Genomic DNA, 248184 nt, shown 5'->3' on the forward strand with positions numbered 1-248184 from the left:
GGGACTCTCAAGAGTCTTCTCCAGCACCACAATTCAAAGGCATCCATTCTTCGACATTCAGCCTTCTCATATTTTATGTTTTTCATTCTTGGGAGAACCCTATAACTTCGGGACTCTGGTTATCCCATTTTATGGATGAGACAGTTGAGGCATAGAGAGAATTACCTAATTTCACTGAGGGCTCCCAGTTATTAAATGGCAGAGCTTAATTTTAACTAATTAATTAAAATGGGCAGTCTGACCCCAGAAGGACCCTTAACTGCCTGGTCCACACAAAAGCCAGTGTTTTATTTATTTCTTATTCATTTACTCCAGTTTGCCCTCACCACCTGCTCTCTTTTCCTTCCCAGCCAGAGTCACTATTTTATCGTGTTTATTGTAGTTCTTTTCTTTGCAAGCGCTCTTACACATTGTGTATTTTTGTTTAGGACACATGCATTTTACATTTATATAAACAGCACTGGGTTGTTTCTTAACTATTTTTCTCTCAGATGTATTCCTGGTGTGTGAGCACAGCCTAGTCTGTTGCTTTGGACACCCACAGACACCTCCTCCTCCATGGTGATGAGCACCAGCTTGCCTTTGACCCACCCCTCTCCCCCCCAACTAGAAACATCACTAGTTGAACATCTCTTTCCCTGATGGGCAAGTGTGAGAACGACTTCAGCCTCTTCTCTAAAAACAGTGGGATTGCCAGACTGTGACACCTGCAGATTATCAAGTTAACCGAGTTCTACCAAATGGCGCTTTAGCGTGGCTACATCGCCAGAGAAACCAAACCTGTTCTGCTCCCTGATTCTTCCTGCCTCCCACCTGGACCTGAGGCTTTGGTGCTTAGAAACAGAGGAATTTGCAGTTGTTTCCCCACCTTTGTTTTCCGTCCCATTCTGACAACTCCTTTTCTTAGGGCAAACAGCCCCTAGCCTCCCTGCCTGCCTGAGGCATGGTAATAGGGAAAAAGGAAAGGATGGGAAAGAGCATATCTTGAATCATGTCTCAAAGTTTGATCTGCACCGCATTAGCTGTAATTTTAAGTGGCTAATTCTGGGAAAGGTAGACGAGGGCGGCAGGAAGCCAAGAGGGAGATTTCTCAGGTGGAAAAGAGAATTTCACTGGGGTGAGAGCACCCTCTTGTGGTCTAATCTCCCCATTACACCTTGAGTCATTATTTTTCTTCCCATTCAGTTCAGTTCAGTCGCTCAGTCGTGTCCTATTCTGTGCGACCCCATGGACCACAGCACACCAGGCCTCCCTGTCCATCACCAACTCCTGAAGTTTACTCAAACTCATGTCCATTGAGTCGGTGATGCCATCCAACCATCTCATCCTCTGTTGTCCCCTTCTCCTCCTGCCCTCAATCTTTGCCAGCATCAGGGTCTTTTCAAATGAGTCAGCCCTTCGCATCAGGTGGCCAAAGTATTAGAGTTTCAACTTCAACATCAATCCTTCCAATGAACACCCAGGACTGGTATCCTTTAGGATGGACTGGTTCGATCTTCTTGCAGTCCAAGGGACTCTCAAGAGTCTTCTCCAACACCACAGTTCAAAAGCATCAATTCTTCAGCGCTCAGCTTTCTTCACAGTCCAATTCTCACATCCATACATGACTACTGGAAAAACCATAGCCTTGACTAGACGGACCTTTATTGGCAAAGTAATTTCTCTGCTTTTTAATATGCTGTCTAGGTTGGTCATAACTTTCCTCCCAAGGAGCAAGCGTCTTTTAATTTCATGGCTGCAATCACCACCTGCAGTGATTTTGGAGCCCAGAAAAATAAAGTCAGCCACTGTTTCCACTGTTTCCCCATCTATTTCCCATGAAGTGATGGGGCTGGATGCCATAATCGTAGTTTTCTGAATGTTGAGCTTTAAGCCAACTTTTTCACTCTCCTCTTTCACTTTCATCAAGAGGCTCTTTAGTTCTTCACTTTCTGCCATAAGGGCGGTGTCATCTGCATATCTGAGGTTATTGATCTTTCTCCCAGCAATCTTGATTCCAGCTTGTGCTTCATCCAGCCCGGCATTTCTCACGATGTACTCTGCATATAAGTTAAATAAGCAGGGTGACAATATACAGCCTTGACGTACTCCTTTTCGTATTTGGAACGAGTCTGTTGTTCCATGTCCAGTTCTAACTGTCACTTCCTGACCTGCATAAGATTTATCAAGAGGCAGGTCAGGTGGTCTGGTATTCCCATCTCTTTCAGAATTTTCCACAGTTTATAGTTATCCACACAGTCAAAGGCTTTGGCATAGTCAATAAAGCAGAAATAGATGTTTTTCTGGAACTCTCTTGCCTTTTTGATGATCCAGCGAATGTCGGCAGTTTGATCTCTGGTTCCTCTGCCTTTTCTAAAACCAGCTTGAACATCTGGAAGTTCACGGTTCACGTACTGCTGAAGCCTGGCTTGGAGAATTCTTCCCATTAACCCCAGATAATTCAGTTAGAATTAGAATCACATCTAATTCAATTCAAATGATACCCATTGGCACCATCTATGTGCTAGACCAGCGATGTCTAATTCAAACATAATTCAACCCCCACATGTGATTTCAAACTTTCTGCTAGCCAAAATAAAAGGTAAAAAGAAACAGGTGACACTAATTATAGTGTTTTCTTTAACTCAATAGATCCAAAATATCACTTCAACTTGCAACCAATATAAAAATTATTGAACTAGTTTACCTGTTATTGTACTAAACCTTTAAAATGTTCTCAGGACAGCCCAGGTCAATGTAGACACTAGTTTTTTCATTAAAAACACTTGCGCTCTATTTAGATTTCATTACATTTACAGTTGAAGAGGTAGATTCCCATACTTAAACGTTTTTCCAAACACGTTTAAAGGGTTCTGATAACTGAATTGAAGTTCCATTTTTTTTTTTTAAATCTAAGTTTGAATAGATTACAGGTTCCCTCCTAGGGGTTGGGGACATGCTGGTAAAGAAGATACACATGGTTCCTGGCTTCCAGGGGCTTATCAGATGATATAAAAGAAAGACAAAAATAATTATAAATTATAATTAATGTTATGGCAGAAACTACAGGATAATGAGTTAGAGTTAATGGCAAACCACCACGACTCTTCAGCTAAAAATAGTTTTTACATCTTTAAAGGTTAGTCATGTATGGACGTGAAAGTTGGACTATAAAGAAAGCTGAGCACCGAAGAATTGATGCTTTTGAACTGTGGTGTTGGAGAAGACTCTTGAGAGTCCCTCAGACCGCAAGAAGATCCAACCAGTTCATCCTAAAGGAAATCAGTCCTGAATATTCATTGGAAGGATTGATGTTGAAGCTGAAACTCTAATACTTTGGCCACCTGATGCAAAGAACTGACTCATTTGAAAAGACCCTGATGCTGGGAAGGATTGAAGGTGGGACGAGAAGGGGATGACAGAGGATGAGATGGTTGGATGGCATCACCGACTCAATGGACATGAGTTTGAGTAAACTCTGGGAGTTGGTGAGGGACAGGGAGGCCTGGTGCGCTGCAGTCCATGGGGTCACAAAGAGTCGGACATGACTGAGCAACTGAACTGAACTGAGCTGAAAGTTTAAAAAAGTCGGAATAATATTTTGTGACATGTGAAAACCATGCAATTTGAATTTCAGTGTCTATAAATAAAGTTTTATTGGGACACAGCCACATGTTTTCATTTCCGTATCATCTGTGGCTGCTTTCCTATTCGGAGAAGACAATGGCAACCCACTCTAGTACTCTTGCCTGGAAAATCCCATGGACGGAGGAGCCTGGTAGGCTGCAGTCCATGGGGTCGCAAAGAGTCGGACATGACTGAGCGACTTCACTTTCACTTTTCACTTTCATGCCCTGGAGAAGGAAATGGCAACCCACTCCAGTGTTCTTGCCTGGAGAATCCCAGGGACGGCAGAGACTGGTGGGCTGCCGTCTATGGGGTCACACAGAGTCAGACACGACTGAAGTGACTTAGCAGCAGCAGCAGCTTTCCTATTACAGTAGCAAGAGAACTGTGGATCACAAATCCTAAAATATTTACAACCTGGCCCTTTTGGGGTGTAGGCTGATCCCGAAAACAGGATAACAGAGGGAGACATGCTTTACAGGGAGGAGTAATGTGGGAGGACTTCTCAGAGGAGGTGAAGCAGCAAAGTGTCAGGAGGCATTTAGGAAAGTCCGAATATGGTTAAAACAATCAAACCAATGTTAAATATCTTGAGCGTGAATTTACTTCCGGTTTTCTAGATACCTTGTATAAGCAGAATTATGCAGTATCTGTCTTTTGTGACTGGCTTTATTCCACTTAGCATAGTGACCAGCAAGGTTCATCCATGCGGTCACATATATCAGAATTTCCTTCCTTTTTGACTGAATAATATCCCTTTGCATGTGTATACCACATTTTGTTTACCCATTTGTTAGTTGATGGGTCGCTTCCACATTTCAGTTTTTGTGAATAATGGTGCTATGAAGATGGGTGTACAAAGATCTTTTTCAGTCTCTGCTTTCAATTCTTTTGGATAAATACCCAGAAGTTGAATTTCTGGATCATGTAGTAATTTTATTTTTAATTATTTGAGAAACAGCCATACCATTTTCCATCGCAGTGGTGCCATTTTACATTCCCAATAACAGTGCACAAGGGTTCCATTTCTCCACATCTTTACCAACACTTGTCATTTGCTGTTTTTCAGATGGTCGCCATCTTAATTGGTGTGAGGTGGTAGCTCATTGTGGCTTTTTTCATTTCATTTTTTAATAATTTCTTTTATTTATTTATTTTTGGCTGTGCTAGGGCTTTCTTTAGTTTTGGAGAGTGGGGGCTACTCTCGAGTTGTGGTACCTGGGCTTCTCATTGTGGTGGCTTCTCTTGTTGCAGAGCACAGGCTCTAGGGGTTCACAGGCTTCAGTAGTTGCAACATGTGGGCTCAGTAGTTGCAGTTCACAGGCTCTAGAGCGCAGGCTCAGCAGTTGTGGTGCACAAGCTTAGCTGCTCTTGGCACATGGGATCTTCCTGGACCAGGGATCGAACTCGTGTCTTCTACATTGGCAGGAGGATTCTTATCCACTGCACCACCAGGAAAGTCCTCTCACTGTGGTTTTCATTTGCATTCTCCTAATGCTCAGTGGAGGAAGGCAATGGCATCCCACTCCAGTGTTCTTGCCTGGAGAATCCCAGGGACAGGGGAGCCTGGTGGGCTGCCGTCTATGGGGTCGCAGAGTCGGACACGACTGAAGCGACTTAGCAGCAGCAGCAGAATGATCAGTGACATTGAGCATCTTTTCAAGTGCTTATTTGCCATTCTTATATCTTTTTTGGAGAAATATCTATTCAAATCCTTTGTCCATTTTTAATTGAAACTAACATTTAATTAATCTCTATATGTTATATTTTCTTTAAGAGATCTCTAGTCTTTCCTAGTCTATTGTTTTCCTCTATTTCTTTGCATTGATCCCTGAGGAAGGCTTTCTTATCTCTTCTTACTGTTCTTTGGGACTCTGCATTCAGATGGGAATATCTTTCCTTTTCTCCTTTGCCTTTAGTGCCTCTTCTTTTCTCAGCTATTTGTACGGCCTCCTCAGACAGCCATTTTGCCTTTTTGCATTTCTTTTTCTTGGGGATGATCTTGGTCACTGCCTCCTGTACAGTGTCACGAACCTCTGTCGGTAGTTCTTCAGGCACTCTATCATATGTAATCCCTTGAATCTATTTGTCACTTCCACTGTATAATCGTAAGGGGTTTGATTTAGGTCATACCTGAATGTTCTAGTGGTTTTCCCTACTTTCTTCAATTTAAGTCAGAATTTTGCAATCAGGAGTTCATGATCTGAACCAGTCAGCTCCCAATCTTGTTTTTGCTGACTGTATAGAGCTTCTCCATCTTCTGCTGCAAAGAATATAATCAATCTGATTTCAGTATTGACCATCTGGTGATGTCCGTGTGTAGAGTCTTCTCTTGTGTTGTTGGAAGAGGGTGTTTGCTATGACGGTCTTAAAGTTTGCAAAACTGTTAGCCTTTGCCCTACTTCATTTTGTACTCATATATATATACATGGAGAGAGAGATACAGTTGCTGCAACTGTTAATAAGGTATATTTGAGTATTTATTGTACTGCTCCTGCAAATTTTCTCTAGGTTTGAAGATTTTTCAAAAAAAAAAAAAAAACAACCCAGGGGAAAAAGCAAAGTACAATTTCCTCTTCTGTGGAGTCACTGAATTTGTTAAATATTTATCGAGCACCTAGGGCGTGTCAGACGTTGGACAAGAGCAGTGAACACAACCCTGACCCCGGGGCCCTAGCATTCCAGCAGCTCATCATACACCACAAGGTTTATTTGCCTCTCAGCACTTAATGCTGTGTCAGGATCTTATTTACTAATCTGTTTGCTAGGTTTTACATTTCTCTTCCCGGCCACACCTCCTTCCACCTCTGCTAGAAGGAACCCCAAGAACAGGAACTGTGTCCATCTCCTTCAGTCTGTCTCCAGGGCCCCCTACATAGTGGGCTTTCCACTGACATTTCTTTAACTGTAAACTATGTGAGTCGAGACTATCTCTGTTTGCCTCCGAGCTCCCTCAGGCGCCTAGAACTGGGCCGAGCACATAGTTGGTGTTCAAAAAATGTCCGTTGAATTAAAGAATGTGAGTGCTGAAGAGAGCAAGGATCTCCTGCTTTTCTCAGCTCTAACCCGTTTCTAGAGGAGCACCTGGCACATACACAGTAGGTGCTCAGTACACATAAGTTGAAAGAATGAATGTTAGATCCAAGAGGGCGGGGCAGAGACTTCTGGGTTTTGAAGACTGTCTCCTTGGCTCCCAGCTCCACGCCTGGCACACAGTAGGTGCTCAGCCAACCCGCCTCAGCGCACTGTCCCCTGGGCCTCCCTGACCCCGCCTCTGCCTGAGGGGCGGGGCCGACCGGGGTTCCCTCTGTGACGTCACAAAGGCCCCGCCATGCCTCTGGCCTGGGCCCTTCTGCTGCTCTTGGGCCTGAGCGCCCGCCGAGACTGGGGCTGCCTGCAGTGTGACCACTCGGTGCGGGAGGCCCTGAGGCAGCTGCGCCTCGCCCTCATCCCCAGCCGGTTCCAACAAGAGCAGCTGCAGGCCCGCGCTCAGGCCGTGCTGCTGAGCATGGAAGGGGCTTTCTTCCGGGACTACGCGCTGAACGCCTTTGTGGGCAGAGTGGGTGCGTGCTGGGGCGGGGAGAGGGCCCTGGACCTTGGCGAAAGGGACCAGTGGGGTAGCCGGAAGCTGGGCGGGGAGGCCACGCCCTCGAGAGGGGAGGGCGGGGCCAGTCCCGAAGGGAGATGGAGGCGATCATCGCTTGGCTTTGCCAGGGACCCACGGGAATTTCCTCCTCTCTCGTCCCCAGGGATAGACCATCTGGACCTTGTGGCGTCCTTTGTCAAGAATCAAACAAGCAACTTAATGGCTAATTCTCTGAGAGGTAGGAGCTAATAGGGAAAACCTTTTCCCAGCCGCCTTGTCTCTCTTCCCTTTCCACCGGTCCACTAGGGTGGGACGTTCTGGGAGAATAGCATTGAAACATGTATATTATCATATGTGAAACAGAACACCATTCCATGTTCGATGCATGAGACAAGGGCTCAGTGCCGGGGCAATGGGATGACCCAGAGGGATGGGATGGGGAGGGAGGTGGAAGGGGGGTTCAGGAAGGGGAACACATGTAAACTCATGGCTGATTCATGTCAATGTATGGCAAAAACTATTACAATATTGTAAAGTAATTAGCCCCCAACTAAAATAAATAAATTTATTAAATAAATAAATAAATAAATAAAAGCAATCGCACGTATAGCCTTTACTGTGTGTCTGACAGAGTTCTAGAAAAGCCTAGGACAGTTCATCAAGGTGGGCGTTGTTGTGACCTGCCCTTTACGGAGGGGAAGACTGAGGCTCAGAGCGGTTAGGAGACATGCCAGCCCCGGTTTTTTTTTTTTTGCAAATAAAGTTTTATTGGAACACAGCCACACCCATTTATGTATGTATTGTTTATGTTGCTCCTGCTCACCAAGGCAGAGCTGAGTAGGGACAATGACCATATGGCCCTTAAAGCTGAAAATATTGACTGTCTGAACCTTCACAAAAAAGCTTACAGCCGCAGGTCTCAACTCAGGCTGTAGGCTGGAATCTCCTGGGAAACTTTTAAAACAGTCTAGGAGCCCAGGCAGCAGCCCCTGACAAATCAAAATATAGGGGACAGGGCCTAAATATCAGTCATTTTTAAAGCTCTCACCTTTTAAAAAAATGATTTTTATATTTTGAGGAAATTCTAATAGAAAAGTTTGCATGAATAGTACAATAAGCACCTATACACCAGTCTTTTTTAATATTTTTATTTGGCTGTGCCAGGTCTTAGTAGCAGCATGTGGAATCTAGTTCCCCAACCAGGGATCAAACCGGGGCTCCCTGCTTTGGGAGCACGGAGTCTTAGCCACTGGACCACAGGGGAATTCCCACAATGTTCTTAACATTTCACTACATGGTAACTTATTGCCACATTTGGTCAGTGTGTGTGTGTGTGTGTGTGTGTGTGTGTGTGTGTGTGTGTGTATGTAACCATTTCAGAGTTAGGGACACTTCAACTCTAAATTCTTCAGCAGGCAATCTCCTAAAAACAAAGACAGACATTCTCTTGCACAATGAATGTAACTTGGAATTTATATTACAGTGTATACAGAATTATAATTCCATACTATCACCTAATAATTAATCTTCATTCAAATGTCACCAATTGTCTCAATCGTGCCATTCATCGCTAGCTTTCTTTCAGTCTTGGATCTGTTCTGATTCACTTGTCTTTTATGACAATGGCATTTTTGAAGAGCCTTGGTCAATGATTCTACCAGCTAATATTATTGGAGGTTGGCTGCATAGGCATGGAGCACCCAAGTGGCTGATCTTAGTTATTCTGTCTCCAGCTCCCCCAGATATCAACCTGCTACCTTGTGGCCCACAGCCACCACCATGAATCACATCATTAGCATAGACTACATGCTGTGGCCCAAGGTTCCCAAGTAAAGAAAGACACACTTGACAGGCAGGATATTCCAAAGGTAACCTCTAAGTTACCTCCCAGGAGTCAGGTGAGAGCCAAAGCTTTTGTGGACTGTGCACATTTGGACCGTTCAGGCCTGCTGAGTTAACCCTTTACTGCACAATATGTCAAATGGGAACAAATGCCATGGAGAAAAGAATAAAGCAGGGACCAGGGGATAGAGAGTTCTGGCAATAGGGGCGAGGCTTGCAGGTAAAAATGGTTAGGGGACTGGTGGTCCAGTGGTTAAGACTCTGCACTTCCACTTCAGGGGGCATGGGTTCAATCCCTGGTCTGGGAACTAAGATCCCACATGCAGCGTAGTGCAGCCAAAAATAAATAAAAGAATGGTTTTAAAAAAATAGGGCAGCCAAGAAGGATGTCACTGAAAGATCAGCATGTGAGAACAGATGTGGAGGAGAGGGGGAAGCAACTATGAAGGGGTAGAAGTCTAGGGTAGAAAGCTGAAGGCAGAAAGGATAACCACTGTAATACCTGAGATGGGTCAATGATTGGCATATTCACAGAACCTCAAGAAAGCCAGGGAGGCTGGAGTGTAGAGAAGAGAGAGCAAGGGAGAACTGTAGAAGATGAGATTCTAAAGATAACAGGGTGGGCATGCATAATAGTACCCATTAATTGGTAGGGACTTATAATAGTAAGGACTTTTGACTTCTACTCTGGGTCACATAGGAGGGTTCTGAGCAAGAAGCATGATGCTAGTGAACTGCCTGAGGTCTTAATGAGGTCCCTCTGTCTGCAGAGAACAGATTTAGCAGGGCAATGGGGAAGGCCGGGGGACCAGTGGGAAGGCTGTAGCAATCAACGGCCCAGGCAAGAGCCGATGATGGCTGGCAGCATGATGGCAGCAGTGGAGGGGGTGAGAAATGTTGGATCTCTGGACCCTCTTGAATATTCACAGACAGGGTCTGCTCACATGCACGTTGACAAATCGCATGTGAAATGTAAGAGAAAAAGAGTCAAAGCAGCAAGGATTTTGGCTTGGGTAACTAGAAACATGGTGTCTCCCTCTACGAAGATGGAGAAGGCTTCGTCTTCATAGATGGAGTTGGAAGTGGGTTTGGAGGAGGATATCAAGGTTCAGTCTTAGACTCATTGAGTTTAAGATGCCTGTTAGGCATTGAAGGTGGAGATCCTGAATGGGTAGTTAGATATATGCCCCTGGATATCAGTGAGTGGTCTAGGTTAGTGACACCAGCTCAGGAGGGATCAGTGTATAAAGAACGGTGCTGTCCAATGGAGATATGTGAGGCACAAATAGTCACACAGGTAATTTAAAAATTTCTGGTAGCCATATCTTTTAAAAAGGTAAACAGAAGCAAGTAAAATAAACTTTCATAGATTTTATTTAACTGAATACCTAAAATATTACCGTTTGAACATGAGATCAACACAAAAACCATTGAGACATCGTACAGTTATTTTTTTCATACCATGTCTTTGAAATCCAGCATACATTTTATACTAACATCATCTCTCAATTCAGACTAGCCCATTTCAAGTGCTCAATCCCCATGTGTATCTAGTGACTGCCATATTGGACAGTGCATGTCCAGGTAAAATACAAAGCTATTCAGCTGGATGAAATCGTAAAGGTGTGAGTGTAGACAGAAGAAAAGAGGAGAGCAGGTCAGGGAAAAGGAGAGGAGAGGTGCTCGAGTCCACCCTTCTATTACTTACCAGATGAGGAAACTGAGACCAAGGGAGGATGGTTTAGCCTGGGTCCCTGCAGTGGATCAGAAGGTAGATGTAGGTCCTCCAGGCCATAGATTTGCCCAGTGGATCCAGAGGAATAGACAGTCTTGCTTAGAAAAGGAGTTTCCTCATCCCTCCTCTCTTCTTTTAAATGTTTGTTTTGGCTGCATCTCAACTGGGGATAACCCTGCCCTCGGCAGTGAAAGTTCAGAGTCCTAAACAATGGACTGACAGGGAATTCCCATTACCCCCTCTCTTTGAAGCTGCAGGTGGGGCGGCTTGCTGAGGGCCTCCCACCAAAGAAGGATCTGTTTCTTTCCTCAGATGAGCCTCTGCTGGATGAGCTGGTGACTCTTAGGGAGAGGGTAACCATGGAACTCAAGAAAGTGTTAAGATCATATGAATTAAAAGGTGTGGCATCTCTCTCCACTAAGCCCCCTTCTCCCCTTCCTCATCATCATTTGATTCCCTTCTCCCACCTTGTCTTCCAAATTCCTCTCTCACCTCCCCTATGACTCAGCCTTCTCAGCCTCTCCACCAAATTCCCTTCTCTCCTTTTCCAATCTCACTCCTTCCTCCCTTTCCCAGTCCTTTCCCATTAAATTCTTAAATTGCTGGCCCAATCTAAGTCACCTCTGTTCTTTTCTCTTGCAGCCTGCAATCCCAAAATTTGCCGTAAGTCCTGGGTTTATTGTCTGTTCTTCCCTTTGCTACCCTCCTACCCTTTTGGGCCTCTCTTGATGGCTCAGCTAGTAAAGAATCCACCTGCAATGCGGGAGACCTGGGTTCCATCCCTGGGTTGGGAAGGTCCCCTGAAGAAGGGAAAGGCTACCCACTCCAGTATTCTGTCCTGGAGAATTCCATGGACTGTATAGTCCATGGGGTCACAAAGAGTTGGACACGACTGAGCAACTTTCACTTCACTTTACCCCTTTTGACTTTGTCCCTCCCAAATCAAGCCCTGCTATCACACCTACCCCAGCTGGTGTTTCCTCCACCCCAAAGCTATGGCACCAAGGGACATCTAATTTTTGAGGGCTTAGGAAAGTCATTGCAACCTGCAAAAAAGGATTTGGTGGGGGTGATTTTAGGCTAGGGTAGGCTATGTTGTCAGAGAAGGCAATGGCACCCCACTCCAGTACTCTTGCCTAGAATATCCCATGGACGGAGGAGCCTGGTAGGCTGCAGTCCATGGGGTTGCGAAGAGTCAGACACAACTGAGCGAATTCACTTTCACTTTTTACTTTCATGCATTGGAGAAGGAAATGAAAACCCACTCCAGTGTTCTTGCCTGGAGAATCCCAGGGACGGGGGAGCCTTGTGGGCTGCTGTCTATGGGGTCGCACAGAGTCGGACACGACTCAAATGACTTAGCAGCATCAGCAGCAGGCTATGTTGTAGTGAAAAATAAACCCCCACACCTCAGTGGTTTAATGGAAAAAAGGGGTATTTCTCTTTTGCCAAAATTCCATTGAGAGTTGAACAGATCTTCCAAGTGGCTCAAGGATCCAGGCTGCACCTATGTCATGGCTGCTAAGCTAGCTTCAGAAGGGAGAGTGAATAGAGAATCTCACAGGGCCTTTTATAACTAGGTCTGGGAGTGCCATCCATCCCTCTGCCCACCTTCCATTGGCCAGAACTCAGTCACATGGGTGCAACCTACTGCAAAGGAGCTTGGGAAATGTAGTCTTCCTGTGTGTCAGGAAGCAGGGAAGACAGATGAGGGAGCAGGCCGCCAGTCTCCGGGGGCAGCAGAATAGGAATAGAGAAGTACACACGTTCTTTCTGTAGACATTTAATTTAAAATTAATTTAACATAATCACATGTCTACCAACTGAATGGTAAGTCAACTACACAACTGAGTTCCACTCTTCAGTAATTATGTACATATTATTTTTAATGTGACTCATCAGTGCATTGAGCAAAATGGGACCTCCAAATTCAGGAAGACCAAGGGACTCCTCCTTTTCTTTCCCCTTCTGCCTTCTTGCCCTTTGCCAGTCCTCTGATATCTCCTCTCATCCCACTTCTCCCTTTCCTCTTGCTCAGGCTTGCTGAAAGAAGAAGTCCTGGATTGTTTACATTGTCAGATGACCAGTCCCAAATGCATCAGAGAAAAGTACTGTTTCAGTAAGCTCCTGGGGTAGGGGAAGGCATGAGACAGGTGCATGAGAGGTGAAGTCAGCCACATCCCAGTGAATACGGCTTTTTAAAAAGATGTTTATTTATTTATTTGGCTGTACCAGGTCTTAGTTGCAGCCTGTGGGATCTAATTCTCTGATCAGGGATGGAACACATGGCCCCCTGTATTGGGAGTGTGAGCAGAGTCTTAGCCACCCGAACACGAGAGAACTCCTGAATATGGCTTTTGAGGTCTCCCACATACAACCTTGAACCCTTCCCTTACCATTTGATTACTGTGTGGCCCAGAAGTTGCTTCCATATTCTGAAATCCACTTTCCTCCTACTAATTGGAAGACCCCTCTGTAACTTTATAGTGCTTCTAAGGCCAAAATGCCAGGTACTGGAAAAGCATTTTATTTATAGCCAGTGCCATACTTGGGGAGTATGGCAGGATATGCTGAATTCACTCATTCAGAGGCTATAAAAATATATATCTTTATAGCACAGAGCATAATACAGTGAACTGCTATAAATCCATCAAGATTGAATAGTCATGTCCAACCTTTTCACATGCTGTTCCCACTCTCTCTCTCACTGTTCCTCTCTCTCCCTTACTTCAGTAAAGTCTTAGAATTCCAGAACTCCCCAGTCGCACACTAAAGGATCACTTCACTGTGAAATATGGGCTTCCCTGGTGGCTCAGATGGTAAAGAATCTGCCTACAATGCAGGAGACCTGGTTTGATCCCTGGGTCAGGAAGATCCCCTGGAGAAGGACATGGCAACCCGCTCCAGTATTCCTGCCTAGAGAATCCCATGGACAGAGGAACCTGATGGGCTACAGTCCATGGGGTGGCAAAGAGTCAGAACTGAGGGACTAACATTTTCACCAAGTCCTCTCCACCGCCACCCCCAGCCCCCATCCAATGAGATGCATTTGGCGCTGGGCTCTTCACTGTCAATGTGCTGCGCTGCGCTGACTGCTCCATGAGGGCAAGGCTGTTTGCCAAAAGAATTCCCAGCAGTGTCCCAAAAGCTTAGAAAGGTTCCTGGGACACAGAGTATGAGGAACGGATGAATGAAAAAGTCAGACCCAGGAAAGGGCAAGGACCAAGCAGGGAGAAGGGAGAGAGAGGCCCGACCCTGGCCAGGTTGCCGAGTGAGCAGGTGGGTGTGGGTGCATGCCTAAGGAAGGGTGATGATTTGGAGGTCGGGCTGTTTCCCCTCCCTCCCCACCGCCCGCCCCTCCACCCCAGTCGACGGGCAGCCCCGCATGGACCTGCAGTATCGTAGGAAAAATGAATTCTCTTGGAATCCCGGCCTGTTTGGCAGCATCATTTCCGTGTGTCTGGCTCTCTTGGCCTTCGGTGTCATTGTGGCTTCGTAAGTCATCCCTGCCCTCTCCCGAGGTCGCCAGATGCCCCCACTGGGGCCCTCAAGGAATGGCACTGCCCTGGATCAGTCACTGTGTCATTTGGGAATCTGCTCTGCAGTCATTTTATCCCTCTGTCTCTGTTTCCCTCTGTCTCTCCGCCCCTCTCACTATTTCTGTTTTCTTTCTTTCATATCTCTCTGTCTATCTCTCTCTCTCCTCTCCGCTTCCTACCCCACCCCTGGGCCCCATTATGTCTTTCCTGGGCCCTCAATCAGAGCCTCCTGTCTATTTCTCTTCTTTCTGTTTCCACGTTTCATACCCTCTCTCCCAGTCCCAACTTTTCTCTCTTCCCTCCTCATGTAACTGATTGGCTGAGAACCCTGGAAATCCGCCCGGAGACTCATGATGTCACTGGCTGAGCCAAATAAAGCCAATGATTGGAGGGAAGGTTTTGGGTGGTCGGTAGACCTGGTGGGGTCTGAAGTTCTTCTTCTAACCGGTGGGCTTTTTCTCTCTGACCAGGGCTATTACATACAGGCGAAACCGAAAACTCCTGCTTCAGTAGGGTGCTGGTTTTGAGGTTTGTAAGGGGAAAGGAAAGGAAGTTTATTAAAGTCTGTGACAAATTCCTCAGTGTCTCCATCAGTATCTGGAGGACTCGGCCTCAGCTGGTGTCCAGCTCTGCACACCTGACTGAGTGCTTCTCAAGGGTTGGGACCATGTCTCACTCATCTGTTGATTCCAATTACCCTAATTCAAAGTAGAAGTTATTTAGACTTTCAAGAGTGATCGATAACCTACGATGAGGACTTGGAGGGGGCAACCATTCCTACTTTTGAAAAAAAAAAAATGCATCCGAAAGGAGAAGCACCGTCGTGTGACCATAAAGGTCAAAAGCTTGCCACCTGTTGCCAAGATACCAATTTTAATACCTGCACAGTAGAGCTCACTTTGGGGCGGTTTTGAAGAGAGATAACAGAGGAGGTGACCTCTGAAACAGAACCATCTCCAATTGAGAGGATTTTAGAGTTGTTTCCAGCCTCTCTAAGCGCAGGCATACTTCTCAGGCGGCCGCAGACGCTGGTTCCCTTGGCCACATAGCTCCTGATGCGCTGGCCGTCCGCTTCACCTGCACTGCTGGCCTGTGCTTGGAGGTACTGCAGCCCCTTCAGAGACGCTCACTTCTTAAGCTGGTGGGCAGACCAGGCCTACCCCGGGAAAGGTTTTAGCTTGGGGGGATGAGGAGAGCCTAAGCTGGTGGCTTCAAAATGCTTTTTGCTTGAGTAGTAGTGTTTCGGTTTTTAGAAATATCTTCACACTACAGGTCCAGCCACTGCCTAAGTTCCTGGGAATTTCCTTGGAGCAATGCACAATAGACGGGTACTTAAATTGTTCATAAATTATAGTGTGATAAAAAAAATTATAGTGTGATGAGAGCTCCAGGAGAGCTCAGTCTGGGGTGGGAGAGACAGATAGTTACCTAATAATTACAATACAGCAATTATTATACTATCAAGGTGGTGGGAACCCAAGGCTGGGAGTTGCCAATTCTGGCTAGGCCAAATGGCAATGAAATGGAGCAGGACTCCATAGTCCTTCCCCCCATGTCCTCAGCCAGCCTTTTTTTTTTCCTGTGGAAAAACTTCAACCAAAGAATAAGCATCATCATAAAAATGAGAAAATGCAGAAGGAAAAAAAAACCCAACAAGACTAAATAAGAGTTTAGTATTTAAGCATGGTTAAGGAACTTTAGTTCCTTCTCAGGGGTTATAGCTAATATTCTGAGCCACATCCTATGAGCTGTCTTGTAGATATTTAAATACCACCCCCATCACATGGAAGAAGTTATCTACATGATGGCCAGACTGTAGCTGTGACATAAACTGCCACAATTCTGAGAATTGGCCTCAAGGAAATAGGAACAAATCAATCTTGGAACTGAAGATTAATTGTACTTAAAATAATCAAGATGACGCTAGTCAGACCACCGATGACCAACTTCAAGATGACTGTCAGAGCTGACTGTGCTGTTTCTGCATGTAGCCCCCTCGCTCAGCCTATAAAAGCTTTGTCCACTGGTTGTGGGGGGAGGTGTCCGCCATCCCCCCAAGTTCAGTTCAGTTCAGTCACTAAGTCGTGCCTGACTCTTTGCTACCCCATGAACCGCAGCACGCCAGGCCTCCCTGTCCATCACCAACTCCCAGAGTTTACCCAAACTCATGTCCATTGAACCGCTGATGCCATCCAGCCATCTTATCCTCTGTTGTCCCCTTCTCCTCCTGCCCTCAATCTTTCCCAGCATCAAGGTCTTTTCAAATGAGTTAGTTCTTCTCATCAGGTGGCCAAAGTATTGGAGTTTCAGTTTCAGCATCAGTCCTTCCAATGAATACCCAGGACTGATCTCCTTTAGGATGGACTGGTTGGGTCTCCTTGCAGTCCAAGGGACTCTCAAGAGTCTTCTCCAACACCACAGTTCAAAAGCATCAATTCTTTGGTGCTCAGCTTTCTTTATAGTCTAACTCTCACATCCCTACATGACTAATTGAAAAACCATAGCCTTGACTAGATGGACCTTTGTTGGCAAAGTAATGTCTCTGCTTTTTAATATGCTGTCTAGGTTGGTCATAACTTTTCTTCCAAGGAGTAAGCGTCTTTTAATTTCATGGCTGCAGTCACCATCTGCAGTGATTTTGGAGCCCCCAAAAATAAAGTCAGCCACTGTTTCCCCATCTATTTGCCACGAAGAGCAATATTGCATAGGAACCTGGAATGTTAGGTCCATGAATCAAGGCAAATTGGAAGTGGTCAAACAGGAGATAGCAAGAGTGAACGTTGACATTCTAGAAATCAGCGAACTAAGATGGACTGGAATGAGTGAATTTAACTCAGATGACCATTATATCTATTACTGTGGGCAGTAATCCCTTAGAAGAAATGGAGTAGCCATCATAGTCAACAGAAGAGTCTGAAATGCAGTGCTTGGATGCAATCTCAGAAACAACAGAATGATCTCTGTTCATTTCCAAGGCAAACCATTCAATATCATGGTAATCCAAGTCTATGCCCCGACCAGTAACGCTGAAGAAGCTGAAGTTGAATGGTTCTATGAAGACCTACAAGACCTTTTAGAATTAATACCCCCAAAAGATGTCCTTTTCATTATAGGGGACTGGAATGCAAAAGTAGGAAGTCAAGAAACACCTGGAGTAACAGGAAAATTTGGCCTTGGAGTACAGAATGAAGCAAGGCAAAGGCTAATAGAGTTTTGCCAAGAGAATGCACTGGTCATAGCAAACACCCTCTTCCAACAACACAAGAGAAGAGTCTACACATGGACATCACCAGATGGCCAACACTGAAATTAGATTGATTATATTCTTTGCAGCCAAAGATGGAGAAGCTCTATATAGTCAGCAAAAACAAGACTGGGAGCTGACTGTGGCTCAGATCATGAACTCCTTATTGCAAAATTCTGACTTAAATTTAAGAAAGTGGGGAAAACCACTAGACCATTGAGGTATGACCTAAATCAAATCCCTTATGATTATACAGTGGAAGTGAGAAATAGATTTAAGGGACTAGATCTGATAGAGTGCCTGATGAACTATGGACAGAGGTTCGTGACATTGTACAGGAGACAGGGATCAAGACCATCCCCAAGAAAAAGAAATGCAAAAAAGCAAAACGGCTGTCTGAAGAGGCCTTACAAATAGCTGTGAAAAGAAGAGAAGTGAAAAGCAAAGGAGAAAAGGAAAGATATTCCCATTCGAATGCAGAGTTTCCCCCAACTTGCCAGTATCCAAAACAAAGTACATTTTCTTCTCCACCAGCCTTGTCTCTTTATTGGCTTTTGCGCAGCAAGCAGTATGATCCCACTTTCACTTATAGAAATAGAGGCAAGTTTCCTACAGGAGGCTGTAAGAGCTTTTCCTGCAAGAAAAGTAGGAATTTTCCAAAAGTAGAAGAGAAAGGATATTGTGGACAGAGGGGACAGAAAACACAAAGATGAAGAGACGGGAACTATTAATAACTTGACGTAGATGGTGTTCCCAATCTACATCGCATATTCTACTGGCGTTACTTATGTCAACCTATTCAAACCTCACAACCCAACGGAGAGGATATTTTTTATCTCCCCATCTACAGTGAAACTGAACCAAACAGGAAGGCGGTTGCCCAGGGAAATTGAACAACTAAGTAACAGGCTCGATTCATTCACCATCAGCGTTAGTTGGTGTCTTGAAGACTTTTGCTTTAGTAGGAGATATTTCAGTTAGATGGGTTAACTTGCCTATGACGTCGCCTTCTGTGGAGGACAGTGAAAGACTCTGGCTACAATAGGAACACTCACTGTGCCAGTAGAGCCATACATTTCCCAAATACCATGTTTTCACGAGCTGCAAAGCAGTTATTTACACCGGTTTTCGCTCCCGACGTTCTTTTTCTGGACTCCATTTCCCAGCATTCCCGCGCTCTCAGAGACCCGAGGCCTGGAGGAGCGTGAGCCGCAATGGTTTCCGGGAAATGTGGTCCAGTTTGCGAAACCGAGTTTAAAGTACCATGACTTGTGGTACCGCGCAGGCGCTCTCCGGGGCTCGAAGGAGGGTGGGAAGGCCTGGCCGCCGTGCACCACCCGCGGGGGCGCACAGGTGAGTTCGGACCTGGAGGACCCTAGAGGTAGCAGCTGGGTGTGGGCTGGCCCAAGCAGGCAGGCAGGCACGTAGGGGGCGGGCCAGAGTCCGCCTGGGTGGGAGGGGAAGGGCGCTGTGGGCGGCGCCCCGCTCCCTCCTGCCGCTCGCGAAGGCGGCCCCAGAGCCGACTGCCTTCCACTCAGCGCGCAGGAACTGGACGCCTGCTGTTTTCGAGGAGTCTATCCGAGTGCGGAAATGTTGCGATTTCCTAGAAAGAATGTACCAGTTCTTCACTTGGCAGGTGAAGAAAGAGACCAGGGAGATTCCGTGGCTTCTCCCAGAACCCAGTGCTGATGAGCGGTCGACCTGGGCTCACGCCCAGGGGTGTCCAGCCCCAAAGCCCTAGCCTACTCTGCACGGTCACGCCCTCGGTGCCTGTCCTGATCCTGAGCGTCTGTTCCCCTCGCTAATCTCCCACCATCACCCTAACCGCCATTCTGTCTCCCTCTCTCTCCCTAGGTCTCTGCTGCTTTATCTCTGCGTCTGTCCATTTCTCTCTGGGTCTCTGTGTGCCCCCGGCCCCCAAAAGTCTCTGTGTTATTTCTAAAAACAAAGTTTCAGTTTCCTCCAAAACCATTGCATCACGATCACACGAGGAAGTGAACATCCATACAATACTATTGATTAGCTACTCTGCAAGCTTTCCTCAGACTTTGATAATTGTCCTAATAATGTCCTAAACGGCAAAAGAAAAACCCCATATCATGCACTGCATTCGTGGTCCTGACTGTTTAGTCTCCGTTAACCTGAAACAGTTCGGTCTTTTTTTCTTGACCTTCATTGATCTCGGCAATCCTGAAAATAACAGACTGTGTACTTCTAGACGGTCCCTCAGTTTAGACATGTTGGAAGTTCCCTCGTGATTAGATTTAGGTCACATGCTTTTGGCAGGAATACCTTAGGAATGATGCTGTGTCCTTAACAGACCAGCAGCCTGTGATGTCAGCTTGGCCATCACTGGTCACATTGGTCTTGATCACTTGGCTAATGTGGTGTCTGCCAAGTTTCTACGCTTAAAAATTATCTTCATTTTATAATTACAGTAGATCCCCTTCCTGTTGGAGGATACATTCCAAGATCCTCAGTGGATGGCTGAAATCTCAGAGGGTACTGAACCCTCTATATACCATTGTTAACTAAAGAATAAAACAACCAGTTATTTTACCAGCAAAATGGGCTTATTCAGGAATAACAGAGAATTGTAATTCTGGAAAAGAAGGATATAGCAAAAGCCATGGGAAGTCCAACAAATGAGAGGAACTTTAATTTTATAAAGAAAAAACAAAACAAGGAATTCGGGAAGAGTTGTTTCTAACAAAAGTCCATTGGAGAAAAGTGAGAGTTCCAGGTGATTATGGTTTCTCATTGGTCTAGTTGCTGCGGTAATTTCTTAAAGAAGGAGATGCAGTGTACATCTTTTCCAGTTTTATGCGTGTTCGGTCGCTAAGTCATGTCCAATTCTTTGTAACTGTGTAGCCTGTCAGGCTCCTCTGTCCTCGGAATTCTCCAGGCAAGAATACTGGAGTGGGTAGCCATTCTCTTCTCCAGGGGATCTTCCTGACCCAGAGATTGAACCTGCGTCTCCTACATTGCCGGCAGATTCTTTACCATCTGAACCGCCAGGGAAGCCTCACTTTAAATGAGGTTCCCCTTTATTAATTTTCACACCATATTTTCTTCTAAGCATTTGTACCTATGATAAAATTTTATTGATAAATTAGGCACAGTAAGAGTTTTAATCTCTTACTTTTTATACTATAAAATAGTATATTATAACAATACACTATAATAAAAGTTTTATGAATGTCATCTCTCAAAAAATATCATTGTACAAATTTAATGCCTCTTGCATCTTAACTAAGCACTTAGGCACCGTGACTAACTTTTGCAGGTAGAATTTTTTTTTTTTTGGCTGTGCCACGTGGCTTACAAGATAATCCCTCACCAGGGATTGAACCGGGGGCCATGGCAGTGAAAGTGTCCTAACAACTGGATGCCAGGGAAGCCCTGAATTTCTTTTTCTTTCTTCACAATTTCACGGTTAGAAGATTAATTCTTACTGTAGGTCTTAGCAACCTCAGCATAATTTTTTCTTCTTTCTTTATTAAGTTGAAAACTTTCACCTTTTCCCTTCAAGCTTCTTTTTGGCATATTCAAATGGCCAGCATCAGCATGACTACTCTTTAGCTTTGGGGCCATTATTAAGTAAAATAAGGGCTACTTGAACACAAGCAGTACGATACTTCAAGAGTCAATCAAGACAACTAAGTGACTATCACACAGGATGGGGCTTCCCAGGTGGCTCAGTAGTAAAGAATTCGCCTGCCAACACAGGAGGCACGGGTTCGATCCCTGGATCAGGAAAATCTCCTGGAGTAGGAAGTAGCAACCCATTCCAATATTTTTGCCTAGAGAATCCCGTGGACAGAGGAGCCTGGTGGGCTACAGTCCATGGGGTTGCAAAAGGGTTGAGACATGACTGAGCGACTGAACAACATCTGACAGGATGCACTGGACAAGGGGATGATTCACACACCAGGTGGGACAAAGCAGGACAGCACAATACTCAGAATGGTGTGTGATTTAAAACTGATGAATTGTTTCATTATGGAATATTCCACTCTGTTTTTGGACCACACTTGACCTCAGGTAACTGAAATCACAGAAAGCGAAATCGTGGATAAGGGGACTGTGCAGTAATGAGTGACTTGTGAGGAGAGTAAGACTGTGTAAGACCTTCATGAAAATTTCACCCACTGGTTTCAGCCCTCAGGTGCATGCATTCCTGTGTAGCTAAATGTGTGTGTGTGGCTGTTTGCCTCCTGTGAGGCTCTGAGTCTATTTCTGGACTGTGTTAGTTTCCCACTTCTGCTGTAACAAATTACCAGAAACTTACTGGCTTCAAACAACAGAGCTGTAGTGTTCTCCTACAGTTCTGGAGGCCAGAAGTCTGAACTGGGTTTCACTGGGCTGCTGAAGATGTCAGCAGAGCCATGCCCCGCCCCCACCCCAGAGGCTTCAGGGGAGAATCCATCTCCTTGCCTTTTCCAGCTTCCGGGGGCTGCCTACATTCCTCGGCTAGTGGCCCCTTCCTCCAGCTTCAAAGCGTGGTGCCTTGTCTCTCTGACTCCACTCCTCTTTACGTCTGTCCCACCGCCTTCTCCTCCGCCTCCCTCCTATAGGGATCCTTGTGATCATCCTTAGGTTCCAACCAGATAATCCAGGAGGGCCTTCCCTTCTCAAGACGCTTAACTTAATCACATCAAAAGTTCATCCTGGGGGACTTTCCTGACGGTCCAGTGGTTGAGACTTCATCTTCCAATGTGGGAGATGTGGGTTTGATCAACCTGGTCAAGGAGCCAAGATCCCACATGTCTCGTAGCCAAAAGACCAAAACATGAAACAGAAACAGTATTGTGGCAAATTCAATAAAGACTTTTAAAAATGGTCCACATAAAAAAAAAATATCTTTAAAATCTTATTAAAAAAAAAAAAAGTTCATCCTAGGTCTTCTCTGGTGGTCCAGCGGCCAAGACTCTGATCTCCCAATGCAGGGGGCCCGAGTTTGATCCCTGGTTGGGGAACTAGATCCCACTGCAACTAAGGGTCCGCATGCCGCAACTGAGACTCGGTGCAGCCAAATATTTTTAAAAAGTTCATCCTAGGGGTATGTTTGGGGACCATTATTCAGCCCACTACCTGGTCTATTGCCCACGCCTGTTTTCCCCACAGGCAGAAAGTCCCTCGAGGGCAGAATCACATCTCACACATCTCTCTGCCCTCAGAACCCTAAGTGGATCCTGTTACTCACATGGGCACAGAGCATGTTTGATGGATGAATGCAGGAGACCACAGTTTGAGCACCAGCTTCTCTCTCTCTGTCTCCTTTTTTTTCTTTTGGCTGTGCCACACGACATATGGGATCCTAGTTCCCTGATGAGGGATCAGATGCGTACCCCATGCAGTGGAAGTGTCAAGTCTTAACCACTGAACCACCAAGAAAGTCCCTGAACACCAACTTCTCTTTGTAGAGGATTCTTAAACTTGGTTTCAGTAGCTGGAATCTTTCTTTAAATGACATCTTAAGCAGGAGTCCAGGATCCTGAAGCAGGATTTTGGGACAGGTAAAAGGAGCTCTGCAAAATGTAGTCCATCCATACAATGGAATATTACTCAGCCATTAAAAGGAATGAGGAGGGACTTCCCAGGCAGTCCAGTGGTTAGGCCTTCACCTTCCCATGCAGGAGATGTGGGTTCAATCCAGGGGTCTGGGAGCTGAGATCCCACATGCCTCAGGGCCAAAAACCAAATATAAAACAGAAGCAATACTGTAATAAATTCAATAAAGACTTTAAAAATGGTCCAGATAAAAAAATTTTTAAAAAGGGAAACCATCACAGTATTGTAATTATCCTCCAATTAAAAATAAAATAGGAATGAGGCACTGATTCGTGTGCTGTAACATGGATGAGCCTGTAACAAGGTTGAGCCTTGAACACGTTGTGCTGAATGAAAGAAGCCAGACACAAAAGGTCATATATGGTTCCATTCATGTGAAATGTCCAGAATAGGCAAATGCATTGAGACAGAAAGATTAGCGATTATGGGGGGTGGGGGAGGCTGGCATGGCAGAAGGGAGATTCAAGGGTGACTGGTTAATAGCACAAGGTTTCCCTTCAAGGCACTGATGAAAGTGTCCTGGAACTAGATAGCTCTGATGGTTGCACACCATTGTGACTGCATTAAATGCCACCGAGTTGTATATATTCAAATAGTTACAATGGTATATTTTCTATGTGTTTTTACCACAATTTAAAAATTAAGACACTTCTATGTATAAGATAGATAACCAACAAGGACCTACAGTAGAGCACAAGGAAGTCTACTTAATATTCTGGGATGACCTGTAAGAGAAAATAACCTTAAAAAAAAAAATGAACATATATATATATGTGTGTGTAACTGCATCACTTTGCTGTACACCTGAAACTGACACAGCATTGAAAATCAACTCTACTCCACTATTAAAATTTTTAAAAAGATAAATAAAAATTGTAACACAAAAAGGAGGGGTTGTTGGGATTTCCCTGGTGGTTCAGAGGTTAAGAATCCAGCTTGCAATGAAGGGGACACAGGTTTGATCCCTGGTCTAGGAACTAAGGTCTCATATGCTGTGGAACAACTACGCCTGTGCGCCACAACTACTGAGCTGTTAGGGCCACAACTAAAGAGTCCATGTGCCACAGTGAAAGATCTCACAAGATGCAACTAAGACCTAACACAGCAAATTGTAAAAAACAATTAGCTCTGCGAGCAGACTTCTGGATTTGATTCTCACTCCAACACTTGATCTTTCTGTGACCTTGAGCAATGACCTTGGCCTCTTGGGCTCAGATTTCCTCACCTGGGGATAACTGTAGCTACTTCTCTGAGAGCTGTTGTTTGGGTGCAGTGGGCTGAACCCCTTGATTGTGAATGGTGATGGTTACAGAATGGAAGCCTCGGGCAGCCTGCCCTGAGCCTTTGCCTTGGCTCTTAGGAGACCGGGGGCCCCTCTGTCACGAGGCGTCTTTGGCAAATTGTCTGTCCAAGCCAGAACTGATGCCCTCTCTCTTCTGTCTTCCTCTAGTAGCTTTGTGGACTCAGGCCTGGGTCCTTTCTTTTGGAGATGCATTCCTGGGATCCTGCAATGGTCATCAGGACCCTGACGAGCAAGGGCCAGGTGAGTCTGGGCTCCCTCTTCCTGGAGATAACTTTGTGGGCCCTAGAGGGCCTCCCTGCCTCTGTGCGTGCCCTCAAGACCTTCTGCCTCTCTCAATACTGGGGGAGAGCTACAATGATGGGATTTCTCTGAAAGCTGGGAGATGCAGGGTGGGGCTCGGGATGCTCTGAACTGGGTCAAGTGTTAGATGAGGTCTAAAAATCAATCATCTAACGCTCAGCAGCCTTTTGGTTACCAGGTAAAGTGGGTAGTGATGGCTTTGCTTCACCCCTGAGCCTTATTCTTGGAGTCAGGAGAGGGGGTTGGGATCAGAGTAGTAGTCTAGGATGGAGTGTGACTTAGGAATAGCTCTGGCACACAATGACTTGGTAGTTTTTTAAGTGTTTCTCAGGGTTGTCACGTACAGGTGTATAGGTTACGCACTGCACAAGGGTACCTCATCTCAATGGCATGATTTGCATATCCTCCCTCATACATCGGTATATTTATTATAGCAATTTACACGCAGATGGCAGTCAACTGTCATATGCTAGAAATAATTGGTGTAGTATAACAATCTTCCACCAGATGGCGGTAAAGAAGCATGTGAATGACGGGGGAACCATGTTCTATACGGTTGGCCAAAAAGTTTTTGTCACCCTAATGCTTTTCTACCAAGGCACCTGGGGCTAACAACTCTACCTTGACCTTTTACATTCCCATAGGCCAGTTTAATTCAGTCATCCCAAATCTGCCGAGTCAGAATGTTTCAGGCCATAGAGTAAGTGGTAGGCTCTTGACCCATAGCTTGTCCCACTCCAGGATTCTAGAAAGACATGCCCCTCTGTGATGTAACATTGGCGCTTGCAGGAATCAGTGACCTTCAAAGACGTGGCGGTGGACTTCACCCTGGAGGAGTGGGGCCACCTGGGGCCTGCCCAGAGGGAGCTGTATCGGGACGTGATGCTGGAGAACTACCAGAACCTTCTCTCTTTGGGTGAGGCTCTGCCCCCTGCCCTCCTCTCATGGCCTCTATGCCCACCCACTGCTTAACTGTGGGCAGTCATTCACTGGGGTCCTCTCTGCTCCTCTCCCGGGCCCCTGCTGAGTGGCCCCTTCATCTGTCTCTCCAATGGCTTCTCCCAGAATCCCAGCATACCCAGGCCCCGAGTCCTCTACCTGTCCCACCGACCCTTCAGCCAGTGCCCCTGCCTTCTGCTTTTTTAAAAAAATTTATTGCAATATAGTTGATTTACAATGTTAATTTCTGCTATGCACCAAAGTGACTCCGTTATACATATATATATATCCTTTTTCATATTCTTTTCCATTTTGGTTTGTCACAGGATGTTGAATATAGTTCCCTGTGCTATACAATAGGACCTTGTTGTTTATCCATTCTATATATAATAGTTTGCACCTGCTAATCCCAAACTCCCAGTGCTTCCCTCCCGCACCCCCCACCCCCAACCCTTGGCAACCACAAATCTGTTCTCTATGTCTATGAGTCTGTTTGTTTCATAGAATGAAACCTCTGTTTCATTTTCCCTGTACTCGCATTACCCCAATCTCTGCCTCTGTCTTCACCTGGCCTTTTTCCCTCCCAATGTATCTGTGTGTCTCTATTCTTACAAGAACCCTAGTCATTAGAATTAAGGTCCACCCTAATCCATTAGGACCTCATCGTAATTAATTACATCTGCAAAGCCCCTCGTTCCAAATCAGGTCACGTGCTGAGGTCCCTGGGGGCATAATTTGGTGAGGGGAACACTTCCCCCCGATGCAGGAAGAGAGGAATTGTTTGTTGATTAGTTGCTAAGTCATGTCCCACTCTTTGCGACTCTCCATGGACTATAGCCCACCAGGTTCCTCTGTCTATGGGATTATCCAGGCAAGAATGCTGGAGTGGTGTGCCATTTCCTTCTCCGGGGATCTTCCCCACTCAGGGATCAAAACCAGCATCTCCTGCATTGGCAGGAAGATTCTTTACAACTGAGCTGTTTGGGAAGCCCAAAGACAGCAGGCCTGAAAAAAATAATCGGTGAGATGAATTTTAGTTATCTGTTTTGTGGCACCCAATCTAGCCAAAGTATGATCATGTGGGCACATGTTGACATCATAATCAGCCTATTAATTATTAATGGGATCATTTTCTTTTTTCTCCATGTCAAGTCTTCGAAATGTGGTGTGCACTTTGCATTCAACTTAAACACGGAGCTGGAAGCTTAAACAGTGATGTTGGGGCTCAGGCTCTCTCTGGAATGGAGTAGGCACTCAGTAATCAAGTTTTGTGTTGGCCATTAGATGTTCCAATCATTAGGCATCCAATGCATGCATCTCCTCGGTAGACCCAGGGCCTGGGGCCCAGCCCTGAGGCCTCCCTGTAACCATGGCATCCATGGCCAAGTCTTGTGTCTTTTCCAGGGGCAGGGTCTCCTGGGGCCAAACCCGATGTGATCTCCCGTCTGGAGTGAGGGGAAGAGCCCAGGATGGAGAGGAGAGAAACCCAGCAAGTTATCTGTCCAGGTGGGTAAGTGTGTCTAGCAGGTGTGAGACACCTTCCCACCCCATCTGTTGTGATCAGTGATGGTTATTCAAGAGTGAGGGAATGTAATATACAGGCCATCACTGTGGGCCCTGGATTTGAATCCAAGCTCCACTGCTTCCTGGCTCTGTGACATTCAGGCAAGTCATTTAGCCCTTGTGTACCTCAATTTCCTCATCTGCAAAATGGGGTTGATGATAATACCTGGAATTGGGAAGAATAAGTGAGTTAACACGTAGACGGCAGCCCAGCACCTCTCACCCAGGAAACCCCACACTCAGAATAGGCTCCAGTGGTTATCACTGTGGTACCCAGAAGTGGAACCTGGCCTGACATGTTAAGAGACAGGAAGCAGCCAGATTTCTGCCCCTACTAGCCCACAACCTCATCAGAGGGGGGGACTGAAGCATCTCTGTTTCCATCACTGTCCATCCTGTTGTGGGACCAGGACTTGCCCCCTCCCTCCCCTTCACTCATCACATCAGGCCCCAGTCCTGTCCCTCCTGCCCCCTCTCTTTTGCCGAGTCCCCCCCACCCACAGCCCTGGCTCAGGCCTCAGTGAGCCTTACCTGGAGCCTCCCCCCAGCCTCCTCCCCGGCCTCCCAGCTTCTGGTCTTACACCCTGTGGTTCATCTCACAAACAGTCCCAGAGCCCCTCCCTACCCTGCCCACAGCCCTCCTGTGGCTCCCCAGTGCCCCGAGTCAGAGTCCTAGCCCACACCTGGTACGCGAGGCCCTCCATGGTCCAGAGTCCTAGCCCACACCTGGTACGCAAGGCCCTCCATGGTCCAGAGTCCTTAGCCCGCACCTGGTACGCGAGGCCCTCCATGGTCCAGAGTCCTAGCCCGCACCTGGTACGCGAGGCCCTCCATGGTCCAGAGTCCTAGCCCGCACCTGGTACGCGAGGCCCTCCATGGTCCAGAGTCCTAGCCCGCACCTGGTACGCGAGGCCCTCCATGGTCCAGAGTCCTAGCCCGCACCTGGTACGCGAGGCCCTCCATGGTCCAGCCCGTCTGTCTCTGGCCACATCTCTCATCACCATCCACCCGTGGTGATACCCTATGCCCTAACCTCACTCACCAAAGCCCCTGGCCCTCCCTGAACTTGAACGTGTGTTCCCACTTTGGGTCTTCACACATGTTGTTCCCTCTGCCTGGAACATCCTTCCCTGCTTTGTCTGCCTGGCGAACACCTTCCTGTTCCTCAAGGATACAGGTCACCTCTTCCAGGAGGCCTTCCCTGACTTCCAGGCTGAGTGACCTGCCCCTTCTTGGTGCTTTCACGGCTGCTTGCTTGAGCTACTATTACTGCACTGGTTCATGTGGCAGAGAGAGTGTGGGCCCTGGAGCCAGACTCTCTGAGTTCGAATCCAAGCTCCGCCACTGACAAGCCATGTGACTGTGGGCAAGTGACTTAAGCTCTTGGTGCTTATCTGTAAAGTGGGACCCTAATATTACCCACTTCACTGAGTTTCTTGTGAGGACTAAGTTAGAGAACTCTGGACTCTTGAGACTCAAGTGGGTTTCCATGGATGAGAACATCTCCCACGTGTCTTTGAAGTTCAAATAGGTAGAGAAAAGCACATCCACGTGACCCTTGCAGAGAGGATGACTCAGAAGCCCACGTGTGATCTCTCTAGCCTTTGCGTGCTAAGTCGCTTCAGTCGTGTCCGACTCTTTGCAACCCCATGGACTGTAGCCTACCGGGCTCCTGTGTCCATGGGATTCTCCAGGCAAGAATACCGGCATGGATTGCCATGCCCTCCTCCAGGGGATCTTCCCAACCCAGGGATCAAACCCAGGTCTCTAAGGTCTCCTGCATTAGCAGGCAGGTTCTCTATCACTAGCACCAGCTGGGAAGCCCTTTACCCACACACATATTTGTTATATACTTTGCTGTAGAAACTTTAACTGGGCATTCAACTTATTGAGTCATGTAAATCCTTCTAGAAAAATCACCAAACGGGTGGATGGTGGTGGGCTTACCCCCAGAGATGTGACAACTAAATGCAATGTGGAATTTTGAAAATAATCCTGATGTCATTGGATTAGGCAATGGTTTCTTAGATATGACATCAAAGGAACAAGCGGCGAAAGAAAAAATAAATCGGACACCATCACAATTTCAAACTTTTGTGCTTCAAAGACACTGCAAAGAAAAGGCAACTCACAGAACACAAGACAAATTTTGTAAATTATATGTCTGGCAAGGGGCTGATAAGTCATACAACTCAATAATAAAAAGACAATCTCGTTAAAAATAGGGTGACTTCCCCTGGTGGTCCAGTGGCTAAGACTCCACACTCCCAGTGAGTTTCCCTGCTTGATCAGGAAACTAGATCTCACGTACTGCAACTAAGAGTTTGCCTGCTGCAGTTAAAGATCCTGAGTGCTGCAGCTAAGACCCAGTGCAGCCAAATAAATAAATACAAGAAGAAAAGTGGGCCGAGGATCCCAATAGCCATTTTCCTCAAAGACACACAGATGTTCAACAGGCACGTGAAAAGATGCTCTAACATTAGCCTATGTGTGTGCGTGCTAAGTTGCTTCAGTCGTGTCTGACTCTTTGCAACCCTATGGACTGTAGCCCGGCAGTCTCCTCTGTCCATGGGATTCTCCAGGCAAGGATACTGGAGTGGGTTGCTGTGCCCTCCTCCAGGGAATCTTCCCAACCCAGGGATCAAACGTGTGTCTCTTACATCTCTTGCATTGGCAGATGTGTTCTTTACCACTGGCACCACCTAGGAAGCCCAACATTAGTATATACCTGCTACAGAACGGGAGAAGGCAATGGCACCCCACTCCAATACTCTTGCCTGGAAAATCCCATGGACGGAGGAGCCTGGTAGGCTGCAGTCTATGGGGTCGCGAAGAGTCGGACACGACTGAGTGACTTCACTTTCACTTTTCACTTTTGTGCATTGGAGGAGGAAATGGCAACCCACTCCAGTGTTCTTGCCTGGAGAATCCCAGGGACGGGGGAGCCTGGTGGGCTGCCGTCTATGGGGTTGCACAGAGTTGGACACGACTGAAGTGACTTAGCAGCAGCAGCTACATAACTGGCCGTGGTGAGGACCACAAACCAGGCACCAGATGTACGTCATGAATCCTCCACTGACAGTAAACAGTGCTGACAGCCTAGTACATCTTGACCCATGGTTTCGAGCACACAGAAAAAGATAATTAACCTGTAGCTATGTAAACGTCCCAGGAGTTCAGTGCTCAGAGCTTAGCCAAGTGTCATTGCCATGGTTACAGAGATAAACAAAAACTGAGTAAAGTGGACCTTCTGTGTTAACTCTTTCCCTGCACACGCCCACCAGCAATGGTATGAGAATGCTCTTACCATCCTCCTTTGCCAACACTGAATATTTTTAATATTTTCCAATCTAAAAAGTATCAAATGGCATCTGAGTAACAACTTCTTAGACTACCACTGATGTTGAGCATCTTTTTACATATTTATCAGCCACTTGTTTTTCTTCTACAGCACGTCTGTTCACATTCCTGCTTCACTGTTTCATTAGACTATTTCTCTTTGTCTTATTGATCTGTGAAAATGTGTTACACATTATGGCTAAGAAACCACTATGCACATAAACTGCTTTGCCACTCAATTTTTTGTGTTTAGAATATACTGAATCCATCCTTCTGTGTCACAATATGCGTCTACCTCATGCCTTTTGAACCAGCAATTGAACTTTGAAATCTTTTTGAGATTACAATGCCATATCTAAATAATCAGCTTCTTTTGTCCTGGGATAGATGAAGTTGATATTTTCCATTTCTTTCAGACTTGGAGACAAGCTCTGCAACTAATCAGGAGATGCTTCCAAAAAAGAGTATTTCTGAAGAGGTGGCTTCCCCAGTGGCAAAGATGGAGGGAATTTTAAGGGCAGTGCTTGGAGAGGCCAAGCTGGGGGAGTCCTGTACATGTGGCTGTCAACTGGAGGACCAGGGCAAGGAGAAGAGGCGTTTGAGGTGGTTGTTCGCTACTCCCAAGGAAGACACCCATGGGGAGAGGGGCCTTGGCTGCAACAAGCTTAGGAGAAGCTTCAAGAGGACCTCAGCCTTCATCAGGAAGCAGAAAGTGCCTGGGGGAGAGAGGCCTCAGAAGTGGACCAGTCAAGAAAGAGCTTCAAATGCCAAAGGACCTTTGTAGAGAAGAATCCATTTAACTGCACAGAATGCAGGAAAGCCTTCATCTACCATTCTGACTACATTCTACACCAGAGAATTCACACTGGAGAGAAGCCCTACAAGTGTAATGATTGCGGGAAGGCGTTCAGCAACAGCTCGTATTTCATCCAGCACCACATCATCCACACGGGAGAGAAGCCCTACACCTGCAACGAATGCAGCAAGACCTTTACCCAGAGCTCATCGCTCACTGAGCACCAGAGGATCCACACTGGAGAAAAACCCTACAAATGCAAGGAGTGTGGGAAAGCCTTCACCCAGAGTTCCTCCCTCATCAAGCACCAGCGATGCCACATGGGGGAGAAACCCTATAAATGCCACCAGTGTGGGAAGTTCTACTCCCAGGCGTCCCACCTCACCCGCCACCAGAAAATCCACACAGGAGAGAAGCCCTACAAGTGCAGCGAGTGTGGCAAGGCTTTCTGTCACACCTCCTCCCTGACTCAGCACCAGACAATCCACACTGGGGAGAAACCCTACAAGTGTCACGAGTGCGGGAAGACTTTCAGCCACAGCTCGTCGCTGATGCAGCACCAGCGAGTTCACACTGGAGAGAAACCTTATGAGTGCCCCGAGTGTGGCAAAGCCTTCAGCCACAGTTCATTGCTGGTTCAGCATCAGAGAATTCATACTGGCGAGAAGCCCTATGAGTGTCACGATTGCAGGAAGGCTTACACCCAGATCTCCCACCTCATGAGGCACCAGAGTATTCATATAGGGGAGAAACCCTATACATGTAATGAGTGTGGAAAGGCTTTCAGTCACACCTCCTCCTTTACTCAACACCAGACAATTCACACTGGTGAAAAGCCCTACAAGTGTAACAAATGCGGGAAAACCTTCAGCCAGAGCTCCTCGCTTGCATGCCACCAGCGAATTCACACCAGGGAGAAGCCCTATGAGTGTAAAGTTTGCAGGAAGGCATACACCCAGATTTCCCATCTCATTCAGCACCAGAGGACTCACACTGGAGAGAAACCTTATGAGTGCTGTGAGTGTGGGAAAGCCTTTAGCCAGAGCACCCATCTTATCGAGCATCAGAAGATCCACACAGGTGAGAAACCCTATAAGTGTAAGGGGTGTGGGAAAGCATTCAGTCACAGCTCATCCCTCACTCAACACCAGAGGATTCACACTGGGGAGAAGCCCTATGCCTGTAAGGAATGCGGGAAAGCCTTCAACCAGAGCATCCACCTTATTCAACACCAGAGGATTCACACTGGGGAGAAGCCCTGCAAGTGTAAGAACTGTGGGAAAACATATACCCAGATCTCACACCTCATTCAACACCAGAAAGTTCACAAGGGTGGCAAGCACTCTGCATGTAACAAATGTGGAGAGGATTTCAACTGGGGACCACACCTGGCAGAACACCAGAGACTTCACACTATGCATGGCGGCTGTGTCTGCGGTGATTTTGAGAAAGCCATTTCTTGGAGCATGCAGCTCGCTGGTCAGAGAACTCATGCTGACTAGAGAGCCTGCAAGTGAAACAGTGGTGATTCTGCTGCTGGATTCCATTCAGCCTGCATCAGCAGTTGTAACTTCCTCCCAGAGAGGAGCCCTAACACTATGTACTGAGAGAGTTGGTTCCTTTATTTTCCTAGAAGGAGAATGGCACCATTTATCACCAGCTGGGACAGCTTCTGATCATTTAAAGGGCTTCACCCTAAAACCCTAGCTTCCCCCCTATTTCTCAACCTTACAGTGTCTCCAGGTGGTGGTAGGTATGGGGTGGTCTAAATGAGATGCCTCTTCATCTGGGATCTTTAGTGAGCTCTCTCAGTTTTCTGCTGTTTCTCCCTTTCTGTTCTTATGAAGTACATGAAAAGTGAAAATGTTAGTCATTCATGTCCAAGTCATGAGTCATATCAAGAGTCAAGAGTCATGTCCAACTCTTTGCAACCTCTTGGACTATAGCCCACCAGGCTCCTCTGATGGAATTTTCCAGGCAATACTGGAGTGGGTCCCTGGGTTGGGAAGATCCCTTGGAGGAGGGAATAGCACCCCACCCCAGTATTCTTGCTGGGAAAATCCCATGGACAGAGGAGCCTGGTGGGCTTCAGTCCATGGAGTGGCAAAGACACACGAGTGACTGAACATGGTATGGCATGCATAAAATATTTATTGGTATAATCACAGATATGTGATTTTAGAAACAACTTTTTAATGATATAATGTGAATATTTTCCCATGACAATGCAAAAAACTATATAGTACATATTGTACAAAAATATTATATATACATGTGTATATATCTGTGTCATCATTTGCCATTTTTAACAGCTGCATAATATTTCATGCTAGAGTTTCTTGAATTTATTTAATCAACCTCTGTTAATGGGTATTTATTTACTTTTTCATCACTGGACATACATTATTAAACACTTGTGCAAATTATTCCCATAAGATGAATTCCTAGAAGTAAGCTTATGGGATCACAGAATGTCCATATTTAAAATTTTGATAATTATTGCTAAATAATCCTCAGAAAAGGATGAACCAATTTACATGACTCCTGAAGTGTATGTGAGTGCCTATTTCTTTGTTCCTCCATGTTGTTCATAAATACTCAATGTTAGTCTTATTATTTTTAACTTTTCTAATCTAATAAGTAAAAATATCCTATTGATAGGGAGATTAATGATATTTTTATACATTTATTGATGTTTTGTCTTCTTCAAATTGCTTACTTGTATATTTTGCCCATTTTTAATTGGGCTGCATTTTTGTATTGATTTACAGGAACAAGTCTATGTATTATACGTATTAATTCTTTGGTATTTTGTTAGTTTGTTATTTCTCTTAGTTTTGCTTATGGTATATTTGGCTATATAGAATTTTAAAATTTCCATGTATTCAATTCTATTTTCTTTCATACTTCTTGGATCAACTGTCATGCTAAGAAAAACCTTCCTCATGCCCAAGATTATGAAAAAAGTTCACCTATATTTTATTCTAATATTTTTATGATTTTTAACAATTAAATTTTTATTCCTTCTGCATTTATTATGTCTTATGGTATAAAATTTCAGTCTCTAGAAATCTCCTGCACTGACTCCTTGACTGGTGGCCCTTCACCCTTAAAGTTGGCAGTGTGGCATCTTTAAATGACTCATCAGAATATATTCCAAAACATGTATAACTTTCTCAGCATTTTTGGTCCACTCCCTTCTCAAAGACTCACCCCTCCTTTACTAACATACTGGTGCAGAATAATTGGATTTTTAGTCTAAGAGAACCTAATTTTGAATCTTGCTTTTGCCATTGTCTTGCTGACTGACCCAGTTTCTTTGTACTTAAAGTGAGATAATTAGCTATATTACAAAAGATGTTTGGGTTTCAGGTCACAGAAAACTTAAAACTACTCAAACAAGAAAGACAGTTTAGGGCTTCCCTGGTGATTCAGTGGTTTAAAAAAAAAAAATCTGCCCCTCAGTGCAGGAGAAATGAGTTCGATCCCTAGTCTGGGAAGATCCTACATGCCATAGAGCAACTAAGTCCATGCGCAGCAACTATTGAGCCTGTGCTCTAGGGCCTGGGAGTTGCAACTACTGAAGCCCATGTGCCCTAGATCCTGTGCTCTGCAACAAGCCAAGCCACTACAGTAAACCTGCACACTGCAAACAGAGTAGTGCATGCAGCAACGAAGACCCAGCACAACCAAAAATAGAGTTGGAAAAAAGACAGTCTACTACCTCAAGTAGCCTAAAAGACCCAAACAAGGCATTCATCTTGTTTACCCTAATATTTTGGGATGCCTTCTGTGGTAAGTAAGAGAAAACCTTAGCTCAAATTGTGACAAACACTAGGAAGAAGAAATCTACAGGTAAAGCTACTATACATTCATATTTCTCTACAAGCATTTGAGATCTACATAGTTTTTGTTTAACAATTATCTTCTCAAATAATTATATTTCCTGATCATCCTTTCATTCCTCTTTCACCCCTTTGCCTGTTTACTTCGTGACATTGTACAGGAAGGAGTGACAAAGACCATCCCCAAGAAAAAGAAATGCAAAAAAGGAAAATGGCTGTCTGAGGAGGCCTTACAAATAGCTGAGAAAAGAGGAGAAGCAAAAAGCAAAGAAGAAAAGGAAAGCTATACCCACTTGAATGCAGAGTTCCAAAGAATAGCAAGGAGAGATAAGACAGCCTTCCTCAGTGATCAGTGCAAAGAAATAGAGGAAAACAATAGAATGGGAAAGACTAGAGATCTCTTCAAGAAAATTAGAGATACCAAGGGAACATTTCATGCAAAGATGGGCTCAATAAAGGGCAGAAATGGTATGGACCTAACAGAAGCAGAAGATATTAAGAAGAGGTGGCAAGAATACACAGAAGAACTATACAAAAAAGATCTTCATAACCCAGATAATCATGATGGTGTGATCACTCACCTAGAGCCAGACATCCTGGAATGCGAAGTCAAGCGGGCCCTAGGAAGCATCACTACGAACAAAGCTAGGGGGAGTGATGGAATTCCATCTGAGCTATTTCAAATCCTAAAAGATGATGCTGTGAAAGTGCTGCACTCAATATGCCAGCAAATTTGGAAAACTCAGCAGTGGCCACAGGACTGGAAAAGGTCAGTTTTCATTCTAATCCTAAAGAAAGGCAATGTCAAAGAATGCTCAAACTACATACAGTACAATTGCACTCATCTCACACGTTAGTAAAGTAATGCTCAAAATTCTCCAAACCAGGCTTAACCAGGCTTCAACAGTACGTGAACCGTGAACTTCCAGATGTTCAAGCTGGATTTAGAAAAGGCAGAGGAACCAGAGATCAAATTGCCAACATCCACTGGATCATCGCAAAAGTAAGGGAGTTCCAGAAAAACATCTACTTCTGCTTTATTGACTATGCCAAAGCCTTTGACTATGTGGATCACAACAAACTCTGGAAAATTCTTCAAGAGATGGAACCACCTGACCTGCCTCCTGAGAAATCTGTATGCAGGTCAAAAAACAACAGTTAGAACTGACAAGGAACAACAGACTGGTTCCAAATCGGGAAAGGAGTACGTCAAGGCTGTATATTGTCACCCTGCTTATTTAACTTATATGTAGAGTACATCATGAGAAATGCCGGGCTGGACGAAGCACAAGCTGGAATCAAGATTGCCAGGAGAAATATAAATAACCTCAGATATGCTGATGACACCACCTTTATGGCAGAAAGTGAAGAACTAAAGAGCCTCTTGACGAAAGTGAAAGAGGAGAGTGAAAAAGTTGGCTTAAAGCTCAACATTCAGAAAACTAAGATCATGGCATCTGGTCCCATCACTTCATGGCAAATAGATGGAGAAACAGTGGAAACAGTGTCAGACTTTATTTTTCTGGGCTCCAAAATCACTGCAGATGGTGATTGCAGCCATGAAATTAAAAGACGCTTACTCCTTGGGAGAAAAGTTATGACCAACCTAGACAGCATATTAAAAAGCAGAGACGTTACTTTGCCAACAAAGGTCCATCTAGTCAAGGCTATGGTTTTTCCAGTAGTCATGTATGGATGTGAGTGTTGGACTACAAAAAAAGCTGAGCGCCAAAGAACAATGCTGTTGAACTGTGGTGTTGGAGAAGACTCTTGAGAGTCCCTTGGACTGCAGAGAGATCCAACTAGTCCATCCTAAAGGAAATCAGTCTTGAATACTCATTAGAAGGACTGATGCTGAAGCTGAAACTCCAATACTTTGGCCACCTGAGGCGAAGAGCTGACTCATTGGAAAAGACCCTGATGCCAGGAAAGATTGAAGGTGGGAGAAGGGGATGACAGAGGATGAAATGGATGGCATCACTGACTCAATGGACATGAGTTTGAGTAAACTCTGGGAGTTGGTGATGGACAGGGAAGCCTGGCATGCTGCAGTCCATGGGGTCGTAAGGAGTGGGACACAACTGAACAACTGAACTGAACTGAGCGAGTAACACTTTCACTTTTTTGTCATACCAGATGTAAATAACCTCTCAGGAATGGAATGGCCCAAGCCTTGTGATGCTGTTTTCCTGGTGAGTTTATCAGTTCTTTCCTGTTTCTCTGTAATAGCTGATATTTACCAAACAAGGAAGTTTTCTGACTCAGCAGAGATTTACTTTTATACAGCTTCTGATACAAAGGGAACAATTCATTTCTATCTTGTTGGGACTCTTTACCAACAGAGGTAAGTCTACACATAATTTTCAAAACCAAGGAATTAAATGCTGTAAGCTTCCCCCCCCCGCCCCAAAAGGAAATCTTCATGTAATAATGGCTTTTTTTTTTTTTTTTAACTTCACCATGCGGCTTTTGAGATCTTAGTTCCCCAACCTGGATTGAACCCTGGGACCAGGGCAGTGATAGTGCCATGTCCTAACCACTGGACCACCAGGGAATTGCCTTTTTTTTTTGGATTATAGCCATCCTAGTGGGTAGCATCTCATTGTGGTTGGATTTGCATTTTGCTAATGATGTTCAACATCTTTCATGTCCTTGTTGGCCATTTGTGCATCTTCTTTGAAAAAATCTATATGCAGATCCTTTGCCCATTATTAAGTGGGTATTTTGTAAAACTGCCTTTATTCCCCAGCTCCTTGAAACCAGCATTTCTATAATAGGTATGATTTTCCCAGAGCAGTAACTTCTCAATATTAGGTATCCTCTTTGGTTTATGCAGAATGGCTAACCTCCATCCTCCTAAGATGCCACTGCCTGTCTGAAGATTCTATTAATTTCAGTCTATGTCCTTAAAAACTTTCAGCAACTATGACTGAATGATCAGTATCACGTGCCATGAATGGAAATTTTCACATTTTCAGTGGACAGCATTGCCCACCCGAAGTCCAGAGTTTGGAGTCCTGGAGTGAGGCGGTGTTAAAGCTACTTTCTCATTGGGGTGACCAAGAGGGATCAACAGACTCAAAAGGGAATACTGGTCTCTCGGGTGGATAGAGCAGATACAGCCCCACCCCTGCCAACCCACAGTGAATATGAAGCACTAGTGAGGGAAATGAACAGTCACTGTGATCTGACACATAACTGGGTTGCCATAGCATAATCTAGTTTATCCATTGGCAGGATGCAAGGCTTTAGCTGAATGTTTCCCAACCTCAGTGATATACCGTCAAATTTTTTAGCTGCTGATGTGTGCCATACATTTTCCTTCAGATCAGCTTAAAAAAAAAAAAAAAAAAAACTTAAATTGATTTATTTTTAAAGAGGACTTACTACCTTTCCAGGAGTGGGAAACCGGTATCTCTCATCAGTAGAGGATAAAGGGGGAGAGGGAAGGTAAAGTAAGTACCAAGAGAGCAAAATAATGTTAAATTCTAGCAACAACTCTTGCGTGAGCCCAACTGTATCTTTGTAACTAGAAAAGAATAAACAACATGCAGTCCACACTTCCTCCTTGATTAAGCAGAACTAATGAGGATGGAAAATTGGTGGCTGATGATGTGCTGATAACTGAAAATGAGTGGCTCCCTAGTTGTCCTTGACCCTCCTGGGCTTTGGAAAAACAGAATTAACCATCTCATCATGGGATGGTTTTCACCATCAGGAGCCCTCCCCTCCCAGAACTGTGAGCACTTGACAGGAAGCGACTGTGCATGCCCAGCCCCTGGCTGGGTGTGTGGCACTGAGCTGAGAAAAGCAACCAACCCTTAGAAACTCAAAAACTTTTATTAATCAGAGAACAAACACTCAAACATGAGGGTAGGCGTTTCTACCCTGGTCCACAGAACACAGATCATTAGTTACATAGACACCACACACACACACATAAATGGCTGCCAACTTTCCACAGGGCCTCTGACTTCTATCTTTGGTGTCAAAACTCTTGCTTGAATATACTTAGCAATTTGACTTCCCGCCCCTACCCCACCCCTTGGGTATATATCAGGCCTGTTGCTCAGATACAAAAGGCAGGGAGAAGTTGGACATTTTCAGCCATTTGAAAACCAGTACACTCCCCACTGGGGTGTGGTCAGCCAGTAAGTTCCCATTTTCAACAAACCAACCAGTGCAACTCAAGGTGCAAGGTTTTAAATATCCCAGGGGCCCAGAGCATAGACTCCTGAACATTTTTTAGCACCAAAAATATGAAAGAATATTAAAAGTGCCAGAGTCCACTATCTCCGTAAGATTGTTTGTGCTTCAGAAAACAGGTGACTGGATCACATAGCAGGTGGGACACAAAAGCTCAGAGCTGAGGGGATGCCATCAAAAGAGCTGGTCATGGGGTTCGCTGAAGTGAGACTCAGTTGTAGAACAGGCCTGGCCAAGGTGAGCAGTGAATGCAAGGGCTCCAACTCCAAGGAACTACCTGGCAACAAACAGCGCTCCTCTATGAAATGAGGCCATTCATTTCCCTTTGATTCCAGAAGCTTCAAGGCAAGGGCAGGACTTTAAAGTATTAGTGTTCCCCAACTTGGAGCCTATAGTAAAGTGCCTGTGAGTGGCCAGGTTGGACAAATGATGGAGGAACATTCCAGAAGTCATTTCTGTGCATCACTACTTTTGCAATGAGCACATCTTCTGCATAGATCGTGTGAACCATGTGGAGACAATGATATCCACTGCAGCTTTCCTAACTGAATCCAGCTGTTCACAGCTTTAACTTTCATGATAAAGTTGGTCTCATCATTTAACCAACATTTGAAATGGGAGACTGTGGGAAGAGGTAGCATGTGGATGTGGGGGGGGATCCTTTTGAGTGACAGGTTTGGGAAGCTAGGAGTGGAAAGTTCTTGCTGTGAGATGTTAGATGTTACAGATTCTTCTTGGCTTTTTGTGGGTTAGTGAAGACAAAGTACTAGGACAGATTTGAGATGAAGTGAAGGAAAAGGCTAGACTTTTTTTTTCTTTTCAATGAAGAACAAAGTGCTGACATTTTGGAAACAATTAAGCCAAGGGTATACTGAAGGAAAACTCTGAAAATTAAAGCCATGAGTATTATTAGTAACAACAGTAATTGCAGTTGAATAGAAATAGAGGGTTGCTGAATCATCTTTCTTTTAACATAAGAAGAGTTTATTTGTTATATCTGATGCGTATTTGTAGCTCACACTTGGTGAGTACTATGTGCTGGGTACTTGGTTCTAAGTGCTTTGCATCTATTTATGTTTACAGTAGTCTTTTGAGGTAGTAACTAGGATTGTGCCCATCTTACAGATAAGGATACTGAATCCCTGAGAGGTTCCACGACTCTCTGTAGGTCACTTAGGTACCTGGCAGATGGCAGAACTGGGATTGAACTCAGTAAACAGGATCCAGTCTACCTGACTTCCAAAGCTCCAGTTTTCATTGTTTTAATGAAACATGTGCAAATTTTCTAATCAATCTTTATTACTAGAGAGATTTATTACTCATTGGGGGGGATGGTTTCAACTTTGGGCCTCGGAGGAACACATTCTGAGATGTCTGGGAGCCTGCTGCTACTCAGGAGTCATGGGGAGGATTGCTACCTGCTACTCTAGAGTGTGAACTCACTGCTGTCGGCTGAGACCTGAGCAGCAGCACAAAGCTTTCTGACAATGTTGACACTGATATGGTTTCTCCTGGGTGTGAATTCTCTGATGCTGACTGAGATGGGCCCTAAGGCGAAAGGCTCTCCCACACACACCACAAGCATAAGGCTTCTCCCCTGTGTGAACTGTCTCATGCTGCATCAGATTTGTTTTCTGGGCAAAGGCTTTCCCACATTTAGCACACACATAAGGCTTCTCCCTGGTATGAACTCTCTGATGCTTAGAAAGGCATGAGCGCTGCCGGAAGGCTTTCCCGCACTCCTGACAAATGTAAGGCTTCTCTCCAGTATGAATCCTCTGGTGTTGGATGAGCTGAGTGCCCCGAGTGAAAGCTTTCCCACAGTTGTCACATTTATAGGGCTTTTCACCTTTGTGAACTCTCTGATGCTTAGAGAAGCACGAGCTCTGGCTGAAGGCTTTTCCGCATTCTTGACAAATGTAAGGCTTTTCTCTGGTGTGAACTCTCTGGTGGCAAACGAACTGAGCACGCAGGCTGAAGGTTCTCCCACAGTCACCACACGTACAGGGCTTCTCATCTGTGTAAACTCCCTGGTGCTTAGAAAGGCACAAGCTCTCCTGGATAATTTCCCCACATTTATTCTGCTCAAGGGGCTTCTTTCCGGCCTGAGTTCCCTGATGCTGAATAAGGTGGTTACTGTGGGCCAAGACTTTATCACACTTGTTAGGTTTCAAGGACTTCTTCGTAGTGTGGATTAACTGATGTTCTAAGAGACGTGCACTCTGGCTGAAGTTCCTTCCACATTCGTTACATTTAAAGGGGTGCTCGATCCCGTGGAGGGACTGATGTTTGATGAGGGAGGTGCTGTAGATAAAGGCCTTCCCACAGTCCCCACATCTGTATGATCTCAATCTAGAGTGGATCCTCTGGTGCCGGATGAGCTGTGAATTTTTCCCAAAGGCTTTCCCACACCGGTTACACTCAAAGGGCTTCACCCTGGTGTGAATCAACTCATGCTGAGTCAGGTATTTTCTGCGGCTGAAGGTTTTCTCGCATTTGTTACACTTAAAGCGCTTCCCACAGACACTTGGGTGCTCTCTGTGCTCGGGTTTCTCACGAAAGATCTCCTGGCTCTCACTGAGTCCTTCTTTTTCTCCAGTGTGAATGCTCTGGTGGCAAGTTAGGGTCGAGCGGCAAACAAATTGCTCACCACACTCCTGACATTTGTAGGGGGCTTCCACAGCATGGATTTTCTGGTGCTGAACAAGGTATTCATTGCGGCTGAAGGTCTTCTTGCATTTGGCACAGCTGTAGAGCTTTTCTGTAGCATGAATGGACAGGTGTTGAATCAGGTGGGAGGGCCGGTTGAAACTCTTGACACACTTGTGACATTTGTAGGGCCTGTAACCCGTGTGAACCCTCTGGTGTTCATTAAGGTGACTGTTTCGGTAAAAGGCTTTCCCACATTCGTTGCATTTGTAAGGCTTCTCTCTACTGTGAACCCTCTGGTGGATCTTTAGGGCCAGGCTATGGCTAAAGGTTTTCTCACACTCATCACACTTATAAGGATTCTCTGCAGTGTGAACAGACTGCTGTTGGACAAGCAAGGAACTCTGCCTGCAGGCCTTCCCACACTCCTGATCCTCAGTGGTCATTTTTTCAGCATGAATTTTCTGATGTTGGAGGAGGTATCTGTTGGAGTTGAAGGTTGCCTTGCATTTGGCACATTTGTAGCGTTTCTGAGTATGGGTCTTCTGATGCAGAGAGATATGAAAGGTTTGGCTAAAACTCTGGCCACATTCGTTACAATTGTAGGTTTTACCTGGGGGTGGTTTATGACACTCAAAAGGCTGTGAGTCGTGATCTGCTGGACAGTCACCATCTTGACTCTCCCATGGTTGTTCTTCAGTGTGAATTTTCTGATGACACAGAAGGTGTGTATTCTGACTAAAAGTTTTCCCGCACTTGTTACAGACATAGGATTTGTAGCCTGTGTGAGTCACTGGTTGCATGAAAAGGTAGGAACTCTGGTTGACATCTTTCTCATACTCTTGAAGCACAGTGGGATGCTCCCTGTTGTGAAGAATCCAGTGCTGGATCATATGGTGACTCTGGCTAAAGTTCTTCCCACACTCACTGCACTTACATGGTTTCTCCCCTCCCTGGATGGTATCCTGCTGGCTGTAGTCTGAGTAGCACCCGAAGTCATTCCCACATTCCTGAGACTTAGCTGGTGCCAGGCTCTTTTCAGGGAGATCAGGTATCATGGAACCCGCTCCTGGGGAAAGATGGGACTCGGGACCGAAGTCTGTCTTGAGTTCATGGCTTTTGCATTCTGTGGGACTTTCCAGACTGGTAATATCAGACCTCAGAAGACTCTCTGAATCTCCTGGCAAACTATCTAACCAGTTTTGGCCTACGGAGGCTTCTCCCAAATGGGAGTTCCAGAGGTCATCCTTGGAAAAAGTCTCAGAAATCTCCTGGAAGAGTCCTTCTTCCAAGAAGTCCTGAGGCAGAGGAGAAGTCTCAGCTATGTCTGAAAGAGAGGGCAAGTGTAAATGTCTCCTGTTCCCTGGGGGTTAAAGATGGGAGCTGCAGACTAGGAGCAAACAAAAAGGACAACAGGTGATGCATCCTGAGTCAGTCCTAACTGGGAAGGGGATGAAGGAGACAGGGCCAGCATGGTGATCCAGTGGGTACTGGAATCACAGGAAAAAGAGCCCATTTCAAGAGGTGTTAGGAGGGGGAGCTGGGGGACTTGCTTAGTGACCCAGTGGCTAAGACTCATGCTCCCAAGGCAGGGGAGCCTGTTTCAATCCCTGACCAAGGAACTAGATTCCATGTGCTACAGCGGAGACCTTGACACAACTAAGACCCAGCACAGCCAAATAGATATTTGAAAAAAAAAAAAAGGGGAGGGGGGGCTGGGCAGCTGTGGAGGTTCCAGAGGGAGACTTGCCGTCGTCAGCCCCATCAGCTGAGGCCTACTTCCCAGGGAAGTGCACTCAGTGGGAAAGAGGCACAAGTGATGACGATGCAACGCCACTGCCACCACAGGAGGATTTATCCGGATGTGGTCACACAAGCTTAGAGTCAGCTGGGTGTTAAGGTGGCAGAAAGGGAAACCCCTGGTGCCCGGGTCCATGTGAAACACCTGTGTGCTCAACAGGAGGCTACAGAAGGTCCATGCTCACGCGAGGTGAGCCAACAACAGAGTTGCCTGCTGACAGCTAGGGTGTGCAGGCGGAGACTGAGCCATGCAGCCCCCGTACCGCGGCCTCTGGTTCAGGGGCCCTTCTCCTCATGTGAACAGTCCAACAATGAGAAAAGCTGCTGGCACCCCAGGGAGGGCCCCTGACTCTGCCTTCAGGGATGTCTCAATCAGCATCACACCCGGGAATCCTGACTGCCTAACCGGATCCCCCAGAGAAACTGTGGCCTGGGAGAGGACAGAGTGAATGCTCTTAGCAGTGTTTAGGCCCAGGCTTGAGTCACTAACAGACAGGCCATCTGCTGGGCCAGGAAGGAAGGATGGGCCTGCCTGAAGGCGGGTGAAATAGGTAGACCAGGAGGTCCACAGTGCTCAAGGGGCACAAGACAGAAAGGAGGAGAGACTGACTCAGGGAATGGAATGCTGAGCCCTGCTGAGTCTGGAAGGATGCAGAGGGGACAGAGGAAGGGCACCAGAACAGCTGCGTGCTGAACACAGAGGTACATGGAGATAAGGTGTGCAGGGTGAGGCTCTCCAACCTGAAGCCAGTGCGTGGCAGAGTGAAGCCGAGAAGCAGAGGGTGGAGATGTGTAAGCAGACCTACCGGGCAGGGTGGAGGTCCCAAAGACAAAGGGCCCACAAAGGACCACACCCCGTGAGCTCCCTCCACCCTCCCCTGGGGAAGCCCTGGCTGCCCACTCACCACCGTCTGTTGACTCTGGGCTTCCTTTTGCCAAGGCCTCCAGCTTTTCCCCACCATCTGGATGGAAGGTCAGGTTGGGTTTAAGGGGGTCTGTATGGAGAGAAAGGCATTGTCACCAACCAGATGACATCAGCATGGGGGGCCATCAGGCTGCTGAGCAGGAACTTCCTGGCCCTCCTGATGACTATTCAGCACCTGATCCAGCTGTGCAGGGTTCCTGGCCCAGTGGAGGAGAGGGACCCAGTCACAACCCAGGGTGATTAGAGCTGTGACCATCAGGGCTAGGTATACAAAGGATCTGTAACAGCTCTTGAGAGATAAAAGAGTTGCCAGGGAGAGTCATGTACCTCCTCAGTCATCCGTGACTCACTCCTTCTCCCGTGGACTGGACATACCAGAGGCCTCCATAGGATGGGCCCCACGATGGGTGTTGGAGGTCCCAAAGACCAGTTCTGCTCCCTACCCTCTGCAAACTTCCTCAAGAGCGGGAACAGAGTTGTAATACCAGGGGATGCATGCTACCGTGGGGAGAAAGCCACTGCTGACTTCAAAGATGAGAGGCCGTGAGCACAGCAAGTAGGTTTCATTCGGCTTTTAGCTGAAAGAGGACAAGGAAAAGAGATTCTCCCCTACGGCCCCCAGAAGGAACCAACTATGCCCGTGCCCAGATTTTAGCCCAGTCAGACCCACCTCCAGAACAGAGTCAGTGTATGTTTTCAGCCACATTTGTGGCATCTGTAAAAGCAGCTACAGGAAAGGAATACACTGCTAATAAATATACATAGATGAGTGTCTGGAGGACTAGAGGAGAGCATTCTAAGTGCTGGCCTGGCACAAGACCTGGTTCCTGACACAGTGACTCCTGCTGCTCCCTCTTCTATTCACTGAGCCCCAAGAGGCTCCACCAGGGAGCAGCACGAGTTCCTGCCGGCAGGAGGCTCCCACCCCAGCAGAAGGAGACACACCATAAAATGAGTGGTGAGCAAGCCAGGCAGGAGAGGGCAGGGAGTGCTCAAGGGGTTGCAGTTTGTCTTAAAGTAGCAAAGCCCCTGAAGTGTCAGCTGGAGGAATTCCTCTACCACGAGGAAGAGGAAAGTGCCGATGCAGCTAGAGGGCAAGCACAGGTTTCTCTTCCCAGGCACTACTGACATTTGGGGTTGGATAATCCCTGAAATTCTGGAGTGTGTGGCAGCACCCCTGGGCTCTACCCACTGGATTCTAGGAGCACACCCCCTACTCCTCCCAAGTGGTGACAATCGAAAAGGTCACCAGGCACTGCTGATGTCACAGAATCAGGCAACTGAGCACAGTGATCTCAGGTGCTCAGGAACCAGGAGCTCACCCAATGGGTGACAGAGAGCTATGGGTGATCCCTGAGCAGGGCGGTGACTCCCCAGGGCAGGGGTGGGACTCACTCAGCAGGAAGAGGTTCTGGTAGTTGTCCAGTGCCATGTCCCAGAATAGGTCTCCTTGGCCCTGCCCCAGCTGCTCCCAGTTCTCCAAGATGAAGTCCATGGCTACGTCCTTGAGGGTGGCAATTTCCTGGAATGCAGCGGGACTGGGGTCAGGGAGGGGCCAACAGCTCTCCTCAGCACCCTCACCCGCCATGTGCCAGGCCTCTGGCAAAAATTATCTTGTGAGAAGCTTCAGATATGAGATCCCATATTTTCCAGGCAAGGACAAGGAGTCTAGAAAAGGAGACGTGCTGTCCCCTCAAGGTCACAGAGGCAGGTCTACCTCATCGTAACATCCACCTACCTTGACTTTTGCTTTTTTCAGTGTTTGCTCAAGATTTTAAGTTAAAAAAAAATTTTTTTTTATTTTAAAAATCCAAGCATAGTTGATTTACAATGTGTTATTTTCTGCTGTACAGAAAAATGATTCAGTTGTATATACTTTCTTTTTCATATTCTTTTCCATTACAGTTTATCACAAGATATTGAATAGTTCCCTGAGTTATACAGTAGGACCTTGCTGTTTACCCATTCTATATACAACAGTTTGCCTCTGCTCCTCCAAAACTCCCAATCCATCACTCCCCTACCCACTCCCCTCTCTGCAACCACAAGCTGGTTCTGTGAGTCTCTTTCTGTTTCATTTCCATTTTCATTCATTCATTCAGCAAACACCTCAAGGCTTCCTGTGTGCCAGACCAGTGATGTCCCTTGGGACCCAGAGATGAGTCCCAATTAGTACCTGTCCCCATGGAGTGCAGAGTCTGATGGGACTGACAGATATGGGCAGAGACACCCCAACCTGGTAGATTTGTTACAGTGGAGGCAGCAGGGGTGACCTGGGAGACCAAAGCAGGGAGGAGCTAACGCTGCCCAGGAAAGGTGGGGAGAATAACTGAGTCTTGAAGGCTGTGGAATATTTACCAGCTGGAGGTAGTGGCCACAGTATATTCTAGCAGAGGGAGGAGCCTGCGCTGGAAAGTATGGAGTAACATTTCACACAAGGCCAAGAAGGGAACAGTACAGCTTGTGTGAGGGAAATGGAAGAAGAGGGAAGAGGGGGGCAGGACCCAAGTCATGCAGGGATGGGCTGAGAAACCTGGATTTTGTCCAGGGGGCAATAAGGATTTCTGGAAGGGTACTGGGCAGGACAGTGACAGGGTGAGAGCTTTCCTTTGAGACTGATTGGGGGTGGGGGAGGGGCACGATCAGACAGTGAGCTGGAACAAGGCAGGCCAGATGTGCAGTCTCTGGAGATAGCAGGTTGGGATGAGAGGGACACTCGACTCACCTCAGTCGTAGCTGACGGGGACCCAACAACCAGGTCCTCATTTAAGTTCCTCCTCCTTCCCCTCCACAACCCTGGCTGGCAGGGCGGCAGAAAGGACTAGGAAACTGGGAGAAAGTGTGCCTTCCTCCTAGGGCTGACTCTCTGGCCATGCTGGAGGAGCCCCCAAAACGTCCGGAAGCAGGAGGAGGAGTGAGGACGTGCGTCTCCCTGCAGGAATCACAACAATTCTATTTACTAAAAGCACCCAGCCCCAGCACTTCAGAGCCTACAGAGCAACTTCACAGCCCTCCTTAGCACTTGTCAGGGTTAAGTACAGTCCATAAATACCCAGGTGGGAGATGTGGACATTCAGATCTTTCACCTTGCTGGAACCTTCTGTCTTGCTCACTACTGTGGGCACAGTGCCTGGCACACAGTAGGGACTTTTATCATCTCTAAGACTAGAGCTCAGGTGAGCCTCCAAGACTTGCTATTTCTACAACAGCATGATTTCTTCAACTTTTTTTTTAACCATGACCCACAGTAACACAGACAATATATACTATGACTTCTCATTTGCATACATAACTGAACAAAAGCTTCATGAAACAATACTTCATCTTACAAAGTAGGGTGGACTAGGATGTTTACCATTCTGTTTACTTCACTTAAAAAAAAATATGGTCACTGCCCACTGGGTCATTCTCAACTCATAATAGGCAAAACACTGTACACTGGCGTGGCCTCTATGTACTTCCTAAGTGGCATATATCTATGGGTGTTGAAAGCATTCCACATCATGAAGCAACACCATGGGTCCATAATTCTTAAGCCTCTGAGCCAAGTATGCTTTAAATTCAGAAATTTTCAGATTATAAAAAGGTAATCCACCATATATGGTGTATTTCATTAAAATCCCAGTGCGGGGGGCGGGGAATAAGGGGGGCATTTCATAACTGAACACTTCAATATTCCCAGAGTGGAGGAAAAAATATCCACTCTAGCTAGGATAATTAAAAGTAATAAATCACAGCATTGCTAGTCAGGTTCAGGCATCAAATTCATGGAAAAAATGTTTGGTTTTCAGAGCTTTCTAGATTTTGTGACTGCAGATAATGGAATGTGATAGGCCTATGAAGTGAAGTGAAGTGAAAGTCACTCAGTCGTGTCCAACTCTTTTTGACCCCATGGACTGTCGCCTGCCAGGCTCCTCTGTCCATGGGGATTCTCCAGGCAAGAATACCGGAGTGGGTTGCCATGCCCTTCTCCAGGGAATCTTTCCGACCCAGGGATCAAACCTGGGTCTCCTGCATCTCAGGCAGATTCTTCACCGCTGAGCCACCAGAGAAACCTCAGGCCTATAATAAGAGCTAATGTTTTACGCAACAAGGATTTTCCTCACAAAGGGGTTAAGACTTGACTTGTGAGTATAATTCAATCCACAGATTTAAAAAAAAAATTTCAAGTATAATTAATTTACAATGTTGTATTAGTTTCTGGTATATAGCAGTGATTCAGTTATACGTGTGTATGTGTATTCTTTTTCATATGTTTTCCATTATTATAGGATACTGAATATAGTTCCCTGTGCTATACAGTAGGATCTTGTTATCCATCTTATATACAGTAGTTTGCATCTGCTAATCCCAAATTCCCAATCCATCCCTCCCTCAGCCCCCCTCCCAACTGGCAACCACAAGTCTGTTCTATGTCTGATCCACAGATGGTTTATCTGGCCTGAATTGGCATAGAATGTTTGGTTTTTCTTTAAAAAAATTTTTTTATTTTTGGTTGCACTGGTCTTTATCGCTGTGCAGGCTTTTTTCTAGTAATGGCAAGCAGGGTCTACTCTGTGCTGTGGTGTGTGGGCTTCTCAATGCGGTGGCTTCCCTTGTTATGGAGAACGGGCTCTAGGGCATGCAGGCCTCAGCAGTTTTGGCTCATAGACTCTAGAGGGCAGGCTCAGTAGTAGTTGTGGCACACAGACTCAGCCGCTCCGTGGCATGTGAGCTCTTCCCAGACCAGGGATTGAACCCGTGTCACCTACATTAGCAGGCAGATTCATTACCAGTGAGCCACAAGGAAAGCCCTGGCACAGAATGTTTTGACAGAAAATTCTTCTAAGTAATCCCAAACTCAAAAGCTGGGAGATTTCACCTAAAAATTCAATTTCCAGTTTCTGAAAAATCTTAGGATTTGGCCACATGGGGTCTGCATTGCCACAGAGCTAGTTTGCTGGAAGCCATTTAGAGCTCTCCACCCCTTAGATGGGATGATCCCTCTGAGAGGCCCCACAGTCCTCACCCAGACTCTTCTCTTCATTTTCTTATCTGCCTGGCCCTCACAGACATCTGAATTTGAGAACTCTATGGACAGTGTTCAAATCCCATTCTGTCCACATCTCATAAACTCTTCGCCCTGGGAGGGAGGAAACTGGAGCCCTGAGGTGAAGCTCAAGGTCACCCACTCTGTCATAGTAACTTAAGGCAAATCATTACCAGACTGGAAAGTCTTAGGCCCTGGAGTCAAGGAGTCCTGCCTCTTCCTGGTGTGGGACCACGGCCACATCATTCACCCTTTTTGTGTGTCACTTTCAACATGTACAAAATGAAGCAGAAAAAAAACCAATCCACAATCTCTTATCTACAGTTCTAAAAACAAAAGGCTTAGAACCAGAACTTCATCATAAATTGATAGTCAAACTGAACCCAAATCACCACAGGCTATGCATAGTCTTTAGTCTCCTTGAGTGTGAATATTAACGCCTTTTCCAGCAGAAATATTCAATTTCCAAGAATTGCCCCAGATATCACTGGGGGTGTGGCCTAATTATGAAATACTGTTGTTTGGTTTGCGACCCGATGGACTGTAGCCCGCCAGGCTTCTCTGTCCATGGGGCTTCCCAGGAAAGAACACTGGAGCGGGTTGCCATTTCTTCCTCCTTCCCCACCCAGGGATTAAACTCGCATCTCCTGCATCGGCAGGCGGGTTCTTCACCACTGAGCCACCTGCGTGCCGCTGTGCTCAGTCGCGTCTGACTCTGCAACCCTAGGGACTGTAGCCTGCCAGGCTCCTCTGTCCATGAGATTCCCCAAGCAAGAATACTGGAGTGAGTTGCCATGCCCTCCTCCAGGGGATCTTTCCTACTCAGGGATAGAACTCGCGTCTCCTACGTCTCCTGAATTGGCAGGCGGATTCTTTACCTCTGAACCACTGGGAAGCCTTGAGGCAGCTGGGAAGCCCCAATTATGAAATACACACTATTAACTTTCTAAAGTCTAGAAAATTCTGATGACGGGGTAGCTGCTGCGGAGATTACAAGAGAAAATGTGACAACAACACCTGGCACACAGACAGCGCTCAAATGAATGGTAAATATCTTGAATTCCTAAAGAACTCCCATTTATTCATCCCCCAAGATCCTGCCCAGCTCTGCCAACGACTTCAGGCAACTCACCACCTCCTTCAGTCTCAGTTTCATCATCCAAGAATAAAATGAAATAGAATCGTTCCTCTCAGGACGGCCGGTTAGGGTTGGAAAGCACTTTAGCAAGATGTGGTGGTGGTTTAGTCGCTAAGTTGTGTCCGACTCTTGGCGACCCCAGGGACTGAAGCCTGGCAGGCTTCTCTGTCCATGGGATTTACCAGGCAAGAATACTGGAGTGGGTTGCCATTCCCTTCTCCAGGGGATCTTCCCCACCCAGGGATCGAACCTGGGTCTCCTGCATTGTAGGAGGATTCTTTACCAACTGTTCTACCAGGGAAGCACGTTGGCAAGATTCTGATCCTTTACTCCGAACCAGCGGAGAAGGCAATGGCACCCCACTCCAATACTCTTGCCTGGGAAACCCCATGGATGGAGGAGCCTGGTAGGTTGCAGCCCATAGGGTCGCGAAGAGTAGGACACGACTGAGTGACTTCATTTTCACTTTTCACTTTCATGCACTGGAGGAGGAAACGGCAACCCACTCCAGTATTCTTGCCTGGAGAATCCCAGGGACGGAGGAGCCTGGTGGGCTGCCGTCTATGGGGTCGCATAGAGTCGGACACGATTGACGCGACTTAGCAGCAGCAGCAGCAGCGTTCAAGACTCCACCTAGATAACCACAGCCCAAGGCGACGCGCCCAGAGCCGAAATCGCCCCAGGAGCATTCCGTCACCCCTCGGGAAGGACCTTGCCCACAAGGCTACAGAGTCCTCTGTGAGCCCAGCCCTAGTATATCCTCACCTCGAGACTGCAGTCCACTGGATTAACAGAGACGACGCCAGCCGGGTGGGAGGCGGAGACGCGACTGCTCTCACACGCGCCTCCTCTTATCCACTTCCGGTGCCGGGCGAATAGCTTCACGACTACTCCACCCAGGAGCCTCTGCGCCAGAGCCAGGACTCCGTTTCCCAGAGGGCTGTGCGGAGGCCTTCCCTTGTCTTCCCGCCTCCACCAGCTTCCTTGTCTTTAGCGGTCCCGCTGAGTACGCTGGGAAATAGACTAGAAAAACAAAAACCACTACATTATTGTAAAGTAATTACCACAACTAAAATAAATAAATTTATTAAAAAAAGAAAAAAGAAAAACAATCGGCCCCAGGTGGCATTTGGGTATTGTAGACCAGTTTTTGATGGGCAACTAAATCAGCCTTCTGCCTTTTCGAGAAGACTGAGGGTTTTCCATTTCTGAAAGAGACAAATAGAGTGTCACCGTGGAAACACATTGAGGAGGAAACAATTCTTGAGAGGACGCGCGAAGGTAAGGGGCGGAGTTGAGGCGGGGGAAATGAGACTGTGACCTCTGATTGGCGGGAAAATGCCTCGGAGTTCATCCCGCCTTACGATTGGCCCTATGTTTGCACATGCGCAGTACAACCAGGAAGCGTTCCACAAAAGGTGGAAAAGGGTTGGGCGATGAGGGAATAATCCCTCCTCCAGCCTTGAGTCAGCGGACTGGCTTGCCGCAAAGGTGCCTGGGAAACGGAGTTCCCAGGCAGGCACAGCCCACGGCAGTCAGGAGGTCGGCCAAGGCTGCGCCGGCGCAGTCCTCCCCCGGGGGAGAGGGTGCGCGCGCAGCGCCTCCCGCCCTAGCGGAAGTTTCCGCCGGGCAACTGAGAAGGTGAGTCCCAGTTCCCCTGGAGGGTCAAGAGAGTCTGGCTGCAAATATCTGTCTGCCCACTCAGCTCGCCAAATCCAGATGTGAGGGGAAGACAAGGCGGATTAGGGGCCTAGCTACAGTTCGGTCGTAGTGCCTGTGACGTCAGCGCGACCCTTTGTGGGAGACTGAGCCCTCGGGAGCGGGGATCGCGGGTCAGGATGAGAGAATCTTCTGGTCTCCGAGATAACCTGTCAGCTGCAACTGTCCCATCTTGGTGGTGGGCGTGGATACAACGGAGACGGGCCAAGCTAACGGAGAGTGTGACAGAAGCCCCGCCTTGGTACTACGTCATCCGTGGTCCCTGCAGAGGGCGGGGCCGAGGCAAATCATTTCACTGTTATTCCTCCTGCCCTAAGGTGAAGTCTAGCTATTAGCTCTTTTGCTGTGCTGCGTTCCAGGACCTGCCAGGAGGGATACAATACTTAACACACTCCATATGTTCAGTAAATATTGAACAAATCAATAAAGAAAATGTATGAGTGAATGATAAAGACTGACTTGAGTGTTGGAGCCTTGGCTTTGAGTCCTGAGCTAGCCAGATGACCTTGGAATGGTGACTTCAGCCCTCGGACTCCTTTCTTTCTTCTATACATATTTATTGAGAGTTTACTATAGCTCTTTCCTCGTGTGACTTTTTACAGTTACTTGCTTATTTGTTTATCAAGCTTGTATTCCCCCACTAGAATGAGCTTTGTCAAGTCAGGAGCCTGTTGGTTTCCTTTGCTGCTGTAGGAGTTCAGTGAATAATCATTGAATAAATGAATGAACTTAGCATGTGTTGGTTGCATAGCCAATTCTCAATAAACATCAATCATTATTTTTTATTCCCATGTACAGCAAGCCTGAGTCAGCCTTTCCACGTTTATTCATTTACAGGACACAGTTAAGATGGAGTTTCCAGCCCAGTGAATCTGAGGGCCAGATCGTGACCCCATAAAGGTACCAGCCCCTCGGGCACATGCCCCTGAAAGCCTATTCCCCACCAGCAGCCTGTTCCTGCTCCATCTCTTGTGTGTTGCTTCTCTCAGACTTCATTCCCAGGAGGAAAGTTATCATGGGCATGACAGTGGTTTCAAGGGCAGACACTGGAGTTTCATGAGTCTGCCCCAAGAGGAACTAGAGAGATCTGAGAGGCTCAGAGCTTAAGATATAGAAAGAGAAAAGGGAGGAATAGAAATATTAACAAGTGGAAGATGATAACATAAAAGACCTTCCTGTTCTTAGCAGTTGATAGAAATGTATTCCACTTATGCCTCCAACCATTTTCAAATGTGAGCAGGCTCAGTTGTGTCTGACTCTTTGCAATCCCATGGACTTCAGCCTGCCAGGCTCCTCTGTCCATGGAGTTTTCCAGGCAAGAATGCTGGAGCGGGTTATCATTTCCTTCTCCAGGGGTATTCCCGACCCTGGGAACAAACCTATGTCTCCTGCATCTCCTGCATTGGCAGGTAAATTCTTTACCACTGAGCCACCTAGGAAGCCACTATGTCAAATAGGAACTATTAAAAGCCCCATTTCACCATTGGGAAGACCGAGGCACAGAGAGGCTAAGTAACATGCCCAGCAAAGAGCACATCTGGAGTTCAAATCCAGGCAGCCTGGGACTAAAGCCTGGGACTGTAAGGACTCCACTCTTTGCAATTGCAACAGAGACCAGCCTTTAAAGTGGATAAAGGAAAAAGTTTTAGTTGGATTCAGCCAGGCACAGAAGGATAAATATGCCATGATCCCACATATATGTGGAATCTAAAAAGAAGTGTCAAACTCATGATAACAGAGTGGAATAATGCTTCCAGAGGCTGTGGGGGAAAAGGAATATTGGCCAGAGGGTACAGACTTCCTATTGTAAGATGATTAAGTTCTGGAGACCTAATGTATAACATGGAAACTATAGTAAATAATAATGTGAGTGTATACTTGAAATTTGCCAATAGAGTAGATCGCAAGTTTCCTCACTACACACACACATACACACACACACAAGTTGGAATTATGAGAGGTGGTGGATATGTGAATTAGTTTTATTATGGTAATTGTTTCATAATCTATACTGTTAACCAACATTTCAGAAATGGGGACCTGAATAAAATAGGCATTTATTTGAGGTTTGTTAGGACTGCAGCCCAGGAGACCCAGATTCAAGAAGCACTTGAGAGCATCCTGATGAAGAAATGCATCAGGACTTCCCTGGTGGTCGAGTGGTTAAGAGTTCACCTTCCAGTGCAGGGGTGCGGGTTCAGTTCCTTACTGGGGAACTAAGATCCCATGTGCCTGGCTGCCAAAAAACACAAAACGTAAAACAGAAACAATGTTGTGAAAAATTCAATAAACACTTTTATTTTAAAAAGGTATACATATATTCATCTTTTGATAAAATAATAAAAAGAAGCAACTTGTATTGTTTTCTGTTGGACTACAAGTGGAAGAGGCTTCTAAAGGCAAAAACTGCAAGGCCACAGTTGGTTACATGAATTATTTATCAAGAATTACAATTGGAGCTGGCAAGAAGTAAGGGTGCTTGTTAAGCAAGAATTAGTTGGGATCCAAAATGGTTGTTTGGTTACAGGGGAAACAACCCTGAGACACAAGATGCCAGGTAGCAGATGTTTCAAAAAGTGGTTTGTGTCCTTGGGTTAGGTAGCATTCACAGAAAGTTCAAGTTCTCACAGATCCTCAATGACCACCCAATTTTGGTTTTTTATGCCTGAACTATGATCACTCTGTTTTAATCTCAGTTTGTCATGTATACATGTGTGTGTGTGTGTGTGTGTGTGTGTGTGTGTGTGTGTGTGTGTGTGTATTTAGGCTTCTCTGATAGCTCAGCGGGTAAAAATTTGCCTGTCAGTGCAGGAGACCCAAGAGACACAGGTTCAATCCCTGGGGTGGGTTCAATACCTGGGTTGGGAAGATCCCCTAGAGGAGGAAATGGCAACCCACTCCAATATTCTTGCCTGGAAAATCCCATGGGGAGAGAAGCCTGATGGGCTGCAGTCTATGGGGTCACAAAGAGTTGGACACAACTGAGCACACACACAGGCGTATACATATACACACAGGTTTTACACTTTAAGTATAGACAGTTGTTATTTGTCGAAGATAAATAAAAGTAAAAAGAAAAAAAACCTTTGTCTTGCAAGGTTAAATGAAGTCATGAGCAAAAGTTTATTTTGACTTTGATTTTGATATCCCAGCTAATAACTGGGACTGTACACTAAGAACAAATAAAGTAATTTTGCTTTTTTTTTTTCTTTTGCTGTTTAAAATATATTCATTGAAAATGCCTGTTGTCCTGTTATCCCTGTTGAGTTTCTCTGCTTCTCTTATGAACTAGTTTCATCCTGCTCTCATGACCTGAGTTGTGTCTCACAACAATTCGTTCATGGAAACCCTCAACCTGAGTATTTCCGAATGTGTCCATATTTGGAAGTAGGGCCTTTAAAGAGGTAATTAAAATGAGGTCTTTAGGGCGGGCCTGCAATGGCCTAAATGTTTGTGTCCTCCCAAAGTTCATATGTTAAAATGCCCAATGTGATGGTTTTAGGAGATGGGGCCTTTGGGAGGTAGTTAAGTCATGAAGGTGGAGCTCTCATAAGTGGAATTAATGCCCTTAGAAGAGACCCAGAGAGCTTCCCAGCCCCTTCCTCCATATAGGGACACAGGGTGAAGTTGTCAGTCTGTAGCCCAGAAGAGGGCCTTTATCAGGACCCAACCACAGTGGCACCTTGATGTTGGACTTCCCAGTCTCTAGAACTGTGAGAAGTAAGTTTCTATTGTTTCTAAGCCACCCAAACAGGGATCAAACCCACGTCCCCTTCATTGCAAGGCAGATTCTTAACCACTGGACCACCAGGAAAGTCCCATGTCTGTAATATTTATTATAGCCATTTAAACAGACTAAGATAGGTAATCCAGTATGATCGGTATCTTTAAAAGAGGAGGAAATTAGAACACAGACAGAGGGACAACCACGTGAGGACACAGTGAGAAGGTGGCCATCAGCAAGTCAAGGAGAGAGGCCTCAGAAGAAACCAAACTTGCTGATACCTCGATGTCAGACTTCTAGCCTCCAAATTTGTGAGAAAATAAATTCCTGTCATTTAAACCATCTAGTCTGTGGGAGTTGTGGCTGCCCAAGCTAGTGAATATACCTGCTGTGTCCTCAATTGTCACAAGCTCTGTGTGTGATTTTGGCTTTGATTTTTGTTTAAATTATTAGGAAATACTCCAGAAATACACAAGGCTTAGAGGCTATCATAGTGAACACCCATTATCTGACTAAGTTAGTCAGGATGTGGTGGGCTATGCTGCAGTAACAAATAAACCCTGAAATCCTGGTGGTTTATACAAGGAAAGTTTATTTGCCAATCATGAGATTGCAGTGTGGACCAGGCAGCTGTCCTTCATCTCGTGCCTATGCTGTCTGGAGTAAGTGGCCTCCTCAGGGCCATCCCTGCAGAGGACGGCTGGCAGAGGAGGTACTTGGGCCCTTAACTACCTTGGCCAGAAAATGACTTCTGCTCACACCCCATTGGCCAGAACTAGTCATGTGGCCCCAATCTCACTGTAAGGAACCCTGGGAATTGAAGGGGGAGTGTGTGGCTATCTGGTGAGCACTAACCGTCTCTCCCATCCCCATCACGTGGTTCAAGAAATGAGCATCACATTACAATTGAAGACCCTCAGTGCTTCCATGATTGGAGCAGTTCTCCTGCCCAACTTTTATTGACCTCAAGGCATTTCTGTACCTTTTGTGAGCTCTGTAGTTTCACTCTGCGTTTGTTCTGCTTTGTACCTGCCCTGGGTCCTTAGGGAGAGACTGGACACAGGGGGCAGGAACTCATTTTAGAAGTGGCCATTTTGTGGGAATTCCTGGTGGTCCACTTGTTACAATGCTGCGCTTCCACTGCAGGGGGCACAGGTTCGAGCCCTGGTCAGGGAACTAAGATCCAGCATGCCACAAGGCGTGGCCAGGAAAAAAAAAAAAGGCTACTTTCTGAGAGGGTATTCCAGGTATGATAACTTTGCCTCGTTCTGTAATCTTGTCACCATGAGGAACTCAGGTGCCTACTCGACAGCAATAGATTAAGTTTTTCAGCTTCCTGTCCCCCCCGCCATTCTGTTTTCTAGCATGTTCTGTCCAGACTGTGGCAAAGGTATTGAAGCAACATTCAAATTCTGCCCCTACTGTGGAAAACCTTTGCCTACAGAGAAGCATGAGGGGTCCCAGACCTTTGTCAAGCTGTTTACATCATCCTCCCGAGGTAAGAACCGGGGCTTTGCACTCCTCCCTGGAGGAGGGGTGATGTGTGTGTGTGCGTGCATCTAGGCAGAGACCACAGACGCCTTTGCAGCCTGCCAGACCCTGCGTGGATACTAAAGCCCAGAGCTCAGGCTCACTCTCTCTGCTCAGGTATCTTTATCAGACTCACGGCTCTAAACTTGACAGTTGACTCATTTCTGTCTCCGGCTTGGACTCCTCCCCTGAAATCTATATCCGCATGTATCAGACTGCCTGCTTGACATCTATTGGATGTCCCACACATGTCTCCACATGCCCAGAACCAACGTTTTGATATGCCTGCCGCCCGGTCTGCCCCTTCCAGAGACTCCCCATCAAGGTAATAGCAGCTCATTTTGTCCGTTTTCTCAGACCTTAGAGTCATCCTCAAGTTCTCTTTCTCTCCCACCCCACAACTGCAGCCCTCCAGCAGATCTCATCAGCTCTCCCTTTAAAAATCACTGGTGAATCAGACCAGTTCCTCCCACCACCCTGGTCCATCTCACCCTCACCAGTATTGTAGAAGCTTTCTTCCCCCTGCTGTCCCTGCTTCTCCATCATCTATGGTTCTCTTCAAGTGGCAGTCCAAAGGATCCTATTAAAACAAAGTCAAGGGACTTTCCTGGTGCTCCATTTCTTTCTCCAGAGGCTCTCCCAACCCAGGGACTGAACCTGCGTCTCCTGCGCTACAGCCAGTCTCCTGCATCACAGGCAGATTCTTGACTGACTGAGCCACCAGGAAAGCCCTAAATGTATTATTTTACTCATTTATATTACTGTTCAGCTTTGAGCTCTGTAAGAATAGGAATTTTTTTCATGGTTTGTAAGCTCTGTTGATTGTGGTTTGTAACCTGTTGTTTGCACAGCACCCAGGACCATGCCTGGCACAGATTTGGGTACAGAGAAATCTTATTGGTAATGAAGGAACAAAAACTAGTTAGAATTGATTAGGCAAAATTTTAAAGAACCAAATAAAATCTATGATAATAAAAGTAAATATTGGGACTTCCTGGTGGTCCAGTGGCTAAGACTCTGTGTTCCCAATGCAGGGGGCCTGGGTTCGATCCCAGGTCAGGGAACTAGATCCCACATCTTGCAACTAAGACCCAGCACAACCAAATAAATAACATCATGGCAATCAGAAACCCATAGTATGGTTTAAGCTGTGGACTAGACACAGCTAAAGGGGGAATAGTGAATTGGAAGACGGGTCTGAAGAGATTATGTGAAGGAGACCACCCAGTGACACAGTGTTCGAGGGTATAACAGGGGTTCAGACCCACGAAGAGAAGAACAACAAAAAGGAAGAGTTTGCTTAGATTATTCAGGTGATAGAAGTAAAACTTGGCTATGAGGGTCAAAGGAAAAAGAGTGGTTGAATGTGATCTCAGGGTTTCTGGTCTCATGGTTCCTGGAAAGGACCTTTGTAACTGCAGTCTGCATTCGGTCTGCCTCTCTAGGCTCAGGGAGAAAGAGGAACACCAGTTCTGAAACATCTTCCAAGAAAGTGAAATGGTCCAGCTATGTTGCCTCCCCCTCCTTATCGCTCCCTTCAGAAGGCAAGAGTTCTGGATCTCAGGACACCTTGAGTACCAGTGGGAAACCCAAAGGTGAGAGTTTTACTCAACCTGGCTTGACTCTCGGTGGGGGGAGAGAAGGGTCATCTGCCAGTGGGGCATCATGCCTCTGCTCAGGCCTCCCTCCCCCTTCCTGGACCCTCCTCCCAGCTTCCTCCCCCGCCTCCCTGCCTACAGGCTGCCCTTGCAATCCATCTCTCCATGGCCAGAGCTGACCTCTCCCCTCCCTGCTCACAGCCCCCTACCATCCCCATGGCTGCCTTTTCTTTATTCTGACCATCCTTCTGCAGGGTGCCTGAGCAGATCCCCAACTCCCCGTAGCAGCCCTCAGACGACCAGACAAAGCCCTCAGACCCTGAAGCGAAGCCGGATGACCACCTCGCTGGAGGCTTTGCCAGTGGGGACGGTGCTGACAGACAAGAGTGGGCGGCACTGGGAGCTGAGATGCCTGCAGACCAGGGATGACCAGGGCATTCTCTATGAAGGTACACTCTGCACAGGCGGGCAGGGGCTGGGCTGGGTGGGCTATCTTGGAGCCCAGGCAGAGGGGAGAGAACCACTTTCTGAGAATGGAAATGAAAGTGTATCCCAGCAGCAGACCTGCCTCAAGGCAGCTTTCTCTTGGATTTGGGACCACAGACGTAGTTGCCTACAGCATAGACGCCTGCAGCTTACCAGGCAGGTAGAGTAAGTAAGAGCAGGAGGCTGGGAGTCAGGCGACTGGGAGGTGGGGACTGTGGCCAACCAGAGAGCTTGTGCCCTGTGTGGAGACTGCTACTGTCCTCACACGGGAGTGCAAGCCCAGTGTGGTCAGAAGATAAGGGCACTGATGATGGTTCTGTCCGCCCTGCAGAGATAGGATGGATGCATGCACACTAAGTCGTTTCAGTTGTGTCTGACTCTTTGCAACCCTATGGAATGTAGCCCACCAACCTCCTCTGTCCATGGGATTCTCCAGACAAGAATACTGGAGTGGGTTGCCATGCCCTCCTCCAGGGGTCTTCCTGACCCAGGGATCGAACCTGCATCTCTTACGTCTCCTGCACTGGCAGGCGGATTCTTTACCACTAGCACCACCTGAGAAGCTCATCTCTGCCACCAGACATAGGATGGACCCTGCCCCCCAAAGTTGGTTGGAATCAATGAATGAGGATATGAAGGGTTTATTGCTTGCATTATGAGATATGAGGTGGGGAGCAGGGAACAGCTCTACAAGAACAAGGAAAAGCACCCAGCACAGGTTTTTATTGTGGTTAAGAGGTGAGGCGGTGGTGAGGAGTCTACATGAGCCAGAGCTTCATGTGGTTTGAATCTCCACCATTAGCAAAAGAGGGAGCTCCAGGCTTTCTTATCAGCAGGAGAGGAAGAAGCTGGGCTGAGCTTAAAAACTGTCAGTAGGTAAACAAAAAAATGCAGTCAGACACCTTGTTTCAATGAAGAAAAAAATAACTGCGCTGGATATATTAGTCTTAATCAACCTGACATTTACTGCATGCATACTCCAAACCAGACCCTGTCTAAGTAAGCACTTCATGTGGTTTTGTGAGATTTTTTTTGACTTTTTTAAAATTGAGATAAAATTCATATAACATAAAATTCACCATTTTAAAGTCTACAATTTAGTGGGTTTTAGCAAGTTCAGGATGGTGTGCAACCATCACCACCATCTAGTTCCAGAATATTTCTGTCACCCCAAAAGGAAACCCTGTACCTTTAACAGTCACTCTCATCCCCTGGCAACCACTAATCTACTTTACGTCTTTATGGATTTGCCTGTTCTGGACAGTTTGGGTAAATGAAGTGATACACTGTGTGGCTTTTTGTGTCTGACTTCTTCCCCTCAGCACGATGTTTTCAAAGTCCATCCCGTGTTGTCATCTCTGTCAGAACTGCTTTCTGTTTTACGGCTGAATAAGATGTGTCTATGTCACATCTGGTTCTATTTATCGGTTGGTTTTAACTGTGTCCGCCTTGGGCCATGATGAATAATGCTGCTTTGAACGTGTGTGTAGGTTTTCACGTGGACATATGTTTGCTTCATGTTAATCAGTTTAATTCTCACAACAGCCTCACGATGTCAGTATGGTCATTATCCCTATTTTCTCAATGAGGAAAATGAAACCCAGAGGTGTTAATGAGTAGCCCTGGCTCCAGAGAGCTTCCAAGTTTTTAGGAAAAGCCAGAAATGTGGATTTTGAGAGGAAACCTTGGACTTGGAAGTGCCAGCCAGACACACGTGCAGGCAGTTTTGAGCCTCAAGTTGGTTGCCCTGCCTTAGAGCCTGGGCATTGGAGACAGTCACGAGTAGAGTCGTGACTTGGCTCTGGTGCACCCAGTGAGCCTGGGCAAGCAGCTCTGCCTCAGTGTCCCCATTGGAAAAGTGCGAGAGGGTGTCCCACCCGCCTCCTGGGGCTGTTGACCCCAAATCATGAGAAGGGACAGAGGCAATGAGCTTGGAAAACTGTAAAGGGATCTTGTCAGGCAGAGGCAGCATTAGTTGTGGAGGCACAGAAGGCAAGGGCGAGAGAGAGGGGAGCATGAAGGGACACTCGGGACCTTGCACTCCCTGCCAGACACTGTTCTGGGCTCACTTATTATTGCCCCCAGCCGTGCTAGGGGGAGACACTCATGTCACCTCACCCTACCGCTGGAGCACAGAGAGGGGAAGCCACTCACCCAAGGTCACACAGCCTCAAAGTGGCAGAACTGGGACTGCCACTAGGTGTTCTGGCTTCGTAACCATTGCACCACAAGAGGGGGAGGGAGGGAAGGAAGAGGAAGGAATCTGAGTGAGAAGGAATGAGGAGAGGATAGAGGCAGAGTTGCCAAAATCTTGACCCTCTGTCCATCGATGCCAAATAAAAAAATTACAGAGACAGGGTTTGAAGGAAATAGAAAAACTGGCTTTATCACAGCAGGCAAGCACCTCAAGAACTGTGCTCCCCTCTCTGGTGAATAGGGAGAGGTTTTATATCCCAGTGAAGATCTTGCTTTTCTGTTTTTCTTTCTTTGCAAAGTTTCAAAACGACCACAGCTGAGATCAGGCAGCTCAGAAGCCGGGCGTGGTGTCCCGGAAGTTATCAGCCCGTGACCTTCTTTCTGAAATGCAGACTGCTGCAAGAGAGTGTGGGACGAGAAGAATGCCAGGTGCAGAGCGTAATCTGTGTGGCGTCAGAGAGTAATGAGCCTTGTGAAGGACAAGCCCAGCCACAGGTGTTTGTTAGTAGTACCAGCTCAACAGTAACCAAGATTGTTAAACTCTTACAGGCCTGTTTGGCTGGTACGTGCCAAAGGCTGTTCACTCATTTCTGTTTTTGCTGCCACAGGAAGAGGAAGGGACGGCGGGGCAGAAGCAACAGCAAGAGAGAGGCTGGAGGGAGAAGGATGGGGAGAGCCCAGGGGGCAGGGAGGGAAGAGGGAGAAAGACAAACAAGGCAGGAGGCATTTGAAGGCAGAAGCCACCCGTGTCCTCACACCAGCACCCCGCAGTGGAAGGTCAGGCTCTGGGCCGTGTGTCTTCACCTTCTGTGTCTCGGGTTGTTTGATGAAAAGAGCAAACCCCTTCCCAGCCCCAGCCCGCCAGCGTCATTCATTCTTCTGCAGATACCCACCTGGTCCCAGGCCCAGGTGCTGGCGTGTGCACAGGGGGGCAGGGGGCTGCACGTGGCTGTGTTTCAGGGCAGCATTACCCCAGGACAGGTTGCCCTTGGCTTCTCCCAGTCTGCACCAGTCGGGAGGATGTAGTTGAAAACAACAGCAGCAACCAGGATGGTGATTTTTATTACAGTAGCTGACACTCCCAGCCTACCCTGGGCGCTCCCTGTTAAGTCCTCTATCAACTCATCTTATTCCCGTAGCAGCCCTATGAGATGGCACTCTTTCTTCCTTTGTCAAACACTGAATTGTAACATCACCCTCCCTGGTCTCCCTGGCACAATTTGGGAGGCCCAGTACGGAGGCTTCTACGTCCGTTTCTGCAGCTGCTCACCGCGGTGTGCATGGAGAGTTGCTCCCTAGAAGCGGCTGGGCTTCAAGTTCAGGCCCGCCCTCTGGTCTGTGCCCCTGTGGATGCAGGTGCACCCCTTGTAGTCCCTTCCTGTGGCCGCCATCACAGATCACCACAATCTTAATGGCTGAAGACAGCACACGTTTATTTTCTTCTGGTTGTGGAGGTCCCAAGTCTGAAATCGGTCTCACGGGGCTAAAGTTAAGACGTGGGCAGGGGGACTTCCTGGTGGTCCAGGGGTTAAGACTCCATGCTTACGTTGTAGGGGGCATAGGTTCAGTCTCTGGTTGGGGAACTAAGATCCTGCATGCCTCGCAACGTGGCCAAAAAAATAAAAAGATACGGGCAGGGTAGTCCTTCCAGAGGCTCCAGGGGAGAATCCGTTTCCTTGCCTGTTCAGCTTCTGGAGGTTGCCTGCGTTCCTTGGCTTGTGGCCCCTTCATCCTCAAAGCACAACATCACCCTCTCCTCTTCTGTGGTCAGATCTCCCCCTGCCTCCCTCTTTCTAAGGACCCTTGTGATTATGCTGTGTGCACGCGTGCTAAATCGCTTCCTTCGTGTCCGACTCTGAGACCCCATGGACTGTAACCCACCAGGCTTCTCTGTCCATGGGATTCTCCAGGCAAGGATACTGGAGTGGGTTGCCATGCCCTCCTCCAGGGGATCTTCCCGATCCAGGGATTGGACCCACATCTCCTACATCTCCTGCATTGGCCAGCAGGGTCTTTACCCACTAGTGCCACCTGGAAAGCCCTTGATTACACTAGGGCCCCCTGAATCCTCTGGGACAGCCCCACAGCACAAGGCCCTTAATTTACTCACACCTGAAAAGTGTGTGGTTCTCTCCACTTGCAGCCCCTTAACACACCTGTGTGTTTCTCCCAGCAGCATCCCTGAGCCTCTCCCTGGTCCTCAGTTTCAACTGCTCTGGGGAGAATGGTTGCCTCTCTTTTCCATGGGTTCCCCTTGGGGTCCCTTAGAGCTCATTTTAAGTATGCCGTTTACCCTTTTATAAATTAGGCCAGGGTTTCTCAGCCTCGGCACCCTTGGCGTTCATTGTGGGGAGCGTCCTGTGCACTGTAAGGTGTTTAGCAGCATCCTCGGCCTTTACCCACCAGCTGCCAGGAGCACCTGTCTCCTCTCCCTGTTGTGACAACCAGAACTGTCTCCAGACATTGCCAGATGCCCACTGGTGGGCAGAACCGCCCACGGTTGGGAACCACTGAGTCAGGCTGTCCCAGAGTACCCTCCAAAGATGGAGAGACTGTCAGCTAGTAATCCTCAGGTGGAATTACTGTTCTTTAAAAAAAATAGATAACATTTGTTTATTTACTTGGGCTTCCCTGGTGGCTCAGACAGTAAAGAATCTGCCTGCAATGCAGGAGACATGGGTTTAATCCCTGGGTCGGGCAGATCCCCAGGAGAAGGGAATGGCTGCCCACTCCAGTATTCTTGCCTGGTGAATTCCATGGACAGAGGAGCCTGGCGGGCTGCAGTCCACAGGGTCGCTGAGTCAGACACGACTGAGCGACTCAGTCATTTACTTATTTGGCTGCGTCAGGGGTTAGTTGTGGCACACAGGCTTAGTTGCCCCACAGCATGTGGGATCCCAGTTCCCCAACCAGGTATCGAACCCACATCCCCTGCAGTGGAAGGCGGATTCCCAACCCGGCTCACCTGCAAAATGGAGAGCTTTGATATTGACCTCACAGGGTTGTCGTTGGAGAGTTAAATGAGTAGAACAATGCACAAACGGCAAACAGCATATGAATGCTTCCTGTTGTCATTCTGGTTTGTTTTTTTGTTTTTGTTTTGGGGGTTGGGGACTGGGGGTTTTGGCCACGCTGAGAGGCTTGCAAGATCTTAGTTCCACAACCAGGAATTGAATCCAGGCCCTTGCAGTGGAAGTACTGAGTCCTAGCCACTGGACCACCAGGGAATTCTCAGTTATTGTGGTTATGATGGACGCCAGCACGGCATTCTTGCTCCAAGGTCAGTGTCATCTGTCTCTTGGCAATCAGAGGCTGCCACCTGCCTGCCTGCCACACCCCTGTCTGCCTTTGGCACATGTAGGGACCTTCCATACATCCATCAGGTTTGCATGTACCAGGGATCTCCCAGGTCACAGCATCTGGAGCTCCAGGGGTTTACATCCAGGCTCTCCAGGGGCCTCGGCCACGTCCACCGCCCTTGCTGGGTCTCTGCTGGCTCCTGTCTGTAATGGCTCTCCAGCTGTCAGCAGGGACGGTTAGAAGAGTGGAGGAGAAAAGCCCTTTATAACCTGCAGAGCAGTGCAGGGAAATTGTGTTTAAATTACCAGCTGTCCTACCTGCTTCTGAGTGTCGGGCATGTAGGATAATGCTCTCATCGAGTGGCTGATTGAGTGTTGCTTACCCTCAGACCTCAAGGTGACTCTGAGACAGATCCTGCTGTTACACCTACGAGGTGCCCCGGCCATTTCCTGGTTGCCTCTAAGATCCCCCCAGACCCCTCCTCACAGGTGGGGAGGACCCCCTTTCCCCCGAGATCCAGCACCTTCCTAAGTTTCCCTCCTAAAGGCTGAGCTCAGGTCACCTTCGGCCTTGACTCAGTAAGCCCTGGTTCCCGCCCTGCTCCAGCCGGAGCTTCTTGTGGGCAAGCATGGCTTCTCAGTCACTTTATCACCTCCCAGCCCTTTATCTCAGTGTCTTAGACGACACCAGCCTGAGTGGTTGGAAAGGGTGGGGAAGAAGAGGAAAAAGGAAGGATGACGCAGAGGGCCGGCTGGGACCCTGGGCGATAGTTCAGTTCACAAACTCCAGAATGAACTGTGTCTCGGCCAAGGCCGCTCTGCCACTTACCAGCTGTGGGCCCTCAGCTGATTATATTTTAAAAGCTGCCACATATTGAGTGCTCCCGGTGTCCCGAGTCATGCTGGGCTCAGGGACTGGGAAGAGGGTCACTGAGTGGCTCATATAAAGGGTGAAGCTGGGACTTCCCTGGTGGTCCAGTGGCTAAGACTCCCAATGCAGGGGGCCTGGGTTCAATCCCTGGTCAGGGAACTAGATCCCATGTGCTGCAACTAAGAGCTGGCACAGCCAAATAAATAAACAAACATTAAAAAAAAAAGTGCCGCTGAGGGATTCCCTGGCGGTCCAATGGTTAGGACTCCGTCCTCTCACTGCTGAGGGCCCAGGTTCAGTCCCTGATCGGGGAACTAAGATCTCACAAGCCATGCAGCACAGCCAGGAAAAAAAAAAGGGTGAAGCTGGCTGTGATTCCTGCTCAGTTGTTCCTGCCCTCTGAACCGTTGCATCCACTCTCCAGGGTGGGCTTCATTACTCCTGCTTTACTGACGTGGAGCAGAGAGGCCCAGAGGGGGTTAGCTTGTGTGACACCAAGTCACAGAGAGTTGACGGAGGGGCTGGGCTTGAACCCCGATCTGCCTGGCGCAGGGCCTCCCTTGTCACATGGCCTGTCTAAGCTGCAGCTCTCTGGTCTCATCCGTGAAGTAGGAACAGGGGACAGTTCTCAGAGCTTTCTGCGATACTCTTCCCAGGTTGTAATCCTCAGATTTGGCTCAGATAAAATTTTCCGTTTCTTTCTTTTTTAAAAAACAAGAGTGAGAACTTCCCTGGTGGTCCACTGGTTAAAACTGCGCTTCCAATGCATGGGACGTGGGTTCTATCCCTGGAACTAAGTTCACACGTGCTGCAGAGCAGCTGAGCCTGCATACTGAAACTAAGACCCAATGCAGCCTATATATATATATATATATTTAATATAGCCTATATTTATATTTAATATTTAATATAGCAGCCTATTAACATATTTAATATATGGTAGTAGAAAGACTCTGGTTTGATCCCTAGGTCAGAAAGGTCCCCTGGAGGAGGAAATGGCAACCCACTCCAGTATCCTTGCCTAAAAAACCCCATGGACAGAGGAGCCTGGCAGGCCACAGTCCATGGGGTCGCAGAAGAGTCGGACACGACTGAGCGACTGAGCACACAGATCTTCCCTGGGCTGTCATGAGCCTTAAAGGAGATGATGTGTGCAAAGGGCACACTTAGCACAGGACAAGAGAATTTGCAGGGTCTGTAATTAAGCAGAAAGGGCTGAGCTGGAAGAATGTTTACAAGGAAGTGCCCCAGGGGGAGATCCACACCTAAAGATGGGAAGGGAAGGAAGTGGGTGAGCCTGGCGGGACTGCCTCAGCTGGAGCTCTGGGCTTTGGAGCAGAAGTGGTCCTTCAGTATGGATCTGTGTTAGGCCACCACCGCTGAGCCTTTCTATTCCCCTCCATCAGACTTTGGATACGGGCCGTCCTGGGACTTGGAGCTCATGGGATCCCTGAGGGGCTGAAGGCTGTGGCAGTGGCCCTCCCCCAAGGGGAGCTTACCCAGTGGTCAAAGACAGGAATAATGAATAGTATCCTCTGACCTGAGAAGGAACCTTAAGATGTAAAAAAGAGAAAAACGAAGTGGAGGGACTTTCCTATTGGCCCAGTGGTTAAGATGGCCACCTTCCAATGCAGGGGATGCAGGTTCGATCCCTGGTCTGGGAACTAAGATCCCACATGCCGCAGGGCAGCTAAGCCCGCAACTTCTGAGCCCACACACCACAATTAGAGAGTCTGAGTGTGGCAACAGAGCCAACGCAGCCAAAAAAAAAAAACCAACAAGGAACATAAATACAGTTATGAAGATTATCATGGGTAACTTACATATGGATAGGATTCAGTGGTCAGCAATCTGGAAGCATTTGCAACTGCGCTCTGTTTTGCCAGAGGGGTGTAGAGGGATTTAAAGGGGATGAAGCTGAAGATAGAACCTGACTACTGAGGGAGAATCATGTCTAGGCCAACAGGAACCAGGGAGTTCCTCCCCCAGGGGTCTCATGACCATTATTCCTCATGAACCATTGACCATCTGTGTCAGCAGAAGGCGTTCTTCCAGTTTTCAGAGGAAGGCAAGAGTTAAAGTTAATGAGTAACATAGCTGGTTTGGGTACACTCCTTATAAGCGAAAGCTCAGTGGCTAAGAAAGGGGAGAGGGCAGAAGAGTGGGCCTAAGATGGCCCTGTCAAGACGGAGTTAGTGTGGTTCAGCCACACACTCGTATATGCAAACACATGCATACAGAGGCTGAGTCGGGGGCTTCAGGACCACCCCCAGGCTCAGTGATTCGCTAGGAGAACCCACAAGTGTGCACAGCTGTGTATTAGAGAGAGAAAGAGGAAGAAAGAAAGAAGCTGTTTGAAAATGAGAAGGTTCCAGTCTTGAAAGTGGAGAATGCACTTGACCCCATGGGAACTCATTAACCACAACTGCTGCTCGTTACTCGGAGGACAATGACCCTCACCTTCCCTGCAGATGATAACCTCGCTCATTTTGTCCGTCCACAGCTGAGTCTGACTCCACTGCTGGCAGCAAGTCAAGTCCCCAGAAACAAAGATTCTCACTTAAACTAGTGAGTGGGCCCGGGTGGGGTGGGCAGCCCCGAGGGGAGGGGAGGGCTGGGCTGGGCTGGGCAGGCCAAAAGGCATAGCCTTGGCCAGCAGGGAGCAGTGGGACCTTGGGCCGGGCACATCTTCCTCTGGGCCTTGGGTTCTCCGACATGGGACCCCTCAGAGGCTGCAGTCAGGTCCATCCCTGAGACCTGACTGCGATGTTTCCTGGTCATATGATCTACACAAGCACCCAAAAACTGGGACAGCTAGTTCAGGTGCCCTTCCTTGGATCTAGATGGAGGTCCTGTGAGTGATTCGGAGTGAGGGCTCCGGAGCCAGACTCGCAGATGAGTAATAGCACCTACTTGCTGAGAGCCTGTTCTGTGCCCAACCCTGGTTCATAATCAAACCTTTAGGGTAGTCACCGTGTTTCCCCATTTAACAGACGAGAAAATAAAATCTTGGTCACTTGCCCAGGGGCACCAGTGGGCAAGTTGCTTTGTTTACTGCTGTATCACCAATACCCAAAGGAATACTAGGCATATAATAGGTACTTTCTAGAAAGAATGAATGAATGTCAGAGCTGGGATTTGAATCCAGTTCTCTTTGATCCTGTGCTCTTAAGAACCCAGCTTTATTAGTTGTATTTAATTAAAGTATTTGGGTTGACTGCTTGGGAAAAGTGACCCAACGTTAATAATGGCTTACACAAAAATAATATTTTATTCCTCTTTCACTTAAAAGTCTGGGCAGTGGCCCAGGGCTGATATGGTGGTTCCATAAACAACAGGCTTACTTTCCTTCTCTCTCGCTGCTCCAAGACCTTCAACCTATAATCATCTCATGGGCTGAAATGGCTGCTCCAGCTCCTGCTATCTCATCTGCATTCCAGCCAACTGGAACAGGAGAAGAGAAAGGCGAGAGCCTGCCCTAGCCCTTTAAGAGCATAACCTGAAAGTTGCCCATCTCTCTTCTGCTCACATCCCCATTGGCCAGAACTTGATCGTGTGGCCATTCCTCACTGCAAGGGAGACTGGAAAAATGTAGTTTTTAGCTGAAGGGCCTGTGTCTAGGGAAAACTTGTGGATCCTGTTGTAAAAGAAAAGGAACCTAGGCAGTAACTCAAATTCTCTGATACATGGTCACATGAAGCACCCTAGGGAATCGGGTTCTGATGTGCAAGACTTGGGGAACCTAGGTTGTTGCTGGCATTGCCCTGGGATGATCCACGGCCAGTGATGATCTGGGAGCCCTTGCCTATGAGATTCCAGTGTGACAGCCTTTTCCCCTCCCCTCCCCCACTAGGATGCCAAGGATGGGCGCTTGTTCAATGAACAGAACTTCTTCCAGCGGGCTGCCAAGCCTTTGCAAGGTATGGGAAGTGGGCAAGTTGGGGAGAGTCTGGAGGTACCAGCTTGGTCAGAACAATTGGCTTCTCCCTGAAGGTGTGGGAAGTGTGGGGATGAAATTCAAGGCCCAGGTTTGCTCCTATCACGCCTTGGGCCTCAGAGGACAGATAACAGACAATGGGCTGAGGCTGGCTTGTCATCCCAGCTCTTGAGAGCCGAGTATTAAATTTTCAGAAATACTGTAAGCCAGTTATTAAAACACAGCCGTCATAAACTAATTGTACCAGAGACTTCCCTGGTGGCCCAGTGGTTAAGACTGCACTCCCAATGGACGGGGCCCAGGTTCAATCCCTGGTCGGGAAACTAGATCCCACATGCCGCATCTAGCAGTTTGAATGGTGCAATTCAACTCAGAGTTCCCATGCCGCAACTAAGACCTGGCGCAGCCAAATAAGTAATAAAGGAATTAATTATATCAATTTACAGTCAGGTTAAGAGCAAGAATGGGCTTCCCTGGTGACTCAGTGGTAAAGAATCTGCCTGCCAATGCAGGAGACGCAGGTTTGATCCCTGACCCAGGAGGATCCCACATGTTGCAGAGCATCTAAGCCCATGCATTACCACTACTGAGCCTGTGCTCCCGAGCCCGGGAGCCACAGCTACCGAAGCCTGCACCACAGAGCCTGTGCTCCACATAAAACAGTAGCCCCAGCGCGCCACAACTAGAGAAAAGACCTCACAGCAACCAAGATCCCACACAGCCAAAGATAAACAAGATGTAACAAAGAAAGGGACAAGGGTAATAAATACTCAGTTTATCACTTCCTTATCATTTGTCTACATTTTCCATTACCTGTCATCTGTACCCTGTGCTTTTTTTTTTTGGCCAGACTGTGTGGCATGTGGGATCTTAGTTCCCTGACCAGGAATTGAACTGGACCCGGGCAGTGAAAGTATGGAGTCCTAACCACTGGACCACCAGGGAAGTCCCTGTTATCTATACTCTTGAAGTTGCTTCCATTCACTGTATCCGTGTGATGGAAATACCGTATAAGGGCATGCTACTGCCTCTCTGCCCAACTCTTTATCTTCGGTGATACCACATTGGTAGCTTGTAATTGGCCGTACTGGGAAGCATTTACACCACAGAAATCCACAAATACAAATCAGGGCTATTTTTTTCCTGAACAACCAGTTATTAAACTTTCATCAGCACACTGCTCCATCTCTACCATCCAACTGAGATCCTGAAAGGTGGTCAGACATCTAGTGACACAGTGACCAGTTTAGACTTTTCCCGATCTCATTAGCTCTGCGTGAGAATTATGGGTTACATGGTCACTCTTACCCCCTCCACTCACTCCAGATTTGTCAGTGCTTTCTCAAAACCATGTTCACACCCCCGTCATTGCCTGCCTAGCCCTCACCCACCCACAGAAGCAATGTCTCCAACCAGGAGACCCAGGGTCTGGCCGGGGCTCAGGTAAGTTCTGCTTCCAGTCTCAGAATGGGCTGTGGTCCGCTGTGGGTGTGGGGCCAGGTGGGCCCTGACCTCTCAGGCCCCTGCCTCCTGCAGTGAACAAGTGGAAGAAGCTGTACTCAGTCCCCCAGCTGGCCATCCCCACCTGCATCGGTTTCGGCATTCACCAGGACAAGTACAGGTGAGTCACTTCACTTGGCACGCACTTCGCTGGCTGCTTCCTCCATCTCTGTCTCATGCCCAGGTATGGCTGGGACCCTGGAGCCACTGAAGTTGCTTCCTTCCTCCCCCAGCTTTGAGCCAGACCGATCCCCCACCCATCCAACCCTTCATCTCACCCTGGACTGGGACCTGGTAGTCCCCAGCCACAGTCCATCCTTGGTGAACTATATTCTGTCCTCGCCCTGGTCCTCTCTCCCACCTCCTGGGACACTCATGTCTTCCAGGTTCTTGGTGTTTCCCATCCTGGGGAGGAGCCTTCAGTCGATCCTGGATGACTTCCCGAAGCACGTGATGTCAGTGAGGTCTGTGTTCCAGATGGCCTGCCGGCTGGTAGGTACCACAAGGTCTCAGGCTCCCATCCAGGACATGGTGCCCCGGGTCCTAGTTTATCAGTCTGTTTGCTCTTTGACACATTCAGCCTGTATCTCCCTCTGCTGGGCACTGGGGCAAGCAGGGTGACTGGCACAGCTGAGCCCCAGGCCGTTAGAACCAGAGCGGTAAGTATTGCCATGAGGGATGTTCAGAAGGCTGTGGGAGTTGGAGGAAGGGTCCCAGCCTAAACTGAGCGGCTCGGTTGTGCTTCCTGGTGGAGTTTATTTCTAAGCCAAGAGTGGGGAACAGCAAGGTGCTGGGTAGAGTGGGAGTGGAAATGCATGCGGAGAGCGTTCCAGCCCAAGGAAGTTGCTTAGGCAAAGGCTCGTGTGGGAGAGAACGCACAGGACACCTGTTATTCGTTCCTTCCTCCATCCATCCTTCCATGAAATATTTATCCTGTCCCTGCTGAGGGTCAGACACCGTCCCAGGGCCTGGGAATGCAGTGCGATGCAGCACAGACGTGGTTTCTATGTCTAGTGGGAGAGGGTGAGTTTAAGCCACAGTTGCACCAGCAGTGAAAAGTGCTCTGAGTAGAAGTATCCCCATGCTGTGAAGAGGAAGAGGACCTCACTTAAACTGCTGGAGGGGGCTGCCCTGGTGGTCCAGTGACTAAGGCTCCTCACTCCCAACGCAGGGGTCATTACACGCAGTGTTTGCCGTGTGATGGGTCGTGGGTGAAAGGCAGGATCTGAGGTTGGTGTGGAGGCTCAGCAGTGACCAGAGGACACAGGGCCTTGAACACCAAGCTGAGGGGCGGGGGCTCTTGTCCCGAGGACACCGGGAATCCACGTGAGGCCTGAGGACAGGGAGGGGCAGCGTCAGCTCTGGGTGTAGAAAGACCCCGTGGGCCACGTGGGGAAGGCTGGGGAGGGTGAGATGGGGGCTGAGTGAGGTGGGCAGGAGAGAGGACCAGGCCTGAGGAGGAGCTGGGCTGTGTGTCTGGAGAAGTGTCTGGAGAAGCGGCAGAACGGGGCGGGCAGTTAAGCCTTGGAGCCAAGGGGGTTGCAGTCAAGATACAGCGAGCACCTGGGGGTGCAATGCATGCCTTTGGGGCTCAGTGGGAAAGTCAGGGCTAGAAATAAAAATACACACTGCGCAACTCAATGTATTTCTGCCTCTTTGGACAAATGAGAAAACCTCTTTGGTATACATGAGTGTTGGTTTTTTGTTTTTTTCTTTGCAAGGGTCAGTAAGTAACCAACTTTTTCCCCTCCTGAGATTTCGATCAACTAAGAAATAATGGGTTGGCCAAAAAGTTCTTTTGGGTTTTCCTGTACCGTCTTGAGGACAAACAAACTTTCGGCCAACCCAATAGATACGAGAGATTGATGGAAAATGAAATATCAGCTTTAATACTGAATTTTTCAAAACCCCAATGTCTTCTAAGACATTCTGAAGTGTGCTGTTAGAGTGGGCATCCAAATGCTTCACTCAGAATGAGTCAGGCTCAATCCACCACGGGGGCTTCCCAGGTGGCTCAGTGGGTATAGAGTCCGCCTGCCAATGCAGGAGACTAAGAAGACATGGGTTCGATCTCTGGTTGGGAAGATCCCCTGAAGGAGGGCATGGCAACCCACTCCAGTATTCTTGCCTGAAGAATCCCGTGGGCAGAGGAGGCTACAGTCCATGGGGTGGAAAAGAGCTGGACATGACTGAAGCAACTAAGCACACACACAGGCAATCTGCCACTGTTACCAGCCCCGTGACAAGCAGGATCACATGACCCCAGGCCCAACAGTGGGGTTTCTTTCCAGGGCTTCGCATCAGAGCCTCTTTGTGTTATCAGCACTTCTCACAGAAACGCTTGCTTTCGTCCCCTAGCTGGATGCCCTGGAGTTCCTCCATGAGAATGAGTACGTTCATGGCAACATGACAGCTGAGAATATCTTTGTGAATCCAGAGAACCTGTGCCAGGTAACTGCCAGATCCTCCCCCTCCCTGGGGGCTCTCTGGGCTCCCGGTCTCGCCTGACTTAAAACCTGCATTTATTTCACAATGCTTATTGCAGACGAAGAATTGCTATTCATCATGTATAAAGTGCTTCTTCGAATAAATGAGGAGAGATAAGCCACTTAGTAGAAAAATGGACAAAGGATAGGAAAAGCAGTTCATAGAAAAAGAAATCCACAGGTTACTTAAATGTATGAAAAAATGCTCAACCTCCCTCAATTACTATTAAATTCTAGTAATCATAGAAATTAAACTTAAAATACACTACTACTTTTACCTTTTGGGTGGACAAAATTAAAAAGAAAAATAATATCTCTTGCTGATAAGGATGTAAGGAAACAGGAATTCTTTACTTATTGAAAGTGTAGTCAGGCGAACTTTTTGGAAGGCAATTTCTTATAGCAGTCAAAATTTTAAATGTATATGGATTTTTGTTTTGCTTTTTGTGGAAGGATTCACGTTTATTGGTTCAAATACGGTACCTATAAACATGCATTTCACACTAATTGGTCACCATTTGCACAGGCGGTCAGTGCACAGAAGAGGGCCCCTCTACTGCCCGTTGTCAGGGTGGGGGCAGCGGACTGGTCAGCAGAGCCCACCAACTATCATTGGGTTGTGCAAGATTGATGGAGCTAAATGCATACATTTTTTGATCTACCGGTTCCTCCGTGAGGAATTTATCCATTCCATATATTCAAAGATACATTACAAGGACTTCCCTGGTAGTCCAGTGATTAAGAATCCGCCTTCCAATGCAGGGGACACAGGCTCAGTCCATGGTCAGGGAGCAGAGATCACACATTCCTCAGGACAGCTGAGCCCATGCACCACAACTAGAGAGAAGCCCGAAATGAAAGATCCCTCATACTGCAATGAGGATACTGAGTGCCGCAACTAAGACCTGATGCACCCAAAAATAAAAGGAAAAAAAAAGATACACGTACAAAATGTTCCTGACAACACTGATTCTGACAGTAAAATGGGAAAACCTTAATATATACTCCTGATAGCATATTGATTAGTATTTAAAGTAAATCATAATTACTCTTTCTAATGATAGAAACCAAATTTAACATGCCTTAAGCAAAAAGAAAAACGGTTAGTTTAAAAAAAGGGGAGGTACAATTTATTGCTCGTTGGAGTGGAAAAATCTGGGACTTCATTGGCTTCAGGCATGGCTGATTCTAAAAATTCAGACCCTGTCATTAGGAAACTGGATCTTCTGTCTCTGGGCTCTTTTTGTGTTTGCATTGCTCATTATCAGGCAGTCCCTCTGCTATGGTGACCAAGTAACCACAGCAAATGAGGCTTAACTCCCCTCCATTTAGCAACCCCAGTGGAGATGGATTGGATGAGCCCCACCTCAATCACCTGGACTGAAAGTTGGAGAGGGGTGATCTCAGAGAAAAATCCTAGAACCATATTAGGCAAAACTAGGACTTCTCTGTTAAGACTCTGAGCTTCCAATACAGGGGTCATGGGTTTGATCCCTGGTCAGGGAACTAAGATCCCACATAGCAGGAGGCCAAAAAGAAACAGAATCAGTGTGTGTGTGTGTGTGTGTGTACAGAGAGAGAGATTATAAGAATTTGACTCAAATTCAAAAAGCTCAGAGTCCCTAGATCTGCAGCTGGCAAGCTGGAGAACAGGAGAGCTAATGGTGTGCTTCTAGTCAGAGTCCAAAGGCCTGAAAACACTTGTGTGAGTTCCAGTCTGAAAGCTGGCAGACTCGAGACCTGAGAAGAGCCGGTATTTCTGTTCAAACTCAAAATGCTGATGTTCAGCTGAAGTGGACAGGCAAGGGGCATTCTCTTTCACTTAACCCTTTGTGTTCTGTTCTTCAGCTGATGAGATGAGGCCTAGTGTGTACTAGAGAGGGAAGTCTTCTGATCTAAATGTCCATCCATTCCAGTCACACCCTCACAGACATACCCAGAATAACCTTTGGCGACACGTCTAGGCACTCTGTGGCCCAGTCAGGTTGACGCATGAAAGTAACCATCACAAACTGTGACCAGAGGAATGTAGGTCTTGCGTGGACAAAGCCAACAGGTGTCCCCTCTCCATTCAGCAGAATAAGAGGTAGCCGTTAGAAAGCCGATGTGGCTACCTGTGTGTCTGGCGGCTAAGCACTTTTTGTTTTAAACTCAGTTAAGCCTCCTCACAGCCCTGCAAGGTGAGGACTATCATTATCTTCACTTGACCAACAGAGAAATCAAAGCACAGACAGTTTCATAATTTTCCCAGAGTTGTATGGGCACTAATGGGCCAAGCTGGCATCGGAACCTGGTCTGTCTGGATCTGCAGTTAATACGCTATTAAAGTGCAGAAGGCTGTGTGCCCAACAGGAGGTACAGTGCGATCCCTCTGTGGAAAATTAGAGCATCCTCCTTATCCACATGCATTTGCTGATTATTTAAAGAAAATGAACATATGAGAAACTATTAGTGGTTACTTCTGGGAACTGGGACTGAGCAGTAATGGGAATGACTGGTTTGGGTTCTTTCCACATCTTCCTGTACTGCTCGGCATTGGCTTGTTTCCAATTGTACCCACAATTGAAATCTCTGACTCCAGAATACAAATTTCTAATCTTCAAACTGTATGGCTTCTCCCCACGTGCACACAGGTGACCCTGGCAGGCTATGGCTTCACCTTCCGCTATTCGCCAGGTGGCAGACACGTGGCCTACATGGAAGGCAGCAGGAGCCCACATGAGGGGGACCTTGAGTTCATTAGCATGGACCTGCACAAGGGATGCGGTAAGAGGCCAGAGAAGGGGTTCAGGAGCTTGGAGACATGCTTCTCAGACAAGGGCAGCTCTAGGTAGTCACAGCCATGGATAGCAGGTGGCTAAACGCAGGAGTCACGCTAAGGTGGGGAGCCATGGTAGGGGTCAGAACCATGGACAGCACTCCCACGCGTCAGGGCGTTGTGGGGCAGCACTGAGGACAGTGAGCAGTGGACTGCGAGGAAGCCCTGGGGGTCCCCAGGCTCACGTTCAGGGTCTGCGTGGACTTAGAATGCGAGAGGGGCCCCGAAGTCATCAGGAGGGGCTGCTGAATACACAGTTGTGAACCATTGACTATCCCTCTCTGCCGCACACTAGTGAGGTCTAGACAGAGACCCAGATGTCAGCGGTATTTCAGAAGTTGTCAGTTGCAGCCCCTGCAGGAGTGAGGACAGGAGTGAGATTATCCCAGGCAAGCGCATGGGGAGGGAAGAGCGCACTTGAGGAGATGCCTTGAGGAGGTCTTGGCCTCTCTTGCCCAAACCCCTTGAAACCATGGCCATCTGTGTCCTTGCCCGCGTCCCCCCATTACGCGAAGCCCCCAGGGAAGGGACGATATGCGTGCCTCCAGCCCCAGGTGGCAGAGGGTCTGTCACAGTCAGCTCGAAGTGTTGTCTAAGTCATGTGATTCAGGAAGTGTAAGAAAACCAAACCCTGCTGTCTGCTTTGTCCTTCCCCACCAAGGGAGGCTGAGTTCAGTGGCCATCCTTCTAGGCACCTTCATGCTTTGTTACATCTCTCCACTGGACTGTCACGGACTGTCAAGGGCTGGCACCCAACCAAACTCTTGCCTAGAATTTAAGAAAATGGGAAGGAGGCCTTCCCTGGTTGTCCAGTGGCAAAGACTCTGCACTCCCAATGCAGGGGCCCCAGGTTCCATCCCTGATCAGGGAACTAGATCCCACTTGCTGCAACGAAGATCAAAGATCCCACGTGCCACAGTTAAGACCCAGTGCGGCTAAATAAATAAATACTAAAAGAGAAAAGAATGTGGGAAGGGCCTTGTCACCCAAGGCTCTGAGGATTCACTGAACAAATAGGTTCATGAATGAAAGACAAGTAGGTGAGGGAGTGAGCTAGTTAAACCAGGGATGAAGAGATGACCAAGGGAGTGAAGGAGTAATTGAGAGACTCATGAAGGGGTGAGAGCAGACAAGTGAAAAGTGGAGGAACAGTTGAGAGACCGTGTATCTGGGTGGTTGCATGTGTGAGCACATGCTTGAGTTGGTGAGAGAAAGGATGAGTGTGGGTGTGTCTGAATGTCTGCCTGAGTGGCCACCTCCTTCCCTCCCTCCCCAGGGCCCTCCCGCCGCAGTGACCTCCAGACCCTGGGCTATTGTTTGCTGAAGTGGCTCTATGGGACCCTGCCATGGACGAACTGCCTTCCCAACACCGAGGAGATCATGAAGCTGAAACAGAAGTGAGTCTAGGGGTCAGCAGAGCCCAGTGCTGGTCCGCCACCCCTGCAGGTGGGGCAGAAGCTCAGAACCCAACAGGGAACAGAAAAGAGGGGGAGGCAGCCTCTGGGCTCTGCAGTTCTCAGGCACGTGCTCTACGTCCATTCCAGCGGACCAGAGCGTGGGCTCTGGAGCCACACTGCCTGGGGTCAGACTCCAGCCCCACCACTGCAGGGTGTTGGGTGGGCAGCTTAACCTCCACAAGTGCCAGTGTCTTCCATGAGCTGGGATCCTGTTAGCACCCACCTCAGGGTGGAAGGATTTGAGGGAGTTGGGCGTACAGCACTCAGCACAGAGCCTGGCCTTAGAAAATGCTCACCGTGTGCCGGACACCATGATTCATTCACTGCCACAGGGACACATGGGCAGCCTGAGCAGTTAGGCCTGGGCTTTGCCTCAGTGTCAGACAACACTGGCCTCTGGTGTCCACACTTCCCTCACTTCTGGTGTGAAACCACCAGATCTTGCTAGTTCTGTTTTAGACGTTCAGCACCAAGGACAGTAGGATAAAACCGGAAGTGTTGGGTGATGTGGTTCAGCACCAAGGACAGTGGGGGTACAGTGGGGGTACAGTGGGGGCTGGTGGGTGCACGGTTCAGCACCAAGGACAGAGGGGCTGTTGGCTGTAAAGGGAGGTGCTGCTGAGTGTGTGGACAGTACACAACTAGACTCAGGGCAGCCCTGCAGGTCCGGAGCTCAGGATTCAAGCTCTGGTGCAGGCTTGGGGCATGAGAGTTACCCCAAGAGGAGCCATTCAGGAGATGGTTGGGTATCACATCTGAAGTGCAAACTTGAAGTTCAAACGGAGACTCAGACTTCAGCAGTGTCTCAGGAGCTGTCCGTAGAAGCCTTGGGAGAGTGGAAAGAGAAAACTCTCCAGAGAACAGCATCGAGTCTGTCTGTCTTCTCAGTTCTGAGCATGCTGTGTCAATGATTCATGTTGAGTCTCTCATTTTGCCCCCTTTATTATCTCCCATCTTCCTTTACTCAACCATGGATATCCACTCACACATACTGAATATATATGTGTCCTACTGATATGCTTGCTTAAATGTACTTGTATCCTTAAACTTGCATGACGGTCGTGGCACTGTATCTGACTTGCATAAATGTTTCTCTGCTCTGAATCTCACCCGTTTCTGGCTTTCTTCACTCAACACTTCCGGTTTAACCCCATAGTTACATGTGCGTCAAGTTTACTGACTAATGCTTTTAAATAAGGTATAGGCACATCTGTGTCCTTCAGTTCAGTTCAGTTCAGTTCAGTCGCTCAGTCGTGTCCGACTCTCTGCGACCCCATGAATTGCAGCACACCAGGCCTCTCTGTCCATCACCAACTCCCGGAGTTTACCCAAACCCATGTTCATCGAGTCAGTGATACCATCCAACCATCTCATCCTCTGTCGTCCCCTTCTCCTCCCGCCCCCAATCCTACCCAGCATTAGGGTCTTTTCCAATGAGTCAACCCTTCGCATGAGGTGGCCAAAGTATTGGAGCTTCAGCTTCAACATCAGACCTTCCAATGAACACCCAGGATTGATTTCTTTTAGGATGGATTGATTGGATCTCCTTGCAGTCCAAGAAACTCTCTGTGTCCTTAAACAACAGTTTTCTTTTCTTAAACAACATGTGATGAGTGCATTTGACTTGTGTAAATGGTCTTGTGCTCTAAACCTCATTCTCCTTTCACTTAATGCTTTATTTCTTTAACTTTTTACATTGCTGAAGAAGCTCAGTGCTTCTCCTCAAGTAATTTTAGATGTAGCTGTGTCCTTGAAAAATACGTTGTGTTTGATTTATGCCAATCAAACACGCACCCGTATGTGTGTGTTCCATTGGCGTAAGTGCTGCCCCGCCCCAGATCTCATCCTCCGTCATGTTTCAGCTTAGTCATCACTCCCCAGGGAGCCCTTCCCTCACCCCCACTGCGTCAGGCCTCCTGCTTGTTCACTTCCGAGGAAGGGACACCTGTCACATTGGCCTGCCCGTAACGACCTGTTCACGGCTAATATTGCTGTATGCTTTTCTGCCCCGGGCAGTGTGCCCACCAGTTCCCTGTGGGCAACTCTGAGGCAAGTGCTCTCCTGATGTGAAGCACAGAGACCTTAGGTGATCAGCCCAGGTCACACAGCTGATGAGAGGCGTTCCCAGGCCCTTTGACTCCAGAGGAGGCCCTTTCCCCTGGAAGCTGGTACCTCCCAAGTGTGGGAGGCTCATCACAGGGGATTGGTCACGTTTGGATGCAGCCATCCTCCACTCACCAGATACTCACTGAGCATCTCCCTGCACCAGGCTCTTCTAGGCCCTGGGGATACAGAATAACTAAGACAGACACCCCTGCCCTCAAGGAACTCACATTCTAATGGGAGAGACAAGGAATAAAGAGATGGTGAAACACAAAGCATGTCAGAGGTCAGAGTGTGGGACAGTCAGTTCAGAGCCCTGGGTATCCACCAGTGGCACTGGCAGGATGTGGGCATGCCTGCTCTTTTAGATTTAAAGGCCAGGGCAGGTCTCATGGCAATGGTGACAGGTGAATCGACTCTCTAGAAGGTGAGTGAGGAGGTCCCACCTGGGTGCTAATACGCCCTAACATCTCTGCAGGATGGGGAAGAGACAGAAAGAGAGAGAGCAGCCCTCAGCAACCAGGCTTCCTCAGGCAACCTCTGCATTGGAAGGCAGCCTCAGTACCTGCCATAACACAAGCCCGTTGCCCTGTTCTCTTTTCTTTTTGCACTTATTTTCTAGTTTTCCAGTAATTTTGTATTTTTTGCAATGAAGCCGGGTGAAAACAACGAGTCTCAGAATTAATGACACAGGTAGTCGGAGGACACAGCCCAATCGCTAACATGTTTAGTGTGGTTGAAGTCTGTGAACTGCTCCTTGACGCACTCTGCTGTGTTAGCGATGATACTGAGCTGCTCTTACAAGGAGACCCTGAGAGAATAAGTAACTCCTTCCAGAACCCCAGATCCCAACCACAACCACAGAGGGAGGGCCGGGAACATGAAGATGCTCCTCAGGGAAATGTCAGTGGCGATACGGGACTCATTCTAGACCCCCCAGCCTCTGTCAGCTGACCTAAGGGCCCACAAGGGGGCAGGGTTGCGATATGCACGTTTTCTTCCCTGGTGGCTCAGACCGTAGAGAATCCACCCGGAACTTAGGAGACTTGAGTTCGATCCCTGGGTCAGGAAGATCCCCTGGAGCAGGGAATGGCTACTCACTCCAGTATTTGTGCCTGGTGAATTCCATGGACAGAGGAACCTGGTGGGCCACAGTCCATGAGGTCTCAAACAGTCAGACGTGATTGAGCAACTAACACTTTCACTTTTCAACTGTCCTCTCAGACGTTCCTGGTGTAGGTGGCTTTTTTTCCATTCACTCAGCAAATATGTATTCATTTTTTTTGATAAATTCTAGTTCATGACAGAATGAATGAATAACAAAGAAAGATGAGAGGCAGTCTGATTCCCCAAGACTTTCTGGCATGCAAGGCCCCCAGCTGGGAAAGCACAGACTCCAGTTGGAGCTGGTCTCTGCTCTTAAGCCTGCAGCTGGGCAGAGAGGTCCCGTGGATACCTACGGTGAGAGCCTGTGTGGGAGAAGTGCTCACACAATTTACGCTGCCTGAGGCTGGCCCAGCCCTTTTATGCCATCACCCTCTTGCTCATTTACCTCCTATATCCCGAGAGACACGCGTCAGACCCGGTCCTTCTTATACACATAAGACAGTTGCTTAAGGCATCCGTGGACCTGTGTGCAGGCACTCAGGAGGGACCCATTTCCTCTGCCTGGGGGGCGTCCAGGGGAACCTTCCAGGGGACAGGCCCTTGAGCCATGTCTAGAAGGGAGAGTGGCCACTTCCTGGGGATCAAGGTGGGGAAGGCAGCCAAGGGCAAAGGAGCGGTATGTGCAGAGGCCTGGAGCTGTGGGTGGATGTATGACCTGTCGGGTTGGGGGACTAGCGGGAGTCTGCTGTGACTGGAGCATGATGGGTGGGAGAAAGTCAGGGAGACAAGGCCACAGGGGCTGGTGGCTTTGGTGCCAGAGGTTCTCCCCGAACCAGGGCACTGGGAAACCCTGGGACGGCTGTGAGCAGGGAGGGGCAGGGTCCATTCTGGGCATAGACAGACTCTCTGGGGCTCTGTTGGGGGGTGAATGGAAAGCTGGGGAGGAGGCCGAGGTCCAGGGGGAAAGTGAGGCCTGAGCTGGGCCCAGAGCCATGGGAGACGGTGGAACAGAAAGGGTTGGGGAGCAAGAGGGTGGGGCTTTTAGGGACTTCTGGGCTGTGGAGGAGGAGAAGGGGATGACACCACCACTCGGTGGACAGTGTGGAGCCAGCCCCGTGGTCTAGGCCAGTGATTCAGTTCTGTACGTATATATATGCATGTATATACTTTTTAAGATTCTTTTTGCATGTAGTATATTACAAAATACTGAGTAGAGTTCCTTATGTTGTATAGTAGATCCTTACTGGTTATCTATTTTATATGTACCAGTATATATATGTTAATCCCAACCTCCTAATTTATCCCTCTCCCCTAACTTTTCATTTTCCTTTTGTGGTCCAAGAGGGGGGTGTGTGTGTGTGTATTTATATATATATATATATTTATACAAATGGGCATCCCAGGTGACGCTGGCAGCAAAGAACCCACATGCCAGTGCGGGATCAAACATGGGTTTGATCCCTGGGTGGGGAAGATCCCCTGGAGGAGGGCTTAACAACCCACTCCAGTATTCTTGCCTGGAGAATCTCATGGACAGAGGAGCCTGGTGGGCTACGGTCCATGGGGTCACAAAGAGTCGGACACGACTGAAGCAACTGAGCATGCACGCACACCCGCACAAACACAGGTGAAACCAGGTGATGTATTGATAAGTTGGTAAAAATGTTGCAATTGGAAGCCTGCAAGTACTTAACACTGTGCTTCCCCTAAACTCCTCGTTCAGAATTTACTCATCCAGTGTCCAAGGTGACTCTCTTGAGCAGCGGTCCCTAACCTTTCAGGCACCAGGGACTGGTTTTGTGGAAGACAGTTTTTTCACAGACTGGTGGAGGGTGGGTGGGAGGATGGTTTCAGGATTATCAAGCGCCGTACATTTGTTGTGCATTTTATTTCTATTATTACTACATCACCTCCACCTGTCATCAGGCGTTAGATCCCGAAGTTTGGGGACCCCTGTTCTAGATCACAACTGATGAGAATAAGGAAAACTAGGGCACATCTACCAGACATCCTGTTTCACAGGGTGACTCTCCTTCCCTGAAAGGCCTTTCACGGGTGCCTCTGTCCCGTCAGGTTTCTTGACAACCCAGAGGGCCTCGTGGGACAGTGCAGTCGCTGGATCAGCCCCTCAGGTATGTCCCAAGGGAGGGAGCAGGCGGGGGCCGTGGAGGGACCAGGACTCGAGCCCATCCAGGGGATGCCTGTCCTCACACCCCTCTATTTTCCTTGAGTTTTCCAAATCACACGTGTATCTGTGCCCCTCGTAGAAACAAAAATCCTCCCCCTCAAATTCAGAAGTGTGTCTGAACAGTAACAACAGCAGCGCACACACACATGTAACCATATACACATAATGTGTGGTTTTTCTTATAGGTCTTTCACCTATATTTGTCTCTGACTTACTTTTTCACGTAAGAAGATTCCTTGGAGATTTTCTGTGTCAATGCTTATAGAATTTTATGGATATTTTTTAAATTATGATAAAATATACTTAATGTCAGCCGAAACTGCAGTTGTGACTCATTAGTCAGTCATGAAATCCATTTAATGGGGATTTTAAAAGTGAAAAAGACAGGGACTTCCCTGGTGGTCTAGTGGTTAAGACTCTGAGCTCCCAGTTCAGAGGATCCAGGTCTGATCCCTGGTCAGGGAACTATATCCCACATGCTGCAACCAAAGATTCTGCATGCTGCAGCGAAGATCAAAGATCCCACGTGCCCCAACTGTAGGACCCCAACTGTAGGACCCCGTGCAGCCAAATACATACATACATACACATATATATATAAACCACACATGGTCAGATCCCATTTTCATTATTAAAATCTCATCAGGGAGGAAAATCTGAGAAGAAAGCATTGGAGAGGATGTGCAGCCAGCGTTAACAGCAATTCTCTCAGGGATGGAGGATCAGGTGGTTTCTTTAAAAAATTAAAGGACTTCCCTGGTGGTCCGGTAGTTAAGAATCCACCTGCCAGTGCAGAAGACATGGGTTCGATCCCTGATCTGAGAAGATTCCACATGCCAAGGGGCAACTAAGCCCGTGTGCCACAACTGCTGAGCCTGCGTTCTAGAGCCTGGGAGCCCCAGCTGCTGAGCTCACTTAGCCCAGAGCCTGTGCTCTGCTACAAGAGGAGCCACCGCAGTGAGACGGCCAGGCGCCACGGCTAGGGAGTAGGCTCCCACTGGCCGCCACTAGAGAAAGCCCGGGCACAGCAAAGGAGATCCAACACAGCCAAAAATAAACAGATAAGCAAAATGTAAAGGACAGGAAAAGTATGAGTGCCTTGCAGAAGTTCAGGAAACGCTTAATGAGATACTAGCTTCGGTGATACATATTTATAGTCATATATATGTATGTGAGTAACGGGTTATAATTAGAAATACGTTTTATTTTTCATATTACAAAATGCTGTACTAGTTATACATCCGTTTCTTTTTTGTTTATAATTTCATTTGTATATTTTGAAAAAAAATCGAAAGAACATCATTTCGTGACACATGAAGCCTGTGGGAGTCCAGCTGCAGCGTCCATCAGTAAAGCAGTCTTGGTGCACAGCCACGTGCATCGGCTTCCCGGCCTCCCTCCTTGGGCCTTTTGTGGGAGGACAGCCGAGTTTGGTCCTCCCCTCACAGGTTCCCCGCGTTCTGAGCCAAAACTATTTACTCTCCGGCACTTCACAGTAAAAGCTTGTTGGCCCCCGTTTTAGAGATACACACCAAATAGTTAGAGATAAAATCATATAATCATCTGGGATTTGCTTTAAAACAATACAGGAGAGGGAAGCAGTAGGGGTTTGATGAAACAAGGTTGGCGTGAGTTGATAGCTGATGATAAATCCGCGCACCTCAGGTTAGGACTTGACCCCATGGTCTTTTAATTGGAATCACTCACCTGATGCCTGGACTTACCGAGGCTCAGATTCTTTTTGTCTCAGTTCAGAAGGAATTCAGCAAGAGGCACAATGATAGACACGATGTAGATTTATTAATATAGGATGCTCATGAGAGGTGCAAGCCAGCAGGCGAGTGGGCTCTGCCCCAGAATTAAGCGGGCTGTGTGTGTGTGCGCCTGCTCAGTCGTGTCCGACTCTATGCAGCCCCGCGGACTGTAGCCCGCCAGGCTCCTCTGTCCATGGGATTTCTCAGGCAAGAGTCCTGGAGTGGGTTGCCATTTCCTCCTCCAGGGGATCTTCCCAACCCAGGGATCAAACTCACATCTCCTGTGCTTCCTGGGTTGGCAGGCGGATTCTTTTACCACTGCGCCTCTGGGAAGCCCCGATAGCTTTCTTGAGGCAGCATTAACTTACAGTGGTCTCCAAAGTTGCCTAGGTTTCCTCTTTATCTATAGTCCCCTACTGGGGCTTCTACAATGTCCTGAATAACTATCTGTCTTGCTATTCACTGAACCCAGGATAGGCCAGCTGCGAGCCAGGCAGCAGATAGGAAGAAGCTGGAAGAAGATGCGAGGATTCGTAGGAACTACAGACACATTTTGTTCGCAGCAGAAAGGCAGACAGGCTTTATTCTTCTCTAACGGTTGCCGACACCCCGCTGTGCGGCAAGGGCTTTTCAGGTGGTACTTCTATAGACATGATTCTCCTGCGCAGTGCTATAAATGATCTCAGCTGTTACATAACCTCGCAGAGTCATTGTTAACAGAATGTGGACCAGAGCAAGAGGACCATGGACGGCAGTGAGAGGGAGTGGGGCGAGAGAGCCTGACCACTGCCATCTTGACTGGCTGTTGTTTACCTACACTTTCCTATTCTATCCCTATCAGTGACGCTAGGTGACAGGCATGCTGCTGCTAGTGGTACCACTTTCCCAGTGCTTATGTTTACTGTTTAAAAAAAATAAAATTAAGTGGCTGCAGCAGTGCCAGGCAGAGAGGAAGCACTGAGTAAAGGAGCACCATGGCTGAGACCCTCTGGGCACAGCCCCCCGGGCTCTGCGTTGGGGGGCCACCCCCCTCAGCCCTCCCCCGTGTCTTGACCACAGAGACCCTGCAGGAGTACCTGAAGGTGGTGATGGCCCTCCAGTACGAGGAGAAGCCGCCCTACTCCACACTGAGGAATGGTCTGGAAGCCCTGCTGCAGGACCTGCGGGTATCCGCCTACGACCCCTTGGACCTCCAGGTGGTACCCTAGGTGGGTTCCAGCAGGAAGAACCGGGGAGTCTCAACCCTGTCCCTGGCTCCCACCGCTGTCTCCACTGATGACATTTGATGTTTATACGCCCGGTGCCTGGGCGCAGAGCACTCCAGAAACGCCAGGTTGTTTGTTCAGGAACCTAGCACACTCTCCACCTTGACCACAGACACTCCAAAAATGAAGGCATGACCTCCTCCACCCAGCTCGCCCCCGTCCCAGTCTCTGTCCCCACCCCCACAGCTGTCCAAGAGAGACTTCTGGCTCCTTCCTCACCCCTCTCTCCCTGCCTCTCAACCCTGTCCCTCCAGGCAGTTGCTAAGTTCCTTCTAGTCCACCTCCTCCAGGGCCCTGCCTCCATCCTCTGCCCAGGATCCCCTGGAGCATGGTCACTTGTCATAGTCACCTGCTGGCGATGAGCTCCGTGAGGACCAGGTCGAGTCTGTCTCTGCATCTCTATGTTCCCCGCTCACGTTGCTGGCCTGGCTCACAGATGCTCCACCCATATTTACCAAATGGGCCATCCGACCTCCCCATCCAGCTCATACCATGGAAATTTAAAAGCAAACCTAACAGCCCTTTCAGGACCATAGTTTCCAATCTGCTCAGTCTCCGAGGACCACTCAGTCAGCAGCAGGTTTGTCCCTCGGTTAGGAAGTTAGTGAGGAGATGCTCCTTAAGGAGCCCGGGGACCCTGGAGTAACTTGGGGATCCTCTTGCCTCAGCCTTGGCCCGATTGCCCGTCCTCCCCTCAGATTCCAGCCCAGGCAGAGATCAGTCCCACCTCAGAACCTCAGCATGTGCCATCCCCACGGCCTGTGACCACTGTCCGCTTGGTTTTTGCCACGACCGGTTCCTTCTCATCACCACCCATCAGATCCCGAGGCCTCCCCTGATCGCCCCAGTGAGGTGCCTCCCCCCTTATCACGTCTCCTGTTTTCTGCACACCCCTTGTCCCCTCCTGGGGGGAAGCGTGTGTTTAATCTGTCGTGTCTCCACAACTCTCCTCCAGATTATAAGCCCAGCAAAGCCTCCTTGGTCCTCCTGTTTATGGTGGTATTGCTCATCCCTAGAAAGTATTGATGGAAAGCTGCTATCACACAGTAGGGGCTTAAAGGGTACCCTTTGACTAAATGACACTGACAGCCATTTTTATTGTCTTCTAGAACTTTCAGCCTGGAGTTTGAAATAGAGAAAAAAAAAGGAGCCATGTGACTCAAGGCCTGCTGTAGAATCACAGATAAGCTTCTAGAAAGATCCCCCGAATGTGCATTCCAGCCACTTCTTCAGGTGAAACTGCTCATCATCAGTCTAGATCAGCCTCAGGGAACCCAGAAGTTAGGCCCCAGATACTGTGAACTCCCTCCTTTCCACTGTCCCTCCCTTCAGCTGTTGTCTCCCGCCAGCCTCTGAGGCTTTGGGTGGAGAAGACCCCCGATTCACAGACGGGGGTTGGGCTGGTCCCCTCAGCGGGGACACTGCCATTGGTACCAGTGCGCTTTGACAATAAATTGTTTGATGGGAACTTGGAGAGTCGACTGTCTGCAAAAGAAGTTCCTTTTGAAAAAATTTAGCTCATTTTTTTCCCCCATCCATCCATCCATCCATCCATCCATCCATCTCTTCAACCTTTCATCCAACCATCCACTCGTTCTTTTTAATATTTACTTATTTGGCTGTGTCAGGTCTTAGATGCTGTGAGAGGGCTTAGTTGCCCCAGAGCATGTGGGATCTTAGTTCCCTGATCAGGGATTGAACCCAGGTCCCCTGTGTTGGAAGTTGGAAGGCAGATTCTTAACCACTTGACCACCAGGGAATTCCCTGCACTCTTCCACATATCTATCCACATTTTTGAGCAGACACTCATTCATCCATTCTTTCACTTATTCATCCACCATGTGTCCATCCATCCATCTCTCCATGCACCCGTCCGTATGCTTGTCCATCCATCCGTTCACCCTTTCATCATCCACTCATTTACCGCTCATTCTCTCATCCACTTACCCTTCTTCTCTTCCACACATTCACCCTTCCTCTTATTCAACAAATATTCAGCAGACATGTCTTGAGTTCATGTTATATGACACCCACTGTGCTGCCCAGACAATCCTAATGAACCAGACGTACGTGCCAAGGTCCTTGAGCTGATGGAGCCTACAGTCAAGTGAAAGGACACGACTTCGGGCTGTGATCGGCACTCTGAAGACCCTGCATGGGTTGTGATGGACAATGAGGCTCCCCTAGACTGGAGGGCACCTCTGGGGGGAGCCTGGACACAGAGAGGCCAGGGAGGAGGCCACAGGACAGAAAGAGAGAGCCTGGGGAGACATTTCAAAGGCAGGCTGGCCAGCAGCATGTGGCAAATAATTAGACTGGGAGGGGTTGAGAAGGAGGAGGAGCTTCAATTAAAAATAAATTTAAAAAGGAGGAGATAAACATGCTTCCTTGAATTTTGCTTTGGATATCTTAAATTATCCACCCTGCTTTGGGATGGGAAGAATCAGAGGCTGGAAGGGGGGATAAACTGCTCAGAGAAGCCGTGATTCTCTCCCTTCTCGGGAGAGGAAAGAAGAATGAGCGGACTGATGACCATTTCCTGGCTGAAAGGAAGGGTGTATAACCCTTTGGAGAAGGAGGTATTCCTCAGTGAGAGAGAAAACCCATCAGAAAATCTCCCACTGGCAGCCCCTCTGTGTTCATGAGTCCACAAGAGAAGAGGGACGTCAGCCACCCTGGGGATCCCAGATCAGGCAGGAGGGGTGGTCACAGTCAACGCCTGCCCCCCCCCACTGCCACCCTCCTGGCCTCGGTGCACTTGGCCAAGGTCCAGCGACCCTCCCCACCCCGGTCCTCCCCTCCCCTCTCTGAGCAAGCCAGTCCAGCAGGACCTAGAGCTGTTCAGACAACAGGAAAATCCCACATCCAGGCAGAGCAGCAAGAGTGTGGACAGTGGACAGTCTTCCTCCCTGTCGCTGAAGCGGCCTTTACCTGTCTCCAGAGCCCAGGTTTTGACAGTTCATCCCAACTTCTGAAAGAGGAGGGTGTTGTCCTCAGCATTAATGACCCTAGTTCTCGGAGCAGTGATCAAACCTGTATCCTCTGCGTTGGCAGGCGGATTCTTAACCACTGCACCACCAGGGAATTCCAGACACCATTTCTCAAGATCAAGAGATGCAACATAATCCTGGAAAATGGCAAGGCAAAATGTGCCACAAAAGATGGAACTACGTCCTTCAACACCTCTAGTTCCCAGAGCAGTTACAGCCTGAAGTCATTAACTTTATGCTAAAACATGTTCCTATCTTGGCTCAGAATGCTACTGTTGGGTGTGTTTCCTCATGAAGGGAAACAATGGAAAAAGTTAAATGGACGCTCAATGGGATAAAGAACAAAAGCGGTTGGCTGTGACCCTTGTAAAAACTATATTACAATGTAAATGGATGCAGAATGGAACTGCAAGGAATTTTATAAGCAGATTCAGCAACAACAACAAAAAATTCTTTAAGAACGAAAATATCAAGGACACAGAATTAAAAAGAACCCTTGTCATTTATTTCAGATAATCAGTGAATGATTTTTGTGTCTGAGAAAATAGACAAGTTGGGTTTCCAGGAAGCAGGCTCAGAGAAAGACCAGTTTGCAGTGTGTTCGCAGGAAGTGCCCCAGGGGTGAGTCCTGGTGGAAGGGAAGGGAGGGGCAGGCTACGTGGGGCCCAGGGATGTGATCCTGCCTAAGGACAACCTCTGCTCAGCCTTGGGGGGGGGCGGGGGGGAGGCACCTCTGGAGCTAGACAGCCCTGCAGAGTGGCCCCCATTTGGCCCAGCATGCCAGGCCCTTATCCCAGCAGGTTGCCCAGGGAAGAGGTTTGACCTTGGGCGCGATGCCCTCTGCACATTCACCCCCGTGGGACACTAGACGCTGACACCTTGACACTATACGTTGCCTTGATGCCCCACAACAACCCTGTGAGTTAGGTTTGTGGTGTCCATTTTACAGAGCGGGAGACTGAAAAGGAAGGTGACGCGCTCCAACTCACACTCGTGTTTGGTGACAGGTCTGAAACATGAGCCCAGTTCTGCCCATCACCCCACCAGCGGGACTTGCATATGTTAGTTGGTAGCCCGTGTACATGGAAAACTGTTCTCTCAGGCATTGTCCCTGATGTCTCTCTTCCCTAAGAAGCCCTGGGTCCCCCAGCCGGAGGTTGCAGAAGGTTTCAGGAGGCGGGGTCATCATTTAAGGATCTTGACCTCTGCATATTCAGTGGTGCTGGTGGCAACCTGGTTCCGAGGCTCCCAGGGCCTCAGCTCAAGGAAACTGAGGGAGGCGTAATGAAGCTCCTGTTCCTCCCCGGAGAGGGGGGCAGCCACCGCTGGGGGCGGGTAGGCCAGGGGGCTGCCTGGAGGACACTCATCCTGGTAACCCTGCGTGGAGGAGAAAGAAGGGGGTCATATTAGGATAACAGGGTCTGGGGACTTCCCTGGTGGGCCAGTGGCTAAGACTCCACTCACTCAGTGCCGGGGACCCTGGTCAGGGAACTAAGATCCCACCAGCCCCGACTAAACATCCCACATGCCGCATGGAAGATCAAAGATGTGCACGCCGAAACTGAGACCCGACACAGCCACATAAAAATAAATAAGTAAAATATTTTAAAAAGGGATAAAGAGGTGGAAGAGAGCTCTTCCAGGAGGGTCCACAAATGAACCTGGAAACTAAACGTTCAGTCTTTTCATCTATTCATCCCAAACATTGGCTGGGCCCCCATTCATTCATTCACTCATTCAATGCCTGAGAGTATTAACGCCTGGCACTTGACAATCAGTTGCCAGTCTTCTAGATTCCTCACAACAATCTACTTGGGAGACACTGTTATCCTCATTTATCAGGTGGAGATAAATGAAGGCTGTGGCAATAAATTTCCCTGGTGGCTCAGACGGTAAAGAATCCACCCGCAGTGAGGAAGACCTGGGTTCGATCCCTGGGTCGGGAAGATCCCCTGGAGGAGGGCATGGCAACCCACTCCAGGATTCTTGCCTGGAGAATCCCCATGGACAGAGGAGCCTGGTGGGCTGCAGTCCATGGCGTCACAAAGAGTTGGACACGACTGAGCGACTAGGCACACACACATCAGGTGGAGAAATTGAAGCTAAGTAAATGTCCCCAGGCCCAACATTTAATCATTGGTAGGGCCAAGATTTATTCTAGGTCCTTCTGACACCAGTGCTGCCTTAAGGACCTGCTCCCCTGGTGCCAGGTGCTGCATATTCAGTGAGGAACAAAGGAAATGCCACACCTCGACCTCGTGGTTGCAGTGGAGGAAGCAGACATTCAAGCTGTAGTCAGCTGTATTACTATCTAATAGGACTGGAATGGGATGGATGGTATAAGAAGGCCAGGGATTTGCTCAGGCCTGGACTGACCTCAGGGACCACTCATCATTACAGAGTCAGGCAAACACAATCACCAAACTGCATTATGAGCCTTTTTGTTTGCTTGCTTTTTGTTAATATTTATCTATTTATTTGGCTACACTGGGTCTTAGTTACAGCATGCCAACTCTTAGCTGCAGCAGGTGGGATCTAGTTCCCTGACCAGAAATCGAACCCGGGCCCCCTGCATTGGGAGCGTGGAGCCTTAGCCACTGGACCAGCAGGGAAGCCCCCATTGTGCGTGTTAGAATCGAAAGATCTTATGCCGGAAAGAATTAACCTTGCCTGAAGAAAACTTGACCTTTTGCTCCAGCACCTGGGAGGGAACCGCTAAGTCCTTGAAATGTCTCACCTGATAAGTTTGTCTCAGAACTTGCCTGGTGGTATCTTGAGGACCCCTGAACTTGATTTTGTTGGTAGTACATAGTAGTTATTTTGGGGAGATCCTTGTGGCATCCTGTCTTGGGGAGGTGAGGTAGGACTTGGGAGGAACGTTGGTCTGGGGTCCAGAGAGAAAGGAGGAGGGCCCGGTTGGAAATAAATGCAATCAGTAAGACGGATTAGTGGTCCTTGGCTCTCGAGAGGGGAGACAGAGGGCAAAGGGGAGGGGCTCCCAGGTCGTTGGACTGAGTGGCTGTGTTGATGGGTTCTTGTTTTAGTTGCTAAGTCCGGTCTGACTCTTTGCGACCCCATGGACTGTGTCCCACCAGGCTCCTCTGTCCATGGTACTTTTCCCAGGCAAGAATACTGGAGTGGGTTGCCATTTCCTCCTCCAGGGATCTTCCCAACCCAGGGATAGAACCCTTGTGTCCTGCATTTGCAGGCGGATTCTTTACCAGCTGAGCCACCTGGGAAGCCCCATGCTGATGGGACCCAAGAGGAAAAGCCTGTGTGGGTTGTGATGAGCATCTGAGTTATCATGAGGACTGCGGCCATGGCGGTCAGCCATGTGGAGAGTCAGCCAGCTGGGATCCTGAGGGACCGAGGGCTCACCACTCACCTGGGAGGTGGGACCCAGTGTGCAGGGTTCATCCTTCTCACGGGCTGCCTTCCTGTAGATCTTCACTCTGAGAGGGGAAGCCAGGACCTCTCAGCAGCCCAGCTGGCTCAGAGCTTGGAGGGTGGCCATTGCCCCCATCCCAACCCCCTCCCCATCCCCACTTGAGGCTAGAAGGGGCTGGGACTTCCCCTGGCAGGCCAGTGGCCAGTGGTTAAGACTCGGCGCTTCCACTGCAGGCTCAATTCCTGGTCAAGGAACTAAGATCCCACATGCTGCGTGGGGCAGCCAAAAGATAATAAAACTTAAGAGAGAGACAGGGTAGAAGGGCTGACCAAGGCCAAGAGATAGGGCACGCACCTCGTCTCATGACCTTCCTGGTGACAACGGGCATCCTTCGCCAATGGCTGGGGTGCACGGTGGGGACAGACCCTGCTCTGATTCCCTGACCCATGACCCGGTTCTGCAAAGCTCCATACCGTCCAGATTCCTCCAGAGGGGGCCCTCCTGGGATTCCAAGGCTCCGTCCTCTTCCCCACCCTGCACTCACCCTCCCCCCAGAGACGACACTCACGTGAAGAAGATGAGGCAGGAACAGAGGCTGAGCAGGCCAGCTGCGCCAGCTCCCCCAACGGCCCCCAGAACAAACTCTCCTCCAAGCTTGGGCTTCCCTGCAGACAAGCAAGATTTAGGGTGACTCCCCTCCAAGCCCCAGGACCCACATGCCCCCTCCTCCCATAGTTTGAGCTCTCCAGTTCTTCAGTAGTTCTCTGCCCCCACCCCTGCCTCTCAACGCTCCCGCCCAGACCCCTCTCCCTGCCAAGTGTCATCTTCTCTAGGGTGGAGACTCCCTTCCCCTCTAAGCCTCTCCCCCCAACAGACCCCTGACCTGGCAGCAGCAGGACAGACCCGCTCCGGGCCCCGTGGACGTTCAGGGCCTCACAGCTGAGTCTGAGGCCGGAGCTGAGCCCCTCGCGGAGGCTCAGGGAGCCGTTGACCCAGGGCCCGGCGGAGCTGGAGGCAACCTCGAAGGAGGCGTTGCTGAGCTCCCCTGCCAGCAGCCCCTCCCCGAGCCGCCAGCGCAGGGAGGGGGCCGGCTGGGCTCGGGAGGAACAGCTGCAGAGCAGACCCTCGTCGTCCTGGGAGCAGGAGGGGCCCAGCAGCTGCGGGGGGGCTGTGGGGAGGGAGGAGAGTCAGTGGGGTCTGGGGTCTCCCTGCACCCGAGTGCCTCTCCCCGGGTGTTTCCCCCCACACACACACAGCTCACTCTGCACAGAGAGATGCACAGAGATCCACAGGGAGCCCCGAGGGTGCTGAGCTCGGCAGGTGAGTTTGCCTTCATGGCCCGACTCCACTCGGGGCAGGTACAGGACCCCAGGGTTTGAAGGATTTGAGGGGCTCAGGGTCCGGCTCCCCTGGGACCAGCTCAGTGTGGCCGGGGGGTTGCTGTCAGTGTCGCAGATCAGGCGCAGAGAGTCTCCTTCCAGAACGGGAAGAGATGAGCCGTTCCCCAGGTGTTTCAGCTCTGGAGAGAGGCAGAGACAGACAGAGAGACACACACACAGAGAGGGAGACAGATGGAGACAGACACACACACAGAGGCAGAAAGAGACCAAGACACAGGGAGACACAGAGAGAGAGCTGAGCCCAGACTCTGAAGCCCTGTTTGCATTTCTCTATCCTATTTATTGTTTTCAAGTTGCGAAGAGATCCCACAAGTAGCTTTTTAAGCAGCTTTATTGAGATATAATTCACAAACCGTACAACTCCATTTACATACCACTTGAAAGTCACTGCATAACCATCACCACAGTCAGTTTTAGAACATTTTCATGACCCTGTCCGAAACACTCTGCACCCCTCAGCCGTCTTCCCCAATCCTTCCATTACCCCAGCCCTAAGCAAACACGACTGTCTCTATAGATTTGTGTCTTCGGGACGTGGCACGTAAACACCCAGCTTCTTTCCTGCAAGGTGATGTTTCCGAGGTTCATCTAGTGTATCTGGAATGAATGGGGGCTCTCCCTTCTCTGCAGTCCCTACCATGCTCCATGGCCCTCCCTTCCTACCTGTGGTAATTCCTCCAGAGATGCTGATGGTCAGCTTCTGGGGGGGATCTGGGGGGCAGAGATGCTGCGGTGAGGAAGGGAGTCAGAGCTGCCCCTGCCCCGGCCCCCTTCTCAGGGCTCCTCACGCTTCCAGGAGGCACAGAACCGGAACCAAAGCAGAACAGGGCCCCCCAGCCCCTGGCCTGGGGTCACCAGCGCCCATTCCCAGCCCCACAGGCACCCCTCGGGCCCGGCCCAGTGCTCACAGGACACATTGAGCGTGACGGTCCTCTCCGCGCTCACAAAAGCCCTGCGGAAGGTCACCCGGCAGGTGAGGCTCGTGCCGTGATCCTGTGGGCGGGGGGTGAGCAGGATCTCCGAGGAGTTATAGGCCTCCTTGGAGTCCAGTCCTGGGGGTCTGAGGGCAGCCCCGGTCCAGGAGATGGTGGGGGGCGTGGCCCAGTCACAGGCCTCAGGCAGCGAGCACTCGAGGTGGCTGCTGAAGCCGGATTCCAGGGGCTCCTTGATGTGGACATCGGGGGTCCATGTTAGCGCTGGAGAGGAGAGATGGAAAGGCCAGACCCCAAGGGGGACCCCTGTGTGTGCCCACACTGATCTGACTGTGGGCCACTGTGCCCCCCGCCCTTAGAGATGGAGGGGCATGGGGTCCATACTTCCCACCACCCCACCCCAACCTCTCTTCCTGGGGACCCTTCCGTACGGATCACGTTCACAGCGAGCTGGTTATTCTTGTAACTGTGGTTTCCAGCTTCTCTTATCAGCTGAAAATAATAGTTTCCACTGTCCCTCTTGCGGGCGTCTGCAATGCCCAGGGAGCAGTCGTTGGCCCTCGGGTCCCCAAGGAGGTGGAATGGGATATTTCTCTTCTTCTTTCCACCCCGGGCTGAGTTGTCTGTGGCCATAAGAACGTCCTCTGGGAGTCTATCCTGTTTCCGGAACCATGCCCCGTAAACGTGTGTGGAGTTGGTCCAGCCAAGCGGGGGGTAGGAGACGTTACACGGCACGGAGACGCACAGACCCTCCTGCACTGTCACCGATGCCCGCACTTGCAGCTGGTATAGTGATTCCTTCTGCAGGGACCCTGGGGGAAGACAGAGGCTCGGCTGCAGCCCCAGCCCCAGCCCCAGCCCGGGACCCACTCTCCCCACGGCACACTCACCCGCCCACAGCAGGGGCATCAGCAGCAGCAGCCTCTCCATGTCTGAGGGGCCAGGAGTTCCCAGGGCAGCCCAGTTTCTGGACCTGCCTGTCTGTCTGTGAAGGAAGCTCCAACAGGAAGGGGAAAGGGACCATCCACAAACGAGCAAAAGAGGAAGCTCGGAGCTGCCGATGTCTGGGAAACATCTCTTCTGACTTCTCCTTTCGTGATTGGAAGTTGCAGGGCACTTCTAACTCAGGACACAGCCACCCCGGGTCAGCCTCGGGCGGGCGAGTGGGGCTCTCAAGGGAAATGGGTGGGGAGGGGCTCCAGAGGCAGGGATTCAGTCATTCATTCATTTGCCAGGCAAATGTCTACTCCATGAAGGAGCTGAGGGCAGAGGAAGGCAAGACCTCACAAATCCTGCCTCACTGTTTTCGTGACCCCAAACCCAGGATCCCCAAAGGACACAACCTCTCTGCCTGTCCTGGGGACATGTCTGTGTCCACACAAGGCCTCCAGCTCCACAGTAGGAAGTGGAATATTTACACAGGGCCCCATGCTCCGAAGGGCTTCCCGACTGAGGCTTGATGCTCTGTGGTGTCATCTTGAAATTCCTAATCATTTTGATCTTGGACTTTGTGTTCTGTAAGTGAAATCTCATGGGATAAGGAGCACACACCTGGGGAACTGGAAGCTTGGATCACACCAGGCCAATCCAGGGACAGCCTAGATCAAGGAACAGTTTCTTGGCCTCCTTCCCACTTCCATCCCCCTACTTGGGCATAGAGAGCTTCTGGAATTTGCTGTGTTGAGTGCCTGTGAGAGTCTACACTGCTCAGCCCCTCCAACCCCCAATCAAACCTGAGGAACTGGACATTAACTAGTACAATTAAAAACACGATGAAGAGGGACTTCCGAGGTGGTCCAATGGCTAAGACTCTGGGCTCCCAATGCTGGGGGTTCAATGCACAGTCTGGTTGGGGAACTAGATCCCACATGCTGCAGTTAAGAGTTGGCATGCCGCAATGAAGATCAAAGAACTAAGAGCTGGCTCAGCCACATAAATACATTACTATATATACACTATAACTTATTATTATTTATTGTAACATATATATATTTGCACAAGGCTGCATACTCGGAAGGGGCCTATATTTTAAAGTAGACTAGTGGTTGCCTGGGGCTGCGGGTGTGACTGTTGATGGGTGTGGGGTCTCCTTTTGGGAGGGATGTAAAAGTTCTGGAACGAGATGGTGGGGAGGGTGACACACCATCATGAATGTACTTTGTGTCACACAATTGTATCCTTTAAAATGGTGAGAATGGTAAGTTGTACGTGATGGGTATTTTATAACGATTTTTGTTTTTTTAATTTGGCCACACTGCATGGCTTGTGGGGTCTTAGTTCCCTGACCAGGGGTTGAACCTGTGCCCCCTGCAGTGGAAGCTCTGTGTTTTAACCACTGGACTGCCATGGAAATCCCATGTCAATTTTATTTTTTAATGTTAAGAAAAAAAGGAAAAAGGTTTTTCCTACTTTTTCTTTTTTTTGTCAAAGAGGCCGCACATTTTCATTTTGCTCAGGGGCCTGCAAAAGATTTAGGCATCTCTGGTGAGAAGCTTCCAGACTGAGACCCACCCTAAAAGGAGAGCGTGGTCAGCGCTGCCCAGAGGCTGAGTTGATGAGCGTCCATCCCTCTCCTGAAGGTCAGAACAAAATAGCAATGAAGGACGCATATCTGGGGCCACTCTGCTGGCATCCAACCCAGCTCCCGAAGTGACTGGCAATGCATGTAGTCAAGAATTAACCTCAGGATTTCCCTGGCAGTCCAGAGGTTAAGACTCCATGCTTCCACTGCAGGGGGTTTGGGTTTAATCCCTGGTCTGGGAACTAAGACGGCCAGAAAAAAAATAAAAAGAATTAACCTCATCCAAAGAGAGGTGTGGGCTTTGCCCAGCAACTGGGAGGGAATGCTAAGCCCTTGGCATGCGTGTCTTGGTGTCCACATTTCCTTTTTTTAAAAAAAGTAAGAATACATACCAATCATATTGGATTGCATGCATTCGTGCTAAGTCACTTCAGTCATGTCTGATTCTTTGCAACCCTATGGACTGTAGCCCGCCAGGTTCCTCTGTCTATGGGGATTCTCCAGGGAAGAGTACTGGAGTGGGTTGCCATGCCCTCCTCCAGGGGATCTCCCTGACCCAGGGATCGAACCTGCATCTCTTACATCTCCTGCACTGGCAGGTGAGTTTTTACCACTAGTGCCACCTGGGAAGCCCTCATATTGGATTAGGGCCCCCCCTGATGACTTCACCTAACTTGATCACATGCAAAGACCTTGTTTCCAAATGAGGCCCCATTCACAGGGACGGGGGAGGTGGGACTTGAAAATCTTTGGTTGGGTGGGGACACAAACCTATAATAGGCCCCCAGTAAAAACACTGGACTCCAAGGTCTATGCTCCATCTGTGTTGTCACACATCATCACCGGGTGTATTGGTCAGCTTTGAGTCGCCGTAACATACCACTCAGCTGGTAAAGAATCTGCCTGCAATGCAGAAGAACCTGGTTCAATTCCTGGGTCGGGAAGATCCCCTGGAGAAGGGCTAGGCTACCCACTCCAGTATTCTTGGGCTTCCCTGGTGGCTCAGACAGTAAAGAACCTGCCTGCAATACAGGAGACCTGGGTTCGATCCCTGGGTTGGAAAGATACCCTGGAGGAGGGCATGGCAACCCACTCCAGTATTCTTGCCTGGAGAATCCCCATGGACAGAGGAGTCTGGTGGGCTACAGTCCATGGGGTCACAAAGAGTCAGACACGACTGAGCGACGAAGCACAGCATTGCACAACATACCACACTCTGGGCAGCTTATACAACATCAATGGGAAAAAAAAAAAAAGAAACCAGAAATGTACGTCACAGTTCTGGAGGTCAGAAGTCCAAGATCAAGATCAAGGTGTCTGCCTGGCGAGGGCCTGCTTCCTGGCTGGGGGATGACTGCCTCCTCACTGTTCCCTCACGTGGCAGAGACAGAGAGAGAGAACGCTCATGTCTGTATCTCTTCCTATAAGAACACTAATCCTATTGTATAAGGATCCCATCCTTATGACCTCCATAACCTTGCTCCCTTGTCTTCCTCTCCAACTACAGTCACGTGTGGGGGTTAGGGCTTCAACATATGAACTGGAGGGGACACAATTCAGTCCATACCACTGGGAAAATTACTGTCCACAGTGGAAGAGACCACTGGAAGTGTGTGCCTGGTCTCCCCTCAATACTGCCTTGGGCAATTTTTCCTTTGCAGATTCTATTCTATTCTATTTTCTATTCTTTTCTATTCTGTGGGCTTCCCAGGTGGCTCAGTGGTAAAGAATCCACCTGCCAATGCAGGGTACTTAGCTTCTATCCCTGGGTTGGGAAGATCCTCTGGAGAAGGAAATGGCAATCCACTTCAATACTCTTGCCTGAGAAATCCCATGAACAGAGGAGCCTGGCGGGCTACAGTCCATGGGGTCACAAAAAGAGTCAGACATGACTTAGTGACTAAACAACAACATTCTACTCTATTTTTCCCTTTGGCTGCACCGCATGGCTTGCAAGATCTTAGTTCCTCCACCAGGAATCAAAATTGGAGCCTGGGCAGTGAAAGTGCCAAGTCCAAAATACTGGACCCCTAGGGGATTCCCGGGTTTGCAGATTGTAATCTGTATCCTGTTGTAACAAACCATCAGTGTAACAGTTTCTCTGAATTCTTTAAGTCCTTCCAATGACTCATCAAACTTCAGAGTGGTTTGGGGGGATCCCCAGAACAGTCTGTTTCCCTCCTCAGACTGGGGTGCAAAAAGCCATGGTTTCCCTAAGTGGGGGCGACGGTGCCCACCTGTGAGGGTCTGTCCAACCTGGGGACCAGAACTCGTGTTCACGCCCCCCCATCCCGCCACTGCCCCACAATCATCAGCTCTCACAGAGCCCAGAGCTTGTGTAGGACGGAAAGTTGCTGACCAGGAAAATTGCTGAGTTTATTACAAATACATAGAAGGAAACAGGATAAATGCAGCCTGAAAATGCACAGAGAAAAGCTCAGTTCCTTTTCATCTCTAGCTAGTTCCTCACTTTACTTCCCTATTGCTTGGTCTCTCAAACAGAAGGCAACACCACTTTTAACTAAATGGTCCCCACTGGTACCAAGCTGCGTGTCCTCCTCTTGCCCTTGCTGCTGTGTCATCTGCACCCCGGGCTGGAGGCCACGGAGAGCAGCCCTCAGGGGACAGGCTCGCAGGAGAAGGAACACCAGGACCTCTGTCTCTGCTTTGTCTTATTTTGAGCCAGTTTTCCAATTTCTGCGGAGTTGCAAAATGGGCCCAGAACACTTCCCTTCTTTCAAATCAAGTAGACTCTTCATTGCTTGTCCAATAGATGGCCAGAAAGACTGGGAGTGGGGAGGTCAGCCACTGGCAGGATTCCAGGGAGACCCAGGGCCACAGGCCATGGGCACTTAGTGGGTGCTGAGGACCCAGGTGTCACTGCAAGTCAGGAACTCTATTCTTTCTGTGCTGCGGGAGATGTCATTGCCTCTGGGTCTCCTTGGCCTGAAAACTAGGTCCGGCTGCCTGGATATAGGGTTCCACCCCTCTCAGGAGAAATAGTAAGGTGGAGAGTGTACCCCAGATGTGTGTGTATGTAAGCTCTTGCACGTGTCTGCAAGTGTGTTTGGGGCCCAGGACAGGCCATCTCAAAATATGCTTCAGGACTTCCCTGGTGGTCCAGGGGTTAAGAATCCACCTTCCAATGCAGGGGACATGGGTTCAATCCCTGGTCGGGGAACTAAGATCCCACATGCTGAAGGGCAACTAAACCCACAAGCCTCAACTAGAGAGAAGCCCATGCAACTAGGACCTGACACAGCCAAAAATAAATGTTTTTTAAAAAAGAAGAAAAAATGACGAACATACGAGACTCTGACCCCCCTTTCTTTCTCCCTGAAAGCAGGAAATAAATCTCTCCTGTGAAAGGTATCCTCCCCACACCTGGAATGAGGACACCCTTATCAGCAGACACAGGGAATCAAGCCAGAAAGCCTGAGTAAACAAACCTTCCTGTGCTTAGTCGCACAGACGTGTCCGACTCTTTGCAACCCCATGGACTGTAGCCCGCCAGGCTCCTCTGTCCATGGGGATTCTCCAGGCAAGAATACTGGAGTGGGTTGCCATGCCCTCCTCCAGGGGATCTTCCCAACCCAGGGATCAAACCCAGGTCTCCCGCATTGCAGGCTGATTCTTGACCATCTGAGCCACCAGAGAAGCCCGAACAAACCTTGGGAAATCTTGGGTTACTGCCTTAATTTACTGTCACAAGACTAAATTCTCTTTAGATTCTCACTACTTGGCCACCCAAAGCCTCTTTATCCTGTCAACTCCTCACAGATTTATTGTTTCTTTGCCTGAAAAGTATAAACGCTGTCCGAGTTGGCCACGTCTTAAGTCCCATCCCAGGTGGAGGATTCTAAAAGACAGTGCCTGTGATTGGCTGAATAGTGGCCCCCAGAGACATCCCGGTCTTAATCCCTGGAACCTATGACTATGTCACCTTGCAGGACAAAAGGCCTTTGCAGCTGTGATCACATTCAGGATCTTGGGATGGAGAGATTCCCCAGGTGGACCCCCACTGTGATCACAGGTTTATGAGAGAGAGGCAGAGGGAACTCAGACCACAGCAGGGGAAAAGGAGTAGACGGCAATACAAGAGATTGTAGTGATACCTTCAGGGCTTCCCTGGCGGCTCCCCGAGAAATACCATGGACAGAGGGGCCTGGGGGACTGCTGCCCAGGGGGTCGCAAAAGAGTTGGACACGACTGAGCGACTAACAAGTGACACCACCACCCAAACCTGCCAAAAGCAAGGAGGAGATTCACCCTAAGATCCTCTGGAAGAAACGACCGCTGCCAACACCTTGATTTTATCCCCCTGAGACTCCCTTTGGACTTTTGAACTCCAGAACTGTAGAGAATGTATTTGTGTTGTTATAAGTTGAAATTGAAGCCCTGCTCCCTTGAGAGACTCTAGAGGAGAACCCATCTTCCTGCCCCCTGGGCCCTTCCACCATCTGCAAAGCCAATGGCATAGCACTTTCTCTGCCTGACTCCGTTTTCATCTGCTTTTCCATCACACTTCCTTCTCTTCTGTGTTCAAATCTCCCTCCGCCTCCCTCTTAGGAAAATCCTTGTGGTTACATTTAGGGTCAACTCAGGGAATCCCTGATAACTGCCCCATCTCAAAATGCTTAGCTTAACCACATCAGCAGGGTACTTTCTACCACAGAAATTACCATCCACAGGTTTCCAAAGATTAGGACCTGGATACCTTTGAGGGCTCTGTTCTTGCACATAAATATTGCATGATTCCCTTTATATGAAGTGTTCAAACTGGGCAAAGTCATAGGGGCAGAAAGCAGATTAGTGGTTTCCAGGAGCTGAGGGGAGAGCAGTTTTGAGGGTGACTGTTTAATCGGTTTAGGGTTCCTGTTTGGGGTGGGGGAAGGGATGAAAAGCTTCTGGAATGAGATAGCGGTGATGCTTGTACCACATTATGAATGTGCCAGATGCCACTGAATTACACATTTTAAGATGGTTAAAATTGTAAATTACATGATACAGATTTTTAAAAAATGGAGTACAGTTGATTTACAGTGTGTTAGTCTCAGGTGTACAGCAAAGTGATTCAGTTAGATATATACATGTATGTGTTCTTTTTCAGATTCTTTCCCATTACAGGTTATTACAAAATATTGAGCAGAGTTCCCTGTGCTATAATACAGTAGGTCCTTGTTGTTTGCCTGTTTGATATATAGCAGTTCATATCTTTAAATCCCAAACTCTAATTTACCCCTCGCCCTGCTTTCTTCTTTGGTGGCCGTAACTTTTTTTTCCTGCACCTGCAGGTCGATTTCTTTACCCCTGAGCCACCTGGGTCATGTATGAGTCATGCCTGGATGTGGGAGCTGGACTCTAAAGAAAGCTGAGCACTGAAGAATTGATGCTTTCAAACTGTGGTGTTGGAGAAGACTCTTGAGAGTCCCTTGGACTGACAGGAGATCCAACCAGTCCATCCTAAAGGACATCAGTCCTGGATATTCATCGGAAAGACTGATGCTGAAGCTGAAACTACAATACTTTGGCCACCTGATTCAAAGAACTGACTCCTTGGAAAAGACCCTGATGCTGGGAAAGATTGAAGGCAGGAAGTGAAGGGAATGACAGAGGATGAGATGGTTGGATGGCATCACTGACTCAATGGACATGAGTTTGAGTAAGCTCCGGGAGTTGCTGATGGACAGGGAAGCCTGGTGTGCTGCAGTCCATGGAGTTGCAAAGAGTTGGACATGACAGCAACTGAACTGAACTGAGCCACCTGGGAAGCCCAAAATGGTCATAGGGAACTCCAAGCGGAACTTGAACATGGTTGAACATTCAGGGCAAGACCACAGAGCAGCAGGTATAGGTGATACAGGTATCTTGGGACCTGGTCATGTAATTGGCCTGCACCCTCTGGCCCTGTTAGATCCCCTTCTCCTGAAAGAGGCCTAATGCCACGCCCAACCTTACTTTATAGTTATCACAATTCAGTACTGAAGAGGCAGCGCCATGAATCTTATTGACCAGCTCACTTTCCTTTCCTTGTACATCTATACTGCAGTGTGGGTGTCACTGATGGTAAGAAAATGATTTATTTACTTGTCCGGCTATTCTGCTGACCCAGAGACAGGGCCCCATGCTAGTTTCAGTCGTGATTCCAACACTGACTGTTGTGTTGTAGGGCCCTGGGCTCTGCTAGAGTATTTCACTGGCTTCGGTACCCGCACCGTCCGCCCCTGCCCCCGCCCTGCCACTATGCCAAGGAAATGGGGTTTATTTCTACCCCAAGTGCAATGCCAAGGAAAAGCCTCTGGGCTGGGAATTGGGGATCACTGGGCTCAACTCAAGAGTTCTCCTTAGGAGAAAAAAATATGGCTTTGGTGATTCACTTCCCTACTGTGATCCTCAGTTTTCTTTTCTGTAAAATGGAAATTTTTAGCAATTAATTTAACAAACATACCAGACCCTTCAAAGTAATTTACAAATATTAACTCATTTAATATTCATGATGGCCCTATGAAGCAGGTGTTATTAGGCCCATTTTAGAGCAGAGGAAACTGAGGCACAGAGAGGCTATGCAAGCTGCCCAAGGTCACACAGCCGGCAGGACTCCACTCGGGTTGTCTCACACCAGTCTAGGCGAGAAGGCCTCCGTGCACCGGCGGGGTGGTGAATTTGAGGTCTTGTCCGTCTTCCCCCCCCCCCCCCCGAATATGCGCTCTGGGAGGTGCACGGAGGCATTTAACGAACATTGTGGAATGAAGGGATAAGTGGGTATCTTAGGATGGCCACATCCCTTCTGACCGCCTGCGCCCTCCTGCCGTGCTCTGTTCGGGGAATTCTATTGGTGGTCAGGGCTTCTAGTCCCAGTAAACCCGACCCTCAGGGCGAGAGGGAACCCCAAGGAGATCACGGGCTTGGGCTGAATAGAGGATAGAGAATAACTCATTCACGTCGGGGCACGGGCGCCACCTGGCGGTAAAGTCCTGCTAAAACAGAGCCGCCGGGAGGCAGGAAACGTTTTGCTTTGGGCGGAGTGGGATCGGGCATCTCAAAGTGAGTTGATAGCGGTTGTATTAGTGGGCAGTGTCTGAAAATCAGTGTATGATGCTGGCTGCCTCTACCAGTGGCTTCCAAACTTTTCTTACCGTGATGCAAAGTAAGATATTACATCAACATAGTCTGGCAAAATACCACTCTATGATACATGTTATTTTCTACTGTTATATTCGTATCTTTAAACACCGGTCAGAACCCTTTAAATTGATTCCCAGCTCTGTAATGGGTGCCCATCTGCACGAATTTTTTTTTCCAGCTCATAAAGAAAGATTATCATAGAAAAAGTGTTAGCACCCAGATCCGACTCTCCACTACCAGGTCACCGCTCACTTATCTCCTGACTTCCCCTGGAATCTTGGCTCTGACAGAGCAGTGCGATTGCTCTTTAACACCGGGTGCCCCACAACTGTGCACCAGCCACCCGGCCCCTTTGGCGTCACCCTTTTTGGTGACAAGGACCATGGGGAGCTGGCACCTTTGGCTATTTCTTTCACTGTCTACGTACTAAATGGAAGTTAAAAGCGGGTCTTGTATCTCTGCCAGTTCAATCAGTCTCGTCTTGGCTTGGACCGTGTGGAAAGTGTGTGCTTGACTGTAAGTATTATGTTATTTCCATTATTGTCTTTGGTCTAAGACTGCCCTCCCCCCAGCTTCTCCTTTCAAAGACAAGACGCACATAATCAGAGGAAATTCTTCCTTTTATTTCCACTCACAAAGCCCCCTTTCAAAAGGATCAGTCCCTGCCCTCCCACACCTCCCCCAACACCTTCACAAAACACTGATTTCCTCCCAGAGCTAAAATGTACACCCCGACACCCATTATGGCCACTCCCCCAGACCCCCCCAAATATGCACCTGCTCTGCCAAGTCGGCTACCTCTTGGTTCCACCTCCAAATGTAGTTCCCAAGGTCACTTGGTTTATTTTGCTCATTCCTTGGGCACTTTTCTTTGCACCCTCCCTGATTTGGGCTCCAGATGGCTTCCCTGTTCTCCTTTGCACAGACGTTCTGCAGGGCTTCCTGGGCTCACTTCCCTGCTTGGGAGACCGGGTTTCCAAGCTCTCCCCTGCCTTCAAAATTCCCCATGGGCCTCTGTTCCTCAGATGTTACTTGAAGGGCGTAAATGCTGACTAATGCCAAACATTTCATGATTCTGGGGGGGGGGCGGTGGGAAGGAGAGGAAAGAATAAAAGGGGAGGGGGAGGGGGGAGAGGAGGAGGGACGGAGGGTTTGGAAGGAAGCTGGAGGCAGGGGGATGACTGGGGACCCTCCCATCTCCGCCCCGGAGCCGAAGACCAGCGCCCCCTACAGCCCGAAGCCCCCGCCCGGCTAGCTGTTCCTGGTCCTCTGGCTCCGAGCCTTGTACACTTCGATGAGCAGGTCCTTGACGTACTGGATCTCCCGCTCCACCGACTCCGCCCTCTCCCTCAGCTCCCGGTTCCGCGCCTCCAGCCCCTGGCACTCGCCCTCCAGGGCCTCGCCCTCTGCACGCTTCCTCTGGCGGTACCTCAGAGCCGCGGACTTGTTCTGGTCTCTTTTCTTTTGCTTGCGGTCCCCTCGGCTGGCAGCAGGACTGGGGTAGGGGGCTGGGCGGGGCGGGGGAGGGGCTTGTGGAGGTGGGGGCAGGGGCGCCAATCCCGAGTCCCCCTGCCCGGCCTCACTGCGGCAGTAGATGGCCAGCAAGTCGAGGGTGTCTAGGGCAGGGGCCTGGGGGAGGTCAAAGGTGGGCAGGGGGAGGGGGAGAGGGAGGGAAGGTGTGGGCGGCGGCGGCGGCGGCGGCGGCTGCGGTTGCGGCGGAGGTGGAGAGGATGGTGGGAGCAGAGGGGCATCGAGGAAGTAGTCTTCCATCTGCTCCAGCTCCTTCTTGAGCAGGGAGGCCATAGCTTCCAGGTCAGGTGGGGGTGGGGAAGGTGGGGGGAGGGCACCTGAGGGCAAGGGGGGCTCCAGAGGGAGCAGGGCTGTAAAGTCGACCCGTTCGGCCATCCAGTCAGAGAAGCTGTCTCCTGGAGGATTGCAGAGGGACAGAAAGCTCCTTGATTTCCTAATCCTCCACCCAACCAGATCTCACTCATGCCCACCTCATTCATCCCATTCATTGAGTTAAACCCCCAGCCAGCCAGCCAGCCAATCAACAAATCATCAAACCAGTCAACAGACCAGCCAACCAACCAACCCCTTAACCAATCAACAATCAATGACCCAAATGACAAAACAGTCAACCAGCCATTTCTTCAACTGTTCCAACATCCTCCTTACTGATTACCCTGCATCTCTGGTTTCTTGATTTACTCTCTATTCATAAATGGCAAACTAGACCACATGTAAACACACCCTGTTGCATCTTTAATTATTGCAACCCCACTATGTACCAAGCATTTGGGACACAGTTCCCTCATAGCTCAGTCAGTAAAGAATCTACCTGCAATGCAGGAGACCCAGGTTCGATTCTTGGATCGGGACAACCCCCTGGAGGAGGAAATGGCAACCCCCTCCAGTATTCTTGCCTGGAAAATCCCATGGACAGAGGAGCCTGGTGGGCTACAGTTCATGGGGGTCACAAGAGTCTGACACAACTTAGCGACTAAACCACCACCAATGAATAAAATGGGCTTCCCAGGTGGTGCTAGAAGTTAAGAACCCACCTGCCAATGCAGGAGATGTAAGAAATGCAGGTTCGATCCCTGGGTCATGAATATCCCCAGAGGAGGGCATGGCAACCCACTCCTGTATTCTCGCCTGGAGAACACCATGGACAGAGAGAGGAGCCTGGTGGGCTACAGTCCATAGGGTCGCAATGAGTCAGACACGACTTGGCGACTTAGCACCCATGCACCCAATGAATAAAATAACTCCTGCTTCAGGGGCTCTGCCGGTGCCGTTCCCTGCACCTGAAAAGCTCTTCCCTTGGGTCTTTTTATGGGTCATTCCTTACCATTTCTTAGGTCTCAGCCAAAACGTTACTGACTTGAAGAGGGTTTCTTGGCTCCCCCCGCCAAACTTGTCCTCGTTGTCATTTTTTTTTTTCTCATTGTCATTTTTCAACTCAGCTAAGTGTCTCCCACTTAGTCTCATGCATCATTTGTCTCTTGCGTGTCTTCCCAGTAGAGTGTGAGCTCCAAGAAGTCAGGGATCATGTCAGTCTTGTTCGCAGCTGTATCCCCAACACCTAAAACAGTGCCTGACATATTATGCTGTTGTTGTTGCTTAGTTGTCCAGCCATGTCCAACTCTTTGCAACCCCATGTACTGTAGCTCACCAGGCTCCTCTCTCCATGGGGTTTTCCGGGCAGGAATACTGGAGTGGGTTGCCATTGCCTCCTCCAGGGTTTCTTCCATCCCATGGATTGAACCTGTGTCTCCTGCATTGCAGGTGGATTCTCTATCTGCTGAGCCATTGGGGAAGCCCTATTATAGGTACTCATTAAATATTTATCAAATGAAGGAATTCTTCTTCCTTCTCCCCTCTCCCCCCAGCTCACCCCACCTCCATTCTTCACCTACTCTTACCTGCCAGGGGCTCTCCCCCCCCTGGAAGCCCGCCCTCCAGGGCTCCCCCAAGGACCTCATAGGGGCCCAGGGGGGCAGGGGCCAGGGGGAGTTTCCCATAGTCTACGAGCCAGCCCAGCCCGCTAGCTGGGAGCAGGGTCCTGTCCAGCTCCAGCCCCAGGGTCGCCAGGAGTGACATGGCTACAGCAAGGGCGCTGGGCACCGATGGCAATGGAAGAGGCTGCACCAACAGCTGGGAGGAGGCTCTGGAGGTTGCTCAGCTGGGCGAAGACAAGCACCAAGGCAAAAGTGGAGGACCTACAAGTGTGACACAAAAGTGAGCGGGTCAGGATCAGCCTCAGCTGCTACTGCCAAAGCCACTGGGAAATCAAGCCCCCCCCCCGCAGAGTCCCGGGATTTGCCCTTTCAGAATTCTAAACCCTTCCTTTCCCCGTATCTGAGCCCCACCCACTCCCAAGGGAATTCTCTTTACGTTTGGCTTATTTCTCAGAATTCCCAAGACCCAATCCTTCCAATACAGAAACCTAATGGTCTCCCAGGGGAATTACCTAAGTCCTTCCTACTCACCCCATAATATTCCCTTTCATTAAAAACAAAACAAAACTCAATCCCAGGGGAATTTTCTTCCAGTCACATCTCTTCCTCTAAAATATAACTTTTACGCCCCACACCCTCCCTAGATTCCAGCTCAAAATCTGTTCCAATGGGAATTCCCCCTTGTCCCGCCGGTCGTCAAAGTTATCAGTTCAAATCCCAATCTTCCCTTTGAATTTTGGGGCTGATCTCCACTGTCTCTCGAAGTCCCGCCCCCACGGCTTATTTTAGCTCCACCTCTCCCTGATGATTCCCACAGGCCCCGCCTCTTTCTCAGGCAGAAATCCCACCCCCCTCAGCAAAAGGTTTCGTTAGCCCCGCCCCTTCCACAACGGGTAACCCCGCCCCAACCCCGTCCTCGGCGACGCCTCTTATCCTAGCTCCGTCCCCTAAGCCGGTCGTTTCTAATCCCCGCCTTCTCCCCTGTCAGTCTAAATCAGTCCCCGCCCCAGCAGGTGCCTGAAAGAAAGGGAGGGAAGATGAGCTCGGCTCCTGAGCAAAGTGGGAGGCGGCTCTCTCACTGAAGGCTACAGCGCATGCGCCATCTCCTGAGCCGCGCCATAGCTCCCTCAAGCCACCGCCCTCCTGGGGACAAGTGCGCATGTGCAGCCGCTTAATGCCCGCCCTTTGCGCAAAACTACAGCCTCAGGTGGGCAGCTGCGCATGAGCAAACGCTCGCAGACGGTCCGGGCGGGGGTAGGGGGAAGCCACCGTGTCTGGGAACTAGTGCGCAGGCGCACACGCACGTGGGCTATCCTCTTGAAACGCCAGTTGTCTGGAAGAACACACCCGCCCGAGTGCGCATGCTCCGTCGCGCGAGAACGCTCATCTTCCCTCTTCTGCGCCTGCGCGACAGTGATTCCTCAGTCTCCCAACCCCCCCCAGGCTCGATCGCGAGGGCCGCGAGCTTCGAAAGGGCGGGAAAGGCGGTTGGAGAGGGAGGGGCGAGCGGTTACTCACTCCATGGCTGCGCAAAGGAGAGGCGGCGGCGGCCTCGGCTGAAGAGAGACGGCAGGAGCGGAGAGCGCAGGCGCGGTGAGCGCGGAGACTGGCACAGAGGGGTCGCGGCTACAGAGCCATGGCCGGGGGTACGCGGGCGGAGGCGGCTTGGCGGTAGAGTGAGGAAAGACCGTGATCTGAGGATGGGAAATGAGGCGGCCCCGGGGACTGGGGACAGATATACCGGGGGCGGCGCAGCACGGCCTGCGCGGATCCTTCCGCGCCCCGCCCCGCGTGGCCCCAACTCGGAGGCGGGCCTGCACCCCTGCCCTCGGGGATCGGAGCCCGGGTTTCGATCCCGGGGGTTCAGGCCTCTCCTTCCTTGACCCATGGATCTAGCCCCGCTTTTCTCCCGACTCCGGGGGTCTCGACCCTCCCTTCTCTCTGATTCTGGGGTCCGGCCCTCTGCTGCCTCTGATTCTGGTGACTCGGTAACCCCTCTTCGCTGAGACTCGCGCCAGTTCATTTCTCCTTTGCTTTCCCCTGCTTCGCGAATTTCCGGCCAGCCACGTGCTACTCTCTTCATCCTTCAACTGCCGTCCCACTCTGAGAACCTTTCCTGTGGCTTAGAACCTGGCGTGAGTCACAGCGCGCGCTCCATTCAAATGACAGGCCGGCGAAGGTAGCCTTCGGCAAGTGACCTGACTTCTCTAGCAGCCTAGATAGAAGACTATCTGTAAAACGCGGAGAATAATCAACTCTACCTGGTGGGGTCATTTGTGAGAATCAAATAAGTCGATGCCTGTGAAACTGAGATCCCACTTCATACATACTCGCTCAACCTCTTATTGTGAGCAGGAAGGAACCCTGGGGCCAGGTGTCACTCCTCCGACCCCCCTGGCAGGAACCCCAGACGCTAGACCATCCAACACTTGCTAAAAGGTCATCCTTGTGTCTCCTTTACCTCCTCCAAGGTAATCCCCAGTCATCCCCGCCCTTTCCCATTCACAGCAGGGATCCTCAGCCCCCTCTTGGTGCTGGGAGTTAGTTATCGCTCTCGGGCTTATTCTCTTTTCTCTGTCTCCTGCCCACCTACCCTCAACTCTTATCCTCAGCATTCCTTTCAGGCCAGTTGGTTCATTCTTTTGTCCATACCCGCCACCTAGACTCCCTTTCAGACTGTCCTCTACCTCAGCTCCCCCCACCCCACCACTAGTTTTGCAACTCTGCCAGAAATAGGAAGATCTGGAATCCATTGCTTAAAGAGATGGGACTTCCTAGCCATCCCCTCCCGATGCGCTGGACCCCCCAGCCCAAGTGGTTGTGGGTCTTTCCTGTGCTGCAGAAACCCCTCCTTTACCCACCTCCATTCATCCACAGCAGGACATTACACCTGGAGTTGAGCTTTCCGTGTCGCTTATGAGACTGAATCAAGATCCAGAGAAGGCAGGGGACCTTGATCTTGAGAGTTATCTGAGAATAAAGACATGCAGGCTTTTCTTTTTTCTTCCAGATTTATTGGGATATGATTGACATGTAGCACTGTGTAAGCTTAAGGCGTACAGCATAGTGATTTGATTGAACATACCTCATAAATTGATTACTATAGTAAGTGTAGTGAACATCTATTATTTCCTACACATACAAAACTGAAGAAATAGAAAAAAATACATCCTGTTTTCCTTGTGATGAGAACTCTTAGGATTTAACTCATGTAACAGCTTTCATACACAACATATGGTGGTATTAGGTTTATTGTATATTGCATCCCTAGTACAGGCTATTCTTGCATACAGGAAGTCCTTCTTGGGATCTGACCACATTCCCTTAGAGGACTTTATCCACTCTGCCAGTATTTGAGCTCTTGCTCTATAGGGGCTATGTTTTTACCAAGGCAACAGAGTAATGGTTAAGAGCACGGACTCTGGAGCCAAGTTGTTGGATTCAACCCCTGACTACACCCCGCTTACTAGCTTACTGGCAATTCCCTTCCATGTGTCTTGCTTTCCATTAATAGTTCCAGAATCAAATATGGAGTTGAGTTAATAGAAACGTGCTGATGGCCAACATATGTGGCCATCAACAGTACCTATTCTTAGTATTGTTTTGAGGATTAAATGAGTTAATCCAGGTCAGGTGCCCTTGGACTGGTGCCTGGCACAGAGTAAGGTGTTACATAAGGGATTCATTGTTATTATGAAGGTGAATATGTTTTATCTCCAGTGCCCAGCAGTAGTGCTTCTAAAGGTCTTTTAAGTAAGAAGTAAGGACTGACTTCCACTCCTCAGTGTTGAGTACTAACAGATGGGATTAAGGGAGACCATTGGACAGGCTGCTGGCAGTGAGGGGGCACAGTCATCCCCCAGTCTTCTCTTTATCAAGAGACCTTCTAGATTATAACTGGTGGACTAGGTAGAGTATTTTTCTTTAAATAAACTTTTTGTTTTGGAATAATTGTAGATTGACCACAAAGCTGCAAAGACAATACAGAGAGTTCCCAAGGGACCCCTCACACAGCCTCCCCTGCTGTGGGCATCTTGTGTTATACTTGTGTGTCTGTCACAACTCGGGAGGCAACGTCAGTCTGTTTCTGTGATCTACCCCCTCGCTTACCCTATCTTCTGATTTCACCTGTGGTTCCCTAACCACTTCCTTTGTTTCAGGATCCCCCCAGGATGCCAAGTTACACTTAGTTTTCACATCTCCTCAGCAACCTCTGGTCTGTCGCGGCTTTTCAGACTTTTCTTGTCTCCTGTGACCTTGATGTTTTTGAAGAGTGCGGGTTGGGTATTCTGTGGACTGTTCCTCCGTTTGGTTTTGTCTCATAGACTGGGACTTGAAGAAGGAAATGGCAATCCGCTCCAGTATTCTTGCCTAGAGAATCCTGTGGACGGAGGAGCCTGCTGGGCTGCTGTCCATAGGGTCACACAGAGTTAGACACAACTGAAGCGACTTAGCTCGCATGCATACCTTGGAGGAGGAAATGGCAACCCACTTCAGTATTCTTGCTTGGAGAACCCCAGGGACAGGGGAGCCTGGTGGGCTACCGTCTCTGGGGGCGCACAGGGTCGGACACAACTGAAGCGACTAAGCAGCAGCAGCCACAGCATAGACTGGGACTTTGGGGTTTTGAGAGGATGGTCAGGTCAGATAGTTTGTTAATAACTGAGAATGAACTTAGTATGGAAATATTGCTGCCAGTTGCTTGCAGTTTGCTGACTGAGAAGACCCTGGTCGCGGTCCCTGCCCCGTGTGCCTCTTTCTCTCTCCAGCTGGGTCCCACAGAATTGAGTCCTGGTGCCAATCACCCCGCCCAAGCGGCCTGACTCAGTCCTGCAGAGCGGGTGCTAGCAAGCACACTGAGCTCCTAGCCCTTCCCAGCCTATTCCAGCTTCTGGGCAGTGGGTCATCAGCGGTGCCTGTGAGCCCAGGTCTTGGCACCCTGAGCCCTCTCCACACACCCACCCCTGATGTGGATCCATGGTCCCCCCAGAACTCAGATGACTCTGCCTCCCCCAGCTTGGCCAAGTACTCGGGGTCCAGCTGCCATCCCGCCCTTCAGCTGAGCTGAGGATGGGAGCCTGGGTGGGGCTGCTGGGGACTCTTTTTCATTGCGGAGGACCCAGGCTTGGGGAGTGAGGCGGCCGTTGCAGGCAGGTTGCGTCACCCCGGCTCTTGGAGGGGGAGGGGGAGTGGGGGGATTCTCTGGGGGCCGGCTGCACACCTGGCAACAGTTAACAAAGCCCTGGTCTGGGGAGACGCCCCAGTCCAGTTAGGGAGGGGACTAGGGAGAAGGAAGGGGAGCCTGTGCAGAACCGTGGGAATCAGCCTCGCTGCCAAGACGGGGCTCAGATCACAGAGGCTGACCCGCGGGGCTTGCAGGGGGCAAGGCGGAGGCCTGGAGAGGCGAGAGGAATTGTGCAGGGGTGGTTAGAGCCCAGCCCCTGCCACACACCTTCCAAGGGCCTGCAGGCTCCAGGGAGAGCCTGTCGCCTCTCAGACGTGTGGAGTCCCTGACCCCCAGCTCAGGACATAGCCTGCTGGGAGGTCGCCAGACCTGGACCTTCACCTCAAGTCTGCTGCTGCTTACTATTGCCAAATTCTGTTGGTTGCCATCTGCCCCTCCCCGAGCCCCCTGCCGTAGAGGAGGCCCTCCTTGCCTGTTCTATCACAGAACCCGCTGCTTTCCCAGTCAAGGTGGCAGCCTGGTGTGATGGAGGAGGCACCCAGTGTCCATCAGATGGATTCAGGTTTCAGCCCCACGCCCACATCACCTGATCCTGGCCAAGGGTCCCGACGTGGCCCTGACTGCTGGGCCTCCGCTGTGTTCTTAGAAGTGGCTCAGGTGGTTCCTTGGCCTTTTGATCAAGGGAAAAGTGGCTCCGAGCATTGTCTCTGGAGCCAGCCTGCTAGGTTCACATCCCAACTCCGCTGCTTTGACCCTCAGCGGGTAGCATCTTCTCTGTGTGACTCAGATTCCTCATCCCTAAAATGGGGATAAGATGACCCACCTCATAGGCTTATTGTGAGGATTAAATATGTAAGTATGTAAAATTCCTAGAACAGGGCCTGCCTGCCTAAGTATGAGCGTTATTTCTCTCCAAGGCTTGGGTGCTGAGGGGGTTGTGTGAAATGCTGTAGGTAAAGCCCGGCACTTACTCACAGCCAGCCCGTGGTCGTTTCTCTTCCTGTTCTACCACACTTCGTTCTGCTTTCAGAGCCCCTCAAAGGGAGATGTCTGTGTATGTGACTGTTTCCTGAGCACTTGGGGGGTAAGTCAGGACCTTCCTCATTCCCAGGAATTGTTCCTCACAGCCCCCAGCCCTCTGCTGCGGCCTCACGAGGCATCAGAACTTTATTTTTCCTGGCTGCACCACGAAGCATGCGGGGTCTTAGTTCCCCAACCAGGGATTGAACCCACGCCCCACCCCCCTGCGGTGGGAGCAGAGTCCCAACCACTGGACCATCAGGGAAGTCCCACATCAGTTCTTTTTTTCGCTTTGCTGGGCCTTTGTTGCTGTGCAGGCTTTTCTGTAGCTGCAGTGGTGGAGGGAGTCCTCTTTGTTGCAGTGCGTGGGTTTCTCATTGCAGTGGCTTCTCTTGTCGAGGAGCACGGGCTCTGGGGCTTGTGGGCTCAGTAATTGTGCCTAGTTGCTCCTCGGCTTGTGGGATCTTCCTGGACCAGGGTTTGAACCCGTGTCTCCTGCATCGGCAGGCGGATTCTTTACTACTGAGCCACCAGGGAAGCCCTCACATCAGTTCCTTTTTAAAATGAGTTGCTGGGGCACAGAAACTGGGAGATTCAATTCTGTGTTCCCTGAAGAGGCCCTTGGGCAGCTGTGTAGATCATGCAGGCCAGGAGCAAGGGTTGGGAGTGGGCGTCCTGGCAAACAAGGACAGGAAGGCCAAGGCCAGTTCAGCTGGGGAAAGGGCAGCACAGGGGCCAGACACACAGAGCACAGGTCTGCCACGTGGCCTGGCCGTTCAGAGTCCTCCAAAGCCCCTTCTCTTAGTGGCTTCAGACAACACACATCGATTCCCTTTCCATTCTGGAGACCGGAAGTCTAAAAAGGGTCTTTCTGGAAGAGCGGTCCCCAGTCTTTTTGGCACCAGGGACAGGTTTCGTGGATACAACCCCTCATCTGCTGCTGTGCGGCCTGGTTCCTTACAGGCCACAGCCTGGTACAAGTCCATGGCCCAGGGGTTGGGGACTCCGGTTCTCAAGGCTCTAGGGGAGAATCCATTTCCTTGCCTTGGGCCCTTGGGACCACTCTGGGACACACCCCAGTAATCCAGGATCATGTCTTCACCTCAAGATCCTGAATGTAACCACGTCTGTAAAGGCCCTTTGGCCATATAGGGTAACATACTCACAGATTCTAAGGATTAGGATGGGGGCGTATCCATCCCACCACACCTCCCTCTCAGAGCCTCGGTTTCCTCATCTGAGAGCTACAGGCTAGTGCCAGCCCTGGGGTGCCCCTCCTTCACATGCGCGCAGAGACTGGTCAGGGCAAACTGAAGGTAGTTGACAATGTAGTACCCTGGCACTCGGGACACTCGCTTTTCCCCATGTGCCCTTAAGCACGGCCCCATGTACCCATGTGCCGCATCAGCGGAGCAGGGCGGTGAGGACCAGAGAGTGTGTGGAAAGGCCTCGGACGACGCCATCCCTGCAGGCACACGTGCTGCTCAGCGTCTGCCCACGTGCCAGCCTGGCGGTGCGGAGCTCCAGGTTTTACAGAAATGAGAAACCTAGACTTTTCTACAAGGTCCAAGTTTTAAAAGGTTGGTAAATCATGCACAGAAACCCCAGCGAACTACGAGTATGGATAGGTGGGAGCCAAGGGCCGTCCCTGACCTTTGCGTGCAGTCGCACCATCACACACCCCAAAAATATGTCGTTCTCTGGCAGGACAGAGAACAAAAGAAACGGAGACTTCCTCAGGGCAGGGTCACCACCACCCGCTGGCCTGACCCAGACTGAAAGGGTGCCGGCCTCGCTCAGACGCTGCCGGGTCCTGTGTAAAGTCGTGGGGGGCAAGGAAAGGGGTCTCTAAGGAGTCATCCGGGAGGGTTGGGGGCCTCCATCAGCCGTCCATACCCCCAACCAGATGCCACCACGGACACGTGTAGTTAAACAATTTGGGTTTCCTGCTTGTTGCCGTTGGGGGTGCCCACCTTGGGGGCCCATGGGGCATCTTGGGAAGGGGCTGTCATCAGAGGGGACTTCTAGGGGCTGGGCTGGGCTGAGTGACTGGGGAGGGTTCAGGGAGGCGGGGTTTCGCCCTGGATCAGAGGCCAGCAGGGAGCAGGGGCACGTCTGTGACCAGCGCCATTTATCCGTGGAGCCAGTGCTGTGCTGAGTACAGAAGCGGCTCTGAGTCAGGAGGGTGATGGTAGGTCATTTTTGTGCTTTGGACAGTGTTTGTGTTCTGGTCTGTGTTGAGCTGCGCCGTGATCCAGCGGTCCGTGTGGCCTTGCCCGGTGCGTCTGTGGAGCTGTTTATGCCCAGGGCTTCTCTTCTCTCTCTCAGCAGATATGCTCGTCCTGCCCGATGGGGGACGGGAGGTGGGGGCAGCCTGTACCCCTGCCCTGGGTGCACGTACCCCTGGGGTCCTCGAGCTCAGGAAAGGAGCGAGGCCTAGATGAAGGCAGCTGGAACCACTGGATGGCTGGTCACGGGAGGAGCTGGGGGAGTGGGGCGGGGTGGAGGCTGAGACAGGGGTGCTCAGCGGGGAAACCTCACAGGCCCCTCTCCCCACAGCCATGAGGACTGCCCCGTGGGGATATTTGTGGGCCAACAGAGCCCTGGACCTCAGCCCTGATAGGTTTGCTCAAGAGCCCTTTGTCCTCCTCCTCCTGCCCACCCCTACCCAGAACAGGAGCAGACTCCGGGGCGGGGAACGGGGGGCAGGAAAGAGTGGCTGAGCCCCCCTTCCCTCCAGGCCTCTAGGTGTCTGGCCTGCAGTGGGGGGAAACGGACAGCACTGCAGTGGATTTGAGAGTGAGACCTGAACCACTGAACCAGTCTGGAAGGTGACGAGATGGCCTGGGATGTCGTCAGGGAACAGGAAGGGGTACTAGACATAGCATGCACGGGGGCGTTGCGTGGTGGTGAAAAAGGTCCCTCTGGAGGGACTCCTGAGGCCCCAGTTCAGCTCTGGGACCAGACGGCCTCAGTCAGTGCTAGCCACCTGGGCGACTCTGGGCAAGTTACTGAAGTTCTCTCCACTTCAGTTTGCCCATCTATAAGATGGAAATGCTGGTGGTTCCACTCTTTGGGTTGTAGTCAGTACAGGTAAGGGTTTCCCAGGTGACTGAGTGGTAAAGAATTTACCTACCAATGCAGGAGACATGGGTTCGGTCCCTAAGTCAGGAAGATCCCCTGGAGGAGGAAATGGCAACCCACTCCAGTATCCCTATCTGGGAAATCCAATGGACAAGGGAGCCTGGCGGGCTACAGTCCATAGGGTTGCCAGAGAATGGGACGCGACTTAGCACAGACACACAACAGTACAGGTAAAGCGTTACAAACAAGGCGCAAGATAAGTGTCCAGAAATGTTAGTGCAGCAATTGCTAGCAAAGCCAGGGATAGGTAGGGGCTGTGGTTGGTTCTACTCTCAGAGTCACAGCCACCCCGCCCCCCACCTCTGGTGATTTTTACCTGGTTCCCAGAGAAACCATCTCCATGGCAACTGCCTCTGCCACAACCTGGACCTTTCCCTCCTTCCCCCAGTGACATCACTGCCTCTCCCCTGGGATGCGGGTGTTGATTGCAGGAGAGAGGCTGGCGGGGGGAGCGCAGGGCCGTGGATTTCTGTCTACGTGCACGCACGCACGTGTCTACCTGTGGTGCCCATAAAGCCCCCCAGCCCTGGCAAGTCTCCCTCTCCGAGTCCTGTCTGGGTGGTCTCTCTGCTCCATGCTGTGTTTCCACTGGAGCCCCCTGCTGGCCTCAGCTGACTGGAGCTTTTAGGCTCGGGTCTCCTCCCCAGCCTGTTCTCAGCCAGCTTCACTCATCCCCAGAAGAAAGCACAGTCCTGCCTTTAGAAACATCTCTGCCCAGCCCCTCCTTCTCAGCCCCTCCCTGGCATCCCATGCTTGGTTGGTTTGTTTAATGGCTTTATTGAAACAGTGCATAATTCACATCCATTTATTAAAGTGTACAAATTCAGTGGGTTTTAGTACATTCAGAGTTATGAACCTGTTACCACCATGTAATTTTAGAACATTTTTATCACTCCAGAAAGAAACCTCATACCTCTTAGCAGGCATTCCCCATGCCCCCATCCCTAGGCGGCCTGTCATCTGTTTTCTGTCTCTAGATACGCCTGTAATGGACATTTCATGTGAATGGAATCATACAGTAGGTATCTTGTTTTCTAGGTTCATCCATTTTGTAGCATATATCAATAGTTTTTTAAAAGGCTGTATAATATTCCATTTTATCCACTCATCAATTGGTGGGCATTTGGGTTGTTTTTACTTTTTAGCTGTTACAGAATATTTGTGTACTAGTTTTGTATGGACATAATGTTTGCATTTCTCTTGGGAGAGGTCTAGGAGTGTAATTGTTGGATCATAGGATAACTATGTTTAAGGAACTGCCAGACTGTTTTCCAAAGTGGCTGCACCATCTTACACCCCCACTAGTGATGAATGCAGAGAAGGCAATGGCAACCCACTCCAGTACTCTCTCCTGGAAAATCCCATGGGCGGAGGAGCCTGGTAGGCTGCAGTCCATGGGGTCTCGAGTCGGACACGACTGAGCGATTTCACTTTCCCTTTTCACTTTCATGCATTGGAGAAGGAAATGGCAACCCACTCCAGTGTTCTTGCCTGGAGAATCCCAGGGACGAGGGAGCCTGGTGGGCTGCTGTCTATGGGGTTGCACAGAGTTGGACACGACTGAAGCGACTTAGCAGCAGCAGCCGCAGCAGCAGTGATGAATGAGGGTTCAAATTGCTCCATCCTCACCAAGGCTTGCTGTTATCGACCTTTTTTATTATTGCCATCCTAGTGGCACCAGTGAGCTGGTATCTCATTATGGTTTTGATTTGCATTTCCCAGTGGCTAAGGATGCCTTTCCTGTGCTTATCAGCCATTTGTATACCTTCTTTGGCATCCTGTGGTTTTGACACAGGGCATTTTCCACTGTTCCTCAAGGCAGCAGACCCTTGCCCATCTGAGCTTTGGCCTGGAATGAGCTACTGATCTAACCTCTTCCCACCCTAACTCCTCCACATCCTTCAAAACAGATTTAAACATCCTTTCCTTCCCTAGGACAGTGTCCCTCCCCTGAGCTTTTAGTAGGTTCTCACCAAAGCATTTGCACAGTGTCTGCCATGCCATCCAATAATCTATCTCTTTGTTACCCTCAGTAAGCTCTGAATTGTTTGAGGGCAGGGACCTTGTTTGACCTTGACTTTGACGTTTATGTTGACACTGAGCAGGTTTCTTAAGTCTAGAAAGGATATGCTAATGGTCCCTACCCCATGGTAGGAAGATCATAGAACTAAACCGATTAGTACATGAAGAGCACTTGGAATAGTACCTGGCACAAAGCAACCTGGACCTGTTTGCTCAATTAACAAGCGTTTGCTGAGTGCCTGCAGGGGCCAGCTGCTGTCCCAGACATTGGGGTACAGCAGTGGAGAACACAGGCCAAAATCCTGCCCTTCTTAGGAGCCCACTTCTAATGGAGAGACAAACAACAAACGAGATCTGTAAATGAAATGGATTGTATTTCAGGTGGTGCTGGGTTCCTAAGGACAGCCAAGGGAGACGTCACTGAGTAGGTGACATTTTACATTTTAGCAAAGACCTGAAGGAGGTAAGGGAGTAAGCCATGGGGCCGTTGGGAGAGTGTTCCACAGAGGGAGAACAGCAGGTGCAAAGGCCCTGAGGCAGGAGTGCTCTAGGCATGTGTGAAGGGCAGCAGGAAGGCTTGTGGGACCGGAGTGGCTTGCTTGTTGGAGGCAAAGGGCACTTAGAAGTCGGCGCATGGGCACCTTTTGGCCATTTGGGAGTGATGCTGCTGAGAACATTTGCACACAAGCTTTTGTTTGAATACCTGTGTTCAATTCTGGTAGCTTTTCTGTCATCACATTTATAACACTCTGGGGTTTTGAGGACAGGTGGCCATGCCATATTGTCTTTTGTTTGCCCAGTTCAAGGCCTGTCTTGTCCCAAGTCTCAGTGGATGTTTGTTGACTGAACGAATGAGGTATGTTTGTGGATTATCCACACATGCAGCGCATAACAGCACTGAATGGCTGGTGCGTTTATCACCATTTTTTAATAAATGCAGTTGGTACACCAGATTGGCAGAACTTTCCTAACTTCGGGTGCTGACAGGTTGTAGGGAAATGGTTGTCTCAGGCACTGCCAGTTAGAATAAAGCAGATACAGGCAAGTTGGAGAGTAGTTTGGTTGTCCCTAGTAAAACCAAGATGTTGTCCCTAGTAAAACCAAGCAAATATGTGGCCAGTAGTTCTTCTGGGATCTGCCCTGGAAAAGTGTCTGCACCTGTGCGTGAGAAAGCGTGAGCGCGTGTGCTTGTTGCAGTATTGTTTATAGTAAAGAAAAGCCAGAGGCGTCCTAAATGCCCATCGGTAGTTTGGTTCAGTCACTCAGTTGTACCCGACTCTTTGCGACCCCATGGACTGCAGCCCGCCAGGCCTCCCTGTCCATCACCAACTCCCGGAGCTTACTCAAACTCATGTCCCTTGAGTCAGTGATGCCATCCAACCATCTCATGCTCTGTCGTCCCTTCTCCCGCCTTCAATGTTTCCCAGCATCAGGGTCTTTTCCATTGAGTCAGTTCTTCGCATTAGGTGGCCAAAGTATTGGAGTTTCAGCTTCAGCATCAGTCCTTCCAATGAATATTCAGGACTGATTTCCTTTAGGATGGACTGGTTGGATCTCCTTGCAGTCCAAGGGACTCTCAAGAATCTTCTCCAACACCACAGTTCAAAAGCATCAATTCTTCAGCGCTCAGCTTTCTTTATAGTCCAACTCTAACATCCATACATGACCACTGGGAAAACCATAGCTTTGACTAGATGGACCTTTGTCAACAAAGTAATGTCTTTTCTTTTTAATATGCCGTCTAGGTTAGTCATAGCTTTTCTTTCAAGGAGCAAGCGTCTTTTAATTTCATGGCTGCAGTCACCATCTGCAGTGATTTTGGAGCCCAGAAAAATAAAGTCTGTTACTATTTTCATTGTTTCCCCATCTATTTGCCATGAAGTGATGGGACCAGATGCCATGATCTTAGTTTTCTGAATGTTGAGCTTTAAGCCAACTTTTGCACTCTCCTCTTTCACTTTCATCAAGAGGCTCTTTAGTTCTTCACTTTCTGCCATAAGGGTGGTGTCATCAGCATATCTGAGGTTATTGATACTTCTCCTGGCAATCTTGATTCCAGCTTGTGCTTCATCCAGCTCAGCATTTCTCGTGATGTACTCTGCATAGAAGTTAAATAAGCAGGGTGACAATATACAGCCTTGACGTACTCCTTTCCCGATTTGAAACCAGTCTGTTGTTCCATGTCCAGTTCTAACTGTTGCTTCTTGACCTGCATACAGATTTCTCAGGAGGCAAGTCAGGTGGTCTAGTGTTCCTATCTCTTCCAGAATTTTCCAGTTTGTTGTGATCCACACAGTCAAAGGCTTTGGCGTAGTCAGTAAAGCAGAAGTAGATGTTTTTCTGGAGCTCCCTTGCCCATCGTTAGAGGCATGGATAAATGAGGTCTAGTCACACCACATTTTATTTATCATTCCTTCTAGCTTCCTGGTTTACAGCAGCTGTGAGGAATGAAAAACCTGTTGCAAACTACAGATTGTGGAGGGACACCCTCAGTATGATCCCTGGGGAGTAGAGAAAACGTGAGTGAACGGTTTCCTTTGGCCGTGAACACATGTGCGAGTGTGTGTAGGTGAGAGACAGGTGGCAGCTTTTCACCCGAGCACCTCACAGGCGTGGGGACCAGGGCGGACAGATGGTGGCAGGGGACTCTTGGCTTTCTCAGTGGTGGCCAAAACAAAACTTTTAAGAAAGGACTGGTGTATTGACTGTTTCATTAAAATTTAAATGTTTAATGCAGCTAGGTGGAGGGAGAAAAATTTTTCAATACAAGAACAAGATCTTGTCTAGTCCTATTATATTAAGAGTGCTTCTAGAATCTTCCTTAAAATCTACCCCTCTGGCTGTTTCCTGACTTTCCCACATATCTAACCTGGTTTGTTTTCCCCGTGGGGAAATCTGCCCTTTCCCACCACCTGAGCTCCTTCGGGTACAAGTTTGGGCCTCAGGAGTGAGAAGGGAGAAGGAGAGTGTAATTGCTCATTAGCTGTGAGGCGATTGCTTCTAGTAGAGAGGCTGTTTTCCAGGGAAGAAAGGGAGAAGCCAGATAGCTGAGAACCTCTGGGTCCAAGAAGTGTTTTTGTCCCAGCTGGAGGCAGTTCAAGGGGCAGGAAGCTGAGGGGTTTCTGAGAGCTTCCGCCTCCATCTAGTGAGGATGATATGTGTACGTGCTCAGTCATGTATGACTGTTTGCGACCCCATGGACTGCCGCCCACCAGGCTCCTCTGTCCATGGAGTTCTCCAAGAATACTGGAATGAATAGCCATTCCCTTCTCCAGGTATCTTCCCGACCCAGGGATCGAACCTTTGTCTTCTGCTGTGGCAGGTGGATTCTTTACCACTGTGCCACCTTGGAAGCCCCAGTGAGGATAAGCCTGCTTAAAATGTGCTAAACAGTGCTCCTGGCTCATGCAGCCTTGCATGTACAGTGGGAGAGAGTGCAAACTGCATTTGCTTAAATGTGTCGGAAATCTCTGGAAGGAGGCCCAAGAAACCCGAAAGGTTGTCTCCAGGGAAGAGAGGTAGCTGTTGGGGTGAGGGGGGACCACAGAGACCCCTCTTATACCTTTTGAACATAGAACCATGTGAGCAAACTATTCACAAAAAGAATGTAATTTTTGTTTTTAAAAATACCCACCAGCAGAACATGTGTGAGCAGGCCTCCTGGGCGGTTGGTGTGCGGGGGCTTTTAGGGGTCTGTTCATATGAGCGGGGCATGGCTGCAGGACAGGGGCCAGGCTTTCCACAGGCCCTCCTCCCCACCCACTGCAGGCAGGCAGGCACGCCTCCTGTCTGTGATCCCTGGGAGGGTGAGAGGCCTCCAGGGTGCCGCCCACACGGAGGAGCAGGCCGGTGGAAATCAGGACCAGAGCCCCGGCCGCCTGAAGAAGTGAGAGGGCAGCTGAAACTGCATCTACCAGGTCTCTGCCCTGCCTCTCTGTGGGGACGCCTCGTGCTGTGGAGGAGGACGGGCCTCTAGCTGGCCGGGAGCCCTGAGGTGTCTCTGCCGCAGCCTGCCTGGTAGCGGGACTCTGTATCCTGCCCTGGGATTGGCTGGTCCTTGCAGGCAGGGTGGCTGTGTAAGAGCCAGACGGAGTGGCCCGGGTCCCCACCAGCTCCTGCCCGGCCCCCCCAGCCTGGACGGGTCTGTCCTGTCAGTAACGGGCCTCTGCCGTGGCTTCCCCCCGCGCTCTGGTCGGGCCCCGCTGGCCGCCTTGCTGCTCTGGAACCTGGAACGGCTGAGCTCTGCCCCGTCTGGGGTCTGGGTAGCAGGCAGCTCGGCCCTGATCGGCTTACTCCCATTCTTGAAGGGCAGGCTCTCTGGGCTCATCTGTCCCCTGAGGTTTAGAGGAGTTTTCTTTGACTCAGGAGAGAGAGGGGATCCAATTCAAGAGGGATTTAAAAGCCAGAGTTAGTGGGCTTGGGCCTGGCCTGCTGGTGAGACAGCCCAGGGGAGGTGTGGTGGGGCAGGCAGGGGGTCCCTGCACTAACGCCGCAGAGGTCCCGGCCGGGCTGATGACCGCTGGAGTCTGATCCCCTCTCTTTTCTCTCCCCTCTCTCCTCCCCCCTCTGGTCTCTCCGAGCCCATGGCTGCACTTCCTCCAAGTCTTAAATGAAGAGCTAATTCCATGGGGAAAGCGCAGTTGGCATGGTAGTTGCCTGTCCTGCCTGGGCCCAGCTGGGCTCGGCATTGTGGGCAGCGCCACCACGTGGCTGTGGGCGGGAGGCCAGGAGTGGCTGCTCGGTCTCTTCCCACGACTGCAATAATAGGTTATTTCCTGGGCCCCAAGGATGCACCAGGCACAGTGCTAAGTGCTTGACACAGATGGCCGACTGTTTCATCTTCACAGAGACCATAAGATTCTGGAGCCATCATCCTGTTTTTTTCAGATAAGGAAACTGAGGCCCCAGGAGATGAACTAAGATACTAGGTCTGGGAATGGAGGAGCAGGCGCCTGCTTCTCGGTGCTGGGCTGTGTCCTGCCAGGCGCTGACGGAAGAGGGTGGGCTGGACTTCTCAAGACAGCTGCAGGCCGGTTGTTTATTGAGTGCCAGGCGCTGTCCTCAGTGCTGCAGATACAGCCGTGAACAAAAGAGAGGGACATCCTGCCCTGTGGGGCTGACCCTGTCACTCCACGAGCCCCCCTTGGTGCCCCCAGGCCACCCTGCCCCTCCCTTTGTCATACACGGCCCATCGTTGCTGGGTGTCTCACACATCCACATCCCAAGAGGTCACCCCGGCGGCAGAGGATGTCCAGGTTTTCAGAATCACAGCTATTCTTACCCACTCGCCCACAGCTGCCAGGTCCAGCAATGGCAGCACCCTCTCCTCAGCCCAACGCACGGAGGGGCCCAGCACCCTCACCCCACCCCTTCCTCAGCCCCACGCCAGGATGGGTTTCCCATTCACTTGCCTTTACCGAGCTCTGCCCTTTTCCTTCTTTGTCCCCCACTCTTGTGTTAAGTTCCTGCTGCCCTTGTTACACGTTGCCATAAACTTAGCAGTTTAAGATAACATAAATATTCCCACCTGCAGTTCTGGAGGTCAGAAGTCTGAGGCGGGTGCACAGGGCTGTGTTCCTTGTATGGGCTCAGGGAGAGGCCGGGTTGTGCCTTTTCCAGCTCCTGGAGGCCACCTGCTCTCCTTGGCTCACGGCCTCGCCCTCCGTCTCCAGAGCGGCGGTGTAGCGGCTCTAGGAACGTCCTTCCAGGCTCACAGTCCCTCCGGCTTGCCTCTTCTGCCTCCGGATTCCACTCAGCCCTCGTGACCACATCGAAAGCCCACACAGATAATCCAGGGTCGTCTGCCCGCTCGGGATCCTTAATCACATCCGTGACGTCCTTGTTGCCACGTGAGGTCTCAGGTTCTGGGATTAGGGTTCATCTTCCCTTTTGGTCCAAGGCTGAGGTCCTCCCTCCCCTCGTGTTCATTCCCAGACAGACACTCCTGTTCTGAGTATCTAAGGAAAGGGGAGCCCAGGGCTCAGGAACAGTGCCGCCTGCCCCGGCCACCCCTGGTCCCACGCTGGGACTTTGTTCTGGCTCCTCTGGCCGCCCCGTTGACCCCCTCGCCCCTGTGCTGGCGCCCCACTGCCCCTGCCCCACTTGGTCTTTCCTCCAGGACGCTGAGCCTCGTCTGACACACCTAGTACTTCCTCTGTGGTGTCTGTTTTTTTCCTGTCTTCCCTGCTGGAATGTGAGAGCAGAGGCTCCTCTGTCTCGTCCACAGCCATATTTTTGGGGCCTTGAGTGGTGTCTGTACAGAGCAGGTGCTCGCATATCCCTGTAGTGTGCTCTTGGTGGGCCCCCCACCCCCGTCCTCCGGAGATGGACCGGTTTTTGCTGTGTTGTCACTGTATGTAGGGTAGGGCCGAGTAAGTGCTGGAGTGAATAAAGGAGATGCAGCTCGGGTCTGGAGAGGCAGGAGAACGAACGACAGAGGGACGGTTGGTGGATCTGAGTGAAGGTGGAGGTGAGGGCACAGAGCCTGCGTCCTTGAAGCTGGGGATGGGCCGCGCCTGTGCACGGGAATCCAGACTCTCGGGACTGTGCAGGCATCTGGATGTGGTTTGGAAAACAAGGGCATGTGTGCGCGACTGGCGGCTCTGCCAGTAACGCCCTCAGTGACCTCGGGGCAGCCACATGGACTAGTGAACCGCGCTGCGGCCGTGGCTGCCCAGCCCCGAGCACCCGCCCCTCTTCCTAAGAACAGCATCACTTCCCCTCAACAGCATCTGCTTCTCTTTTAGGAAAGCCCACCCCTTTGGTAACAGTGGGAAAGCCCTCATAAAGGGCAAGGGGTTTTTTGTGTGTGTTTCACCATGTCTGAGAAACTCCCAACGTTCTGGGGGTCAGACAAGACACGGGGTGGGGGCGGGGGGGGGGAATCGTCTTCTTTATAGTTTCTTAATCATATAAAAAGTGAAAACTTCCTATAAATGCTTTTCAGAAAAATTTTAGCCTCAACTTATTAATATCAAAAGCTCTCTCGAGTGCACTCTCTGACCTGGACATGTGGGTGTCTGGGCACTTCGTCCACTTGCTGGTAACAGACCCGGCTCGAGTTGGCTCTGCAGTGAACTGGGCCGGGGGTCTCTTCATGCCCAAAACAAGGAACCCAACCTCCTGCGTGCAAACAAGGAGCCGTCTTGCAGCTGCTTTTAGATGAAAAGAAAACAAACGTGAGGGAGTCGAGTGGCAGCTGGGTGTGGAATAGCGGCCGTGCCCCCTGAGCCGGGCTGCTGGCCCTGTGACCAGGGGCCCACTTGATGAAGTGGAAATGAGAGCTTCACAGTGCGGGGTGAGGGGGGTTGGCTAGTGCCCACCTAGGGGGGGATGGCGGGTTACTTCCGGCTGAGCCTGCCCTCCCCGATCTGTGCCCCGCGGTCATCACCCGACCTCCTTGTAGGATGGGTGTGGAATTGACTGAGGTGGGGGGCGGGGGGGTGACACAGTGCTGGGCACACGGCAGCCGCTCCCACACCACGCTCGTCTCAACCGGGGAATGGGTCACGCAGCCTGAGGCCCCGCTGGGCAGTGGCAGCTGACCGTGAGTTCATGTTAGACTTGAGGCCAGCTACCACCGCAGTCTTTTCCTGAGCACATCACAGCTGGGCTGGGTTCACGGCCCCTTGGGGCTCCCTCCCTTTCTCCCCGGCTTCCAGAGGTGACTGTGTGACCAGCCTGTGTCTGCGCGGTGACCGTGGTCGTGAGCACCCCGCCCTCCCAACTTGGCCACGCTTCAGGCCTGCAGCGGCCACTCCACTTTCCTGACGAGGGCAGTGAGTCTCAGGGAGTCCTCAGGAGTCACGAGGCCCTTCGTGCCCGTCAGGCACTTTCTGCTCCCAGCTGTGTTCATTCCCAGCGGCCACTCCACTTTCCTGACGAGGGCAGTGAGTCTCTGGGAGTCCTCAGGAGTCACGAGGTCCCCCTCGTACCCGTCAGGCACTTTCTGCTCCCGGCTGTGTTCATTCCCTGTGCTGCTCTCACAAATAGTACAAACTTAGCCACTTAAAACAATGCACCTTTATTCTCTTAAAGGTGAGATCAGGGTCCAGAATCTGTCTCACTGGGCTGAAATCAAGGAGGGCTGGTTCCTTTTGGAGACTCCAGGGGAGATCCATTTCCTTGCCTTTTCCAGCTTGTAAAGGCCCCCCGCATTGCTTGGCCTGTGGCACCGTCCTCTGTCTCCAAGTTCAAGGCACGTTACTCCAGCCTCTGCTTCCACCTTCAGGTGGTCTCCTCTAGTCCGATCTCTGCTTCCACTTTGTAAGGACACTTGTGATGACATTTAGGGCCCACGGTCTAACCCAGGGTTATCTCCGCATTTCAAGATCCTTAGTCACATCTGGAAATTCCTTCTGCCTCTTAAGGTAGTTCATCCCCAGGTTCCGGGGACTGGGGCCTGTCTCTGGAGGGCCACATTTTTGGTCCTGGCCGAGCATGGTGTTATGTCCACGTGCTGGCTCCCCTGCTGCCTTCAGCACAACCTCTGGGATCCAGCCCCGCCCCACAACCAAGACAAGGTGTGACTGAGTGCCAGCCTGGGCGAGGTGGTTTAATTCAGTCACCCCGTCTGTCCCGCTCAAATTGTGATTCTAGAACCCAGCTGCACAGGTTTGCTGGTTCTTCAGAGTGAATTTACACTCTATAATTCAAGGATCTTTTTCAGAAACCTAGCTTATCAATTATGTTTATTGTACAGGCAGGAATGAGCTCTTGGAAACTACTGCAAATTAGCAGGGAGGCCATCCATGTGTAGTCCCACCAGCCAAAGACAGATCCTGGCCACATCTCGGTGTATTTCTTTCCGACTCTCCTTGTTCTGGTAGCTGCGGTTTTCCAGAGCTGAGATCATGCTGCAGCAGTGAACTTGTGTTCTGCTTCTCTTTGTTGTAATTCCAGCGTTTCTTGAGGATAGTTAAGAGGCTGTATCAGTGGGTAGGATGCAGACCTTCCTTTATATCTGAGGCCCAGTTGACCCCCTTAATTGGTGCCCACACTGGATGAGGAGCTTGGTGGATTGGGCCTGGGGTCAGCTCCTAGTAGATCACCGCAGCCCCCTGGGCCCCGGTTTCCTCATCTCGGACGTGGGGACACCATCTCCACCTCCAGACAGCAGTGAGATGTCTCTGACATGAGCAGCCCACCAGCAGTCAGTGCTTAGCCTGTGATCACTTCCCTGAAAACGCCTCTACCCAGGATGCCCTCCAACTCTTTCTTCTCCAAGTCACCTTTGACTTTTCAGCTATCAGATGGCTTTGCTCAGGGCTTTTTCAGATAGAAAGCAGTCACATTTCACTGAACAGGGACGTGCTGGCTGCTGGAGCTTCTAATGAAGACCAGGCGGGGTTGGTGAGCAGGACCGGGATTTCTGGCGGCTCTCTCCCTCTCTCCCCTTGCCCTCTCTCCTCTCTGCTCTCTCTGGTGGCGCTCACTGTCCCCTGGTGGTCGTCCTCTGTGCCCTGCACCTGCAGGTGGGGGCGGTCTCTTGGCCAGCTCACATCTCCATGGCCCCTTGAAACCAGTCACTATGGCCAGGGGTGCCAGGTGCTCTGAGCACTCGGGTCTCCTGCCCACCCCAAGTTAGGAGGGCGGGGGACTGCGCCCGCGTGCCCTCTGTCCTCCCAAACGGCGCGGGCTGTGCTCAGACGGAGTCTTTGGGGCCCAAGGCCCTGTCGTAAGCTCAGCTTCCTGGGGCCCGTCTCTGAGGCCCAGAGGGACACTCGGGGTGGTGCTCAGCCAAATCCGTCTACCCCTCACCCACTTGCAGGCAGCAGAGGGACCTGGGGGGCAGGTCCCAAAGGCTCTCGTGTATGTCTGATCCTGCTCGCCAGAGGTGCCTGCTCTTCAGCCTTCCCTGCCCTGAGCAGTGGGCCTCCCGCTGGTGCGGACCCTGCCAGACCCCCCGGGGCAGGGGCTGTACGTCCCTGTCCTCCTTTCCTAGTTCAGCAGGGCCTGGTTAGGTTACACAGCAGGAAGAGGAGCGGGGGGCCGCTTATCAGAATTGAGTCCCGCCCCCCTGCAGACCGAGCTCCATCATGCCACTGACGTGGTTTTTCCAGATCTGCTGTCTGATCATGTCACTTCCTCTGCTTTGCAAATCTTTCCAAGGTTGCAGACACCAGTGGATTTGCTTTGGAGCCGGAGTAGCTGCTGCCCCCAGAGTCTGGAGCCATGAGCGGGTTTAATTTTGGAGGCACTGGGGCCCCCACAGGCGGGTTCACCTTTGGCGTCGCAAAGACAGCAACGACCACGCCCGCTACAGGCTTTTCTTTCTCCACGTCTAGCACTGGCGGGTTTAGTTTTGGGACTCCCTCCCAGCCAGCTGCCAGCACCCCTTCCACCAGCCTGTTCTCACTCAGCTCCCAGACTCCCGCGACACAGACCCCGGCCTTCAGCTTTGGGACCACGACGCCTGCAGCAGGAGCCACCGGATTTTCCCTAGGGAGCAACACCCCAAAGCTGAGCCTGGGCAGCACGGCCACCGCCCCGGCCCCGGCGCAGCCCGGCAGCTTCGGGCTCGGGGGCAGCACCCTCAGCAATGCTGTCTCCAGCACCAGCACGTCGGCCCAGGTCATGGCGCCCAGCGGCTTTGTGTTTGGCTCCACCACCACGTCTGCCGCGCCGTCCACCACGTCCACATCCGGGGGCTTCTCCTTTACAGGTGGGAGTGCATCCCAGACTGGGACCTCTGGCTTCAACATAGGCTCCCTGGGGGGCCCAGCCCAGCCCCCGGCCCTCAGCGGGCTGCCCTTCACTGCGGCCGCTCCGGCAGTCACCGGAGCGGGAGCCACACAGCCGGCCGCGCCCACTCCCGCCGCCACCACTGCCAGTGCCGGGCCCTCACTCTTCACCTCGCTGGCAACCGCTCCCACCTCGTCCGCCGCCACTGGGCTCTCCCTTGGCACCCCAGCAACCACCACGGGGACAGCAAGAGCGGGGACACTGGGCTTCAGCCTGAAGGCCCCCGGAGCAGCTTCCACCACCTCCACGGCGACGACCACTGCGACCACGACCGCCACCACCACCAGCACCACCGGCTTCTCCCTGAACATAAAGCCGCTGACTCCGGCCGGGATCCCCAGCAACACGGCGGCCTCCGGAAGCGCGCCCGCCGGCCCTGGCGCGGCTGCTGGGGGGTCGGCCAGCGCCGCACTGACCTACGCCCAGCTGGAGAGTCTCATCAACAAGTGGAGCCTGGAGCTGGAAGACCAGGAGCGGCACTTCCTGCAGCAGGCCACGCAGGTCAACGCCTGGGACCGCACGCTGATTGAGAACGGTGAGAGGATCACCAGCCTCCACCGCGAGGTGGAGAAGGTGAAGCTGGACCAGAAGCGGCTGGACCAGGAGCTTGACTTCATCCTGTCGCAGCAGAAGGAGCTGGAGGACCTGCTGAGCCCGCTCGAGGAGTCGGTCAAGGAGCAGAGCGGCACGGTGCACCTACAGCACGCCGACGAGGAGCGCGAGAAGACCTACAGGCTGGCCGAGAACATCGACGCGCAGCTCAAGCGCATGGCCCAGGACCTCAGGGACGTCATCGAGCACCTGAACACGTCGGGGGGCCCGGCCGACACCAATGACCCGCTGCAGCAGATCTGCAAGATCCTCAACGCGCACATGGACTCGCTGCAGTGGATCGACCAGAACTCGGCCCTGCTGCAGAGGAAGGTGGAGGAGGTGACCAAGGTGTGCGAGGGCCGGCGCAAGGAGCAGGAGCGCAGCTTCCGCATCACCTTCGACTGAGCCCGCTGCCCAGGGCAGGGGGGTGGGGTGGGGTGGGGCGGGGGGATACTGTCAGGGTGCAGGGAAATGCGTGTTTATATGTTTCTGTCTTTCAAACAGTTGTGCTGTTGATACAACTGTTCTGTGGTTTGACTTGTCGTCTTAGCGAATAGAAAGTATTCTCAGCGCTCCAATCCAGGCAGCAGCCTCGTAGATGTGGTTTCTCCACGTCCTAGACCCTCTCCACCTGCAACAACCGCCTGCCTCCAATTGCGCTGGAGGAGGGCCGAGCCACCAGAGAGCCGCCTGTCTCCCGGCCGGGGCGCCGGGCCACCACCCTGCCTAACACAGAGTCAGAGATGTGGGGAGGAGAGCACCATCCTCACGGAGCCAGCCGCCTGGAGTGCGTGTGAGCGGCTCAGAGGAGTGGCTTGTGGGTGGAGCGGACAGTGGGACGTAGGATTTCAAAGGCGGAGAGACAGGTCAGAAGAGAAGAGAGGTCTCCCCTCGCCTGGCTGACACCCCGTCAGCCACCCTGAAGCCAGGTCAGGTGCCGTCCTGCGGGCCTCACTGCACGCTGAGCTTGTGAGTGCACACCTTTGGTGACGCTGGCCACACTAGACTGTGCAAACCACTCACGTCTCCGCCTCCCCCTCAGGTTGTGCACCCTGTGGGCAGGGCCTGCTTCCTGTCCCCCGTGTGCTCAGCACAGTCCCTGTCACACTGTCGAACAGATGATCAGTAGAGATGAGACCGGCATAAGACGCTCGCCCACCAAATGAATGCCTGTGGAAGTGGCCAGGGTGCCAGGGGCAGCCACAGACTTGATTCTGAACCTCCCAGACTCAGGGCAAACCCGGTCAGTTCCAGTGAGACCCAGTGTCCAGAATCCCGCTGTGTCCCAGGTGCCTTCTGTGTTTGTCTTTATACTCTGCTGTACTCCGAGATACCTATGGCTGTATGTTGCTTTTCTAAATAAAATGTATTGTGGAATTTAAAAGCTGCTGTTCTTGTGGATAACTTAGAAGAAGGTTGGGGAAAGAGTAGGTTCCAGGTCACGGTTGGGGAACGAGCTCAGATCTTGCTCATGGTGCCGGGCGGGAAGTCTGTCCTCCGGCCTCCCTTGGCTCATGCACACGAAGCTGTGTTTTGGCTCTGGAGTGCCCAGGGCTCGTTCCTGGACATACATGGTCCAGTTTCCCAAAGGCATGACCATGAGTCATTTCCTCAGGCCATCTTGGACTTCTAAAGACCACTGTCCCATCCAAGCAGAAGCCACGGAAGAGGGAGGGAAACAAACCAGAGGCGGGAGACCCCAGCAACCCCAGCTGCTTCTCCGAAGGCTCCACCCCCTGCGACAGTGGCCCTCTGCGCAGTCTGGGAGCCGTGAGCCCAGCTGGTACCCGTATCCCACCCCCTTGTGTCCCCTTAGGAAGTAGGAAGTAGTATTTTACCTACATGTATATTCATTCAGCATCCATCTTTGGAGCACCTGCTACACACCAGACCCCAGTCTGGCACTGGGGTTTCAAAAATGGAACCACCCATGAGGTTCTCTGCCCACCCATGAGGTCACCCTGGCAGGGGCCACACAGTCATCATTAGAAAAACAAATTTCTTGAGCTTGCATTTCCAATGCATAGCATATACCTATTACTTTGCATATTAAACATAAGTGAAGCTTAATTTCTTAGATTTTTTAGTTTCTCTTTTAATCAGAGTTCCCTGGCCGTCCAGTGATTGAAAGATTGAAAGACTTTGCCTTTCAATATGGGGGTGTGGATTCAGTCCATTGAGGAGAGCTAAGATGCCACACACCTTGCAGCCCAAAAACCAAAACGTAGGACAGAAGCAACATGGTAACAAAAACTTTAAAATTGCTTCATATCAAAAAATCTTTTTAAAAAGATTGTAGTCCTCGTATTTTCCTCCCACACCCCAAGGGATCTTGTGCACAAGGCTTTTGAAGAACGCAGATCGTTGTAATAAATTGGCACAACAGCCACACAGGAGGGGTGGTTCCAATACCCAGGCACCATGGAGAATGGCCCCAACGGTCCCGGGGGACCAGGGGGTCCCCAAGATTGCAACAGGGCCAGCCGCTGTGACGATGTCGCCCCGTGATGCTGGCTTCATTGTAACTGCAGTTTCCCTTTCCAGGAAGAAAACAGATGCGTTTCCCTGTCAGTGCAGACACATGGCTCTTTAAGTTCCTCTTCATTCATTAACATGAAGACAAGTGTGGTGACTAAATTTGGAGTCAGAGGCTTTTAAAAAGGTGAATCTCTCTTCTCAGTAAGTGGTTACGGCATTTCTTCTCTCTATTTAGGGAGAAGAGTAGCAACTGGGGGTTTATGGTTATGACTTTTCACCTCCCAAGATGCCCTCAAACAGCTTACGGCCCATCCCCTTCCCTGGGAGAACACCCCTGCCTCCTCTGGCACCGCTGGGCATCAAAAAGTCAATTTGAAACATTTCCCGAGGGAGAGCAGCCTTGATCTCCAGCGGGAGGTTGAAACAAATGATCCCCAAGCAGTGGTGTGCTGCTCAGCGTTTTAGCAGTCGGCCCTCCAGGGTCAGAGGTAGCACGTGCCCATTTCCCCTGTGTAAATTCTCCCACTGTGGATGATTTCAAGCCACCAGGATGAAATTGCCAAACACGAATTTGGGAAACGGATGCACACTGTGTAGATACAACCAGTTTACCTGGAGAGTATATATGTAATAATAAAAGGTAATCAAATACTTGAGGGATGGGTTTTGAGATTTACCCTTGCCTTTAACAAGATTCATTGTAAATGTTTTCATCTTTTCATAATGGTTCACAAAGCAAAACCGCAAAGAGATCTGCAAATTAAATGGCTCTGGTGAAAAGGTGTGAGCCGCCTCCGGCACACCACTGCTCCCAAGGTTTTCAGTCAACCTCGAAATCGCTTGGGTGCTTTGAAAGTCTGCCCTCCTGGGACTTCCTCAGCGGTCCAGTGGTTAATACTCTGGTTCCGCTGCAGGAGCCACGGGTTCAATCCCTAGTCAGGGAAGTTCTGCTGCACAACACAGCCAAAAAAAGCCCAAATCTACCTCAGACCAGCAGCTCCCTGCAGAACGTCCCAGGAACGAGTTGCCTCACCCTCACAAGTCAGGTCCACTCATGGACATCACCGAGACCTAACTGTCCCAAGCTGCCCCTGCGCCTGTCTGTCCCACAGCCCTCACACACCTCAGCCCTGGTCCCTTTGGACTCATGCCTCACCTGGGCACTGCCCACACCTCACCTCAGACACCATCCTGGTTCAGCCCCATAATGTCCAGAAATGTCCTTGAGGCAGAGATCAGATCTGGTGGGCTACTCTGCCAGGCTCAGGCCAAGCCTGGGGCCATGGGGTCTCATCAGATCCCCCAACTCTCCCAGTTCTAGGAACACAGACTCCAAATCCACTGAGCTGAAAGTGATCAATTACTGACAAAGATAGCATCATTCAGATGCAGCGTGGGCTCTTTGAATGTTGATTCAAACCAACTGTGTGTTGTTTTAAAAAACACAAACATGTTTTGAGTCAATCAGGGAAGTATAAGCATTGATTTTATGTCATTTTTAAATGTGATAATGATACTGGAATTGTAGTAAAAAACAAATAGTTCTTATATCTTTCAGAGCAGAGGTTGGCAAACTATGTTCCCACCTGTTTCTGTAAATAAAGTTTTATTGAAACCCAGCCACACCCATCCATTTGCATGTGACTGCAGGAGGAAGGATGGAGTTGAGTAGGCCAGGCAGAGACCATGTGGCCCTCAAAGCTTCAAATGTTTACAGAAAAAGTTTGCCAACCCCTGCCTTACAGAAACACCCTCAAGCATTTACCTCCGAAATGATAGTAATGTTTTAAAGTAATCCAGTGGGGGAGGGAAGAGAGTGTAAATGAAATAAGATGGACTAAGAGGTGATAAAGGCACCTGGCTTCATCATCCTAGTCTGTTTTTATTTATATTTGAAATTTCTCATAACAAAAAGCTTTCCGGACAGGAGGGCCTACGCTCCACAGCCTACCACCTGCTCTGACCCCACACCAGGACCCTGGCATCTCCAGCCTAACTGGAAACAGGACAAAGCCAGAGCCACTCACCCCAGTTTCACCCTCGCCCGACAATGACGGCTGTCCCTGGCTAACCAGAAAGGCCATGGGCGCTGAGACAGCCCACCAGAGCCAGCCATGCAGTGAGTACCCCCACGGTAGCCCGGGGGTTCTGGGAACCAGGGAAGGAGGGGCGGGGCACCCTAGGGGAAGGGGCTCCTGTCTACCGGTCAGGCCAGAGATCAGGGGCCTCAGGTAAGGCTGTCTGCCCTCCACTCTCTGTGCCACCACCCCCATCCAGGTGGGACCCCTAACTCCCTCCTGGGGCCCTTGGCATCCCCCGGGTAGGCCCTGCCCTCCTCTGAGACACGGTGGAAATTTTAATACTGACCATGCAGGGTCTTGGGCTTCCCTGGGCTCAGTGGTAAAGAACCCACCTGCCAATGCAGAAGATGCAGTTCAACCCCTGGGTTGGGAAGATCCCCTGGAGAAGAAAATGACAACCCACTCCAGTATTCTTGCCTGGGAAATCCCATGGACAGAGGAGCTTGGCGGGCTGTAGTCCATGTGGTCTCAAAGAGTTGGACACGACTGAGCAACTAAAGAACAACTCGGGGTCTTTGAACTGACCCAGAGGAAAGAACATATGTAAGGGTCTAGCCCTGTCCTCGCCCATCTCTGTAGCCGCTGTCCTGAGGGGCCATGGAGGCCCCTGCAGGGCCAGAGCCAGGTCTCTGGCTGCTCTGGAGGTGACCTAATCCCCTTGGAAGTGTCATTGTGGTTCCAGAAGCAAGTCAAATAAGGTAGGGCTTTCTCCCAAAAGACAATTTTTATCTGAGAGGGCTGACATTGTTCTTTAGAAACACCAAAAGCACCTCCAAATCAACTGAAGCAACCGGTACTGGATTTGGTGGGAAGCCTTGTGTGTCTTGTGTCTCCTGCTCACAAGTTTTGGAAATCCAAGCTAATCCAACCCCCATTTTCCTGCCCCTAATTCTTACCCCAAAATCAACCCTAACACCAATCTCTTTGATATTATCAGGAATGACTCTGGGAGGTCCTGTTTCTACCCAAGCAATCCCCAAATGACTCATAATCTCTTGACTCCAAAGTAACCTCTGCTGTCCAGCCTTCCAGGGCTTCTCCTCCTGCCAGGTGTTCCCTGGACCATATCTGGCTGCTCTTGGGCGTTTCACCCAACATCATCCAAACCCTAGCCCAGTGCTTCTCCCCAGCCTGGGAACAGTTGGCGATGTCTGCAGACATTGGTGGGAGTTAAGTCTTGAGGGGCAAAGTGCTACTGGCACCTAGAGACCAGTGGCGCTCCTCTCACATCCTGCAGTGCACGGGACCACCCCACAAAGATGGTCCCAACGGCCGCCCGTCCCCAGTCCACGAACCTGAGCTAATAACCAAGTGGTTAAGAACACCGCCTGGAGGCGGACCACTCGGGTCACTCACAGGTTCTGCCCCTTCTTAGCCAGAGCCGGTCTGGGGCCCAGCTTTCTCCACTGTAGCGTGGGGGCAGCTCACCCACCCTGTCCAACCGCCGTCATTTTCTCGGCAGCCAGGAGGCCAAGCAGGCCTTACCTGAATAGCCTCCGGGAGTCCCGCTTGCCTCCCTGCCTGACTCCTGGCATGGCGTCTCCTGAGTGAGCCCCTCACTCTGCATAGAGTCCAGGGGGTGAGTCAGGGGCGAGCCCGGAGCTGGGGAATGTGAACAGAAACCAGGTACAGGAGAAACCCAGGGGGTCGACTAGGGACCCTGGGAGGGTCCCCCCAACACTCTGGGGCCCACCAGCCCTTGCTCAGACACGCCCTGGAGCCCCTTGGCCTGCTGCCTCCACCCTTTCTGGGTCTGTGTTCCTGCCGCTTCCTTTCTCTCTGGGGCCATCGCTCTGCTGTTTGGCCATAGAGCAGAGGGGCCTCTAGGCAGGGCAGGGGGACCTGAGATGAGCCGGACTCCCAGCTCTGCCATTCCCCACGGGGGCCCCCGGTGCAAATGCCCACCCCCGCCCCACCAGGACAAGCCAGTTCCCTCTCTCAGAGGGCCTGACCAGGTGCCGCTCCCACCCTCCACGTCACTGAAGGAAGCAGGCGGGCTCTGCGATGGGAAGGCCTGCCAGCTCTGGGGCCTTGGGCAGGTCCTGGGGCGCTCCCTGGTCCCCTCTGAGCCTCAGATTCCTCCTCTGTCCAGTGCAAAGCTCTGATCACAGACCATCTCAGAGAGGGGAGTCCCTCTTGCCGCCAGTCTCTGCTGACTCGCCCTTGGCTTTCTGTGTCTCTGAGGTTCTGTCCAGCTCACTGATTCCGTTTCCTTCTTGGCCACGCCTCCCCACCCACCCGTTTCAGATGCCTTCTGACTCCCTCTGTGCACTCCCCACCCCCCTGCCTCCATCAGACCACATCCCTCTTTGATTTACGGGTTGGATTTTCCCATCAGCTGCAAGGACCCCCTGGCTTTCCTCCCCCTGCCCAGTGCTCTCTCCTCCAACCCCAAGAGAAGTCCCCACAATCGCCTCTCCACCCCTGACCCCTTCAAGGGACCCACCGTGTGTCCCCTCGGCTAAACCCCTGAAGCCATGAGCCAGGTGGGAGTTCCTTGGAGGCAGGTCAGCCTGTTCTCCCTGCCTGCAGCTCACCTCTCAGGAGAAGTGAGCAGCACGTGGCAATGGCCAAAGGCAGGGGCAGACAGAAGCGCCCGGGTGGTTTCTCTGAGGTGCCCCCCCTATGCCCTGGCCTGAGTGAGGCGTCACAGTGGTCCCCAGCGCAGGCGCAGGGAGGGCTCCTGGGGCAGGGCTAGGGTTGAGGGGTCCTCACTGAATTCCCCTGGGCTCCCCTGTGGCAGCATTCATTGGCATTTCCTAAGAAGCATCTTTTAGTCCTGACCCTCGGGGGATATTCCTGGCCCCAACCTGGATTCACTGCCTGTTCCCACCAGTGCTGCAGTGGCCCCCACTTGACAGATGCAGGCCCGAGCCACAAAGAAGGGAAGGCCTTCCCCGAGTCTCCGCTGGCAGGTTCCGGGCTCAGGACCCGGGCGGGCTCGCCCAGAGCTCGCCCTGCTGCCCACGGGTCCCCTTGCTGTGCCCCTTTCACTGAGTGGGAAACTGAGGTTCAGAGCAGCCACATGGGATGGGAGGGGAGCCAGCGAGGACCCTCCAGGGCACCAAGATGGCTGACACCCAGGAGGACTCAGGACAGGACTCAGCTGTGCCTGGGAGCATGCTGCCCCAAGGCCAGAAATGTACCCCCCGCCCCCGCCTTGAGAAGGAGGCAAGCAGAACAGAGGGCAGGCACAGGGGCCAGCTCAGGGGGACCAGGGCCTCGAAGCGGGCGGGGGGCAGCCCCACGCTCAGCACAGTCGCCCGAGCGTGTATTTGCAGCCTCCCAGCTGCCCCTGAACTATTTGGGGCAAGAGGAAGAAAACAGATTGACGTGCTCCCCCCGCCCCCACCCACTCCAGCCTCGACTAGACTGAGCATCTGACCCGCCGCCCAGGAAAGGAGTTTCACTTCCCACAGCTGGGTTTCCCAAAAGGGAGGGGAGGGCGGGGTGCCGCTGGGTTTAAGGCCAGCGAGGGGGACGTGGTGGCAAGCAGACAAGCGGAGGGGCCAGAGGAGAGAGGGGTGCGCCTGGGGAGGCCGAGGTGGCGAGGCTGTGGAGAGACGGGGCCCCACAGACCTAGACAGGGGTCAGGGAGACAGGGTGAGCCAGGCCGAGGAGGGAGCAGCAAGGAGACCGGAGGAGGTGAGACAGAGCGGACAGAGGAGCAACAGAGGCAGGACAGGAGGGCAGCGCTGGGCAGAGGCCAGGAGCCGGCCAGCCCAGGATTAGGGGACGCACACGTCCAGAGAGAGCAGGGCCCTAGGGGCGAGGGCTGAGGCGGGAGCCGGCAGCCCCCAGCAGGCCAGGCTGGGGGGACGCAGGCTCCTGTCACAGTGGCCTTGCTTCCCCTCCGACCCAGACACATCTCCAGCCCAGACGCGAGAGTCATGGACCCCTTGGGTAAGTCGGAATGGGAGGGGGTAGAACCCGCTTTGCTCCATCACCCCGTCCGCACACCCGCCGACCTGCCCACTGACCCTGTCCTCTTGCCCCCAGCCTGGCGCCTCCTCGCCCTGGTCCCCGTCTTCCTCAGCCTGGCGGCCTCCCTGGACTGGCAGACCGCCCACATCTATGACCCCTTCGAGAAATGCATGCACGACCCTGACTACGAGCAGCTGCTCAAAGTCGTGACCTTGGGCCTCAATCGGACCTTGAAGCCCCAGAGGGTGGTTGTGGTTGGTGCGGGCGTGGCCGGGTTGGTGGCCGCCAAAGTGCTCAGCGATGCTGGACACAAGGTGAGAAGTGATTCTAGAGTCTTTCCTGCTGCAGCTGGGAGTCCTGGGTGGAGGGACCCAGCCACGTCCCTACTGAGGGGTGGAGGTGATGGGGGGAGGGGAGAGGGAGCTCTGCTTCCTTGTGGTCTGGGGGTCGGGGGCCTGGAACCCTCTGTAGTAACGTGAAACCCAGAGGGATTGCGCGTGTCTGTGCTGAGAGACCTTTGACTTTCCCTGCCCCGCTCTCATCCTGGAGAGAAGTCCTTGGAAACCTCCACCCAGCTCCTGGGGGGATTTGTGTTGGTGGAGTAGGAGGGAAAGTCCAGACTGGGGAAGTCACACCACTGTCCCCCTCACTGAATCCAAGAATGAGTATGGGCCGAGCCAATGGCTTCAGTCTGCACAAGGAATCTCCCCACTCCCTGAGCCGGGAAGTCCCTCTGAAATCTGCCCAGCGGCCTTCCTGCTGCAGTCTGGAAACCAACCGTCACATTGTACATGTTCACCATGACCTTCTGTTCTCCCGCCAGCCCCTCACCTCCCCATAAAAAAGGGTCCTTCATCTGTACTGCTGTGGGGATGGAAGACGGGGCACAGGGGGGCTGCCACAGAGTGGAGATGGGGGCCAGTGGGAAGAGCTGAAGGACCTGCTCGCTGCCTCTCCCCAGGTCACCATCCTGGAGGCAGACAACAGGATTGGGGGCCGCATCCTCACCTACCGTGACCGGAAGACAGGCTGGATTGGGGAGCTGGGGGCCATGCGCATGCCCAGCTCGCACAGGTGAGGCCAGGCCTGGCAACCAGGCAGATGTGGGGCCACCCCAGCCTCCCTCACCCCGAGCCCAGACTCAGCTGGATGCTCGGCTCCATCACTGCTCTGATGCCAGCACAGACTTCAACCCGGACCCCAAACTTGCCGCCCTGGTCAAGTCAGGCCTAGACTCCGCCCCCAACTCGGTCCTTTTCCGGCCTCCGGCCTCCGGCCTCCAGCCCCACCACCGCACCCCTGAAGTGTTCAGGCCACCGTGTCCAGCCCTCCCAGACCCCCAGCTCTGTCCTCCCCGACCCTGGTCCTTTCCCCACCCCCAGCTCCTACCTCCATGCAGCCCACTCAGTCACTATTCCACTTCATCCCCAGTGAAAGCGAGCCCTGAACTCCCATTCCAAACCCAAACCCTCCGCCTTCCAGCCTTGTCCCCATTTCAGTCCCTGGTCCCTGGCACCGAAGACCCCCAATCTAGCCCTGCCCCAGGCTCATGCCCATCCCCAAACCCCATATCCAGCTGCCCCACCCACCCCCTTCCTTTCTCCAAGCCCCGCTGGGGAGAGGGGTCCCCGCCCCCGCCCGACCCTCATGGGCACCTCCACCCCCTCAGGATCCTCCACGAGCTCTGCAAGAGCCTGGGCCTCAACCTGACCAAATTCACCCAGTACGACGAGAACACGTGGACAGAGGTGAACGAGGTGAAGCTGCGTAACTACGTGGTGGAAAAAATGCCCGAGAAGCTAGGCTACAAGCTGAACCCCAAGGAGAAGGGCCGCTCACCCGAAGAAATCTACCAGATGGCTCTCAACAGGGTAGGCACGTCCGCAAGGCCTGCAGCCCCGTTCCCCTGCCCCGTCCTCCCGTGCCCACATGCCGCCTCCTGACTTGGCTGCCATTTTCCCATTCCTTCTGGTCTCCCGTCACTGGCTCTTCCGTCTTTGGGCTCCCCTTAAATACTGCTGATCCCCATCTCCCATCGCCTTCTCAGTGGCCTGGACCACCTCAAGGATGGGCACTTAGTGGAGGCCTTTTCTGTGCCCTGGCACTGCCCAGTTTAGGGAGTCCAGGAAAACATGAGGGGAAGGGTGATGTGAGTGAAGGGACCCCTCTTTCGGGGAGTTCCCTGGCCACATAGGAGAAGCCAGGTGGAGAAAGGAGAGGGCTGAAATCAGAGGGGGCAGGAGGCTTCCAGGATGGGAACAGAGCGGTGAAGGATGGCCACTCAGGGGCCCAGCAGAGATGATATGGGGGAGCAGGAGCAGGGGCGCGGAGGTAGGGGGACCAGAGGGTGGTCTGGGCACAGGACACTGCGCTGTAGACTGGAGCTGCCCTAAGGGATGGTGACCAAGGGCCTGGCAGCGGCCTTGAATGCCAGGCCGAGGGCTGGAACTCCGTGGCTGCAGGCGTTGAGGAGCCATGGGAAGGCTGGGGCAGGGGAGGTGCCAAGAATAACTCCCCGTGAGCAGTCAAGCCCTGTCAGGGCTGATGGATGCGGCAGGAGGGAATCGGCTTCTGTCTGGATGCACAGCGATCCAGATGACAGATGATTACTGGGCACCAGAAGGACACAGAGCCGACTGAGACCGACTCCATCCCTGCCTGTGAGGGGCGCAGGAACTGGATGGGCAGGCCGAGTAACACCCAGCCGGGGCTGTGTGACGCTATGACTCGAAAAGACCTCCTAGGGGGAGACACTGGGTTGCAGTGGAGGGCAGAGTTGAGGGCACAGCATGGGCAACGTCCTGGCAGCTTGAATGAGAGCAGTAAACGGGCAGCCGTCCCCACAGCTCAGCACTGTCTGCTTGTCCCACCACAGGCCATCAAAGATCTCAGGACACTGGGCTGCAAGAAGGCAATGATGAAGTTTGAAAGGCATACGCTCCTGGTGAGTGGGAGCCTCTGTGTCGCTATCTGAGCGGGAGTCGGACAAGCAGGGTGCTCCTGGGGCTTAGGCGCCGGGGGAGTCAGAAGGCAGGAACCGGGGATGCCGGGCTTGGGCTTGCCCCCACCTCCTTTCCTGACGAGGCTGGACACGCCCTTCTCTGGGCTTTGGTTTCCCTCATCTGTCACAAGAGGGGGGACCGTATCGCCAGGGTCCAGGGAACCGACACTAAACCGAGAGGCTCCGCGGGTAGCGGCCCCCCGTCACCCCCGGGAGTAGGGACGGAGCCGGCCGGTCTGGCCTGCCTGGGCCCTGACCCGGGCCGCGCCGTCCCCAGGAATACCTCCTCGGGGAGGGGAACCTGAGCCAGCCGGCCGTGCGGCTCCTGGGAGACGTGATGTCCAAGGACGGCTTCTTCTATCTCAGCTTCGCCGAGGCCCTGCGGGCCCACAGCTGCCTAAGCGACCGGCTCCGGTGAGACGGCTCGGCGGATCCGGGCGGCCACAAGTGGGCGGGGCCGGTGGGACGGCGGGGCCCGTGGAGGGGTCGGGGTGAGGGGCGGGGCCGTAGGGGGCGGGGCCCGGTCAAAGGGGCGGGGCGACACGCTAGGTCCCGCCCGCACTCTCCCCGCGTCCCGGGTCCTCTGGAGGAAGGAAGATTCCCGGAGAGGGGCGTGGTCCAGAGGGCCGAGACGGCGTGTCCGGGTCACATCGCTCTGCCTCCCGGCCTCGAGGGACGTCGGGGACGGGCGAGGGCGGCGGTGGACGAGTGGGCGGGGAATTACAGGGAACCTGCAGGTGAGACCTGGAGCGGGGAGCACCCCGGGATGGGGGCCGCTGGGGAGGGGCGGGGCCCGAGAGCCCGTCACGCTCGCGCCCCGCCCGCAGGTACAGCCGCATCGTGGGAGGCTGGGACCTGCTCCCGCGCGCGCTGCTAAGCTCGCTGTCGGGGCCGGTGCTGCTGCACGCGCCCGTCGTGGCGATTAAGCAGGGCACACACGAGGTGAGAGTGCACATCAGGCCCTCGCCCCGGACCCGGAGCCTGAAGTCCATGACGGCCGACGTGGTGCTGCTGACTGTGAGCGGGCCGGCGCTGCAGCGCCTCACCTTCACGCCGCCGCTGACGCGCAAGCTGCAGGAGGCGGTGCGTGGGCTGCACTACGTGCCGGCCACCAAGGTGTTCCTGAGCTTCCGCCGGCCCTTCTGGCACGACGAACACATCGAGGGCGGCCACTCGAACACCGACCGCCCGTCGCGGGTGATCTTTTACCCCGCGCCGGGCGACGGCGCGCTGCTGCTCGCCTCGTACACGTGGTCGGACGCGGCGGCCCCGTTCGCCGGCCGGAGCCTGACCGAATCGCTGCGCTTGGCGCTCGACGACGTGGCGGCGCTGCACGGGCCCATCGCATACCGACTCTGGGACGGCACCGGTATCGTCAAGCGCTGGGCTGAGGACCCGCACAGCCAGGGGGGCTTCGTGGTGCAGCCGCCGGCGCTCTTTCAAACCGACAAGGACGAGGGGCGGGAGTTCGACTGGTCGGTGCCTTATGGCCGCATCTACTTCGCCGGCGAGCACACGGCCTACCCGCACGGTTGGGTGGAGACGGCCGTCAAGTCGGCGCTGCGGGCCGCGGTCTTGATCAACAGACGGATCTCCCGCTCTGGCTCTAGCAGCAGCCAGAAGGAGCCCCGGATCATCGAGAGTGTGGGGCATGGCCACCTGGCGCCCACCCACCACCACCACCGGTGCCCCTTCGAAAGTGGGCAGGGCACCCACCCTCCAGCCTTACATGCGGCAGCCGCCACGCACACGACCCCAAAGAAGACCTAGTATTAAAGTACTTTTGGAATCAGCCGTGTGGTCCCGCCCCCTCCCTGGCTCAGTCGTTTCCCCAGTTCGCAGGGAGGAGAACCGTGAACCTTCGCTGTAGAAGGCGCTGCGCCTGTCCGGAAGCCCCGGAAGCGGTCCTCCTCCTTCCTGCGCCGTGGGGCTCCACTTGGGGTAGTAGGAGGTACCGGATGGACACCGCTTTGCGCCATTGGTAAATGGTGGTAATCACAGTGCTCATCATGGTTATAAACGACACCGATGGATCCTTATGCAAGTAACAAAAAGCCCAGCTGACAGTGGGTGAAACACGAGTTTATTTTTCTCATAACAAGAAGCTGGTAGGCAGGCCCGAGCGAGCAGCTCTGCAGGCCCTCCCATTGGGTTAGGTCCGGGATGTACCCCAGCTCATTTACTACGTGGCAGCTGCACACCAGTACCCCATCCTCGCTCCTCCAAAAGCCCCAAACTCAAGACAGGTAAGGGAGCCCTGCCTTCACAAGCCCCCACCACTCACCCACCCCCAAGGGGCTGCCTCTTACACCTCATCGGCCAGATTACGGTCACAGAGGTCAGACATCGACTCTGCAGAGCGGTCTGGGGAGACCATGGACCGCCACCACCTGCCTCCCCATCCAGGGCCAAACCAGCGTGGTGGCCTTCCTCCTCCACCCTCTCGAGGCCACCTGGACAGGAAAGTGTCAGTTTCAAGAAATCAGACGAGAGAAGGGAGGCGTGGGTGGAGGGCCCCGCCCCTCTGCTCCTGCGTCCCCAGACTCCGGCAGGGGCGGGTTGTGGGACGGGAGCTGGATAAAGTGTCTAGTCCTGTGGGGCTGCTGTGGTTGCCCAGCATGGTTAGGAGTCGACGCCTTCCTCGTAGTCCTCCTCAGGCAGGATCTCCAGGCTGCTGTCGGGCTGCGTGGCCGTGGCCATGTCCGCGGGGGGCAGCGGAGCCGGTGGGGCCCGGGTGGGCGACAGCGGCAGTGGGGAGGCAGGGGGCGAGGGGCTTTGGGGCTCTGTGGGCGGCACCAAGCCTAGGACCTCCTGCACGTTGTGGGGTAGCTCCTGGAGGATTGGGGGGTAGAGGGTAGGGAGCGTCAAGTCAGAGGTTTCCCGAAGGTTGCGGGGGGCTATCGGGAGGGGTCAGGGACTCACCCGGCAGGCGGTCAGCTGCCGGTAGAGGGCCTCGGCCCGCGTCAGCACGTCCTCCACGCTCAGCTTCATGGTCAGCTCGTTGATGTGCTGTGGGAGGGGGTGGGTCAGGCCTGCCTGCCAGCCAGCACTCAACCACCACCGCCCCAGCGCCTACTCTTGTGCCTCTTACTGGGGACACAAGTGGAGTGAAGACAGAAGGGGCTGGCCCTCTTAGGGTTCACAGCGGAGCCCGGGGATCAGGAGAGGTCATGCTCTCAGGCTGCCAGGCACAGCATACAAGGAGGGGAAGGGCCCGCCCCCAACTAATGCCCTGGAGGAGGGGCGGGTGTCCCACTCCTGCAGGGGCCACACGCTCTCTGAGGGAGCCAGGGCTAAGACAGGGTAGGAGAGGCACAGAGGCGTCCCCCAGCCGCTTTGCTCACAGCTTAGCTGACCACACTTGCAACATCCCATTCTGAGGACCCACCGCCCAAAGGGGCTGTGGCACAGGGGCGGTGCCCGCCTCCACAGAGCTCACTGCTGCTGTTCCTCTGGGGGAGGGGACTGGGAGGGAGCAGGGGTCTCACCTTGAGGATCTCATTGGAGCCGAAACCAGAAAGCATGAGGGTGTCCCGCTCCATGTCCAGGATGGCGCAGGCCACCAGCAGGTGCAGGCTGGGGCCAGGGAGCCCTGTCCACAGCACCTGGTGGTGCCCGAAAGAGGTGTCATGGGCAGAGCTTCCGCCCCAGGCCCCACCCAGGTCTGCCCCAGGCCCTGCCCACCCCCCACCAACCTCCCCGCCCACCCACCAGTCTCTCTGCCTCAGTTCTCCCTGCTCAACCCAGCTGGCGCACCTCCCACAGCCGGAGGACATCCGGGAAGGGGAATTCCCTCTTGAACCAGATGAGCAGCCACCGGAAGCAGAAGCAGAGAGAACCAGAGTCCTGGGAGTCTGGAGCGGGGGACAGCGGCAGGAGGGGCAATGCTATCAACCCCAATCCCGCTCTCATTCACAGGGCACCCAATGTTCAGACTGGACTCCAAGAAGTCACACTGGGTAAGAACCCGCACCAGGCTAGCAAGCGGATGGGAGAGCTTGTGCGGGTGGAGGGTGGGGTTGGGAAGGACGTGGGGGCAGCTGCTCGGGTCAGCAGGAACCTTTCCCATCCTGCCTTCCAGGCTCCAGATGCGAGGAGCCACCCCTGGTCTCCACTCTCATGTGAGAGGGAGGCAGTAAAACCAGTCCACTCAAAGAAAGAGTAACAATCTGGTCAACACCCAAAGCTGGTGGGGAGGGGTGTGAGGAACTGGGCCCTGGTGTACACTGCTAGCAAAAACGTAAGCTGGCAGAACGTTCCAGAAAGCAGTGATGGGGACAAATGTTTCAAAGGCGTACAGATATAAATCATTTCTTGGAATTTAAAGAAATTATCCACAAATACAGACTTATCATCGTGAAAAACTACGAACAACCTAAATGTCCAGCAGGTCAGGCTAAATCTACTCTTATACATCAAACTGAACAGAACCCCATGTAGTGGATAAAACTGAAGGTTTAGAAAACTTCCAAATGACACAGAGGCAGCTAACGTCCAAGTGTCCCTGAAAGTGACATGTGCTTTCTAAGCCTTAGTTTTCTCTTCAGTGAAGTGAGACCAGCTACATCTCTCCTCCCCAGCATGACCCTAAATTTCGGTGAAGAAATGTCCACCGATCAACTAGCTTGTTTATCATCATCTGCGTTCAAAAGCACAGTTCTAGCAACAGCAACTTCAACTTCCTTTCCCCGAATTTCCTGCATTTTTTACATTGAACAAATAATGCAGACAAATTTTAAAGCCAAAAATGCAGCAGTCCCACCCCCCAGAAGCCCAAAGAACCAGTTTCCAATCCCTGGCTCAGGGGTGAGTGGAGATAAGAGCTGGGTGGAGCTGGGAGTTTCCAGGAACCACGCCCAGGTCCTTCATCTGTAGAGTGTAACTGACGGGACACGAAGGAGCCACCTCACTGGGCAGCGGGGACATGGCGGGAGGGGCGGGGGTGCCCACGTATGCATTTATTGAGGTTTTGCTCCAAACTGCAGTCCTGCTTTTACACATCACTTCTGGGTTCTGGGTGGTGGTTTCTCGTTTGGACCACATCCACACGTCCACAGGTTTGGATGTCATCTGTAGCCCCATCATCCCCGGCCCCATCGACCAAGACACGTACCCAGGAAGTCGCAGAGCGGCGGGTCCAGCACCCTGAGGAGCAGCAGGAGTTGCCCAAGCTGCCGCTTCATGGTCTCCTGACTCTCCTCGAAGTTCCCGTGCTGTGAGCAGAGGGCCTCGTGAGGAGCCAGAGCCCCTGGGCGCTATGAGGGGGGCTGCCTCCCGCCCCTACCCTGAGTCTCACCACGAGCTCCATGAAGCCGCAGAAACACCAGAAGGCGTCCACCTCGTTCTGGGTGACGTAGAGGATCGGGGAGAGAAGGTCACTCATGCCCTGGACGTAGCCTGGGGGGACACGGGGTCAGGGCCCAGCCCAGGCTTGCAGCGTACCCCGTCTCCCTGGAAGGCCGGCCCCCAGCCCTCTCCGGACTGCAACGCACCGAGATCGAAGTGATACATGCAGTAGGTCAGGAGGATGTCGTTCAGCAGGCCCAGCCCTGGGTTCTCGGGGCCCTCGTAGAATTTGTTGGTCCTATCCGTGCGGCTCACGTCCCGCTCTGCGGAGACACGGGACAAAGTGAAGGTGTGAAAGGGGCGGGGTCCGGTCCCTGCTGGCCGCCTGCACGCCTGGGCAGGTGTGGGCCCTCCAGAGACCATTTGGGTCCTCCCACGGAAGGTGCTGCACTTCACACTCACAGGCTGGCCATGCCCTCCCAGCCGCAGACAGTCACCAAACCAGCGACAGGTGGGGACACGGAGGCCCGGTGAGATCACATCACTTGCCGAGATCTCTCAGTGAATACAGGGCAGATTTGAACCCAGGGAGCCTGGAGCACCCCCCATGCCTCACCTCGCCATCCTGGCCACTCACCCCTGCTTGCCCCCCATCTTGCTCCCCCTCACCCCTAGACGACCTCATTTCTGGCCTGGCACCCCCATCCCCGCCCCCACCCACCGATGAGGCTGCGGTATCCGTGTAGCAGTGAGTTCCTCCGCTCCTGCTCGGGGCTCACAGATTTCCACTGCAGCTTCATGCGGAAGTACTCGTCCCTGAGAAGAGGAGAGGGGAGCAATAAGGACACCCCTGCCGCCTCACCCCGTGGGGCTCAGCCCAGCTCACCACCGCGCCCCTCCGTAGTGTCTCTTGGGACACAGGACACCCTTGTGGGCTTTTGCTCACAGTCTGTCAGCCCCAGTGGACAGACAACCCCAGGGGTAGGGACCAGGACACCCAGCAGAGGCATAAGATAAGCCAGGAGAGGTGGCCCCATGGCGGGGAGGAAGCCCACTGCACACTGGTGATATGGCATGGCCCAGGGATGAAAACGGCATCAGACACAGGCCCACTGCCTCCATCCCCCTATCTGTGGGCTGATGTCCCTGATCCCTCTGATCAAGGGATATGTGGTTGATCAGAAACCTCCAATGGACTCGGGAGGCTGGGGCGGTCAGGGGCTGAGCCCAGCAGGGCGGGGGCCGCGCCTTCTCACTCACGTTTTCTTGCGCACGTGGGCCTTGTGCTCCTCCGTCGAGCCCTCCCAGCTCAGGTACCCCAAGAGGAACTTCCAGGCCTCGCGCCGCAGGCTGGGGCTCAGACCCTGGGGGGCAGAGGCGGAGGGCAGCTCAGAGGGGCCTCCTCTTGGCTGCCCACTGCCCTGCCCCGCCCCGCCCCGCCCCGGATCCTCACCCCTGAGAAGATGCGGGCTTTCAGCTCTGGGACCCGCTGCAGGCGGCCCTCAGGGCCTACATGGCTGGCCCACTCCTCCTCTGTGACAGGAGGTGCCCGCTCCACAGCCGGCCGTGGCCCCAGCTCCACCTGGGGGACATAAGGCGAGGCGGGTGAGCCCAGGGCCTCAGCCACCCGGCAGTCCCCAGCACTGCCCCCGGCCCCCTCCAAAGCATCTCAGAGCCTTTCTTAGCTGGACGGACAAACAGAACATGCAGGGCGGGGAGCATCTCCTTTTGTGGCTCATGAGAAGGCCCCCCCACCACCCCCATTAAAAACAGGCACTGGGCGCACAGGCTACAAGCACTTTCTACACAGTCCATCAAGCAGCCCAACGAAGGTGCTGTTACGATCTGAGCCTGGGGATACGCGGCCCTGTGCCCAAGGTGGCCAAGAGAGCAGCGGTGTCCACCCCGATACTCACACAGGAGATGACCTCGAAGCCGGGCTCGGGCTCATCGTCCGGGGCCGGGGCCAGGTCAGGGGAGGCCCCCTCCAGGTGTGGCTGCAGGGCTCCCCGGAAGAAGTTGGTCACACGCGAGAAGCTGCTGAAGGTGGTGGAGTAGGGGTCCTGGAGGAAGCGCTGGGGACGGGGCAGAGGGGTGGTCACAGCCCAGCGGCCAGCATGGTCCGCCCCGCGCTGCCCACGCCCACCGGCCTGGCGCTGTGGACTCACAGACACCACGTTGGAGCTGTCCTGGTCGAAGAGCTGGAGGTGGTGGAAGGAGCTGGAGAGCGCTGACGAGTCGTGGGGGAACACGAGGTAGAGGCGGGAGTCCTGCGGGGAGCTGCGGGGGGCAGGGCATGTAGGTGACCCCAGGCAGTGTCCTGACTGCCCATGGGGAACCCCCATCCCAGGCCTGAGACCACGACTGCACCCCAGGGGCGGCCCCAGGGCCCACGGCTGGCCAACGAGGCCCTCTCACTGTCCGGCCAGGGTGACCAAATCGGGCACAGGCCGTGGAGGGACAGCCCCCGGAAGCTGCTGGGGTGTGGGCTAGAGATGCTTTCTGCCCCTGGGTCCCCCAGAAGGTGATACAAGCTCAGAGGGGAAGGAGACCAACTCTTTCTATGACCTGGGGCCCAGGTCCTGCCTGATGCCAAACTACCCTTTATCTCGGGGTTACATGTGCCACGCCCCTCTATTCTCTTTCTCTGCCCTAAAAATTAGTCTGGGTTGTATTTCCTGCCCAGCTCTGAGGGGTCAGGCTGCAGCTGTGGAGGGATGGGGCCCAGGACCAGGCTCACCTGGCCAAGAGCAGGTAGCGGCTGAGGACACGGAGCAGGGCGCGGGTGCCCCCACGGTGGAAGTGCAGGGCAGGCAGGGAGCCGCCGGCCTGCGTGACCAGCACCAGGTAGGCCCAGCTGAGGCCCGGCTTGGAACGGCGGATGGACCTGAGCTCCCCCAGACTCACCGAGAAGGCCCAGGAGCCCCGGGGGGAGCTGGGCTCCCCACCTGGAGGGGACGGGGAGCGGGAGGGGCTCAGGCATCTCCTGAGAGGCCTCCCCACACCCTGCCCCCCTGCCCCCACCCCGGTCAGCCCAGGCCCTCCAGGAAAGGAACTGAGGAAAACAAGGGGAGCCTGGGGGAGACACGTGCCTGCTCCAAAATCTCCCCAGGCTCTCCTCAACCCCTCAGGTCTGTCCCCTGCGCCCTGTCTGTCTCACCTCCCACCCTCTCTTCTCTCCTGACCCCACACTCAAGCCACAGCAAAAGGCTGTGGTTTCCCAACACCCAACACCTCTGGCCTTGCCCCGGCTGCCCTCTCTGCAGGGAGAGAAACCGCTCACGCACCCCCCAGAGCCGGGCTCTGGCCACACCTCTTCCTGGAAGGCTTCCCCGTCCCCCGGGGGTTAGATACCTCCTCTGGTGCCCCCAGCGCCCCGTGTGACTCCAAGGTGGCCTGGATTACCCTGTCACCCTGCAACTACTGACCCACAGCCTGGAAGACTCCAGGGGCAGGACTTACATGGGGGTGCCCACAGTCAATCAGGGAGCCCGGGGTAGTAGACCAGGCCGTACACCCCGGAGACGCTGGCCATGCTGGCCGTGGGCTGGAGACCACCCTGCACCCCCACCCACTCTCCGGGAACTAGAGGCCAGTGTGAGTGGCCATCTTGACCGGGGGCAGCAAAGCCCGTGGAGCCGTGACCACTGAGGGTCAGTCACGCCTCCACCTGCCCACGCCCCGCCCCCCAAGCCCGGGCGCCACTCAGTCTACCTCTCGGGGGCTCTGAGTGGCGGGGCCATGGCCGCACGGTGCTGACGACAGCCCAGTCGGGTTCGTAGCCAGGGTCAAAGGTCGGTTCCTCCTCAGAGGTGCAGGAGTCACCCCCACTGGTGTCCTTAGGGGCAGACAGGAAAAGAGACTGAGGGACTGTGAATTCGGAGATTCCAGATCTGAGCCTTGAGGCCACCCTGGGAGGTAGCCCCGCTGAACAAAAAGAAACTGAGGCAGGAAGAGGGCACCGCCCTTGCTCTCAGGGTCACCCAGCTCAGGAAATTTCTGATAAAAAGGCACCAACAGGAGTGGACACCCTATTCAGGCGAGCCTCTGGGTGCCATGAAGGGAAGGCCGAGGAACAGTACAGACAGCTGCCAAACTAGCCTCTGGTTAGTTTCTGCCCGCCGTTTTGTGACATGAAGAATTTTATACTTTTGCCAGTGTTTACACACAACAGCAATAATTAGCAGTGCTGTCAAATCTTTGCAGCTGTCCATCTCGCGGGCATACATTAGGATGGATTATAGCTCACTGAACGCTACTGGCTGAGTGGAGACAGGCACCTAGTTCTGGCCAAAGGGCTGGATATATCACTTCCAAGACGGACCATTTAATTGCCAGGGCAAGACTTCTAGAGACTTCCTTCTCCCACCAAGAATGGAGACCTTTAGGATGGTGGCTACTCTAGCAGCATGCTTCCTTGAGTAATCATGATGAGTAGAGCTCTTTTGCCCACCTGAGATACACATGTAAAGTGAACAAAAACAGTTAAAAAGGCTGGAGCTCCAGCAGCCCTTTTGGGCTGGATATGTTGAGGATAAATGTCATGTGCTGAGGATTATGAAGCAAAGCTGGAAGGAAGAATGAGTCACTGATACCATATGAACCTATACTGCTGCCTTCTGGGCTTGGTACAAAAAGAGAAATGAACTGCTATCTTGCCTAGATCACTGGTATTCCTGTTTCATTTACGAACAGCCAAATGCAACTCCTAACCAATACAAGAGGCTTCTGGGAAATCTCTTGCTTTTCCTGATGAGAAGGATAGATGTGACTGGTACCCTGCTGGCCCCCTTTTTCCTTTTTCCATGCTCCTTCAAATCCTTATGGGCTGAGAGCCCCTGGAACCTGAATCCACAGACTGAGTTGTCCTCCTGCACACTGCCAGGGCTGTCCCAAGAAGCAAAGGGGGTGAGGAGGCAGGCGCTGTCTCCACGGCCACAATGTGGTGTCTGCTTTCTTTCTGTAAATGGGCCTCTTCAGCCTCATTTCACAGAGAAGAGGAAACCGACAGGCAGAGAGAACTTAAGTCCCAACCAGGCTCATACACTCCCCAGCGGTAGGTCTGGAATTCTACCCAAGTCCTTCAAATGCTGTAGACTGCTCCGACCTAGAAAAAAGCAAGCAGAGAAGGGGAAGCCAGGGAAGCCTACCTTCTTGGAAAAGAAGATTTGGGAGGAATCTCCAGCCTCCTCTATAGGAGCCCAGTGCAGGAGGACATCATTGTCCTGTGGGCAGGAAAGAGGGGTTGGAGAGGCTACCCTCCAAACTCCCCAAACCCTATTCCCAAACTTCTTCCCAGTTCTCAACTCTCAGCCTTAGAAAGCGACCTCTCCTTCCTAAGATCCCATCGCTGACGTCCACACTGTACTCCCACAGGTGCCGCCCTCCATCCCGCTCTGGACCTGCCCGAGCCCTGCTCTCTCCCGGCCCACCTTCTCCACAACACGGATGACGCCGGCGATGAGGGAGTCCGGGTCTTGGTGCTTCTTGGCACTGGTGTGCAGATACACGCCTCCTTTCTCAAACACCACCTGGAAACAGGTACCATTAAGGGGCGGGGCCCAAGGGGCGGGGACCCACAGAGAGCCAATGGGAACAGGCTCAGGGGAGGAGCTATTCACCAGGGGGCGGGGCCCCGAGGTACCTTTACGTAGGGGACGGGGGTCGGCGAGGTGAAGCCTGAATACCAACCAGGCTTCTCTGGGACCCTGGAAGACGGGGAAGGGCAAAAGTGCATTCCAAAGTGGGCGGGGCCCAGAAGAGCGCCTCAGCAGCCCAAGGGGCGGAGCTAAATGATATAGGTCTCCCTAGGAAGTGGAAGGAAGGGGTGACAGCGCTTTTATCAAGGGAATGGTGTGCTTGTTAAGGATATGCTGGGCTCCCAGAATCCCTGCAAGGCCTGAGAAAGAAGCAGGTCACCGGAGGGGGAAGTTTCGCAGCGACAGAAGAGAAAGAATGCGTCTCTGGTACTTACTCTGTAACCAGCTCCCTCCATAGCCGCGGCCGAGACCCCACTGCCTCGGCCCCCTCCTTTTCCGGGTCAGCGTGCTATCACATCCGGATTGGACCCTCCCTGCAAGCCCAGTCAGTGGTAGCGTCCCTATCTGTTCTAGAACAGGAGTGGGTGTAACCATTTCTCAGACTGGGGTGGCTAAGCTTGAACCACGAGGTTTTGCGTCACCTGCCACAGACGCTAGAGGCGGAGCGGCCAGTGCGCAGGCGCAGTACTACATTCCTGACCACGAAGTAAACAAGGGGGCATGTCCAGGAGCTCTACCCCCTCGATCAAGCTGGCTCCGAGAGGCCTAGTCGTTTCTCCATATTGCATGCTGGCACCGAAGCCAAAAGGAGGCCATTTTGCTCGAGGGCACGGCCAAGGCCTGCGAGCTGAGGCCATGTTAATGCGGGGCAGTCCCATCTCTCTGAGGGGCGTGAAAGCAGGGTCCTGGAAGAAACGGATAAAAGAAAAGGTGAGAGGAGCTGTGCATCACAAGAGGCCCTGAAGGACTCGGGTTAAAGGGATGAAACCGTCAGTTTCCCCGGGAACGAAACAGTCCCAGACAAATTCCTAAGTCACCGTGGAAAGTGGCCTGAGCTGCCATATTGAAACTGGGCAAACTGAAGCAAGAGAGGTTGCCATGTTGGCTCTTTGCCAGTCTTGGTGCTGAAGGGGGATATGCTGGAGAGCCTACGTATATGTTACGGACAAATGATGTCTGGCTGGTTGCCATGTCATTAATGGACATTGTTTTCCACTAGTTCTGTGGAAGAGGTTAGTAGTGTGTGAGGGACGTCAGCTCGCTTGAGTTAGTATACTGTAGTTCTGAGTGTGCATGTAGCATTTTCCCCATATTTTGGGGGGACAAATCGAAATGTGGGTTTGTGTCTGAGAAAGGTGAAGGCTTTCTTTCACCATCTTTCTTATGGACACCCTGCCGTCGCCAATGTCCCACTGGGATCCGGCGAGCACCCTTGCCACTATGCTGGTCTCCGGCGGCTGGTGTTAGGGAGGGGGAGTGTGCAACGTGGAGGCGGGCCAAAGACGCGGAAGTGACGTAAGGTACCGCCATGTCTTTTGAGGGCGGTGACGGTGCCGAGCCGGCCATGCTGGCTACGGGCACGTGAGTGGAGGCGGCGTTGTGAACCGCGGTGTGGGGAGGATTTGGCCGTCCGGAGGAGAGGGGCGCCGGGTGGGCGAGCCGCTCGTGGGAAGGGTATAGCCTGCGTTGATCAGAGGGCAGAGATAGCCCAGTGACCTCACGCTGAGCGCTGGAAAGGTGTCGGCCGCGGGAACCGTCGTGTCTGACCCTAGGCAAAGCTTGGACAGTCTTATCCTCCGGTCTCCAGACCCACTAGGATTCTTGACTTAGGCGTGGACCATGTCCACAGGGTCGGGGGGTTACTCGGTGAGGCCGCGGGTCGCCCCTCACCCATCCAAAGGCGGGACTTCCGGTCCTGGCCCCCACCTGGGCGGGATTTCCTGTGTTCTTCCTAGAGAAGTGGGTCTTTACCTGAGCCCCCGGGCCAAGTAGCGAGTTCTGTGAGCGGTAGAGAAAGACCCCAGACATTCACCTGCCCCCGGCTACGGGGTGTATTCCCGAGTTCCTCCCACCTTAGGGCGGGGAAGGGCTTTACTTCCAGTTTGACAGGTGGTTGCGGGGGACTTCGCTGGCACGCTAACATCCCTCATTCCTTGGGGGACTTTTCCTCTTTCCTCATTTCTTCCTGGAGTCGCTTTCCTCACCTCACCCCCCAACTCATCCTAAAAAGCCAGTCGCCTTACCTGTCCCTTCCTCTTATGGGGGACAGGTCTCACCTCCCTCTTTGCCTAATCTTCAGTTCAGTCGTTCAGTCGTGTCCGACTCTTCCCTAATCTTAAATACCTCTGTTTGGCGGGAGAGGGTGTTTTCCATCTCTCAGCTCCATGGAAGATAACAGGACTTCCTCTGGAACCTGAAGGGATGGGAGACTCTCCTGTGGGTGTACTTGGCTTGGCTACTCTCCTTTTAGGTAACCAATGCCAGAGACCCCGCCAAGACCCCAAGCCTTGGCAGGGAGGTCTATGTAAGTCGCTCTCCTCTCTGAGGTGTGTGTGGGGCTCTCATGACCCGCTCACTCCCACTTAACTCTTGACAGGTATTCCCAGGCTCTCGGAGTTTGATCTGCTCTCAGATCTCCTCTAGGAGAGGAGCCCTACCTTAGTGTCCCAAGGAAGTGAGAGCCCCCTGGCCTGGCATTACCAGGCTGTGCGACCTTGGGCCTCTCACTTTCCTACCCTGAGCCTCAGTTTCCTCCATCAGGTGGGACGCAAGAAGTGGCTGTGAGACCCTGGGTACCTTCCAGTTCGGTTGGGCTTTGGAGTCCGTCAAGAAGACCACATTTTCACCTCACTCTGCCCTTTCTAGCTGTGTGCCTTCTGGCCAGTGCCTTAAGCTTCTTAGCCTCGCTTTTCCCTGCTGGACTAGGAAGTCATAAATCTTTCCTCATAAGATAGGTAGGTGGCATTTAGGATTAAGAACAGGTTCTGGATCCAGGACCTGCCCTCTATCTTGGTCAAGACATTGAGTCTCCCCAGGCCTCAGTTTGCAACTGTAAAGTGGGATTATCGTAGCTCCGCCCTCATAGGGGTGGTGAAGGGTGGAATGAGACTGGATGACACACTCAGGTCCCTGCCTGGCCTGTGGGAGGTGCGGGATAAACCTGCTCCAGGGTCTGTTAGGACTGGCAGCGGTTGTGCTCTCACTGCATGTGGCTTCCAGCAAGAGCTTTGTACTCCGTGAGCTTTGACTGTCTCGTTTGTGAGGTAACAGCTCCCACCTTTGTAGGTCAGGTGGGAGGGATCATGACCGTTGCAGAGTCCCTGCACGGAGCAAGTGCTCAGCAAACTCTGGCCTCTCTGATCATGAGTCACAAAGAGGATGCGAATTGAAATCTAACTTCTACGACCTTGGAGGGCTAGATCACAGCCCTGCTTGAATCCCTCCGGTGATGAGGAGCCTGCTGCCTCTTTAGGGAGGCTCCTCAGCTGCCCAGCAGCCCTGGCTCAACCAATGGTTTACAGGGAGAAGACAGTGAGGCACAGAGAAGGCCACTCAGAGATCTGAGGTCACACAGCAGTCAGGGCGGGAAGTCGGGCTCCTGGTCCCTTGTTCTTCTCCCCTTGTAAGGAGATGCATCCAAGCAGGTCATCTACTTAGGGTGAACCTGTCCTGGGGACACAGATCCCTGACCTCGGGTGGCTCATAGTCTGATGGAGGAGGCAGCCAGAGGTACAGCTGTCATCAGCTCGTGTGACAAGAGCTGTAATGGAGGTAGCCCAGGGCATTGTGGGTCTAGAGGAGGCATCTGATCCATCTTGATGGATCAGGGGAGACTTTCAGAGGACCTACTGGAAGTGCAAGGACGTTGGGGGCAGCGCCCAGGTGCAGAAAGCAGCCGGCATCCCATTTTCTGCTCAACTCCAGCTTTCTGAGACCTGCCATGTGCCAGGCAAGGCTGGTATCTCAGAGGTGAATCCAACGGGCCTCCCCTCGAGGGCCTCCCACCCTGGTTGGGGAAATGGATGTGGATCCATCCAAGTAGCGCTCCCAGAGGGATCTGGGCTAGAATGGGGATCATTCAGACATTGTGGGAGCTCGTGGATGAGGAGGGGCCGCCCTGAGCTAGGGGTGGGTGCAGGAGTGACAAGTACACAGAGGACAGGTGGTCCAGGTGGTGGGGGGCTTCACCTGGACTGAAGGCCTTGGGCTTCAGGAGTCTGGAAGGATGTGAGGCCGGGGCGGGCCTTCTGGTACTGGGCTGAGGGACTGTGACCTTGTCCAGGGGATGCTGGAGCAGGGTCAGCTTCGGGGGTAAAAGGATACCCCCCCACCCCTAGCCCAGGGCCTGGGTGCCTACTGGACTGGAGGCTCGGACCATGGTGCAGGGCAGCACAGTCCATCAGAAATATGATCTGAGCCATGTGTATAACTTCACGTTTTCTATGAGCCACATTAAAAAAGTAGAAACAGATGAGATTCACTTTTACCCTCTTATTTTATTTAGCCAGTATAAATAAACATCATCATTTCAACATTTAATCAACTTCAGATTGCTCATGAGGTATTTTACATCCTACCTTTTTGTGCTAAGTAAGCCTTGACAGTCCAGTGTGGATTTCACCCTCTTGGCACGTATCATTTTGGATCAGTTACATCTCAAGTGCTCCCTAGTCACGTGTGGCTGACGGCTCCTATACTGAACAGGGCAGGGCTAAGAGGAGAGCCAGGGGCTGAGGGGACAGGGTGAGGATGGGGCCGGGGGCCCAGGACAGGGCCCGGAGGTCTGGATGGAGAGGAGTCCTGCAGAAATGGAGGGCGGGGGTTGGGTAGGGGGGAGATGAGGAGCTCAGCTGGGATCAGGTGGCAAGCAGGGGTGGGCGTGGACACGTGGGGCTGAGTGGACAGTGAAGTCCGCTGGGCCTCAGCCTCCTCTGTCCTGCTCTGCCCTGCAGGGCGCGGATGGCGTCGGGGCGGCCCGAGGAGCTGTGGGAGGCCGTAGTGGGGGCTGCCGAGCGCTTCCGGGCCCGGACGGGCACGGAGCTGGTGCTGCTGACAGCCGCGCCACCCCCGCCACCCCGCCCAGGCCCCTGCGCCTATGCGGCCCACGGTCGAGGGGCCCTGGCCGAGGCTGCCCGCCGCTGCCTCCACGACATCGCCCTGGCCCACCGGGCTGCCGCCGCGGCCCGACCCCCCGTGCCCCCGCCAGCACCACAGCCACCCAGCCCCGCGCGAAGCCCACCCCGGCCTGCCCTTGCCAGGGAGGAAGACGAGGAGGATGAGGACGAACCCACAGAGACGGAGACCTCTGGGGAGCGACTGGGCGTCAGCGATAACGGAGGTGAGGCGGCAGGGGCCGGGGTGGCTCTTGGTCAGTCGCCTCCTTGGTGGGCTTTCCCAGAGGGGTGCAGCTTGCTTGTCCTGTGGGCTGGCCTGTGACTCACTCTGTGACCTTGAGCAAGTCATTTCTCCTCCGTGAGCTTCAGTTTCCTTTCATCATTTCCTGGGACCAGCTCTGCTGGGAGGTGCTTGGCACAGAGAAAGGCAACTCAGGGCCTTTTCTCTAGGTACTGCAGGTCTGGCCAAGGAATTGAGAGTCCTGCCATGAAGCAGTGTCCTGTGGAGGACGTGGGGCAGGCGGGGAGGGAACCTTCTGAGCTGGGAGCATGAGTGGATAGGACTTGTTTGCAAACCTGGGGTGCCTAATGCCTGTGAGAGCAGAGACAGGAGTTAAAGAGGAGTCAGGGGTATAAGCAACAACAGGAAGCAGCTGGCTGCACTGGGGGAAACAAGAGCTTGGATGCTTCCCAGAGACTGGACTGTAACATTAGGGTTTTGAAGAGTGAGTAGGAGTTCTCCAGTGGTGGGTGGGTGGAGGGCTCAACTAAGTAGTTTCTCATTTGTTACTGTTACTACCCACGGCTGACTTTCTCACTGTTGCTGGACAAACCCAGGGGGTTAAGGGCTCAGACTGTGAAGCCAGGTGACCTAGGTTCAGATCCTTATTAGAGGTGAGACTAAGGGCAAGTAAATTAATCTCTCTGCACCATCGAGTCCTGTTTGTCAAACAGGGATCATAATCATCTCGTCTTTCTCTCAGCCTGTATTTTGAGTCAGTTCATCCCAAATGAATCTTACAGATTTTGTGTTCATTCAACCAGTTGCTTTCACCCAGAGAGATAGAAACTAGATTTATTTCTGCTGAAGGCCAGCCAGATAACCAGGGGAAAGGTGTGTGAGGCCTGAGGCTTATTCCCGAAGCCCCGAGGCTTGCAAGGGCCTGGCCAGTGCAGGGAACAGGGAGGCAGTGGCAGTGGCCGCAGTCCAGAGCGCTCAGAGCACAGCAGGCACCAAGTGGCCGGGCCTCTGACGCCACCCACAGGACTCTTTGTGATGGACGAGGACACTACGCTCCAGGACCTACCCCCCTTCTGTGAGTCAGACCCCGAGAGCACGGACGGTGAGTGATGCAGGCTGTCCCTGTCCCCGGAGTGGGGGGTGAGGGGTGCTGGGATCAAGGCGGGGACAGAGGCTAGAGTCCACACTCTCTCCCAGATGGCAGCCTGAGCGAGGAGACTCCCGCTGGTCCCCCAGCTTACTCGGTGCCCCCGGCCTCAGCCCTGCCCACCCAGCAGTACGCCAAGTCCCTGCCCGTGTCTGTGCCCGTCTGGGCCTTCAAGGAGAAGAGGACAGAAGCTCGGTCATCTGATGAGGAGAATGGGCCGGTGAGGGGCAAGTGGGGGAGGCGGGGAGGAGGGTGTGGGGAAGGACTCAGAGGCGTCTCCTCCAGGAAGCCCTCAGACATGGATGCCACGTTTCCCAGGATTGATCTGCCCCTCCTCCTCGAAAGGCTGGTTCTTGGGCCAGAGCCCTGCAGTTTTTAACTACATCGTAGCCTTGTAGAGAGAGCGGCCTCTCCTTTCCAAGAACAGCTCTGTTAGTAGAATACCTCATCTGGGCGGGGTGCAGGTGTTTTGGTGTCCCCTCCAGATGGGGAAACTGAGGCTCAGAGGGGTCAGATTGCTTTCTGCCCCACCCCTCATATTCCTGGCCCCTCCTGGAATCTGTGCCACCTCCCTTGTCCTCCGTTCCTCCCACACCATCCTACACGGGTTCCTGGGCTGGCCTGGGTGGGTCCTCATCGCCCATCACTAAAGCTCTGAAGCAGAAGGGAAGCTGAGTCACAGGGTACACATGACTTCCTGAGACTCAGCTGGGATTGGAACCCCTCTTCCTTTTGGAAAACAGCTCCGGAGGGAGGAGGCCTTGGGTCCTGTGGTTTCCCCTCCCTGTGACGTCACTCAGCGTCCTCCTTTACAGCCTGGCAGGGTTCACTGGCTCCTGCCGTCCTTGTTTGTTGGTGGAAACATAATTAACTGAACCTCTGAGGCCTGAGTGCTGGGTCCTGGGCTGGCCTCCGAGAGGGCCTGAGTCCGGCTTCTGTCTGTGGCCTCTCTCATTCTGCTGAGCGTCAGGCGTCATTCAGCAGGGTGACGGGCGGGGCCCTGAGGGAGGTGGCACTGGGTGCGGGGGCTGCAAGTAGAATGAGGACCCCTCCCTGGTGGAGAGTGACGGGGAGAAGACTCCTTTCTCTACAGCCCTGGTGACATGGTCGTTCAGCTTTCTTTAGCAATCACTGTGGTGATTAGCCCACACCCTGCTATCTGCCCCATTTTTCAGAGGGGAGACAGAAACCTAGGGAGATAAAATCCTGTTGACAGCTAGTGGCTGGCAGAAGCCTGATTAGAACATGACTGCATCCCAAACCCGATCCTCAGACGTGAGACTGGGTGCACACAGCCTTGATGGTCAGCACTCAGGCAGCACTTCCACTCTGGAAGGACGGCGGTGAGACAGGCTGCTGTGCGTGCACAAAGGGCCAGGCTGGGAATGCGGGGAGGAGAGGGGCAGGAAGGCTTCCTGGAGGAGGTGGTGTCTTGAGTTTGGGTAGCAGAGCCCTAAATAGAGCAGGACAGGATGAAGGGCCTGCCAAGCCGTATGCGTCGCAGGGGCAAAATGCTAGGAGAGGACCTGGAGCCTTGGGGTGCAGGCTCTGACCCCGTCCGTGTCGCCGTTCCCGCAGCCCTCCTCGCCGGACCTGGACCGTATCGCGGCGAGCATGCGCGCACTGGTGCTGCGGGAGGCCGAGGACACTCAGGTCTTCGGGGACCTCCCGCGGCCACGGCTCAACACCAGCGACTTCCAGAAGCTGAAGCGGAAATACTGAGGCCCGAGGAGCTTCCCGGCCCGGCGTCCGTCCCACCCCTACACTACACCTCTGCCCCGCCCCCGGGGCCCGCCAATCCGAGTCAGATCCGTGACCGGCCTCCCACGACCCAGGCCACCGGGATTGACCAGTCCCTGCAGATTCCCGCCACCCTTCCAGCCCACGACAACTCCCGCGCCGCCGAGCGGAGCCTATCCAATTTCCGGATTGGGTCTGTCTGCTCTCTGCCCAGCGACAGATTTTTTTCTAGTAAGGAATTGGCTTTCTCCGCGACCGGGGCGTGGCTAATTCGCAAGGCGTTGGCTCCATCCCCCAGAGTCAAGCTCCAGGATTGGGTAATCGTCCTCCACTTCAGCAGAGCGAATGGACAGCGCCTTCATTTGATTGACTTGAACACTGTAAAGGGCTTGACCAATCTCCCGAGAGACTCATCTACCCTTCTTGAGTTCCCCCATTTGATTGGCTCTAGCTTCCTGGGGGCGTAGCCAATTCTTCCTGTGTCCAGGATTGGCCTGTGGCGTTAAATTTACGTTCTTTACACTACTGGGGCTGGGGTGGATGTTCGCCGAAGTCCCGACAATTGTCCCTCTGGCCCCCTCAGGGATGGCCTGATCCGGTTCTTGGGTCTGACACCCTCTCATTGGTTACATCCCACAACTGCCTGCCAATCAAACCCGTCCTTGGCATCCAGGACGTTACCAGCTCCCGCCCTTCTCCACCCACCCCCACAGGTGCCTTAAAGGGCCCTCGTCCGCCCAAGGTGGGGGGCAGGGGGCCTCACTCTCCGGCCCTGGTGTGGGGGAGAGAGTCGGGGGTGGGGATCGGGAGTTGGGAGGGGCGCTCTGAGATTAAAGAGTTTTACCTCTGACAAATGAATATGAAATGTGTTCTGGGTGTTCATTCAACATTTTTCGAAACCAAATGAGCAGGTCTCATTGCTTCTCAATGCAGTTGGGAATTGGACTCGTCCCCAGACAAGAAAACGTAGATACATAGGGTGAAGAAAGGATTCCATTCCTGTGTGATCGTGGAATCCCAATCTTCAGGGCTGTAAGTTTCGGAATGAATTTTGAGTCGGTCTCCTGAGCCCACATAGTGCCCAGGAAAAGCCAGGAACCCCCAGCTGAGGCCGGGAGGCGTCGGACTAATGTAAGACAGCTGGAGGTAAAAGAACAAATGCCTTCTGGTGTGAGGATGCAAACGCGGAATCCCCGTCTCGCATCAGATCAGCACCGATGGAATGCTAACGAAAGACAAGACTTCAACAGGGTAAAATATTACCTAGACACCTTTACAAATTTACATGTACTAACTCAGTCTTCCTTGTAACCCCACAAAGTGGAAACGATTATCCTCACACTGTAGATGAGAAAACTGCAGCATTGCAGGGTAGGGCTGCTGTCCCGCCGGGGTTTCGTCAACTGACAATAACCTTAAAAAGAACTTCCTCCCGCTGTAAATATCTCCGGCAAAAGAAATGAAACATTAGATTTCAACGTGGAAAGAGGAAGATCTGTGAGCATGGAATCCACTCCCCCCTACTGGCCGGAGTCTCATACTGCAGCAGGGGAGATGAAGGTCAGAGCTGCAGAGGGACCTTAGGGTGTCTCGGCCTGAGGGGGCGGGGCTTATGCCGCAGCGGCACCAATGCCCCGCCCCCTTCGGCAGGAAGAGTCATTTCCGTGGGCGGAGAGACAGCAGCCAGCCGAGTCCCCGGCACAGCGCCTCCGGCAAGACCTCCCCGGTCGGACGTGGCGAATGAGCCCAGCAGTGGGCAGGGGTGAGCATGGGGCAGAGGCGAAAGCGCGAATTTTTCGGCCTTTGCCCTGGAAAGCTGGGGTCCAGGATCCCGGAGGTAGAGTGGGGCGTCGTCGCCTGGGAAACCGAGCTACCCCGAGGCTGACGAGTGGGTGGGACTTCCGGAACCTTTAGCGGAAGAAGGGAATTCCTAGTGGAGACGGCGGGAGGAGGCGGGACTTCCTGTAGCAACTGAGGGCTGCCACTCAAACCTGTTTCCCTATTTCCCCTTAGGCCGACTCCCAGAATGGCCAGGCTGGAGGCCCAGGGTCGCCTATGGCTGGAGAGCCCCGCTGGGGGAGCGCCTCCCATCTTCCTGCCCCCAGGCGGGCAAGCTCTGGTCCTGGGCCGGGGACCCTTGACGCAGGTTACCGACCGGAAGTGCTCCCGAAACCAGGGTAGGCGGGGCGGGGCCTGAGCCGGACCGGGTGGTGTGGCGTGCTTAAGGAGCGGGAACACAGGCAATTGGAAAGATAAGACAGGAGGGGATATGCTTGGCCACCATGCGGAACTGCGTGGTGCAGCCAGTCCTGAAGTTGGTAGGTGTCCTGTGGAGAGCACAGAAAGAAAAGGGGTATGCCTGACCTGGATTTAGCCAGACACTGTGGGCGGGAGCGGATGGAGTCCATCCCGAGACACTTGTCACTGGGCAGAGAAGGATACTCAAAAGCTACCGCGAAGACTTGAATGAGGCCACGACCCTTGTTAAGCAGAGAGCCGGTTCTATGGAGAAAAGTGCATATTGCTAAGTAGAGATGGGTGGTAGTGGGCCAAGCCCGGAATCTGCATATTGTCAAGGAGAAGCCAATTCTACACAGAAAAGTACCTGCCGTGTCCCTAGGCGAGGACTAGTGTCCCAGGCAATCGTAAGGCCTTTATGTCCTGTATGTCAAGGAACGAGCCAATCCTACTTAGAAAATAAACTGCTTCCTCCTGCCGAATGGGTGCTGTGGCCCCGTCCTGTGGTTTGAATCGGGGCGTGCTCCCCAGTAGGGAGGGAAGCAGTCACTCAAGGATTCAGATCCTGACTCTACCCCTTCAATCTTCAGTGGAGCTGGTCGCTGACCCTGAGACTCGGACGGTGGTAGTGAAACAGGTACCGATTACTTAACAAGAGGCAGCAGGCCTGGGGGTGGGGATGGAGGATATGGAGAATTGCCACCCAGCGGGGAACAGGCCCAATTGGGAAAACCAGACTCTGGGAGGGGAACAGGTGTGGCCCGCTGCAATCGGGTAAACATCCATCCCCATTTAAATTGGGTTAAGACTGGAGGCTGCTAATCTTCCCAGAGCCTGATTGGCGGTACACGGTGAAGAGGCGGGGCTCAAGGGTCTGATTGGCTGGTGGAGAACGGCGAGTCCTTTCCCGGGTTATTTGATTGGAGGAGGTTGCGGGGGGGGGGGCAGCTCCAGTTACTGCCTCTCTCTACAGCTGGGAGTTAACCCCTCAACTGCTGGAACCCAGGAGCTGAGACCGGGTTTGGAGGGCTCTCTAGGGGTGGGGGACACGCTGTATTTGGTCAATGGCCTCCACCCGCTGACCCTGCGCTGGGAAGAGGCCTGCACTCCAGAATCCCAGCCAGACACTCCACCCGGCACCCCTCCTGTGACCCGAGAGGAAGAGGAGGAGAATGTTGAGCAGCAGAAAAAGCGGATAAGGAAATCATCCCCTGGCTGGGAGACCTTCGAGAAGCTGCTGGTGTTCACAGCACCTGGTGTGAAGCCCCGGGGCAAGGTGAGGCCCAAGCTGAAGACTGAGGGAGCTCGTGGCACTGTCCAGTTAACACCCAAACAAAACTTAGCTCCTATTTAGATTTTCATGGTTATTAGCCCTCCGAGTGAAAATAGGCCATGGAAGGAGGCTGGGTCGGATACGAAACCCATTTTAAAGATTGAAATACTGAGGGGCTCAGGAGGAATGGGAGGTGGTGGAGAAGATTTCACTCTCTGCTGTCCAGGTGGCATCCTTGTCCTTACATAAGATGAGTAGGCTCGCTGTGACTGGGTTTCCCCATCTGTGAGGGGCGGGCGGCCATAGTCCCAGCTTGCAGAGTTGATGTGAACCAGTCTGCGAGCGAGGTGGACCAGAGGTGGACCAGTGCTTCTCTTCCTCTTTTCTGGGTGACACCAGGTGGCTGGTTTCGATCTGGACGGGACCCTCATCACCACACGTTCTGGGAAGGTCTTTCCCACTGGCCCCAGTGACTGGAGGTGATTGGAGGAAGGAGGGGTGGGTGGTGAGGCGCATCTGGGCCCCAGGTCACCTTGCGCTTCCTCGCTCGCCCTAGGATCTTGTACCTAGAGATTCCGCGGAAGCTCCGGGAACTGGCTGCCGAGGGTTACAAGGTGTGTGCCCGTGGTGGCCGGCTCACAAGGCGGGCCTGGGCCTGATGAGGAGGGGCCCAGGTGACACCCCGTCTCCTTCACAGCTGGTGATCTTCACCAACCAGATGGGCATCGGGCGCGGAAAGCTGCGAGCGGAGGAGTTCAAAGCCAAGGTGGAGGCTGTGGTGGAGAAGCTGGGGCTCCCCTTTCAGGTATGGCTGCATGGGAGGCTGAAGGACTATGTGGAGGGACAGAGAGGAGGAAAGAGAGACCCGGGGAGAAGGTGTGACATGGTGAGCCAGTTGGAGAGTGGGTGGGGGCCCCGGGGGTGGTGATGCTGACAGACGCATTGTGAGTGGCGCTCGCCTTGGTGAGGGTTGGTGTAGTGTCCTTGGGACTCAGGTGCCCTGGAAGGACTCTGGGTGTCAAAGCAGAGTCAAGGACAGTGTCTGACCCCTGCCCCACCCACAGGTGCTGGTGGCCACGCACGCAGGCTTGTACCGGAAGCCGGTGAGCGGCATGTGGGACCACCTGCAGGAGCAGGTGAGCCTCCGACTCCCAGGGCTCCCCGCCTGCCTGCACACTCCAGGTCTCTGGTCCATGACCTTCACTGTCACCCCCTCCCCAGGCCTGACCGCCTCAGTTTCTTTGCTGTCATGTCCTAGTACTGGTAGATGAGGCCAGTGCTCTTAAACTCGGAAAACCAGAGTGGTCCAGAGAGAAATCACTCGTGGATTCATTCATGGGTTTGTTCTTCAGAACAAACAAAGCTTCTTGAGCTGAACGTATTAGTGGGCAAGACAGTCCTGCCTGCGCCTGGGTGCTCCGGGACTAGGGAGGGCGCAGATGCTAAGTGTGTTGATGGATGTGTAAAACAGTGAGGGTAAGGCCGGGTGTTGATTGAGTAAAGGCTTAAAGCTGGTGAGTGAAGGAGACGTGTGTCATCCAAGGGTAGAGCAGAGTAACAACAAGTGCAAGAATCTTGAGGTGGACAGAGTCGGGTGTGTTCGCGGGCAGGGAGGAGGCCTGTGTGGCTACCGCGGAGCGGGTGAGGGGGCGAGTGCGGGGTCAGACTGCGTGGGGTCCGGAGTCGCGCCAGGTGGGAACGGGCGCCCTCTGGCGGCCGCTTGCGGAACAGACTGGTGGCCAGAATGGTCCGGCTAAGCGGGCGAGAAGTGGCTGAGGCATCAGAGGCTAGAGGTCAGGCCTGGCGCGGGGCACCGACCGAGGGGACCACCTGGCGGAACTGTTAGTGCGACAGATGTGGGCGTGGGCTCCTTACTGCCTCTCATCTGTCCCCGTCCCTCCCCAGGCCAACGAGGGCGTGCCCATCTCCATCGGGGACAGCCTCTTTGTGGGAGGTAAGGGCCTGGGGCTGGGGAGGTGGGTGGGTGCTGATGCTGGCGGGCCATCCCCAAGGATGCTGGTAGAGACAGGGTTCTGTGTTCCAGACGCAGCGGGTCGCCCAGCCAACTGGGCCCCTGGGCGTAAGAAGAAAGACTTCTCTTGTGCAGATCGCCTGGTGAGTGCCCCACCCCTGTCCTGCCCCCACCCCACCCCATCCCACCCCATCCCACCCCATCCCACCCCATCCCATCCCATCCCATCCCACCTGACTTGCACCCTCGCCCGCAGTTCGCCCTGAACCTGGGCCTGCCCTTCACCACACCAGAGGAGTTCTTTCTCAAGTGGCCCACGGCCCGCTTCGAGCTCCCAGCCTTTGACCCGGTGAGGCCTGCTGGGTGGCGTTGGGTGCAGGGTGGGGGGCGCACAGGGATGGGGCGGGGTCTCTCATCTTGTCTGTCCCTCCCAGAGGACCATCCCCCGCTCCGGGCCCCTCTGCCTCCCTGAGTCCAGCTCCCTCTTAAGCTCAGACCTGGAGGTGGTCGTCGCCGTGGGATTTCCTGGGGGTGAGACTCCCTGACCCCCGGAAACCCCAGCCCCTCTCCAACTCCTCAGGCCCCAGTAACCCTGTGCCCTTCACAGCTGGGAAGTCCACCTTCCTCCGGGAGCATCTCGTGTCAGCCGGATACGTCCACGTGAACAGGGTAGGACTCAAGTCTTCAGTGCCCCCCAACCCCTCAAGAACTGTCCTCTTGGTCTCCGCTCCCTGGACAGCTGTCCTTTCAGACTCTCCCCTGACTCCGTCACTCTGCCTCAGTGTCCCCGCGCCGGTTCTGGGTCCCTAACCGTGTATCTCTAGGCCCCTGAGCCCTCTCTCTGGGTCCCTGTCCCCCCGGGTCTCCCAGGCCCCATCCCTGATCTCTTTCTGGGTCTGCAGGACACTCTGGGCTCATGGCAGCGCTGTGTGACCACGTGTGAGGCGGCCCTGAAGCAGAGGAAACGGGTCGTGATCGACAACACAAACCCTGACGTCCAGAGCCGGGCCAGGTACCGGGGTCCCAGGGAAGGCCCCTGGAGGGCGGGCCCGGGCCCTTTACCAGTCCCCCGCCCCCCCCCCCAGGTACATCAAGTGTGCCCGGGATGCGGGCGTGCCCTGCCGCTGCTTCCTCTTCAGTGCCACCGTGGAGCAGGCACGCCACAACAACCGGGTGAGCGGGCGGCCCGAGCCCCCCCAGCGCCCCCTCCCCACCAAACCCTGGCCTCAGCGGCTGACCTCTGCCCCCCCACAGTTCCGGGAGATGACGGACCCCTCCCACGTGCCTGTGTCTGACGTCGTCATTTATGGCTACAGGTGGGGGCCGCAGGGTGAGGTGGGGGACACCAGGTCGAGCCCTAAAGGCTGGGCCTCGCCTGCAGCCCCCCCCCTCTGCCGCCAGGAAGCAGTTCGAGGCCCCTACGCTGGCTGAAGGCTTCGCGGCTGTGCTGGAGATCCCGTTTCGGCTGCACGTGGCCCCGCAGCTCCAGCGGCTGTACTGCCAGTTCTCAGAGGGCTGAGCCACCCGCGCCCCCCGGCCCTCGCCCCTCCCCACAATAAATGCTGTTTTTCTTAATGCTTGGCCAGCATTTTGCTGGGGAGAAGGGTGGTTCACCCAGCCAGGCCCAGCAGCACAGACCCACTGGGAGACCCAGCTACTGGGGACTCGGAGGGGCCCCTGCCTCTCGTAGGCTGGGGGCGGTTTACAGTGAAGGAAGCTGGAACCTGCCTGGCCCTGCCTTGTGTCTGCTTCCAGCCGTGGGAGGCCCGTGGAAGCCACAGGGCAGGGAGGGCAGCCTGGGAGCAGCTGTGGGAAAACCCTGGAAGACTTGGACCGGCAGGCACGGCCCAGGCTGGGCAGCTCCGTGCGCAGTGGTGTCCTCTCCCGGCTCAGGTGAGAGGGGCCTGGTCTCTCCAGAGCCGGGTGTCTGAACAGAGCCAAGTGGCTGGAGGGCTTTTAAAAGACTTTATTGGGGAAACGTACGGGGGGGGGCTGTCCTCGGAGACGTGGCAGGACACTGTCCTCCATCTCGCTGGGCGGGCGCAGTCCCCAGGGGCCCCTGCTCAGAAGCATCTGACCTGGGGGGCGGGGGGCAGAGAGGGAGGGACTGGGTGGGGGGCCCCCACATCCTGCGGCCCCGACCCAGCTCCGTCCCCTCCTGGGGGCTCAGTGGGGGCAGGCAGGCCTCTCCCTCTCTGGTCTCCTGGAGGCCAGGGTCACACCACCTCCCAAACTGCAGGCATGTCCACGGGGCCCTCCTGCCCTCGACCCCGTTGCCACTCACCAGTCTTCGCAGGGGCCTCGTCTGTGACTCCTGGAGAGGCCCAGCCCCAGGGGGGGCCCACTACCCCCCCATCTGTGGGGAAGGAAAGCAGGGAGGAGTCAGCCCCAGGATGGGGGTGGGGTGGGGAGAAGGGGTGCGGCAAGGGGGGTCCTCACCCCTCGCTGCTGCTGCTCCTGCTCCAGGTTCCGCTGCAGGACCTGCTGCTGGTTGGCGATGACGCGCCGGATGCCGTTGACGAAGTTGCTCTGGTCGTGGGGGATGAGGCCAATGAAGATCTTCTTCTCCGAGGAGTACAGGAGCATGAGCACGCGGATCTCGCAAGAGGCCTTGTAGGAAAAGTGCACGCAGCCGGCCTGGCGGTGCAGAGCGCGGTCACGGGCCGGTCCTTCGTGAGAGCCCGGGGTCCACCTCCAGAGGACAGAGCACTCCAGGCCGTCTCCAGCGCTGTCACCACTCCCACGAGGGGACCCGAGACACAAGCCAGAGATGCCCGCCCGAGGGTCCGCCCAGCAAGCTCTGGTGATCCTGTGACCCCCCAACGCCAGCCGGGCAAGCGCCCAGGACCAGCCACAGCTGAGACGGATAGCAACCGCACACAAGCCACCCTGCGCCAGGAGAGAGACATCGGGGCCAACTCCGCCCAGGAGGTGGGGCCCCAGGGGCACCTCCATTGGGGAACCCTAGAGGCGGAGGGCAGGGAGGCTGGGCAGCGGGTGACGCACCACGTGGCTCAGCATCACAGCACCTCCCGACCCATCTCACTGGATCCTCGCCCTCTGCAGGCCTGGGGGTCACCGTCCCTGTCTCCCCAGCTGTGAGTTTGAGGCCCTGCGGGCCCCCAGAAGGGGCTGTGCCGCCACGGGGGTGGGCGGTGACAGGGCTGGGGGAAGGCCCTCCCAGCATCCACCTCAACTGGGAGCCTGCAGGGGGGCCTCACCGTACGGTCTCCCTGAGGGAACTCTGTGCTTTTAAACTCTTCTTTACAACGAGAGACCTATACAACCAGCCCCTCAAAAGCAGGAAGGCACAGCTATGATGCCTTCAGCTGATTTAGAAATGCTAAGCTGAGCTGGCAACAGCCAGAGCCCAGTAGAGCAAACACCCAAAAGCGGACACAGACGGCTGTGGCTTCAGGAGCCCAGAAGCACAACCCCCCTCATTTCACAGATGGAGAGACTGAGGCCTGGAGAGCAGAAGGAACAATCGAGACAGGCAGATGAGCAGTGGGGGTTTAAGAGCGCGGGCTGGAGGCAGGCAGAGCCCGACCCAGGGAAGGGAGAGGACAAGGGGCAGGTAAGAACCTGGGAGCAGGGGTAACGCTGGTCCCTCCACTCAGTAACCCACACAGCGCAGCAGGCCCCAGAGGCCCAGCACATGCAGGCCCGGCCTCTGAGCCTCAGTCTCCCCATCTGTGAACCCGGGTCAGGACAAGTGATGTCCAGGCACAGAGCATTGCACGCTTCCCCCCGGCCAGTTCTGGAGGACCCTTCATTCCGTCTCGTTTCGGGTTCTGCGCACTGCACCGCTCGCTCTGTCTGGGGGTCATCAGCCCGGCACGAGCCCGCCCCACTCACAAAGCCGTTGTCCATGATCCGGCACAGGCTCTTCAGCGTCTCCAGGTCCTTGGTGAAGTGGAACTGCACCAGGCGAGAGTTCCGGAAGAGTGGCACCAGAGTAGTCTGCGGGGCCCGGGGGCAGGGGCGGCTCCATGAGGCCCGGCACCTCGCCCTGGCTGTGACCCCTCGAAGCCAGGCCTGCAGCACCACCCCCCTCCACGTGCGGAACAGGCAGCGCTCCCCACCCCCCGGGGTGGAGACAGGCACCCCTCCCCGCTCACCAGGAGCTGCTGCGGGATAAGCTGCATGTACAGCTTCCGTGGCCACTGCTCGGTCCTCCTGCGGGGAGGTGCCCGCGGGTCAGGAGGCGGGGCTCCCGTGTCGCCCCACCCATGTCCGTCAGCCCCGCCTCCTGCCCGCCACTCACAGGATCTCCCCTTGGTTCACGTAGATGTGCGAGGGCAGCCACCGCTTAGACCGGCTGTGGGGCTCAGGCCTGGGCTTTTGGGGGGAAGAGGGGAGAGGTCAGGAGTGGGAGGCGTCTGGGGTCAGTGACACAGCACTGGTCCAAGGCCCCCGGCCTCACCTCCTGCCACTCCATGACTCCGCTCCACGCCAGGAACTTGTTGTTGACGATCTGGACTGGGCCCGCCACACCGCCGGGTCCCACTGCCTGTGGGAGGAGACAGGTGGGCTGGTGCCCCGGACTCCCCAAAGAAGGAGCCTGGGAACCTGGAGGACTCCCCAGCGCTGGCCCAGCCCTGCTGCCCCCGTGCCCTCGGCTGGGACGCTTTCCGGTGAAGGGGATGCTGTGAACCGCTGGTGAGGTGGGAGCCAGGGCGCGCGCACGCGCGCGCACACACACACACACACCCCACCTGCGAGCCCATCCGGCTCCCCACAGCCCACGGGTCCTGCAGAGCCTCAGACAGGACGAGCGGCCGCCCTGGGGCACACCTGTTTCCGGGTGGTGATGACCTGCCGGATGGCGTTGACGAAGCCGCTCTGGTCGTAGGGGATGAGGCCCATGAAGATCTTCTTCTTGGACGAGTAGAGGAGCATGAGCACACGCACCTCGCACGGAGAGATGTGCGGGAAGAGCATGCAGCCCGCCTACGGGAGGAGAGGGCATCAAGGGACAGAAACCTTCCAAGTGACCCAGGGCCGACGCGTCCTGAGAACCTGTGAACCCGCACCTCGGTATCCCCCCCTCACCGTGAATCTGGGGTCAGGACAGGGGCCCCACGTGGGGGGTGTGAGGGTCCTGAGAGGGCTCCATCTCCTGCACCCCACCCCAGGCCGGCCCTGTCCTGGGAGCCCAGGCCCAGCGGACAGAGGCCACCACGCCCGGGGGAGACTCCAGACCAGAGCCTGTGAGCAGACCCAGCTCTGCTTCCTCCTAGCATTGACCTAAGGCAAGTCACCTCTGCACCTCAGTTTCTCCATCTGTACAATGGCATAACAAGCGCACACAGCAAGTGCCACATAAACACTTGTTGCATGAGAAGCTACTGCCTCCTTGGTGGGACTACAGGAGAACCTGAGCCCCACAGGCATCCCCGTCCCCATCGGGGTGGAGCAAGCGCTTTCTCAGCAAGCGGTGCTGAACACAGGTGACCAGGCAGGAGAGAGACCCCACACCTGTCACAATCCCAAGGAAAAGGGGAGGGCTACACAGCCCCCCTGAAGACAGCAGCTGGGAGGCGGTCTGTCCCAAAGGGGACCAAGGACTGGAGGGACCCCAGAGCGGAGCCCTCCGGGCAGCTCCCTTTGGGCAGCTGCTGGAAATGGGCCCAGACATGGGTGCTGTGGGCCAGACCTCAGGGCGGCGGGGCCCACACCAACTGTGTCTGAACCCTGACTCTTAACAACCTCACCAGCTCGAGTTTACTGAGCACTCACTACACTCAGACCACTGCCTCAGTTTTACACAAATGCCCTGGCTCCCCCCCAGGGGATCACAGATGAGGAGCCTGACCATTCCCTGCTCCAGCTCTTTCCCGTCACCCCCAGTTCCAGGTCTCCGCCAGGGGCTATGGCCCTAACAAGCTCCTGGCTCCCCGGAGGTCTGGCCCAGGCCCCTCCCTTTGCTCCTGTGCCCCAGGCCTGCCCCAGCCTGGCCTGGCGGGGAGCTGGGTTCCTCTGCTGTCCCCTCTAAGCAGTGAGACCCTGGTTCACAGGGACGGGGGATGCCCCCAGAGGTCTCCCAGGACCCTGCCACCTGCCTCGACTGTCCTGGCAGAGCTCTGCCTACCACTTTACTTGCTCACCACGGTGCTCCCCGGGCCTCTGGCCCTGGCCCCGCCCACCCCCAGCACCCCTGCCCCACTCACGAAGCCGTTGCCCATGACCCGGCAGAGCCCCTTGAGGGAGTCACAGTCTCTGTTGGTGAAGTGGAACTGCGCCAGCTGGGAGTTGCGGAATAGGGGGCCCAGGGTGGTCTGGGGGCGACACGGGGACAGCAGGGTAAGGGCTGAGCAGGTGCTCGTGGCCGGGGCAGGCGGGCGAGGGTGGGGTCTCACCAGCAGCTGCTGCGGGATCAGTTGCATGATCAGCTTCTGCGGCCACTGGTCAGTCTCCCTGAAGGAGGAGAGGGTCAGGGGGGGCGCATCCCCTCCACCGCCCGCCCTCACACCCAGCCCGCACTCACAGGTTCTCGCCCTGGTTCACATAGGCCTGGCAGGGTAGGGCCCGCTTCAGCTTCGCGGTGGAGTCCGAGTAGGGTCTGCGCTTCTGTGGTGGGGGCAGAGAGGTCTCTGGACACGGCCCGGCTATGTGGGCTGGCCCCCCATCTGTGGGCCCCCTGAATCAGCCCCCACCCCACAGACTCCCCAGGCCACCAGCCACCGGCGCTCACCTCCTGCCACTCCAGGACACCACTCCAGGCCAGAAGCTTGTTGCTGAGCCGGTGCTCGCCAACAGCGAGGCCCCCGAGGGCGAGTCCGGGCGAGGAGGGCCCGATGGGACCCAGGGCCCCGAAGACCCGCGCACCTTGCTGTGGGAGAGGGGGAGGGGACTGAGGAGCTGTCCCCCACCCACCCCAGAAGGGACACCCCAATGTCCAGACCCCGGGCCCCCTGCGGCAAACCGCCCCGGGCAGTCTCCAAACCCTTTCTTCCAGAGCAGAGACCTGGAGTGGGTGGCCCCCACGTCCTTTTCTGGCCGCGCCCTGCCTGGAGCCTGCCTGTCCCCTCAACACTGGTCCCTGAAAGCGACCAGCTGCTTCCCTTTCAGCCTTTGCTTGGGCCAGGCTCTCCCCTGGCCTGCCATGCCCCCCCCTTCAAGAGATGCGTCCCACTCATCCTCCCAGGATCATCAATTTTGGGTCCCTCTATTGAGAGGCAACTCAGAAGCAGCTCTCTGGGGCTCCGGAGCCGCCTCAGAACACCCCACGATGCACAACCAGGCTGGGCTCTGTCTGGCTGGCACACCGGCTTGCCCTATCCCGCCCAAGAACAAAACTCTCTTCCAAGGTTCTCCAGGCCCTGGAGAGAAAATCTAGGCTCTCCCCTCCGGCTCCCGCCAGGCAGGCTCCAGCCCTCCCTCACGCAGCCCAGGCTGCAGCCACTTCAGGCTGACCCTGGGGAGGCGGGAGGAAGCGACCGGAAGCACAGAGAACAGAACCCTCTGGGAACCTGGAGCTGGACAACAAACAGAGGGTCTCCCAAACAGTGTCTTGAGAGCATCTGCAAAACACCAGAATGTTGGGGCAATAAACCCAAGCAGGACACATCTTACTCATGGGGCACTATCCAGTCATCTTTAAAAAAACCAGACACACACACACCCCAAAAACATCTCAAAATACACAAGGGAGAGCTTAGGACAGCCGGGCAGCAGGGAACTCTTGAAAACCTCTCTAGTAGGTGCCTCCAGGCAGCCAGAAAAAATAAAAGTGGTTATTAGTTCTCATCTTACTACTAATGAGTATTTTTCCAAATTTCCTATAAAGCACACAGGTGTCTTCTGCTCCAGAATAGACAGGAAAAACTGTATTTCGCAAGAGCTTAAAAGGCAAAGAAATCTGAGCAAGCGTGCTCTCCATGTGGGCAGGTGGTTCTGGGATTCAGACAATCCAGTGAGATCAGGAAGAAAGGCAGAGAGCCTCCCGCTCTGAGAACATGGTGGTGTGTGTTCCTGAGCTGGAGACAGACTGTCGTAGCCCTGGGTGCATAGGCACCACAGCCGGAGCCCATAACATCCAAGAAACTAGTTAGATCACACAACTCTAGAAACCTTTGGGGTCCAGACAAATGCACTTAAGGACCCGGGTAATGTGAGCACCAGGGACACCTGCTTACACTCGGCCTTACTTTTAGCCATCAGACTGACCACGTTTTAATCTGGGGGGTGAAGATCAAGGAAGCTTAAGCCCAGGTCTCACCGAACGCAGGATGAGCATCAAGGTGGAGGGTCACGTTTAAGGACTAGACCTAAATGCAATCCTAAAAGGAAATCTCACATCTGGACAGGTGTGTGTAAAACCTTGATGTGCCTCCCACATATGTTTTGCTAGTCACTGCATAAGAAGCCTATTTACTACTTGGAAAAAAAGATGAAAGCCTTAAGACGCACGTTTAAGGACTCAGGAGACGCTTGTGAACAAGCGGACATGAACGCTAAGAAACCGGGAAGCAATGGAGTGAAGGGTGATGTTTAAGAGCAGAGAGATGCTCAGAGTCCGGGCATCTGACAACGAGAAAACATGCTTAAGGCTGGTGTGCAGCTGCCACAGGTCCCCGCCACGTACAACGGTGAGGCAGGGTATTTATTAATTAGCCCCAGGTTAGGGTAAACGGCGCATCTGAACAAGCCTGTCACGGTTTATCTGTGCGTGTTTTTTTAACGTCGCGATGGGTGAATTTACTGCCCCGCAAAAACCTTACGAAGATTTTTTAAAAGTATGTACAGGTTGTGGGTCTGGGGAAGCGTGTTTAACTTAGCGTCCCTGCGAAGCTGTGTTTATGTTTAAGATCTGGGCTCGCCGCGATCAGCGGGGACATCCCACACCTGGGCAAGTGCGCAAACGAACTCCGGGCGCACACGCCACGGGCGCCCTGCAGAAAGCCCCCAGGGGCAACACCTGGGCGCCCGAGTGCGAGACGCGGGGCCCCTCGCCGCCATCTCCCCCTGCCCCTCCCCCATCTCCAGCTTCCCTGAGCGGAGAGAGAGCAACTTTCCAATTGGAAAAACAACAGTACACGCCGACCGTCCGCCCGCCCCCCACCCAGCGTTCAAATCAGGCCGCGGAGTCAGCAGTAATTTGAGCTCTTGCCGCCCCCGTACCCCACCCCCGCCACCCCATCCCGAACGCGAAACAAAGGGGAGAGCCCGGCGCGTACCACCCGGGGGGTTTCACGGGGGAAGCGGGTCCCAGGCGGGACCACCCTTCGGGTCACCGGAAAAACCCCCGAGGGGGTGGGAGCCGGGGACAAAGACGCCAGCCCGGGGGAGGGGCCGGCGGGGGCGGGGCCGTGGAAAGCTCTGGAAAAAGGGCGGGGGGCTCACCATGGGAGGGGCCGAGCGAGCCCGGATCCGCGGCGGCTGCGGGCCCCGAGGGCTGGCCGGCCAGGAACGCGAGCGGGCGGTGCGTGCCGTGAGGGGCCGCAAGGGGCGGCCTCGACCCCCGAGGGGCCCCCCAGCGCCGGAGCGGTGCGGGGCGCGGCGCGGACGGACCATGGCGGGCGCGGGCCGAGCGAGCTGGGGGGCTGCCACGGGCCGCACGGGGGGCTGCGGGCTGCGCCTACTGAGGGGCGCGGGCGCGCGGCTCCGGGGGAGACGGGCCGGGCTGTACCAAGCGCAGGGGACGCGCCTCCGGAGAGGGGTCGCCGCGGCCAAACCACTGCGGCGAGCAGGGGAGCGCGGCGCGTACCAACCGCGTCCGCGAGGGGGCGTGGCCGGGGCGTACCAAACGGGGCCGGGGGGGCCAGGGAAAGGGTGTGTGGGGCGGGGAACTCGGCAATTGGACGGGGCCGTGGGCCGCACGCGCACGAAGGGGCGGGGCTGAGAGGACGGAAAGAAACCACCTCAGGGGGCGGGGCTGGAAGGCCACACCGAAGGGAGACAGGGCGGGGGGCGGGGAATGAACGTAGAGGGTGATACCAAGCGGGCTCCGGGCCTTGGGGGCGGCATGCCGGGAGAGCGTACTCCTGAGACCCAGGCCGGCGGAACCGGGAGACTACGTCGGGACGCGTCAGAAAGAGAGGGAGGAAGGAATAATAGGCGTGGAGGCAAGCGAACCAACCTAGAGGTTCGGAAATACGGATCGTTCCAGAAACTCAAGAGAGGACTTAGGGTTTCAAGGCAGTGACGTGGCCAGGCGGGCGAGGGACCACAACTCCCAGTGGCCTCCGCGCGGCTTGGGCGGAGCCAGCGGTCCCACAGCTGCGTGCCCACTGGCTCCCGCGACCTAGGCTCCGCCCGCCTCCCTCCACCGCTTGCCACTCGCCTCTCACGGCCATTCATTGATTCGCTCATTCACTCAGCGATTAAAGCAACTGCGTATTCACATGCTAGTAGTTGTGTATAACATTTTTTTGCTTCAGTCTCCTTGTTTCTTAAATGTTGATAATACCTAACCCTAAAATGGTTATGAGAATCAAATGAGTTAATAAAGTATTAGATCGGTATTTGGCACAGTGACGACCTAAATGATAGTATTTCTCCTTTTAAAATCATTATTAGTGCCATTTCCAGTTCTGTGCTGGGCACCAATTGTCGTGACCAAACAGACCAGGCCCACTGGAGAAAATAATCGCATTCTGTAATGTGTTACAAATAGAGCAAATGCACTCTATTTATGGGAGATGGGATGGTGACCGTGAGATGTCAGGAAAGGGACCTTTAGGCAGCCTGCAAGTCCACATAGGCTGCAAGAGTGTGCTAAGATAAGGGACCAGCCAGGGCGCAAATCCTGAGAGTGGTACGAAAGCAAGGCAGGAGCCAGCACGACAGGAGCAGAGGGAGGGTGAAGGAGAGCTGAGGAAGCAGGGGGTGGCCATGAGCCACAAGCAGGGTCCTATAGCCTCGCGATGGAATTTGGATTTTAGTCTCACTTTGCTGGGGAACCATCAAAAGGTTTTTATCAAGGAAAGGACAAAGTCTCATTTACATTTTAAACAAATCATTCACAAATGCATAGAGTCATGCCCACAGTGTCTCTACAAGTCTACAGAAGAAGCTGGATCCAGAGTCACCTCTGAGGAGAAAAACAGCAGATGGAAGAGTCAAAGACATGAAAAGGAGACTCAGTTTGTTCTTGTAGACTATTTGGAATTCTTACCATATGCAAACTTTCAAAATAGTAACATCTTTTTTTTTAAAGATTCCTCCAGCTGCTGTGTTGAATATGAGGTAAGGGCTAGTGGAGCAGGAGGGCAGACAGGAGACTATGGCAATAAGCCAGCTGAGAGTCACAGGTGGCTTAGACTGCAGGGAGTGTGGCCACAGTGGAAGTGCGCACTTTCACAATTTATTTTCAAGCTGAAGCCCAAAGGACTTGTGCAGGGAGTGAAAGTGAGAGGATGAAGTGATTTCAAGGGTTTTTGCTTGTACAGAGGTGTCATTTCATGAAAGGGAAATGACTGTGGGAGGAGCAGGGTGGGGTGGGCGGAGATGAAACTCCAAATCAGACCTGGGTTGTGGCCAAATAGGGAATCACTACTCTCTGGACCCAGACTGCCAGCTAGATATCCTTACCTCCAGAGGCCTGACTATGTCAGGAGACCCCACTGCTGGCAGTAGGAAGGAGAATCGTAGGGACAGAAGTCCCCTTCTCCTTCTTAATCTCCCTAAATCCTCAGTTCTCACTCATACAAGCCATTGTCATCTCCTGCATGGGTAATAGGCTTCAAACTCTTGTCACCGTGACTTTCATCCCACTCATCAAAACACTCCAGTGAGACTTCCTTGGTGGCACAGTGGATAAGAGTCCTCCTGCCAATGCAGGGGACACGGGTTTGATCCCCGTTTGGGAAAGATTTCAATGCCGCAGAACAACTAAGCCCGTCTATCACAACTACTGAGCCTGCGTGCTGTGACAACTTAAGTCCACACCCAGAGCCTGTGTTCTGCAACGAGCAGCCACTGCAGTGAGAAGCCTGTGCACTGGCACGAAGAGTAGCCCCCGCTCACCGCAATTAAAGAAAGCCCGCACAAAGCAATGAAGACCCAGCATAGCCAAAAATAAATAAAAATATAAAAGAAAATGTTTAAAAAAAAGACTCCAATGGCTTGCGAGTGCCCTTAGAATTAATTACAAACTCTTCCTCTAAGGCCCCACATGGTGGGACCCCTGCTTCGGTCCCTAGACTGATCTCTTCTGTGCTGTTTCTGTTCTCCACCTAGTTGATGCCTTCCCATACTTCAGATCCCATCAGGACAATGTGTTGGTATGAATTCCTAGGATTTTGTATAAGCATGGAGAAAGGTGTGCTAGGATCCACTCCAGCATGGGCAAAATGGCAACATGTCAGAATGAGAAATGAAAACACAGGGTGAAATTCTATTAGTAATTACTGTAATTAGTACAGTACAGCTCTCTGAAACCATCTAGCTTACCCAATTTGCCAATTTGTAAGACACAGTTCACTGTATCTGTAAAATCTGCCCAGCCTAGCCAGCTACTATTATGACTAAGCAATTCTGCTCCCATCTGTTAAGCTGTACACTTCCTGAGGAGTAGCTGTCTGTTACCAAACTTGTTTATGCCAGTTAAGCCTCAGTTAATAACTTCACCCTATCAAATGAATCAAATATTAATACAAGAGAGTTGTTTGTATGCAAAGCATGTTGCCTGCATTGGAAAGAATAAAAGTGAGTTGCTTTAAAAAAATGCTGCCAGATGACTTGCAAGCAAAGTAACTGTAAATGATTAAACGGAAAAGCTCATAAAAACCTAGGAAGGTCCAGCCTTCAGTTTGCTTAATAAGTGTCTTTAGGTTCTTCTGTCACTTTTTTAAAAGAATTGGAAATGATAAATTACTTTTTATGGTTTATGGGTGCAGTTTATACAAGCATGTGACACAGTAGGAGAACTGGGAGGTTGACTGGTTGTCGGAGCTGGTGCCTGCCTGTAAAACTTAATTTAAAAATATATCATGCTTGGACAAATTCCCTCATGTGGTTAAGACTCTGTGCTTACACTGCAGGGGGCATGGGTTCAACCCCTGGTTGGGGAACTAAGATCTGGTATGCTGTGTGCAGTGCAGCCAAAAATATAAAATAAAAAAAAAAAAATCATCCTTGAAAAACCAATAATAATAAATGTCTTAGACACCGCTAAGCACTTCCCGTCTGAGCTCACTGAACCCTTACACACTAGGCCATGAGGGTGACAACCTTATTATCTCATTCTGCAGATAGGGAAACCAACAGCCACCACCTGCTCCCCAACACGCACTGTTCCGAACACTCCCACCCTGGAAACACCCAGACCTCGCCCATCTCCAAGCCCAGAGGGCTTTCTCCTCGCCTGCAGAAGCAAGGTGCCTTGAGACGGCCGTGTCCTGCCCAGCCTCTTCCTATGCAGTATCATTCACACTGGTGAACTGGCAAGAAATGAGTTGGTACAATCACTGACATGCCACGTATTTTTTGGAGGGGGCAATTTGGCAGTTCTGTCACAGTTTAAAATGCACACCCCGCTAAAAAATAAAAATAAAATGGGCACCCCCAAAGACCAGAAACATTCTACATAGCCAATAAGAGACTGACTGAGAAAATGATGGCATTCCTTGGGGGAGTACTATGCAGCCATACAAATGAATGAGCGACTTCCCTGGTGGTCCAGAGGTTAAGACCCCGTGCTTCCAACACAGCAGGTGCGGGTTTGATTCCTGGTCCAGGAGTTATTGATAAAATCCCACATAACTTGTAGCCAAAAAACCAAAACATAAAACAGAATCAATATTGTAACAAATTCAATAGAGACTTTAAAAATGGTCCATTAAAAAAAAAAAGAGGATAGAAGGCTTTTTGTCCTGGTATAACCTGCAAGATATATTGTCAGATAAAAAAAATAATCTACAGAATAAGGCAGAGTAAGTTCTAGAGATCTTCTGTAGAACAAAGCGCCTGTGATTACTGACGCTGTACCATGCACTGAAACTTAAGAGGATAGATCTGTTGAAGTGTCCTTACCACACATACACATAACACACAGAAAACTGAAGGGACACAAGAAACCTTTTGGAGGTGATGAATGCCTTCTACCTTGTTTGTAATGATTCTTTCACAAGTGTATGCGTATATCCAAGCTCAATCATACCTCCATAAGGCTGCTTATAAAAATATAAAGCAAGCTGCCACTGGGTAGAAGAGCCAGGAAACGAATATATTTCTATTTGCTTCTACCTGCTAGTCCAGATCTCCAAAGAACATACAAGTAATCGGTAACTAGTCTCCAGAGAGGGCCGGGGGAGACCATGCATTGGGTTGATTTGGAGGCCTCTAAAAGTGTGAACCACAGGAGGCTTTATTATGCAAAAAATAAGTTGAATTTTTTATAAGTGAAGTAAATAAAAACAGAGTCAGCCTACACCTCAATTTGGAAATTCTCCACTTGGAAATACATCACACGGGAATCTCTGAACAGGAACTTCCCTGGCTGTCCAGTGATTAACACAGCACGCTTTTACTGCAGGGGGCGCAAGTTTGATCCCTGGTCAGAGAATTAAGATCCTGCATGCCCCAGGGTGTGGCCAAAAAAAAAAAAAGGAATGCCTATATAAATGAAGGGGGAGAGATACATGTTCATGCTGATTCTCTGTGGCATTTTTTATAACAGTGGAAAACTTATACAGCTACCCAGCTGCCGCGAAGAATGTGGCAAAGAGCCTCAAAGACAGTCCTCATGACCCTCACCTCCTAGTAGTATAATCCTTGTATTGTCCTCTCAGCCTCAGTGTGGGCTGGACCTAGCAACTGTTCTAATGAACAGAATACAGCAAAAGTGATAGGCTATCACTTCCACTACTGGGTTACAAAAAAACCTGTGGCTTCCACCTTGGGTGTCCTATGAAAAGGACTGCAAGGTGACGAACCAAGCAAGACCTCCAGCCGAGAGCAAGCAAGGAACTGAGGCGCTGTGTCCAGGCAAATGCGAAAAACAAGATCCTGCACCCAGGCATGTGAACGAGCTTGGAAGCAGGCCCTCCCCCAGTGGAGCCTTCAGATGAGACCGCAACCCCAGCTGGACTGCAACCTCGAAAGACCTTGAGCCAGAAGCACCAGCTAAGCTGGGCCTGGATTCCTGATCCAGAGAAACTGTGAGACCATAAATCCTATTGTTTTAAGCCACGGAATGGTTACATCAACAGGCAGTTTATGCAGACTAGATGGTTTGTGGGATTGGATGTGTCCACTTAATGGACCAGGGGAAGCAACTATTCACTAACAGGACACAGAGTTGCTTGTACTGAATGATGTGGACCAACAGTCATGATTCAAGCCGGGGGGGGGGGGGGCGGAGGCAAGATAAAGAACGTATAGAAACTGACCTCATTTACATAAAACATTTAAGAAACTATAAACGTGTGTCTACAGCCGTAAGCATATAAACCCAAATAACAAACTGATGGACCTGCCTCCGAGGAGGCTAGTGGTTCACTCAGTGTTTGAATTGAGAGGGGAGAATGAGGTATGAAACAATATTTCACTGTTTGTTCTACACTTCGGTGGTTTTTTTTCATCTTTATGAAAATAGAATTCTATGTAACTCAATAAAATTTTAAGGTTAATTTTCGTAAAAGCCCAAGCTGATGGGAAAATATTAGTGAGTTTTATGTACCTTGAGACAAATATGTTTTTTAGAGGGTGTCATTTTTCTCATAAATTTTCTTCATAGAAGTAGGAGGTGGGCATTCTGTCACCCAAGACAGATTTCTAACCATTAACGAGTCAGTGATCTAGCTTTTCTTTTCTTTCTTTTCCCCAGTTATGTTCTCCCACCTTTGCCAGATCTGTTCCTGTTGAAGAATCTTCATCAGTTTCCCAGTCTTGCTTCCAGCCCTACATGCCTGGCCCCAAAAACAAACTGGTCAGAAGTGAAACGTTTCTAACCACTCACCCAAATTACAACCGTCACGGATGTCCTGGTGGTTCTGATAAAGTAGCATGCAGTTTTAGACGCAGTTTTGCCCTCTAGGAGCGTATTTTGACCAGTGATGGCAACCGTGGCTAACTGCAGCTCTCCTTCGAGAAGGGCTCAGTCCTGCAGAGATCACTACTAGCCACATGGGGTCAGAGCTTCAGAGGCACGGGGACCTGCCTAAAGCCACACAGCTCACTCGTACAGGAGCTGGAGTCTCAACCCTGATGTTTAAGGCCTGTGCTACTTCTATGCTGCAGCAGCTTTAACAATACCTCATGCTCAGAGAAAAACTTTCCGGAAACACCTGCTCTCTTGGTGTTGGCTGGCTCTGAGAGGCTCCTGTCTACACCTGGGGTGTGAAATGTGGAGGTGAGCTCTCCGTGTGTAGACCACCTCTCTCTGGGCACACCCGTAACCCAGGGCTTCCTTCTCATCTGCTGTACAGTATGGAGTGATGACACTGTGACAGTCCCTTCGGTTCATCTAATTGGGTGCCGAGGTCAAGGGCCTCCAGTGACTGGGAACAGCCACTGGTTTGTTGGATCAGTTTGTCCCGGAAGGACTGGAGGAGTGTCTGTTTCCCCACGGGGTGATGTCCACCCTGGTGGGAAGAGCATGGCCTGCATCCTGCTAGTCTTCCCTTTTGGTGGCTTTGGACACAAGTCGGTCACTCTCTCCTTGAAAACACTCGGCTTCCAGAACACACCTGCCTGCTCCTCCTGTCTCCCAGCCCCTGCCCAGCCCTCACATGTGGGTCCTCCTCTGGCCTCTGGCCTTGTCCTCGCGTCTTCTTCTTCCAGAGGTCGCAAAATGGCGGCCCGGCGGCCTCTTGAGACCCACCAGCGGATTTTGTTTGGTCCTCACAGTGTTTTTTTGGTTTTAATTTGAATGCCGTGAGGTGGGGCAAGCACTCCCCAAGTTCGCCACAGTCCCCATCAATCCCTGTTGTCTTACACCCGTCCGTGTCACACATTTCCATCACCTGCCTGGTCCCTGGAGCCATCTGAGTTTTCGAGAACCCCTGCAACACAGGCTGCCTGGGAGACCTCGCCCGCTTTCCCTCCTTCGACCTCTTGTCTGCGTCAGAGTTGCCGAGGGAGCTTGCTCTTGATGCTGAAGCCCAGCCTCCCTCCCTCCCCCGATGGAGTATTCGCTTCGACGGTTCTAGAAGACTCTAGGGCAGGGATCGTAAACTCAAATGCCTGCAGGAGCCAGGTGGGCCACATAAATGAGTGAACTCGCCAGGTATAAGAAAAGTCGACGGCCAGAAATATAATCAAATGGAATCTTTACTGAACGCTGGTGAATGCATGGAACATAATACAAACAGGTATGGTACTGGAGTTTATCTTTCAAATCCAAATTGAAAAAATACAAATTGAAAAATAGAAATATTTAATTACTAAATTTTTTTTTTCTCTTCCGTAATTCTTCTGCTCCCTGGACTATGAAGTCGGGGGGAGGGCCTCATCCATGCCACCCCCGGATGTCAAGGGCAGGACTGGTGGTTGAGAACTCGACCTGGACTCCTGAAGCTGGGAGCAGGCGGCACTGAACTTGATTCAGTTTTGTAACAGAAAACGGCTGTTCACGAGCGTGGGTGCTTCCAAACACAGAGATTCAGGATGACTACTGGAGAGCGGTGAGGGGCTGTCATCTTCTGAGGGAGCCCCCTGAGCGGCCAGCAGCCACTGCCCTGGAGCTCAGCAACTAGGACTTGCGGTCTGTGTTCCCACGATCAACAGTAACCAAGAAAAGCAAACGGGACAGTGTTAGTTCGTTTTCATCAAGTCTGGAGGCCGGGAGCCTTGGGGCAGTTTGGTCTTTAGCCCCACGTGTTGAGTGAACGCTATCCAGGCCATGCCTTTCATTTCTGGAAACCACCTGCAGCCAAGGAAAGGGAGTCAGAATAGTCCCTGCCAACGGCTTCCCCATTTCTGCCTGGACTGGGTGAACATGACCATACATTCAAGTAGCTGTTTGCGAATGTCCTTGGGAGAAAAAGTGTGTTCAGAAGGGTAGGAACTTTGACCCAAAGTCTCTGACTGACCTTCTCAGGGGGACCAAGGTGTGGCTTCTAGCTCACTTGAAATGAGCCAAGTTGATGGACTGCAACAGTTCAGACTGTTTCCACATGTCACATGACAAGGTCGCAGAGCTTCTATGAAACACGGTGGGTCAAGTTCATCACCAGACTGCCCGTGGTTAAGGTACAAAAGCCTGTCACGGATGCCGTGTCGTGTGTTCCGCTGACTTTTCATGGCAAGGTTGGTGCCTGGTAATTGATGTGATGACCTGAGTCTTTGCCGATGACGCCACCTCAGATCAAGGCGCTCCGCCTGTGTCCCCAGCGACACGGATGGTTTGGTCACCACTGCAGTCTGTAGCTGTGCTTAGGTGTTTAGACCAGTTTTCGTGAAAAGTGTGTGTTTCTCTTGACACACAGAAAACAAGTCACTTCCCAGGGTTGGGCCTGCCTTGGCACCATGTCACAGCTTTCTTCGGTCACATCGAGATTCTCCACGCCACAAATAAATAAAGCTAACTGGGTGGTGATAGTTCATGAGCAGCGATAGTAAAGGCCATGACTGATCTGACTTGGTCAAGCAACTGGACTTGTCGATCTTCAGATTTCTCTTCCCCTCCTGTGAGACACAAACGCCTGCTAGACTCAAACGACGGTCCAAGCAGACGGGGGTTTCTGTTCGGGAGGCATCACTTTGGCTCCCTTAAAAACTGGATGTCCGTGGGCTGGAACGCCTGGGGGATTTGTGTCACATGGTTCCAGAGCCTCAAGCGGCAGCCACGCCACTGCTCCCGTCAGCTTTCCGAAACCAGCCCTACTGACACTTGAGGCCCTTCTTCAGTTCATTGAGAATCGCGTCTCGCGTCTGCTCCGTGTACTGGTCGAAGCTCTTACTGTGCTTGGATTCATAGTGACGCTTCAGGTTGTATTCTTTCAACACAGATACGATTTTTTTGCATATTAAGCACGTAGGCATGCTCTTCACCTCCACAAAGAAATAGGCTCGCTCCCATTTCTCTCGAAACACGTGGCCCTCTCGTTCTCTCTTTCGTTTTGCCACTTTTGGTAGAGACATGGGTACAAGAAAGATTTCACTGTCTCCGAATACTACCCCGCGGACACCAACCGTGCCAGCCCCGTGCCGAAGGCGACAGCCTTCTGCCTCATGGTGGGGGAGTCAGGAGGGAGTGGTGGGGACTGTGGCGAACCAGAGAGCACACGCCCCGTGGAGAGGGACGGCTCCAGCCCGTTGTTTGCTAGGCGGGAGGGCAGACCCAGGGGAGCCAGATCTTCTGACTTGTCAAGAGAAGACAAGGCTGCAGATTTTGTGTGTGTATGTGTGGGTGTGTGAGAGAGAGAATCATCCTGATTTTTACAACTAACTCGTTAGGAAAAAAGTGCCACATAGCCTAACACAGGGAAGGCCAAACAAAACTCATCTGTAGAGTGGCCCAGGGGCCACCAGATTGCAACCTCTCTCCTGGGACGGGGCCTGGGCAACTGATGCTAACAGGCATCTCAAACAATGCAGACGCTGGTGGTCCACCTCTGGACCACACTCTGAGCATCACTGCTCCGGGGACGGTCTGACAACAGACAACTAAGTCTCTGCCCACAGGCCAGAGCAGCTTCCCCTTGGATGTCTCCCTAAGGACAGTCTCAGGCCCCTTGCCTCATTACACCCCAAACCTGTACCTCCTCCTTACATCCCCACCAGGTCTCCCATCACCAGGATGGCCCCACTGTCCACTCTGTCCAAAGCCCTGGAAGCCTGGTCTCTGCCTGCTCTCTCCACGAGACCTCGTCTGTCCCTGTGTCTTTAACCACCGAGCACACACGCTGCCACTAAGGACACACCCCGGGCTCCCAGCATGGCCTCGGTCCCTCAGAGGTCCCGGACCTCAGCGATCACCACTGGCTCCTTCTCCCGGCTCCTGCCTCAATGAGGCCCACCGTCTACCAGCACCCAGGCCAGGTCCTGGGGACCACCCTGGACCCCACCCTACACCCGCAACTTTTTCCACATGGGCACGCCAGTTTCTAGCCTCCTGCCCCCCAACTCTGGCCCCTCCTCTGGCCTCTCCCTCCCCAGAAACATCACCCTCGACTCCTCCCTGCCTTTCTACCTCCTATTTTGCCCCATCACATCCCACAGCCCACAGGGGGCTGACACCCAACCAACTTGGGCCTGGCCCCTGGGCCTGGCCTCCTGCACCCCTCCCGGATCCCCTGGACAAGCCTCCAGCTGCTCAGTTTGGAATCTGAGCTCCCTCCCCGCCTGACGCCTGCCCGCCTCTCCAGGCCCTCCTTCCCTCCCAGAGGCCTCAGCTGGCTCGTCCACTGACCATCCCAGGCTTCCTCCTGCCCCACATGTTCCTTTCTGCCATCTCTGCACCTAGACCGTCACCGCCTTCCCTCACGGCCTCGCTGACTGCCTCTGACAGACCCCATCGGCCTGTTGGCTCACAGGCCTCCTCTGGGCCCGCCTGGTACCCTCTCTACCTCCACGGGCGCTCGTGGTCCTAGGACCTCTGCCTACAGCCTCCTCACCTCCCCGAAGCCGGGCTGCACCAGATGGCCTGACTCACCGCCGAGGCCCCGGCCTCACCAGCCCAGGGCCTCGGGGGCGTCTGCTGAAGCGAGAAAAGGACAGAGGTGTCTCCCCCCCATCTCCTCCTGCCCAGTCCTGGGGGATGTCAGTGACGGGAGCCGGGGCGTGTGTTAAAAGGAACTTTATTGGGTGTCGGGGTTCAGATGAGGTCCATGAGGATGTCGTCCTCCATGACGCTGGGCTGCAGGCCCGGCTGGGGGACCGGGCCCCGGGGACCCCCGCTGAGCAGCATCTGACCTGGGGGGCAGTGGGAAGGGACTGCATCTCCCAGTAGTCCCTGGGGCCCGAGAGGGCCCTGGACCTGCGTCCTCCCCCGCCTCTGGAGGCCCGAGGCACTGGGGGGTCGAGGGAGCCCTGGGAGGACCACAGAGGCGCCTTCTGACCCCCCGTGGCCACGGGCCGTCTGCCTCCTGTGAGCCTTTGGGAGCCCATCCGCAGCACAACTCTCCGGCCCTGAGACTTTCCCAGCAACCCCAGGAGGACATGGAGGCGGGGAGCGGTGCGGAGAGCACCTGCTGCCTTGGCTCTCGGTGCCCTGGGCTGCATCTCCCGGGGGCCCTTGGAGCCCCCAGGAGCCGCAAGGGCACCCGCTATTCCTGAGTCCCAGGACTTCACTTCCCAGAAGTCACGGGACACTGGGACACTCTGCCCAGGCCCCTGGCCTCCCCCAAATCCCCTTACCTGGCAGTGGAGCCCTCGGGGGAAGCTGAGCAGGCCAGGACTGGGCCGGCGGCGGGTGAAGGAGAGGGGGCCCCAGCTGGGGCTGCCCCAGGCCCTGGTGTGGTGGGGGCAGCAGCGCAGGGGCCCCTGGTGGCTGGAGGTGGTGGAGGGAGGCCTGAGGGGGGGGCACCCCAGTCTGGGGCTGGGGGGGCAAAGAAAGTGGCTCAGAGGCCCTGGCGGAGAGCCCCCACCTGCCCCACTCCCTGGTGGAGCCCCTGATCTTCCTTCAAAGGAATCTCAGCAGAAGCCCACAGCAGACATGTGGGGCAGGGCCGGGCCAACCTCCACTCACCCGCTCTGATTAAACCAACCTCCCGCCTCCACGATGAAAGGAATCCAACTGTCAAGCCCAGGACCCCCGGCTCCCATACGCCCTCTCCCTGAATCTCACCGGGGGTGGGTTGAGGAGGAGGCTCCGCAGTTGGGGGTTGGCCCCGGGGTTCTGGGGCCGGAGGAGGGGTCCGGGAGGGGGCGGGCCGGGGGCTGCTCCAGGAGGGCCTTGTGGGGCGCCTGGAGGGGCCGGGGCAGCCCCCTGGGGCTGGGGCTGCCCGGCGGCCGCAGAAGCCCCCACGGTGCCCTGAGGCTGGGGCTGCGGTGGGCGGAGCTGGAGCTGACGGAAGAGACAGGGGTGAGGGACAGAGCCCCAGACCCCTCCACCTCTTCAGTGAGGTCAGAACCACGGCGTCCTCTGCACGCCCCCCTCCTCCAGCCCTGTCCTCACCAGGTTCTGTGAGGGTCTTGCCTGGTCCTCCAGAATAGGGCCCAGCCCAGGGGGTGCCTGCTGGGCCCCCATCTGTGTGGGGAGAGAGGGAGCAGGTCAGCGGCTGGGCGGGGAGTCCCTGTGCCAGGGAAGGTCTGCGTCCTGAACGGGACCCTGTCAGGAGCTGGGAACGTTTTCCTGTGTGTGGGGGGTGATGTCTAGGAAGTAAGTTTTATGCCCCTCAAGAGGGAACTGTGTCCTAGAGATTCAACAAGAATATTCTTTATAAAGGAGAGAAAGGTTGCAAGCAAACACGGGGTGAAACTGAACTTGGTGGAGGAGGACGTGCCCAACACTGGAGCCCCGGGAGGGCCCTGGGGGTCCTGCCGTGAGAGCTGGGGCCCAAGAGGACAGCTCAGGCACCGGGGTGGGGGAGCCGCGTCGTTGCTCACCCCGCGCTGCTGCTCCAGCTTCTGCTGCTGGACTTGCTTGTGGTTGGTGATGACCTGCCGGATGCCGTTGACGAAGCCGCTCTGGTCATAAGGGATGAGGCCCATGAAGATCTTCTTCTTGGACGAGTACAGGAGCATGAGCACGCGGACCTCGCACGGGGCCGTGTGGGGGAAGTGCACGCAGCCCGCCTGCAGGGAGAGGATCAGAACCCGTCACACCCTGCAGGAGGGAGCACCCCACCTCTGGGTTTTAGAAGGTTCTTGAAGCCCCTCAGGCCAAGAGTGGCTAGCTTTCTGCTCTGAAAAGTGGAGGAGACTCCAGGTTTGGCTTGAGGCTGCTCCAGAGAGCTGGGTGCCCCAAGGAACAGGGTGCAGCTGGGACCCCTGCTAATGGCTGGGTGGAGAGCGGAGGAAGCCCCCTCCAATCTTGCCCCCCTCAAAGGGCTCGCAGCTGAGAGGGAGGGGATTCAACACAGAGCTGACATGGGAAGGGCATGCTCAATGGTTGTGGCAGACACCCTGACTGACCAGGGATCCAAGAGGCCTGTGGGGGTGCCACACCCCCTTGACCTCAGCATTTGCAGTGAGAGAGGCAGTGCTCACACCTCGAGGGACGGACTCAGGTATGCACCGATACACGTCAGCCGTCCTGCGCGTGGCTGGATACACAGAAAGTGCCCAGGGAACGCTAGTGAGTGTGAAGCAAGGCTGAAACACGCGTGGCTTCTGGGAGAGGGGCTCTTAGTGGAGGAGGGCCTGATGGGGTTGGGAACCTGTGGACCCTCGGCCAAGCCAGTCTTGCTTTCTCAGGCGAGGCAGACCCTGCTAGCTGCTTAACATCTGCCCCCTCCCTGTGTGCAGAACCCCGATTCTGTTTGGGTAGCAACACGTCTGGGCCCCAGTGCACTCATTGGTGCCTGTCCCCCTGCGGTCTCCTCTGTCCCTATGGGTGGCCCAGGGGCCCGGGTCTGGCCCAAGACGTGAAGGGAAGCCTGCTTGCGTGTGTGGGAACATATTTTCCTAAAGAAGGGGAAATACAGGCTGATAACACAACCTCCTCCTTGCCCTCCTACATTAAGTCAGACAGGATTCCTTGAGCTTCAGAAACCATTTCACAGTCACGAGAAAGAAACAAGGAGAGCCCCAGAGATCCTGGCCCTGCCGTCAAGGGGCTACAGACCCAGCCCTGAGAGTGCCCTCCTCTTGGCATCCTGTTACACGCCACAGGTGAACGCCTGCTTGTACCAAGCTCTCAGAACCCAGATGCCGTGCTGGGAGGGAGCCCAAGCCACGCGGGGAGGCCACATGGAGGCCCTCGGATGACCAGGCGCAGCTGAACCCCAGCTGACAGGCAGCACCATGAGAGGGGGCCATCTTGATCTCCAGCCCAGACGAGCTTTCAGATGAGCAAGCACAGTCTTAGGTGATATCTGATGGCAACCCCATCAAAGACCCCGGGCAAGACTAGCCCCGCTGAGCCCAGCAGACACACACAAGACTGTGAGAAATAATGAACTGCTGGTCCAAGCCTTCACCCCAAGCGTCTATCTGTTCTAAAAACTCTGCCGGTTGGGTGTGCTGTTACTTGCAGTTGGAGGCATTCTTAACTCTCAGGATTGCCTTCTTTGGAGAATTTTCCTGAAGGTTCCATGAGATAAGCTATGAGGAATCCCCTCCCCTGGAAAAGAGCTGGGTTCACAGAATGGACTCAGTTAACTGGTTCTGGTCCTATTTAGAGGCCCTCCCTTAGTGCTATGAGCTGAATGGTGTCCTCCAAAAACATGCTGAAGTTCCAGACCGTGGCACCTGGGAACGTGACCTTATTGAAAACAGGGTGTTTGCGGAGTTAACAAGTTAGGATGAGGTCATTCGAGTGGGCCCCAATGCAAATGACAGGCATCCTCATAAGACGACAGACACACACCACGAAGAGACCACCACGTGAAGACACCCAGAGGGAGGACGGCCATGTGACGATGAGAACAGGAGCCTGGACTTAGGCTGTCTAAAGCCAAGCCCACCTGGGCTACCACCTGTAGGAGGTAAGGAGGGGTCTTCCCCCAGAGCCTTCAGAGCACGTGGCCCTGCCTACACCCTGATTTTGATTATATTTCTCTTTTCTAGGAGCGCGAGAGAATGCACTTCTGTTGTTCTCGGCCCCAGGAAGCCGTGACACCCCACAAACCCGTCAGAGCCCAGAGCTTTCTCCTGATGGCTCCTGTCATACCCTGCCATGGTTTTAACATGGAAAAGACCTCATTCTGGCGCAGAGTTGAGGAGCCCAGAGTCACAAAGGCAGCCCCACCATCAAAAATGGCTCCCTGGGCCCAGGAGGACAGGAAGCCACCGCCCGGCCACCCAACTCACGAAGCCGTTGCCCATGATGCGGTAGAGGCCTTTGAGGGAGTCCAGGTCCTTGTTGGTGAAGTGGAACTGGACCATCCTTGAGTTCCGGAACAAAGGGCCCAGGGTGGTCTGTGGGAGACACCCAGGTCAGCGGGCGTGCAGAATGGGGCCTTGAGGGGAGGACAGAGGTGGGATGGGCGGGCAGTCACCCACCGCCTGCCACTCACCAGCAGCTGCTGGGGGATGAGCTGCATGATCAGCTTCTGGGGCCACTGCTCCGTTTTCCTGGGGACGACACCGGGAGAAGCGTCAGAAGATGCACACCTTGGCTAGCCACCCACCCTGTCCCCAGCCACCTACAGGTTCTCGCCGTGATTCACGTAGACCTGACAAGGCAGTGACCGGGTCAGCTTGGTGTTGGCGTCCACGGAGGCGGGTTTGGGCTTCTAAGGGGGAAAGAAAGGCGTATCGGGTGAGAAGGGTCCTGAGTCTCCATTCCTTTGACCTCTCTGCCCTTCCCTGGGAGCCCCAAAAGCTCAGGATAACTCCCCAGTTTAAGGCCCACAAGCCCTGGGCCCCTGCATCAGACCACCAATTCCACAATCCTCCAGCCTTCCAATTCTATAAACGTGGGCCTTCTCCTCCTGCCCTCAAACCCCACCACCCACTGTCCCCTCCATTACACGATCTCCTGGGTCCTCTCTGGACCAAGAAGTTGAGACTTCTCTTATTCCTGAACTCTGGGCTACACATCCCATGCTTCCTCAGGACTATCCCGAGGACAACAAATTCCATGACCCGACGGGGCGCTGGTCCAGCCCTGCAGCAACCAGGGCCGCCCTGACAGAGGCACTCACCTCCTGCCACTCGAGGACCCCGCTCCAGGCCAGGAGTTTGTTGGAGACTGACTGCTGCCCGCCAAGGGCTGGGGCCCCGAGCTGGGCCGGAGAAGGGCCACTCACCCCGCCTGGGGCCACGGTGCCCGCCTGGCAGACGGGAAAGAGAAGGGAGGGCCACAGGGCAGGGTCAGACCATTTCCTGGGAGGGGCTCTCATGAGGGGGTCAGGCCAACAGGAAGAACAGGACAAAGGTAACTTCCTGTGTACCCCCAGGCCCAGAACCCCACTAGGCCGTATCTGGGCCCACAGATGCTCTAATCCTGTAGGATTCAGGCTGTCTCAAGGACCCTGGACTCCCAGGACCCCTTGGGCTCCTCGCAACAGTCTTCACCCACCCACCGGAAATACCAGCCCCACGACTCTGCCCACAGACCCGTTAGTCTCTGCCTCGCCTGTAGCACAAGCTCTGTGAGCTCCCGAGGGCCTCGGATGACAAGACCCTGTGCTCTCGGGCCCTCTTCAGGAAGGCCAATCTCTCCTCCCCTGCACTGTTGGCAGCCAGGAGGCAGGCACCTACCATGGACGGTGCCCCGGGCTGGGCAGGGGGGGCCAGGCCCGGGCCTGGGGTCACGGTGGAGACCAGGCTGGGCTGGGAAGCAGGAGGCGGCTTGGGGGCACCGGGGGGCCCTGGGGGCAGCTGGGTGGCCTGGGTCTGGCTGTAGGGGGGACCCACTCCTGGAGTGGCTTGCTGAAGAGGGTTGATGGGCGAGACTGTGGGAGAGACCAAGGGAAGTGGTGTGGGTTGGGGTGCGTAGACCTGGCTGCCCAAGCCCACATCCCTGCTGGTACTCACAGCGAGGGCCCAGCCCCGCCTTCTGGTTCTTGGCCGCCTCTACAGCGTTCTGGGCAGCCACCTGAGCTGCACTCAGGTTCCCGGGGACCTGGTGACAGAGGGGAGGGGCTGGTGAGGGCCATCCTGCCCAGCTCCAAAACCGTAAGAGGACGTGACTCCTAGCCTGAAGAGTCCCACCCTCCAGGTGTCTCAGGGGAAACTCCCCTAACCCCCAAGGCTTAACATTTCCAACCAGGTCTCTCCCAAGGGGCCAGGGTTTCTGCAAAGCCCTAGCAGCATGTCCCCCCCTGGCAACGTCCATACCTGGTACTGCTGGGGGACGGGCGGCAGAGACTGCTGGGGAGCTGTCGAGAGCGTGGCGCCCGCGGGTGTGGCTGCAGGCAGGGGCACAGGCTGCTTGGGCTGGAGGGGGCCTGGGGCTGAGCCACCCCCGACTGAGCGCCGAGAATGATGGATCGAGCCCATTAAGGGGGTTGAGAGACACAAAGAACAGCCAAGTGAGAGGGAGCTGGGGAGGACACCCCCAGCCCTGGCCCCACCAGCCCCGGGCTCACCCAGCAGCACGAGCCCCCCGCCGGCCCCGGACTCACCCGGCAGCACGAGCCCCCCACCGGCCCCGGGCTCACCCAGCAGCACGAGCCCCCCCACCGGCCCCGGACTCACCTGGCAGCACGAGCCCCCGCACCAGCACCATGTGCCGTGGGTCCTGGCTCACGTCTGCGGGCGGCTGCAGGGGCTCCAGCATGGCTGGAGGAGCCGCCTTCTCAAACAGCAGCCTCAGGGCAGGCAGCTTCCGGGGAGACACAATGGAGAAGTAGATTCCTCGCTGCACAAGAGGGGACAAGCAGTCAGGACGAAGCCACGGGGCCAAGTCCCCGCCAGGATCTGGGACAGGAGACCCAAGACCTAGAGTAGGTGCCCTGGGGGATTCAGGGTTGTAGCTCTCCCAGCAGGAGCCAGCAGGGCTGGCCATGGCGTCCGTGACCATTCTGAGACCCAGGCCGGCAGTCCCCAGCCCTCCTCCCTCAGATCCAGGAGTTGTCACCTCTCCAATCTTCTGCACCAGAGTCTCTGTCGTGCACCCCGAGTACGTGGTGCTCTCAACGGCAGGCAGCAGGTACGGGGGCGAGTTGCAGATGAGGAGGCAGACTCGGTGTGTCTGGCCGCTACCAGGGACAAGGAAAGGTGAGGAGAGGATGGCAGCAGGGACCCCGAGAAAAGACTCGAGCCGGCAGCAACAGTGGAACAAGTCCTCCACCCCCCAGGAAGTCCGGAGTGGGGACCCATTTCCCAGCTGAGAATGCTGAGGCCCAGAGAGCCCCCTGAGTCTCTGGAAGTCACTCAGCCACAAGGAAGGCAGGAGGCACATTCCGAGCCAGCTCCCCTTTCGGATGAGGACTCTGAGACAGGTAGTGGACCAGGGGATACTTCCTGGCTCCCAGTGTCCAGCACAGACAGCCCACCCAACACCCCACAGGGAGGCTGGGGGTGGAGCCTGTGACCCACCAAGTGGGTTATGGGCCAGGTAGACAGAGATGGACGTGGGTCCCGTGCCGGGCACACTCACATCTGCTCCCGCATCTTCTTGAAGTCGTCAAACAGCTGCAGGGCCGTGCTGAGGCCTTCGGCAATGAGGCTGCAGCTCTCACCACCCCCGCCCATGAACCTGAAGGGGACAGGTGGTCAGCCCCTGGGGTGCCCAAGGCCACCCCCCCCAAGCCCCCAGGCCACCCAGGAAGGGCCCACGCCTGGGCCATCCCTCTCCGCAGTCTGTGCCCCTCAGGATGCGGACACTCAAAGTGCCCTGCCCTATCTCCAATGCTGGCACAAGGACAGGGGACATTTGTCATCTCCTGCGAGGGAGTCCCTCTGGCAAAAGGTCCCATCAGAGGACAGAACAGAGAAAGGACCCAGGACACTAAGCCCGGGAGCCTACGCTGTGGCCCAGTCCCCATGCGCCTGCTCCATGCTGGGCCGTCTGCCCGGCCTCCCCCTACGTTCCCAGCCTGCTGTGGGACCTCCTCTACCTTCCCACCTTTAGGGGTGGAATTGCATCCTTCAAAAAGGTATGCTGAAGTCCTGACCCCTCCACTACCACAGGATGCGACCAGATTCGGAAAAAGGGTCTTTACGGAGGTGAACAGGCCATGATGAGGTCGGCAGGGCGGCCAAATCCAATATGACCAGGGTCCTTATATGAAGGACAGGGAAGCAGAGACAGACACACTCAGAGAAAAGGGAACGTGGATGTGGTGACAGAGGGGGCGGGACGCCATGTGATCAGAGGGACACTACACAGGCCAAGGAACGTCTGGGGCGACCAGAAGCTGGAAGTGGCAAGGAAGAATGACCCTCCCCTACATGTTCCAGAGGGAGCATGGCACTCCCCACCACCCCACCCTCCGCCATCATCTCACACTCCTGGACCCAGAACTGAGAGACAGTAACTTGCTGTGGCTGTAAGCCACCTTGTTTGCAGTACTTTGTTACAGCAGTCCCAGGAAACTATGACACACAGACTAGGTCTCTCCTCCACCTGATCTACAGAGGGGTCACCGGTGTCCCTCCCCGTGTGGTGGGTGGCAGGCCTCTGCTAGACGGTAGCTGCTTCCACCATGACTCTCTGGGTCACGTGGTGGCAAGGCTGACCCTTTGCCGCGGGGCCATCTGTGTAGACTGAGCCCCGTGGCTCTGCACCATGGCTGCTGTGTCTGTGTCTGCACCTGTCTCCCCCCACCAGGCATGGATGAGGTCTGAACTGTTCTTGTCCCCAGCCACACATGGTCCCCATCCCCAGTATGGCACAGGGCAGGGCTTGGTGTGTTACATAAACAAACAGCTTCAAATCCAACCTTGGTCATCAAGGACAGAGCCAAGCCTGCCCCGCCCTGGGCCCTGCCCACCCTCCCACTCCATCGCTCCCTGGGTGCATCTGAGAAGGTCTTGGATGCCCCTGGAGTCTGTCATCCGCCACACAGCCCGGTCTCTGCCTGTCTTGTCCACCAGAAGACCACACACCGCCACCCACTCTGGCCCAGATGGAAACCCTGCATACCTATCCCAACTCCAAGCCCCATGTCATCCTCCTCCAGGAAGCCTTCCCCACCTGCCACATGAATTTAGGGCCCACCCTTGATCACATCACATGTCCCCCAATACTGGGACTGTCAAGCATCCTCCTGCAGCCTACCTCCCCCCAAAAAAGCGCAGCCCTCTGTGAGACCTGAGCCAGCTCTGCGATGTGCCCGAGGACACACGGACTCCGGGAAGTACCTCCTGAATAAGTGAGCCACCAAAGCGTGACCCCTGCGTGCTCTACCTGAATTCTTCCCCAGTGTGGATTTCGGTCCTCTGCTCCCACACTCAGGGCACTCAGCCCACACCGCTCCCCTTCCCCACCACCCACTCCCCAGCCCTCCTCCTCCTCACCATTGAGGCTCTGGTTTGCACAGGAATTTTAATGCCACAGAGCTGGGGCAGAGGCTGATGAATCAACCAACCCTGGATCCACCCTACTGCCAACTGACTGTGCTGGAAGAAATCAAACCATCTTCCCGGCCAAGCTAAGGGTAGAGGTGAGGGGCAGGGGAAGAGACAGGAAGCAGCTGCTGTAGGCGTGCGGGGTCTTCTCTTAGAGGGATGAAAATGTTCCAGAACTAAACAGAGAAGACAGCTGCACAACATTTTAAACGTACTAAATACCACTGACTTGTCCACTTGAAAATGACTGCTTGTGTTATGGGAATTTCACCTCAATTTCTAAAAAAAAATAATAATTTGAAGAAAAGTGAGATTGACTGACCACTCTGAGACCCTAGAGTTTGCTTTTTTTTTTCTTAATGAATATTAAATGTAAGCCATCTGTTACCAGCTCAGAGAGAGACACAGAACAAATATTTTGTCTAGAGAAAAACTTAAAACTGGGGAGCAGGAAAAAAAAAAAATATGGCCAGTTGGGAAGTAGGTTTTTAAATATCAAACAATTTCAAATAAATCCCTGAGATTAGAAACAGAAAGTGAAAGTGAAATGAAAGTGTCCTGGGTGATACAGGTGGGCTCTGACTCACTGCTTCCTTATCCTCATGCCCCGCTCCAATTGTTCCTCCCGAGGTCATACCCTTGAGTCCTTGTCATTCACTTTCACAGGCTAAGAGGCCCCGCCCCTGGAGCCCCCTAGAGGGACTAGTCAAAATGAATGAATGTGAACCGCAGCCAGCCCTGACCAATGACTGCCACCCCACGGAAATACTAGCTCCAGACGGCCAGGACCCTGCCTGCCTCCTGCCCCCTCGGCGCCTGAAACAATTTGCCCCACAGATTGTCTGCTGAATGAATGAACACACAAACCAGTGAATGAATGAAGGCACAAACGCGCTGTCACAATGCGGGGAAGACACCTGGGCTGTCCCTTCTGATGCTGCAGTCACTAGCTGTAGCTGGTGGGGGAATCGCCTCGCTCGTCAAACAGGAAATGTAACATCAGAAATGAATCTCCTCAAAGCAAGGACTTTCCAAAAATCACACTGCCTGCTTTGTACTGTAAATAATGGATGTTCCAGGAGAAGATAAGATTTCTCCACGTGAACAAAACTTGCTGACTTTCTTAGTGATCTCTGTTACAGACTTCCCCAGAACGTCACAGAAGCTGAATTTAGATGGTTACATAGGACCTGATAAAACAGTGATGACTCTGAATACTCAATAATTGCTTAAAATGTTTACCGGCTGATTGGGAGGATTCTGGTGAGCAGGCAGCACACAAAGCTTTCTTTTTTGGTTAAACAGACAGTGTATTCTAAGCTGGTTAAGGGAGAGGGTGGATATGGGATGAAAGTGTTCAGAAAATATTTCCCTCTTATCTTCCTAGTGCCCTTGACATTTTAAACAAGGGGGTTTGACTGTTTCTCCTGACACCCACCAGAAGGTTCACTTTCCTGGTGATTCTCTTCCCTACAGCTTTCACTCGTTTATTTATTCAGCAAAGGTCTCCCAGGCCTCTTGGGTCTCAGGCCCCTGCTGGAGGCAAACAGCAGGAGAAATACCCAAGACCTGGACATTCACAGTCCAGAGGTGTGGAGCTATAACAGGGAAAACACTTGGGAGCAATGAGGGCAGAGGAGAGAGCAACTGACTGCTTGCCAGAATCAGGGAAAGGACATTTGCGTTGGGTCTTGATGTTTGTATAGGCGTTTAACAGGGAGAACCAGAGTATGAAGTACATTCTGGACACTCGTTCATTCACTTGTTCTACAAAGTTTTCCTTAGGGCTCTTTCATGCCAAGCCTTGTGCTGGGTGCTAGAGACTTGAGGGACATCAGACTTAGACTTGAACCTCAAGGAGCCCCCATTCCACATTGTTCAAGTCTCACCACTATCTATTCCACAGGTTCTCGACCGGAGCAGATTCTGTCCCCAAAGGGACATCTGACAATGTCTGGAAACATCTTTGTTTTTATTGTTTATCACACTGAGGAGGGAGGGGACCACTGGCATTTGGCGGGTAGGGGCCGGGGATGCTACTGAACTTACAACGCATAGGAAAGCCCCCCACCCCTCCACAACATACATACAATAATCATCTGGCCCAAAGGGTCAACAGTGCTGAGGTTGAGAAACCCTGCTCTACCTGAACCATGAATTCTAACCACCATGAGGGGGTGAACATGAATGTGCAGTGCCTGGTCTAGCACATGAAGCCTGAAACAAACCAAGCGTTCAACAAACATTTGCTGCAGGGGCGAATGAAGATAACAGCAGCCCACGAATCAGTGTTGTTTAATGGACTCTGACCAGACCCTGAGCTGAACACAGTATGAAGATTAGCTTCTGTGACCCTCCCCAGAGTGCTACTATGATATGGACTACCGTTATCCCTCTGCAGACCAAGAAACCAAAACACAAAAGTACAGCAAAAGCTGAGGGAGCACTTAATCGTGTCAGGCACTGTTTTCAACAGTCATCAACTCGTTTGATTCCCAAAGTTCCCTACAGTGTCACCAGAACCAGATCTCCAATGAGCGCCATCTCTTGGTATTCATGCCCCCCTCCAACACTGAACAGAACTGACCTGTATACTAAACAGAATGTGACACACACGATGGTGTGTGACTTCTAAGATTTGATTACAAAAAGCTCTGTGGCCTCCTTTTGGTCTTTCTGTTGGATTGCTCAGGCTGAGGAAGGCCAGCTGCCATGTTGGGAGGACATTCAAGCAGCCCCATGGAGAGATGGCTTAGGAGTCACAGCTAGCAAGGAACTGGGGCCTCTAGCCAACAGCCACAGGGTTAGTCACCTTGGAAATGGATCCTCTGGTCCCGATCAAACAGTTGGATGACTGCGGTCTCAGCTCATCCTGACTAAAACCCCACAAGAGACCGTGAGTGAGAACCATCCAAAGCCACCCCTGAATACCTTACTTAAGGAAACAAGCCACTAAATTAGTTTTTTTTTTTGGCTGTGCCCCTCAGCATGTGGGATCTTGGTTCCCCCACCAAGGATCGGACCCATGTCCCTTGCAATGGAAACACAAAGTCCCAGCTGCTGTACCGTCAGAGAATTTCCAAGTCACTAAGCTTTAATCTGTTTTCCCAACACTGGATAAGTAACAGGATAACTATAAGCACTATTACCGTTCCCCTTTTAGAGATAAGTTCCATTAGACACAGGGGACAGGAACTCGTGTGTCTGGCAGTCCCGTTGTGGTCGAGCTGAAAAGTGGCCCCAGGCTGTCTGCACCTGCAGCGTGAACTATCAAAATTCACTCCAAAGCACAGAGGCTTAGCCCCACCCTTCTTGCACTCAGGCTTCGATGCCCCTGGTACGAAAAAGGACTAGAGTAGACAGAAGAAGCAACAGACAGAAAGGGGAAGAATACATGAGGAGTAGGACAGGGGTGCTGGACTTCCACAGGCCTCCTTGACCAGGAAGTTCTTTCTACTTCCAAGCCAAACAGCAACATCAGCTGAGCATACAGAACCGACCACTGAAGTGACCTAGGGACAAAACCACAATCCCCATCACAGCCCTTTTTAGCAACCAATGTAAGGGTCTGGATCTGGCAGCTCAAATCCTCGCCACCATTCCTCCGTGGTCCCTCCCAGGTTCCCCCAACCCTTCCCGAAGCCAAGAAAAGAGCTCACTTAATGCCATCGAGCCAGGTGACAAACTCATAGGCGCTGCTGGTGGGAGCGTGACATTGTACGTAGGACTCTGGAGCGCAGTCCACCGTGTTGAACACCACGAGGCTGTACTGGGTGCCCCCATACTGGGAGGGGAGGACAGAAGAACTTTTCATCTGGGACCCAGTTCCTTTTTCCCTCAGGGGAGTCGGCGCTCCCAGTCCCTCCTCCCTCGGACCCGGGGGTCCGGACCCCAGTACTCCCACCTTAGACCCAGGACCCGAGCCCTTCCCGCCTCGGACCCAAGACCTGAGCCTCCACCCCTCTCGGACCCAGAAGTCCGGACCCCAGCCCATCCTCCCTCGGACCCAGGACCCAGGACCCGAGTCCCATTCTCCTGGAAACCAGAGTCCAGACCCCAGCCTCTCCCCGCTCGGACCCACGAATCCCGACCCCAGCCCCTCGGACCCAAGACCCGAGCTTCTCCCCCCTGGGACCCAGGAGTCCAAACCCCAGCCCCTCCCGCCTCCGACCCCCGGGAGTCCGGACCCGAGCCCCTCCCACCTCGGGCCCAGGGTCCAGGTACCGCCCCCTCCTCCCTCAGACCCAAGAGTCCGGAATCCCATCTTCCCTCAAACTCGAGAGTTCCAAGACTCACGTCTCCCCCGAAGTCCGTCTCGGCAGGAGGACCGCCATTAAAATACCTGCGAGGGTCGGAAGTGAAAGGTCGGGGTGAGGAGAGAGACTGGAAAACTAAACTCGGAGGGCGGGGTTGGGGCCGCGGAAACGGCACTCACTCTATGGCCGGGAGCAGGTAGTGCTTGCGGAGCCCCTCGAAGTAGGGCCCCAGATTGGCCGTGCCCTCAATTACAAACACCACGTCAGCCACAAGGCCCCCGGCGCGGGCCGGGCCCTCCGACCCGGGGACCATGCCCCGCGCCGCAGATGCCGCCGTCGCCGCCACCGCTGCTGCCGCCGCCGCCGCCGCCTCAGACACCGCGGGCTGAGCGGAAGTGCGCCTGCGCCGCGCGCGCCCCCGCGCAGGACGGCCTCTCGGCGCTGGCGGCGCGCTGGCGGCCATGTTTGTGCGGGGCGCCGACGGCGGGTGGGTTTATCGCCGTCCTGCTTCGCACCCAGTGTATGCAAGACTCAAAAAGGACCTAGAGAACTCCTTCGGGGACCAGAGGTGGAAGCTTGAATTATTGGCAGAACTTTCGAGGGCGCAATATACTGAAAGCGGCGCGCCAGACGCCATTTTTGAGGGGGGCGACCTTTCCGACACCGGTTTCAAGGGAAGGGCCAGGAGACCTGGTTGCTATGCAACGCATACGCTGCCCTTGTTTTCCTAAAAAGACAGATTAGGTTTCTAGTTAAGTTCTTTCTGGTTCTTGGGGGATGGGGGTGGGTGGGTCGTGTGAAGGGTCCAATCACAACGCCTGAAACTGGGTTACTAGGCAACGCTTTAGGTGGCAATCATCTCTGAAGGGCGTGCAGCTGTTTTTCCCCCACTAAAAGAAGCCGAACTCTAACCTAAGTGGAGGTTGCTAAGCAACACCTGATAGTTGTTTTCTGGGAGAAGAGCCAGAAACTGGCCTAGGACACAAATACATTCCAGGTGGATTAAAAATGTAAGTATAACAAATGAAACCGTAACACTGTATAATCCTGAAGACTGGGAAAAAAAGAGTTTCTTATCATTACAGCAAAGCCAGAGGACGGAAAATATTGAACTGTTTGTCCGCAGAAGACGTCATAAACCAAACTAAAAACGATACCCTAAACTGCGGAAGTCAATGTAACATATGTGTTGATACGTATTACTAATACGTATTACTAATCAATAAAAACTTAGGAAAACAGAAATACTTTATTTTTTTAATTGGGGAGGAAACTAAGCAGGTTTTTCCCATAAGCAAAAAATATTAAAAGAAAGTCGTTCATATTCACAAGTTAATGAGTGCTAACACAGGGTCCAATGATATGTCATTTTATCTTTGTCATGTTAATTAATGTTGGAAAAATAAGTCCATGAAGTTTGGAAGGTTTGGGTGAAATGAGCAGGCTCAGACGTGATCTAGTGGAGATGGAAACCAAAACAGCTTGCTCCAATGCAGTTTGTCAATATATTTCAAGGTTAAAGGGTGCATTGCTTTGCACTCAGCAGTATCACCATTTTGTCACATGTACTTGATTGATCCCTTTTTTTTTCTTTGCTGAACGCTTGTAAAGCAAATCCCAACATCGTATCATTTTACCTCTACCTGCTAGATAGGCATCTCCAAAAAGTTGCAGATAACCGCTATGCCATTAACACCTCTAACAAAATTCTTATTTCTTGGTATTGTTGAACACTTAAATCCATAATCAAATTTTCCTAATTCTCGCAAAATGTCTTTTTTTACAGTTGTTTTATTTGCATCAAGATCTAACAATGACTGAACCTGTGTTTAGACATCTTAAAATTCCTTTAAATCTAAAGCAGATCCCTTCTTTTGTATGCTAGTGTAATTAAATTTTAGTAAAATCATAAGGAAGATAAAAGTAAACTGGAGAAAGGCAAAATGATCAACAGGTATGGAGCTTGAAGTGGTATCTAAAATTCCCTCCTAACCATAAGGAAACTTTCCTTTAGATAAGCTGTATGCATAATTGGTTCTGTTAAGTGATTTTTTTTTTTTTTTTTTTTAAAGCCAGAACATTTATTGCGCGACTGATCGTTGAAATCCTTAAGATGAACTGGACGCTGCAACAGCCGCTCGCTTGGGTTTAGGTGTTGTTCCTTCACGGAATCCATGCCTGAATCTGCGGTATACAATTTTTAGGTGCCTCATTCGACCAGTCCCAGTGGTATTTCGTCTTTTAGCTTTAGCACTCCAATTATACTTTCTCTTTCGCTTGGCAGGGTAGCCACACTTGCCACAGGTCGACTTCTGAAGGTGGTAGGCCTTAGAGCCACAGCGGCGGCACAGCGTGTGCGTCTTATTCCGACGCTTTCCAAACGATGACGTTCCCTTCGTCATCTTGCTTCTGCCGCCGAGACCAAAGAGGCCGGAAGAGAAGTGTTAAGTGATTTTTAACCATTACCATTGTTACCGTTAATGGATTACAAATGGTAAAACAATGAGATATTTTAGCTTGGACTTCAGCTTCTGCCATTGATAATTAGATGATATGACATAGTTTTTGCCACATTGGTGGCTTCATAAGAGGTATGGGTAATCTTCAAGGATCTTACCTCCCTCACAGAGGAAACAGAAATTGACAACAACAAAAAAAGATGGGGTTGGAAAAGAAATTCCAGAGGTGCTCACTGGCATTACCAAGAACCTGAAGGCAGCTGTGATGTGAAAAACTTGGTGTAGTTCCTCAGCTAAGCAATGGCCTTCCACAGCAGCTGATGTAATTCCAGGTTAGTCTTCGAGCCTCTTACACAGAGTGAAGTAAATCAGAAAGAGAAAAACAAGTATATTAACGCAAATATATGGAATCTTAGAAAAACTGTACTGATGAATCTAGTAGAGGGACTTGTGGACACAGCAGGAGAAGGTGAGGGTGGGACGAATTGAGAAAGTAGCATTGACATAGATACACCGTTATGTGTAAAATAGTGAGAAGCTGCTAAATAACACGGGGAGCCCAGCCTCACACTCTGTGATGACCTGGAGGGTGAATCCTCCTTAGAGGACTCCGATCAATAGCACAAAGACCACAGCTGCAGACAAGGATTGAAATTAGAATTCACAGAAACAAAAATTAACGGGATGTAGCCCCACCCCCACCCCCAGGATTCGGGTACAGGAATTGTCAGGTTCATAATGTACCACAACATGCAAAATAATAGAAATAAAGTACACTATTTAAGTTACCTTGGGCTGTGTAACAAATTACCCCAAAACTTAGTGGCATGAAACAACATTGTTACTCTGAAGTTCCTGTAGATCAGGAATTGAGATGTGGCTTAGCTGGGTCCCCTGCTTCAGAGTTTCCTACAGGCTATAATCAAAGGGTCAGCAAGGGCTGTAATCATCTCAGGGCACGACTAGAAAGGACCTGCTCCCATGCTCATTCTTGTCATTGTTGGCAGGGTTCAGTTCTTCCCAGGTTATTGACTAGAGGTTCCATGTGTTACTGACCAGGGTCCTTGGACTTTTTAATCAATAGAAATTGATAAGAGGCCAGATGAGAAATTCAGGCAAGGCTTTATTGGGACTCTCCCACGGAAAAGGAGAACAAGAAACAGGCATCCCTGCTTGCTCCGTGAGGGGCAGCAGGCTGGTTCTTTACATGAGGCGAGGGTGGGGAGGGGTTGGGCTGGAAAGGTGGCTTAGGTGGTCTGCCCACCCCTTGGTGGTGCTTTGTGCAGGAACTGGGCACAGTACTGTGCTTTTGCTCCTGGAGCCTCAGAAGTGGCAACTGGTTTGTGGCCTTTTTGTATCTTATAGAACATAATTAGGGCTCAGCAGTAAAAAAAAAAAAAAAAAAATCTGCCTTCAATGCAGGAACTGCAGGAGATGTAGGTTCGATCCCTGGTGGGGAAGATCCTTTGGAGGAGAGCATGGCAACGCACTTTGGTGTTCTTGCCTGGAGAATCCCATGGACAGAGGAGCCTGGTGGGCTATAGTCCATGGGGTTGCAAAGAGTCGGACACAAAGCAACTTTGCACATATGTACATAATTTTCCCCAACTGCGTGCATGCAGTTATTTTTAGTCTCAGAGTTTCTTTGTATTCTCTTGCTCAAGGAGATGTCTGCCTTAAGTGCAAGCACTCTAGTAAAGGTTCCCAAGATTCAGGTCCCAGCCTGACTCACAAGGACCTCTTTTTGGGTAAGTCACGACACGGCGTTGGCTGCATCAGAGTGAACAAGAGAGAGAATACAAGGAAGGATGGCAGTTGCCATCTTTATAACCTAATCTCAGAAGTGACATCCTACCACTTTTGCCAAGTTCTTTTTTTATTATTTCTTTGGCTCTGTCGGTTCTTAGTTGCAGCACGTGAAGTCTTGAGCTGGGGCGTGTGAACTCTTAGTGACAGGAGAAGGGATCTAGTTCCCTGTGCCTGCCATGCGCATGCTCAGTCACTTTAGTCGTGTCCAACTCTGTGTGACCCCGTGGACTGTAGCCCGCCAGGCTCCCCTGTCCATGGGATTCTCCAGGCAAGAAGACTGGAGTGGGTTGCCATTTCCAGGGATGAAACTCAGAGCCCCCTGCCTGGGGAGTGTGGAATCTTAGCCCTGGACCACCGGGGAAGTTCCATATCCATGTAATTGTTTGTGTCTCTAATGCCAAAGTCCCAATCTATCACTCCCCTGGCTGTTCATATTTATCCTTTGTAATATCCTTTATAATAAACCAACAATAGTAAAATGTTTCCGTGGGTTCTGTGAACCCTAAGAGCAAATTATTGAAGATGAGAATGAAATAGTGTACAAGCCCTGTGTCCTTGTCTTTTGAAGTGAAATGCTGACCCAAAAGTTAATGATTTGGAAATATGAAGATGTAGAAACAAAGAATAGCTGTTGAACTGGGGAACTGGTAACAATTTAGACTATAATTCTGCCACACAGCAGAACCACCGAACTCCCAGTTCCCTGAAAGATATAGATAAAGGCCTGACACACATTCCTAAGTTGTTTTTTACAGGAAGCAGACCCGCTCCAGATGAAAACTGCTGACCACAAAAATGTAGACCCTAGACTGGTTGAAACCAGAAAATTGATGATGCTTGAAACTTCACCTAAATGCCAACCAATCCAAGAATGGTCCACGAGCTGATCACGCCCTGCTCCCTGAACATTGTGAAACTCCTCACTGCCCGCTCCAGGGTGGGTCACACAATGTTTAGGACATTAGCCCACTATGGTCCCCTTTGCCTGGCAAAGAAATAAAAGCTACTCTTTTCTACTTCACCCAAACTCTTATCTCCGCATTTCTATTCAGCACCGGTGAACAGACACTAAGTTAAGGCAATAAGAAGAGGGGGTCATGGGGATCCCTGTTATATATAGGCCACTCAGACCGAAGTGTGGGTAACCTGGGGATCCACTACTTCTAACTGGTGTGTGAAGTGGCTGTAGTCGTGTGGATCTGAGACCTTAAGGATGTGAGTGTGTGTCTGTGTGTGTGTGTGTGTGTGTGTGTGTGTAACTCTAGGTGGTTGGTATCAGAATTTAATTGGCTTATAAGACAGTCTGTGTCCACAGAAAACTGGGGAACTGCTTGGTGTGGAAAACCTACACATTTGGTATTAGAAATATTGTGAGTAGAGAAAGAGTTTTCCAGTAGGAAATCCTCTAGGAAGTAGGAAATTTTTCAACTATCCCTGGAAAGTGATCTAAAATGCAAGAAGGAACAGGGAGGGCAAAATGAATCATAGACATACAATTGCCTGAATAAAATAAGAAAAAATATTCAACGAAGGCATTAAAAAAGTCAAATGAGAATGCTAGCAACACTAGTTGCTTAGTCTGGAGGGAGTTTAATGGAGTTAACTTGTCACATTCTCTGTATTTTTTAAGAGAGGTTTTAAAAATGTTTAACCTTTTGCTGAATTAAATGTGATGGCAAAATTTCAAAAATAATTAATAAAAGAGAATTAATGTATAAATTTGAAGCCAGAAGCAAGAGGACAAAATGGATTGAGGAAACAAATCCAGTAAAAGAAAGGAGGAAAAAAGCATAGAAAAGGCAGGACAACAAGAAATATAAAAATAAAATGATAGAAATGGGTCCTTCTTGCCTCTGAGATGGCCCCCATGCTGTCTATGGAGTGTTCTATTACTTACCAAAAAAATAAAGTGATAGAAATAAACCTAAGTATATCAGAAGTCTAAATAAATATAAGCAGACAAAAGGAAAAATTCATAGAACTACAAGGAAAAATTGCTATTCTACTTCATTTGTTATTTTGTTCACCTTGTTCTTCTTTAAATTTCATGTAATTTAATGTGCAGAGAAAACGTCTTATTTCTTATCAGCTATTAGAAATCAAATCCAGAATGTAGGCAAAACATGTTTAAAAGAAATAAATGCTTTCTTAATACAACTATATGTTTTATAAATATATTTGCATAAATGAAGGCAACTGTTCTGAGAAAAACGATTTGATTAACTGATAACTTAATATTTACTTTATCCCTTTGAACACATAGTGATAAGAACCTAACTTATGTCAGTATAGGATGGGCTAAATATATTGTTACATCCATGATATAGGTTAGGATAAGACATTTAAAAAAAAAAGTATATTTCTACAATTTCGTGAGAAAAACAAAGTTTGAAACCAACATTAGCACAGTAGTATCTGTGAAAACGTGAATATCCTGGGTTAAACTCAACTTTTTATTTCAGGGAAGGGATTTCGGTAGGAGTATTTTCACATTCTGCACTATACACTATCATGTATAAATTCATTATAAATAATATTATTTTACGATTCTGGAATATAAAGGACTTCATCTTTCTTGTTCTAATAACAAAAACAACCAAGGCATTTGTTGGTTACTAGGCAACTCTTGCCGGACCAAACCATCCTCGAAGGTAAGAGGGGAGATTGTGTCTTTCTCAATTTTGCTCTAAGGAAGATTGCCCGTGATTCGTCATGCGGCCATCTTTGAGAGGGGCACAGCTATTTACAGCCTTAGAAGGAAACTAAGACTGGTCGTTGCTAGGAAACACCAAGGCACGGTCGGCATCTTTGAGCGGAGCATAGTGTTTCCTACCATAAAAGAGAAAGCCAAGCTAAAGCGGCAGCTAGGCAACGCTTCGGCACCGTCGCCATCTTTGAGTGTGGTACGGTTGTTCGTCAATTCAGAATGTGAAACACACTCGCTTACGTGGTGGTTACTAGGCAGAGCCTTGGGGTAGTCACTACCTTCAAATTGGGCTCTGCATCCTCTTCTTTAAATAGAGTCAAATCGCTTCAAATAGCGACCAGTCAGCTTAGCAAACGCAAAGCCGCCATCTTTGTTAGGGGTACTGTGACTTCCGGCTGGGGCGGAAAAGAGCGTAACGGGGCTCGGGGGGAGGTGCTGGAAAAGGGCATGAGGAGGGGTTTGAGTTGGGATGAGGAAGGCGGGAATATAGTCCTCTTCCAATCAGCTCCCTATCTCGCCCTCTGGCGGCTCCGGACAGCAGCAGCCCGACTTCGTGTGACTATGGGCGTGCTCCGAGGCGGAGATTGACTCTCCCCACGAGGGGACTGGGTGGCGAGCGTTCCAGATGGGGGAGGAGGGGACCGAGGGCACGGTACATCTGCTGTGCCTCGCGGCATCTAGCGGGGTCCCCCTGTTTTGCAGGAGCAGCCGCGGTGGCGCCCCCGCCCGCCAACAGGTGGGACCCCCGGGCGCCTCGATCTCTGCAATAGCAGGGATTTAGAAGGACTTTGGGTCCTCAAGGGAGTAGAGGCTGGGGACGTTTCAGAGTTGTGTTTAGACCGTCGAAGGTGCAATTGACCAGTAATCCTGGTTTCTTGAAGAGGAGGGGCCAGGGGATCTAGAGAGGACGGGGTTGGGGGCCTGAGTATTTGGCTCCCAAGGGGGAGGAGACTGGGGGCTCTTGTCTCAAGATCCCAATCTTTCCCCAGCTCCCATTCTCTGTCATCGGCTCCCTCAATGGAGTCCACATGTTTGGGCAGAATCTCGAGGTGCAACTGAGCTCTGCGAGGACGGAGAACACAACCGTGGTGTGGAAGAGCTTCCATGACAGGTCTCCAACGGCAGCTTGGGGGCAGGGCCAGGGGGACAGCCCCTGTTGAAGATGACCCCAGGTTGACCAGCTCTCCAGCGCCAGCTGAGACTGGGCTGTGGGATCTTTGACAAGGCATTCAGCCTGATTGCTGAGCTTCTTTGTATGAGAGGCCGGTTGTGCTGGGGTGTGGATCCAGGGCCGACCTGCTCTCCTCTTTGTCTTGTTTACTTGGCCTGGACTCATCCTTCTCACCTTCCTTTCTCACAGCATCACCCTCATTGTTCTGTCGTCTGAGGAGGGCACCTCGGAGCTGAGGCTGGAGAGACTACTCCAGATGGTGTTTGGGGCCATGGTGAGACTCCCTAACCACCCCCTCCTTATTTTTTTAAAGTTCTTGTTTGTTTTTGTCCACATCCTGTGGCATGTGGGATCATAGTTCCCAGAGCAGGGACTGAACCCGTCCCCTGCTGGGTGGAAGTGAAGTGTCTTAACCACTGGACCACTAGGGAAGACAGAGAAGTTGCTCAGTTGTGTCCGACTCTTTGTGACTCTATGGATTGTAGCCCGCCAGGCCCCTCCATCCATAGGATTCTCCAGGCAAGAATACTGGAGTACTAGGGAAGTCCCTCCTTAACTCTCTTTCCCAACCCCAGGGATCTGAGCTCTCAGCATCCCTCTCCCTCAGACCCAGGAGTCCAGACTCCCAACTGCCTCCTGTAGAGCCCAGGAATCCTGGTCCTCAGTCCCTCCTCCCTCAGACACAGGAGTCTGAGTCCCAGCCCCTCCTGTCTTATAACCAATTGTCCAGGGCCCCTACTCTCCTATATGGTTCTTCTAGGTTCTTCTCGTGGGACTTGAAGAGCTGACCAATATCCGCAACGTAGAGAGACTGAAGAAGGAGCTGAGGGTGAGGCTGCAGGACATGAGGATGGGAAGTTAGGATACCTGGTCACTGATATTTGAGAACTATGGTTCCCAGAAACCCCTGGGGCAGCCTTATTCATTGGGCTCCCAGGGCATCTTGGTTGTGTGACATCCCCTAGCAAGGCCCAGTGGGCCAGTTTTCTGAGGGGGAGCCAGCAGATTTGGGTGCCACCTGGGTCTTGGGCTCCTCCATTTTCCCTTCTGCTAGGCCAGTTACCGCCTCATCGACAGCTTCCTGGGAGACTCAGAGCTCATCGGAGACCTGACTCAGTGTGTGGACTGTGTGGTTCCTCCCGAGGGGTCCCTGCTGCAGGTACTGGGAATGCCTCGTAAACTTTTTAAACTATCCCTCTGGCCCTGGCTCAGTGTCCGCCTCTTACCTTTGGACCATTGCCTCTTCCCATCCTTTTGGCTTCCAGTCCAACTCCCACTTGACCCTGGAAGGATCTTTCTACACCTTGAGCTGACTCTACCCCTCCCCTGGTCACAGCCCACCTGAGACTTACATCAGCCCCAGGACAAGGTCCCAGCCCCTTAGTCTCATGTTGAGGACCTGAGAAATCTGATGCCCGCCCGCCTTCTCGCCCTAACCTCTGCTAACTCCTAACTCCACAGTCCACCCTCTCCTAGCTGCCTCATAAGTCTCACAAATCCCCACAACTCCTCAGTTTCTCTGCCCTGGCACATCCTGTTCTTTCTTCCACGGAAATCTCTATCTACTCTTCCTTAAATATTGATCTGATTTCATTTGGCATGGCTGCCTCCCAGCATTGTGGCTCTGGGCAGGTGACAACCTCTCTGAGCTTCAGTAGATTGTAGATTGCGCCCACCTGGCACTTAATAGCACTCAATAAACCGTAGCTGCTGCTGTTAAAATTACTAGCTTCGGTAGGACGTGTCAGACTAGGCAGCGGTCACCCTACCTGTTTAATTTTACAGTGTGACTCAGGCCCAGGGAGGGTGAGGCCCAGGAGCATGGCCACCAAGCTAGCTTTGAATTACGCCGGTCTCTTCCCCCTACTCACCCACCTGGGAAGTCTGTCGCCCCTGCTCATGTCCTCTGACTCGCAGTCGGCCTGCCTCCCTTACCCAGGAAGCCCTCTCTGGGTTCGCTGAGGCGGCGGGCACGGCCTTCGTCAGCCTGGTCGTGTCGGGCCGGGTGGTGGCAGCGACCGAGAGCTGGTGGCGGCTGGGGATGCCGGAGGCTGTGCTGCTCCCCTGGCTGGTAGGGTCCCTGCCGCCGCAGGCCGCTCGCGACTACCCGGTGTACCTGCCGCACGGGAGCCCCACGGTGAGTGAGTGGGTGGGGCGGGCAGGGGGAACGGTGAGGGCTGGGAGGAGCGCGCCAGGGGTGGGACCTGGAAGACCGCCTCTAGGAGGCCGGGCTTGCGATGAGAAGGGAAGGAGCTTCGGCCAGCCCACCCTCCTCGCTGCTGCAGGTTCCACACCGGCTACTGACCCTGACGCTTCTGCCAGACTTGGAGCTGTGTCTGCTCTGCGGCCCGCGGCCTCCCCTCAGCCAGCTGAATGCGCAGGTGAATCTGGGCTCCGTTCCGCTTTTCTCCAAGTTCACGTTCTACTCGCGACTCCTGGCCCTCCTCTGAGCACCCTGCGGGGCGAGTGCGTCTTTACCCTGGACCCGCCCTGTGTCCGTCCCGCCCCTCGTAGGCCCGCCCTCTCACAGACCCCACCCCTCGTAGGCCCGCCCCCACAGGCCCCACCCTCTCGTAGCCTCGCCCCCATTATAAGCCCCGCCCCTTTGGGCTCAGCCGCAGTGGCCCCTCTTCCCCATCCTTCCGGGCCTCTCTTCCCTCCCGCGGTCCCTTCTGCCTTTGTGGTCTCCTCCCCAGCTCCCTGGCCAGACTGCCTCCCCTTGGTATCCCCCTGACCTCGCCCTTGGCCCCTGCCTCTCTCGCTGACCACGCCGCCCTGCAGCTTCTGGAGCGCTGGTGGCAGCCCCTGCTGGAGCCGCTGCGGGGCTGCCTGCCGTTGGGACCCCGAGCGCTGCCCGCGGGATTCCCGCTGCACACGGACATCCTCGGGTAGGGCGCGGCAGGGGGAGTGGGTTGGGAGTCCTCAGCATCTCTTTCCTGGCCGTGACACCTGTTTCCCCACAGGCTGCTGCTCCTCCACCTGGAACTGAAACGCTGTCTCTTCACGGTGGACCCCTCGCGGGATAAAGGTGACTGGGAGGTGGGCGGGCGCCGGGAGTGGCGGGCGCCGGGGAGGGGCTCTGCGTTACCCCGCCCCTCTTCCCCCTTCAGAACCGGCTCCGGAGCACCGTCGGCGCCTTCTCCGCTCTTTCTACACCCTGGTCACCGCCACTCACTTCCCACCAGGTCAGCGGCGGGCACAGCGACCCCTTTGCACAGGCTGGGGCACTGGGTCCCAGTTCTCACGAGGCTGGGGTAAGAGGCGGGGGAGGGGAAAGCAGTAGGAGAAGCGTGGACTGGGCATGGCCGTCTGTGAGGCCTGGGCATGTACTCAGGCGAGAATGGAAGAGAGCTGAAGGGAGGGGCACAGAAGGCCCAGTCTGCAGGTTTCAGAGCCTCCTGGCTGATCCTAAACACCGAGACCTCATCTCCGGCCAGGTGCTTGTGTATTGACTCACTTCATCCTCAGGCTTCCCTGATAGCTCAGTTGGTAAAGAATCCGCCCGCGAAGCGGAAGGCCTGGGTTCGATCCCTGGGTTGGGAAGATCCCCTGGAACCCTCGCCAGTATTCTGGCCTGGAGAATTCCATGTACTGTATAGTCCATGGGGGTCACAAAGAGTCGGAGAAGACTAAGCGACTTTCACATCCTCATAGGTGAAGATTGTTTCCTGTTACATCGTCATTTCCATATTATAGATGAGCAAACAGGCTTAGCTAATAAACAGCAGCAGCCTGGCTCCCACATCCACACGCTCCTGCTCTACTGCTGAAAATACAGGCTTTGGGTGGAGGAGGGTGGTAGATTCCATAGAACCCAGGTCCAGGAGGAAAAGCTGTCACACAGAACCTGAGGTCCTGACAGACAGGGACTCAGAGTGACACTACAATCCCAGCAAAAACCCTGATGAGTGTAACGAAATGGTGAAACGTTCCACCTGGAGGGGCAAAGGACTGCCCCTTCCTAGCCATGAGACTCCACCGCCCTCACCTGCTTCCCAAGTGGGGTGGGGTCCTCTGGAGGCCAGTGCCTGGCACCTGGGCAGCATCTCTTGCATGTCTGTGATCTGTACTGCTAACCAGATTGCTTGGAGCTGCACACACAGTGTCCCCAGGAAAGTGGGGCATTGGGGCTGGAAGAGAGGGAGAAAGTCTGATCTCCTCAAGTCCTGACAGCTGGCTGGAGCTGCGAGGCTCTTCCACCAGATGTCAGACTTAGCCCAGGATGGGGGTGGCTCCCTCAGATTGGCATCCTAGTTGTCCAGGCCTCACTGGTCACCTTGACCCTCGCTGTCCTTCTTTCAGAGCCAGGGCAGCCAGAGGAGAAAGCAGAAGAGGCCATCCACCGGGCCCAGGTAGCCAGAGCCTGCTACTTGGTGTCGGGGACTGAGGAGCCAGGCACGGGATGGCGGCTGGTGGCGCTGCAGTTGGGGCCACGGCGGCTGCTGCTGCTGCTATCTCCTCAGAGTCCCACATATGGGCTGCGGGGCCTGGCCACCCACACTCTGCATGCCCTCACCCCGCTCCTCTGACCACTGGACCTGAGTGCCAGACACCGACAAGGACTGGGGCTATTAGCGTCTCTCCGTTTATTCGCTCACAATAATACACAGCCCCTGGAAGGGGAGGGGGCAGGAGGGGCTATGACAGGATGGGGTGGGAGGGGAGGAGGCACTCACTTCCCCGGCCCCTCTCCCCTCTGTGCTTCGGGGGAAAAGGGAGGGAGGGGGCTCCCCCTTACCCCCCCCAGAATGTAAACAGCAGCAGATGAACAAAAATAAAAATACAAAAGGCCGGAGGAAGTTCCTGGGCATCCCCCCACCGCAGGGTCTTCCCTGTCACCAGCGGAGGTCCCTCGCTGCCCCATCCACCAAAGCTGCCTCAGTCCTGGGGGCTGCCCAGTGCCGGCCACATCCCCGGGGGGCAGAGTCCAGGGCTCAGAACTGCTGGGCCAGCAGCTCACACAGGTGACGGGAGACGGGCTCCTTGCTGGTGCGGAGGGTCAGCCGGTACATCTAGGGGGGACAGGGCAACTCAGGGAGAAGACAGACGGGATGGAGAGCGGGGGAAAGGGGGTTAGACATAGGGCAGATAAATGAGAAAGGATCAAGGGGTCAGAAAGGTGATAGAAGAGAGGGAAAGGATGAAAGGTAAAAAAGAGGTCACAAAGGGTGTAAAGGATAGAGAGAGCCAAAAAGCGGGGAGGAAAAGGGAGAGGAAGACAGAAGAGCAAAGAATGCACACAGAGCAGGAGGCTTTGGAAACCACCACTCACCTGAGCCTGGGCATTGGGCTCCAGCCGGAGCAGACAGCCCACCTGCAGGGCTTTAGTCTGGATGATTCCAGCCCCCACGAAGTTCTCAGGGTTGGGGTCCACATTGTCCAGGAGAGCAGAGCCAAACCCCAGGAGCTAAGGGGGAAGGAGGGTGCCCGATCTTGGTTAGCTCCCAGACAGCGGCATGCCAGTGACCCCAAACCCTTGGGAGTGGAAATTAGTCCCACTTTACAGATGGGAAAGCAGGCTCAGGTAGGGCAGCCACCACCCTCCAAATCCCAGAGTTCGGGGGAGGAGAGGGGCTAGGGCTGGGATGGTAGCCCCCTGCCTCTCCTGTCTAGCCTCTCACCTTGGCCTTAGTGACCTCCGCGTCCATGGGGTGGTTGGCTTTGAAGATTTTCTGGGCCTCCTGTTGGGGGCTAGGGGCGGGACAAGGTCCAAGTCAGGGATCTGGCAGCCCCAGTCCCGCCCACCTTGAGGGCGGCTTTGGCTCCCCTCCCCCGCAGCTCACAGGCTCAGCTGCTTCCAACGCTGGAAGAAGTCCTGGGCCGCCATCTCCGTTGGCTGGAAGAACTTGTTGATGGTCACTGGGAGCTTCAGGGTGAGGGACTGGGGGGCGCCCCCGTACCTGGCGGGAGAGGGAGGGCTCGTCAGGCCCCGCCCCCGCCCTGGGGGCCCCGCCCACCAGGCAGCGCCCCACCTCCTGACTCACCGGAAGCGCACCGACAGGAGCGGTGGCGTCAGGAAGTCCCGCAGACACTCAATGTTGAGCACCTGCTGCACCTGCGCCCCGCCGTCCACCTGCGAGGCCACCCGCTTGGTCTGTACGGCCAGCTGTGCCCGCCTGTGGTCAAGGAAGCCAGAAAAGCGAGCGGGGGAGTGGGGAGGAATGGCGGGGCGCCAAGTAGGGCAAAGGGACTTCACCATCATCACCTGATGGCTTAGAACTTTCCTGGCGACCCCAGCCCTGCCGTCCGGGGCTCATCCAACAAGGCCCAGCTGCAAAATCCTTCCTAATCCAAACCTCTGACCTGGGTGCCTCTGGCTTTCCACAGTGGGTTCAGGCACCTCCATTATGGCACAGGTCACGCCCTGGTTCTGAAGGCTGACCTGGGTTTGAATCCCAGCTCTTCTTAGAGGTTAAGAAGTCATTTAATCTGTCTCAGCCTCATCTTCAAAATGGATGTAAGTGTCCTCAGCAGTCAATAAAATAATCTCCCACAAGTACCTGTCAATGCGTTTGGTACATGGTAAGTTCACTGAAACGGTAGCAATCGGTGTTACCACCAGCTACCTTTGGTTCGGACAACCCAATGGCAAGTTGGTCTTACGTCTCTCCCCCCGCCCCTGCCCAGCACAAAGCTGAGCCTACAGGGGTTCTCTGGAAATGTTGAATGAAACAAAGAGCTGAAAAGGTCTTCAAGTTTTGGGGTCTAATTACTCTAATTTCCAAGTTGTGGAAACTGAGGCCCAGAGAAGGGGGACAGGGGACTGACACTACTCAAGCAGTTCCTTCATGCCAGCCACCCTTCCAGGGTCTTCCAGCCACACTGATCTTCAAAACAAGACTGAGAAGGAAGAGGAGGATCCACACTTCACCAAAGGGAGAGCAGGGCTCGGAGAGGCCAAGTGACTGGCCGAGGCACTGGAATCATGGGTGTGGAGCCCAATGGAAGACAAGGTTAGGACACAGCAGGGGGCCTTACAGGTACCCACTGAGGCCCAGAGCATGTGGGATTCAGGAAGTAACACCTCCTGCATCCCTGTCACGTCATATAAGTGTCCTCTCCTGTCCTGGGAAAGAGGCCCACTCCCTCTTACAGATGATGCTAAATCTCAGAGAAGTACCATGGGCTCAGGCTCTCAAGGAAAGGGGCCAAACAGGGATCTGGATCTGTTTCCCGGCTGCCAGGAAAGCAGACCTGGAGGGGCAGGGCTGGGCCAGGCCGAGAGGATATGAGTCTGGAGGTCTCCGGGGTGGACCACGGTGGGAGAGAAGTTCTGGAACTGCACTGAAGTCTTGTTGCCATAGAAGAGATACATGCGGCCTGCAGGAGCAGGGGTGAGAGGCAGGGCTCCATCTGAGTTCCTTCCATGTCCTCCCCAAGCCAGGGTCTCCCAGAAATCTCACCCCATTGCCCTCTGGACCCACCCAAGTTCTGCCGGAACTCTGACTTGACTCCAATCTGCAGCAGCTGGTTCTCAAACAGGACTCCGTTGTTCCTGCACACGAACCTGCGTGGGACGGTGGGAGGTCAGGATGACGGTGCCTGCCTGGGCTCTGCTCTGTGCTCCCCACTTGTCCCTACTTCCCTCCTCAACCTCACCCACAACTCACTTATTCAGCAGCTCATCGGCTTCTGGGATGGGTGGGCCAATGTCCTCAGGACCTGGGCTGCAGGTGGGAAAGGAGGGAGATGGGAGAGGGCTTGGGGGGCTAGAGGTCAAGGCCCAGAGCTACTGGTGGGAGACGCAAGCCCTGAAGGAACAGAAGCCCAGAATCCATACACCTGGATTCCCCACAGAGCCCCTCAATCAGACTGGCAATTGCCTCTGATGGGAATAGGACCCTGGCAGGAACCATCACCCCCCTACCCTGTACCAGACGGCCCTGATTCTCACTCCCAAGCCCTCGCAGCTCATCAGGAGAGCCTGCTGAGAGCTCCCAGTCCCCTAACCCTCCCTGGGGGATACAAGAGTCTGCCCCCCAACCCCCTGAGGCCACCCCTTACTCAGCAGCTGGAGCTGGGTCAGCCAGCAAAGCCATGGGGCTCTCAGGGGCAGGCGGCTCCAGCTCGCTGGGCCATCCAATCCCAGAGCAGACAAGAGAAGACAGGCGTGGCAGGCAGCCAATCCCAGAGAGGCAGCAAGAGGGTGGAGAGAGAGAAAGAGAGAGAGAGACGGGAGGAGAGAAGGAGAAGGAAGAGCAGGCTGAGACGGTGACGGGGAAGGACAACACAGGGTGGCCAGGGTCAGCGAGAGCCCAGAGTGGCCCAGAGGGAGGGAGGGGGAGACCGGGGCAGGCGGCAGCCAGGGCAGACACGAGGCTCGGGAGAGGGGAGTTGGGGTGGGGGACAGATTAAAAGGGGGCCGCCCTGGCACCAGGCCGGGGTACCTGAGGAAGGCCTCCTCGGGGCTGGGCCCCAGGCCGGGCTGGGCGGCCGGGCTATCGGAGAAGACGTCCACCAGGAGGTTGCCTGCACCCGAGGGGGCCGGGGGTGCCGCCGGGGGAGGGGCTGCTCGCAGCCCCAGGAGGTCGGCGGAGGGCGAGGGTGTGGACTGCGGACAACGTGGAAGCAGGTGAGAAGGGGCCGGTCTGGCCAGGTCCAGCCACCCCACCCCCGGCCCAGCCCCCCAGGCACTCACCACGGTGCTGGGGGTGGGCTCTACGCCCCCATTGATGTCGTGGCTGCTGGGGTCCCTCCGGCTGTCGTCCAGGGCGCTGCCAGCCCCCGGCCCCTTCTTGCGCTTCAGCTTGGCCAGGATGGATGACTCGCGCTCGGGGAAGGGTGGCATCTCCTCCAGCACCGTGGCCTGCAGGGTTCGGTCAGGGACGGGCGTCAGCGCCGGTCTCAGGCGGGAGCGGGGGCAAGGCGCAGAGGTGGGGCACGTGGGGACTGGGCGCTGACCAGGACGTCCGTGCTGGCCACCGAGCTGAGGGTGAGGTACTCGACGGCCCGCTGCTGGAGCTCCACGTCGGCGTTGCGCAGCTGGGAGCCGGCCCGCAGCACGCCCTGGATGGTGGCCTTGGTCTCCGGGAAGAGGTTGATGAACTTGATGTAGGTGGAGAGCAGCAGGGCCCGCGTGGCCACGCTGCACAGGTGGAACTTGGAGTGCAGCAGGGAGAACTGCACCGGGGGGCTGTGGGGAGTGGGCAGATGTCGGTGGGCAGCCGGCTCCACCGCCCTCTCCCAGAAGCCCCCCCGGGAGGTGCGGTCTCCCTCAGAGGGACCCTTCCCAGGACCCCAGGTGGGCCCCGGAACCCCAGACCCCTCACCTGGAGCGGGGGTCCCCAGCAATCAGGTTCCCAAACTCCCCAAGGATGTAGCCGCCGACCTTCACCATGTTCTCGTGGCAGGCGGGCGCCTGCAGCGCCTGTGGGCGGGGACAGCGGTGAGCAGCACCATCCTGGCTCAGGAGCACGCAGCACATGCCAGGCGCTCTGCTGAGCCCTTGACTCCTATTAACTGAAGACGCCTGGAGACTCTGCTGTGGGTGGGTTTACAGCTGGGGAAACTGAGCCACAGAGCAGTTAAGTGACCGAACTGAGCTCACACAGGGAATAAAACGGAGCTGAATGGGCCCTCCTGTCTAGGGTGGAAGGAGTGGGAAACTGGCGGAGCTCGGGGACCACTGACTGCACACCGGGCATCCTGTGCCCTGCTGACCCTCACACTGGCCTGTGGTGGCGCAGCCCCTCTGAGGATGGGGCCTGGGCCAGCTGGCCCCACAGCCCCAACTGTCCTGGCTCTGCCCTGATGCCCCATCATGGGGTGAGCTGGGGGTGCTGACCTCGAAGACGGTCTTGGCAGCGTAGCCCTGCACGTCGTCGCGGTTGGTGACGATCTGCAGCACGCGGTACCACACCTCCTCGCTCACGTAGTCGCCCGCGATGCGGATGAGGTTGAGGATGGTGTCCACGTACCAGCTGTAGTCCACAGCGTACTTCTCAGCCAGGATGGCCACCTTGAGGACCTGCCGGCCGGAGGGAAGGTCGGGCTTGTGTGTGTGCCCCAGGCAGGGGAGTCGGGGTGTGGACTCGCCACATCTGGGCTTGGCATGTCCCCACCTGGAGACCCTGGAGTCTGGGGGCCCGGCCCCTCCTCCCTCAGGCCCTGGAATCTGGGTGCCCGGCCCCTCCTAGGACTCACAATCTCTTCACGAATGGCGTAGTCGGCCGTCTCCAGGTACCGCAGCATCTCTGACACGATCTGCTTGGCGTTGCTCCGGTCACACATGGCATAGAGGAGGTCAGCTGCCCGCTGCCGCACGCTGACATCCCGCTCCGTCTGAGGAAGGAGAGCAGGTAGGGTGTGCTCTAGGCTCCCTTCTGGCCTGGGCTGGTCACCCAGGGCCGCTGGGTCCCCGAGCCGCTCTGAGGGAGCAGAGGAGCCACAGGCCAGGTCAGTGTGGCCGGGACAGGCTCCCAGAGGTCGCACCTTGAGGGCGTTGATGACGGTGTCGATGTGCGTCTTGACTGCCTCGTGGGAGAACTCGGAGCTGGCCAGTGTGCACATGCTCTCCAGGGCCAGGTAGCGCAAGTTGGTCTCCCGGTGCTGCAGGAACTGGCCGAGCTGGTTACAGGCCCGAACCAGGAGGTTGGGCTCACTGCCGGTGCGAGAGGGAGAGAGGGGGGGCGGGGGCAGTGAGAACACACGGCTGACCTGACGACATGGAGGACTGGCCCCAGCCGACGCATCTCGCATCCCCCTCAGGACCCCGCTCTGAACTCCTGCCCTGTCCCAGTCACCATTCCTGGGGACCCGACACCTGGGCCGTCCAGCCCAGATAAGGATAGCCAGGAATTCTGCTCCGCAGCAGGGGCCCAGGGCCCACGAGTCACGGCAACACTCCACAACCACATCGCCCTCCTACCTCGAAGTCACGTTCCCAGACCCCATCCCCTAGGACCCGGGAGTCTGGCCCCCGCAGGCACCTGTCATAGTGGATAATGAGGCTGATGGTCTCAAAGAGGATGGCGTTCTTGGCGTTGGAGTGCTGGACCTTCTTGGACTTGGGCGGCTCCTGGGCCTTGTTGAGTACAGTCTCCAGGCACTCCACCAGCCGCCCCTTCACGGCTGCGTCCTCTGAGGAAACGGAGGGCACGCCCCGGGTTGAGCTCCCTGCTGGCCTGGGCCCCCCTGCCAGGGGGCAGAGGCCACGCCATGGCCCCTGTCCTCCAGAGGAAGAGGGCAGGCCCAGCAGCTTCAGGCTGGGGTCTTGACTCCCCCAAGCCCTTCTGGGGCCCCTGGGCCGCACAGGGAGGCTGACAGAGGACAGGACCCCAGACCTGGGCTCTCGCCCTGCTCTGTTCTGACTCTGCTGGGCCAGAGGCGGCACCCCGGGAGCCCCCCTTTCCCCTGCTGCAGCACCCAGGCCCTGTAGGAGTCTCACAGAGCAAAGACAGCGCCAGGAACCCTCCGCAGAGACACCCCCAAACCCGGCCCTTCCCAAGGAGGGGTCTGAGCACCTGAGACAGTTGCCAACAAGGAGCTCACAAAACCCAGAGAACCGCCATTCCCTCGCCTGTGAGGTGACCCCAAGTGGACTGAACAGCTGGCAACTGTTCCAGCAAAGAATGTGGCACCCAAACCTATCAGGAAATTCACGAGATAGAAAACCAGCTAAAGGACCCAGGGAGTGATCAGCCGAATCCAGAAGGTTTGACACACCGCAGCACAAAATTCTGTTTTTTAAAAAACAGGCAGTGGGAGGCCCAACTGTTCCAGGTGGGGGGCAAAAAATGACAAACACATAATCATAGTTAATTTGCAGTCCTAGACGGTATTTTTTAAGCCTGCCCTGCACACACCCCAGAATTATGAGGTAGGGCTTACTTAGGCTCTAGCTGTACCTTTTCTTAAGGGGTGAGCAAAGAAGCTCAGCTGGGGAACAGCCTTCCCCAGGGACTCACGACAAAATTCACCCCTGGTTTCACAGGCTGAGAAGGGCCTTCTGTCACATACGTCACACACTCTGCTACAGTGCATGCACCCTGGCTGCGAAGATTCAGGGCCGCACACCAGCCACCGTCCCCAGCAGGTGCTCAGCACCCTGGCTGAATCAAAGGGCACTGTTTCTCAAGCACCTACCATGTGCCGAGCACCTCAGCACAGGGTCCCTCAAAACTGCTCTGTGATGTCAGACAGCCAAGAACCCGGACACTCCGGGGGAGCCCGGCCCACGTGGTAGAGGGAAGGGGTTACGTGCACGGACTCAGGGGTCAGGCTCTGCTCTTTGTCGCTGCCCGGGGCCTGGAAAGATGCCTCATCCCCAAGCCCCCGTTTCTGAGATGGCTGCCCCTCGCCAGCTCTGCGGGGGACGGCTGGACACCCTGGTACAGCACCTGCTCACTGCAGGCCCTTCGTCCACACGAGCACTGAGGGCATGAAAACCCCTAACAGAGCTACGCTGACTCCTGCCACACAGCCTGGAGTTACCCCTTAATGTGCTAGGTAGCCTTGGGCAAGGCCCCCCTCTCCAAGCATCAGTTTCATCTGACAGAGCCCCGATGTTCCAGGGCGGGGGCGTTGAGCCTGGCTTTACAGGGCCCGGGCCCACAGCAGGGGAACCAAACGGTGATCTGTCCGTTCCCTGTGCTGGGGAAGGACTCCCTGCTGCAGGTGCCCCCCGACCCCAGCCCCTCACCGCCTCGAACAACATACTCGTCCCAGAGCCTGAGTGGGCCGTGGGCTTGGCACTGCCCCCACTGCAGCCTCGGATCAGGGGCTAAAGGCACGAGGCCAGCCTCCGGGAAATCTGGACACAGACCCCTGGCGCCCCACCCCCTGGCCAGCCTTGGGGTCGGAGGCCCCCAGACCCCGGCCGCTTGTTGGTACCTGGTGGCGGGTAGCACTGCAGCAGCCGCAGGAGCTTCACAGAGAGCCAGGGCGCCGGCACGAAGTAGTAGGTGTAGTCCTGGAGGTCAGTGGAGGCCGAGGAGACGATCTGGGGGCAGAGAGGGGCGGGCAGGGGCATGGGGAGGGGTGGCTGTCACAGCATGAACCTTTACGGAGCAGAAACTGGAGGCTCAGGGAGGGTGGTGAGGAAGCCTCGGGGACACAGAGTGTGACCGGGTGGATCTAAGTCCAAGCTAGGACTGGTCGATTTTTCCAAGTAAAGCTGGTGTTGGGTGGGCAGGGAATCTTGGCCAATCCGATCCACTTCTGTGAACACCTGACTCCAACTCGGTACCCCACAACACCCTGGGCCACCTCCACTAGCAGCTGGACCTCACCTGCTCCCTAGAGCATACTCCCTTGTGGCTGTCCCCTAACACCAGAAGCTACTCAGGAGCAAGAACTGAGTCTGACCCTTTCCTGGGTCCCTGGGCCTACACAGTCAGACAAGAGAAGGGCTCAGCAAAGGGGTGGGGGAATTAGTGAAAGAGCATGTGACTTTATGGTCCTCACGGCAAACTCCTATGCAACTGTGAAAACCCCTTCTCCAGGAAGCAAGCCTCATCCTGCTCTGAGCCCCCTCCATGACAGTAGTTGCCCCACCTCCAGTCACTGTCTGTGTCTCTCCTACCAAACCTGGCCCAAAGGAGTATCCGAATATGTGGTGAATGAATGAAAAAACGGTTAAATGAATGAGCTGATGTATTGTTCTCTTTGATTGAGAACCCAGGCCTCTCTTTACCTGTTCAGGAAATGTTTTTTTTTATTCCAAGTTTCAACTCAGACAAGCCTTCCTGGACTTCTAGGCTGGGTGGAGTGCCTTCTTTGGGGGCCTACAACGTCCTTGCTATCTCCATGACCACACACACTGTCCCTTTTATGATAATCTGTGCCTGAGTTGGCCTGTCCTGCAACGCATCCCTCCTCCAAATGGGACAGGAAGCCCCTGAAGGCAGGCTTGGGTCTCACTCATCTGTGTCTCCAGTGTCAGCCTGCACAGAGCTGGGCATAGAAGAAGCCTCAGGGAATGTGCCCAGGATAGGGGCAAAGGTAGTGAGAAGAGCAGCAAGGAGGGAAAGAAAGACGCATGAGAAAGAAAAGCAGAAGAAGCAGGAGGAGACAAGAGGGCGCAAGAGGGAGGGAGACAGGAGAGCAACCTCCCTTCCTGGGAGCTCCCGGTGCACTGGGCCCTGTGCTCACACTCTATACAGGTTAATTCACAGCAGCTATGCTGTGAGGCAGGCACCTGGAATCATCCCCTTCAAACAGACGAGCTGAACGAGGCCCAGAGAGGTGATGCCACTTGCCTAGGACCCCACAGTCAGGAGGTGGCCGAGCAGGGATGAACTCAGCTCTGAGCCTGCGTTCTTAACCGCCGGGCTGGGTGGTTTCTCAGGGAGAGTGAGGGGGACCAGAGGGGTGCCCAGGGAACAGGCACACCGGAGACACCTTTCCGCAGTCAGCGCGGACACCTCACCTACCCGGCTGAGGCGAGACACGGCCAGGGAGACGCACGTCTTGAAGTCATCCGGGTTCTTCTTGCAGAGACAGGTGATGAGGCTGACAGCGGCTGTGACCACGCCCTGCAGGGGCAGGAGAGAGGCAGGTCAGGGCCCTCGGGGGACAGGGGCATCGGGGGAGGGGACAGAGGTCCGCGTCTCTACGCCGGCTGGGCAGGCGCTGGGACATGGGGGAAACCCTGGGTGTCAGAAACAGAGGCTGGGATTTTTTCTGAGCGGCGGGGTGAGTGACGGACGTTGGGGACACTGGACAGGATCCCTGGGTGGCCAAGGGGGTGTCGGGGGGGGAGGCAGGGAGGCCCAGGCACTCGGGGGTGCCCGGCGGGGGTGGGTCTTGGGGGCAGTGGCCTCACCATGTGCTGGTCGTTGAGCAGGTGCACCACGCGGGCCGTCCACTCGCCCATGGGCACCAGGTCGGGCGAGGCCTTGTACAGCCGCAGCAGGCACAGGGCCGCGCTCTGCTTCACGCTGTCCATGCTGTCCCTGTGGGGACACAGTGTGTGTGTGGGGTCAGTGCGACCCCAGCCCTGCACACCCCGCTCCTCCTTTCTCACTCCTCCCAGGAAGGATGTCCAGCGAGAGGCGGCATGAGCCTGGTGGACCCAGGAACCCATCTGGTGCTGCCCTCACTGCCCACCGGGCCTCCGTTTCTTCCTCTGCAAAATGGGATGCATCTCAGTAACCTCATGGGGTCACAGGCAGGGCAAGCGTGGCTCTGCACCTTCACTTGGTTACCGTCTGCTTATCTGAGCTCTACTGGGCACCGGGCGCTCCTGTCGGCACATGGCAACCCTATGGACTGTAGCCCGCCAGACTCCTCTGTCCATGGGATTTTCCGGGCGAGAATACTGGACACAGTGGTGGACAAATTGGTCCAAAGTGTGTCCTCAGAGCGTTTACGTTCTTGCCAGGGCAGCCTCATCCTACAACAGATACCGTCCGGGTTCAGTGCTCCAGGGCCAGCCAGCGCAGGAGCTCTGGGGATGGTGTTTAGGACGAAAGCCTCACTGATAAGGCACCAGGTGATCAGAAAACTGAGAGGAAACACTAAATATCTACACAGATGTTCCCGGCAGAGCGAAGAGCCTGTGGAGGCCCCGAGGCAGGTGGGCCTGTGTGTGGGAGCAGCTCGGAGACGGCTTGGCGCCCCCTACAGTCTCTAGGCTGTCTGAATCTTAGGATCAACTCTTTCATTGATTCTTGTATATTCTAAGCTGTCATCTGTTGAAACACTGCCTCTGTTTCGATTCTCTCCCTTTTCTCCTTCTAGAACTCTAAACGGTCTTGTTAGACTTTCTCTATCTCCCCTGATTCTTAGCCTCTCTTAAATTTTTCTCTCTTTGCTTCTCTGGGCTGCATTCTGATTAATGTGTCCAGTTCCTCTGCCTATTTCCAATCCCTGCTTTGGTTCTGTCTACTCTGCCGCTAAACTAAACCACTTATTTTCTTTATGAAAACTCTCAATTCTTTTTTTTGGCTGTATCATGTGGCTTGTGAGATCTTAGTTCCCCGACCAGGGGTTGAACCTGGGCCCTCAGTGACAATGGTGAGTCCTGGCCACTGGGCCATCACAGAGTTCCCTGAAAGCTCCAATTCAACTGTTATTTTCTGTTTTCTTTGTGCTGCCTCTCCTTCTTGGCACCTTGCAGCCTGCATTTAGTGATTTTCGACTGTGAGCTTCTCATGTAACCTGGAGCTTCATCTAGGGAAATCATCGAGGCTTGTAGTGAAGGTGGGTTTCTCCAGAAAAGACTTGTTTGCGTCTGTCAGGCACTAGGGTACTAGCGGTATATGTCACTTTAAACTAAAGCTTGGCTTACAGATCTATGGATGACCCAGGAAAGGGAAAATCAGACTGAAAACCAGAGCTGTGGCCTGTTCCATGCCAAGACTTGAAAGGGGTAACTTTGCCTATCGTCCCTAAGGGGATTTATTTCTAGGTCACCCTCACTTTGAAGTGTGGCCTCTGGAGCCTCTGCTTGAACAAGCTTTGTCTTCTGTTCCTAGAGGCTGCGAGGCCCCAAAACCAATACCCAGGTTCACCCAGTTCAGCAAATGCTCTAAGCAAAATCCAGCTCAAAACACTGACAGTTTTACCTGCTCAAAACACACCAATTGCCTCCCATTTTGATTAGAATAAAATCCAAACTCCACTATGGAAAAACCCAAGTGAACTTTTTGGCCAAAACAATACAAAGCTCATGCCTACCCCAGGGCCTTTGCACTTACTGCTCCTTTTGCTTGGAACACTTTCTCCAATACTTCTGATTGACTGTCTTCTCATCATTCCTGTCTCCAGTTACATGGCACCTCCGTGCAGACATCCTCCCTGAGAGTCTAATTTAAGTAGCCATCCCCCTACCCTGCCACCTGTTTTGTTTTCTTCAGTGTAGCTGTCACTGTCTAAACTCAACTCACTTCTCTGCCTATGCGTTTGCTCTTTGGAGCCCCTCTCAGATGCCAGCTCCCTGAGGGTGGGGACAACTGTTCCCCCAGCTCCCTCCTGCCTCCCAATGCCCAGAAGAGAGCCCGGGACTTTGCAGGTGCTCAAGTAATAGCTGCTCAACGCCCTCCTGCTTTAGAAAGATCACAGGCTGGTCCACTGCCCTTCATGCCTTTCCCTTTTCCACAGCCAACTCCTCTTCCTCACCCAGGTCTCAACCTAATGCCACTTCCTCTGAGAAGCCCTCCGACGCCCAGCCTAGTTCAGATGCTCTCACTAATGCCCTTAGACTCCTGTGCCCCACAGCAGGGTTCTGAGAGGAAGTAACACGTTTCATCCTGCAATTATTCAATCAATGTTTATCCCCCACCTCTGGACTGTGAGCACCGGGGGGATGATGAGCATGTCTGCCTCTGGTCATGGCTACGTCCCCAGCAACGAGCACAGCGCCTCCCACATAGATGCTCAATATATGATTGTTGAATGAATGAATGGAGAAGGGGCAAAAGTTCTGGACGGCTGTCACCGACATAATTTAAGGTCACTGCCTCTTCTTTACCAGATATTAAAGGTCAATCAGAAATTTTGCAAGTTTTATCACATTCAGTGATAGCCCCTTCATTCCTGTGAGCAAAAAGTCATTTAATTCATTTTGCAGGATGGCTACCCACTCCAGTATTCTTGCTGGAGAATTCCACGGACAGAGGAGCCTGGCGGGCTACAGTCCACAGGGTCGCAAAGAGTCAGACATGACTGAGCAGCTAACACTATCATTATATTTACTCCCAGTGTTTCTCATTACTAGATCTGTGCTTCGTATTATTTTTATAAAAAGGTTATTTCACTCCCTCCGTATTGGTTTATCTTATACCATATGGTAACCAAGGTTGTATGAGAGTCAAAGGAAAATGCCTAAGAAACTGTACAAGCCTTTCAATTGCTTCTTATTTGGGACAATACATTTTTCTAGTTCTTATCAAGAATAGTAAGTTATTAATAAATAGTAACAAATTTTCACTTTTTTTAACTGTACTTTTGACCTTATTTTTTCTTATGCTACATAAACAATAATTTATAAATATGAGCAAAAAAAAGGTCAATTAGACAGACATCCCACTGGCTTTGTGGGGGAGCTGCCTTACAAGGCCAAGTCGGACTGGTGAGGTCACAGGAGACAACCACGAGGCTGTCACCAAGCCCAGCATAATCCCCACATCCCAGCCGGGAGACCACGGGCAGGTGACACAACCTCTCTGACCCTCAAACTGGGCTGGGTCTTGTCTAGCCCACCCCACCAGCTGGGTCCCCAACACCTCACCCGGCCACCAAGATGCGAGGGATGTCAGCGGCAAAGGCCTCGCCCATCTCGCGGCTGCCCACGTTGGCGATGCAGTGCAGGGCCAGGCACATGAAGGTGGGGTTGCGGCTGGCCAGGTCATTCTTGATGGCGTTGTTGATGAGCCGGATCAGCTCGGAGTTGGAGTTTACCAGCACCGAGATGAACAGGTAACCCTGGGTGGGGGGAAGGAGGTGGGGGGCTTGGGGCCTTATGGCTAACTGACCCTCAGCCCTGGAGTCTACATTTCTGGCTCCCCCCTCAGACCCAGGGGTCCAGCCCCCAGCCCTCCTCCCCGGACTCACAATCTGCTTCTCCGTGTACTTGTTGGAGCTCAGCAGGTTCACGGCCTCCATGTGCCCAAAGTCGATGTCGTGGCCAAGCAAGAAGATGAAGAGAAGTTTACACACATACTTTTTCTTGCTGTAGCCGTCTAAGGCTTTGTCCCCTGGGGTCAGAGGAAGGAGGACAGGGTGGCAAAAGTAAGAAAGGATCATATTTACAAGTCCCGGGTATTCCAGCCTCCAGCCCGCTCTTCGCGCAGACCCAGGAGACGAGCCCCCGGCCTACCCTTGAACTTGGAGCGGATGTTGGCCAGTTCCTTGTTGATTCTCTTAATCTCCGCCTCCTTGCTCTTACCTGGGAAGGAGAAGGCAAGGTAGGTGAGGAGGGTCCCAGAGAGTTGAGCTGCCTGCCCTCACTTTCTGAGCCAGGACCCTCCCAGGTGGAAGAGCGGATTCTCTCTACCCTGGGGTTCCGATCTGGGGGCTGAAATCAGGCCTGGGACCCCATCTCTATCTGGGAGCTTCAGGGAGGCGAGAACCTTGGCTCAGGGGTCCCTACCACCCAGAGGAAAAGCCTGCCATACACTTTGGAGCGATCCCTGACCCCCTCCATTCTTCTTCCTCCTGTTTCTGTCGCATCCACGGCTCTGCACCAGCCCCCAGCTGAAATAAGCCCCTGGTATGATGAGAATAAATGAATAAAGAGATCGGCTGCCCTCAAGCCGACCCCTAGGACCCTCAACCCCACATCCCCACTGAGCTCAGCGTCTCCTGAAAACCTGCCCTCGGCTTCCTAATTTTACTCATTCACCAGGCCTTGCATCCTGAGCTCCACGCTGCCCTCCCCTGCTGCCACCTGGTCCCTCCTCACAACCTGCCAGTTCTCTCCATACCCCATCCCACCCCCAAAGCCTGGCCCACGGATTCACTTCCTCCCTCTCCCTTACACGTCCATCTGCAACATCCCTACTCTTCTGACAAGATCCACCCAGAGGCGGACTCGAGGGCCTCCCCGGGCCCCACGAGCCTCTGTGCTCCTTGATGCCCAGGAGTCCCCATCGGACCACGATCCGACTGGACAGTGACTGGTCTCGGCCGCCCTCACCGCCGGCTATGTCCCTCCTCCAGCTTCCCAGTTCCACTGGAGCCAAACTTCACTGCTCACTCAGCTCCTCCGAGCAGAGAAACCTGGGTGTCCTCACCCCTCACTTAAGTCGTCACCATGTCCTCTGTTTGACCTTCAGAACATGAGTCCACACAACCTCCACCGAGACCACCTTGTCCAGACCCCATGCCCACCCACCTGGATCACTGCAGCAGCCTCCCTGCCTCCCAGCGCGGGGCCTCCATGCCAGGGTTAGCAAGCCCTCTGGCCCTGCCTGGTCACCCCTCACATCTCGCTGTGTGTCCGGCCTGGCGGGCCTCCGCCAGTTCCAGGGCCACTCCACACGCCCTCCCACCTCCAGGGCCTTTGCACCTGCTATGCCCATCTGTCCACTTCTCTTCTCATCATTTGGGTCTCAGCTCTTGTCACCTCCTCCACACGGCCTTTCCTGGCCAGTTCTTTAAAGGCAATGCTTTATTCTTCTGTTTACTCATTTTAAAAAATGTCCTCCCTGGCACATTTCACATTACATAACCATTTATCTCTCCTGTCAAACCTCGGCTCCCTCTTCATTACAAGCCATCATGAGGGAGTTTCTAGAACAGTGCCCAGCATACAGCAGGTGCTTAATAAATGTCTGGTCAGGACTTCCCTGGTGGTATAGTGGCCAAGGCTCCAAGCTCCCAATGCATGGGGCCTGGGTTTAATCCCTGGTCAGGAAACTAGATCCCACATACTGCAACTAAGACCTGGTACAGTCAAATAAATAAAAATAAATATTATAAAAAATAAAAATAAATGTCTAGTCATCTGAAGGATGGACACTGCTCTGACCCATGGCTTGTGCCCAGGCAACTAGGAGGTTCAAATGAATGAATGGATGAAGGAGCAAGTAAGAGTATGTCCTCTCCTCCTCTTTAGAAATCCTGCCTCACCAACTACTCCCAACTTCCAGGGAAGCTCCCATAAGCCGCACTTCAGCTATCAACTCCTTCAGGAAGCCCCCTTTGATTAGCACCTCCTGATCAGTTCTAAGCAGATGCTAGAGCTGCCTTGTGCAATATGGTGGCAGCTGTCAGCCAGGCAGCTCTCGAGCACCTGAAAGGTGGCTGTTCTCAACTGAAATGAGTAGCTAAGACACGTTTAGAAGACTCAGTGTGGGGGAAAAAAAGGAATGTAAACTAGCCATGAAATTAAAAGACGCTTACTCCTTGGAAGGAAGGTTATGGCCAACCTAGATAGCATATTTAAAAGCAGAGACATTATTTTGCCAACAAAAGTCCGTCTAGTCAAGGCTATGGTTTTTCCAGTGGTCATGTATGGATGTGAGAGTTGGATGGTGAAGAAAGCTGAGCGCCGAAGAATTGATGCTTTTGAACTGTGGTGTTGGAGAAGACTCTTGAGAGTCCCTTGGACTGCAAGGAGATCCAATCAATCCATCCTAAAAGAGATCAATCCTGGGTGTTCATTGGAAGGTCTGATGTTGAAGCTGAAACTCCAATACTTTGGCCACCTCATGCGAAGGGCTGACTCACTGGAAAAGACCCTAATGCTGGGTAGGATTGGGGGCGGGAGGAGAAGGGGACGACAGAGGATGAGATGGTTGGATGGCATCACCGACTCGATGGACATGGGTTTGGGTAGACTCCGGGAGTTGGTGATGGACAGAGAAGCCTGGCATGCTGCAATTCATGGGGTCGCAAAGAGTCGGACACGACTGAGCGACTGAACTGAACTGAAACTATCTCATTACAAAGTTTAAAATATTAATTATTTGTTGTTGTTCAGTTGCTAAGTTGTATCCGACTCTTTACAACCCCATGGACTGCAGCACACCAGGCTTCCCTGTCCTTCAACTATCTCTGGGAGTTTGCTCACACTCATGTCCATTGAGTCAGTGATGCCATCCAACCATCTCATCCTCTATCACCTCCTTCTCCTGCCCTCAATCTTTGCCAATATCAGGGTCTTTTCTAATGAGTAGGCTCTTCGCATCAGGTGGCCAAAATACTGGTGCTTCAGCTTCAGCATCAGTCCTTCCAAGGAATATTCAGGGTTGATTTCCTTTAGGATTGACTGGTTTGATCTCCTTACAGTCCAAGGGACTCTTCTCAAGAGTCTTCTCTAGCACCACAATTCGAAATCATCAGTTGTTCGGAGCTCAACCTTCTTTATGGTCCAACTCTCACATCCATACATGACTACTGGAAAAACCACACAGCTTCGACTAGATCAGCTTTTGTCAGCTAAGTGATGTCTCTGCTTTTTAATATAGATATTTAGTTTTGCCATAGCTTTTCTTTCAAGGAGCAAGTGTCTTTTAATTTCATGGCTACAATCACTGTCTGCAGTGATTCTGGAGCCCAGGAAAAAATGTGCCACTGTTTCCATTTTTTCCCCATCTGTTTGCCATGAAGTGATGCGACCGGACACCACGATCTTAGTTTTTTGAATGCTGATTTTTAAGCCAGCTTTTTCTCTCTCCTCTATCACCTTCATCAAGAGGGTCTTTAGTTCCTCTTCACTTTCTGCCATTAGGGTGGTTTTAAATGAAAAAAAAAAATTCTAAATACTGATTACGTGTTGAATTGATGCTTTCAAATTGTGGTGCTGGACTCTTGAAAGTCCCGTGGACAGCAAGGAGATCAAACCAGTCAATTCTAAAGGAAATCAATCCTGAATATTCATTGGAGGGACTGACGCTGAAACTGAAGTTCCAATACTCTGGGCACTTGATGTGAAGAGCTGACTCACTGGAAAAGACTGTTGCTGGGAAAGACTGAGGGCAGGAGGAGAAGGGGGTGACAGAGGATGAGATGGTTGGATGGCATCACTGACTCAACACGAATTTCAGCAAATTCCAGGAGACAGTGGAGGACAAAGAAGCCAAGCATGCTGCAGTCCATGGGGTTGCAGAGTCGGACACGACTGAGTGACTGAACAACAAGAGTATCAAGTTACATAAATACATTAAAATTAATTTGGCCCATTCCTTTCTGCTTTTGAACAAAAATGTGGTTCCTGAGGAAGTTAAAAACCACACATGTGGCTCACACTCTGGGTAGGACTGCTCTCAGGCTTGCCCGGGGCTCCCCGCACTGTCCGGGTCAGCGCAGCTGTGGTGTCTGGGTCTGCCCCGGCCCCAGACCACACTGGGAACCACCCGAGGGCTGAGTGTGGGCCACTTTGCTAGTAATGACTCCATGTTTCACAGGCTTACTGAGTGGCTGAGCTCAGGAAAGGCAAGAAGACGTGACAAAACACAAAGTGCCTAAAGAGGTACAGTCCTCAGGGAGGGAGGAGGGTCTCTGGGACTCAGGCGATGTAGGGCCAGTATCTCCGTGATGAGGCTGAACCGGCCTGTGCGGCCCCAAAGCCCCTCTGACGCTTCACTTATTAATTACACGTTTCCTGAGCCCTGCGGGGCAGGCTGAGGGAGGCCACGCCGGGCACTGGGTACTACAGAGACCCGGCACCTCTGAGCCTCCCCCGGGCCTCCGGGCCTGGTGGGGTGCAGGCAGCTACCCCCTGCCCACATCTGAGCAAGATGTGCGTGGATGGAGGTCACGGGGGCAGCCCTGGGGCCTTGCTGGTGGCTGCAGAGAGGAGGGGACATTTGAGGAGGGCTGTGAAAAATGAGGCGAGTTCAGGAGCAGTTCACCAGGGAGAACTAAGCCACGCTGCTGAGTGCCAGGGGAGGGTGGCCTGGGCGTCAGGGCAGTGCCCCCCCCGGGGGCGGGGCAGGGGCGGTGACTGGCACTCGCGCACGTGGTGCGCATGCTCCGTTCATTCTCCCAACCTGTGGAACACTCACTCTAATGAGTTGCCTTAAAGCTATTCTGTAGGGACCAGAAAAGGAAAAAAACAAAACAAAACAGTTTTTATAAATGGACCACATACCATACAGTGGCTGCCTAACCTTTACCACAGGTAGATGGAAATCTGAATGGTAATTACATTTCCGACACTAGAGCCCTGGCTTTTGCTTACACCTCTATTAAAAGCTTCAAGAAGCAGACAAAACTAACCGAGGGTGTTGGATGACTGAGCAGTGATCAGGAGGTGCTGAGGAGCTGGGGATGTTTGTTCCTGCACCTGGGGGCCAGTTACGCAGCTGTGTTCAGCTGAGGAAAATTCATCAGATTTTGATGATGGCTTCATTAAAATTCATCACTTATAATCTGTGAGCTTTTTTATAGATACATTATATATATATGTATAACTGAATATATACATATATTTATATAAGAATATATATTAACATGTTTTTATAGTTAAGTATATCAATGACATAAAAGAGACTATCAAACAGATACGGAAAATTTAAAGAATATTCAGGAATTCTTTGGGACTTCCCTGGTGGTCCAGTGGCTTAGACTCCACGCTCCAAACACAGAGGGACCGGGTTCGATACCTGGTCAGGGAACTAGATCCTGCTTGCCGCAACTAAAGATCCCATGTGCTGCAAGTAAGACCCGGCACAGCCAAATAAATAAACATTAAGAGACCTAACCACGGTCCAGTGGGTAAGAATCCACCTTCCAATGAAGAGGACACGGGTTCAATCCCAGGTCAGGGAACTACTAAGAGCCTACATGTGGCAGAGCAACTAAGCCCACTCACCACAGAGCCTGCATGCCACAACTAAGGCCCCAATACAGCCAAATAAATAAATCAAATTTAAAAAAAAGAATTCATGATAGTCAGCTGAGTGAATTATTCAGTAATTCATTTATTATGCTATAGTTGGACATTTCACTCCTTTAATAAAAAATATTAGTGGCTGCTATGTGTAAAAATTAAAAACAAACAAAGAATATTCAAAGTGTATATATGTACATTTCTGTATGTTTTTTTTCTTTAGTCTTTAAATTGTCCACATCTATTTGATATTGTCTTCTGGATCACCAATATATTTTCCTATAAAAGAGAATTCACAGAAAGAACAAAGCATCAAGCATCAGGTCTCCAAAACAGAATGCTCTGTGGCCCTGAGGAAGGGCATTCTGGAAGAGCACATAACCTCTGCAAATATCTAGAGCCCAGGTGCCCAGAGACAGCACCTGGGTGCTGCTGAGGGTAATGCATGGGAGAAAGGGGTTAAAGCCAGCTGTGAGAGAACTGGGCTGCCAGAAGGAATTTTTCATCACTCAGGGCCAGCCTGTGACAGGAGGTGAGCTCCCTGTCACCGGAGGCATGTAAGCACTTCAGGGTGTTTTTTAAAGAGATTCCTTTATTCTGAAACATTCCCTGAGTCAGGCTCAGAGATGTCATACCTGCTCTGCCCTGGGGATGCTCCCTGATTGGAGGGGAGGCTGATAGAGATACCATGGAAAACTTTGACAGAGGCAAACACAGTGAGCGCTGGGAGGCTAGAATCAGATGGGAGGAAGAAAGCTTCCTGGTACCCAGCTCCTAGAATCCTTTTTTTTTTGGTGGCCGCACAGCAGAGCATGCAGGATCTTAGCTCCCTGATAAGGGATCGAACCCGTGCTCCCTGCAGGGGAAGCATGGAGCCCTAACCACTGGACTGCCAGAGAATCCCACTCCTGGGATTTGAGGCTCAAAGGAGAAGGCTGAAATGCACCAGGCAGCAATAAGGGGATGTGTGCTTGCGGTACGAAGGTCAGCTTGTGTGAAAGCCCCGGGGCTAGCCCAGCAGGTGGGGGTAGACTGCGGGGTTCCCTGCAGGTGCTGGGGAGCCATGGGAGGGCAGGGATCTCTTCTGCCTGCAGCGGTTGCTGTGACAGCTGTGCAGGAGGGAACGAGGCCACCGTCTGGCTACAGGCCAGAGCAGGTTACTGCTGAACACTCTAGATGTACCAGGGGACTCCTGGCTGGGGGAGCTGCAGCTTCCCTGAACATGTAACCTGGGGCATCGAGATGGGTCTGTCACTGCCATCAAAGGGATCCTCACCAACCCTGACTGCCATGAACAGACTGTCACGCTTTTACAGCAGTCAGGTAGCCCAGGCACTGTCCGGCGCCTCACTGCCAGGCCCTTCAGTGCCTTCCAGACAACTGCTGCTTACAGTACAAAGGAACAAATGTTTCTCTCTACTAGGATGTGCCCTGCTGTCTCCCACACAAGTCCTGACAGCCCCGAGTCCTCAAAGAGGGTTCTGGGAGATGAGACTGTTGACACTGGGTCCCTGTGAAGTTCACAACATGTTGTCCCCGCTGCGTCCACTAGGGGAGCCACTGGCCACACGCGGCCACTGGGCACTACAAACATGGCTGGTGCCTCTGAGGGACTGGATTCCTAATTTACTTGTAGTAAGTTAAAAATTAAAAACTGATCCTCCACTCAGTTACCGGAAAAGTATGTTTGGAACGACTTGGACCCTTTTGTGACGCTTCTTTTTAACAACAAGTTTCATGAACTATTCAGACAGAGCAAGTTATTTCCAATGAAAATAGAGCTTCTGAGTGGAGAAAGGAACATAAACTGTCTCATTAATCATTGAAAAAATATCGATTACACATTCAGATAATATTTAGGCCATCCAGGGGTAAAGGAAATAAAACATATTAAAGTTAATTTCCCCGGTTTTACTTTTTTAATGTGACTCCTGGAAATTTTAAATGTCTATATGTGGAGGGACCTCGAGATTATCATAGTAAGTGAAGTAACAAATATATGAGAGAGACAAGTATATGATATCACTTATCTGTGGAATCTAAAAAAATGATACAAATGAACTTCTTTATGGAACAGAAACAGACTCACAGACATAAAAGACAAATTTAAGGTTACCAAAGGGGATAGCTGGGAAGTTGGGAGGGATAAATTAGGAGTTTGGGATTAACATATACACACCACTATACATAAAAGAGATAAATAAGAACCTACTGTATACCCCAGGGAACTATACTCAATATCTTATAATATCCTAAAATGGAAAAGAACCTGAAAAAGGATATATATGTGTGTGTGTGTATATATATATATAAAAAAACTCAATTAAAAAACTGAGGTATAGTTAATTTCCGACTCATTGGAAAAGACTCTAATGCTAGGAAAGACTGAAGGCAAAAGGAGAAGGAAGGGGCAGAGGATGAGATGGTGAGATAGCATCACTGACTCAGTTCAGTCAGTTCAGTCACTCAGTTGTGTCCTTGTGTCCGACTCTTTGCGACCCCATGGACTGAACAACAACATCTTTAAAAAAATGTACATATGTGAATTGCCACCAGGTTAGATGTTATCAAAGTCCTCAACTTCCCCCAGAGAGAGTTTTCTCCTTGAGGAACCAAGTCACACCCCGTCATTCCCTGGCTTGACCTCAGCTGCAAAGACCTCCTGAATTGCTTCCCAATACATGAGCGGGGCATGTGCTACTCTGTAAACCCTGGGCCTCTGCCTGGGAACACTGGTTCCCCAAGGGCAGGGGTGGGGGCCCGAGATCAGCGCCAGGGCCCAGGGCAGTCCTGACACAGCGCTCAGCTGCTTCAGCTGTGTCCGACTCTTTGCGACCCCATGGACTGTAGCCCGCCAGGCTCCCCTGGATTCTCCAGGCAAGAATACTGGAGTGGGTTCCCATGCCCTCCTCCAGGGGATCTTCCTGACCCAGGGATCAAACCCGCATCTCTTGCATCTCCTTCATTGGCAGGCAGGTTCTTTACCACTAGCACCACCTGGGAAGCCCCTTGTCCTGACACAGGGGAAGTGCTGAATGCGACTGTGGACCGAGGTCACAAGACACACAGTGAGAGGGAGAAAGGGGGCTCAGGCCTGGATCTGACTGTTGCCGGCATCAAGCCAGTTCCTTCAACACACTGATGCTGGAGCACAACCAAAGTGGGACTCATTCCTTCTGCTGAGTCAAATCCTGTTCCTTCACCGCTTGCTCTGAATCTCTCCCTGGCTCCCATCTGGCCCAGTGTAAAAGCAAAGTCCTTACTGGATCCACTAGTTCCCTCTCTGACCACAGCTCCCCCTCTCCCCCCGCATTCCTATTCCTCAAGCATAGTCCTGCCTCAGGGCCTTTGCACAGGCTGTCTGTGCAACCAAGAATGTCTTTTCCAGATATCTATGGGCCAATTCACCCACCAAATTTTGCTCCAATGTCACCTTCTCAGAGAGCGATTCTGACCAGCCAATACCAGAGCGCCATCCCTGACCTTGTCCCTACACCTCTTCCTTGCTTTATTTTTTCCCAGCACTCCAAACAGCTGAACACTGTATATTTACTTGTGGGTTGGTCCATCTCCCTGCTAGAATGGGAGCACCACAGGGAGGGGACTTTTGCTCACCACTGTGGTCTCATCACTTAGAAGAGTGTCTGGCACTCAATCAGTGCTCACAAAGATAGATTCATTCATTCATTCATTCATTCAGCAAATACCTCAAAAGGGCTCCCACGGGCCAGGCCCTGAAGAAGGTGGAACTGGGGACCCAGGGAGCAATCAGACCAGGATCTGTGTTCCAGGGTTTGGGGAAGACTGCCACAAACAGGATGGGTCACAGTTTGTTGTGAAATGTGCCCCCTTGGAGAGCTTGGGGCACTGCCACAGCCCAGCAGCCACTTCCAGTCCACCACCTGCACTCTCCTCAGGCTTGGGGAGGGCTGGGGCCCTAGAGAGAAGGGAGCCCAGCCCCTGCCTTAGGGAGCTCCCAGCAGATAAGTGTCTGGAGGCCAGACTCCCCCTCCAGACAAGACCTGACCACGCCTTCAGGCTGGGCCTGGCCTCACCCCTCCCTTTCTTATCTGCAGAATGTGCCCTTCCTGGCTGCTCTCCTCAAAGCCTGCCTTCATCCCCTTCTAGATCTTCCCCCCAGCTCCACTGTGCCAATCCTCCAGTAGGATGACTCCACTCTCCTCCTGTCCTCCACCTGCCCCCTGACCCTACTCTTCCCCTCACTCGGGCTTGAAACCCTCTCCAGTGCTCTCAGGACAAATACCATCCTGGCCTCTACCCACCTCCCCAAGGTCAGATTGCATCCCTCTCTGCACCAGCTACACAGGCCTTAGTGCAGAGTCTTGATGAGGCCTCAGGACCTTTGCACATGCTGTCCCTCTGCCTTCAGAAGTCGCCTCCCCTTCCTCTGGCCTGACTAACTCCTCCACATTGCCTGGGCAATACAATAAGACAGCTCCTGTTCTCCAACACCGTGGCCCTCTCCCTCACTGGACTTAGGACAGCTACAATCTTTTTTTTTCACACTGTAAAAAAAAAAAAAAAATTGGGGGACTTTCGTGGTGGTCTAGTGACTAAAACTCCAAGCTCCCAATGCAAAGGGCTTGGGTTCAATCCCTGTCTGGGGAACTAGATTCCACATGCTGCAACCAAGACCCAGTGCAGCCAAATAAACAAATATAATAAATATAAAATTTTTTGATGAAAACAAGAAAGGAGCCAGGATAGGGCTTTTAAACAAGTTGATATCAATTCTGAAAGTAAATTTCACATGACTTTCTGAGGGGCAACAAGATATACCTCCCTGAATGCTTTGTAATATATTTAGATCTGACTTTATGTTACACAAAGAAAATAAAGTTAATGTATCATCAAACAGTGGCATACGTGAAATAAAAGGATTTGCGGTATAGCACAGGGAACTATATTCAACCACAGTGAAGAGAATATGCAAACAAGATACATATATGTATAACTGAATCACTTTGCTGTACACCTGAAACTAACACAATATTGTATATCAACTGTACTTCAACTAAAAAAAATTGAGACACAATTCACATAGCACACAGCATACCACTTGGCAGTGCCATTGAGTGTTTCTTTAGTAGATCCACAGTGCTGTCCATCTATCACCACCATCTAACTCCAGAATATTACCCCCTAAAGAAACCCTGTTCTCATTAGAAGTCACTCCACATTCCACCACCTCCTAGCCCTAGGCAGTCACTCAACTACTTTCTGAGTCTCTAGATTTGCTTCTTCTGCACGCTTCATATAATGGAATCCTACAATATGTCGACTTTTATGTCTGGCTTCTTTCCCTTAAAATGATGTTTTCAAGGTTCATCCATGCTGTAGCCTCTACAGTACTCCATTCTTTTTGATGGCTGAATAATACTCCGTTGTGTGGGTGTCCACATTGTGTGTTTCCATCCATTTGCTGGTGGACATCTGGGTTTGTTTGTGCTCTCTGGCTATCGATCATCGATGATGCTGTATGAACATCCATATACAAGTGGTTGGGAGATGGACAGCTGTAATTTGTATGCAGTTCCTGTCTCCCTCAGGGGCCGGGAGGCTCATGGGGGTACAGACAAATCTGTCCTATCTACCACTGTGTTCCCAGCACCCATGATAAGCTTTGAAACATAGCAGCCATTCAAAACGCACTCAGTGAGAAAACCAAGGACAAGGGGCAACCCTGACTCTCCAGTCCTGGCTCTTTGGGCTAAACGACCTCATTGCCCCCAGGTCGGAGTCTCTCCTCTATCCTCTGGCTTCCCTCTGGGGTCCAGCGGTGACACCCACTTGTTTTCTCTTTCCTTCCCCACCCCCACCATCCAATCCCTTTGCAGATCCTCCAAGATCTATCTCTAACCCAAACACTTCTCACGGTTTCCTTCCCACCCTAGTCGAGTAAATCACCATCTTGCACAGGGACACCTGCAACAGCCCCCTAATTCTTTCCCTGCTTCCATTCCTACCTCCTTGGGTCTATTCTCTATCCAGCAGCCAGAGGAACTATTTTAAAACATCAATCAGGTCCTGTCCCTCCCATGCTCAAAACCTTCCCGCCATCCTCACTTCAGAGAAAGGCCAAGGTGCTCCCCATGGCCCACAAAGCCCTACCCGCTCCCTGTCCCCTCTCTGCCCATATCTCCCACCTCTCCCTCCCTCCCTCTCTTGGCTCCAACCACACAAGCCCCCTCGCTCTTATCTGAACCCTCACCAAGTGTGCTACAACCTCAGGACCTTTGAACACACCATTCCGCTGCCTGGACCCCTCTTGCCGTTAAAATCTGCACTGCTTGCCCCTTCTCAATCTTGTTCCCTTTCCCCTCTTCCCATCCTTATTTTTCTTCACAGCACTAGTCATCTAGTCATCGTCTGTAGTTCTCTGTGTTTATATTTTATTCTCCCTCCTGGCACGAGTGCTCCAAGGGGCAGGAATTTCTATTCACTGTGGTAGCCCTTGTCCCTGGAAGTGTCTGGCACACTGGAGTGATCAAAAAGCATTTGTCAAATGAGAACGAATGAATGAACCTTCAGAGGCAAGATGTTCTGGTCAATGGAGTCAGTTGACAAGAAAATGGAGCCTCCAAGAGGTTGAATGACTTGCCAAGTGTCACAAGGTAGGTGTCAGAGGCAATGCACACCTGCTTCTAACAGCTGCCCCCCACCCCACAACCCCTCAATGCTCCACCACTTTCTTAACAAACATAACCTCCCTCTGCCACTTGATACTCAAGTTTCCATCCTTCTTGCTCGCTGAGCACCTACTATGTGCCAGATCATCCCAGACCTGCTAAATTCTAAAATCATCACTGGGCACTTGCAGAGGCCGCTCCTCAGATTCAGCCAAATAACAAGACCAGGAGCCAAGACATCTAGTGCCTGGAATGTGTGAAATGCCTCACTCACATACAGTTATCATCACAACCCCATCAGGAAGATGCCATCAGCAGTCCCTCCTGACAGATGAGGAAACCAAGAGGTGAAGTCCCTCATTCAAGGTCACAAGGCAAGGGAATGGTAGCGCTCAAACTCAAACTCAAGCCTGGCTGACCCTGGAGCCTGTGCGGATACAGCCTCTGAAGCTCTTGGCAGCTCCAAACACCAACACCCGCTCCCAAGAGCTGGAAGCTGACTTGGCGCCAGGACTTCCATAGTCACGACCATTCTTCCTGCTGGTGAGGGCTGTCCCCATGCTGATGTGGTCAGTGGGGAGAGGGCTCCAGATTCAGGGCTATCCTACCCCCCGACCCATGACCCCTCTGGAACCAGATGTCCCCCCAACCCCTCCCCAGCTTTCCAGATCGCCCCCATGGATTTCTAAGGCTCCACAGGCCCCTTCTTTGAGATCTGAGCTCTCCCCCTTCTGGCACTTCCCCCATGTCCCCACATTATAATGACCTCTCCTTTCCAGGCCCCCCAGCTCCCTGTTCCGGGTTCTCCCAAGACTCTCCATCTGTGCACTCCTCCTCTATGCTCCCCTCAGTAACCCCTCTAGCCCCTTTTCTCCACTGCCCTCCACGTCTCCTAAGCAATCCTCCATCCTGGAGCCCCTCTATGCCTCACCAAGGTCCCAGAGAGTCTTCCCGGTTCCCATCTCTCCTCCCCAAATCCCTGGGACTTTCTGTCATTCTCAAGTCCTCTCTATGAACCAGCTGAGCGCCTCCGTGATCTGTCTAGCCCCTTGGCCTCTATGACCCCCCCTCGCCCAGGCCCTCAAGCCCGGTTCCTTTTAGGTTTCGTGTGTTTCGCGTCCTCCCAGTCCTCTCTGGCCTCCTCCTACTCTACCTCTCCACAGGGTACCCCCACCCACCCTCCCACCCATGCACCTTCTTCCTTTTCCATCTACAACAACAGGGATCTCTCTAATCCTATTGCTAATACGATCCCGCAGCCTTCCTTCCAATCCCAGGGGACACCTCTATGCCCTGTTCCCGGGACTTTACTAATCTCCTCTCTATTAAGACCCTCCGCGACGCCTCTAACCACTCCGCGTCGTCACTTCGAGAGGCACACTATGACACCCTAAGCCCCTCCATTTACCCCCCACACCCTAAAGTTCCCCCTCGTCCAGTGGCCTCTCTCGCCTCTCACTCTATCGCCGCAATGGATTTCTAACCCTTGGGCCCCTCTGTAACCCCCCCGAACCCTTCAATTCCACGCTGTACCCCCCGCCCGGTCTCCCCCGGCCGCGCTCTCACAGTTCCGGATGTCGGAGATGAACACGGCGAGCCCCCGCATCCCATCGCCCTTGGACACGGCCGGCATGATGGCGGTGGCGTCGGCTCCAGGCCTGGCCGGGCAGGGCACGGCACAGCGGGGGCTGGCAGGCGGGGGGGACCGGGAGGAAAGGACCCCAGGCAGCGCTGAGAAGCCGAGCCGGCCGGGGCGGGGGGCGGGCGGGCGCGGAGGGCGGGCTGGCGGGCAGGCCGCGGCTCCGCCCCCGGCCCCTCCCCTCGCCTCCGTCGGCCTGAGCTCTCGGGGCCGCCTATAGGTTGTAATTACTGGCGCTCAGACTCAGGCTCGGCCCCTCCACCTGTCTCATTGGTAGCTGGACAAAGGCGTGCGGCTCCGATTGGTCCAGCGCCCCGCTATTTCCGCTCGAGAGTGGAGGGGGGTGGGGGCGTTGCCCGAGAGACAGGCGGAGTTCGCTGACGTACAGGGGGACCGCCCCCTCCGCTCGGCCGGGTGAGGGACCGATTGGATCCGGGGGCTCTCCCAGACGGGAGGGACGGACGCGAAGGACGGAGGGGGCGTGGACTTGCAGAGGCGGGACTCACGTTGACGGAGGCCAATGGGCGGGTAGATCGCCCCCGCGGGCGTCGCGGATTCGCCGGGCCTGTCCTACTCCCGCCCTCGACTGGGCTGGTGTCGCGGGCAAAGGAGGAGGCGACGATCCGTGGAAAAGGAAGGAGAAAGGGGGGTCGTTCCTCGCCTGGGCTGGGATAGGTGGAGCGGCTCCTGCAATTCCCTGCTGCAGAGGAGTTGGGAGGGGCGGGAGAGCGTGAGGTGCTTACTGCGCAAGCGTCTTTCTCCCCCCCCCCCCCATTTTCCCCCCCTCCTCTCTTCCACCCCCAGACTCCTTAAATCTTCTTCCAGGGAGACGTCCCTACCTCCTCCCCCTCCCTTCTTCCTTACTTTCCCTTCTTTAGCCGCCGAGATGTTGGGACCTAACTTGTCCGGAAGCCTAGTATCCCAGAGCTGAGGAAACAGTAATTCAAGTCTACTCCCATCAAGCAGAGGTTAAAACTGACGTCCAGAGAGGTTGAATGACATCCCCAAGGTCACAGAGCTCTGGAGGATTAAACTATATTCTGGCATTTAACTACTTTCTAATATAAACTACTTTCTAAAGCCAATATGCAATGGCTTTTTCTGTTGTTATTGTTGTTGCAACTGTAACACCATTAAATAGATATCAAATACAAATTGCAAGTCTTTCCACCAGACTTTGAGTTCTTCCTGAACAAGAAGGGGACCTGGTAATGAATGAAGAACGGTGGATAAGGAAAGCAGTCAGTGAACCCGCTTTGTTTGGCCCAACCAACACCGCTTGTCGCCCCAGAGACCTTCCTTGTTAGACTGTATTTGGGGAAGGCAAAACTTCAGAAATTCCAACGCCCCCGGCTATTGAGAAATCTGGGGCAAAGGGAACTGGAAGAGTCCATTCTAGCACCTAGAGGAACTAAGTCCCCGTCAGGCTTTTCCAGTATCAGAAGCCTAGAATGCTTGGATTGAGCCTCAGGGGAGTGTCACGGGTCCAGGAACATCCCCTGGGGGAATGGGGACGGGCCAGAAGAGCCCATCTTCCAGGTTCAATGGATTCGTCCATTTGGGTTTCCAGGGAAGGGGCTTGGGAAAGTCTATTTTGGATTCTAGGAGGACAAACATCTCTGGTGTGGGGGGAGGCTGTCTGCCCCTAAAGACTATATAGAATGAACCCATAAACAACAATAACAACAAATTATTAGGACCAATAGGAGTTGGAAAAACTCCTTTTTATGGAAGATAACGTCAAGCAATCCAAGGACTGGAGAAGTCTATTCATGACAAGGGAAGAAGCACTTTTCTCCCTAAGGATAACACCATTAAATAGAGATAGATACCAGATAGATAGACAGATAGATAGTAGTGGGTTGGAATTAGTCTGCTTTTCAGGGGATGCAAAGAGAGACATCCAGAGCCAGATGAACAGAATTATGTCCCTAAGGAAGAGGGAAAAGCCACCCTCTTCCTAGACTTCATGGGGATGGATGTGGCGCCCCCGACAGGAGCTCATGGGCTCACCAGTGCCAAGTTAGAGCAGCGCCTTCCAAAAGAAATGCAGTGGGAGCCACAAATACAGTCACAAATATGCTCCTCCCACGTTAAAAAAGTAAAAAGAAAAGGTGCTGCTGCTGCTGCTAAGTCGCTTCAGTCGTGTCCGACTCTGTGCGACCCCAGAGACGGCCACCCACCAGGCTCCCCCGTCCCTGGGATTCTCCAGGCAAGAAAAAAGAAAAGGTGAGATGAATCTTAATAATATATTTCATTTAACCCCTCGCACCCAAATATTGGGCTTCCCTGGTGGCTCAGTGGGCTTGATCCCTGGGTTGAGAAGATCCCTGGAGGAGGGCATGGCAACCCACTCCAGTATTCTTGCCTGGAGAATCTCATGGACAGAGCAGCCTGTCAGACTACAGTCCATGGGGTCACAAAGAGCTGGACACGACTGAGTGACTAAGCACAGCACAGGTGGCTCAGTGGTAGAGAATCCGCCTGCCAATGCAGGGGACGGGGGTTCCATCCCTGGGTCAGGACGATCCTCTGGAGAAGGAAATGGCAACCCACTCCACTACTCTTGCCTGGGAAATCTCATGGATAGAGGAGCCTGGTGGGTTATAGTCCCTTGGTCGCAAAAGATTTGGACATGACTTAGCGACTCAACAACAAACAACAACCCAAATATTATGATTTCAACATAGCCGACATATCATCCTAAGTGTTTGAAATCTGGTGTTTATAAACATAGCACATCTCAGTGGAGATTCACCATGTCGCAATCGCTCAGCAGCCACGGGGCATTATCAGGGGCGGAAAATTAGAGACCGGATTTGAGCGAGACCATTCTGGGGTGCAAGGGCTCAGCAGGTGACCCTCTGCTAAGTTTTAAAACCATCATGAACAAACTCATGTGTGGGGGTCTAGATGAGGTTTAGACAAGTCCTTGTTGGTTTCAGGATAGAGCACAGAGAGAGAGAACACCAGGAGTCCCTCAAAGAGCTCATGGGTTGAACCACAATAGTTTCTGAGATTCTGACCTGAGCAAATCAACTCAATTTTCACCAGGAAAACAGGACTCACCCCCTCTCTTCCCATTTTGGTAGATGAGCCCACCATCAATCACCCAGGCACTCTTACCAGAAAGGACCCCGCCGTGTCCTTCACACCAAACCAAAGCCAGAACACACCCCAAAACCAGCCACCTCCTCCCACAGCCGCTGCCTCCCCCTATGCAGACCACCATCACCATCATCTTTTGCTGGAAGCTTGCTGTGACATCCCACGCTGTTTTCCCTGCTTCCATCCTGGCCACTCAGGGTGCTTTTTACAGCATCCGTCAGCTGTGTCCTTCCCCAGCTTAAATGCATCAGCCACACTGGCCTCCTCTTGGCCACTCAGACCCTCCAGACTTATTCCTTTGGCCATGTGATGCGAAGAGTCGACTCATTGGTAATGACCCTGAAGCTAAGAAAGATTGAGGGTAGGAGGAGAAGGGGGCGACAGAGGATGAGATGGTTGGAGCATCACGGACTCAACAGACCTGTCTCACTCCAGGAGACAGTGAAGGACAGAGGAGCCTGGCATGCTGCCGTCCATTGCAAAGGGTCAGACATGACTTAGTGACTAAACAACAACAACATGAAGACTCATTCCTGCCCCCTGCGCACCCTGACTTTCCCCACGGCTGGCTTGTCCTTCAGGTCACAACAGAATGGGCCCTCTTTGGAGAGAAATTCCGGATTTAGGGATTTAAAGTGATCTCTCTTTGTTATACTTGCACACATTATCCAGTATTTTTAAAAAATGTGTTTTAGCAATTCCATTCCTGGGCATATATACAGAAAAGACGAACACTCTACTTTGAAAAGACAGATGCACTCCAGTGCTCATAGCCCACTATTTACAATAACCAAGACACAGAAGCAACCTAAATGTCCATCAACAGAGGAGTGGATAAAGAAGATATGGTCTATAGATACGATGGAATATTACTCAGCTATAAAAAAAAAAGAACGAAATAATGTCATTTGCAGCGACACGGATGGACATAGAGATTATCACACTAAGTGAAGTAAGTCAGGCAGAGAAAGACAAGTACCATATGATATCACTTATATGTGGAGTCTTATAAAATGATACAGGGGGACTTCCCTGATGGTTCAGTGGTTGAGAATCCACCTGCCAATGCAGGGGACAGGGGTTTGATCCCTGATCCAGGAAGATCCCATGTGACATGGAGCAAATAAGCCCACATTCTAGAACCTGTGAATCAAAAAATACTGAAGGCCGAGAGCCCTAGAGCCTGTGGCTCACAACAAGAGAAACCACCACAATGAGAAGAAGCCCGCAGCCAGAGAATAGCCCCTGCTCTCTGCAACTAGAGAAAAGCCCCTGCAGCAGTGAAGACCCAGCACAGCCAAAAATTAATTAATTAATTTTTAAAAAATGCTACAGGGAATTCCCTGGCATTCCAGTGGTTAGGACTTGGTGCTTTCACTGCTGGGGCTGGGGTTCAATCCTTGGTTGGGGAACTAAGATCCCAGAAGCCACACAGCAAGGCCGGAAAAAAAAACCCAACAACAAAAATATATGTCAACTTTATTCAATAAAGAAACCATTTTTAAAAAAACAAAGTTGTAGACATCAATACACATCAACCCTGTTATGGGTTGAATTACATCCTGCAAAAGATGTTCAAGTTCTAACCTGCAATAACTGTGAACGTGCCCCTATTCGGAAGTAGGGTCTCTTGATCGATGATCAAGTTAAGACGCACTCATCTGGGTGGGCCCTGATCCAGTGTGTTCTTAAAAGAGGGGAAATTTGGAAACTGGTCCAGAGAGAAGACAGTGTGAAGACACAGGGAGAAGATGGCCACCTGTAACCCAAAGAGGAACACACTCCCCACTCATTCCTGGCTAATGGTTGTTGATATTGTTTAGTCACTAGATCAAGTTCCACTCTTTGCAGCCCCACGGACTGTAGCCTGCCAGGCTCCCAAGAATACTGGAGTGGGTTGCTATTTCCTGCTCCAGGGGATCTTCCCGACTCAGGGATCAAACCTGCGTCTCCTGGGTCTCCTGCATAGGCAGGTGGATTTTTTACCACTGGATACTAGGAGAGGGGCACTGATTCTCCCTCAGGGCCTCAGGAGGAGCCAACCCTGGTGACATCTTGACCTTGGACTTCTGGCCTCCAGACTGCCAGGCAATGACTGTCTGTGGTTTAAGTCACCCACAGCCCCAGATATTCGGCATGCACATCATGAACTACAGCTGAATGTTTAGATTCTCTTTTTTTTTTTTCCAGCCACACCGTGCAGCTTGAGGGAGCTCAGTGCCCTGACCAGGGGTCAAACCTGGGCCCCCTTCAGTGGAAGCGCAGAGTCCTAACGCCTGGACCACCAGGGAAGTCCTTAGTTTTGGGGTGTTTTTAATCGGCAGAATCCACACAATAAGAGGCTCAAATCCCAGGCGCACAAATCGATGAACTTTGACAAATGTCCACTTTGCCGTCACCCGGTTTTGATTCCCTTCGTATCACGTTCGGACACCTGCTCTTTTCAGTCTGTTTCTACTGCTTGTCTGTCTGTCCCCTTTCAACCTCCCACAGAATGTGAGATCCTGCAGCGACCCTCCTTCCAATCCTCATCCTCCCCCAGACCCTGGGAAAGTGACAAGTCCGGCAGGATGAATCAAGTCTGAATGCGCGTGGCGGGGGTGGGGGTGGGTGGGTGCTGAAACAGAGAGTTTCAGGGAAAGGGAATT

General features: G+C 52.6%; 17 protein-coding genes and 5 long non-coding RNA genes across 95 annotated transcripts; 11 read left to right on the plus strand and 11 right to left on the minus strand.

The window, feature by feature from the left end:
- The first annotated feature begins 4724 nt into the window (after positions 1-4724).
- Positions 4725-14885, plus strand: IZUMO2 (IZUMO family member 2). Its single transcript, XM_081514906.1, has 7 exons — positions 4725-7169; positions 7356-7430; positions 11082-11168; positions 11412-11432; positions 12808-12888; positions 14138-14264; positions 14779-14885. The coding sequence occupies exons 1-7, from the start codon at positions 6938-6940 to the stop codon at positions 14819-14821; spliced, it is 666 nt and encodes a 221-aa protein (XP_081371032.1). The 5' UTR covers positions 4725-6937; the 3' UTR covers positions 14822-14885.
- Positions 14886-18853: 3968 nt separating this feature from the next.
- LOC145515177 (KRAB domain-containing protein 4-like) lies at positions 18854-31543 on the plus strand. The gene is made up of 5 exons (XM_081514945.1): positions 18854-18905; positions 24580-24669; positions 25519-25645; positions 27073-27174; positions 30987-31543. Exons 2-4 carry the CDS (start codon positions 24616-24618, stop codon positions 27120-27122), a joined length of 231 nt encoding a protein of 76 aa, XP_081371071.1. The 5' UTR covers positions 18854-18905; positions 24580-24615; the 3' UTR covers positions 27123-27174; positions 30987-31543.
- LOC145515206 (uncharacterized) lies at positions 20185-25468 on the minus strand. Its single transcript, XR_014060752.1, has 2 exons — positions 24352-25468; positions 20185-20640 (listed from the first exon to the last, which is right to left on the minus strand). It is a non-coding gene; the product is annotated as an uncharacterized LOC145515206 (long non-coding RNA).
- Positions 31544-31686: 143 nt separating the features above from the next.
- On the plus strand, positions 31687-37475 carry LOC145515088 (uncharacterized). The gene is made up of 3 exons (XM_081514608.1): positions 31687-32248; positions 32333-33115; positions 35373-37475. Exons 1-2 carry the CDS (start codon positions 31687-31689, stop codon positions 32866-32868), a joined length of 1098 nt encoding a protein of 365 aa, XP_081370734.1. The 3' UTR covers positions 32869-33115; positions 35373-37475.
- Positions 37476-39032: 1557 nt separating this feature from the next.
- ZNF473 (zinc finger protein 473) lies at positions 39033-51817 on the minus strand. 6 transcript variants are annotated; one of them, XM_081514953.1, is made up of 6 exons: positions 51724-51817; positions 47517-47723; positions 46187-46313; positions 45119-45369; positions 44772-44861; positions 39033-43393 (listed from the first exon to the last, which is right to left on the minus strand). In XM_081514953.1, exon 6 carries the CDS (start codon positions 43122-43124, stop codon positions 40857-40859), a length of 2268 nt encoding a protein of 755 aa, XP_081371079.1. In that variant the 5' UTR covers positions 43125-43393; positions 44772-44861; positions 45119-45369; positions 46187-46313; positions 47517-47723; positions 51724-51817; the 3' UTR covers positions 39033-40856. The 6 variants fall into 6 exon arrangements, with proteins under 6 accessions (XP_081371079.1, XP_081371081.1, XP_081371080.1 ...); XM_081514955.1 differs by lacking the exon at positions 51724-51817 and adding an exon at positions 50953-51204; XM_081514954.1 differs by lacking the exon at positions 51724-51817 and adding an exon at positions 49800-49915.
- Positions 51818-52567: 750 nt separating this feature from the next.
- On the plus strand, positions 52568-105799 carry VRK3 (VRK serine/threonine kinase 3). Of its 11 annotated transcripts, XR_014060760.1 has the most exons (22): positions 52568-52599; positions 53515-53577; positions 57766-57899; positions 59377-59526; positions 59784-59978; positions 68885-68949; positions 70235-70301; positions 71855-71939; positions 72205-72310; positions 74177-74269; positions 76938-77070; positions 78399-78519; positions 83863-83921; positions 86791-86939; positions 88106-88229; positions 90499-90607; positions 93195-93320; positions 93930-94694; positions 95654-95747; positions 96514-96850; positions 103522-104293; positions 105531-105799. XR_014060760.1 is itself a non-coding variant. In XM_081514957.1 (15 exons), exons 3-14 carry the CDS (start codon positions 57767-57769, stop codon positions 86937-86939), a joined length of 1356 nt encoding a protein of 451 aa, XP_081371083.1. In that variant the 5' UTR covers positions 52568-52994; positions 53515-53577; position 57766; the 3' UTR covers positions 88106-88464. The 11 variants fall into 11 exon arrangements, 6 of the variants coding, with proteins under 6 accessions (XP_081371083.1, XP_081371082.1, XP_081371085.1 ...); XR_014060758.1 differs by lacking the exons at positions 93195-93320; positions 93930-94694; positions 95654-95747; positions 96514-96850 and having other exon boundaries at positions 103522-105799; XR_014060757.1 differs by lacking the exons at positions 93195-93320; positions 93930-94694; positions 95654-95747; ... (1 more) ...; positions 103522-104293; positions 105531-105799 and adding an exon at positions 90936-91087.
- Positions 63791-66607, plus strand: LOC145515213 (uncharacterized). Its single transcript, XR_014060763.1, has 2 exons — positions 63791-65400; positions 66490-66607. It is a non-coding gene; the product is annotated as an uncharacterized LOC145515213 (long non-coding RNA).
- SIGLEC11 (sialic acid binding Ig like lectin 11) lies at positions 90470-96636 on the minus strand. The gene is made up of 9 exons (XM_081507623.1): positions 96597-96636; positions 96138-96518; positions 95683-95970; positions 95438-95485; positions 94636-94893; positions 94258-94542; positions 93943-94039; positions 93372-93438; positions 90470-91363 (listed from the first exon to the last, which is right to left on the minus strand). Exons 1-9 carry the CDS (start codon positions 96634-96636, stop codon positions 91172-91174), a joined length of 1656 nt encoding a protein of 551 aa, XP_081363749.1. The 3' UTR covers positions 90470-91171.
- Positions 105800-105954: 155 nt separating the features above from the next.
- On the minus strand, positions 105955-110605 carry ATF5 (activating transcription factor 5). Of its 3 annotated transcripts, XM_081514989.1 has the most exons (5): positions 110335-110605; positions 108531-109077; positions 108207-108452; positions 106668-107277; positions 105955-106308 (listed from the first exon to the last, which is right to left on the minus strand). In XM_081514989.1, exons 4-5 carry the CDS (start codon positions 107255-107257, stop codon positions 106203-106205), a joined length of 696 nt encoding a protein of 231 aa, XP_081371115.1. In that variant the 5' UTR covers positions 107258-107277; positions 108207-108452; positions 108531-109077; positions 110335-110605; the 3' UTR covers positions 105955-106202. The 3 variants fall into 3 exon arrangements, with proteins under 3 accessions (XP_081371115.1, XP_081371113.1, XP_081371114.1); XM_081514987.1 differs by lacking the exon at positions 108207-108452 and having other exon boundaries at positions 105955-107277; positions 108781-109077; XM_081514988.1 differs by lacking the exons at positions 108207-108452; positions 110335-110605 and adding an exon at positions 110121-110219 and having other exon boundaries at positions 105955-107277; positions 108781-109077.
- NUP62 (nucleoporin 62) lies at positions 110294-132908 on the plus strand. The gene is made up of 2 exons (XM_081514982.1): positions 110294-110409; positions 130298-132908. Exon 2 carries the CDS (start codon positions 130361-130363, stop codon positions 131927-131929), a length of 1569 nt encoding a protein of 522 aa, XP_081371108.1. The 5' UTR covers positions 110294-110409; positions 130298-130360; the 3' UTR covers positions 131930-132908.
- IL4I1 (interleukin 4 induced 1) lies at positions 110294-144800 on the plus strand. Of its 14 annotated transcripts, none has more exons than XM_081514970.1 (11): positions 110294-110409; positions 122608-122706; positions 134069-134186; positions 135918-136121; positions 139946-139986; positions 140083-140321; positions 140969-141081; positions 141677-141878; positions 142883-142951; positions 143286-143422; positions 143836-144800. In XM_081514970.1, the coding sequence occupies exons 4-11, from the start codon at positions 136117-136119 to the stop codon at positions 144776-144778; spliced, it is 1749 nt and encodes a 582-aa protein (XP_081371096.1). In that variant the 5' UTR covers positions 110294-110409; positions 122608-122706; positions 134069-134186; positions 135918-136116; the 3' UTR covers positions 144779-144800. The 14 variants fall into 14 exon arrangements, with proteins under 14 accessions (XP_081371096.1, XP_081371094.1, XP_081371099.1 ...); XM_081514968.1 differs by having other exon boundaries at positions 135930-136121; XM_081514973.1 differs by having other exon boundaries at positions 135977-136121.
- Positions 144801-145069: 269 nt separating this feature from the next.
- On the minus strand, positions 145070-154331 carry TBC1D17 (TBC1 domain family member 17). Of its 2 annotated transcripts, XM_081514962.1 has the most exons (17): positions 154269-154331; positions 153727-153825; positions 153445-153519; positions 152009-152132; positions 151035-151242; positions 150463-150574; positions 150211-150369; positions 149748-149876; positions 149555-149658; positions 149016-149110; positions 148501-148617; positions 148305-148405; positions 148122-148221; positions 146765-146862; positions 146497-146613; positions 145931-146017; positions 145070-145840 (listed from the first exon to the last, which is right to left on the minus strand). In XM_081514962.1, the coding sequence occupies exons 1-17, from the start codon at positions 154287-154289 to the stop codon at positions 145631-145633; spliced, it is 1956 nt and encodes a 651-aa protein (XP_081371088.1). In that variant the 5' UTR covers positions 154290-154331; the 3' UTR covers positions 145070-145630. The 2 variants fall into 2 exon arrangements, with proteins under 2 accessions (XP_081371088.1, XP_081371089.1); XM_081514963.1 differs by lacking the exon at positions 153727-153825.
- Positions 154332-154678: 347 nt separating this feature from the next.
- On the plus strand, positions 154679-162934 carry AKT1S1 (AKT1 substrate 1). Of its 13 annotated transcripts, none has more exons than XM_081515000.1 (6): positions 154679-155066; positions 156595-156788; positions 158787-159172; positions 160214-160291; positions 160387-160556; positions 161915-162934. In XM_081515000.1, exons 3-6 carry the CDS (start codon positions 158794-158796, stop codon positions 162056-162058), a joined length of 771 nt encoding a protein of 256 aa, XP_081371126.1. In that variant the 5' UTR covers positions 154679-155066; positions 156595-156788; positions 158787-158793; the 3' UTR covers positions 162059-162934. The 13 variants fall into 13 exon arrangements, with proteins under 13 accessions (XP_081371126.1, XP_081371122.1, XP_081371123.1 ...); XM_081514996.1 differs by having other exon boundaries at positions 154679-154764; XM_081514993.1 differs by lacking the exon at positions 154679-155066 and adding an exon at positions 155372-155571.
- An 806-nt stretch (positions 162935-163740) lies between these two features.
- PNKP (polynucleotide kinase 3'-phosphatase) lies at positions 163741-169134 on the plus strand. Of its 2 annotated transcripts, none has more exons than XM_081514981.1 (17): positions 163741-163838; positions 164090-164394; positions 164905-164951; positions 165288-165590; positions 165987-166066; positions 166144-166201; positions 166285-166392; positions 166652-166723; positions 167493-167541; positions 167632-167702; positions 167816-167908; positions 167994-168090; positions 168167-168228; positions 168462-168571; positions 168645-168732; positions 168814-168875; positions 168961-169134. In XM_081514981.1, exons 2-17 carry the CDS (start codon positions 164346-164348, stop codon positions 169076-169078), a joined length of 1467 nt encoding a protein of 488 aa, XP_081371107.1. In that variant the 5' UTR covers positions 163741-163838; positions 164090-164345; the 3' UTR covers positions 169079-169134. The 2 variants fall into 2 exon arrangements, with proteins under 2 accessions (XP_081371107.1, XP_081371106.1); XM_081514980.1 differs by having other exon boundaries at positions 164090-164253.
- Positions 169135-169510: 376 nt separating this feature from the next.
- PTOV1 (PTOV1 extended AT-hook containing adaptor protein) lies at positions 169511-177245 on the minus strand. Of its 3 annotated transcripts, none has more exons than XM_081514986.1 (13): positions 176908-177245; positions 174257-174394; positions 174050-174129; positions 173922-173979; positions 173733-173840; positions 172357-172512; positions 171986-172072; positions 171827-171900; positions 171681-171738; positions 171418-171522; positions 169999-170196; positions 169844-169915; positions 169511-169637 (listed from the first exon to the last, which is right to left on the minus strand). In XM_081514986.1, exons 1-12 carry the CDS (start codon positions 177076-177078, stop codon positions 169904-169906), a joined length of 1245 nt encoding a protein of 414 aa, XP_081371112.1. In that variant the 5' UTR covers positions 177079-177245; the 3' UTR covers positions 169511-169637; positions 169844-169903. The 3 variants fall into 3 exon arrangements, with proteins under 3 accessions (XP_081371112.1, XP_081371111.1, XP_081371109.1); XM_081514985.1 differs by having other exon boundaries at positions 174050-174132; XM_081514983.1 differs by having other exon boundaries at positions 174050-174132; positions 174257-174415; positions 176839-177245.
- A 7516-nt stretch (positions 177246-184761) lies between these two features.
- MED25 (mediator complex subunit 25) lies at positions 184762-202141 on the minus strand. Of its 11 annotated transcripts, none has more exons than XM_081515013.1 (18): positions 201953-202141; positions 201814-201859; positions 201177-201301; positions 195605-195703; positions 195083-195203; positions 194701-194863; positions 194341-194471; positions 194038-194125; positions 193762-193955; positions 193203-193331; positions 192706-192788; positions 192573-192630; positions 192367-192474; positions 190000-190188; positions 189569-189640; positions 189239-189457; positions 188809-188989; positions 184762-186575 (listed from the first exon to the last, which is right to left on the minus strand). In XM_081515013.1, exons 1-18 carry the CDS (start codon positions 202084-202086, stop codon positions 186331-186333), a joined length of 2385 nt encoding a protein of 794 aa, XP_081371139.1. In that variant the 5' UTR covers positions 202087-202141; the 3' UTR covers positions 184762-186330. The 11 variants fall into 11 exon arrangements, with proteins under 11 accessions (XP_081371139.1, XP_081371143.1, XP_081371140.1 ...); XM_081515017.1 differs by having other exon boundaries at positions 184762-188364; XM_081515014.1 differs by having other exon boundaries at positions 188809-188890; positions 192706-192791.
- A 93-nt stretch (positions 202142-202234) lies between these two features.
- LOC145515227 (uncharacterized) lies at positions 202235-207062 on the plus strand. Its single transcript, XR_014060775.1, has 3 exons — positions 202235-202783; positions 204402-204564; positions 206797-207062. It is a non-coding gene; the product is annotated as an uncharacterized LOC145515227 (long non-coding RNA).
- LOC145515225 (large ribosomal subunit protein eL37) lies at positions 203819-204209 on the minus strand. The gene has a single exon (XM_081515027.1). It carries the CDS (start codon positions 204173-204175, stop codon positions 203882-203884), a length of 294 nt encoding a protein of 97 aa, XP_081371153.1. The 5' UTR covers positions 204176-204209; the 3' UTR covers positions 203819-203881.
- Positions 207063-208078: 1016 nt separating the features above from the next.
- LOC145515226 (uncharacterized) lies at positions 208079-212400 on the minus strand. Its single transcript, XR_014060774.1, has 3 exons — positions 212225-212400; positions 211795-212035; positions 208079-210754 (listed from the first exon to the last, which is right to left on the minus strand). It is a non-coding gene; the product is annotated as an uncharacterized LOC145515226 (long non-coding RNA).
- Positions 208730-214711, plus strand: FUZ (fuzzy planar cell polarity protein). 3 transcript variants are annotated; one of them, XM_081515026.1, is made up of 11 exons: positions 208730-208944; positions 209738-209859; positions 210109-210193; positions 210680-210748; positions 210974-211078; positions 211859-212056; positions 212205-212300; positions 212701-212807; positions 212883-212947; positions 213030-213104; positions 214222-214711. In XM_081515026.1, exons 2-11 carry the CDS (start codon positions 209777-209779, stop codon positions 214446-214448), a joined length of 1110 nt encoding a protein of 369 aa, XP_081371152.1. In that variant the 5' UTR covers positions 208730-208944; positions 209738-209776; the 3' UTR covers positions 214449-214711. The 3 variants fall into 3 exon arrangements, with proteins under 3 accessions (XP_081371152.1, XP_081371149.1, XP_081371150.1); XM_081515023.1 differs by lacking the exon at positions 208730-208944 and adding an exon at positions 209183-209484; XM_081515024.1 differs by lacking the exons at positions 208730-208944; positions 210109-210193 and adding an exon at positions 209183-209484 and having other exon boundaries at positions 209738-209836.
- On the minus strand, positions 214491-242572 carry AP2A1 (adaptor related protein complex 2 subunit alpha 1). Of its 16 annotated transcripts, XR_014060769.1 has the most exons (26): positions 242356-242572; positions 228978-229069; positions 228680-228748; positions 228415-228557; positions 228092-228285; positions 224684-224813; positions 224292-224393; positions 222751-222859; positions 220848-220998; positions 220351-220519; positions 220063-220200; positions 219704-219886; positions 219189-219286; positions 218821-219052; positions 218558-218725; positions 218307-218470; positions 217924-217989; positions 217530-217586; positions 217344-217426; positions 217114-217239; positions 216302-216419; positions 215904-216035; positions 215703-215819; positions 215541-215610; positions 215192-215326; positions 214491-214931 (listed from the first exon to the last, which is right to left on the minus strand). XR_014060769.1 is itself a non-coding variant. In XM_081515005.1 (24 exons), exons 1-24 carry the CDS (start codon positions 242420-242422, stop codon positions 214854-214856), a joined length of 2937 nt encoding a protein of 978 aa, XP_081371131.1. In that variant the 5' UTR covers positions 242423-242572; the 3' UTR covers positions 214491-214853. The 16 variants fall into 16 exon arrangements, 6 of the variants coding, with proteins under 6 accessions (XP_081371131.1, XP_081371132.1, XP_081371130.1 ...); XR_014060767.1 differs by lacking the exon at positions 228978-229069; XR_014060773.1 differs by lacking the exon at positions 217924-217989.
- Positions 225660-227656, minus strand: LOC145515228 (uncharacterized). The gene is made up of 2 exons (XR_014060776.1): positions 227619-227656; positions 225660-226826 (listed from the first exon to the last, which is right to left on the minus strand). It is a non-coding gene; the product is annotated as an uncharacterized LOC145515228 (long non-coding RNA).
- Positions 242573-248184: the final 5612 nt, after the last annotated feature.

Source organism: Giraffa tippelskirchi, chromosome 7 (assembly GCF_054371585.1).
Source record: "Giraffa tippelskirchi isolate mGirTip1 chromosome 7, T2T-mGirTip1v1.2.pri, whole genome shotgun sequence".
In the NCBI taxonomy this organism is placed as follows: domain Eukaryota; kingdom Metazoa; phylum Chordata; class Mammalia; order Artiodactyla; family Giraffidae; genus Giraffa; species Giraffa tippelskirchi.

What these genes read in the sequence shown, in the direction of transcription:
- IZUMO2 (XM_081514906.1), top strand. Translation starts at nt 6,938, where the DNA reads ATGCCTCTGGCCTGGGCCCTTCTGCTGCTCTTGGGCCTGAGCGCCCGC. An exon ending in CTGCAATCCCAAAATTTGCC is followed by an intron (nt 11,433 to 12,807) that starts GTAAGTCCTGGG and finishes CCTCTTGCTCAG; the next exon opens with GCTTGCTGAAAGAAGAAGTC. An exon ending in TTCGGTGTCATTGTGGCTTC is followed by an intron (nt 14,265 to 14,778) that starts GTAAGTCATCCC and finishes CTCTCTGACCAG; the next exon opens with GGCTATTACATACAGGCGAA.
- LOC145515177 (XM_081514945.1), top strand. Translation starts at nt 24,616, where the DNA reads ATGCATTCCTGGGATCCTGCAATGGTCATCAGGACCCTGACGAGCAAG. An exon ending in CCCTGACGAGCAAGGGCCAG is followed by an intron (nt 24,670 to 25,518) that starts GTGAGTCTGGGC and finishes TGGCGCTTGCAG; the next exon opens with GAATCAGTGACCTTCAAAGA. An exon ending in CCAGAACCTTCTCTCTTTGG is followed by an intron (nt 25,646 to 27,072) that starts GTGAGGCTCTGC and finishes TGTCTTTTCCAG; the next exon opens with GGGCAGGGTCTCCTGGGGCC.
- LOC145515088 (XM_081514608.1), top strand. Translation starts at nt 31,687, where the DNA reads ATGGGGGAGAAACCCTATAAATGCCACCAGTGTGGGAAGTTCTACTCC. An exon ending in AACCTTCAGCCAGAGCTCCT is followed by an intron (nt 32,249 to 32,332) that starts CGCTTGCATGCC and finishes CCCAGATTTCCC; the next exon opens with ATCTCATTCAGCACCAGAGG.
- ZNF473 (XM_081514948.1), bottom strand. Translation starts at nt 46,286, where the DNA reads ATGGACTTCATCTTGGAGAACTGGGAGCAGCTGGGGCAGGGCCAAGGA. An exon ending in CCAGAACCTCTTCCTGCTGA is followed by an intron (nt 44,862 to 46,186) that starts GTGAGTCCCACC and finishes CTCTCCATACAG; the next exon opens with ACCCCCTTAAACCCAACCTG. An exon ending in CCCAGAGTCAACAGACGGTG is followed by an intron (nt 43,394 to 44,771) that starts GTGAGTGGGCAG and finishes CCTCTCTTTCAG; the next exon opens with ACATAGCTGAGACTTCTCCT.
- VRK3 (XM_081514957.1), top strand. Translation starts at nt 57,767, where the DNA reads ATGTTCTGTCCAGACTGTGGCAAAGGTATTGAAGCAACATTCAAATTC. An exon ending in GTTTACATCATCCTCCCGAG is followed by an intron (nt 57,900 to 59,376) that starts GTAAGAACCGGG and finishes CTGCCTCTCTAG; the next exon opens with GCTCAGGGAGAAAGAGGAAC. An exon ending in TACCAGTGGGAAACCCAAAG is followed by an intron (nt 59,527 to 59,783) that starts GTGAGAGTTTTA and finishes ATCCTTCTGCAG; the next exon opens with GGTGCCTGAGCAGATCCCCA.
- SIGLEC11 (XM_081507623.1), bottom strand. Translation starts at nt 96,636, where the DNA reads ATGGAGAGGCTGCTGCTGCTGATGCCCCTGCTGTGGGCGG. An exon ending in TGTGCATCTCTCTGTGCAGA is followed by an intron (nt 94,543 to 94,635) that starts GTGAGCTGTGTG and finishes CCCTCCCCACAG; the next exon opens with CCCCCCCGCAGCTGCTGGGC. An exon ending in GTCTGTCCTGCTGCTGCCAG is followed by an intron (nt 94,040 to 94,257) that starts GTCAGGGGTCTG and finishes GCTTGTCTGCAG; the next exon opens with GGAAGCCCAAGCTTGGAGGA.
- ATF5 (XM_081514987.1), bottom strand. Translation starts at nt 108,958, where the DNA reads ATGTCACTCCTGGCGACCCTGGGGCTGGAGCTGGACAGGACCCTGCTC. An exon ending in GGGGGGAGAGCCCCTGGCAG is followed by an intron (nt 107,278 to 108,780) that starts GTAAGAGTAGGT and finishes GCAATCCTCCAG; the next exon opens with GAGACAGCTTCTCTGACTGG.
- NUP62 (XM_081514982.1), top strand. Translation starts at nt 130,361, where the DNA reads ATGAGCGGGTTTAATTTTGGAGGCACTGGGGCCCCCACAGGCGGGTTC.
- IL4I1 (XM_081514971.1), top strand. An exon ending in GAGAGTCATGGACCCCTTGG is followed by an intron (nt 139,987 to 140,082) that starts GTAAGTCGGAAT and finishes TCTTGCCCCCAG; the next exon opens with CCTGGCGCCTCCTCGCCCTG. An exon ending in TGCCTAAGCGACCGGCTCCG is followed by an intron (nt 143,423 to 143,835) that starts GTGAGACGGCTC and finishes CCCCGCCCGCAG; the next exon opens with GTACAGCCGCATCGTGGGAG.
- TBC1D17 (XM_081514962.1), bottom strand. Translation starts at nt 154,289, where the DNA reads ATGGAGGGAGCTGGTTACAGA. An exon ending in CGCTACCTGCTCTTGGCCAG is followed by an intron (nt 150,575 to 151,034) that starts GTGAGCCTGGTC and finishes TGCCCCCCGCAG; the next exon opens with CTCCCCGCAGGACTCCCGCC. An exon ending in GCTCCAATGAGATCCTCAAG is followed by an intron (nt 146,018 to 146,496) that starts GTGAGACCCCTG and finishes CCCCTCCCACAG; the next exon opens with CACATCAACGAGCTGACCAT.
- AKT1S1 (XM_081514990.1), top strand. Translation starts at nt 155,363, where the DNA reads ATGTCTTTTGAGGGCGGTGACGGTGCCGAGCCGGCCATGCTGGCTACG. An exon ending in GCCATGCTGGCTACGGGCAC is followed by an intron (nt 155,416 to 158,786) that starts GTGAGTGGAGGC and finishes TCTGCCCTGCAG; the next exon opens with GGCGCGGATGGCGTCGGGGC. An exon ending in CTGATGAGGAGAATGGGCCG is followed by an intron (nt 160,557 to 161,914) that starts GTGAGGGGCAAG and finishes CCGTTCCCGCAG; the next exon opens with CCCTCCTCGCCGGACCTGGA.
- PNKP (XM_081514980.1), top strand. Translation starts at nt 164,103, where the DNA reads ATGGCCAGGCTGGAGGCCCAGGGTCGCCTATGGCTGGAGAGCCCCGCT. An exon ending in TCTCTTGTGCAGATCGCCTG is followed by an intron (nt 167,703 to 167,815) that starts GTGAGTGCCCCA and finishes CCTCGCCCGCAG; the next exon opens with TTCGCCCTGAACCTGGGCCT. An exon ending in GACGTCCAGAGCCGGGCCAG is followed by an intron (nt 168,572 to 168,644) that starts GTACCGGGGTCC and finishes CCCCCCCCCCAG; the next exon opens with GTACATCAAGTGTGCCCGGG.
- PTOV1 (XM_081514983.1), bottom strand. Translation starts at nt 177,078, where the DNA reads ATGGTCCGTCCGCGCCGCGCCCCGCACCGCTCCGGCGCTGGGGGGCCC. An exon ending in GTGAACCAAGGGGAGATCCT is followed by an intron (nt 171,739 to 171,826) that starts GTGAGTGGCGGG and finishes ACCTCCCCGCAG; the next exon opens with GAGGACCGAGCAGTGGCCAC. An exon ending in GGATCATGGACAACGGCTTT is followed by an intron (nt 170,197 to 171,417) that starts GTGAGTGGGGCG and finishes CTGCACCGCCAG; the next exon opens with GCCGGCTGCGTGCACTTTTC.
- MED25 (XM_081515011.1), bottom strand. Translation starts at nt 202,086, where the DNA reads ATGGTCCCCGGGTCGGAGGGCCCGGCCCGCGCCGGGGGCCTTGTGGCT. An exon ending in TCATCCCCCAGCAGCTGCTG is followed by an intron (nt 192,475 to 192,572) that starts GTGAGTGGCAGG and finishes TGTCTCCCACAG; the next exon opens with ACCACCCTGGGCCCTTTGTT. An exon ending in CCCGAGGGCTCCACTGCCAG is followed by an intron (nt 186,576 to 188,808) that starts GTAAGGGGATTT and finishes CTCTACCAAAAG; the next exon opens with TGGCAAAACGAAAGAGAGAA.
- LOC145515225 (XM_081515027.1), bottom strand. Translation starts at nt 204,175, where the DNA reads ATGACGAAGGGAACGTCATCGTTTGGAAAGCGTCGGAATAAGACGCAC.
- FUZ (XM_081515023.1), top strand. Translation starts at nt 209,374, where the DNA reads ATGGGGGAGGAGGGGACCGAGGGCACGGTACATCTGCTGTGCCTCGCG. An exon ending in GCGCCCCCGCCCGCCAACAG is followed by an intron (nt 209,485 to 209,737) that starts GTGGGACCCCCG and finishes ATCTTTCCCCAG; the next exon opens with CTCCCATTCTCTGTCATCGG. An exon ending in CGCCACTCACTTCCCACCAG is followed by an intron (nt 213,105 to 214,221) that starts GTCAGCGGCGGG and finishes TCCTTCTTTCAG; the next exon opens with AGCCAGGGCAGCCAGAGGAG.
- AP2A1 (XM_081515004.1), bottom strand. Translation starts at nt 242,422, where the DNA reads ATGCCGGCCGTGTCCAAGGGCGATGGGATGCGGGGGCTCGCCGTGTTC. An exon ending in AGTACACGGAGAAGCAGATT is followed by an intron (nt 228,286 to 228,414) that starts GTGAGTCCGGGG and finishes CCCCCCACCCAG; the next exon opens with GGTTACCTGTTCATCTCGGT. An exon ending in CGGAGGTCACTAAGGCCAAG is followed by an intron (nt 215,327 to 215,540) that starts GTGAGAGGCTAG and finishes CTTCCCCCTTAG; the next exon opens with CTCCTGGGGTTTGGCTCTGC.